At 44.3% G+C, this 268,008-nt stretch overlaps 3 protein-coding genes across 13 annotated transcripts; 2 read left to right on the forward strand and 1 right to left on the reverse strand.

Annotated features, from left to right (window-relative positions):
• Positions 1–13,843: 13,843 nt before the first annotated feature.
• On the reverse strand, positions 13,844–92,408 carry ARHGEF37 (Rho guanine nucleotide exchange factor 37). 3 transcript variants are annotated; one of them, XM_084838661.1, is made up of 15 exons: positions 92,327–92,408; positions 90,914–90,980; positions 88,630–88,802; positions 44,728–44,939; positions 43,141–43,264; positions 40,811–40,958; positions 37,479–37,678; positions 35,875–36,005; positions 33,643–33,747; positions 27,881–27,991; positions 27,011–27,340; positions 24,468–24,596; positions 23,127–23,322; positions 17,680–17,852; positions 13,844–16,178 (listed from the first exon to the last, which is right to left on the reverse strand). In XM_084838661.1, the coding sequence occupies exons 4-15, from the start codon at positions 44,929–44,931 to the stop codon at positions 15,945–15,947; spliced, it is 2,085 nt and encodes a 694-aa protein (XP_084694787.1). In that variant the 5' UTR covers positions 44,932–44,939; positions 88,630–88,802; positions 90,914–90,980; positions 92,327–92,408; the 3' UTR covers positions 13,844–15,944. The 3 variants fall into 3 exon arrangements, with proteins under 3 accessions (XP_084694787.1, XP_084694788.1, XP_084694786.1); XM_084838662.1 differs by lacking the exons at positions 88,630–88,802; positions 90,914–90,980; positions 92,327–92,408 and adding exons at positions 64,639–64,704; positions 70,766–70,817; XM_084838660.1 differs by lacking the exons at positions 88,630–88,802; positions 90,914–90,980; positions 92,327–92,408 and adding an exon at positions 70,766–71,062.
• A 6,207-nt stretch (positions 92,409–98,615) lies between these two features.
• LOC146354340 (uncharacterized) lies at positions 98,616–104,127 on the forward strand. Its single transcript, XM_084838659.1, has one exon. The coding sequence runs from the start codon at positions 98,640–98,642 to the stop codon at positions 101,505–101,507; it is 2,868 nt and encodes a 955-aa protein (XP_084694785.1). The 5' UTR covers positions 98,616–98,639; the 3' UTR covers positions 101,508–104,127.
• A 13,091-nt stretch (positions 104,128–117,218) lies between these two features.
• Positions 117,219–162,803, forward strand: CSNK1A1 (casein kinase 1 alpha 1). Of its 9 annotated transcripts, none has more exons than XM_084838665.1 (11): positions 117,219–117,767; positions 118,709–118,815; positions 136,462–136,588; positions 137,966–138,064; positions 140,282–140,365; positions 144,253–144,392; positions 145,358–145,436; positions 147,039–147,113; positions 147,460–147,566; positions 148,719–148,867; positions 161,162–162,803. In XM_084838665.1, the coding sequence occupies exons 1-11, from the start codon at positions 117,645–117,647 to the stop codon at positions 161,167–161,169; spliced, it is 1,098 nt and encodes a 365-aa protein (XP_084694791.1). In that variant the 5' UTR covers positions 117,219–117,644; the 3' UTR covers positions 161,170–162,803. The 9 variants fall into 9 exon arrangements, 8 of the variants coding, with proteins under 8 accessions (XP_084694791.1, XP_084694793.1, XP_084694789.1 ...); XM_084838667.1 differs by having other exon boundaries at positions 148,719–148,831; XM_084838663.1 differs by lacking the exon at positions 161,162–162,803 and adding an exon at positions 152,165–154,007.
• The last annotated feature ends 105,205 nt before the right edge of the window (positions 162,804–268,008 follow it).

A 268,008-nucleotide genomic window follows, 5' to 3' on the forward strand; every position in this document is an offset into this window, starting at 1 on the left:
CATTCACAGAATTTTACTGGGGGTCCAGATGCCATTTTCCTCTTGCAGTCCTCCCGTATTTTCCAGCCACTTCTTCCAAATTGTTCCTCACCGCCAAAACTCCATTGAGGAAGAAAAGATGGAACAGCTGCACAAGGCGTTCTGATGGGTGGTGATAGGAGCTGTCCATCTGGAAGCACCCTGGGTCTTTCCCCATCTAAGCCCCACACCCTACACACTGCACCGGCTCTATTCCTCGCTGTTCTGAACCTCAAGAGGAATTAGATGAGCGGGGACATGTTTCTAACCATAGATAATGGGTGTGTGTGGGGGCTTCTGGTTTACAAATCAGCTGGAAATGCTGAGTTAATGTGTTGTCTGGCCCGGGGCCAGCACATCTGCATTTGAAGTCTGTGCGTGGGGCGCAGTGCTCCCCTTTCGTCTCCACTGTGGCTGTGCTGCTGGCCCACAGCCACGCTTGCTTTGCTGCCCAGCTGAGCTGGCCATGCTGGGGGTGGGCGGCGGGGCAGCAGCACCAGGAAACAGGATGGCCAGATCCTCCGGTGGAGGCCGCAGTCTGTGCACCCTTCTGTGGCAGCCTCCTGCCCTGTCTCTTCACGGACCCTGCCTGTTGTGGGGCAAACTTAGAGACTTGCTAGCCCCAGTGCTTGGGGTGGGGGAGAGAAGGGGGTGAAGGGATTGCTGGGAAAACTCGGAGGGAAGGGAAAGAGGAAGCATGAGATGAGAGAGGCATGGCATTGAACTAACTGGCCCCAGACAATCCTGTCTTTATTGAGGATCTAGGTACCTGACCATGACAATTTGGCATAAGTGCTAGTTTGAAACGTAATGGGTATGTTTGTCTTAACTGTCCATTACATGTACTGATTGTTAGTCATCCCCCCTCCCAACTTCTTGTCTCTCTCTTTGTACTGCGTCCTCTGTTTTTTTTTAAGCCCCCCCCCCCCAGGGTTGGATCCAGATTTGTTGCTCCCACAGCAGAAGGATACTGCTTGTGGAACTCCCCCTCCCCTACTCCCCCTAAAGCACTTTCCCTCCAAATCTGCTCCCAAGGGTGCCCCAAATCTGCAAGTCCCCTCCAGAGCAGATTTGGAGAGCATGGGGGGGGGGCTGGAAGGGGGAGGAGAGGACGCAGAAGTACCATTCCACATTCCACACGTGGTATCCTTCCACTGGCAGAATGGTGGATCCATCCCCCAGTGTTTTATTCCCAGTTAGAAGAACGCTTTTCTGTTTAAAGTGGGTTGGGTCCAGTTCCTTGGTTCCACCAGCAGAAAGACACCCCTTGTGGAACAGGGCTTCCACATCCTCTCCTCCCCCCTGCATCCCCCTGCACCCCCCATTTCTGCTCCAGAGGTTGTGGGACCCTCCAGAGCAGAGTTGAAAGACACGTGGGGGGCCGTAAGGGAGGATAAAGAACGCAGGAGTCCCGTTCCTCAGATTAAGTCCTTTTGCTGGCAGAACCCTGGACCCAGCCCAATGACTGTGATTCTTTGAAGTCTCTTCTGCAGAGGGAGGCAGTAATGTCCAGGTTTGTCTTTCTGCTCCACCCAGAGGCTTCAAACGCAACTCCTGCTGTTCAAACCCCGATCCCGTTCCATTCACACATGCAAGCTCACTGCCCATTTCCTCTCTCCATGTGATTCCTTCCTGCCATCCTGGCAAGGGACAGCATGGAGGAAAATCGGCACCCACCAGGCTGTCTGTGGAGAAAGACAGCTGTGGCGGCGACCTGCGGTAAGTCCCTTGATCTTGGCCACAGCAGTCGTGGGAATTGCTGCTGGCCTCCGCAGGCTGAATCTGTGCGCTCATTTCCAGTGGAGGCTGGTGGCTCTGATGCCAGAGGGGCGGAGGCTTCACTCCGGGTTTCAGCCAGAACCAGTCAGATCTCTAAAGGAGCCATCCAAAGTGCCGAACCCACTGCCCCACTGATGTAGGAGCTGCCAGCCTCCACTGCATATTTCTCCACACAATCCCATACCCAGAATAGCCCTCAGAGATCAAATGCAACCAAGGGTTGAACTTAGGGATGGACGGACCCATCTCCATCTGGGGCAAGGGGGAGCTCGATGAGCTCCCCCCGCGCATGGCCTGGACCCGCTCAGTGAACCTCCCTGTCCGTCCTGCCCACCCTCCAAGCCTCGCAAGCTACCTCTCCTCTCCACGCCAAGGATGCCGGCAGTCAGACCCTCGTGCTTCAGGTTTGCAAGGGCTTGAGTCCAGTCCTGGAGTCCTTGGCATGGCGCACCTCCCAGTGCTCTCACCCTGTCCTCCTCCCGAGGAGGCCAAGGCAAGAGGGCTGGGGTGCTGCTGAGGCCCTGCCTGCCCATGTTGACTGTCGAGGGATTCCTTGAGAGCCGACGGAGGCAGGACGGGTACCAACATGGCCGCCCATGGGAGGAGGCCAGGGTGAGAGTGTTCGGGTGCCGCTGAGGCCCTTCCTGCCTGCACCAGTTGTCAAGGGCTTCCTTGACAGCTGGCGGAGGCAGGGCAAGTCCTTGGCAGCACTCCCAGCTGCTCGTCGAGCTCTGGGGCAGTCGGCAGCCGGGTCCGTCAGCACCCACGGCTTGGCGAGTAGGGTCCAGGAGGCAAGGTCTATTGGACTCCACCGCCTCTTCAGACTCCTGCACCATCCTTAGTTACATTTGATTTATTGGGTAGGCCCTCTCCCTGGGAATGGCACATAATGGTGGAAGATTTCTTGGGGTGCAGCTGTGGGAAACATAGTCTTTGTGACTGGCCATGCCTATTATGTCAGCCATTGTAAGAAGAGACAAGCCCCTTCCATTGGCAGCCATTGAGAGCACCCACTCTCAAAATTTCAGATGCGTCCACCAACCCAAAGAGATTGGGGACCCCTAGTATAGCTGGATCCCATTTTGCAGTTTGCAGTGTAGGAACAGCGATACTTTGCCAAATGAAATTGACATGTAAAAGCTTATTTAAAAACATTTGTTAGCAGGGATGTACCTACTAGATGCTTACTTTAACAAATAATTAACAAATAATTTTAAATAATTTTAAAATCATTCACCACGTTGGGCTCTACTGCTGTATCATTTTTTTAAAAATGATAATTAAAATACAATCAAATAAAGTTTAAATGGACAGAAAAGCTGCATTTGGCAAAAACTGCAAAGTCCCGAAGAAAATATATGCATAAACAAGTGTAATTTCTGAAGTCTTCAAAGCTACCTGTAATAAATATTGCAAAAACAACAACAGCCCCGAACCGCTGAACAAAGCAAGGCGCCAAATCCCCTGTCTCCACGGATGTCCAAGATCTGTTCGCAGCAGAGCAGGCTCCAGAGCATTTTTAGAGTAGGGTGGGGTGGAAGTGGAAAAAAATTGGGATGGTGGAGCAGAAAAAATGGAAAATTGTGGGGTGCGGGTTGAAGCATTCTGAAGCAGTGAGAAGGAACTGCACAAGAAAAGAAAAGGAAGAAAGCACAGAAGGGGATGAAGGAGAAAATTGGCCCTCCCTTATACCGATACTCCTTGTAGCTTTTCAATTCCCAATGAGAGGGGACAGTGCTGACAAAAAGGGGGTGGGTACCCTCAGCCTCAGGACTGAAATTAATCCTTGAATGCAACGCTTTCATCTCGCCTCACTTCAACTGAAACGTGGGTCACCCCTGTTCAGGAAGGGGAATCCAGATGCGGAAGCAGGCTTCCCACGATGTTTATGCACATATGCATTAGACCCAAGGAGAAATTGAATTACACCATGACATTTTGATAACACCTAATTTTCATTATGTTTCGGAACATTCAATAGATGTCACAATGCAGTGACATGTGAACTTTCAGCATTTGCATTGGGAAATTGGTTCAGCGCTCTGATTCCTTTTGTTCTTTTGGTTTAGGTCTTCCTTGCTGACTTTGCTAAGTTTTTTCAGAAGACCACCCACAAAAACCCTACTCTATACAAGCTCCCCAAAATAAATTTTAGCAAAAACTAATGCAAACGCAGGGCCAGAGCCATGGGGATGCTGCTGGAAATGGCTTCCCTGTGGCTACTAATTCCCCTCCATTCTTTGAGCCTTTCTACATGAGGCATCTGTTGTGTGCTTGTGATTCCTCGCTCATGGTAGTTTGCAGGTGCTTTATATGTTGTCGTCATCCTCCAGGGCCAATCCTATGCTTTTCAACCATTATAGCGGCAGGGTTTTGTGAATGGCAGCATGAAACCCTGGTGTATTTGTGCAATTCTGCTCTACTACAGCACCACCTAGTGGTTGTGTAATGGAACATATAGAAAGGCAGAGAAAGAACCCTCCTAGAAAAAAAAAAACACATGTAAAGGAGCTGATCTTAATCCCACAAAGAATCCAGAAGCAGAAATCTCAGCAAAGGAGTGGACTAAAACTCTCACATAGAAAAACCCTTCAACTAAGCCTGGACTGAACTGACAAGGACCATTTCTCAGTAGTGGCTGCCATTTTGTTTTCCCCAGAAAGCCCTGTTCTAAGGCACTTTTTGAATGTTTGGTTCAAAATGGCTGCCACCATAAAAAAATTAGCAAGCCTTCCACAAAACCGTTTCTCCTCAAATTACTGGGTCATTTTCACATATTTTTGGTCAAATCCCCAGCCCTGTCTATAACATTAGACAGTATACACTTTTATAGTTGTATGCAATCACTGTATTCCCTCTCTCTCTTGCCTGTCTGGCACCATTTTTTCTCCCTCAGTGCTTTATTTATTATTTCATTTCATTTCTATACTGCCCAATAGCCGAAGCTCTCTGGGCGGTTCACAAAAATTAAAACCAAACAACACACAATAAAACAATTTAAAATATATAGAACATTAAAACCACGATATAACAATACAACCACAATAAAACCTAGCAGCAGTGCAGGAGTTTAAAATACAGATTTAAAACAGCAAAGATAAAAATTTAGAAAGCTAAAATGCTAAAATGCCTGGGAAAATAAAAAGGTCTTTACCTGGCGCCAAAAGAAATACAATGTAGGGATTGTATAGCTCACTAGGGAGCTCATTCCAGAGCCGGGGTGCCACAGCAGAAAAAGCCCTCCTCCTAGTAGCCACCCGCCTCACTTCCTTTGGCAGGGGCTCACGGAGAAGGGCTGCTGACGATGATCTTAAGGTCCGGGCAGGCACATATGGGAGCAGGCGATCCTTCAGGTAACCTGGCCCCAAGCTGTTAAGGGCTTTGAATGTTAACACCAGCACTTTGAATCGGGCCCGGAAATGGACTGGCAGCCAGTGCCGCTGGAAAAGTACTGGCGTAATATGAGCTCGCAGGCCAGTCCCTGTTAACAATCTTGCTGCCCTATTTTGGACCAGCTGAAGTTTCCGGACCGTTTTCAAAGGCAGCCCCATGTATAACGCATTGCATGATCCCAGCCAATCAGGGAGCATCAGTAACGTGGGCAAATGCCTGTGTTTTCCTGTGCTGCACAGTAGCAGGCTCATTGTCCACTCTTGCAGTGTAACACAGCAAGACAGGGATCACATTGCTGAAGTGCCACGGCAACTACGCAGTGCTTCTTGTCTTGTCACACTGTGCTACAAGCACAGGCAAAATAACCACCACAGTGCACCATGGGAAGATGGGGAGTCCCATCTGGTTGCCTTGACAACATGGGGATGTGTTCCTCTCTTCTCCCCCCAGGACTTACCCCAACAAAATGGGTGAACAAATTTACCTCTATTTTCATGCCCCTGCAAAATAACCAAAATGGGGGGGGGGGTGACTTACAGGGGGGGAGCTGTAAAAGCTCCCACAGGAAGCACCCTGCTTTGGTTCCACTCCTTTTTCTGTCTTTGCCTGGTCAACAGAGCAGTGTCATCTGCTTGCTGCAAAGCAAGTTCTGGCTTCCAGCTCAGGCCTCCGACCTTAGTAACGCTCTCCCAACCTAGATTTGGGTATGGCTGCCTAGGAGCACTGCAAAGTCCGAGGTCCTTCAAGCCAGCAGGTAGAAACCTCTGGGCACAATCCTTCTTGACATGGGTCCAAGTGCTCATGAGAAACCAGTCACTTCCTGCTTCCTTGTATATGACAAAGCCCAGGGCCTACTGTTGTGTGCACTCTGAGCAATAGGCCGCCTCGGGTCAGGAAGCCCTTATCTTCTCCTCACTGCCTGTCAGATTTTGCCTGGCTATCTGTGCTCACTTGGGTCCCCTTTGTTGCTATTCCTGGCACTGACTTGCGGAGATCACCCATGGCCCTCAGAGTAATATATCTAGGAAGTAGTCAGGAGATAATAAGTGGACTCTTGACACCATGAATACATTCAGGTATTTGTGCCACGACTATTGATGCAATAAATGTATACTGGGAAAGAAAATGCACAGGTTCAGGTATTATACCAGTGAAAACATGAGAACTAGTCACAGGGGGCTGGATCCAGGATTTGCCTCTTGCAGGAGGAAGGGACCTTCTCAAACCACCGCCCATAGTTTACTGCTACAATAAACTAATTAGTCTCTGAGGTGCCAAAGTACTTTTTGCCCTGTGCATGCTACAGACCCAGCACCAACTCTTTATGAGGAATCCTTTGTTTTTCCTTGACTTCACTCCCTCTTGTGCCTATTCACTGAACTACAGATTTGGGTCCCTGCGGAAGGAAGCGCGAGGATCAGTAGGGACGTTGAATCCCTATGGATCACAACATCCCCTCCCTAGGGCTTTGACCAGGGCCCACTGCTGCACTCCAGGGAATGTCAGCATTCAGGTGTCAGTGGCACTTCCGCACTGACCGGGCCCCGGGGCGGAGCGGGGCGGGGAGCCTCAGTCTGGAACCGAGCACAACGACCCAGCGAACGGAGCTGCAGCCTGGCTTGTGTAGCCAACTGAGCAGAGCTGACACCCAAACCCAAAGAGGTCGGGCAAGGCCTTTGTGAGGGAGCTGGCCCTTTCTTCCAGTTAAGGAAGGGACCCAGATAGGTTCCATCAGGTGAAGAGTTATTACACGGAGGCAGAAAAAGAGTGAGGTGAGGGTGACGAGAAAGCCGACACGCCAGGCATTTCCCACTCCGTTTTTTAAAGTGTATGTCTGCTACGTTTTGACTAGCAACAACCCGGGCATAGCTAGAGGTCCAGGGCAGCTGAGTAAGCGAACAGCAGTTGCTGCCTCTCCTGCACCAGTGTAGCCAGTTAGCAAGTGAGCAGTGAGGAGGAGGAACAACAGGAGGCTCTGGTAGGTGGTGGACGCCCGGTGGCGCAGTGCAGCTGGGGCTCACAGGGATGCAGCGCCGGCACTTCTTGAGTAGCAGCAACACTGGCGTCATCCGCCCCCCTCCCCGGCCCCCTAGAATTCCCTGTTCCCACTGAGCGCAGCTGCAATCCTCGCAGTAGCTGGGGTGGCGGAATGGCTTTTCTCAGGAATGCTATATAGCTGTGAGCCATCCCTCTTGTAACGCAAAGTATTTAGGGGTAGCCTGGTCTTGAATGGGCAGTTGAGACCCAATCGCTTTATGAAAGACCTGCTCCTGGTGGAGACGAAAACTGCTAGAACTGATTTGCCGATATGGATCAACATGGCCGCCTGCATTTTTGGTCTCTCCTTGGGGGTGAGGCTGTGGGGCCCGTCATGATGAGCACCTGAACCACAGCATTTACTACTACACCACTCTGGACTCCTGGCCAGAACGTGGACCACAGCAGTACTGTGGATGCTAGCTCTGAATGTTAGGTATACCCTACGCACCCGTCAGTGGGCACACACATACGGAACACCACACAGTTTTGTACTGTGAACCATAGCGTGTGAACAAAAGTAACCATCCACTGTGAAAGTGGTACGTATTCCTTTGAGCCATTTACATGGTAGAATTCATATAGCTGAGGGGAACCTCAAGGTCCATCAAATTCAGCCCTTTGGAAATTTACTAGGCTTATGCAGGTTTTTACAATTGTTTGTTTGTTTGATAGATTGATTTATACCCTTTCTACCAAGGAAATAGCGCTCAAGGCAACTATCAATCATAAAAACATTTAAAAACAACAACACCATTGTTAAAAACAATAATAAAACAAATACATTAAAAACACATACAAAAACGCACCAAAAAAATTGCAGAAGAGCACTCAATCCAGTAGATTATTTGACAAGTCACAGACCTGCTTGAACAAAAACGTCTTTGCCTGCCAGCAGAAGGACAGCAAAGAGGGAGCCTCTCTTGGCAGAAGTTCCATAGACTGGGAGCAGCCACCAGGAAGGCCCTGAGAAGGTTTTTATTTTGCTGTTTTAAACTTTTTTAGGTCCTTACGTTATGTTTTATTATGTTTTTATGCTTTATGGTTTCAAGTATTATTTTGCGGCTCACCCAGAGAGCTTTGACTAGTGGGCGGTATAGCAATGAAACAAACAAAAAACCCAAAGAAAATTGCAAGTTCATTAGCTAGCACTGGCACTCCATCCTTACTGTTCCGATTCCATAGTTCTTCTCCTTTGACCAATGGCAGCCTGCACAACCAGAGGCTACGCCACCTTCTCTTGTGGATCAGTCTATTTTTCAATGGACGGATCAGTTTGTTTCTGGTCCGTGTCAGTTTTGCATCTGTTCAGTCATATGTCCATTCCATCGCATTTTCTACATTTTTGAAACAAATATTCACATTTAAATTGTATGCACTTTCCGTGTAAATTACACATTTTTGTACACAATTTCCCTACAATACACATTTTGTATGCAATTTCCCATAAAATATGAATTTGTGTATGCATTTCCCCCAAAGGTGCACATTTTTAGACGCCGCTTTGAGCCGAGAACTGCACTGCAACATTCAGAAAACTGTGAAATCCAAAGTCGAACAGTGTTCCAATCAGCCTATTAGCCCAGGGAGTGAGAATTAGGTCAATTCGCTTACAAATGCAGATGGGATGAAATTCTCCTCAATCCCTGGTACTACCTTCATATCAGCACCCTTGTACCCCATTCGCCCTGAAGACCGCCCGGGCTTGTCCTTGGGTTGGTCTTGCAAGCCATCCCTCTACTAGCATATAGTTTGGACGAATGCTTTGATTGTGCCCTTGAAGGAAGCTGAGATCCAAGGCTGCCCAATAGACCAGAGGGCTTCTTGTGGCTTAGTAGTATCTTTGGCTGATAAACCTCTACAATGCTGGAGGCAGACTGATCCACCCTTGCTCTGACCTTGCACATGAGCAGGAAGGGGGGGGGCAGCTTCCCAGTAAGGAAAGCCGCAACAGATGCAGCTAAGTGTGAAGTAAGCGATTCTTAACCTTGTCCTGATCGCCATGAGTTGAACTACCCAGCCGGGTCAGGCTCTGTCCCGGCCAACCACTGCCATTTGCACCATCCACTACCCTCCAAAATACAAACACAGCACGTTCCAGCAAGTCCGCCAAAGCATTCCGAATGGAAGGGAATGTCCTTGCCAGGCTATATTTAAAGGCATGTATGCTGCCCTTTATTCTTCCACATGTTTGGGCTGGAATCGGCCAAGGCCCTGTAGCCAGCACAGAGAAGGCAGGCAGAAGAGCAGGCCACTCAGAGAGGGACCTGGAAAGGCTCCTTTCTTTTTCAACCTGCTGCTTTTCTACCATTCTGTTGCTACTGCAGGAACTGCAGAGAAATGCCTGTCCTGTGTGACCATCATGTTCAGTGCATAGATGCGGACACAGAGATGTCTGCTCTACCTCACCTAGTGGGGCTAGTCCAGGGGTGCAGAACATCAGGACCAGAGGCCAAATCTGGCCTGCCCAGGATCCAAATCCAGCCCGCCGGGGTTCCTGAGATGTCCATGCCACTTTCCCCTAGCCAGGCCACCTTTCTCCCAACCACCAACGGTTTCCCAGCTTTTTTCCTGATTCTAAAGGGTTGAAATGCTTCTCCTAAGACTTAGTTACTAGTAGTAAGAGATTTAGGCTAAAATATGCTGGTATTTTAGCTCCACCCCATCTGCCTTTGACCCCCACACCTTTTGCATTCAGCCCTATGCACCACTGGAATGTGGCCCCCCCAAGATCTTCTGCAAAATGGAATTCAGCCCTCAGGGTGAAAGAGGAAACATCCCTGAGCTAGACTCCTGACAAACTACTTACAACCCTCTGCACCCCACTGATGGTTTCCCAAATTATGGTCAACAGCGTGCAACATTCCCTGCTCCCGTGATGATTTTTCCAGGGTTGTCAAGTTGCACTCCAGACATTTGTTCTGAAGCAGTTGAAAGTTTCCCCAGCTGCTTCTTCCCTTGTCACTTCACCTGCCTCCCTCCAGTGGTCAAATCAACTGCTGAGAGCCAGAGAAGGGAAAGCCAAACCTGGGCAGTTCCTCCGTGCAACAGAAATAGAGGTTGTTGCTTTGGGCCCATTTGGGAAGCAGGAACTCTGAGCTACAAATACTCTACATCGGGGGTGAGGAACCTACAGCCTGCAGGCTGGATCCGTCCCTTTGTTTAATTTCATCCAGCCTGTCAAAGCTGGCAGCCTCTCACCTGAGGAGGGAGACCTCTGAAAGTGTAGATCAACAGCCCCCTGCAGGAGGATAGCTTTGGAAGGTGTGGAATGGACCAGTAGAGGCTGGTGGCTCCAATGTCAGTGGGGTTTCAGTCAGAATCAGTCGGAGCTTTGCACTTTGGACAGCTCCTTTAGAGTTCTGACTGGTTCTGACTGTAACCTGGAGCAGATTCAACACCCCACCGACATTGGAGCCACCAGCCGTCACTGGACTGGACTGGTTGACAGCTGTCCTGTTCCAAACTTTCACCTTTAAAAGCTCTTAATCAGGCCAGCTGACAGCCAGCACGATCTGTGCTTTAAAAGGCATCCTTCTTTTTACTTGCATGCAGACCCTGGTTTGTTTTTTTCAGTGGGTCATTGGCCCATGGTAGGAAAAGGTTTCATCACCCCCTATTCTACATTCAGGCTTGGTTAACACTGAGGAAGTAAACTTGTATCCAGGCTGTACCACTTCAGACTGTATTCCTATGATTGTTGTTCCTCCATAAAAAAATAAATACATTAATAAATCATCCTACATATAGAAAGCTACTTGCTAATCTTCTGTGTGAAGGGATTTCTTTAGTTCCTTCCTCTGCTCATGGATGGAATCAGGTTGTTTTTTTTTCACCAACACATCTTTCTACTTGCGCTAATTCGTGCTAATTTGCACTAGTGCAGGTGCACATTAGCGTTAATGTGAATTAGCACAAATCCCCCCCCCCCAAAAGTGAAAAACCGGTTTGCAAATCTACAGAATCTGTGAGACTTGGAAAAAGGCAGTCCACTGCGAAATTCGCAGGTTGGATTCATAGAAATCCAAACTCATTTGAATCCGTTGCAGATTTCTCTGACATCCCTACTCTCACCTGAGCTCCCCACACCCCACAGTCTTCAGTTGTACAGCCAGGACACAGGTTTACTGCCTCACTGAAAACTTTACATCTCCAGGTAACTATGCACTTATTTTAAAAAATGTTTATTTATATAGCATTTCTGACATTCCAGTCTTTGGCTGTAACCCTGCTCCGTTACTATCAAAGGGAGACTTACCACTGCTTTCAGTAGGAAAAGAACTGCGCCCTTTATTTCTTATGTCCTCATAACCCCCCTATCAGGTAGGGTGTTATTTAGCGTAAGGTACAGGGTGAGCTAATTTCATTTGAAACTCTCCAAGTATGAGACATGAGTGTACGTGAGAGAGTGGAAAAAACAGCTGTGTGTGTATATCTGTGGGGCATGATCGCAGATGCTCCACGGTGACAAATGGACACAATGGCTTAAGACCTACACTTGCTGTGGAGCCCCTGTCCTGACACGAACATGAGGTGCTGGTGTCACTTACACTTTGGCAGCCCTTGTCTTGCTTCTCGCAGGCCTCAAAGCTGCACATGCTCGTGTCGGGGTCCAAGTATCTGTTTGACACTGGGAACGGTAGATTCAACCTTGAAACTGGCACATAATGTCAGACATGCCATGAATGGCTGCTCACCCTAAAGCCAAACTGTGTGGCAGTAATAACCCAGCAGAAATGGAAAAGCAGCCCATCCTGCATCCCAGAAGGGAGCTGTGACCCTTACTTATTGTGCAGCATTCCAAACACCAGATTTCCTCTCCTTTTCCAAAGACTCCTCTGTGGCCCACTGGTCTTTCTTTCTTGTATGTCCAGCAAGGCCTAGGGTTACTTTGGGGATGACTCTGTACCACACCCTATCCTGCTATAGCAATGCAAGGGCACAAGGAAGAGGAAAGGGGTACAATAAAAACTCGCTGCTCATGCCACATCTCTTATAGCATGGGTGGACAATTTTGGGAGGTCTGGGGGCTGTTTTGCCCTCCCCCACAGGGTACCAGGTCAGAAATGGGGGGGGGGAATCAGTGGTCTGCCACCAAAACTCAGCACAAACCACTTCTGCACCACTAACAGGATAACATTTGGCTTGTCCTTAACCTACATAGTGCTATGGAGCACTAAAAGTGCCGATTTGGGGGGTAGAATTTTCCCCCCCGACACCGAATTCAGTGGTGCAATGGAGGCTGCATGCAGCCTGCAGACCATGTTGCCCACTTCTTTCTTATAGGAAACATCTACTCTGCAGCTGCACATAAAGAGCATTCTACCTCTTTGTTTCTGCCCACCCCCGCATATCTACTGGCTACTGTATCTCCCTTCAATGATATCCTCAGCTCTCCCTTACAAGTTATCAAATGAGGTACACTTACACCCTTCATTGAGTAACAGGCCTTGTCAGAGGCATTAGTGTTGTCAGCTGAAGTTATACTGTGATTCACCAGAAGTAAGTGAGAATCTGCCAAGAAGTAACAAAAACCTGCCTTTGGCAAACATGAGAACAAATTGCAAATGTTGCCCTTATTAACTTCTCAAAGAATCATAGAACAGTAGGGTTGGAAGGGGCCTACAAGGCCATCGAGTCCAACCGCCTGCTCAATGCAGGAATCCAAGTCAGAGCATCCCCGACAGATGGCTGTCCAGCCTCGTCTTGAACGCCTCCAGTGTGGGAGAGCCCACCGCCTCCCTAGGTCATTGTTTCCATTGTCGTATTGCTCTAACAGTCAGGAAGTTTTTCCTGATGTTCCGCCAGAATCTGGCTTCTCAAAGTCCTGGTTTTATAACATATAAAGCCCTATATGGCTCAGGACCCCAATACCTCAAGAACCGCCTCTCCCCAAAGAAACCTACCTGGTCCCTGAGGTCAGCTTCAGAGGCCCTTCTCTGTGTGACCTTTCCAAGAGAAGCTTGGGAGTGTCATGGGAAAGGGTCTTTTCTGTGATAGCCATGTGTTTATGGAACGCTCTCCTCAATGAAACTTGTCTGGCACTGAGACTGTCATCTTTTTAGCACCAGGCAAAGACGCACTTATTTTCCCAGGCATTCAGACATTAGTTATGGCCCAGTTATCGTGGGCTTCTTTTGTGCTGTTCATTCTAGGTTGTGTGAGGAAGATTTTGTGTATTTGCGGATATGCACTTTTCATAATGTGTTGTTTTAGATTATGTTTTTATGGCATTTATTTTAATTTGTATTATTGTACTGATTATGGTTTATATTGCTTCCCCCACCCTCATCCCATGTTATATTAGTCATGGATTTCTGTATTGTGTGTGTAAGTTGCTTCGAGACTGCTTTTTGCAGTGGGAAGTGATGCATACATTTTAATAATGATGGTGGTGGTGGTGATGATGTACATCTGCGCCCAAAGCATAAGGTGACCACCCAGTTCTAATACTGCCTGGCACTCACAAGAGACAAATGAGGTAGTTGAGCCATCTGGTGGCCAAACTGCAAATATGCAGATACATAAGGCATGAAGACAGGGGCAAGGCATTATTACCAGCAATTGCTTTTGAGGCATACAACACAAGGAACATACATGAGTTCACACTAACAATGTCAAAGCCATATTTTCAGTCTTTGTTTATTAGACTTGTGGGCCACCTTTTAGAGAGAACTGACCCCAAAGGGGTTTCTTCCTTACAATTAATGCATTGCCAAACAAAAATTATAAATATAAAGAGCCTGAAACAAGTGTAAGGTGGAAATACCATAGTCGGGGAATGGTCACGCAGGAATCACAGCGGGGTGGTCAGTCGTCCCTGGGATCAAATGAATGTAGCAATTTCATTGATGCAGCCACAGACTACAGTACGCTGGCAGTGCCCTTTCTCAGATATATGTAAGAGTCAAGCATTTCATCCTCAATTCACACCAGTGGGATAACCCACGCCGTTCGCTTTAGTTATGACTCCGTCACAATGACCTTACTCCTGGCAAGGTTCACACAAACGCAGCAGAGCAGCTGTTTTGGAGTTGAAATTCCATCTTAAAAAACAAAACCCAAGAGGAGCTTTGGGGAGCACGATGTGCTCTTGGCTCCCATCCTACCAACCTCTCAGAATGCACAGAAGTTACTGTCTGTGCCTTGGGATTTGCCATAATAACGCAGCTGGGAAACCCAGGCTCTTTTAAGGGTCAGTCGCAACATAATTTTATCCACTCCTTCCGTCTTCCAGCTCACATAAAATGATATACATCAAAGCGCAAACCCATGCATTTTTCAAGAGCTACACCTGAAGAGCCCCTGCTAAATTTTTAAACGCCATAAGCCACATTATCCGCTACACACAGCAGCACTAGTACATCTAAATGTCTTGTATAGCCTTGATCCTTCAGATCAGTGGAGACACCAGTTTTCTACGCTGGTGCCAAAACCATTCTGAGATGATCGTGGGTATAGCACTGAGAAAGTACATCTATATTTAGGCATACCTGCGGAGTGTGGTGATCTCACAGCTACGGTTTCCCTCGTTCTAAATTCTCCTGTTTGTCCTGGGCACTGATGTATGGATGCTCCTGTTCTTCCTATTCATTTTAATCTGTTGTTTTCTGTGTTAGTTCTTAGTGGCAAAATAGATATTCACAGTAGTTTGTGTAGTATTATATTGTTCACAAGGCTTGGGAAGGACCCCAGTCTGTGTCTTTGTTCTACTCTCACTTTTTCTTTTTCCCTTTTTGTAGGAAAGCATAGTTAAAAACACACACACAAAAAACAAGCCAGGCTCATATTCCTGTTGTCATGTTTCATGCGAACCAAACTTTAGGATGTGGCATTTTGCTTCCTCCACAACCCCAGTAATTCTTTGTGGTCCTGCATTCTCACCCAGAGGTAGGCAACTACTGCACACCCAAAGATACAGCTGTCAAGGAAATGCACATTCCCCCCCACCTCTCCCTGACTTTGTTATCTGGGTATGCTTCAGGTATTTCACCCTGCCTATCAGAGCAGGGCGACATATTAAATGCATTCTAATTCTACCTACAGCTAACAAATACTGAGGCACCTTTGTCTAGTTTATTAAAATCGGTTTATCACCAGAGAAAGGGACTGGATTTCACAACCTGGGAGGTAGAACACAAAGATCAGTGGCAAACTGAGCCTGTTCCTGTGGCTGTGTCTCCGCCAACAGAGAGCCGAAAGGAAAACATCACTTCAATGAAATAAGAGCAAGATTTCCACTGGCCTGGGAGTCAGGAGCTCTTTGTGGAGCTGGCCTGCTGATGCCAATAGAGATGGCTACTCTGAAATGAGCCTGCTATCCCTCCACTGCACTTGACCCATTTCACAGGGACCTTTGGTTTGTGAACATCCATTTGTCAAATGAGGTCAGTGGTGCAGAGATCTCAAGTCTAGTCCTTGTGAGCTCCTTCCCCCTCATAACTTGTGAAAGGATCTTATCAGCGGTATTAGGTTAAGAAAACACAATGAAAAACATCAGGCCACCATGAGCAGCCACGTACCCATTATTCCTTCACATCTTTTCAGTAAGTACACGATATGAATCCAGCCTTGGCACTTACGCCAATCCACTGGCCTCCTGCCCCACCACCTGCCTCTTTGTTCACTGCATGACATGACAAAGCCCCATTGAAGAAATGGAAAGGGCAGGAAAGTGTAAGCACAGCTGACTTCCGAAACCGAGCATCTCTGTACAGCTACGTTTGCTGAGCTGGAAATGGCCAAACAGGTGAACTCCATCCAGGTGGTTCTGGGACAGGCACCATTGCCAGGTAGCTGGATGGCACATAGCCCCTCTGTCCATTCACCTCCACCAGGCTCCACTCTTTGCTTCCCTTCTTATCGTGAGGCTCTAGCACAGTCACTGGCTGGCCTGCCTGCAAGCTGACCTCATGGCTGCTCCTGGCTGTGAATGCATAAGCAGCTATTACCTAAGGAAAGCAGAGAGAGATCCAGTTATAACACTGTGGATAGCGCACAAAGGGAGGGGAATAAACAGGGCAACCCTACCACAGAGGAAAACTAGGCAGCCGCTTGGGGCGCCTGTCTCAGCTATGTAAGCATCTTGGAGAGGTAGGGAGGTAGATTGTAGGCTGTACTGTGCCAGAGCCCAACCCTGGAGGGAGAGCTGCTGGCTGTGCCTTTGGCAGAGCTGTGCAAGACAGACTTGCACCCCCTGCATTCCAGGGAATATGAACAAGAGCCTTTTTATCCCACCAACCAGCCTGAGTGCAGACATGCATGCAAAGAGGAGGAACGAAAGAAACAACAGACATTAAGAAGGCAAATAAGAAAATAGTATTCCAGTCAGCTCTTGATCATGTGCTATTGTTGTGTTAACAACAAAAACTGTTCTGTTAACAAGGTGCTATTGCTATACTGCTCAGCATTTTATAAGAAACTAATGCCTAAGGCAGCAATAATACCTACACCAGCCCTGGGAACAAGATGCAGATTCAACAGGTAATCCTGCTTTGGCTATAATTAGGCATGTGTCCCTGTTTCATGTTTGCACCATGCAACCCTGAAATTTGGTATCAGGCACCAAACTGATTATCCTGAGAATTTCCATTTTGACCTTGTTTTTTTAAAGCAAGTTGCCAGTCCTTAAGGCTGGCAGAGAAAAGCTTGAAAGCATCTAGACCATGCCTGATGGTATCTTAGAAACCAAACTGGGGGTCCAGTGAGGAGGAAGCTGAGCAGATTTCCTGTGTTTAGGGAGGGACTCCAGTGCAGAAGCAGATTAGCAGAAGCGAAATCGTTGGTTCAAAATGCGTATAAAATATATGTCAATGCACAACAATTTTCATGGGGCACAGCATTTTCATGTTTCTTTGAAGCAAAGAGGGAAGGAAGCCATGGCTTCAACCCTATGAAGCATTTCAGATGGAGGCACTATTTGTGTGGGTGGTGGGAATGTGTGAGTGTGCACAGAAGGCTTTAACCTCATGAATGAGTCCTTTGCATTTGAGAGAAACTTGGGTGCTTCTATCCTGCTGGTCACCTTGCTTCATTCTATAGTTGCTTTGGCTCTTGTTGCTAATGGCACATTTCCCTTTGCTTACCTAAAACTTGCCTGCTTCACAAATCTGACCCACAGTTTCTTGCTCCACAATATAGGATGCCCCAAGATGGTGGCAATGTAGCTGGGCTTTTCTGAGGCTATGTTACCTCAGTGTTTGTATTCCACTGGACAAGATCATCCTTTTGAACAAAATACCTAAAAAGTCACTTGGGAGGAATGCACATGTTTGCATACTGCAATGGTCCTGTTGAAACACAGATCTACACAATAGCTCAGGAAATGAAACTGCCTTTTACTCTCCAACCATAAATTCATTACAGGCACACATCCCACAGTATGCCAGAGGGAAATGAGAAAAAGAAAAATGAAAAGGTCATTTGTTACTGAAGGGTTTCCCCTCTACTCACCTGTAAAGCTGGTATGCTGAAATGTACTGGGAGACTGGGAGTTTGGGGCAAATTGTTGGAATGATGTATCTTCTCAGTGCCATCACTTTGGGCCAACATTTGCATTCTGGGCTTTGGGCTTTGGGCAAGATGATATCGTTGGAGTTTCCCAGGTGGCACATAGCCTCTTGGGCCTGCATGATAAATAAGACAAGTCATGGTTGTCCAAATTCACCAAATTCCTGTCATCAAGGATAGCTCTCTCCTTTTGTTAATCAGCTAGTATAGATGGATTACAGTGGAAGGAATGAAAGGGCTTTGGCGTTGTTGGAAAGGTTTGTATTGAAATAAAGTTTCTTATTGAAAGAGATGAACAGAAAGGCAGAACATAGTGGAGGAGGGCAGAATGTGTGGGATGTACTAATGGATGGAATGAAGAACAGAGTGGGAGAGATGGAAGAACAAGCACAGGAAGTGGTATATAAACAAAGAATAGAGGGAGAAATGGAGACAGAGAAAGCTGGGACTTGGAACAATATCTGGGAGGGAAGGATTTTGGAAGCAACAGAAAAAATACAGTGGAGGGAGGAGTTTAACTTGCAAAAGACAAAGAAAGAAGAATGGAGTGGCATCTCCTACCAAGAACAAGTGCATGAACAGAGAGGAAGGCAGGAAGAAAGACAGCAGCTAGAAAAGGACAGAAAGGAAGGGAAGAAAGAAAACATGAAGTATACTATTCTCAGATCCTGCTCTGAACAAGGGGGAGGAAGCTTGCAGGCCGACCGGCCATCCTCTCAGTCCCCGAGGCTGGTGGGCTCGCCTTTCCGGTCAAGAGCCACACCACTGGCAGTCTGGACAAGTCTGGTCATCCTGTTTCCCAGTCACTATGGTCCTAGCAACTACAACATGCCTGCCCGCTGAGACAGGCAACGCCCCTCTGCTTGCTTCTTCCTTCTGCCTGTCTTTTGCGAAAACGTGTGCATTATGCAACACCCACAAAGTTGGCTGAGGATGTCCAGGATAACAGGAATGCTTCAGTCCAGCTACCCCACACCCACTCTCATTTTTTCCCTGAGATTTGAGATTGCCATTTTAGGGAGTAATCTAATCAAGTCTGTCTCACTGAACTCCCTCAAAGCACAGCACTGAAGGCCGCAACCATGTAGCGGGGTGGACAAGACTGTGTTCCTCAGTGACTGGTATTCAGAGGCACACTGCCTCTGATATTGGAGATAACACATTGCCATTGTGACTGGTGAGCAACGATAGGCTTATCCCCCATGAACACGCAAGGCTGTGTGAAGTTCACGCTCCAGCTGCAACTGGGAAGCAATCTACATGAGCAATTTGGTGCGAAGGGAGAGCAGTTTGAGTTCCTTTGCAACACATGACGCCGCAGCCCATCCACAGCCAACCAGCTGCATCCCTCTTGAAAAGCCACATTTTCTGAAAGTCCTTTTACTCCGTATGTTTTACCTGAAGTGCTCCCAGGCAGGTCCCCTGCAGTATGCCCTGTCCTTCTGCATCACTTCCTGGGTGTGCCTCTGTGACCTGGTTCTGACCTGGCTATGAGGTGGTCAAGTGGTGGGGCCACTCCCTCCCCCCATTCCCTCTTTTTCCCCATTGGCACTACTGTCCCCAGTCAGAGTATCTACCCTGCCTTTCCAGTTCATAAAAGCTTCTGGGCTCACTAGGAGTCCTGGTTAGGAAAAGAGGAAGGGGGAGAGAGAGAGAGAGACAGAGAGAGAGAGATGCCGGGGGGGAGAGATCGGTGCTTCCTTTAATAGACATAGGAAGCAGGATTTGTTTTTCAAAACTGGCGCTCAAGCGTTAAGTAACTTCCTGCCTATATCCACCTCCTTGGAATGAACTTTGGATAAGCCCTCGGGGTGCCTGAGAACCACCTACTCCAGACTCTTCTCCCCTCAGCTGCTGCTGCCCTGCTTCTTCCATTCTTCCTGCTCCCATCACACCAGTGTCTACAGCTCTTCTTCCCTCCATCCCCTCAAAGCAACAACAAACACACCAAAATGCACACTCCCTCCATCTCCCCACCCCCTTTTTTAAAGGCACCTTGCCCTTGAGAATCTGTAGCGTCTTTTTCCCACTGAGAAAATCAGAGGCGCACTATTTTCTCCCTTCTTAAAGGCACAGTTTTGCTATTCTGATCTGTCAGGATAGTGGCTTGACTAATTCATAGAATGCAGGCTGATTTCTCCATTCATAAAAATGCAGTTTTAATCTTTAATCTTTCACATATCCCAACGCTGGATGAGAGCGCTCCTTCACACGGAGCTTTTATCCTGAGATTGACATTGCTCCTTCATGGCACACTTGGAAGAAGCCGATTATCTATATCCATTGCAATCAGGCTTCAGGCCTGGGTATGAGACAGAAATGGCCTTGGTCTCTTTGGTGGATGATATGAGGAGGGCTTTGGATAGGAGCAAATGCTCCTTCCTTGTTCTCCTCAACCTCTCAGCGGCTTTTGATACCGTTGACCACGGTATCCTCCTGGACCACCTGGAGAGGATGGGCATTGGAGACATCATATTACGGTGGTTCCGGTCCTTCCTCTCCGGCAGGTACCAGAGTGTAGCACTAGGAGAAGAGGTGTTGGACCCGTGGCCACTCACGTGTGGGGTGCCACAGGGTTCCATCCTCTCCCCGATGCTATTTAACATCTATGTGAAGCTGCTGGGGGCTATCATGAGGAGGTTTGGGTGCGGTGTCATCAATATGCAGATGACACGCAGCTCTATGTCTTGTTCAAATGTTCACCAGGGTTGGCTGTGGAATCCCTGTCTAAATGTTTGGAGATGGTGAGTGGCTGGATGGGGAGGAATAAGCTGAAGCTGAACCCTGACAAGACCGAGGTACTTTTGGTGGGAGACAAGAGGAGGCTGGGGGATGTTGACCTGGTGCTAAATGGGGTACGGCTACCCTTGAAAGACCAGGTCCGCAGCCTGGGGGTCATTTTAGACTCCCACCTGTCCATGGAGGCTCAGGTGTCAGCCATGAGCTGGACAGCGTTGTACCAACTCCATCTGATACAGCGGCTGCGCCCCTACCTTCCCAATCACCTGCTCCCATCGGTAGTACATGCCCTGGTCTCCTCTCGTCTAGATGACTGTAATGTGCTCTACGTGGGGTTACCCTTGAAGATGGTTCAGAAGCTGCAGCTGGTGCAGAACGCAGCAGCTCGCCTGATTAAAGGCAGCCGCCAGCGTGATCACATCACTCCAGTGCTGAAGGAGTTGCACTGGTTACCTGTTGTTTTCTGGGCCAAATTCAAGGTGTTGGTTTTGACCTTTAAAACCCTATACGGTTCCAGCCCAGCCTATCTCAAGGAGCACCTCCAGCAACACCAGATAGGCGGCTCAACAAGATCAGCCTCGGATGGCCTTCTCTCTGTCCCATCAGCCAGGGCAGCTAGGCTGGTGAGGACAAGGGAGAGGCCACCTTCTTTGTGGTGGCCCCCACTCTGTGGAACTCCCTCCCTAGGGAACTCCACCATGCCCCGTTTTTAATGAGTTTCCGCCACACACTGAAAACTTGGTTATTCGGGCAGGCATTTGGGGTGGGTTAAGGTATTTTTAATTAATGTTTTAATGTATAATTTTACTGTTTTAAATTGTACCATTGTACATCGCCCAGAGTGGCCGGGTGACCAGCCAGATGGGCGATTAAGAAATTTAATAAATAAATAAATAAATAAATAAATTAGTTTGTGGGATCTTTAGATGACGCCATGATCATTCAAGGCATCTCCTGCACTAAATGCCCTTTGTTCCGTTTTAAATAGATCGCAGATAGCTGTCGGGAGGTTGCCACTGCTGCCTTCTGAAATCCTCAGGTAGCCAGAATCAACATGCAGACAATAAGGCTCTTTTCTAAGGCTTTATTTCTATTCAACCTAATGACGCTTACAGATGCTAACTGCTTGATCTTACGAGTGAGACTTAACAGAGCTGCCTACTCGGGGGTTCTAACCTTAGGAATCAGTTGATCTCCGTCTGGAGAGAAAGGCAGGAAACCTCTGAACTTATGGGCTAGGAGGAGAAAGTCCACCCCTTTCCCGTGGGGTATTGGGGTGCTGCTGTTGCTGTCGCACCAAGCGGGCTGAGCACCTCCTCTCAGCGCCCACCATCTCCCGCTTGATGCTGCGCCGGCGCCTAGCATCCAGAAACTCCCTCTCCCTGCCAGGGTCACTAACACTCTCAGGAATGTGTACCAGGAGGGGCTCTCCCCCTGGCTGCGCCTCTGAACAGCACGCGGGTTCCTCTCCCATGGTTTCTATCTCTTCCTCGGAAACAGAACTGCTTTGGGGCTCTCTGGGCTCCGATCCAACCCTGACAATAATGAGCTATCAAATTACCCCGTTGTGTTCTGCTTGAGTTCCCTCTGTGAAAAGAGTAAAAGCGGCAAGAAGAGGAGCGAAATCAATGAAAGATAATGGAAGATTAAGATATGGGGAGGAGGAGGGGGAAGGGGGTGGGGGGAAAGGAAGCACGTGAAAAAGGGAGTCATTGTGATCCTGCATTTAAAACGGAAGCAGAAATCTCCGTTTTAAATGCAGGATTTTAGGCTGGTGTAGAGATGCCCAGTGTCTCTGTGAAGCCACACCCACCCCCGTATGCATGTTTACTCAGAAGTAAGTTTCACTCCCCAGTAAGAAGAAAATCTCGCTCCCCTACAGTCTCAAGCAGGGGAGTAAGCTCAAGTAAGCCTTCATGGGGATCATGGTGCAAGGTTTGCTTTTTCTCCAGATACAGGATGGGGATTCACCCCAATGCTGGATGAGAGAGGAGAGGTATAGGGCAAACTAAAGGAGCTTACTTCAGGGCTTCCAATAACCTTCCCTGAGCAGGGGAGCATCGACAGGGGCAGGGAACAACTCTCTCATTCACTGAGCAGCACCTACGGGGTTGGTGACGTTTTTCACAAAATCAGCTTTGGCTGGCCAGGGATACAAGAAGCAAGAAAAGTGGGGGTTTAGGTAGTACATACTCAGCTTTTCTTGTTTCATGAGCTGCTGACAGACCAAAGATGAGTTCATGAAAATCTGGGTAATGCCCTGACGTGCTTCTCATTCTGTTGTCATGAAGACCCCCTGGTTGTTATTTTCAATGCTTATTGTTAAGCTAGAAGCATGAACAAACACCGTGACTTACCATGTCCACAGCCATGCTGTATGTGTGTGTTTTTAATATGTGCAGTGCCGGCACTATGCATACAAAGATACATATCAAAAAATAGAACACCACGGAAGGACAAACCAAGGTTCCTCTTTTAGTGGCACGTTATATAACCAGACGTCTCTGAATGAACACATCTGGGACGTGCCTTAATGCCCATGGCGACGACGACACTATGGAAACTCCCATGGCTCTGGTCATGAGTACTTATCTGATGTCACCCTTGGTATCAAAGAAAAGGTTTGTTGGAAGTGATAACCGTGACAGTACCTCCAGCATCCACTAGCCATCGATTAGTGTTGCCCTTGGTGTCCTGGCCATGCAACAGAGCCACAATCTGCCCCTTCTGCAGGGTCAGATCCATATCTTTGCTGCCGCTGATGTTGCTGGTCACCTGGTACAGCTTTTCTGGGCTATGTCTGCTCACAAGCAAAAGGACCTTCCTCTCCTCTGCAGGGCTAAGAGGCTGTTGAAAAGGAACAAAGAGAAGTGGGTCAGGAACATCACCCTGCAGTAGACTACACTACCATGTTGGTGTGCTGGGGAATAAGCCATTATAAGCAGGGTATTGCCACATCTGAACTAAAAAGTCCTAGAATAAGGCAAGATAAATCCTGAAAGTCAAACAGATTCTGCATATTACACTGCAGGAATCACAGAGGACATAGACATCTTTGTGGGTAAAAGAGGAAGCATTCTGTTGCAGAACTGGGCCAGGGAGATAATATGCACTGGATTAAGAGGGAAGGAAATTATTTACATCTTGCCACTGTCAGCCCCACTCCTTCCACAGAGACAAAATCAATGGAGAATTTTGGGCTGGGAGTGACTGCTGAATCCTCATGCTATGTCTTTTTCAAACAACATTACTGATCTGATGTAAGCCACTCTGAAAGCCTCGGCAGCTGAAGCATGGGGTAAAAATGCTTTAAATAAATAAATACGTTTTTTAAAGCACAATGAATGTACTGTTGTTACTCAGACATGGCTGGAGATATAAACACCTTTTGTCAGACACAGCCCACCAGATATTTTGGTATGTCAAGGGGGTAAATCTAAAAGTTAAAACTAAATAATTAACTGTTTGCTACCCTGTAAAGTTATCCCAAAATCTATTGCTGAAGGATGTTTGCCCCATCCTGCCCAATGTTAGGGCAGGCCCTGATTTTTGCTTTGGGACATTGCACTTCTCAGCACTCAAACTCCAATAGTCTATCAACAGGAGACTCCAACTGTTGCTCCCAAGCTAGCACACCTATTGTGAGTGCTGTGAGGAATGTGATCATGCAAGTGTCATGAAGATCTATTGGATAATATCCATAACGTCACTGGGGATGAGTGACTTCCCGCTTCCATGCCCATGTCAAATATTCATGTCTCAACCAGGGATCATGCAGCTGAGGAGACCGAGTTGGGGTGGTGGGAGGTTTGCAGGAGCAACACACCATCTAGCTCCGCCTTCCCCAACCTGGCACCTTCTAGATGTGTTGGACTGCAATCCCCATCACCCCAGCATGCAATGGGCCTGCTGCCTGGGGATGATGGGAGCTGTAATCGAGCTGATCTGGAGTTTGGGGAAGGCTGCTCTAGCTTTTTCCAGGAGCATCATACCTGCACAACAGAGCTTGGCAAAGCAGTCTCAAATTTCTTGCGGAAGGAGCAAAGCTGATCTTCAGCCCTGCTTAAAGTATCCTTCACCATCTTCCAAAAATCAGTGGCAGGGAGGTTCCTGTGTGGCAGCTGTAAAGAGGAACCCTAGAATTAAATGGAGCTTTTTGGAAAGCAGTGAGAAATTATCTTTTTAAAAGAACATAATAGAAGATCTTTATCTAATCTTTGACATCTGCAGCAAACAGATTTTATGTGCAAATTTTATGTGCGAACACAAATTTTGCTAGAGCTTTTCAAAAGCAAAGGAGGAGCTTGCTGCAGTTTTCCAATCTAGATCGCACTCACTGTGTGCTGGATAAGTCTGCCCTGGTGCTTAGCTTGCATTTTTCCTGCTTTTGCTTTGGTTGAGTTGCTGGAATAGGGACAGAGCTTAATTATATTCCTTTGTGAAAAAGGAAGTGCGGGAAGAGAATAATCTCCTGTTGCCCTTGCATCTGCCAGGAAAGCCCTACTCTCTGTGTTATCCAAAGAAAATTTATAAAATGATGTATGGTGTGGAGGTGGATAGAAAGCGGGTTTTTTTCTCCCTGTACCAGAAGAACCCAGGAATGCAGCATCACCTCATCAAGTAAGTACATCTTCACACAACGCACCTTTAATTTATGAAATGTGCTGCCACAAGATGTGCCAAAGGACAGGGACTTAAATTGCATTCAAAGGGGGCAAGTCAGATTTCTGGTGATTGGTTCTATCAACAGCTATTAGCTGTGATGGTTATATTGAACCTCCATGTGCAGAGGCAGTTGTATGCCCCCGAATACCAGTTATTTTGATACAAAGGCGGGGTGGGGGCTGGTTGTGCCTTCATGACCTGCTTCTGGGTGTCCTAGAAACATCTGGTTTGCCACTGTGACAAATAGGATGCTGAACTAGATCGGTTCCCAAACCCTTTGGAGGATCTGGCACACCCAGATCCCACTGGGAGGAGAGGCTGCACACCATATCTATTAAAGTGGTAAGATCTTCTAGTGCACAGAACAGGGCTTTCTTGGTGGTGGGACCCTTGCTATGGAACCACCTTCTGACTGGGGGATGCTGGGAATTACGGTCCCACACATCTGGAGGGCATTCAGTTGGTGAAGGCTGCTATGGAATCACTCTCCTGAGAGATCTGCTAGGCGCCTTCTTTGTATATTTTAAGCAGCTTTTACCACCTGTAGTTTTAAAGATCATACACTGTATTTTGCTTGTTGATTTTAGTGGTTTTGTAAGTTCAGATTCTGGAGGAGGGGCACGGGTTAAAGCCGGTTTTATTGCTTATTTATATTAGTGCATCGCCTTAAGTAAACAATGGGATTGCAAGTAAGACATTTCAGAAACCAATCAATAAAGTATGTACAACTGTGGCTTGTTAGAAAGCCTACCCTATTATATCTCGGTAAAAGGCAGCAAGCACATAGTAAGTGAAGGACATTGATAAGACCGGTGTTGGGAAGAAAGGATCATATGAGGATCTGATACTCTAAAGGGGAACTGGAGAAATGCAACATTTGGGGAGCTCTTGGGGAATTCGGAGCAATCTTTTTTACGATTTTGTAACTCACTGCTCTGGCAGAATTTTGAAAGCACTGAAACTCATGTTTCTGGTCAGGCACGAGGAACAGAACCTGCTCTCCAAAAAAAGAGGCCAATGGGGCTTCGCAGACAGAAGTGGAAGAATAGTTTCATCTCTTTATTAGGTAATAGCGATATCCCCATCATTGTAAGAGGCAAAGGAGAGAGGATAAGAGGGACAGGGGTGTGTTTCTTTGCACTCTTTGCCCCAGACTGTATTGGGCCTCCATATGGTCCCTGGGCCACCCAGCATAAGGGAGAGTGGGCAGGTTTTAACTGTGGTTAAATCTGTTCCCTCTTCCCAGTGACCCGTTTCTTTGAGGGGTGGGGGAAGATGAAGCAGATTTTGCTCTTTTCTCAGCAGTCTGGCTGATAACATAGCTAGCGCTATAGCCCAAACCTTGGTCCATTTCTCAGTCATGCTAGAGTGTGACCAGGGGCAGAACCCAGGAATTGTTTTGAATAGCCACGATAGCTACACAGAGCACTCTGTTTCTTCCAGTGGTGGTGTGATCCTAAGCCTGAATGGTGATGTAGCTACTAATAGTTGGCTCTGGCACAATGCGCATAAACCCACATACTCATAATCATCAGAAGTAGCTCCAGGTTTTTGAGGGTTCCTGGGCCCCCTTCCTCAGTAAGTCTACCTTCTCACTGCCATTGTCAGTAGCCACTATTGCTCCTCATCCTCTTTCTCATAATGGCTACCACTTGCTTGCTTGACAGGCAGAGAGCCAGGGAGCAACCAGGCAGTGGGATCTGCTGTTCCTCCTTCTCACCACCACCACCATTGTCTGGGCCAGACAGATGAACAAGCAGGTTGCAATGGTGAAGAGGAGTTCTTGCCAGTGGGCCCCTGCTGGGGTTTGAGCCGTCAGCAGGTGCCCAACCATGCCTACTCCTGATCCTTGTCCATTCCAGTCCTTTACCTGGACAATCTTGCCTTCTGCCTCCTGGAGAACGTGCTTGGCCAGATCCCGCTGAAGAGCCACAAAAGACTGCAGAATATGCCCTAGCCACTGCAGGGCCGCATGGCTGAACATAGGGAGCTCAGACACAAGCAAGGAGTTAATGGCAAGATAGGTATTCATGGCAGCCTCCTCTTCATAGGACACACTGCCTGTCTCATTCCTCTTCTCCTCAAATTCCTCATAGTCCAGCTGCTTGTCCAAGCGCTTCTTGATCAGTTTTTGAGGCCCTTTCAGAGTCTCTGCCAAGTTGCACAGTGGAAGGTAGACCAGGTGTTCCAGCCGTTTCTTCTGAAAAGAGGCAAAATCAAAGACATTTCTGAAATCTTGGTCTCCTCTGCCCTACCAGTTCTACAGCAGATCAAAAGTCTTTGGGGCCGCTGCTCACTGGCTTCTGCTCCATGCTTGTGCCTCAGAATTGGGGAAATACTCATTTCCAGGAACGTGCGTTGGGTCTCTGCAGTACCGTATCAGCCACTAGGCTCCCCTTCTCAGAAACCCACTTGTTAGGCAACATGAACAGGCCACCCGATGGAAGTCCATTCTTAACCATAATTTACAGCATAACAGCAATGTTTTACAGCAATGTGCATAGTGAGTCAGAACACAGTCAACGCGAAACTTCAGCGCTGTAGGATCAAGAAGATGTTGGTGAAGAGGTATACGAACGGTATACGTGTATCAGAAGACTAGGAGATAGGCAAGCACCAAATGTGCTACTTAGAGATGGAAAAGGTCTGAGGCAGGGTCGCAAGGTAAATCAGTGACATCTTCCCCTCTGATTTGGTCTTTTCTTAGCCAGGATGTAACTAGAAACAAAATACTACTTACAAACTCAGGAAAGACGGTGCTATGGAGTTTTCCTGCAAGGTGGCAATATTGTTCGGTTGTCCCTGCTCGTATGTCCAGCTCATTCTCATGAGGTTTAGAACTGAGGAACACCTAAGAAGTAAAGGAATAGACATGAAAACATTTTAAAAGTGACTTTGTTGGGAACATACTTGGTGACCAGAGCTGGATTAGACTCTCTTGGGTACTCAGAAAAGGCAAGCAGAAACAGTGTCACTTGTGAATGAAGCACCAGGCTCATAAATGCCCCATCGCTGTTCACTTTTTATACAAGCAGTGTTTCTCAAGAACTGTTCAAACAGGTCCCTGGTGAAAGCAGGCCATTTAAATCAGGCAAAGGAAAAAAGCAGTGGGATGGAAAAAGGGAAGAGAGTGGGGAATTAAATTTTAATTAATTGGCCAGTTTGCATCTTGCCTCACCAAAACTCAGGGCAACTCACCAAATAAATGGACTAATATTGTAATAGTGAGAGAGGAGCAGGGAGTTAAAGCAATGCTTTCCATAGAGGGAGACCCATGATAGAATTTTCATCAGAATATACCTGGGTGGTCTCATCCTAAGGGCCAGGAGTTATTCTCCTTTCTCACCTTCTGCTAAATTGTCCTTATCACTTATTACTGTCAGCCTGATTGCCTAGCAATAAAAACCTTCTGCAACCTATTGCGGGGTCCAAATCCACAGAATTTGGGAAGCAGTGATTTGTGATCATAGATCAATACACTGCCTACTGCCCATCTAGCTGTAGAGTCAAAAGAACCTCTCGTTTCAGATTTCAGCCTGGCTTTACTTCAAAAACCTATTCTGCATAGCGAATCAGTGAAACAGCATATTACATGGGGCCCTTAGCATGAGACCAGTGGCAATTGTATTTTTAATTACTGCTATGAAGTCTCATTCCAAGAGAGTCCTGAGATGTGTGAAGTCAGAGGGTGTATATTAGGGCTAGAGAGGAACAGTTATTCTATCAATCAATCAATCAATCAATCATGCAACTGACCCAGTAATTTCAGGGGAAAATGTATGGTGAAATTGTCCCCCCACCTATTCAACTTTATTTTGCTGAATCTTTTCACCAGTTCATCAGTATATTTACTCGGGAGCAAATTCCACTGAACTCAGTGGAGCTTACTGCTGGCTAAATATGCACAGAATTGCACTGTTAGTCTCCAATTCTCCCCTCTTCCCTGCCCCCGAAGACATGGGACCCCTTTTAAACCTTTGGGTCTACTTTCAAATGCAGCATCTTTGGGTTTTTGAATACAGCTCAAAGGGGTTAATATAAAAATTTTAAAAAAATGAATCCAAATGTAAAAATAGCTTTTCCTAATATTTCAAGTTTCAAAATACGATTGCAAGTCATGGCACACTCTGACTTTATTTTTTATTTTTAACCAACCTGCTTCAATCACTGTCCTTTCTTTGGTGGGGTATTTAACACTGCACCTCTCGAATAAAATAAAATATGCCGCTGGAGGTAAGCTCCACTGACTATGTTTTTCAGCATGTATTCAACTGCTGTCCACTATAATAGCAACCCCCAGTGAGTGGCCAAGGACGCAGCCATTTTTTATGGTGGCAGCAACTTTTAATTTTCCAACATTCAAAAAACAACTCAGAACAGGGCTTTCTGGGGAAAACAAAATGGTGATTGCTCCAATTCTTTCCCACAAAATAATTCTGTCTTGCCTCTGAAATATAGCCGAAACAATACAGGTGATTTCAAGGTGAGTGAAACAGCTAAGATAAAGGTGGGCAGCTTGTGACCCTCCAGATGTTTGGCCTACATTTTGCTATCCTGGCTGGGGCTGATAGGAGTTGTAGGCCACAACCTCTGGAGGGCCACAAGTTGCCCACCCCAGGGCTAAGAAAAAGTTCTTCAATTCAATACAGTCCTAGTGTCTATCCTAGGCTGACAAGGAAAAGAGTCTTGTGAAAGATCAGAACCAATGAAAAGAAGGAAAGTGGAAGGATTTGTTTCATCACTCTGAACTCCCTTAGGAGCAGCAGTCCTGCTGCCCCTCTCACTTGTGGGTAGAATTTTGGCTTTTTGTTTGTGGCAAAGGACTGACATGTGCAGATATATGAGGAGGAGCAAAGCAGATAGGTTAAAAAACTGGCCAACAGACCAAACAATGCATTCAGAGGTCAGTTCATTTCTGCCCTTGGTTCATATCATCCCAAGAGTTTATTCATACCTCAACAGGATTTCCTTAGGCTACGGAGCTGCTGGAGCAAGTTCAGCATGCTAAATCTCAAGGGTGGGGGATTTCCATGCATCCTGAGCACTATTAACAGCTTTGAGGACAATCCTGCCAGGCAGACACCAGAGCAGACTGTTCTTCTGGTTGCCTCTTGGCTGGTTTTCCAGGGCTTTGGGCATAAAGACACAATACTAAAGTGACTGGAAAGGATCAACAGTACAGAGCCTAATACTTGGGAGCACCAGAAGGTATGCTAATATGGTGTACTTTCATAGGTATAACAAATTCAAATCCACTGTTAGTTTCTATGTATGATGTAGAACACCATATATAAAGCAGCAAGCCAAAGTGGACCATTTCCAGTAGCAGGCAGAGATATCAAAAGAGATACCTCTGGGTGTGTAATTGCAAATGTCTGCTTTGAACATGAACAGTCTTGTCCAAAGCTGTATGTGCAGTGATGAGCATCACTTGCACAAAAATGTGGACATGAGCACATTTGACACACAAATGCATCCTTACAGAGTGTATATTATTGTGGGTGCTTCCAGGCAGAGGGCTCCTAGCGCTACTAATTAGAAGGCCCTGTGCTGCCGATCTGTCTTTTTCTCTGTCATGGTTTTTCTGTATTAAGGAAAAAGACAGAAGAAGCAGTAAGAAAACATGGGAGTCACAAGTAGAAGACAGTGTTGACTGGACCCCCATAAAGGTCTATGAACAAGGCAGGGCAACAGCACCATAAAAGCCTCATCTGGAAGCACCCTGTGTGTTTAGAAAGTACAAGAGTGCATAGGACCACAAGTGGGTATGTTTCAATCTATTATTGCAGAAGTCAAACTAAAGTTGGATACTCTGATGCAGCCAGGGAGAGAAATGTGACAAGTCACTTCAGTGCATGTGTTGTATCCTGGGTCCTGAACTGCATGTGCAGACAGGATGCGAGTGCACATTCAGATGCAAGTCATCCAATGTGGTTCCTATTCATACTAGATGATGTGGACAGGGGGGCCCCCTTCTCAGTGTAATACAGGTGGAAATTGCATCCTCGACCACTGTGTGAGGTTGTGTGAACATTGTTGTGCATGAGAATATCTACATTGGGGCCTGAATTGACAGGCTGCCTGTAAACTGCAAAAAGATTGCATAGATATTATGTTTTGCAGGTGTATCTCTCTCAATCACCATGAAATATCAGAAAGTTTCTTGCTCATGATGACTTCTTGTGTTAAGAGCCAAACTAGACTTTGCCTGAAATGTCTGGTCATCCCTGAACCATCTCTCATCTTCCCAGTATTGCCTGGCAGCTGAAGCAGACACACGATGTCATCACATTCAGTATTTCCCCACTCCCTGTGCCACTTCATTGACTGCTGCAGGCAGGGTGGTGGGATGGGAAATGTGGAATACAGCTGCGATGCGTCTGCTTCAGTCCAGGAGATGCAGGGGAAAGATGTGGTTTGGCAGTAGCCATATGTTTCAGGTAACATATAGTTTGACACTTACTGCATGTACCATGTGACTCTTCCTGCATTAAATAAACCCGCTCATGCTTTGGGGTGCAAATCCTTCTCATGGTAATTCAGGACGAATCCTCATAATCTTTTAGGGAAGTATTTTAGAGGATTCGTTTTCTTTTTTTCCTTTTTGAGTAAAATCTCACCAGCCCTCTGGTTATTTTGTTTCCTTTTCTCTAAACTCACTACAATTTGTCAAAATCACCCCAGCTGAATGTTGAGAAACTCAGAGTAAACTGATGCACAACACTGCAAAATAGGATTGCCATAAATTTATCTTAGAGTAATTCCCATGGAATAGGCCAGCAAATGGCTCAAATAAGGTCTGTACGGAAGAAAAGCAAAAGAAGATTCAATCTATTGCCCATTTCTGAAATACGTATTTTTTTGCCTTTCAAGTTAAAGATTTAAATAAAGATTTTTATAATTATTTCCTGTAACTGAAATAGTCATAAGTTCTTCCTATGAGGTTAACATTTGACGAGCAATGGGGCTTGCTAAAGGTTTAAGCATTACTGACACTCTGATAGCTAGGGGCCGTACATATACCTTCCCCATATCTATGGGAGTGCAGATACATGGTGGCAGCAGAGCAAGAGCTCTGGCTTCTGCGGCTTTAATTAGGGATGGGCAAACAAGTGACACAGGAGATTGCCAGGCTTCTCTGAACATTGCCTCGTACCTGATCCCCGTTCGCATTTGTGATCGCTGCGCGCTCTGCGCCAACGGGAAATTTGTGCAAATCGAGCAGCGAGCGAATGGGAGATTTGCGAAAATCTCCCCAAATTTGCACAAATTTCCTTCACAGGCTAAAGCGGGGGGATATATTTTTCTGAGGAAATTTGCACAAATTAGGAAATTTGCGCAAAGTAAACTGGGAATTGGGAGCGAGATGAACGCAAGCACGTGTTCAGAAATTTGCAAGTACTTTCAGCAGATGCGTGCTCGTGCTCACATTCAGAGCTTCAAACGGGGCATGCTCACATGTTTTGTAAGCAAAAATGAAATTCTCTTAGGTTCCTATCTTTAATTTAAAGTGTTGAAGAGAAATGTGTGTGTGTGTGTGGGGGGTCAATAAAGCCTTACTCTTATAACACTAGCATTCACAGTCACCCAATGAAATCAAATGCCAGGAGGTTCAGGACAGATAAATGAAAGTACTTCATCACGCAATGCATAATTAATTTATGGAATTAGCTGCCACCAGCTAAAGTGGCTTTAAAAAGGGATTACAAGGAAAGGTCTATCAATGGTTATTAGAAACCTCTGGACTAGATGGACTTTTGGCCTGATCCAGCAAGGCTCTTCTTCCATTCATACCATAGAAATGGGGGTGCAGGAAAAGTGGGTCCCCCAACAATTTATGCTCTTGCTCCATAGATGGCAGCATTTTAGTTCAGGGCCATGTATTACTCTCATCCAAGGCTGTTCAACCCCATTCAGTTCAAGGGTCACCTTCCACAGGTAGGTGAGGCCAAAATACCAAAAATACCAGCATTTTTTAGCTTAAAGTTCTTACTGCAAGCCAGTCATTAAGCCTTAGGAAAGGCATTTAAACCTTTTACAGTGGGGGGAAACCCACACAAACATCAGGAAACCACCAAACGGTAAGTGGTTGGAGGAAAGGGTGTGCAGCCTTCTGGGGAATCCCAGAGGATCAGATTGGGACCCCAAGCAGGTTAGATTTGGCAGGTTGGTTCTGCACTCCTGCTTTTACAAAAAGTAACCACATTGCATAGTGTTACATACTGACTGTGCCACACATACCTGTTTCCCTGATCAGACTAATTTGGATTGGCATAGTTGCTACGTGGCTTGCAAAATCAGAATTAATGAGCCAGGGCAGATGCATACTAACTAAAAGTGTAAAACCCTGATACGATGGACATATCTTCAGTCATGATCCTCCAAGTTCTTTCTGATCAGTTCCTGAAACTTTTCCAGATACATTGATGGGTTGTCAAAATACACTGCTCAGGCTTCCTCTCTCATTCCGTGAGCTAGCTTCAGCATGAGATAAAGGATTACCTCTGAATTGCTCAGGAAAGACGCCACATTCTCTTTCAGGTCAGTTACAGCTGATGCCAACCACTGGAATTTTTCTTCTAGCTCATCAAACTCCTTGTCCTCTGTCTAAAAGAGAGAGAGAGAGAGAGAGAGAGAGAGGCAGAGAGAAAGTTAATTATAGCATTGACAGGGACAGTTCAGCTATTGGCCCATGGGCAGTAAAGGCTTAGCCTTGAGCTATAGGATGATAGGAAAGAAGATAAGACACTGAATGTGCCTGCATGGAGAGTGATGTCTGTGCATATCAGTCATTGCTTTAAATATATATGACAAACAATCGATGATGATGATACACAAATATTACACAAATATTATGTGTTACACACGTATGTTACACCTACCACTTTTGGAGGCTTCCAGGAAATTAAATACAATTCCTGACATATGCACACCCTAGATCAGCCTTCCCAGTGTGCTGTCCTCCTGATGTTTTGGACTGCATTTCCCACCAGCAAGCATGGCCAAAGGTCAGGGATGATGAGGGTTGTATTTCAAAATAACTGGGGGGCACCATGTTGGGGAAGGCTGCCCTAGATTAACAGCAAACTAAATACTGTGTAAACAGGGCTTGCTATGTACACTCTTCTTCTGTATCTCTGAAGTGCCATTATGCCTAACTGGTATAATTTCTTTCACTTTCAGAAATGATACCCCATTTTCCCTGCTCTAAAAATTCCCAGGGAAGTGCTCTTAAAAAGCAGAAGTGAAACTGGAGGATCATGACATTGTCTAAAGAACCCATAAACAACCGTGACTAAGCAATCACACGTGCACAATAAATGCCTTATGCAGAGTAGGATATTGAATGGAAATCACTAAGTTCAGTAGGAAGGGCTATCCCACTGGCTTTCAGTTCCTGCATTTTTTCAGAGTTTTCAGTTTATTTCCACACTTTCACATAGACCGGGGTTCATTGCCCTTACACTGCTGGCTTGGAGAAAGGATCTTTATGTTAAGTCAGTTCACCAGGCCAGCTTCCCACAATTGCGGTTAAATACTCAAAGGCTGGTCTTAAGCAGGATCATAATGCTTCAGTGTCTGGAAAACAAGAACTGTGTTGAGCTTGATACCTCACCAGGGGTGTGATGAGGACAGAAAAATGCTCTGCATGCTTACAGCGCTGCATAAATTACTAGCGTTGACATTACATATGAAAAAAAACATCCCTGACCAGGTCACAAGTTGGTGTTGTTATGTGATCTCCTCAGTGTGGATGTCATGATCCCAAAACTGACCGCATGAGCTCAGAGAGACTAAAATGTGATAGCTTATTGCCATCTATGAAGCAGCCTGCAGTCACCACTGAGCTCAGCCTGGTGGAATGGAAACTATGGGTGGTATGTGGATACCTGGAGAACTCCTCACAAGAGCAGACAGCCTCTCTGTTAGCATAGCGGAGCAGACAGCCTCCCCTCACCCTCCCTTACCACTCCAAGGCACTCCCAGGTATTCCACATAGATAATGATAGTAGAGGAGGAGAAAAGAAGTAGTACGAACATTAGAAGAGCCATCAGACCAAAGGTCCATCTAGTCTAGCATTCCGTTCACACAGTGGCCAACAAGCTGCATGTAGGAAGCCCACAAGCAGGACACGAGTGCAACAGCACCCTCCTACCCATGTTCCTCAGCAACTGGTGTACATAGGCGTACCACCTCTGATACTGGAGGTACCATACAGTCCTCAGGACTAGTAGCCATAGATAGCCTTATCCTCCATGAATTTAACTCCAGAGAACTTCAGCTATTGAGCAGTATAAAAAAGAAAGAAAGAAATAAAAAATTGTCTAATCCCCTTTTAAAGCCATCCAAGCTAGCAGCCATCATCACTACATCTTGTGGAAGTGAATTCCATACTCTAACTATGTGCAGAAGTACTTCCCTTTAATCTGTCCTGAATCTCTCACCATTCAACTTCATGGGATGGCCCCAGGTTCTAGTATTATGGGAAAGGGAGAAAAACCTCTCCCTATCCACTTTCTCCACACCATGCATAGTTTTGTATCATGAATCCCCGCACTCACCTATTTTCTAAGCTAAATAATCCAAGATGCTGTAACCTTTCCCCATAGTGGAGTTGCTCCAGCCTCTTGATCATTTTGGTTGCCCTTTTGTGCACCTTTTCCAGCACTACAATATCCTTTTTGAGGGGCAGCGACCACAAACGTACACAGCATTCCAAGTGCAGTACTTACCTTAGACACAATTCCAGCCTCATGCATGAAGAGGCGGCTCAGTCGTGTGGTCTTCTTGGCAATGGAGTGTGTGTTGAGGCGGGCCAGGCGTTCCCGCAGAGTCAGATACCCAGCCTTGTTGTATTTATCTGCTGTTCTCAGACATGTGGATTAGAAGGAGAGAAAGGAGAGAAGGAACACATTATATAAGGCAAGAAAGATAGTTGTGGACATTTGGCAATACAAAGCATTGTCCCAATAAGAAAAGAAAAAGAAGTTACTTGTGAGGTATGACTGTGATGGAGAAACTGCTTATTGTCATCACTTCTAATACACCAGCTCTCTATAATATAAAACTGGGCCCAATAATGTCTTGAGAGAATGCTAGTTTGGTCACCTTCTTAGAAGCAACAAATATACCCTCGGGAGGCTGTCTCACACCTATTGTCTCTTCAAACACTGTATTATATATAAATATATCCACCGAGTTGGATGTGGATACTCAGGGCTCCTTCACATGGAGCTTTTATGCTGCTATTGATATTGCTTACTCACGGAAGTTTGCAGGCCCTTTAAATGACGTTGTGAACCTCCAGGGCGTCTCCTGCACTAAATGACCTGTATTCCTTTTTTAAATAGATTGCAGATAATGAGCGATCAAACTACCCCTGTCGTGTTCCACTTGTGTTCCCTCCGTAAAAAGAGGGAAAGTGGCAAGAAGAGGAGTGAGATCAATGAAACATATGAAAGACTCAGGTAAGGAGGAGGAGGTGGGGGGAAAGGGAGGGGGGAGCTTGTGTAAAGGGAGTCTATTGTGATCCTGCATTTAAAACGGAAGCAGAAAGCCCCATTTTAAATGCAGGATTTTAGGCTGGTGTAGAGATGCTCTTAGAGTACAGCCACTGAAATAAGTGGGACTTAAGTTAGTCATGACACACTTAAATCCCATTTATTTCTAAGTATGAATAAATCTGGACCCATCCCACCATGTCCACCTGACGAGGCCACAGACTGATAAGGGGCAATCTCTATCATGACGGATAATCTTTTCCTGCCCCTTTTGCTTTCAATAAGGGGGCAGCTTCAAAGATAACTTCAGTACTGGCTGGTCCTAATCCAGCAAGTGACACTAAATCCCATCCCTCAGACCTGACTGGCCAACACCCCAAAAGCAAAGTCATGCCTTCGCAAGCATCCTCTCTTTTCAAGAGGGGCTTTCACTATACGTTTGCATGCGTGCATATGTGTCAGACATCACCTGTCTGTGGATAATGCTGACCATCATGGTTCAGATCCAGAATCATTTGTGAGTCTTAGGTTATTAATTTTCTAAGGCTTATGTGCTGTCTCAGCAAACTACTCTCAGTGCAGAACTGATGTTAGAAGTGGTTTTTTTGTAATCTTTTGCTTTCTTGTCTACATTGTTTTTTTGTTGATGTTATTATGACTGAGCTTGAGGTTAACCCACACAATTTAGGTCATCACATCCTGTAAAGAGACAGCAAGCAGACCACGCAGTGGCTTCAGCAGGAAAAATAGCTCCATGTAGCTGAAACCAACCGCTCAGTACAGGGCTACTGGAGTTCTACACCAGAAGGAGCCCAGAGAGCATCTGTTTCCCTCACCTACTTCCTTGCGCCTTTTGTACTCGTTGATATTGGCGTTGACATCTATCATAGCATTGCCTGCAGCTTGAAGGGCTTCATAGGCCCTGTCACTGTCAGGGGTGTTTTCCAAAATCTTCTGCAGCAGCAGTGGGTATTTTGTGACCCGTTGCACGGGCATCACCAGAAAGAAGCTCAGGTCTGAAGCACCAGTGTGAGGCCTGTCCAAGAGATACAGAATGATATCAACATTTAAGAGAACTTCAGAACTGGGCTTTCCCCCACTGGAGGAGCACCTTCCAAGGTTTCTCTAATAGACAGGCAGGAGCTGTACCCTGAGTTTGCTTGTGTTTGTTTGTTTGAAGCCTGCCAAAACACCGGCACCAGACATAAATGGATCACAAGCAAAGTAGTCTCACTTCAGAAGGCACCCCAAGGAGTATGAAGCTATTGGAGATGGCAGAAAACTTTGCTGAACCCAAATTTTAAATGCAGAATTGGAAATTTTGCCATCTGTGAATCCACTTCGGACTGGGCCTCAGACCATTTGGGTTTGATCTGAAATGAATCTGGATCATGACTTTTGAGGCCTCTGGGTCCTGGTGCTCTGTGATGGTATCATTGCCTGGTGCATGATGTTACATCATCGTCATGTCAACTGGTATAGCCACATAGTTGGTTGTAGAAACATCTGTTGCTACTGCAGCCTTGACACTGTGGATGAGGCCATCCATGCCACTGCACCCCAGGTACTTACTGGTGTGGGGGTAAGGAGAACATAAAAAGAGCTCTGCTAGATCAAAGCAGGGGTTCACCTAGTCCACCACCCTGTTCTAACAGTGGCCAACCAGATGCCTCTAGGAATCCCATGAGCAGGCACAAAGACAACAGCCTTCTCCTGTTCTTGCTCCCCAGCAACTGGTATTCAGCAACACATAGCCCCTGAACATGGAAGTTCCATGACTGATAGCCTTATCCACCATTACTTTGTCTAATCCCCTTTTAAAGCCATCTAAGCCAATGGCCATCACATTTTATGGCAGTGAATTCTGTGTGAAGAAGTACAGGAGGATGGCTCAGGTCTTGACAAGGAAGGCCACAGCAGGGGCTGAAGCCTTGAATGCTGCCACACCTGCATGGTGCATCATGGATGCTGGGAACTACGAGAAATCAAGGGAACCACACTAAAAAGATTTGATTTATTTATTTTTGTGAATTTATGAGTCACCTTTCGCCCCAAAGCAACTTACAGTTAAAACTTGCAACAATTTTACAGTTAAAAACAATTAAAACGTTTAAAATAATTTAAAAGCCAATACCAACAGCAGAAATCGAGTGCAGGAGAGAATCTTAAAAAAAGACTGCAGAGCTAAGAGATTTAAAATGCTAAAAAGTCATATGGAACAAAAAGGTTTTAACAGCCTGCCTAAATTAAACACAGAAGGGGCCAACTTAACTTCCTTTGGGAGAGAGTTTCACAGCCAGGGTGCTGCCACACAGAAGGCCCTATCCCGTGTTTCCACCAATTAACCTTTCTTGGTGGTGGGACACACAGAAAGGAATCCAAAGAAGAACTTAAACTATGGGCAGGTTCATGTGGGAGAAGGCAATCTTTCACTTATACCATCTGAAGCTTAGCCCATCTTGGCACATCCAAGTCACACTCTGCAATTTTCTATGATACTTCTTTTGTTTTTGGCAAACCTCCTCCAAATTCAGAGCTAGACAATAGCTGCTGTTAGCTGGTATACACTATGTTCCACTGAAGTGTGCAGACACTGGCAGATTTATGCTCTCTGGTTTGGCCAATGTGTCTTTGCTCCTTTGGAAAAGAGAACTGTCACCTCTCACAGCTGTGCTCAGTCACTCAGATAACTGTCTCAGCCAGCTGAAGTGATGGAGTGACCCAAAGGACACAGCCGCTGCCAGCCGCTGACTGATGTCGTTGCCTCATTACACACAGTGTCATGTTTGTTTAGCTAACAAACTCACTTTGGGATTGATTCTTCTCTCACAGATGGAGAGAGGGAGTAACAGGGCAGGGAGTAGGGGCCTGCAACAGAGTCAGTGAGCAGATACCACAGCATGGTTGACAATCTTTTTTTAGCCACATCCAGAAATACACTGAAGAGCAGGCTGAAAAGCAGACATTCCTACATCCAGGTGGGCTCAATTCTTCTTGCTGCAGTGACCCAGCTAAAAGCTTCAGCAACAACAGAAGCGAAAGCATGAGAAGTATACATTGCTAAGGGCAAATAGACAGTCATTCACCAACCTATGTCTATTCCTGCATTGCAGCAATCTATGCCTGTAAGCAATTTAAACTGTCCCACAATCAGAGCACTCAGGATAGATAACAATACTTCAAAGACAACAGCCATAAAACCAATAGAATAAATAACCACTAAATAGTAAATGCTGCATCAGTTATTCATGCCTCCATAAATCCAAACATCAAGCACAAAGTATCTAAAATACTATGCACATGTATCTGGGAGTAAATCCCATTAAATGCAATGGGACCTACTTCCAAGTAGACAAGCATGAAATCAAGCTGTACACATCTAAAGTGTACAGGGTCCCAGCCATTTAAAATGTTATAGCCAGCAATTCACTGAACAAAAGTAATTATAGATCTTAAATCTATAGTGCAAAAAATGTTCTTCTACAATACAGTGATTTGCATGTTCCAATATTCAATGAAATATTTCCATTACCTGAAAAATGGTTTACCCTGGGCTGGATCCAGATTTAGGCAGGTAGAACTGGACTGGTGGAAGCAGACTCTCCACCCCCCAGCAGCCTCACCAGCCCCTTGAAAATGCTGCACAGGGGGTGTAAGGGGGATGGGAAGATCCCCAAAAGTCAGGGAGAGGAACCTTCTGTGAGTGGAAGGTCCTGGATCCAACTCTCTGTATTCTACTTCTCTTAAACCAACACAATTGGTTTAATTTCAGCCTCTGATTTGATTTGCAAATAGAATTGAATTCAGTCAGGATGCTTTCAGACAAGTCTTCTATTGCGCCATCACCCTGCCTCATTCATGGAATTATACTAGGGGTCAGGGGGCTCCAGATAGTATCATCTTCTACTAGTGACCTTCCCGTGTTTTCTTACAGCTTCTTCCATCTTTTTTTTCTTACTGCAGAAAATCCATTAAGGAAAACAAGACAGAATTGCTCTACAATGCCTTCTGATCGGTAGTGCTAGGACCCCACTGTCTGGAAACATCCTCTCATGCCAGTGTTAAAATAGCTTTTAAAACATCTTCTAGCACCAGTTTTCTTTTTCAAGAGGTTTAACAGGTTAAATATCTGGCTGACATGGTTGCTACTGTCAAGGGAACTACTTACACGGTGGTAGTCAGGGTATCCACAATCTCTCTTTGCAGTCTTGGGTCCTTCCTGTAAATCTCCAGCAGCAGAAGAGCTTGGTCATAGTCGGCACAATAAATCTTATAGACATTCTCCATCTCCTCTTTGAGCTCTTGGAATAAAGTGCCTACCGTAGCAAAGTTACAAGACAGTCATTCTGGAGTCTGTCAGATTTCCTGGGCAAGTGCCTAAGAAAACCCTCAGAGCCATCAAAAGATCATTACAAAAATGTCCTCAAATCTCAACAATGAATCCCACTTAATTATACACACACACACACACACACACACACACATATATATATATGGAAGCCATGCCAAATGTTATGGAAAAGACTAGTTACCTGCAGCCAGAATTATCTAGTTAGTTCAAATCAATGGGCCAGTTCATACGACATGCCACGTGGAAAACAAGGCATTGTGGGTTGGTTAATCGCTCGCAAAGCCATGCTGCTGCCGCCGTCAGACAATCAGGCGCTCAATGGCTTGCCATGGTTTCCCCCCCTTCATCCTCTCACCCACTACCAACATGGATCCCAGGGGACTTTGCAGCACAGCTCGTCTATACTCCTGTTGTGATGAGATTCTTCCCCTGACACAGTTTCTTGCCTTGCGGAGCACCTGCATTGACGTGTGTATGTGTGTGTGTGTGTGTGTGTGTGTGTGTGTATATATAAATATATATATGCATGCCATATCTTCAGAGTGGAAGGAGGGACTTACTTTACTTTTTAGGATGAGGTGGCTGATGGTTTTATTTATTTTCTTTCTTTAACATTTAAAAAAAAGCCTCCTTGGCTGCTCCTCGCAGCTGGGGATGAGCGACGTTCCAGTTCCTAGCATAGCTATGCGTGTGTGTATGATTGACTTATCTGGGTAAGTGCGCGTGGCCCCAATTTGGGAACATGGCAATTCAGGAAAGATTGCCATGGGGGGTGGGGGGAATTTGGCATTAAAACAGGAGGGCAGAAAGCTTAAATTCCCTGCTCCCGAATTGCCATGGTCCTGAATTGGGGCTCCGTGTGCTTACCCAGAGGTAAGTCAGTCACGCATACATGCATAGTTGTGCTAAACGTGGCTCACATGGGGATAAAGCTGGTCGCTGTCAAATGCAGCACAGAGCTGGAGGAGGAGGGGCAGAGGGCTTAGCAAGAAGCGGTTGGGGTTTTTGCCACTCTTGCCAGGCATCTTTGTAGCCCTTTTAAACATGCCATGCAGAACCCACGCTGCCAGGTTCGCACATCACGGCAAGCCACCCTGAACAACCAAGCAACAAGCCATGGGTTCTCAGGCTAGGTTGTACATAGGTAACAACCCACGCTTAAGCCATCATGAAGAGTCTTTCCCTTACCTCACGGAAGCCGTTCTGCAAACTCTATAGCTGATTTTCTTGTTGGGTATCCCAAATGCCCCTTAGCATCACTTTCTAATTCAAGAGTAAGTTTGGGGCATCAAAAAACATCTGCTACAGAGTTTGCAGAACGACTTCTGTGACATAAGGGAAAGTGGTCAGTCTGGCTGGGATTAAAACCTCCCACAGGGGGGCTGTCTTCATGGACGATTTGGCGTGAAGTTAGAGCAGGCTGCAACAGATGATGTCACCAATTTGCTGCCAACCAGCTACTTCTCTCTTGAAAAGCCACATTTTGTGAAACTCCTTTTACTCTGACTTCTTTACTGAAAGCAGCTCCCTGGTGGTCAACAGGGACAAGTTGACTTGCTGCTACATAGGAAAAGCTCGAAACCAATCAATGGATCAGACAGCAGCTCTCTGCTCCCTTAGCCCCTCGCATTCTCATCTAGCTGTGCAAGTTGCCCTTCCTTCACTTGGCTCATGCACTGGAATTACAGTTCCTCTTCTTGTTCCCTAATGCAACAGCATCACAGGTGAAATCCTGCCACAACCTTCCCCTTGTCTATAATTTGGGGTATGATTTTAATCTTGGCACAAATTACCAGAGGTTATTGTCCTCTTGGCCATATAAACACCTTCATAGTAATTATCTTCTTCTTCTATGGATGGCAGCAACAATTATGGAGTCACAGAAATTGTGCATTAATACCAAAGGTAATTAACATCTAAGTCTTCTGGCTTTGTAAATGCTTACCTCTAGAGTGATTTCCCTTTTGAAAACAGGGTTGGGGGGCATAGCTGTGTGATCAGAAGAAAATTGCTCTCCTCTGTATCACAGCAATTAGTCACACTGCTAGCAATAAACAGGACTTAATGTAACACAAGGTATACAGCTGATTTAAAAACACCTGTCCCCAAAAGCCACGTATAGGACTGATTGTCATATTCCTACTCACTGATGTGAAAGAGCTGCTCATGCTCTTGATTCACTGTAGCTTCAAGTCCTTTCAGGACACGTTTGGAAACATGCAAGACATCATCTATATTAGAGAACAATCCTTCCAGGTCGATTTCAGGCAGCTGAAAGACACAATAATAGTACAACCATGCTCCAATTCCTTCTCTGTGAGGAGCACATGCTCATGTTTTCCAAGAGCGAGAAAGTGACTACCCTTTGAGCACTTGTATCTCTCTCCCAACTTTGCCTCCATAGCTACATCTACAATCAAACACTGACGGATTAATAAAGAAATGTAGAGCATACTCTTGCAGAATGAATGTACATAAAATAAGACCTAGTGGCGATCATTAGTCACTGCCTAGCAGGAGAAACTTGCTGGCAATAGGACCCAGTTGCGACCTCCAAGAAGACCTCTGAACATCCAACATTCTCAATTTTTGCTGAAGGAACTGGGGGAATTGTGTAGCAACAGCCACGTTGAGTGCTTTTTTTTTTGCAGAAATGTGGGATATACATTTAATTAATAAATAGAGCCAGTGTGGTGTAGTGGTTAGAGTGTTGTAATGGGACTCAGAACACCTAAGTTCTAGTCCCCACTTGGCCATGAAGCCCACTTGGTGACTTTGGACCAGTCACTGACTCTCGCCGTTCCCACCTCACAGGGTTGTTGTGATGATAAAATGGAGAGGAGGATCATGTACACTACCTTGGGCTCCTCAGAGGAAAAGCGAGATATAAATATAACACAAAAATAAATAAATAAATAAATCAGCTTATGAATTATGCCCAGTCCTACCCTACAATGTACAATACCTCCACAAATGGATACTATGTGAAGCATTTCCAATGCAGCAGTCTTCCCTTGACACCAGAGATGGGGGACCTCTGGCCCACAAACCAGATATGTCCCCCAGGTTTCCCCATCCAACCAGCAAGTTTGTTTCGCTCTTATCTCCAGTTAGTGAGGGTACTTAAAGGCTTCTTTTTGCTGTTATCTCTAATCAGAGATAAGAAGGTATTTAAAGGCAATTAACTTATAAATACCCTTCATATAACTGAGCTGTCGCTTTTGCAGGCACAAGAGCTGTTGCATTGGGGCTTGTTTAGAATTATTATTTATTTATGTATTTCAGTTCTATACCACCCCATAGCCAAAGCTCTCTGAGCAGTTTACAACAGTTAATAAAATGACAACATGATAATTGAGTATTTGTGTGCTTGGTGGGGAAATCAGCATTTTTGCTCATGTGGGGAGCCTTCACACATACAGGAGGCTCTCCTCTTCAGACAGTCACCCTCTACAAGTAGAGGGTGCCAAAAGCAATGAAGGAGTGCGCCTTCTCCTCATATGCTTGCCTTATTCAGGTGCAGAATGCCTGAAAAGGGCTTTAGTCCGCCCCAAGTTCTGAATTTCACTACAAGCAGTTAATACTTAGCCTTCTTACTTTCCCAGATGCATTGCTGTTTATACAGTGTGGGATTCCCTGTGGTGGATTTTAAACATTTTGGTACACAATTCACTTCCAAGTAAATATTTTGAGGTTAGGGTCTCCCCATCCCTGCTGACCTTTCCCCTTCTCACCTGCTTTTTCTGGAGGTGGTTACGGATATCTGAAATGCACAGTTGAAGGTTGTGTACATAGCCAGTCTCTGTGTTGATGAGCTCCTCCAGAGCCAGCCGTTGTTTCTGCTCTGCTTTGTTGAGCCATTTCACTGTGTCATATACATGTTCTTCAGCCTCTAGTGTCTCCTTGGCTGACAGATCTTCTGTGCTGTCATTTGCCATGTCAGGAGCTGTAAAGGGAAGGAGAGAGGAAAAGCTGGGCTAGTGCACATGAGCCACTCCATAACTTTCAGGCCAGGCCAGAATAGCATCACAATTCTATGAGAATCTCCTGTTAAGTTTTGTTATTACATTTTGCAAATACAAGAGCATTGTTTTAGTGCATACTTATCTAGCTCTCAATGAGGGTAGTTGCTTAAGGCATTGGTAGCTTCTGTAATGTAGAGACTACAAGTGCTTCTTGTATCTCTTGTCATGTAGAGATCACAGAATCATAGAATAGTAGGGTTGGAAGGGGCTTACAAGACCATCAAGTCCAACCCCCTGCTCAGTGCAGGAATCCAAGTCAGAGCATCCCTGACAGATGGCTGTCCAGCCTCATCTTGAATGCCTCCAGTGTGGGAAAGCCCACTACTGCCCTAGGTCATTGGTTCCATTGTCCTATTGCTCTAATGGTCAGAAAGTTTCTCCTGATGTTCAGCCGGAATCTAGCTTTCTGTCACTTGAGCCCATGATTCCATGTCCTGCACTCTGGGATGATCGAGAAGAGATCCTGGCCTTCCTCTCTGTGACAAACTTTCAAGTATTTCAAGAGCGCTATCTTATCTCCCCTCAGCCTTCTCTTCTCAAGGCTAAACATGCCCAGTTCTTTCAGTCTCTCTTCACTGGGCTTTGTTTCCAGGCCCCTGATCATCTTTTTTGCCCTCCTCTGAACCCTCTCCAGCTTGTCTGCATCCTTCTTAAAGTGTGGTACCCAGAACTGGACACAGTACTGCAGATGAGGCCTAACCAGTGCTGAGTAGAGGGGAACGAGTACTTCCCAGGATTTGGAAGCTATGCTTCTATTAATACAGCCCCAAACAGCATTTGCCTTTTTTGCAGCCACATCACATTGTTGGCTCATATTCAGCTTGTGATTAACAACAATTCCAAGATCCTTCTCGCTTGTAGTGTTGTTGAGCCACCAAGCCACCTGTCCCACATCTTGTAACTATGCTTTTGGTTTCTTTTTCCTAGGTGCAGAACTTGGCATTTATCCCTATTAAATTTCATTCTGTTATTTTCTGCCCAGCGCGCCAGTCTATCAAGATCACTTTGAATTTTGTTTCTGTCTTCCCAGGTATTAGCTATCCCACCCAATGTTGTGTCATCTGCAAATTTGATCAGCATTCCCTGCACCTCCTCCTCCAAGTCACTAATAAAAATGTTGAAGAGCACTGGACCCAGGACTGAGCCCTGCAGTGCCCTGCTCATTACCTCTCCCCAGTTTGAGAAGATCCCATTGATAAGCACTCTTTGAGTCCGATTCTGTAGCCACCTGTGGATCCACCTGAGAGTTGTTTCATCTAGCCCACTTTGAGCTAGTTTGCTCATCAGGATATCATGGGGCACTTTGTCGAAAGCTTTGCTGAAGTCAAGGTATATTATGTCCAGTAAGGACCCATGAGGAACTTGTGAGGTGGGGGGGGAGAGATTTTCTCTGCAAGTTACCTGCCCTCAGCCCAGCACATTTCTCTTGATAGTGCCAAGGCTGTAGTTGCTGCATATTCAGAGTTCCTTCATGTAGCCCTCATAACTGGTTGATGGCCAAAGGAGTGGGCGTGAGCCTGCTCCACATCCCCCTCAACCCCAGGCCAACATGGAGACTTGTCTTGGACTGGGGGGATAAATGTTTCAAGCTATGTTCATCCCAAGTTTGAATTGCTCTTGTCCAGGGCCCCATCACATGGCACCGCTTTGGCCCCCCACCCCGTCACAACTGCGCAGCAATGCAGCTTCGAGTCACCATGCCCTGCGATACACTCATGATGTACTGCGTGCTTCCCCAAGAGACTCGCTGTGCCTCCCTTTTTTGCCATTATACTAAAATGCGCAGCTGTGCAGTCCCATGAGTGTGGAGGTGAGAAACTTCAGTGGCTGTTTTATATTTGAGGGGCTCTGCTATGTCTTTCTGACCCTGTTTTAGGTAAAAATTGGGTATTTTGTGCTCCTTCATTTCCACAGCATCAGTTTGTCAGCTCCCCAGCCTGAAACTCTCACGATGGTTCGCATTCACAAGTGTGAGCACTACATGCCTAGCCATCGCTCTGAAATGGTGGCCAGAGCAATGTTGTTCCTCCCCCATGCCCCCCCCCCAGCCCTTGGGTACTGAGTCCAAAAGCAACCATTGTGAAGATACGACGCTGTAAAAATGTGCGAAAGTGTGATTAAATAAATGATAACGTCCCTCTGTGCCTCTGTAACTGCGCAACTGCACAGAGTGTCACAGGCACTACACACGCCTACAACACACCCACTGTAAGATGCGAAGTCAGTTTGGGGAAGGAACAGACAGCCCGCAACCACAGGGGAACCTGCAGCAAACCTCCAGAATCGCAGTAAAACGACTCCTTGGAACTCCGCTTTTTCTGGGTGAAAACCACGGATGGCTGCGAAGTCACGACTACGTCATCTACCACGAGGGACTTTCACTCACACCCGCCCTGGAGTAAAAGCCCGGTGTAGATGGGGCCCAGGACTAAAACAGGGAGGGCAGGGTGGCCATGTTATTGTCCAAGTGTTCCTTCTGTGAAGATAGCCACTTCATGAATAAAGGTTATATTTACAGATCAAACACCACAACAATTATATACTGAATGTGCTTTATATGTCTCCATGGTTACTGTCAAACCCAAACTGCCAACTGACTAATTTAGTCCTATTTGGAACTCTCAGTGAGCTTCAACATAGATAGGCATAGGTATGTCACAGCAGCAAGCAAACCTTTCAGGGATTTTTGTTGGGCTAAAGGGAAGAAAGCAGCAGGTTTTGAGACCCTATCAGTGGATTTTCCCTGGCAGCATGGTGACATTTTCAACGCTTGGCCTGCAGCAGTTACGGGGGGCAGCAGGACATCCTTCTGCCCACCAGCACATTTTGGGGGCAAAGGCCCCCTCCATTAGTGAAGACCCTCTCCTAGCCTGCCTGACTACCCCCATTTCCCAGAAAGCTAAAAGGGGAAGGACCCCTCAGAGAACACAAAACAAAAACACAACCACCCCCCAATATATATATTCATCTTACAAGTCTTATGTGTTTGTTCCTTTTATGTATTGATTTGGGTGCTGTATACAGTGTGTGACTGTTGCATTATTTCAATTTTATCCACATATTTTGAGTTGCCTCATATATCAGTAGTAATAATAATAATGATGAGAATAATAATATAGAGACTGTGTTCTTATTGTCACACATTTCGTATTATCATTTTGCACACTCCCATTTCCTGCTGTTCATGTCCACTCTCTAAGAGAGTTACAATAAGATGACAATATTCAGCTACCTAATAGAGTTGTTGGAAGGACTGATGAGGGTCAAACAATGCATTACAGTTAATAAGTTTCCATCAAGGGTTTTGCTTTTTTTTAACAGAAGCAGCCACAAAAGGGTGGGATCTTGAGCCAGCATGATGATGGTGGTGGTGCTACTTAAACCTTGAGTTGTTTTCCTGCTCAAAATCACCCCATCCTTTTCTCCCTGCAGTGATCTTAAAGGTGGAGAGAAGCAGGTGGGGCAACATGGAGCAGAAAAATAGCTTGAAGTGAAAAGGTTAAGCATCCCCTTCCACTGCTCTGCCTGTGATTCCAGCCTCCCACAGCTGCTTTTCATTCCCACAAAATCCCCCTTCACATGGTACTCATGCAAAAGGGGCTCTATGTGTTGAAGGGGCTGTGGGGCCATGTTGCTGGCCCCATCCCTGACATCATATGGTTTCTCCAATGCTGTGCTTGATGTCCACACATAGAGCATGGACCTCTGCAAAGAAGACGCCTACACATGCAGTCAGGCTGGGGTTCCCAACCCAATGGAGCAGGGGTAGGCAACTTGTGGTCCTCCAGGTGTTTTGGACTACAGCTTCCATCATCCTTCATCATTGGCTATGCTGGCTGATGAGAGTTGTAGACCAAAACATCTGAAAGACCACAAGTTGCCCACCCCTGCCATAAAGGTCTGCATGCATCCCACAGGCTTCACTTTTGCAGAGGTTCACACTCAACATGTGGATGTTGGGAGCAGGGACGCTGCACAATATCAGGGACAGCAGTGCAGCCCCGCAACCAATGCATGATTAACATGTGAAGAGATCTATTGAGTCAATGGAAAGTTATAGAGAGCAACATATATCACGTGGTAACTGGACCTAAGGATGTTGGAGAAATCCACAATGGAACCAAATGAATTTGGATTTTCATGAATCTGATCCATGGATTCCGCAGCCGACCGGCTTTTCCCCTGTCAGGTGTATTCTGGGGACTTGCGGACTTTTTTTTTTTTGTACCTTTCCCGAATTTTGTGTGAATTTCATCATAGAAAAAGACACAAGATTAAAAAAAAACCAGCCAAAAATCCATAGGCTAAAGCGTGAAAATGCACATTCTGGGGAATTTGCGCATTTTCATATTGTGCAATTGCGTATTTGCGCAAACGCGACTTTGGGTAAATTCAGAAGCAAAAAATCCTGATTCTGTTGATGGGCGGATGATGGAATGAAAGGTGCCTGACAATCCACGAAACACAGATAGAACGGATTTTACACAATCCGTACATCTCTAGCTAGACCTCTCCGTGAGGTGAAGTATTATGATTAGTCAGTTGATGCAACATAAAGGTTTGCCTAGAATACGTATTATAAGCTGATTAGGATAGGCATATTCATATATGAGGGTTGTTGTTGTTGTTCAGTCGTTCAGTCGTGTCCGACTCTTCGTGACCCCATGGACCATAGCACGCCAGGCCTTCCTGTCCTGCGCTCTCTCCCGGAGAGTGCTCAAGTTCATATTCATTTCATCTGTGATGCTATCTAGCCATCTCATCCTCTGCCGTCCCCTTCTCCTTTTGCCTTCAGTCTTTCCCAGCATCAGGGTCTTTTCCAGGGAGTTTTCTCTTCGCATTAGGTGGCCAAAATATTGGAGCTTCAGCTTCAGTATCTGTCCTTCCAATGAGCACTCAGGGTTGATTTCCTTTAGGATGGACTGATTTGACCTCCTTGCAGTCCAGGGCACTCATAAGAGTCTTCTCCAGCACCACAGTTCGAAAGCATCAATTCTTCGGCGCTCAGCCTTCCTTATAGTCCAGCTCTCACAGCCATACATTACTACTGGGAAAACCATAGCTTTGATTAGACGGACCTTTGTCGGCAAGGTGATGTCTCTGCTTCTTACTATGCTGTCTAGGTTGGCCATAGCTTTCCTCCCAAGGAGCAAGCGTCTTTTAATTTCATGGCTACAGTCACCGTCTGCGGTGATCTTGGAGCCCAAGAAAGTAAAATCTGTCACTGCTTCCATTTCTTCCCCTTCTATATGCCAGGAAGTGATGGGGCCAGATGACATGATCTTAGTTTTTTTAATGTTGAGTTTCAAACCAGCTTTTGCACTCTCCTCTTTCACCCTCAACAAGAGGCTCTTGAGATCCTCTTCGCTTTCTGCCATTAGGGTGGTATCGTCTGCATATCGGAGGTTGTTGATAATTCTCCCGGCAATCTTAATTCCGACCTCTGATTCATCCAACCCGGCATTTCTCATGATGTACTCTGCATATAAGTTAAATAAGCAGGGTGACAATATGCAGCCTTGTCGTACTCCTTTCCCAATTTTGAACCAATCGGTTGTTCCATGTCTGGTTCTTACTGTTGCTTCTTGACCCTCGTACAGGTTTCTCAGGAGACAGGTAAGGTGGTCTGGTACTCCCATCACTTTCAGAATTTGCCACAGTTTGTTGTGATCCACACAATCAAAGGCTTTAGCGTAGTCAATGAAGCAGAAATAGACGTTTTTCTGGAATTCTCTTGCTTTCTCCATGATGCAGCGAATGTTGGCGATTTGATCTCTAGTTCCTCTGCCTCTTCGAAACCCGGCTTGTACTTCCGGTAGTTCTCGGTTCACATACTGCTGAAGCCTAGCTTGTAGGATTTTGAGCATCACCTTGCTGGCATGTGAAATGAGTGCAATTGTGCGGTAGTTTGAACACTCTTTGGCGTTGCCCTTCTTTGGAATTGGAATGTAAACTGACCTTTTCCAGTCTTGTGGCCACTGTTGAGTGTTCCAGATTTGTTGGCATATTGAATGCAGCACTTTAACAGCATCATCTTTTAGGATTTTAAATAGCTCGGCTGGAATACTGTCATCTCCGCTAGCTTTGTTGTTACTAATGCTTCCTAAGGCCCACTTGACTTCAGTCTCTAGGATGTCCGGCTCAAGTTCAGTGACCGCACTATCATGGCTATCAGGGACATTCAGATCTTTCCTGTATAGTTCTTCTGTGTATTCTTTCCACCTCTTCTTAATCTCATCTGCTTCTGTTAGGTCCCTGCCTTCTTTGTCCTTGATCATGCCCGTCTTTGCACAAAACGTTCCTTTGAGATCTCCAATTTTCTTGAAGAGATCTCTAGTCTTTCCCATTCTGTTGTTTTCCTCGATTTCTTTGCATTGTTCATTTAAGAAGGCCTTCTTGTCTCTCCTTGCTATTCTCTGGAACTCTGCATTCAGTTGGGTATATCTTCCCCTTTCTCCCTTGCTTTTCGCTTCCCTTCTTTCGTGAGCTACTTGTAAAGCCTCATCAGACAGCCACTTGGCTTTCTTGCATTTCTTTTTCTTTGGGATGGATTTCGTTGCTGCCTCCTGAACAATGTTACGGACCTCCGTCCATAGTTCCTCAGGCACTCTGTCTATCAGGTCTAATCCCTGAAATCTATTCCTCACCTCCACTGTATATTCATCAGGGATATGATTTAGGTCATACCTGAACAGTTTAGTGGTTTTCCCGATGTTCTTCAATTTAAGCCGAAATTTTGCAAGAAGCAGCTCATGATCTGAGCCACAGTCAGCTCCAGGTCTTGTTTTTACTGACTGTATGGAGCTTCTCCATCTTTGGCTGCAAAGGACATAATCAATCTGATTTCGATATTGACCATCTGGTGATGTCCATGTGTAGAGTCGCCTCTTGTGCTGTTGGAAAAGAGTGTTTGCTATGATCAGCATGTTCTCTTGGCAAAACTCTATTAGCTTTTGTCCTGCTTCATTTTGTACACCAAGGCCATGCCTGCCTGTTATCCTGGTGATTTCTTGACTTCCTACTTTAGCATTCCAATCCCCTATGATGAAGAGGACATCTTTTTTTGGTGTTAGTTCTAGAAGGTGTTGTAGGTCTTCATAGAACCGATCAACCTCAGCTTCTTCGGCATCAGTGGTTGGGGCATAGACTTGAATTACTGTGATGTTGAATGGTTTGCCTTGGATTCGTACTGAGATCATTCTATCATTTTTAAGATTGTACCCCAGTACTGCTTTTCCCACCCTTTTGTTGACTATGAGTGCTACTCCATTTCTTCTAAGGGATTCTTGCCCACAATAGTAGATATGATAGTCACCTGAATTAAATTCGCCCATGCCTGTCCATTTTAGTTCGCTGATTCCCAAGATGTCGATGTTCAATCTTGCCATCTCATGTTTGACCATCTCCAGCTTACCTTGATTCATTGATCTGACATTCCAGGTTCCTCAACAATATTGTTCTTTACAGCATCGGATTTTCTTTTCACCACCAGACACATCCACAGCTGAGTGTCCTTTCGGCTTTGGCCCAGCCGCTTCACTCTTTCTGGCGCTACTTGGAAATACCCTCTGCTCTTCCCCAGTAGCATATTGGACACCTTCCGACCTGAGGGGCTCATCTTCTGGCGTCATCTCTTTTAGCCTTGTGATACATTCCATGGGGTTTTCTTGGCAAGAATACTGGAGTGGGTTGCCATTTCCTTCTCCAGGGTACTCACATAAAACTGTCATGAAAATGTGAGATCCTAGGCCTTGGTTGATGATGGACACATACCACTTCCCTAAGATGTTCTTGAAGCAGCTTGAGCTGTATTGGTCAAAATGACAACCCTACATCCTTGGCTGTATATATATATATTATTGGAGGTACAGTCGTGCCTCCAATAGATAACGAGATCAGTCAAAAAAGGGTTCCGCCAGTGTGGTGTAGTGGCAAGAGTGTTGGACTGGGAGCTGGGAGATCTGGGTTCTAGTCCCCACTCAGCTGTGGAAGCTCACTGGGTGACTTTGGGCCAGTCACACACTCTCAGCCCAACCTACCTCACAGGGTTGTTGTTGTGAGGATAAAATGGAGGAGGATAATGTAAGCCGCCTTGAGTTCCTTGCAAGAGGAAAAAAGGCGGGATATAAATGCAATAATAAATAAATAAATAAAAATAAATTAAATGAAAATCAGGGGGGTGGGTTATTCTAACCTTAATACAATCAAAAGGGTTTCACCAATCTTCCTGAAAATCATACGTGCCAGACAGAAATGTCTATTTTACATAAGTTGAAATTTTCAGGAAGATTGGTTAAAGACTGAGGGAGAAAGGGAAGTTAACAGAAAAAATAAAATAAATACTCAGTCACACAGTTTTGGCACTAAAAACATGTGTTGGCAACTGTTTGTGTCCATCATTTGCCAAAAAGCTGGAGCCTATATATGAAAAGCATAAATGTTTTCCTATTCCCTTTCTATTGTAGTTGGTGGAATGGAATTTCTTTTTTTTAAATTCAGTTTACTTATTTTTAAAATAATTTCTGTTGGTATAATGAATTCCTATGAGATTTCATAAACTGGCACTCAGAATGTCGAGTGGAGGGGGGAGAGAGGAATATCTGCCATGTAGAGAAAAAGCAGCAGCAGCTAACTGAGTTTCTGGGTCTCCTGTGTGTGTATACACAGTCAAGCAATCCCCTCAGTGTGACCGGACCCCACTGCTTCTGTTTACTGGTCTGCACTTCCAGCCATCCCCCTTCTTCCTCTGCTCCCCCCTTTCCCCTTAATAATTTGTGTTACTAAGGTCCCTTTCTGGATTCAAGTGCTGGGAAGAGAGGCCTGAGAAGGAAGCTGTGGCACGGAATGGGAATGAAACTTTGCTTCATAGGCAGACCTGTCTTTCCTTGAGGGCAGAAAGTTTTGCTGCCTGGAATTTGAGGAACAGGCAATCATGCTGACACAGCTGTGGCCAAGCCATGGAAGAATGGAGCAGTATGAGAAAAGGTTACGTTTGTTACTCCCTGCAGCTAGCAGCTCCACCAGTTGGGAGCGTTCTCATGTACCCTGCCTGATAAAGACTAGAGTAATATCAGCTGCCTAAAACAATGAGAAGCTGTCCCTAGGGATGGCGGAGAATTTCTCCCCGAAACTTCGGGGGGCTGAGCGCCAACGTGTTCGGCCCCCCGAACACGTTTCGGGGAGAAATCCTCCGAACCCCCCCGCCCCCCCCCCCGGGACGGGACTTACCTTCGCCGAATGTCCCTCCCGGCGGCGGGTCCGGCCGGCGGTTCGGTGGGTGTTCGAGCGGGGCGGGAGCGGCAGCCGGTCTTTCGACCGGCTGCCGCCACCGCCATTGCAATCAAAGAAAAAAAAAAAACGCCCCCTGATAGGCTACGTGACGATTCACGTAGCCTATCACGGCTAGATTTGCAAAGTCAGCCGTGATAGGCTACATCAATTGTCACGTAGCCTATCACGGGTGACTTAAAAAAAAAGTGTGTACGGATAATGGCAGCCGCCATTCCCATTCCTTATTTGGTCGTTGTAGTCTACGTAAAGATTTACGTAGACTACGGCGAAAATAAGGGCAACGCTATTTGCGTTGCCCTTATTTTCGCCGTAGTCTACGTAAACGTTTACGTAGACTACAGCGACTAAATAAGGAATGCGAATGGCGGCTCCCTATGGGGGCCGCCATTAGCATACGCGCTTTTTTTTAATTTTTTTTTTAAAGTCACCCGTGATAGGCTATGTGACGATTGACGTAGCCTATCACAGCTGACTTTGCAGATCTAGCTGTGATAGGCTACGTGAATCGTCACGTAGCCTATCAGGGGGCGTTTTTGTTTTTTTTTTAAACTTTCGCGTTCGCGGCCGGGCGAGGCGGGAAGCCTCCCCCCCGGCCTGAATTTCGGCCGGGCCGAGGCGGGAAGCCTCCCCCCCCCGGCCTGAACTTCGCGGGGGGACCAGCGAAGCGCCTCCCCCCCACCGCGAACGTCCTTCGAGGACAGGTAAGTGACTTTCGTCCACCCCTAGCTGTCCCTGCACGTCCCCCCCCCATTCAGAACCAAATCAGAACCAAATTTTCCTGTTAGCAACTACAGAAAAGAGCCAACCAAAAAGCAGAAAATTGAAGGCTGTCAGGGTATTAAAGCAACAGCTCCCTGTGAAAAAGACAAGAACTATGTTTGTTCGAACCTGGCTTGCTTGATTTTCACCTTTTGCTTAACTCTGAACTTTATTAGCAGATTTTGATTTGTTTTGAGAGCTTTTTTGGTTCTTGCCTCCCATTTGGGAGAAGCAGCATCCTCTTTTCTCTTTTTCAACATGTTTTATCTTGGCTTTGAGACTATTAGGGGCTATCATTCCCCAAGTCAGTTTCTCTGAGCCAGGCACCCGGCACCTGAGCAGCTCGGTGTAGTTTTTGCCCGCTATTTTATTTCGCTCACTGGTGAAGCATGGGCTTCACAACACTTTTCAGTTTAGAATATTGTCTTCACTCTCTACCTGGATTAATTTCCTCTACCTGGCCTTTGCTGAGTTTTACACTCTGGATTCTAGGAGAGGTCTCTTTCAACCTTCCTCTGGGTCCACGAAAGCCTGCTCTTCAGATCTCTGCTTGGGATCTGCAGAGGTAGCTATACATTTCTTTTAACCCCCCCCCCCCGTTCCTTTTCTCTAAAAGTTTGGACCATACCACTATCTAGCTAACTGGTTTGGACTGGTGGAAGTTTTAAGCACAGCTAAGTACAACTGAAACTTCTGCTGGGCTTACTTGGGCCTACTAACAGTATTTTGGATCTAATAACATTGGGCCTGCTAACTTTGTTTTTTTTTTAATAGGCCTTAGCAAGCGTTAAAGTGTAGTATATTTTGCAAAGTGTATTTTCTTTGTAATCACTGCATGTTTCACATTTTACTTCTGTATATGATGTTCTTCTGCATTTAATTTTTTTTTATAAACCATTCATATTTTAAGACTTCTCGTGCGGCATGATTTCATTTAGCAACTTAAAAGGGTATTCACTTTTTTCCTGCTTAAGTTTTAAAATATATTTTCAAACATATTGAACTTTTAGATAGCTTTTTAGATAGCAGCAGGGATCCATATTGGGACCAATGCTTTTCAACTTGTTCATAAAGACAGTGTGGTATAATAGTGAGTTGGACTGGGACTGGGAGACCCACGTTCAAGTCCCCACTCAGCCATGAAGCTCACTGGGTGGCTTTGGGCCACCCTGAGCCTAACCTACCTCTTACAGTGGTTGTGAGGATGAAATAGGGGAGAAGCTGCCTTGCGTTACTTGCAAGAGGAAAAAGGCAGGATACAAATGTAGTAGTAACAAATGTAGTAGTAGTAGTAATAAAAAGATCTGGAACTAGGACTAAGCAGCAAGGTGGCCAAGTTTGCTGATTATACCCAATTGTTTAGGTCAATTAAAGAGGGATTGCAAAGAGCTCCAAAAGGATCAAGCCATAGTGGAAAAATGGACATCCAAATGGTAAATGCAGTTCTATGTAAGCAAGTGTAAAGTTATGCACATTGGGGGGGGATACCAGCTTCACTTGTATGCTCATGACTGACCAAGACAGAGATCTTGGGCTTATGGTGGACAGTTTGATGACAATGTCAACCCAGTATGCAGCTGCTGTGAAAAAAGGAACATTCCATGTATTCCAAGGCATAATTAGAAAAGGAATTGGCTTGGCTGAGGGGATGGGAAAATGCTGCAAAGCACTGACTGATGTTTCAACACACTCTTAAAGTCCCCCCCCCCCCCGCTCCATGACTCTCTGGTTCAAGTCAGGCAGATATTGCATAAGGACAGTAATTTCACATCTTTTCAGGGCAATTTCTGCGGATTCAAACCAAAAGAAAACTGCAAACTTCCAAGTTACACAGGATACTTTGTACAACAGAATCAGAACTATGCCGTAACATGCACTCAGAAACTTTCATTAATTTTGGTCACAGAAGCTTCCACACTTTGAAAACCACTTTTGAGTGAGAGAGATAGATTGAAATTGTATGCAAGCCTATTTATTTATTTATTGAATTTTATTCTTCATTTTAGCTCAAAAGTCTCCCAAGGAGACTTACAAAGTTAGGAAATAAGACAGCCCCTGTCCACAGGCTTATATTCTAAAAGACATAACACAAAAGGAAAGGGGATTGGGAGGGAGGAGGAAACACAGAGCCAAGAGGGAGAAGCCATGTGGCGTAGCTGTTTCTCATTACACATTGCACAGTTCATACAAGAACACAATGCAAAAGGAGAATCATCAAATCAAACATGCTATAAAGACTTCGGACAAGTCAAGTTTACAACCCAACAAATCACATGCAGGTTGAACTCAAATAAACAGTAAGTGAAGACAATTCCTGCCTGCAGGCTTACAATCTAAAAAGACATGACACACAAGTAAAAAAGAATAGGGGGGGGGGGAATAGGATGCAATCCTAGGTACGTTTAGGTAGAAATAAGTTCTACAATTCCCAGCATTCCCCAGCCAGCCTTTCAGGAGGAAAGGTGCTGCTTCTCAGTCTCATCTCCCTCAGCACAGCCTGCTGGAATGAAATTTTTAGGCTGCCTTTAAAGGTAGAACTTATAAGGGTAGAACTTACAGAATAAAAAAATACAAAACTATACAAATGGACAATTTAAAAAAATAAAAATTTCATTTTTGAAATAGATTACCTTTTTCTACAAGAAAATGGCGTTGATTCTTAAGTAAATGTGTTCAGCATCAGGACAGGAGAAGCAAGCTCTGTTTTATTTCTTCAGTCATAGTTGTGATATAATTTAAGTGAGTTTAAAGTATGAAACTACACATGCTCAGAGTACTATTATTTTTTAATCAGGGTTGGCAAACAATTGTACACCATGGATTGGTGAGGCGGGGGTGTGAACTTGTTCCTGTATTCCAAAGGCTGTTTTTCTGTGTGATTCTGAGAATATCACATGTTATTTCAGTTATGATCTTTATCATTGGTGTTATGATTTGGGGTGTTTTTGTGTATGTGTGAAAGGGGTTGGGGGCTGCAAAGTGTTCCTGCTGGCTTCCAAGGGATATAATCATCATTATCGTAATTACATACAAAAGGATGCTATACTTTCTCCTGAGCAATACAGTACTTACTTCTTACAAGTAAGATATGCATAATCTGGAGAGCTTTGGCTACTGGGCGGTACATAAATAAATAAATTTGTACTGTGCTGCTTCTGAGTAGGCCTGCTCTGGTGGATGCTTTGTGATGGATTTTTGGATGCTTTCAGCACAAAAGCATGGATGTTGGGAGGCTTTCAGAACTTGTTCCTTTGTTCCAAAGGCTGCTTTTCTATGTGGCTCTGAGAGTATCGCATCTTATTTTAAGTATTATCATTGTTATTATGGCTGTGTGGACTCTCTGCTTCCATTCATCATCTTAAAGTCACCTGACTGTGAAATGGGAGTTATTGCTAGAACAGCGGAATGTGGATGCAAAGGAGTAGTTTTGTGTGGTTATGCAATCCCCCCCCTTCACATGTTTTGTGCCTCAGTTTTTTTCTGTGGTATGGGTCAGGGATTCAAAGGCTGCTCCTCATCCACTGATCCTGTCTGGCTCCTCCTCTCATGACCCCTTGGCTATGCCTCTGCTGACTTGCCCTCCATCCCACCATTCAGACTGGTCACCGGCCTCCACTGTATGATAGCGGTATTTAAAATTATGCATGGTTAGAGAAAGTAGATAGGGAGGAAAATGTCTCCCTTTCTCACAATACTAGAACCCAGGGTCATCCCATGAAGCTGATTGGTGGGGGACTCAGGACAGGTAAAAGGAAGTACTTCTTCACATAGCGCTTAGTTAAACTATGGAATTCGCTGCCACTAGATGTAGTGATGGCCACTAATTTGGATGGCTTTAAAGGGGGCACTGGCCAAATTCCTGGAGGATAAGGGTATCAAGGGCTACTAGTCATGATGACTACAGCTATTTCCAGTATCAGAGTCAGTATGCCTATTTACACCACTTGTTGGAGAACATGGGCAGGAGGTTGCTGTTGCACTCATGTCCTGCTTGTGAGTTCCTTGTGGGCAGCTGGTTGGTCACCGTGTGAACAGAATGCTAGACCCTCGGTCTTACCCAGCATGGCTCTTCTTATATTCATATTAGAAGATAGGACCTCAGTGTTCAGAAGCACTGTACCTCTGATTGCAAAGACAGAGAGACAGACAGACAGACAGAGTGGTGTGTGTGTGTGTGTGTCTATATACACGCGTGCGCGCACATTGGGGAGACATTTGGTTTTCAAACACCAAGGAAATTCAATCATCAAAAAACCTGCCAGTTTAAAAGACCAGTCGATAAGGCTATTGGTCCAAACTCTACAAATCCAGGAAATTGGAAGCTAAGGCTGATGCCTTATCTGACGTGCCCCGTGATCAGTCATGATGTTGTGCAATGTCACAAATTGTGCTTGCTTACAACTTACCCTCCACGCACCCACACTTTTCCTGGGTCTTTCAGTCCCAAATCTGGATTGGGAGGATGGAATGCCTGGGACCAGCAAAGATGCTCCACATAGTTCTGGTCCTGTATTGCCTTGTGAAGCATCTGAGCCTTACTGTATTGCTAGAAGAATCCTACTGTGAGGTGACTCACACTTATATTCTGTGAGTCAACCAATGTCTTTCTTTACTGGGTGAGTTTATAGTGAGAGATGGGTGTCTCCTTTAATGTAGATGGGTGAGGGCAGTACTACTGCTAATAATGGTGTGTGGTACATGTAGCTGTAATTCCTAGCAACAGTATGACTGATGATGTCACCGGTAATGGTGAGAAATGTCAAACCAAATTGGGGTGGGGGGTAGGAGAAATTGTTTCAAAGAGTATTAGGAGGTGCCAAGAAAAAGTGGAATTTCGTAGTGTGGGGGTGAGGAACATGATGATTTTGAGCAGAAATCAGTTGCTACATTTATTAAATTGAAGTATGTTTGTAGAGCAGTGCCTTCTCCCTACTAAAAGGCACTCACAGAGACTTACATAGAATATGAAGTTAGATAATTGAACACACAAACCGTAACCCATATACAGTATCTTTTCTGGGGTGAAGTGATATTGGGAAGATGCTGTCTGAAACAAATAAGAAGTGTGCTGGAAGTGGGTGTTTAAGCTTTCCACTAATCACTTGTTTTAATCTACAACACCCACCATTGTTTTATCTTCACCAAGCATCTCAAGATCCAAAGCAACCATGGGTAGGTCCTGCAGTATGTGTGCTAGTGGAAATCTCAATATGGTGGGGAATGAATATTTTCCTTTCAGACTCCAAACCTATTCTGACGCAACCAAACATCTCGTATTAGAAAGCAACCCCAAAAATCATGCAGCATGCCTTCTGCTGGAAATCCTGGTGTGGTGGTGAATGATTTTTTTTTTGTCTCATTCCTATTGGTGCAATTAAAAAACCAGAATAAAAAACCTGAATCACAATGTAACACAGGCTTACCTTGTAGTGACACACAAAAATAATATAAGGATGGTGAGAGGTGCAAGAAGAGAGCTCCCTCACTGTTCAACCCATCCTGCAAGCTATTGGTGTAAGCAACAAACATGCATGGGTCACCTCACAGTAGGATTCCTCTAGCAATACAGTAAGGCTCAGATGCTTCATAAGGCAATACAGGACCAGAACAATGTGGAGCATCTTTGTTGGTCCCAGGCACTCCATCCTCCCAATCTGGATTTGGGAGTGAAAGACCCCGAAAAAATGTGGGTGCATGAAGGGTAAGTTGTAAGCAAGCACAATTTGTGACATTGCACAACATCATGACTGATCACGGGGCATGTCAGATAAAGCATCAGCCTTAGCTTCCAATTTCCTGGCTTTGTGGATTTTGGACCAACGTGAGATAGCCTTATCGTCTGGTCTTTTAAACCGGATGGGTTTTTTAATGATTGATACACACATACACACACACACACACACACACACACACCAATGTATAGAAGATTTTGTTGCTTGCCTGGAATAGTGAGATAACCTTTCAAAACATTTTGACTGACAGATTTTTTTTCTTCCTCACATCAGCCACTCAGCATTCAGTCTGCATTGCATGATATTTCACTTTTCGGATACAATTCCCAGCATACGTATAAAAGTCTCCTTTTACCAGATAAGGTTTCCAACCAGCCAAGACTACTGCTAACCACAAACATTCAAACTAACAAACTCCTTACAGCTTGCTAAACTGTATTTGTTACGTTCTTTTTCTATCTTTTTCGTGGAGTAGATGTACACCCTGATTCCTCCAAGAAAGCTGAGTTCATAATTGAATTACTCACCTTCCCCCATGACTAACCTTGCATCTTGGCTTGAAGCACAGGGAGGTGGCAACTCTCAACATTACCAAGCTAACATTGCCTATCATGCATTGCAATATGATCATATTTTATTGTTATAGTTGTTAATTTTGTTAGGGACATCTAAATCTAAAAGGTTTGTGTAAACTTTCCCCACTTTGTACATCAATTGGTCACTTAAAAGTTGTCACTTGCTTGGTGTAGCTCTTTGTTCTTAGAAATTATGGTATTTTAAAATGTAACAATTTCAGGTCCTGTCTATTTTCATTATAGATGACTGTTAATGATATGATTTCCTTGTATTTTGGAGATTTGGGGGAGGGTCCCTATATATTTTCTTACATTACTTATTACATTCATTTGATCTTGCTTTTCCTCCAACAAGCTCAGAGGACCTTACATGGTTCTCCCCCAACCCACTTTATCCTCACAACAACCCTGTGAAGCATGTTAGGCTGAGAGAGAGCAACTGACCCAGATTAATCTAGTGAACTTTGTACCCTATTTTGACCTGGCTCTCCCTGGTCCTAGTCCAACACTGTAACCATTACACAGTGCTGACTTTCATTATGGGCTTTTTCTACACAAGATATTTATCTTGCACTGATCATTCCCTACTCATGGTTGTTTACAGGTTCTTTAGACAACATTGTGACTCTCCAGTTTCACATCTGTGTCTAAAGAGCACTTTTTGTGAGGTTTTTTAGAACAGGGAAAATGTGGTATTTAATTGTGAAAGCGAAAGAAACTGCTTTTTTCACTTGTGTATTTGTGCTATTACGTTACACCACAGTGCCACCTAGAGATTATGGAGCAGAAAAGGAAACGCTCTTCATGTAGTGCTTGGATCTCAATTCTGCAATGAAACTGAAAGTAGATACATCCGATTAACAGCCTTGGGTAGAAAAGCTCAATCTGTAAATTATATAAGTCTGTGTACATGACTACTTATATAATTTTACTCTGAAAGCATATATCCTATGGACACAATGTTTAATCAGTCAATTAGATTAATTGATTAAAACCTTTCAATTTACTAAATACAGCAGGCAGCAAATTTTTTGAAATGTATTATTATTCATAAAAGTTCTCATAAAAATGGAAGATGGCAAGTGCCATTTTAGAAGAGGCATTCCCCATTCTCTTATATATACAGGAAGGAATGCCTCTTCTATTGTGTTGTCTGGTACAATGCATACATTAATCAGGTTAGATCTAGATCCACTTGTGCCGTATCATTTCAATCCCACCATGGTAATGTTATATCTCTTTTGCACATTTATACCTTCTAGGGCATACAATGGCATTTGTTGCGGTATTTTGGATAATGTGGAATAAAAAGCAGGAAATAACGCTACGTTAGTGTTATATAGCATGTGCAATGTGCCTAAACATTTATCACTGCACTTCAATACCACTATAAAGCAGTAGTGTCAATCTAGCCTAGGTAACCCTGAGGGAAAAGACCTGTAGAATTTGTTACAGAAGGGCAAATATCTTATTTCAATAGTTTTGATGTGAAACACACCTAAATACAAAGAGGTTTACCACTATCACATTTTAGCCTGTGTGCAAGTATGCCACACACACAAAACAAAAAAAGAAAGAATCTTGTGGCACCTTTAAGACTAAGGAATGTATTATGGCATAAGCTTTCACGGACTAGGGTCCACTTTATCAGAAGTGTTATCTTCAGATGGCAGGTGGAGAGAGAGAGAGAAAAGAAACATCTATGTAGAGAACAAAAAGTAAACAGTGAAGTCAGATGTAAAGGAATTGCCAAAAAAGGAAAGAACGTAATTCTTTGGCAATTCATCAGCAGCAGAACTATATCCTTTCCTCATATAATGGATTCTTGTAATTGGGGGGTTGGAGTTGGGCAAGAGAGGGTTAATGGAGCCAAGGGTACTGCTAGAGAGTCTCTTAATGGTGTCTGGGTATCACACAGCAAATGCGTAATATGTGATGAATTTGTGTACAGCATCCCCTCCCCACAAAATCTAGAGAACTGAATGAAAACAAGGTACAGAACTAAAGAGATGTCAGACAAGACTTCTGTCTTTAACCATACACCACATGAACATGTTGACACTGCAGCATTATATTCTCAAACTCTGTGCCAGTCTGTGCTGCACATCCGTGGAGTTATTTTTATCCGATTGCTGCTGTTGATCAATTGTACTAACTGCAGGCTAGCTATTGCAAAAGACATTTTTAAATCCATTGACTCTAAAGTGGGAAATCTAAGATGGCTCTCATACAGAAGCTTCCTTTCACTGTAATAACTGAAAACTATTTATTCATGCAACAGAGAGGCAGAAAATATAAAGCTGGAAACTTTGTTGTGGTAGTTTCACCCAGGATTCTGACACCAAGGGACCAGCTTCATCTGAGAATGGCAGTCGTGATCAGGCGTAGAATCTTTTGCTCCATTTGCACCCCGTTTGCTTATGGCCAGTTCAAAGACATTACAATAGAATTTTAAAAAAACAATCGCAAAAATGGGAAAGATGCTTACACTGAGATTTTCCATTTCTAAAATATCACTTAAATCTATTTGGTAAATTCAGAACCCTCAAAATACTTCAGCTGTGTGTCCACACCCTATTATCCTTAAGAAGGCTGCTTTTTTTACCCCCTCCTACTCAACTCACAACACTCCTTTCTAGCACCACACACTGTTCCCAGGCTAAACCAATCTATGTCTTCTAGGCTTCAGGCCAGAAGGAAGGCCTGGGGAGTTTGAAATATGTTCAGTTCAGTTACGAACACTTGCTATGACAATGTCTGAGAATCCCCATTGTGATGTATTGTAAGTCTAAAGAATTGTAGGAAATGCTCATCTAGCAAATGTGAAAGTACAACTAGCCAAGGCTTCTACAGTGCTTAGTCGTTCTGGCCTGAGAGTGTTTGTTGAATTCTTTCATGTATTAGTCATCTTAATAAATGTCTATCCTTTGTTGTATACGTGGAGGGAATGATTGTAAGAATCAGCAGCCCTCAAACACAACTGTTCTTTATTTATCACACACAGAAGTGAAGAACTTAGCAGAAGCTCCACCCACTGTTGCTACTCCCAACTGGACAGGAGCTGCCAAGGTTCAAAACAATAACTAAGCCACAGTACCCTCCCCCTCCCACCAGGATACATAACATCCTTATAGAATCAACCAGTGTGGTGTAGTGGTTAGAGTGTTGGAATGGGACTCAGGAGATATGAGTTCTAGTCCCCACTGCGCCATGAAACTCACTGGGTAACTTTGGACTGGTCACTGACTCTCGGCCTAACCTACCTCACAGGGTTGTTGTAAAGATAACGTGGCGAGGAGGAGGAGGACCATGTACACCGCCTTGGGTTCCTTGCAAGACAAAAAAAGCTGGGATATAAATATAATAAATAGAAGACTTGAATGTCCTGAGGGTTACCTAAAGGCATGCATAAGCAACAGACATTACACCCATTCTATACAGTGACCAAAAGGTTAAGAGGAAGATAAAAGTTCCACAGGAAATCTGTCCCTTTTAAAATATGGACATCTTGTTTATTTGGTATAAACTAGCCTTGCTACATTGACAGAGTTCTTGCACCTTGAAGATCAGTGCAACAGGGAAAGGTTCAGGATGTAAAGATTTTCCCGGCAGGGGAATGCTGTGTAGGCAAAGGAGCAGTGCCAGAAAGAAAATGGTTGCACCCCACAGCTTACTCTCTTCATTGCAATAACATAAGACCCAATGGCTGGGTTCCGATGAACAGCAGGGAAAAGAAGCCATGGTGGCTTGTGTGTGCACCATTCCTTTAATTACCATCGCTGCGGTGCAGGTTGACACATCGTCCGAACCCGGTGAGGTGCACAGCAGGGGTGGCTTCCAAATCACCCCACAACCCATGGCTTGTTGTAGGGGTTATGGGGCAGTTTGGAAGCCACCTCTACCATGCACCTCACCAGGTTCAGACGATATGGCAACCCATGCTGCAGCAAGGGTAATTAGGGAAATGGCAGGCGGCACATGCAGGTCAGGGAAAAGAAACCACAGCGGCTTCTTTTCCTCCACTGATCGTCTGAACCTGGTCCATATGTGACCATTACTATTTTATCTTTCTTTTCCAAGAGCAAAAATAAAGCCCTATTTTTAATGAAGACAGATGGCAAAGCATAGTCCAGTGGCAAAAAATAAAGAATAATTTTAAAAAATAATCCCATGATCATGGCAAAGCATAGCATTCCCATGACCATCCTATGCTTACACCTTGTTGATGTTGTTGTAGTTCAAGTCACTTGAGTATTTCCATGCTGATGATCCTAGCCACTTTGCCTTCCAATTGATACAAAAGGTTAGTTATAGCTGGACAGATTAATAGGGTTGCATTTCTGGAGAACACTGTGTGAATTATTGCTCCAGTGCTCAGCCTAGTAGGAGTCAGCAGGTTTATAGACCTGAAACTAGTAGGAGTCAGCAGGTTTATAGACCTGAAACTAGTTTGGTAACCTGAGAATATCTAATTATGATACTTATGCTGCTTGATTTGACTGTGCCTTTTGTCATCATGGTTATCGAGCAAATAAGCTACATAGTTGTGTGTATGGGCGGGGACTAATTAGAAATTACTGTGTCCAAAATATCAGAAAATAATCTATCTGCCACTTAAGAAACTGGTCAGTTTGCCAGAAGACAGACTTCTTGCGTTATAATAAGGACATACAGATTTTGCAAAGGATTGCTACTTTCCTTGTGGCATTAGTTAAGCTCCATGGCAGATTTAATAAGGCAGATGTCAAAGGTTGCACTGGATAAGTTTGTTTGTTACAATTTTTGATATTAGCCTTGTATGTTTTATTCTTAGTTTGGTTACAATTTACAAAAATTGGAAATCAGTATTATGGAATTTTATCCCTAGCTTAAGTCTGTTAATTCTGAACTATTAGTCATTTTCTTTGATCGATGTCTATTTGCCCATTGTTATTTTCGTAATATATTTTATATTTTTTCTCTGTTATATTGTGACGACCGAGGGTTATAACACTGACCTGAATGGAACTATTTGTAGGACTTTTTTCTGTTTAAATATGCATAGGATTGGGACCTTAAGGACTTTAACCCCCATGTTCAAAAGGAGCCCCTCCGTGATCTCTGGACAGTTTGCAAAAGACCTTTTGAAAGACCAAAGCTGATTTTAAAACATGTGTTGTTTTGTTACAGAAAAAAGTGGGAAACGTTCATTGCAAGAAACATACCTCCTCTCATTGTCCTATTTCCTCCCTGCTGGCAGAAAATTGAAAGAACTGAAGTCAGGTACTTCTTTCTTGAATTCTATTTAATGCTCGTTTCAAAATGAAAGAGGGAGAGGCACTCACAATATGTTCCAACCAGAGTCACATTATCAGGGTGAACCCTTGAAAGAAGATCATCAAGAGAAACAAATCTGTTGCCTCCCATCCACAGTATGTAACAGTTTGTTTTTCCTGGAACACCTAATGATTTTGAAGCAATCGCCAAGTACTGGGCCTAGAGGCCAAATAATGCATTCTAAGAAAAGAAGGGGCGGGGGCACTCAAGCAGACCAGAGTATTCTAGGCTGGATAGGAAATGCACAGTGGAAATTTTGGACATGTTGTGGGAATTTAAAGAATATAATTGTGGAACTGGGACAAAACTTAGTGACTGAACTTGAGGTTTTTAACATGTTGTATTTATCTCAGAGATCATTTTGATGATCTCCAAAGAGACCTTTGGATTCTGTGAACTCTTCGTATTTGTACAAATCTGGGGATGATGTTTGCAGTTTGAGGGTATATTGAAAGACTGTTTTTCTTTAAATGTGAACAGTATGGATTCAGACAGTGCTATTGGGATAAAAGGCAAGCCAGTACAATCCTGTTGAGCGGTTTCACCACCGAAAGCTCAAGAATATATATGGCATGTGTATTTGGTCTGCAGTGCCATCAGTCTAAGGATGACACCCAGCTATCTCTCTTTTTCACCAAACACAGGTGAGGCTGTGACTGTCCTGAATAGGGTGGGGCATGTGTCCTCTTTTACAGAGGACAGTTCTCTATTTCAAGATGTCCTCTATTTTAAGGGGTATCCAGTCAAATTACGGTTTAAAGATAAAGAATAAAAACTGTTGCCCTTCAACGGTTAGCATCTGAATAGGCAAGCACATCAGTCACCTGGGGCAGTATCCAATGGTAGTCCTACCCAGACTAGGCCCATTCACTTTAGCGGGTCTACTCTGCGTAGGAGTACCATTCTACACTATGATGAGATATACTGGATTTCTATTTAAATAATTAAAGTAATTTCTAAATTTGCATCTATACATATGAAGTAGGATGTGCAAATTTTATGCAAACCACTGTCCTCTTTTTTGATGATGCATTTCCTCTTTTTTGTCAATTTATAACTGGCCACCCTAGTCCTGAACCAGTTCTTGGATGTGGTAATAAACTGCATGAGGGCAAACAAATTGAGGACTCCTTCACACTGAGCTTTTATCCTGCAATTGAGATTGCTCCTTCATGGAAATTTTCACAAGCTGAATATGAGCCAATAATGTGATGTGGCTACAAAAAGGGCAAATACTATTTGGGGCTGCATTAATAGAAGTATAGCTTCCAAATCCTGGGAAGTACTTGTTCCCCTCTACTCAACACTGGTTAGGCCTCATCTGGAGTACTGTGTCCAGTTCTAGGCACCGCACTTTTACTAGGATGCAGACAAGCTGGAGAGGGTTTAGAGGAGGGCAACAGGGATGATCAGGGGACTGGAAACAAAGCCCTATGAAGAGAGACTGAAAGAACTGGGCATGTTTAGCCCTGAGAAGAGAAGGCTGAGGGGAGATATGATAGTGCTCTTCAAGTACTTGAAAGGTTGTCACAGAGAGGAAGGCCAGGATCTCTTCTCGATCACCCCAGAATGCAGGACATGGAATAATGGGCTCAAGTTACAGGAAGCCAGATTCTGGCCGAACATCAGGAGAAACTTCCTGACTGTTAGAGCAATACAACAATGGAACCAGTTACCTGGGGAGGTGGTGGGCTCTCCCACACTGGAGACGTTCAAGACGAGGCTGGACAGCCATCTGTCAGGGATGCTCTGACTTGGATTCCTGCATTGAGCAGGGGGTTGGACTCGATGGTCTTGTAGGCCCCTTCCAACCCTATTCTATGATTCTATAGCTGCGCTGTTTTAACTATTTGGTGGGGGCTTAATTCAGCACTTCCATTAAACTTCCCTGAGCAGGGGAGCATGGACATGGGCCAGGGAACAAACCTCTTTCATTGGCTGAGCAGCATCTACACAGTTGATGACATTCAGTTCTAATCGCTGGACTCTGCCCACCCAATGGGCAGAGAGTAGGCAGTCTCAAGTGCCGTATGACCCACGAAAGCAGGTTTTTAGGTAGTGTATACTCCGCTATTCTTGCTTCATGTGCTGCTGATGGACCAAAGCAATTTCATGAAAATCTGGATATAGCCACAAAATGCTTCAGAAACCATCACCATGTAGATTCCTCCCAGGTTGCTTGAAAGACCGCCTTCTCCCATATGTTCCTAGCCGAACCTTATGTTCTTCTTCAGAGGCCCTGCTCCATGGGTCCCAACCAAAAGAAGTGAGGCCGGTGACCACTAGGAAGAGGGCCTTTTTGGCAGTGGCACCCCAATTATGGAACAGCCTTTCCAGAGAGACCTGACACCATCCTTGTGGCCTTTTTGGTGCCCGGTGAAGATCTTATTCACCCAGACTATTTTAAATAACTTATGTAGCCTGGGCCTCTGGGTTTTGAAATCTGTATTTGAACTCTGGGGTTGCTGTTAGGGTATCTCCCCCCACCCCATTGTATTTGTGCTGTTTTTCTTTTATGGGTTTATGTCTCATTTTAGTATTTGCATTGCTCTTTATTATTTATTGTAAGCTGCTCAGATAACTTTAGGTTACAGGGCAGCATAGAAATGTCATAAACAAATTATTCTATAATGAGCAAACTGTGCATTGTGGAACATGAAGAAAGGGGCAGCTAAGGAGAACATAGGGCTGCATCAGAATTTCATTCACTATAGAAGGAGGAGGTACAGAAAGGAAATAGAAAGGCAAGGATGGTGTTGGTGGACTGTGGGCCAGCGTAACAAGAGGAGATATGGATGTTACATCTAGAATCAAGTCTTACAGAGCAGCTGCAACTTTGATGCCTGGAATGAGAATTCAGCTGGTTGTGGCGTCTGCTGCAGCATCGTGAGCAGGCAACCCTATGGGGGGAGGGGGGCAGCAAGCGCCAAGCCCAGCTGATTTTTTGGCCAAAGGCTTAACTGTGCGTAACTCTGGCAGAATTGCACCCTTACAGTTTTGACAGCGAAGTGGGTGGAATGTTGGTCAATCGGGATACGTAAGAGCTAGTACCACCTCTCCCACTGAACTGTTATTTGAGGCACGTCATGGGCCCTGTGTATAACTGAGAACCAGCTTGCAATATTTGGATCCCAGCATTTTCAATCACTGTGTGGCAAAAAGCAGGGAGAGAAGGTCCAATACACTTTTTGTCACCGACTAATGAGAGTAAGCCGAGTATTCTGCCTCGAGCCCTATAAGAGACCCTGTTTGTATGCTCTGAAAATGCATGGAGTGCAACTCTTCTAAGACTCTACCATTTCAGACAGCCCATAGAGGATTTTATCCCTGAGCGTTCACACCATATCAAAAATCCCATCTGCAAAGACCTAGTGCGTCAGGAAGGATAACTACTTTCTTGCATTGTGGTTTTCCATATGGGTATAGTTCTCAGTGTGGGGGAGCATCCCGACATGCCATCCCTCACCTACACTCTGAAGTGGATGCACTACCTGAACATATAGAACACCACACAGACAACAGGTATGAAGGCACTTGCATCATTCAGTTACTACCTATACTTTCTTTTGGAGGCCTGCCACATAATTTGGGCTGCTCTCCCTTTCTTTTTCATTCTGGCAGGACCTCTGTGCTGTTAACAGTTGCTCCATGGCAAAAATAAACAAACAAAAGTGATGTGTCACTTTTTGCATTACTGCACCTGTTGAATGTCTGCATGTCTGGCAGTTGTTAAATGCACAGGAGTCTTGCCAGAAAAGAAATGGTGGCAAATTGCTGGCTCGATGAAAAACATGGAAATAGCAGTGTTCCCCTTTACCTCCTCCTATGACAGGCACCTGACTCCCCACCCCCACCCCCGAAAGACAATGGAAAGTGCAGGATCTGGAATGTGGTTATGTAACCTTTCCACTTGTCCATGCAGGAAGAGTCTGCAGTCCCTGATTAATGGCTGCTCCGTAGATTTTTTGCTAACCACACACATTTCCAAGGGCTTGCCCCAGCTCTGTTAGAGAATAACTCCATTGTCAGCAAAGCAAATGCTGTTGAGTTTGTCTCTTGTCTATTAATTCTTACCTGCTAATTAGCCAGGGATGTCCAGCTTGTTCAGGCTGCCTTTCCTGCTGCTGCTGCTGCTGCTGCTGCCTTTATGGGAGTTAATGATAAACCCACTCTTGTTCCAGTTGCAGTGACGCAGCCCGGGTGGGTTGGAAAGGACTGGCCCACTCAGCTGTGCATGTGTCTGTGCGAGTGCCGTTCCTGCGCTGCCATTCCCTCCCTAAGCTGTTTACTGCAGGAGGAGGCAGCTGAATGCAAGTCCAAGACAGCCAGCTGAGTGTGCCAGCTCATTACTCCCTTGTGCAGCAAAACGCAGCCAAGGCAACAAGCGTCATGGCAGCAGGCCAGCTGTGGAGATTGCTGGATGAAAGTGGAAGGTGTCCTGCATGGGGAACCAATAACCAGGCCTGACAGGAAGACAAAATTGGGGAGGGGGGGAAGCACCTTCACAAAGCAAGAAAAATACTAAGGGGAACAGATAGTGGGGGCCACAATCCACAGCTCAGCTGACTGAGCTTTGGCCGTCTGCCAGATCTTAGTCCAGTGCATTTTTCCCCTGCTTGTTTACTAACTGGCAACCCCTCAGCATGGTCCAGCAACAACATCCTTGGGAAACTTAATTTGCTTTTATTAACAAGCGTGGTCTGGTGCTTATGGCAGCCATGAGCAAAAGGTTTTGCTCATTAGAGAACTCTAAAAGTGCAAATGGCCTGTACTCCTACTGCCACGCCTGGCAGGTGGGGACATAAGCTCTCCCTCGAGATTGATTTTTGAGCATTTGGTAATTACACGTTTTTGCACCATAATAGTCTCAAATCAAAACAGATTTGATTGGGAAGGAGCACAAATTGTACCAGTAGATGAAGTAGGTTTAATGTTTAATTCATGTTTATAAAATTTTCACATCTTTATCATCATGTTCGCGCGCGGGGGGGAGGGATGATTCCAAAATGCAGCAGCCAGCCAAGCTTCTCAGACTTGACAGCACAGCTTTATCATGGCCTAGCTGTCTCAGTGGCTTCCTTTATGCTAGCCAAATGTGCCTGGCTATTCCTCTAGATATCCTCAAGGTGACCCAGGAAAATTGAGAAGGGCTGGCCCAGTTGCACCTTCCAGTTCTGCCAAAAATGCTCCGTTGTCTACTACAGTGTCTTGGCTATACTTTAATTCACATTGGTTTCAACACATTTGCCTTGTATCATTTTCCCTATTCTGTGTTCCACATCTAATGAACCAAGGTTTTTTCCTTCTCCGCCATCACTTAGCAAGGCTTACATCTTTCTAAGCGAGATTTGGTAGCCTAAAACCATCCTCTGATTTGAGCTGCTTCTCTCCAATGTTGCTGTTTTAAAGTTTTATGTTCTAGGTCACAGCTTTCCAAACTGTGTGCCACGACACATTAGTGTGTTGGCGGCAGTGTGTAGGTGTGTCGCGCAAAATGCAGAAAATTGTGCGGAAGGGCACCGCGGAGCTCCCTTACTTGCATTTGCTTCCCTTGGCCCCTCCCCCAGAACTTCCTAAAGCAGCTAATGTTAAAGCAGCTAAGGCTTAGCTGCTTTAACATTAGCTGTTTTAGGATCATGTGGCGTCTTGACGTAGGACGCACATGATTGGCGGTGTTGGAGCAGTACAGCGAGGTAGAGGCGCGGGGCGGAGAGAGGGGAGAGGAGGCGCCGCCCTGGGAGCAGAGCTTGGCCAACGCCAGTGCGAAGTGGCAGTGGCCCCTGGCCCTGCGAGATTTCGAGCGTGCCCTTCGTGGACTTCTGCACCGCGCTCCTGCACGGCCAGGCTAGAGTAGCGCGCAGGTGGAAACGCCGCCTGGGACTGGGACTGCACCAAGCGGGCCGTCCACCATCTTGGCCAGTTGGAACGGAGCTTGGTGGAGGCCAGAAGCCTCAGAATCAGAGTGCTCCCAATCCCCCGGGCGAGCGCAGCTGCAGGCTGTCACCCAGTCAATCCACCTGCTGCTGGCCGAAGGGAGGCCACCCTCCCAAACCCAATGTGGCAAACAGCAAGCCACCCACCACGTGGCACTTCTAATTTGATTTCTGCCATTTATTTTTATTTTACTCTGCTGTAATTGTGGATTAACCACCCACCAGCAGTGTACCACCGGAGAGTGCTGGAACTGGATTCTGGACATAGGCACTGCAAATATTTACAGCAATATAGCCTTGTAGTGAGACATATATATTTACACCATTTTTGTTGGACTTTTGCTTCTCTACATCATGTGTTTTTGCAGCTGAGCTCCTACCTGGGCCTATGTGTCTTAATATGTACTGTAAATACTTTAGTTAATTTTGTTTATTTTTTACATTTTCTTGCACTTACGCTGGGTTGGATGAATCACAGGTCGGAATTAAGATTGCCGGGAGAATTATCAACAACCTCAGATACGCAGATGATACCACCCTAATGGCAGAAAGCGAAGAGGATCTAAAGAGCCTCTTGTTGAGGGTGAAAGAGGAGAGTGCAAAAGCTGGTTTGAAACTCAACATTAAAAAAACGAAGATCATGGCATCTGGCCCCATCACTTCCTGGCATATAGAAGGGGAAGAAATGGAAGCAGTGACAGATTTTACTTTCTTGGGCTCCAAGATCACCGCAGACGGTGACTGTAGCCATGAAATTAAAAGACGCTTGCTCCTTGGGAGGAAAGCTATGGCCAACCTAGACAGCATAGTAAGAAGCAGAGACATCACCTTGCCGACAAAGGTCCATCTAATCAATGCTATGGTTTTCCCAGTAGTAACGTATGGCTGTGAGAGCTGGACCATAAGGAAGGCTAAGCGCCGAAGAATTGATGCTTTCGAACTGTGGTGCTGGAGAAGACTCTTATGAGTCCCCTGGACTGCAAGGAGGCACCAGTCCATCCTAAAGGAAATCAACCCTGACTGCTCATTGGAAGGACAGATACTGAAGCTGAAGCCCAAATATTTTGGCCATCTAATGCGAAGAGAAAACCCTCTGGAAAAGACCCTGATGCTGGGAAAGACTGAAGGCAAAAGGAGAAGGGGACGGCAGAGGATGAGATGGCTAGATAGCATCCCTGATGCAATGAATATGGACTTGAGCACGCTCCGGGAGAGAGCGCAGGACAGGAAGGCCTGGCGTGCTATGGTCCATGGGGTCACGAAGAGTCGGACACGACTGAACGACTGAACAACAACAACTCATAAATGACAACAATATATGTTATTTTCTTACAAATCATATATTTTTAAAAATATAAATGAAAGGTTTTCATGAGGTATGTTCTATCCCCATACATTTCATTATTACAATTTATGTATGTGTCTGTATCTCTTAGTTTAGTTAGTTAGTTAGTTTAACCTCCAGTTTGCTAGTAAAACTGAATTACCGTGTCACGAAATGATGCATGTCTAAAAAGTGTGTCACCAACATGAAAAGTTTGGAAAGCTCTGTTCTAGGCGGTTGGTTTTTAGCCATGTTGTTGCTTCTGCTTATTTTGTATTTTTGTGGATTGCTTTAAGTTTAGCTTTCTATAGAAAGGCAACTAGTAAGTTTCATTTGTTGAATTTGATTTTTTTTTTTTTACAAGTTCTCACAATAGATCCAGTTTTATTCACTGAAACAGTCCAACAGGAGTACTCAGATTAGGGCAGGTTTATCTGCAGTGCTGTGCAAAGCAAACCCAAAACAGGCCCACACGGAAACACTGTGTGGAGCACCATCAACAGGACACAAACATCAGACCAGAGCTGAGGAAGGAATTGGGCAATGGGGGATGGCATAAGGACTTCACTTCCAGGGGATAAACTGCAGTATCTGCTTTGTGGGATCTGTCAATGTTCACATTTAGGGCGAGTCATACATGGCATTTTGCTCTGGGTACACTTCTGCTCCTGTTGCATATCTCTATAATATCAGGGCCAAACTAGACACTTAGCTTGTCCTTGGGAATCATGCCAGATTTTTTAAAAAATTAATAGGTGCAAGGGCAGGTGTTCCACTGGGACCGCTGTGTGTGTGTGTGCATCCCCAAAATCACCCTCACACATACATCTGCTATTAACCCCAGAAGTAAAGTTTTCATTGGTATCAATGGGAGCTTTCCTTCAAGGGATAATAACCGGAGCAAGGGGGGGAGGTATTTTCACTAGGATTATGACAGGAGAGGAAGGGATTGAATCTCTCCTCCTTGCACACTGTAGTCATAACAAAAATTGGGGGCTCCCATACCTGCTATTAATTTGATTAAAAACACTGAACTCTGGAAGAGGAATCTTGTCAGCAATTCTCCCCTCCAATTGCTGCCCTGTAAGACTCAACCCACAATGTTCAGTAGCCTCCCACCCACCCTCTGGAGATGCTTTTGGAGGGTTACAGAGGGCTGCAGTTGCGGAGGGAGGGGAGATCCATCACACTAGCTTCAGAGGGGAATATATATTTCAGGGGTGGGGAACAACGTTGATGGACTACAGTTACCATCCTCTGAGCTTTGGCCATGCTGGGTGGAGCTGATGGGAGCTGGAGTCCCAACAACATCTGGAGAGCCACACGTTTCCCACCCCTGATGTAGACCGTCATGCACACCCTATTCAGCAGCTATTCAGAGTGCATAGTTAGAGACCATCAGCAAATGCATAGTTTAAAACATAGCACTTAAAAGTTACAGCCATGAAGCTCAGTGATTCCATCTGTTTGTCACTGCGACATTACTAATACTAAATCATGCTGGATTTAACAGTGTGGTGCACAAGATCTAAATATTCTGAAGTGTTAAAATATTCAACTATCTGAATGAACATCAAGATCTTGAGATGTTTGATTTGGCTTGAGTTGCCAGATGATTACTCTGAAAACTGCCTTTAAAAATTATGTCCCTGGCATAGAAACGAGTACAGGAGATGTAAGAGTTCTAACTAATCAGGGCACCAAGGTCAGTAGGACACCATGTCCAGACAGGGAAAGTGCAGCTTTAATATCTCTTTGATGATGTTCCATCTGGTCATCATCCTAAATGACCAGTACTCATAACTTTCTTCCAAAGCAGAATACCTTTCCACTGCAGGGGGATTTGCTTGCTTGCTGCAATTAATTTCCTAAGCCCTCAAAAGTTATGAGATTGGAAATTCAACCTTTTATCAAGTCCATGTCCTGATTCAGGATAGAAGCGCAGGTTGACTGAATATAAATATATAATGATGGCCCAGTTTTCTGTCCCAGTTGTGGGCAGTATTAAATGTGACAAAGTAAGTTAAACAAAATTATTAAAATGTCTTTTCCCTTTCCCTCCTTCACTTCCAGCTTTTAACACCTTCTGGTAAAAAGTAACCCTAAGCATGTGGATGCATAACTTGCATGTGTGTGCAGATATTAATGCACCATAAGAACTACTATAAGACCTTGTTTATATTCTTAGGTAGCCCGGGTAACAACCTCACAATTAACTTTAACCTCTGGTTTGTTTATACATTCAAATGAGTAGAAACAAGAGATTCAATTCGTATGGTATTTTTGTCACAATCTCATGCAAGTTCATTGCGACGATGTTATATAGCTTAATGACTAGACTATTTGTGCCTGCAAAGTGCGCTGGCTCTTGATTGTGAAAAGTCACTCCAAGTCCAGAACCACTGGAGAATCAAGAGCTATTGATTTAACTGTCTTTCAGTGTGGAATAAGTGATTAGCAGTAGCAGGACTGACATTTCTGATGGGTGAAGTTTACAGAAACACATCGGCTTATGGATGACCCGAGAGAGTTAGCATGGGCATGTAGCTGAAACACCCTAGAATTCCATATTCATCTAGATCAGCCTTCTCCAACCTGAGAAGCCCTGTATGTGGTTTGGACTACCAGTATCCCATCATAGCTATGCTGCCTGGGGATGGTGGGAGATGTCGTCCAACACATCTTGAGGGCACCAGGTTGGGGAAGGCTGATTCAGATGGTGGTTATCAACCACTGAATAGGGCTGTCCACCAACTTAAGAATTTGCATTTGATTATGCATATCCCTTGACATGAATTAAACAACTGAAAAAATGTAAATAATTGCCAAAATGTAAATATAAGTGCCTTTTTGATATGCCGAGGAAAATGAGATATTAATTTGCAATTTAATAAGCAAAACCTACCATTATTGTAAGGAGAAAAAGCATCTGTTTGAAAAACAAAAAGTATGCCTTTAACTTTCAGCTCCACCAATTAAGATTGCTCTCCAACTATTAATCTGCTATCCTATGCATACTTTCTTGTGAGTAACCACCTCAGAACTTAGGAAGACTTACATCAGAGTAAACCTGCATAAGGGCCAGGCAGTAAGTTGATTAATGTATTAATTAAGCCAGTTAAAGCTTGCATCCCTGCTTTTGAATCTTGATTGTGTACAGAAGCCTTAAAAAAGAAGAAACACAACTACATAATTCTACTGGAGATTGATTAATGCACAATAGCTATCCATTTAAGTTTCTTTAGTGTACTCGCAGGTGCTGACACACCTTATAATTCTCACAAAACTGCACTAAAAGAATATCTTGTATTACTGCCACCACTCTAACCACCCTGATTGTTGTGTGCCATTTCAAGAGCATTATCAGCAAGAGAGAAATGGCAAAAGTCAATTAATATTAGTGATGGGGGTCTGAGGTAAGTAGAACATAGTAAATGTCAGCATTTTAGTTCCAAGAAGTATATTTATGGGCTGGGAGCCTGTAATATGGTTGGTTTTTCTGAGGTCCACAGAATAAAGGTCTCTCCAGTGATCAGACCTGCTCTCAGCAGAATGTTATCTTCCAGGATGTTAAGCAGCATTCCCTCTAATTTCACCACCACCTGCACAATTTGACCTAGTCTAAATGTGTCCTATGTCCGACACACTTTCTCCTCCCATTTGAACTTTATAAAAGAATGGAAAACCTCAATTGAAAACCTAATAACTCTCCCCCAGGGCAGAAATGGCTGCTGTTAACCTTCCTCCAAGGGTCTCAATCAGGCTGTTTAAATGCAGCTAATCAGGATGATAGGGAACCATATCTTCACATTGTCAGTAATTGTAATGGGTTGTTTCCAGCACAGAACAACTTCTTGTTTTCCATTAGCTTCTTTTGCCAGTGTCTGATTTGTTTTATTCTGTCACTGTCCTCATGCTGCAATTTCCCCAAGGTCATCCTAGCAAGTGTCACTTCTAGAAGGATGGTGGAGGGAGGAAGACTTGCAGGCCAATCCTATGGTCCCATTATGTTGGCACTGCTGCTAGAATACTAGCATTATGCAGACATAACATAGTTTTGATGCTATGCACTCCCAGCAGCAAAGTGGAAACTAAAACATCAATAAAAAAGGTGGCTCCCAACTTACTGGAGAGTCAGAGGTTGTGGGGATGCCAGATGCGAGGGAAGAAGGATCCTGGTCAGGTAGCACCATTGTGCTCCTGGTAGGGACAAGCATCGGTGGGAAAAGGCTGAGCCAACTGGGGGCTGATTGGATGGTTGTAGGGTGGGGCCTCAGGAACAGACCAGAGGAAACACATTCTCCCTGCAGTCCACTCCAGGCCTTAAAATGCTGGCCGGAGTCATAAGGGGACAGCATTGCAGCACTGGAACCCCTTACAACCCACACAAGTAAGGCACCAGCCAATGTGCAAGGATGCTATCATGACATTATGGAAACCATTCCACACCTCCCCTTGCACTCAATGCATGGGCATGCTCTGAGGATGAGCTCACAGCACCTTGCCTACCAGAGCCTCCCATGACTCAGTGGTTAGGAGGACGGCAACTGACACTTGCAGCCATGAGTGCTAGGGCTCTCCTTAGAAAGGGAGAAACGATGCATTGATTACTAGGAGTTAGCATGGGTTTATGAAGAATAAGTCATGCCAGACCAGCCTTCGCTCCTTTAAAAAAAGAGATACACATTTGATAGATTATGGGAATGCCATGAACATAGTATATCTTGATTTCAGCAAAGCATTTGACAAGGTTTCCCATGCTATCCTTGTTAACAAGATGGTAAAATGTGGGCTGGACAATACTATTGTTAATTGGATCTACAACTGGTTGAACAACGGTAACAAATGAGTGCTCATTGATAACTCGGCATCAATCTGGAGGGAGGCCTTGACTTGAGTGCCACTGGGTCCTACACCTTGTTGTATAGAAGATGGAGCAGACTTGTTCTCCAGAGGGCAGAACTAGAACTAATGAGTGTCATTGCAAAGAAGTAAGATTTTGGCTAAACACTAGGAGAAACTTCCTAAAAGAGGTGTTTAATAGTAGAACAGCATGCCTCAGGAGGAGGTGGGCTCTTCTTTACCAAAGAAGGCATTTAAGCAGAGGCTGGACAGCCATCTACCAGAGATGCTCTAGTGGCATCCTGCATTGAGCATGCATCAAGCAGAGGACTGGACTAGGTGACTTCCAAGGTCCCTTCCAACTCTAAAATTCTATGCTTCTAAGAGGATTGAATCCCCTGGTGGCCCAAATGCAGCCTGCAAACAAGCTATTTGACAGGAACAGAACCAGTGAAGGAAGACAGTGGTATTCAAATGATAACAAGGCTAGTATGTAGAATATTTACCACAGCTAGCCCCCACCCCATAGAAAGACCTGAGTCCCGCTGCAATCCCAACATCTGACAACATTCAGAACAATGCAAATACCAAGTTCGTATTCTATCGTCCAAAGGAGAGGGAAGGCAACCACTTAGGAAAGTATCTATGGGCCCTACCCCTTATACCTCACTGGCTCTCAGGCCTCTTCTTCCCAAATCTCTGAAACCCTACTTACTCATCTTCCCTAGTTTCTGAGCTCTGTTAGTGGTAAGCCTTTCTTACCTGCTAGACTGCAGCTCTCCAAGGCACTATGCAGCAGGTTAAGATCTTCTTCCAGAGACATTCCCCCCTCCTATTAAATGGTGGAATATAGGGGCCTTCAGGACAGCAGAACCCCCAGACTACATTCTTGGGGCTATACTGGCACAGTTAATGAAGATGTGGAGCACAGCCTCCAAAGAAAGAGGCACACGAGAAACACGAATGAAAGAAAGAGTAACCAAAAGGCCCAGGTATGAATGAAATGACGGGGCATTGCTGAGAGAATGCGGTAGCCTTACTGGTGTAGCACATGTACTTCTAATTACAGGGATTCATGAGCACCCCTCACTATTGTGCGATCTAGTGGAGGTAGTGATCAGCTTCTAAATATTTATTATTATTAGAGGTACAAAATGGCACAGGCATAGGAGAGTTGTGCTGCTTGGCATCAGTGATATCATAGAGATATCACTGATAGCATCCAACAGCAGTCTGTGACATCAATTTGACACAGTACTTGCCATCACAATAGATGGGCTAGCTGGGATGAAAACTGCAATTCCTATACAAAGCAATTTTAGCACTGCGAAAATGTATTTTCCCCACAACCCAGGTGCTCACTGGAGGACAGATGTTTGGAGATGCCGTAACAAGTGTACATTTATTGCACAATAAAATGATCCCAAAATCCGTATTTGGGCAATACCATTATTAAGTCAGCTAAAGGTTACAACATGGAGAACTCTCCATCAGGCAAGTTGGTAAACAAAGGGAAAAAGAAAAGGGGCGAAAGAAAAGGGAGGGGGAGGGAGAAAATGGAAGATGTTCAAGCCACAAAGCTTGCGACTAGTTACAACTGTAAGACAGAATGTGGGAGGAGGCTTCAGACATTCAAATTAAGCCCTACCAGGTACAGAGATGGCTTTAGGTTGCACTTGGGATTCTTCCAAGGGCTGCTGGGATGGAGAAATGAATAAAGAATGGTTGATCCCCCCATTTCTGAAAATACAAATTACAGTTGTTATTCAGCACAGTCTCCATCCATGGGCCAAATGCACAGGTTCCTTGGTAGGTGGGAAACAAAAGCAGAGAGGACCCAGACAGTTTTTATATTTACAAAGCTGGAGTTAATCATCTTGGAAAGGTTATTAGAGTCTTCTACTTGTTTGGCAGTAAGGGAGCATGTCCAGTTAAATTAGAGCCAACCTGAGTTTAATGAGGAACAAAACACAGAGATTATAAGTAGAGCTTAATGATTCATGCCTAGCCAGCATAAAATGTTTTCCCACTTCCTCCCCTTTGATTTGAAAGCTTGGCTTCCCTCTCACTATGCATTTAAAACAAGAATTCTAATCTTTAGGAACTTCTGCTGAAAGTTTAGCATCCGCTTAATCATGTTTTTAAGAGATCCTAAACAATGAAAGTATTATGTTATACATTTGTCTTCCTCTTGGTGCAAAGGATGCAGGTGTCTGCTTTTGTTAAATGGGTTCCTTCTGATTGGTGCTTTCAGATCTCAACATCAGCGTAAACTACAGACAAGGCAAAAAAGATGCCTAGACCATGGTAAGAAGATGTAGAGGCTTTCAACTTCACAACACAATTGTTTAAATCCAAACCTAGCTGGATAGAGGATGTCACTTTTGAAGTGTAGTCCATACTATATGAAATGGTGAGATGGATACACAATGGATATCACAGTTATGCTTGCTTTCTAAACTTTATGTACTTTGTGAAAAAGTTAGTTAGTTGTAAGCATCTTTAAGCACATCTTATCTTTCTTAAACAGAAACAATAAGGTATGTCTGTAGTTGTTCAATATAACAGGTAACCATTCAGAAAATTTGAAGATTAAGAAAATCTCCAGCTATTTTCTGGTAAGGTATGGTCCCATAAGGTATGGGACCATCCAGAAAGGATGCCACCCATCAAGGAGGACAAAGGAAAGATTTACTGTTGGTTAAAATGGGGCAAAATGGGATGAAACATACTCGCAATGTTCAGAATAAATCTGAAAAGAGGGAGGGAATTTGGACCATATGTTATTATTGCATGGAGGGAAAAACTAGAGAATTTACAGGAAGGGCACTGCCCTACCCTGCCCATATGCTACAAACTTTTCAGTTTTATGTGACTCCTACCAGTCAACTGATGTATTGGAGATCCAGGACCAATCAGAAAAAAGGATGAGAGAAGTTGTGGAAGTATGGCACAAACACCAAGGGTCATTTATTGCTGTAGTATGTAGGAATAAAAGGAACACTCTCCACCATGAGATGGGAAAACAGAGAAAAAGGTGTATGTCATGGTGTGAGCAAATCAACTGAGTGAGCTCCTTTCATATGATCTGATCATAGCATTGTGATCCATCAAAACATTTATGAAATATTAGCTTCAAAATATACATCATTCTCTCTTCCAGCTCTTCAACTGACAGATGATCAGGTGCACCACACACAGCGTGTAGGTTAATTCCCTCTGCTTGCCCCTCAGTCCTCCAGGCAGCGCCACATGGCATCCTAGGGGACTTGGCAGCAGAACCCACCTTGTCTGCCACTAAGCCCCTGCCCGTTTTCTTTCAGTGCCCCTTTCCCCTTGCCTTGCCAGCCCCTCCAAAGCTCCCAAACACTTCAGTGGAGTTGCCGCTGGACCCACCCCAGCTTCCACCAAGCCCCTACCCCTGTCCTCAGTCCTACCACGAGCCCCTTTTTTAAAAAAATATTTTTTTGTGTGCAAATAAAAAAGTTTTATATAAAACTTTTAAAAGTTAAAATATAACACTTTTATATAAAATAAAATATTTTATAAAAATAAAATATTTTATAAAATATAAAATGGGGCTGGAAAAGTTTTTTTGCATTTTCCCAGCCCCATTTTATGTGCACAAATGGCCCCTTTATTTAACATCAAGGGGGGGCGGGGATCCAAAAGCGCCTCTGAATATGGACTGTAACAATAATTTATGCAGGTCTCAAATACTCGTGGACTATAAAAACATTTACTATGCAGATCTCTAAAATGCTCAATGTGTTTCGAGACTATCAGCTTCGCTTTGTTTGCAACTTTGTTGCAGTGTTTCCCCAACCGCATCCTCTCCTTTTCCTGTTTCCACAGTCCTTAAAGACCTGGCTTTTCATCTCTGTAGCCTACAGCTCTGTGCTGTTTCCACAGAGCTCTAATCAAATTATTTTCTTGATGGCTGGGTGGAGTCTGAGTTAGGTCTGATTACCTAATCAGTGTTCCCTCCTCCTTTGCCTCCTTCTCCTCTGCTCCAGTTTCCCGCTCCGGCCAGTCTCCTCCATGCCTTCCAAGCCCTTTTGTTTTTTCCTTTAAGCAAAGTTGTGTGTGCAGCATCCCCATCCCTAGCGCACCCCCACCCCAAGGCGACCACTTCACAGAGACACCTTCATCGGACACCAGCGTTGTTGTTGCTCTTCTCCCTTATTCTGGCTTCCCAACGGCCCTGTAAGGAGAAGAGATAGTGGCTGGCTGGCTTCCCAATCTAAGGCACTTTTAATACCCATTGAAATCCTAATTGTCAAGCCTTTCTCCTGCGTGGCTGAGAAGGCAGACTTCCCCATCACCTAGGAGGAAAAAAGCCATCAAACTGGTGAGAAAAAGGGAGAAGCAGCAGTCAGTGAAGACAATGGGAGACAGAAGTTCCAAGTAAATGCATTGAAGGGGATGGAAGACCATAAGACTGCTACTCTAAGTAGGCTTACAATGCACTCTTATGCATGCCTACCCAGAAGCAAGCCACACAGATTTCAATGGTGCTTACTCCCAGGAAAGGAAAGCCTTACAGCCAGTGAGTTTACTCAGAAGTAACACCCCTAGCACATGTCCACACAAAGCAGAACAAAGCACTAAAGGGGAAATAAATACACAGGGAGGAAATGGAGAAGAGAGCCAGTGGATGATATATTAGTTGTGCAACTCTTCATCTCTGCCTCCCTCACTCCCTTCTGCTCCGCTCCAGCCCTTTTGTTTTTTCCTTCAGAGTTATAAAGCACACTTTTGCTTTAACGAAGGAGTGAAAAAAATGTGTGTAGCATCCCCTTTTAAACCCTTCCCACACCCTAAAACGGGGACTTAAAGCACACTTTCGCCTTAACAAATGGAGCCGAAGTAAGCAGGAAAAATCTGACTATAACCAGTCTCAGAATAAGCGTTTTTTTCTGCGATAAAATGTGGGGCTGGTGCTGAATGGCTATGATGTCATGGAAACACAGAGACCTTACAGTCCTTACTCAGAGGCACTTTGGGATTTTTTTCCCCTTTTGATGTTTTGTGTGTACGGCGCCCTCCCTTTGGGTTTTCTACCGTTTATTTAATTTAATCTTTAGTTATTTGTCGTTGCGGAAGTGCTCAACTGCGAGTATCCAAAAATATAGGGGCTTGCCTTGTCTACTCCCTTGTATGTCAAGTATACAAGAGAACACTCAAAGCAACACTTTGATAGCCTTGCACAGTTGACTGGTGGGGAAACTGGGTATAAAGACCAGGTCCGCAGCCTGGGGGTCATTTTGGACTCCCAGCTGTCCATGGAGGCTCAGGTGTCAGCTGTGAGCCGGACAGCGCTGTATCAACTCCATCTGATACCCGACCATCTGCTCCCATCGGTAGTACATGCCCTGGTCTCCTCTCGTTTCGACTACTGTAATGCGCTCTACGTGGGGTTACCCTTGAAGACGGTTCGGAAACTGCAGCTGGTACAGAACGCGGCGGCTCGCCTGATTAAAGGCAGCCGCCGGCGAGATCACATCACTCCAGTGTTGAAGGAGTTGCACTGGTTACCAGTTGTTTTCCGGGCCAAATTCAAGGTGTTGGTTTTGACCTTTAAAACCCTATATGGTTCCGGCCCAGCCTATCTTAAGGAGCGCCTCCAGCAACACCAGACAGGCCCCTTAACAAGATCAGCCTCGGATGGCCTTCTCTCTGTCCCATCAGCCAGGACAGCTAGACTGGTGGGGACGAGGGAGAGGGCCTTCTCTGTGGTGGCCCCCACTCTGTGGAACTCCCTCCCTAGGGAACTCCGTCATGCCCCCTCTTTAATGAGCTGCCGTCGTGCATTAAAAACGTGGTTGTTCAGGCAGGCATTTGGGGTGGGTTAGGGTATTTTTTTTAAAAAAAAATTATGGTAAAATTTTATTGTTTTAAATTGTTTATGGTGGGTTGTACATCGCCCAGAGTGGCTGGGTGACCAGTCAGATGGGCGATTAATAAATTTAATAAATAAATAAATAAATAAATAAATCACCCTCCTAGCAAGGGTGTCCCTAGAATTCAATGCCTTGCCCTGAACCTTGAGGTGCCCTGCTAGGAATCCCCACTTGCCTGAGTTCCCTGCACCTGTTTTTAAGGGTGCCCAAGCCCCCTCCCTTCTCTCCCTAGAATGCCGTAACCGTTTCTATTTCGACAGCTGTCAAAATAGAAGCAGTTACTCCCTTTGGGGTAGGGAAATGCTAAATGTACACTGTTGCTCTAGGTTGTTTATTTGTGATTTTATATTTTATACTGGCATTTTATAATTCTTATTGCATGTCAATCTGCAGGGAAGCCTAAAGATCTTTAAATAAAATAAATAATGATGTAGTCTAGGGAAGGAATTCTACAAAGAAAAGCACTAGGTGTGCATTCTTCTGCTTCAGTCACTCTGTTCCCTGAATTCAGTTCAGCAAATACTACTGTTCCTATCATCAACTTACGGAAGAATTGTAGTAGTAAGAAATGAAAACATTGAGGATCGGGGGCAGGGTTTGCAGTATTTTCAAAGATTTTGTGTCCTTCTAGAGAGCTCATATTTTGGCAGAACTTAAATTCTAATGAGAAGGAGCCACTCTTTCTTCCACCTTCACAAAGGTTTGTGAAGAACAGGAATTTCCTCCTGAAGGAATGCCTCTGAAAAAACTTGAGAGTTTGCATTCTTTGACACCATAGAAATGGGCCCAACAACAGGTATCATATACACATCCAAAATACCAATGGTGACCTTGAATTCCACTGGTGCTGTTTGGTCAAGTAAACACTATAGCCCAGGGATCCCCAACCCCCGGGCTGTGGACCAGGACCAGTCCGTGGCCTGTTAGGAACCGGACCACAGTAGGGGTGTGGGAACCCCCTTTACCTTGGGTCCGTGGGGGGTGGGAGGCGATCCGTCCCTCCCTCCCTCCTGGAATCCTCGCCAGCCCCGGCTGGCTCCACTCCGCGGTGAGTCCGGGGAGCTGCCGGCCATCTCTGGCCGCTGGCGGACTTCCAGCCGCTGGGACACAAATGGCGCCCGCATAGCGAACGCCATTTGCGTCCCTGTTCTTCAAGTAATAGGCTATGTAAATCTTTACGTAGCCTATTACTGCAAAGAACAGGGACGCAAATGGTGTCCGCTATGGGGACGCCATTTGTGTCCCAGCGGCTGGAAGTCCACTAGCAAAACCATCCCCCCGGTCCGTGGAAAAATTGTCTTCCATGAGACCGGTCCCTGGTGCCAAAAAGGTTGGGGACCGCTGCTCTAGCCCACAAAGTAACTAGAGCTGGGCATGTGGAACATGCTGACTCAAATTTTCCACCTAACAATATTAGGTATTGCATCATACTGTGACTGCTAAACAAAAGTATATGATCATGCAAGCACAACACATTACAATACTGTGGTATTCAGCCAGTGTTACATTTCATTGTTACATATGATAATCTTGTTGTATTTAAAAACCAGGACAATAACGCTATGTATAAATATGAATTTTGCTCAGTCAACACTCAGCTACAAAATGTGCGTCCATTCCTGTCTACACAATAAGGTCTCTTCCTATGGATTCCTGGGTTTCACACAACCCCCACCATGCCTTCCCACTTCTTGTGCTTTCCTACTACTACTGTGTTGATTTATACACCAAAAACATTTTCTTCTTAACACTTTGCACAGGTTTCTATCAAGAAAGCACAAAGGAGAACATTACTGAAAAGACCCTGAGGCACTGATGAATTCAAGTAAACAAGGGCAAGCTGGGGTATCTATGCCACCCACTGACAAGCCAACAACAACACCTATGCACCACATACCTGTTGCTGCTTCTGGAAAGAATGACAATGGAACAGGGTACAATATCATCAGCATTACTCATCGTATATCACATTAGTGAGACAGGGAACACTAGTGCTAGCCAAGAAAGATCATAGGCTCTAAAATGCTCAGGTTCTCCAGAGGGTCATTGGTAGAGTAGAATCAAGACTCTTTGTGGTGTGAACCATTTCAAGTCATTTATGCAGCTCCTCAAATGTGTGACAGAAACAATTCAATATTTACACTCACAAGTACTTTAGATGTGTTGGGCAAAACAAAATCTACTGTAAATAAAGGAGCAAATCCCACCTGCTTTGCTTATTTACAGTACACTGGTTTGCAAGTAACTAAGGAGAGCTAACATTTTGCATAAGTCATTCTGACATTAGAAGAGAGAGCAACATGTGGGCAGAACTGTCTGGGGGCAGGACATGAACACTCAGGTACAGCAGCACATACACTGATATCTGCCTGATGTTACTGCCTTCTACAAATTGAATTGCATTCACATTTGTATCTTAATCTCTACCATACTGCACCTACAGATTGTTTTTTAGATCACTGATCTTTGAAAGTACGTCTGCATCAGTTCACTGCATGATGATACATACCTGAAACTTGGTAACTAGCTTGTGCAGCACATGCCTTATCAAAAGTCCTGTCCCTAAATAGTGTTCCACCCCATGTTCCTTTGTGCAAAAGTTACTACTTCATTAAAGTAGTATAAACTTTTTAACAGTGTCCATCCTGATAGCCAGGACAAACATAAAGGAATATCCCTCATAAGAACATAAGAAGAGCCCTGCGGGATCAGACCAAGGGTCCATCTGGTCCAGCATTCTGTTCACACAGTGGCCAACCAGCTGTTGACCAGGAACCCACAAGCAGGACACGAGTGCAACAGCACCCTCCCACCCATGTTTGCCAGCAGCTGGTGTACATACATAGGCATATTGCCTCTGATACTGGAGGTAGCACAGAAACATCATCTTTTCCATTACATTTTTTCTCCACTATAAGGGCTTTATTACTTTCATTTATCAAACTTGAACTCTGATCTTACTCCAAAGAGCTCACAGTAGCAAACATATGGTTCTTAGGTAGTCTCCTATCCAGGGTAATTAAAGTTCCAGAACTGCTTAGCTTCAGCAGTTGAATTACATCATGTGCCACCAAACCATTCTCTGGGACAGCACTGATTTAATGCTGATCTTCCACATGAAAACAATCTATTTCATTGATTCTGAATTTGCACAATCCAACTACTTGTGTCATTTGCATGTGTCCTCCCCCGTCCTTCGCCCCACCACAATTACACATCCTAATTGTGTAAAATGCACAATTACTTTTGAATAAATTTAGCGGTCTGTGTTTTAAAAATGAAACCAACATAAAATACTCTTCCCAAAGAAACAAAATCATAAAAACAATATTCCCAAAAGGGCAGTGCACAGATGCAAGAGGAAAAGGTAGCCTTCTGGCATTCACAATGAAGGGCGCAAAAGGCTTGTATATACAGGGAACGGATTAAGACTATTCACTCAAACATCAAGGGAAAGCCCAGAACAAGGCAGCAGACTAACTTTAGACATATTCTTAGGCTTTTCCTAGACCAGTTGGGGAAGACTGCTCTACACTCTCCATCCCAGCACTGATACACATTTCCCCACCTTTAAAAAAACCACAGTATGCATCAACCCCCACAGCCAGGCTACCTCCCTCCAACCATTATGTCTGGATGGTATACCACTGTTATAGAATCAGACCTTGCAGGCTATTCCACAGAGGCTAAAATGTGGTCGGGACAAGTTTCAACTATGATATAGATACGTTTTAAGAAAGATAACGAACAAATACAGCACACCATTTTCTAAAACTCAGATCCTGGCATTAGCTGTTCCACCTATCCACCCATCCTGCCCAATTTATGCAAGTGCCAATGTTTCAAAATACCCTTCGTTACCAGTATGTGTCACAAACCTGAAGCTTTTTATTTATGGCTGAAACTTTGAAACCAAAAGTACAGAGAGATGCTTACCCTAGTTGTGCTCCTCCTTTCTGATATCTTCTGGGGAATCCTGCTAATCCTGATGGCACTTAACCACTCATGTTTCATACAAATTTTGCTACAGAGGCCGATTGGGCCAGCCTTCTGGAGTGGCTTTCAGTTCGCAGTATCTGATCTCTGTTTTCCCTGATTGGTTGAAACACCTGGAATGGAAGGCTTGCAAAGGAAGCATTATGAAGCAGGGCAAAAAGTTGCTGAGCCTGTTAGAGGACTAGCTTTACGGGCAACATTCCCTGTGCTGATGCAATTTAAAACATGTTTACCTGGTGTAGATACAAATTATTGGTTCATGCCAAGAAGTGGAAAAAGGTGTTTCTTGTACAAAATGGGCCACTCTGGCTGCAATTCTATACATACCTACCAGGCAGTAAGTCCCACTGAACTCAATAGTAGATATGCGTAGGACTTCATCACACATTTATGACAGCAACCAAAAACTATATATTCTAAAGATCATGGAGATTCTATCAATAAACTAACAGTTTCTCTTAATGAGCTGGCCAATGTGTTCCTTCAAGAGCCCTAAAATTTACCACACACAAAAAAGCTGAATATACCTTACAAACATATTCTCATGTAAACACTTAATTCCCATCTTAACCTGCATTCACGGCTGCTGCCAAAGTGTGGGCCAATTTGGGCTTTGTGTCTGATCTCCCCGTGGCTGGAGGAGCCAACTAGATGTGGCAAGAAGTGTTAATTTTGGAAAGCCTTTAAGTCTTTTTGGAAAGTCTTATAATTCTCTATTTCAACATTTATAATTCACCTTCCAATACATCTCACAAACATTAACGCACCCCCCCCGCTCAAACATCAAAATATAAGAAGCACTAAAACATCAAAAATACTGCACTAGCAGCAGTTTAGAACAGTACAAACATTTCATGCAGCTAAACTAATCTAATTCTCATTCTAGATTAAATGCTCCTCTCCTTTTCCCTTTCTGGCATGCATCTCTCAAATGAAAGGTACACGTTGCTAGGTCGAGGGTACAGTAATTAAACAGGGAGAAATAGAGAAAGCAGGGCCCACTCATTGACATTTACCTGGGAACCCTAAAAGATACTTGGAGCCAGCCCTGTCTCCTCTAACTTTTTACTATAGCAGAAGTCTTACAAAAGACATAGGGAGCCATGTTGGTCCATTAATTTAAAAAAAAAAAAAAAAGGAGGGGGAGCCAAAAATCACCGTATGGCAGCCTTCCCCAACCTGGTGCCCTCCAGATGTTTGAGACTACAACACCCATATTCCTGACCATTGGCCATGTTGGCTGGAGCTGATGGGAATTGGAGTCCAAAACATCTGGAAAGCAACAGGTTGGGGAAGGCTGCTGTAGGGTGATACCTTTATTAGGACCAACTCAGATGTCTGTACCTTGGGACTCCACATATTGAATGCTTTACCACCCATGAAAGCTCAGCTGGACAGCATTATGACAGTAACAGTATAGTAATTTATCTTCACCACCTTCCACACAGTAGCCTCCAAATGTGCAACCCAGCTGACTGCAACAGGGCCACCCAGAGGAATCTGGGGGCCCAGGGCAATGGAATTTTCAGGCAGGCCCTGTCACACACATATATTACAATAATTTGAAATTATATATAATTGAAAGGCCATAAATCCCATTAAAAAGTCCCAGCTTCTCAAATAACTATAGCATACATATAAATGACTGAAGGCAAAAGGAGGAGGGGGCGGCAGAGGATGAGATGGCTAGATAGCATCACTGATGCAATGAATATGGACTTGAGCACGCTCCGGGAGAGAGCGCAGGACAGGAAGGCCTGGCGTGCTATGGTCCACGGGGTCACGAAGAGTCAGACATGACTGAACGACAATACATATAAAAACCTATATAATTAAAAAGTTAGTATTCATTTAAATAGCTACATAATTAAAAAGTAACTATCAATATTTGTACCTAATAACTAATTATTAGTACTTTTAATCTTTCTTCAATAGGTAATTAAAAATATTTCAGACCTAATGTTAAAGGGGGGTTGGAAAGCAGCATCGCCTCTGTTACCTGGCTATTTTCATATTTAAATATATGTTTATCTCTTACAAATTGACAATTTTTAAAAGGCAATTTTAGTGAAAATTTGTTAAAAATGTGTTTATTCTATTTTTCATTTAGTTAAAATTGTTGGGAGAAAACGTGTACGGCCTCCTCCTCCCCTTACAACCACCCCAATCTCTATTCACTACTCCTAGAAGAACTATGCACACAGAGCTTTCAGAGGCATAGTACCCATTGCGAGGAAGTCTTCCATAACCAAGTTCTGAGCTGCTTTCCTCTACTTGTTTTCTTCAGAAGCCTGGAACAGAATACAATATTAATACAAAACAACATGAGTTGACAGTTTTGTTCAAAACAAGAAAAAATACTATGCCCTGTACCCCTGTAATGCTACGCAGTCAAGAGAGCAAGAGCCATTACACTAATTATGACTTCAGAGTGAAAAAATGCATACAATAGAGAGAAGGACTAGGAGGTATACCACATAACCAGCCAATGTGGAGTAAAGATTATGACCAGAAGTTATGTTATAATGGGTGACCTTTATAGGAAATGATTAAAAAGCTGCCCTTGAATATTTGGTATACATAATAATAGGCTTTCTATGAAAGTGTGGCCCAGCAAGCAGAAAAGGGAGGAATTTAGTCAGGAATATGTATTCTAAGGCAACTTATCAATGATTGGAAGAAAGGGGGGAGGGAGGAGAACCCATTTCACACACAGGAAAAGTGAGGCAGCAGGCAATTGAAGTCAATGCTGAGTATGGGTTACATAATCACAGGGTTTAAAACAATAATTTTGACCAGCAAATAGAAAACAGGAAGAATTTAGCCAGAAATGTGTGTTCTAAGGTGTTACTTCCCACCACCAAACAAAGGAAAGGGTAAAAAAAAAAAAAACCAGACTGAGAAGCATTGTATAGCACCACAAAATGGAGGCCAGGCATGGGCCTCAATTCATTATTTGAGGCAAGCATAAAGGAGGACAAAAACACCTCCAATTTAAAAGCAGTTCAGACCCCCCACCCCAATTTATTCAGAATAGCAGCAGAAGAGAAAGCAATTTCTGTCAGAGGCCACTTATCAATGATTGGAAGCGGGGGGGGGGGGAGAAGGGGAACCCATTTCACACACAGGAAAATGAAGGCAGCAGGCAACTGAAGTCAATGCTGAGTTTGAGTTACATAATCACAGCATTTAAAATAAGTTTTAAAAACAGCAAATACAAAACAGGAGGAATTTAGCCAGAAATATATATTCTAAGGCATTACTTTGCACCACCAAAAGAAGGAAAAGGGTAAAAACAGACTGAGAAAGCCTTGTATAGCACCACAAAATGGAGGCCAATTAATTATTTAAGGCAAGTATAGTAGAAGACAAAAAAGGCCCTAATTTAAAACCTGTTCATACCACCCCAGCCCAGCCTAGGCCCACCTCAATTTATCCAGAACACCAACACAGAGAAAGCAATTTCTAGCAGAGGGCTCATAATGATTTTTTTTTCCCAGTCAGGGGTGAGTGGGGGAGATGGTGTAAACAAGAAGGGAACAAAGATTTTTGTTGCATTTTACAACCCAGCACCACCTATGTATTTCTCCAGACACCCAAAACAAAGGCTGGATAGATTTTTAGTTGAAGAACATACCAGTATAAATATGAAAAGATAAACAGTGATGGGCAGGTCTCTTGCCCTGCACCCTGCGCAGAGTGGAAATAAAGCAGATACTGAGTCTCAGTCACTCCACCCAGTCCATTCAACTGGGCTTGGCCTGCCCAACACGCCCACAAGTGGCTCTGATTGGCCACTGACTGGCCAGCTAGCCACCTACTCCATTTACTGGCCAGGCAATTAGCCATCCTTCTTCCTTCGTGCAACCCCCCCCCCCCCGGCCCAAAAGTACCCCTCCCTTGAGGAGGGAAGGGATCATCTCTGAATGGCCAGCTCAGGCTAACATCCTGAGCTGACCCTACTTTTTGTGGCACTTCCCCTCTTAATTAAGGGGCTAGCACTGCCTGCCGCTGGGCACCAGGCAGAATCTAAAGCTTTTCTGGGCCAGGGAAAGGCTCTAGAGTAGCAGGAACATTCTGAGCACGTTTTTTGAAATTAAAAAAGAAGCTCTCCTTGCCTTAGCTCATGTGAATGGCTCACATTGTATTAAAATAAATAATGCTTGCCCAAGGCGCCCCCCCCCCCCTTGTGTAGGGCCCAGGGTAAAGGACTGCAGCAGCCTCTGAGGATATGACCTAATCCTGGAAGTGGCTGCTGGCCTTGGCCAGATATTATTATCAGAGCTGGAGCCATGATTTCTAGCCCAGGTCTGGGAATGCTCTCCTGCAACTTGTGGGGCTGCTCTAAATGATAGTGAGGACAGCAGTACAAGTAAGCACTTCCTCTCGTTGTTTAGTCGTTAAGTCGTGCCCGACTCTTCGTGACCCCATGGACCATAGCACGCCAGGCCTTCCTGTCCTCCGCTTTCTCCCAGAGCGTGCTCAAGTTCATATTCATTGCATCGGTGATGCTATCTAGCCACCTCATCCTCTGCCGTCCCCTTCTCCTTTTGCCTTCAATCTTTCCCAGCATCAGGGTCTTTTCCAGTGACTTTTCTCTTCGCATTAGGTGGCCAAAATATTTGAGCTTCAGTATCTGTCCTTCCAATGAGCACTCAGGATTGATTTCCATTAGGATTGACTGATTTGACCTCCTTGCAGTCCAGGGGACTCATAAGAGTCTTCTCCAGCATCACAGTTTGAAAGCATCAATTCTTCAGCGCTCAGCCTTCCTTATAGTCCAGCTTTCACGGACAAGTAGGCTCTAGGTGCAGATAATTCATAGCCCCTCCCGCAGTTCTCTGATGTCCCTGCCGCTGCACTCTGCTGCTCCTTCTTCTTGGCCAGAGCAGCCTCCCTGCAAGGGCAGATGATGCACAGCTGCCTCCTCATCAACAGCAGCAGCAAGGCGGATAGGTGGACATTGTTCTCTCTGCAATCTTGCTGTTGTATCAGCTGCCACCTACTCACTTCTGCTGGTAACAACTGGGGTGGTGACCATGGAGGGAATACCATTGTTTCAGGAAATGGCCACTGGCCAGATATTGTTATCACAGATCAGCCTTTCCCATCCTAGCACCCTCCAAATGTGTTGGACTACAATTGCCCTAATCCCCAACCAGCATAACCTAGGCCTAGGTTAAGTAGGGATAATTGGGGTTGTAGCGCCCGCCTGTAAAAGCAGTTAGGCTGGCCGGGATGATTAATTGGGCCTGCTCAGTAGTGACCTTCCACATGTGGAACTCCACTTGATGCCTGCCAGACTCCATCATTACAGGCCTTCAAGCAGGCCCTAACCTTTAGGGCCTAAACACTCACGTATTTACTTTGGCCTATAACTAAATTATGATTCTACTGGGGATGTTGTGTACATGATATAGTCTGGTTTAATTGTTAATTCTGATGGTATCATTGTTTTATTGCTCTTGTTGTCTTACTATGTTTTGTCCTTTTACATTTTGTTGGATGGCACCTTGAGGGAGTCCACCCAAAAAGGCAGCTTCTAAATCTTTTAATAAATACATACATGCTGGGGGTAAGGTTCCTCACCTGAGTGTAGGAGAGATTTCCTTAGGTTAATTGGTGGCTTTCAGTCCATCTTATTTGCAGGAGGACAGGGGCGGGAGATGAATTTCCACTGGGACTGCAGAATGCCTGGGAGGTGAGGTTCAACCCTTCTCTCCCCAGCTGGGATCCTAACAAAAAAATCATAATTTGCAATTGAAAAAGCTCTGCCACCCCCGCCCCCTTGCACTTACTAATAAATTTAAAAATACCCTGACAATGTCATGTGTACTTAGGACCTTGGAGATGTGCTCTGGCTACCACCAAGTCCAGACAAAGTTTATGAAAAACTGTAAACTTTTAGTTTTAGGATAGCCTGAGCCTCTAACTAGAGTCAGCCACTTTAACAACAAGAACAAGGGTTCTTACACTGCCACTGGAAGACAGATGCCCCCTCCTCCAAATATTAACTCCACTCACCAACAATATTGTTTGTATGTACTTTACCACACACCTGAGCTGCCTGAAGCAGCTAACATGGCTCCCACCTGAAAACCACTGCTGGAAGTGGTTTCTGGCCAGTGAGGGCACCCTTCAGCAGCCAACCACAGGCAGCTGCCTGCAGAAGAAAGGTCCCTTACATAGACTCCGGCAGGGAGGTGGGTGGAAAGGGTAAGGCAGTTACAGGTGGAAACAAATGCACACTCCTCTCTGCGGTGCAGAAGCATGTCTACTTTTTTTATCTAGACATAATGTTTATTTTGGGCCAGAGACAGAGTCTTGCTTCTACTGAAAGCAACAATAAAATTTCTGTTTTAGCTGTGGGAAGGTTTTGGCCGTCTGTGGCTGTAAATATAGCTCATGTTGCTTGGTTGTGCCATTTATCTGATTATTACCGAGTAACCGCATTTTGTCTCGTCCTGATGACAAATTTTATTTCTGTCTTGTTTCCTCTTGTCCTGCAAAGCAGAGACATGCTAACCTTAAATTCAAAACTATCACAGGCTACTTAGCTTTCTAATGGTTGTCTTCCAGGAACAAAAAGTGAAAGACTATTAACTGTGAATTAAAAAAAAAAAAACACTAGACACTACTGATAATAACTGATACGGCACTTTTAATATACAAAGTGCTTTACAACCCTTTTCTCACTGAGCCTCACAACAAAGCGGGGAGGTAGGACCTTCATATACAATTTTACAGATGTAGAGCTGAAGCAGACATACTGAAACACTAATTCACCACAGTCTAAATCACTGACCCGCTATCCATTGCACCTGTGGCTATATGTGTGGAAACCGGAGGCTAAAATCAGTCATTGCTGCTCAGTGGTGACTGAGGCATGAGGAGAAGGTAGACCCTGTGATTATCAGAGGACATGGTTTGGAGGCAGCAGAAATGTGCAGTGAGCTAGGCCTGCATTGTGCTCATGCCATGCCTGGAGTGTGGTTAGTAGTGCCCATGTGGGCTGGATCTGTGCCCTGACTGGCACTGTTAGGTATTCTGCAGGCAGGGCTCCTGCACTGTGAGGCCTGGTGCAGTCTTGGCCTACTCTTGGCCACCACCTCCACCAAACTATACTCTCTGGTAAAAAGAGAGCCTCTTCCCTCCGTTATTTATTTATATAGTACCATCAATGTGTATGGTGCTTTACAGCAGGGGTGCGCAAAAAGTAAATCTCTAGATATTTTGGACTTCAGCTCCTAGAAGGCCCTTGCCAGCATGGCCAATGGTCAGCAAAGCTGGGAGTTCAAAACACCTGGGCCCAATCTACACAGGCAATTTACCGCAGTGCTATGGTGACTCACACAGACATGACACATGATGTTACCCCCAATCTGTATCAATCCCGGGTTTTCTTGCTGTAAAAACCACCTTTTTTAGACGTCCTTTTGTGACAGATTTTCCCATTACCAGGACTTCCCTGTGTTTGGGGACTCTACTTCTGGGGGGAGGAGGAATGGCTTCAGCACTGCAAGGAGGAATGGAAAGTTGCATCAGTGAAGGGTAGACCCAACAGGAATGGGAGGAGTTAACCCTTTCTGTTGGCTGACCAAGATCCGAGGTTGATTTTTTTTAATAGCATTTGCTAATGCATACCTGCAGAGATGTGACTCTGTGAATAACACACACACATTTCTGCTGGCTTCTCTCCTGCTCTCTCTCTCTCTCCCTTGCCTAGTGAACTGAAGAGCTAATGCAGTGAGGCTTACTCCTGAGAAAGTCAGCACATTGCTTTTGGGATCACTTTTTTTTTTTTTAAGTCTCCACTCCTTTGCATCACTGCACCTGTGAATAAGCTTAATGAATGTAAAAATGGGGGGCGGGAAGGAAACTTGTTGATGTCCTGAGAGTACATAGTCAAATTAATGCGTTTTAAGATCACATTTGTTTCACAAAAGTGAGATTTATATCAAGTCCCCTCCAGATTAACTGGCTACGTGTGCCGTGGGAGGAGTAGATACGAATCCAAGAAAATGCATTTTTAAACTGCATTAGCGTTGGAAAACACCTCTGTTTAGATTGGGCCCTGGAGATCTACTCTCTGCCTACCCCTGCTTTACAGAGTACAAAAAGACAGCTCCTGCCCTAAGGAACTTGCAATCTAAAAGTCAGCACTGGGGAAGCAACAGAGGAAGGTGAGGGAAGTGGAGGCAGGGGTGAACGGTGAAGCAATGTGCAGCTGTTTCAAGAGCGGCTGCTTCGGCTTGGTTGCAGGCTGAGGCAAATAGGGGCTGTGTCAAAGGCTTCAGAGAAAAGGCTGAGGTTTGAATGAAGTAGAGGCAAGTGACAAATGCTCTCAAGACTTTCTCTTGCACACATCACAACTATTGCGCCTAAAATGCCTAATCAGTAGGTTGTCGCTTTGGCATCTACCTTTCACACCTGTGGATCTCAGGCTGCGTCTTATTCAGCAAAAACATTTGCTTAGTGTCTATTGGACACTTCAACGTCTCTTTAATACGGGATTGTCTAATTCAGCTAAATGCTGGCACTGCAATACAGTTAATGCTTCTTTTAAACATGTGTTTTGACAATGTCCAGTAGTTGCTTCTTTTTGCAGGGAGGTTATTACACAGAAAATTTTTGTACTGGAACAGTCTTTAATATTCACTGATGTACACGCTCTTTTAAATTATTTACCTGCTTCATGGAAATTAACAAATGGCCAGAATAAATGGATTCTCTGCAGCCTTTTGACAGCTAAAAGACTGACATTACAACAATGGAAGGATAAACACTCACCTCCTTTAATGCAATGGACTGAGGACCTTCCAACACTTTCAATATTTGAAAGGGTAGCATATAGACATCACCTTCAAATTGATACTTATTTGGATATTTGGTCCACTTTTGTTGCAGCCCATGTATAATTGCTGGAAAGTATACATTTCATAAAGATCCATGTATGTATATTTTAAAATATGGGGAAAACTTTAAAAAATTGAAATATATATTTCAGGTGCCCATGGGCACCATGTTGGGGACCCCTGGCCTAGCAAGTTCAAAACTGAGGTCACATTTGAATTGGGGACTTCCCAGTTCACAGCTCACACTCCTTAACACTAAATGACAAATGTTCACAATATGGGGTGGAGCCTGGAGGTGGGACCATGGCAGGGCCAGCCACTGCCAGCCCCAGAGATAGGCCCCACATCAGGCCCTAGCAATGCTAAACTGTTCATCTATTGTATATTTTTACTAGTCCCCTCCCTTCAAACAATTCCATCCTCACATTATATCAGGCCTCTGCAGATCATAACGCAATCCAGATTACAACTGTGCCACAATCAGAAGGCAGAAATAACCCACATGCAAAGCAAGTAACTCAAAAAAGTGAGCCAAGCCACTGACTATGGGCCAAAAATACATATCCATTATATATTCATAGAATTAAGGCTGCAGAATTCATTCTAGAAAACATTTACCCATTTTACAGATGGGTAACACTGAGGCTGAGACTGCCTGGCCTGCCACCTGGCTCTCCCAGACAGAGAGGGAGGGGGCTACAAGCACACTGGTCAACTGCATCTGATACACTTCTGTAGGCGTGAGCAGGTTGTTGCTGGGATCAAAACACACACGTTGAAGTATGCAAGGGTCCACTAAAAATATTAAAATAAACACTTTCTTAAATGGCACATTAAAATACACCAGCTTTGTCTCCTTTTTCTTCTGGCAAACAGACAGGAGGAAAAAAACAAAATGACAAAGCGAAACATGCAATGTTTTAATGACCTGTTTGCAGCCCTAGCCACATTTGCAGAACTAGCCCTTTTATGTTCCTCATTTGGAACACTTTCTACGATTGTGCAAGTAGTTCAATTTCACACCCAAGTTTCACAGTAGCAGTTAACCCTGTTTGGTCTCAAACTCTCAGAAGGCAGTTAAGCACCGACAAGAGGATGTTTTCTCCAAGGCTTGTATCAGTATTGCTTCTTTTGTTCAGCCAAGACCAAAAGGTATCCCCTTACTCATTTGAGAACTGTGAGGTCCATGAAATCTTGGGGAACAGAACAAACGTTCTGTGCTATAATAGGAAATTGACTGAAGTCCCAACCCATCTGCCAAGCAAACTTTTTTTCTTGGATTTGTCTGAGAATAATATTACAAGTCTGGGGAAGAGTGACTTCAGGAACTTGAATAGCTTGAAAGTTCTGAATGTTTCACAGAACAAAATAGAACACATTGAAGAAGGCGCTTTCATGCACACTGGCCAACTGGAGGTCTTGAACCTCACTGCAAACCAGCTGTGTCTTCTTTCCAGCTCCATGTTTGATGGACTCATGAATCTCACCTTCTTGCTGCTTGGCAACAATCAAATATTCAAGATTGAAGCATCTGCCTTTGCCCACTTGAAGAAATTAAAGGTAATTGATTTATCTTCAAACAGACTGTATGCCATAAATGCTATTCACGCTGTGTTTAATGTGGAATCTTTGGAGAAGCTGCACATCAAAGACAATGGCTTCCAGAATTTCTCAACCACAGAGATCATTAGTGTACCTGCGCTGCTTCATAAACTGGATGCATCCCATAACCCAATTTCACTCATTAATGTTACAACTCCAGTTTTGGAAAGCCTCCTTTCGCTTGATTTATCCTTCTCTATTCCCAGGGTCTCCACTGTATGGCTAATACAAGATTCATGCTTCTTAAAAGGGTTGAAGACGTTATATTTAGGAGGAATGGCTATGAAACCATCAGATATTAAAAATGTGACCAAAATGTTGACTTGCTCTCTATTAGAAGTTATCCATCTAAACCAGTTAAACTTGAATGAGTCAGATGGCATTATAGAGGAGGTGTGCCATTCACATCCAAATGTCAAGACTCTTAACTTACAATACAATAGGTTCGGAAGTGTTCACGCAGGAGCCTTTGAAAAGTGCACACATCTGAGGTATCTCGATATGTCCTATAACAAGTTGCGAGTGCTGCCAATGACATTGTTTCAGTCACTGCATTCTTTGCAACGTCTTTCTTTGGCAAACAACAAATTCATGAAGGTACCAAATGCTACTTCTAATGTGACATCATTAGAAAGGCTAGATCTTAGTTTTAACAAGATCTATACAATTCTCCAAGATGACCTTATCCGTCTAAATAATATTACCAGTCTCTACATAACTGGAAACCATATTTCTTGTGTCCATTCAGATCTCTTTGGCGACCTGAACAGTTTGCAAGAACTGGATCTGGGGGAAAACCTTTTAGGGGAAATCACAGAACCTTTCCCAGCAAGCTTAGCGAAGCTGGAAACTCTCATACTAAGGCAAAATAATTTGAAATCCATCAGGCAAGGCATTTTTAAGAATCTCACGTCTCTGCGGTTTCTTAATCTAGCAGACAACCAGATTGCAACAATAGAACCAGGAGCCTTGACAGGCCTGGGTAAGCTGCACACCCTTGTTCTGGGAAGCAACAGGATCACCAAAGACACTTTCCAGAGAGGGGTCTTTCAAGGGGCAAGCTCTTTAGCAGATCTCAGCCTTTTTAACAATTACATCAACTATGAGTCCCCCCAAATGCTTGCCAGTCCACCCTTTCAGCTTCTGAACTCTTTAAAGAAACTACAGATAAACAGCCAACGTCATAATGGACTTAAAAATTTTCCAGTTAACTTCTTGCAAGGATTGAACTCCATTGTGCAGATCCATGCAGGCAACTTAGCAATCTCTTTCTTGGATCCAAGGACTTTTAGTTACACCCCTACTCTTCAAGAACTTGATTTAAGTGAAAACAATCTTCTCTCTATTAGCAATACCCTATTCTGGCCTGTACGAAACCTGACAGAACTCCACCTCAATAAAAATGGACTAAATTCTCTCAGCTTTGTTTCCCATTCCAATCTTTCTAGGCTGTCTCTCTTCAGAGTGGCTGGAAACCAAATAGACATTATTACGAAAGAGCAAATAAGAGCCTTGCCTTTCCTGCTTTTTCTAGATTCCAGGCAAAATCCCTTCACCTGTTCCTGTGAAAACCAAATGTTCCTCCATTGGTCACTACAGAATCCTAAAACACAGGTGCTCCATTTCTATCAGTACACCTGTGCTTCCCCTCTAGCATATAAGGGGAAGAAACTGTGGACCTTTAAGACATGCTCTTGCATAACTGACTATGTGTTTATCCTGTACATCACAAACACAACAGCAGTCCTTTTACTGATGCTTGTCTGCTTCTTTTATCAATGGAGGTTGCACATGATCTATACTTACCACCTATTACTTGCGTACTTTATTGACAAGAGGCAAAAAAGGAAGGGCCAAGGCATGGAATATGATTATGACGCTTTCCTTTCCTACAACACACACGATGAAAACTGGGTGATAAATGACCTCCTGCCAGTGCTGGAAAACCAATATTGTTGGAAACTCTGTCTGCATCACCGAGACTTTCAGCCGGGGCGGTCCATCCTGGAAAACATTGTAGACAACATCTATGCTAGCAGGAAGACCATTTGTATAATAAGTCGCCACTACCTGGAAAGCGAGTGGTGTTCCAAGGAGATCCAGGTGGCAAGTTTTCGCATCTTTGATGACTGCAAGGATGTCCTGGTGCTCATTTTCCTGGAAGACATTCCCAGTGAGTATTTGTCACCCTACCACAGAATGAGAAAACTAGTAAAGAAGAAAACATACCTCAAATGGCCCCAGGATGAGCAAGAGATTCCATTGTTTTGGCATAAACTCAATATGGCTATGAAGACTAGTGAAGGAAAAGGGGATGATAACCCTATTCTGGCTGGATTCGTTCCTGACAAAGTTCCATAAAGAGTGTACCCTGTGGCAAGTCTATCTATAGTCTGTCTGATCAACACAACTCTACATACATTAGCATTACGAACTGATCACTACAATAATCGCTGTCACTTTGGTACTCGTAGACATTGTCTGTTCCCACCAGATATTTTTCATCAGGCCAATTCTGATGGAACTTTTGTTTTCATAGAGGAACACATGTGGAGAAATACACTTGGAAAAATGATCTTTAAATGCAAACCCCACCCTGATTTTCAAAAAAGAATTGGTTTGCCCAGGATACTAGATTCGTACAAATCCTATGTGGGATTTGCATTTTGATGTCTTGCTTTACCATGCACATCTGTAAAATGAAAAATGTTACATCAGAAAGAGACTCTAGAAGCAAAATTGCAAACTGTTCCTAGACATGTTTTCTCAGAAGAAAGTCCCATCATGTTCAGTGGGTCTAACTCCTCTGCAAGTTTCCATAGGATTGCAAATCTGTGTATTTGCATGCTTACCACTGAACCTAATAGGTATAACTTCTGAGAAAGCAGGCACAGGATTGTACTCCATGTGTCAAGGCAGGAGGGCAAGAAAAGGATGTGTGTCACACTAGTCTGGTGATTTTATGTGGTAGGTAGATAAATCAAAACACTGATTTCCCTAGACTGTATGTAACTAAATAATATTTTGTTCTAAAATGAGAGACAGTGCAAGGCTATACATGTCAGCTATACATGTCTACTCAGAAGTAAGTCCCATTGGGTTCAGTGAGGCTTAGTCCTACATATGAATGTGGAGTATAGGATTGCAGCCAGAGAGACACAAAATCATGAACACAGCAGCCAAAATGGGAAGTCTGGGTTACAAAATAACTACATTGCCAACCAGCTTGGCAATACTAAAATAAAGTAAGCAAAATTCTTCCTTCATCTGTGTGGCACTGTTACACATGGTAATGGGCATACACTTATGCTCTTACAAATAATTTACTAATGCTATAGCTTCCAGAAATGTTTAGCTGCATACTTTTGTTTAGCAAACTCTGCTGCTTGAATTCCTTTAAAGTTTATGTTTGGAAATAAGTCAACAGAAAAATAATACTTTTGTCCTGAAGGAGAATTGCTTAGGAATTTTGGATATAACTTTGGTTATTGTTCAGGCCTAACTCTAATCTGAATTACTAAATTAATAGTTTGAGATTTGATTTCCAAGACAATGGATCAACATCTGTCATGGCATGACACCTCTCTTTGGAGGACAAGGTTGTCTGGAACGGTAATATTTAAAGCTGTCAAATTTTGGCAGAGGGACTTAAAAGCTACTTATTTGGAACTAAAAATAACTTCTAACCAGCAGGTATTAGACAGTGTTTTGGGAGGTAAATATCTCATGCCATTTCCTGTTTCTTGAATGTGGATATCTTGCATTCTTCTAAATCCCTGTAGCATAAGCTGTTCCTGAAGACAAGAAAATTGACCTACTTGAACCATATGCGGCACAAAATGCTTATTCCAGTGTGCTTTCAAACTGATTGATATTTTATGATTTTGCTGCTGTTTACTTTTATTTTTTTTACCATTTTTGTTACTATAATGTCTTGTGTTTCTATTCTACTGTGTTTTTAAAGCCTCTCTGGGATTTGTTTTTGGTTTTGGGGGGGGGGGGTTTGCAGTAGAAAAGCAGGGTACCCACACACACAAACACACACGACTGAAGCTGCCTTTATGCTAAAGACACCCCACCCACCCGCACAGTCCCCCTGTTCTGGAGCTTTTCTGCATTTATTGTGGGCTCCCAGACAGCGAACACCTGACTGCTGAGAGGGGAAGCTTTTAATTTTCAAGGTTCCATAGAACACAATGAAACAGCGCCATCTAGTGGCTGTTTTGATAGCATGGCAATCTGACTTTTAAAAATGGTTCATTAGTTCCAGATCTTTTTGGAGTGAAATAACCAGGAAAAAGCTTTGGATGTGCCCTGGAGGTTAATACCATCATGAAGAGGACCTTCCGTGAGTGAGCAGTCTCAACAGCAGGATAAAAGCTCCGTGTGAAGGAGCCCTGAATCAGTTTGCCTGTTCTGTCTCCTTAAAGCAGTGATTCTCAAATGGTGTGCTGGGGCGACACACAAGTATGCCATGAAAGGAGCTGAAGTGTGCCATGATGACAAATGTTCAGCCATTCATTGTGTTAGATGTATCCGCTGCTTTTTGCTCCTCAGCGGGAGGAGGCCTAATACTCTTTCTCCCTGCCTATATATTTAGCAGCATCATTCTGAAGGGGTGGGGAAGAACCTAATGGGATCCTCTGATGCAATGTGCACCAGAGCTGACAAGCGTGGGGGAATCCTAGAAAGCACTAGGAAAAGGGAAGGAGAAGGTAGGACACTGGGACACAATATAAACTGGACCATCTTGGCGTTGGAAAGAGGAGGCCTGCCCATTCTGGAACTGACTGAGCAAATACACATAACTTTGTGATTTTCAAGCAAAGTGTGCCTCCAGTTATAACCTAGAATAAAGAACCAATGCCCCAGGTATAAAAGTCTGGGAACACTTAATTTGGGAGTGTGGTCTACTATATGTTTAATTGTAAAAGAAAAAAAATCTATCACACTTGCAAAATAAAACAATGCTGCTTTTACTCCAAGTGAACAGTGTGTGAAGGATTCTATATGCTTTTCTTCAAGACACATCATTATACTGTATGATGGAACTGAAGGCCTCAGGTGCAGCCTTCCTTCATCCTTTACAATTCAAGTACCTCCAGTTAGGTCTCTGTGTGTCAGTATGTACTGATTTGACTGCTAACAGCCCCAAAGTGTCTCTTAATCTGCAGCCTCAAAGGCAAGGGGCAGCTCTAAAAGTAATCTAATAAACAACTGGCTGTGTCCTATAGTAATGCAGAAGCCAAGGTCATGAGGAAGCCAAAGATCTGTTTCAGAATGGAGACTATTAGCAGGGGCTGCATTCTTGCAGGAAAGGCACAGTGCTGACATAATGGCATGGGGACAGGAAGAATAGGGAGGCTGTTTGTAAACTGCAGCGCAGAATGGGTGTCCTGAAAGCAATATCCTGCCACGTCTGTGAAACCAGCCACCCAGAGATAATTTTATACACAGCTACACCACTGCAAACAACGTGGGCAGCACAATATCCCCATGCAAAAGCACGTGGGTGTTAGTGAAATTGCTGCAGTGGCATGGAGAATTTTCTCTCACCCTGTCATGCCAGCCCCCAAATGTAACCGTTCATTTACAGATTTGGGTGGGGATGCAGTATAATTTGTTGGCTGTAACAAAGCAGTAGCGGGGTGCTAGCAGAAGGGATGTATAGGCTACTGCAGTATCACTGGACATCCTAAGAGGATACAGGAGTGTTGCTTCCCTGCTCTTGCCGCAAGAGGAATGCCTGCTGTCACCTTTGAACAAAAGCTGACAGGATATCTGTGCTCCAGTTCAGGAGGTGGGGATGGGAAGCACAAATCCTTCAAAACGGGGCAGGGGGGATCCAAACACATATCAAAAATGAAAGGTTCTAAAATGGCAGGGCATTTGTGCAGGTGATGGAGTTGCTTGGGTTCACTGCAGTTTAAAAAAATGTATTGTTTTAAAGGGCTACATGAACACTGGCCCAGTAGAGTGGAGAGGCGCTCACCCTTATATATAAAAAAAAAGCTTTAAAAAAGGAGCAAAATCAACTTTTTTAAAATGCCAAACTTACGCAAGTGCAATGAAATCACCCCCTCAAGCCTTTCCCTGCATTACGTTTGAGCTGTGTTTATGGGAAGGCAGAATGGCAAATACCCACATGCACTCACTTGATCTTAGCCAAAGGGCTGAGAGCTATTGACTGACAAATGCAATTTTGCTCATGTGGATTTTGTCCCATTCCATAAGGGCTCAGCAGGGATTTGGATCCGTGACTGCGAGGAGTGTTCAAGAAAAGACACACACCACTGTGATCTTAAGCAGGAATTAGAGAGTGAACACCATCCTAGAAGCCCCTCCTTTTATCAGGACTGCTTGGGGTAGGGAGCAAGTACAGCAATTCACCCTGACTACCTGCAGAGCAAGGCCACCCTTGCATCGGTCCCTGTGTGTGCCATCGCCCCCCGCCCTGTCATATTGCTCACCAGATCCTCACACACTCATGTGCCCTTGTACGGGGAAGCAGCAGCAGAGCTCCTAATATCACATCTCCTTAGGCCCCATAAACCTTCTGCCCTGCATTTTATTAGGTCCTGTGCAGATAGAGCTATTGCGGGTTTCCCTCTCTGACTTGGGGCATCTCTACACCAGCCTAAAATCCTGCATTTAAAACAGGGCTGTCTGCTTCCATTTTAAATGCAGGATCACGACGACTCCCTTTTTCACCCGCTTCCTTTCCCCCCTCCCCGCCCCCCCTTCCTCCCCATATCTGAATCTTCCATTATCTTTCATTGATCTCGTTCCTCTTCTTGCCGCTTTTCCTCTTTTAACAGAGGGAACTCAAGTAGAACACAACGGGGTAATTTGATAGCTCATTATCGGCGATCTATTTAAAAACGGAACAAAGAGCATTTAGTGCAAGAGACACCTTGGAGGTTCACAGCGTCATGTAAAGAGCCTGCAAACTTCCATGAAGGAGCAATCTCAATCACAGGATCAAAACCCAGTGTGAAGAAAGCCTTGAACTTCTGCCAGAGTAGTATCACAAAGACTTCTCTGGGAGGCTCCTTGGTGGTTCAGTGAAGAGAAACATACAGTCCTGGAGTCACCCAATCATCTGGAGTTTTATCTGTGTATCCTGGCCCCTCCCTTCAAAGCTAGAAGCCAATCATGACTTCAGGATGGGGCCATTAGGCACATGTGTGGGACCATACACACATATACTGCTCCCTTTAGATACCACACACTTGGGGCATTTCTCTCCCCAGGAACAAAGGGGGGGGGGCGTAGTCTTCAGCCATCAGAGGTACACTGACAGCATCATTTAGCCTTTTGATTTGGAATATAAGAGGCAGCAAATGAGAGAAGCCTGGAATTACCCCATTCTCCCACCTCCCAACCACCACTTTAAGCTGAAAGCTCTGTACTCTTTTCTTTCTGAAAGAGGGGAAACCCAAAGTGATGTGAAACCAGAATTTTTCAACAAAACTACATACAATTATTTTTCCCCTTGAAGCCCTCTATCATAGGCCAACAATAGGACATATTCCCTAAAACGGAATCTGCATCTCTGGGGTCAGAAAATGGGCCTTGTAGCACACCATGGAGCTTGGTATAATGTCTCTGAATTGACAAAGCCATGGTTGGTTGTTTGATTGATTTACAACATTTGTATACTGCTACATATGCAAAACAAATTCCAGGGTGGTGAGCATAATAGGTAAAATAATAAAAAAGATTAAAAGAATTAAAACATATTATAATTCTTTTTAAAAACAGAATGCCTGGCATAAAACTGTGCCTGGTCAGTTAAGGAATGCTTCCTGGAAAAGAGCTGTTTGCAGCCAGCAGGCAAAGCAGAATCAGAAACCATGGTTTGAAATGGGTTCAGACACCATGGTTTGTGCATGTCGTAATTAGTAAGATACCTGAATTGGCAAAATGTATGTAATGAGACTGGTCTAAATAGGCTTTTAGGGATCCCTTAGAGCCTGGTGGCTCTGATTGTAAAAGATTCAGGAGTAGGGGGAGGCCAAAACTGATTGGACAGCTTGGAAGATGCCCAGTTGTGTTAGGCCAATAGCTCTTAATGGATCTTAATGACCAGCAAATATTGGAAAGGGTGTCTCTCCCCACTTCCCCAAGGAATGTGCTAATTTGGCCTTTGATGAGGCATGGACAAAGGGAGACCCCAAGGGAAGGAACTCCAGCTCATATCTCCAATTTGTGTTTCTTGTGTGGCTCCCCACACAGCCATCCCTTTTGCTTATTTCAAAACTTGGACTTAATGGTCTTCTTAGATGGCCTTTAATGGCCCTTTAGATGGCCACACCTGTTATTTCAGTTGTGAAGCACACAGCTAACATTTCTCTCCCCACTTCCAATCACCATTGCATGCTTTACAGCTGCTTCTACATTCCTGGACAACAATAAGCAGCAGCAGTAACAAAAACTGTTTACCAACCCTGATTTTAAAAAATACTTTAAGCATGTGCAGTTTTACATTTTAAACTCACTTAAATTATAACACCATCATGTCTATGGGAATAAAATAGAGTTCGTTTCTGCTGTCCTGATGCCCTCATCACCTGTCACTCTCTGGGTGGTCATTTGCAGGGGGGCTGGGCTGTAGGTTCCTGAACTTTGGCTCCAAGGTTCAGCTTTAACTGTGCCACTGGGTAGGACCCCAGAGAGTCGCATTCCCAAAAATAAGAGCCTTTCTACATGAGGCTTTTATAGTGCACTCATGATTCCTCACTCACAGTAGGTAGTCTGCGGGTGCTTTACATAGGGATGGCAGAGAATTCCGCCACGGACCTTGGTGAGGCCAAATGCCAGTGCATTCGGCCCCCCAAAATCTGTGGCGGAACAGCCTGCCCCCCCCTGCCCCCCCGCGGATCCCCCCCAGGACGAGACTTACCTGGGTGTATTTGTGCAATTCTGCTATACCATAGTGCTACCTAGTGGTTGTGTAATGGAACATATAGAAAGGAAGAGGGGGGAAAGCTCTGGGGAAATCCCACATGTGAAAGAGCTGATCTTAATCCCACAAAGAATCCGGAAGCAGAAGCCTCAGAAATGGTCTGGGTAAAAAGCCTCATGTAGAAAAGCCCAAAGAGACATGAAACGGGGGGAGGGGGGGAATCACCCGTGAGCCATGTGTTGCCCACCAGTGCAATAGGAATGTTAATTGTGATTTCTCTGGAACTCACACTACAGAACAAGCTCACCCTGCACCATTCACAGGGAAACAGCCAGGGAGCAATCCTTGCCTCTGCCTTCATGGCTGCCTTCCACTGACGTTGCCATCTCCTTCAGTCTCTGTTGTTTCCTCTCCAGCGCCATTATTAGCCGCTGTTCTGCCCCGTGTTCTGTGGAGGACAAAATAAGCAAATAGAAAGAGCCACAAGCCAGCAGCCATAGTTAAAATGGTGTCCATGACAGAGTATTATATAATACAGTAGGATATACAGCTAGACCATCTTCCCTTGCTGGAGCAAAATTAGGAGAATCTCACCACAGGTAAAAGGGCAGACATCTTTGCTCAAGCAGGAGGAATGGTGCCCCAAACCCAGCTTTTCATGCACAACATGGCAAGGGAGTCATGCCCATCTAGAATCAGTACCACAGCACTGGCATCAAGTACTCTAAAGAGCAGAATTACAGAATATTAGAATTCATGCAGCATGGGAGAGGGGAACCCGCCACACTCCCATTCAAACCAACATACTTGGATGGGAGACTGCCTGGGAATCAGGCTTCCTGCACTGAGCAGGGGGTTGGACTCGATGGTCTTGTAGGCCTCTTCGAACCCTATGATTCTATGTCTATAAAGGAGATGGACCCTAGAGTGGTACTGTTAAGTATTGGCATGTTACTTTGAATTAATTAACAGTTTCACTTGGATGCCACATTGGCTAAAAAAAAAAATCAAACCCATGTGATGTCTTTACAGGCCTCGATAATGTTTTATGTGCCTTCGTGGAAAGGAGGGAGACATAGAGTTTATTAATTATAGCAATTATATCCCTCTGTGCATCCACAGAAATAATTTACGCAATATTGCAAGTATCCATTAGGTGGCAGAATTGCACAACATTGTAAGTCTAGAGCAGGAATGTGGGCCACACTTGCTCTTACAAGCACCCATAAATGGTCTACTTACAGGCCCATAGATGGAGACCTGTTTTCCCTGATCCTCCAAGTAGGCATGACTCAAGCTATAACAGCTTCCAAACAGCCCAAATCTCATAAAGAGCACCCATAAAAGAAAGGTAGAAGTGTTTTATGTGCTTGCAGTCATAAACAGTTTGTACGTTGTGATCCAAAGAAGAACAAGAGCAAATTAGGACACACACACAGGTCCTCATTTAGCAACGAAACTAAAGATTATCCGAGACATCCTAACCATCCCTTCAAAATCATTTTTGGTTGCCACTGAAAATTGTATTTATTTAGTTTGATTCTTATGCCAACATTATTTTGAGAGTTCGGGGAGGGTCAACACACATGTAGAACGGAAAAGACAAAAGGAAAGAAAGAAATCTAAAGGATCAAGCCCAGGGCAACGAGCATGGCTCCTCTTCCAAAAGAACAGTGCAGGATAGAGATGGCTGGAGGATGAGGGCAAAGTGGAGGAATTTAAAAAATAAATGAATAAGGCAGGAGATGGCTGGAGGATGAGGGCAAAGTGGAGGAATTTAAAAAATAAATGAATAAGGCAGGAGATGGCTGGAGGATGAGGGCAAAGTGGAGGAATTTAAAAAATAAATGAATAAGGCAGGAGATGGCTGGAGGATGAGGGCAAAGTGGAGGAATTTAAAAAATAAATGAATAAGGCACGGGGTGGAGGGGATTTAGCGATGAATCAGACTCCTGAGGCATTGCTAAATTAGAGCAGCTGCTTCCAGAACGCCCAGCAGGAATGCACCAGAAGCATCTGCAGAAGTTGATGCTGCATACATACATATCGCAAATGCAATCTAGAGAGGCCAGTAGCTGATGAAGGACACAAGGGAGAAATCAGATTACACTGGTCTGGACCTGCCAAAGAAATGCTGCTGTGATGCGTTCTAACAAAACTGAGGAAGAAAACACCACTCCCCAGCTCTTAATTCAGCCCGTTATGTCTCTAAGGGAGGACTTCAGCTGTCTCGAAATAGCAGGCAATCTGAAGTGCCAAATATAAATCAGAATGAAGTTTTTAAAGCTAATATCAGGCACTGGCTCAGGCTGCAATCTTGTGCACACTTACCTAGGAGTGAGTCCTATAAGGTTCGTAAATATCTAACAGAGCAATTTCATGTATGCCTACTCAGATGTAAGCCCCATAAATTCTATGGGACTTCCTCCCAGGTAAGTGTGCAAAGGATTGCAGCCTGAGCCTTCTTGATTAAGCAGAGACTTGACAAGGCACGACTAGGAAGAAAGCAGAATAACATAACTGGGAAGCACATAAGAGGCTTAAAATATAGAGACGCACAAACAGATATTCTGTACGTTAATGCTACTGCTTATCTCTTCGCAAACATAAAGGATTCTTTATTCTTATGTGAAAATGAAAATTTCATTAAAATAAGTAACTGCAACATACGAGCTCTAGAAACCATGATGAGAAGAGACAGGAATGGACATGTGTTGTATGGAGTACCGACAAAACAGAGTTCTGGAAGAGAACAAAATTAATGAGCTCAGATTACTGGCAAAATGTTATGGTAAATGTAAAAATATGAGGTTCACCCTTAAAGGCAGCCTAGAACTAATTCTAGATAGAGATAATCTATTTTTATCACTAGAAACTTTCCAAAGATGATAAAAAAGTTAACCTACCACATCTGTGTATTTAAAAAAAACATTTACAATTATAACAAAGCAAAGTAAAGGGAATGGGACAACAAACACCAGCACCAACAGAAGGAATGTAACAAGATAAAGCATATCGTTCACAATAACTATTCACAACACCAGTAATTAAAGGGGTGGTGGTGGAATTCAACACTTCTGTTTCAAATATATACATTAATAAAAGCAGTCCGTACATCTAAATAAGCATCCAGATGAAGTTGACGACTGTAGGATATACTTTCAAATCCAGCAAAAGCAGTAAAATCTTCAGTCCGCTGAAGACAATTAACTTCTCCCTCTCTTATACTTCTAAGACATTTCATCACAAGGCTAGCCATCTAAGCACAGTATCATACCACATCTGTGTAGAACTAAAACAATGCCAGTGAAACTGGCTTCTCAGTTACAGGTTTGCTGAAAAATATTTTCATAATCCAGGAGTTGCTACCTTACAGAGGCAGACAACAGCAACCAGATATTTAAGAATAGCCATGGACTTTGTGCAGGTGTTAAAATCTAGTTACCAGATCTGAAGGGGGCACCTCATCCATCTGCATGGGAGACAGAGGCTTGGGCCTAAGGAAGTGGTTGTACTCTACACAGCTGGAAGGAGTCTTCTCTGCTACTTTGCTCTTGCTTCTTCAGAGCTTCTTCTTTGCTCTTGCTTCTTCAGAGACAAGTTTCCTCACTCTCCTATTTTGGTGCTAAAGCACCAGATGAGAAAAATGAGGAACTTCCATGCAAGCATGACCTAATCCCCACTGTGTGATCCATTGCTCCTGGATTTGCTGCAGTGTCTTAATGGACCATGTGGGAGCTCCCAATGCTGGGGAATTTTAGAAATTGTGGATATGGACCTAATTAGTCCCAGGTTTGGGGACAACTGGGAGTCCCATGTAAGCTGCTTTGAACTTTCCTAGGAAGAGCAGGATGGATTTAAGTATATAGGCGGCAATCCAAAGAGATCTGTATGATATCTGAGATCAGTGTGTGTCATATCATGGATCTGCATGGGAGCTTTTCAGCCACAGCTTTCTACTGCAGCCCCTGAGCTCCCCACCCCAGATGCCTCCAAATGTTGGGAAATTCTCTTAGACTGACATTCCGTTTCATGTGAGGGGCTGCCACCAGAAGAGAAAATTGGTAGTCCCACCGTACTCCACCCCACCAACATGGAAGCATTGTGTACGCCCACAGGTCTCTCTGGATGATGGTGGCAGTAGCATGGGACAGAAATTATACACTGGAGGAAGATGATCTAATACTACCTGAAGCTGGAACTGTATTCTTGGAGGGCACATTCCCTCCAACCACTAAATAAAGCTACCCTGTTTGGCTTCCACTGCCTTTAAAAAAAACTCCACCTAGTATACCATCTAAAATTATCTCCAGCTTTGTCAGTATAAAAATTGTCTAGTTCCTCTCTACCGGTTTCCATCTACCAAGGTATGTATATGTGTGATTTGTCTAAGTAATGTGTGGTTTTGAGTACACAGCTAGATTTTATATTTTCAAAAACGGGGGATTTGCCATTGTTTCATTCTCCATCCCGGCAGCCCTTGAGAGAATCCTAGGTGCAACCCGCAACCATCTCTGTACATGGTAGGCCTAATTTGAATGTCTGCAGTCTCCTCCCACTTTCCTTCTTAAGCTGTAACCAAATTTAGACTCCATGGGTTCAATGTCAGCCACTCCCCCACCTTTTTGTGTTTTGCTTACCATCTTTCCTGATGAAGAGTTCTGAAGGACTCAAAAGCTTGCACAGTACTTTGTGACACTTACTTAGGGGAAGGTACCACTGAACTCATTAGGACTTACTTTTCAAGTAAATATCTGTGGGATGCTAATGTAATTTTCTGGAATATTCCAAAAATTTGGAGTGTCTAAAAATGAATAACGTAACAAGTTTCATTAAAGATGCAAGTGTAAATTTGGAGATATTATGTGTTTTATCATCCATTATATGTATCGAACAATTATATGCATTCCAATGCTTACATGCTGTTCATTTTAATGTTCAAAGAAACATTCTATTCCACATTGGGTTTAGAAGGATTTTTTTAACGTCTTGCCTGATAGCTTTGAGGTAGTAATGGAAATGGTTGTGGGTAAGTAAGGCGCTTTCTCATGCAAATAAAATACTTGTCTGTTGCTGCCAGCACTTGGCAGTTTTCATATGCCTAGCCTACTAGACGGTGGGAAACATTTTTCTGTTTCTGCTTCATAAAACAACATGAGAACGTTATGTTTGAATGTGGAACCCTACATTTAAATAACCAGTTATAGAGTTTGGGTGGCCTCAGGCAAATTGCTATATAGGTGTTCAGAGAACCCTATCCACGAGTATAACCAATTCACAAAGTGGGACCGCATCCTCTGACCCTGCCTCCCAGTATGTGGTGTGTACCTCCTAGCCCCCTTCCCAGGGCATCTCTACACCAGCCTAAAATCCTGCATTTAAAATAGGGCTTTCTGCTTCTGTTTTAAATGCAGGAACACAACTCCTTTTTTCACATGCTTCCTTTTCCCCCGCCCCCTTCTCCCCATATCTGAGTCTTCCAATATCTTTCATTGAACTCACTCCTCTTCCTGCTGCTTTTACTCTTTTCACAGAGGAAACAGAAGTGGAACGCAATGGGGTAATTTGATAGCTCATTATCTGCGATCTATTTAAAAACGGAACAAAGGGCATATAGTGCACGAGACACCTTGGATGATCACGGTGTCATGTAAAGAGGCCGTTTTTGCCTCAGAAGACCTTGGTGGAAGCTGCCAGCAAGGGAAGATTGCTTGCAGGGATGGGCAACTTGTAGGACAAAACATCTAGAGAGCTACAATTCCCATCAGCCCTAGCCAGCACAGACAATGGCAAGGGATCATGGGAGTTGTAGGCCAAAACATCTGGAGGGCCACAAGTTGCCCTCCCCTACTCTATGGGGCTTTGGCCTATAACTCCCATCAGCCCTAGCCAGCAAGGGATCATGGGAGTTGCAGGCCAAAACATCTGAAGGGCCACAAGTTGCCCACCACTGAATTTACAGGCTGAGCGAAATCCATCTGCTCAGTCCCAGCAAGGGAGGTCTGCTTTCATCATGGACGGAGCAAGAAACACTCCACTGCCTCAGAGGATTTTCATGGGAGCTGCTGCCTGGTGTGACAGCAGGAAAGAACAAACACAAGGGCAGGAAATGCTTCCTGAACAAACCCGGTTCCATATGGGCATCATGTCATTTCTGTTCCTATACTAGAATTGTGTGGTTTTAGTTTGAGAATCTTTTGTAAACTGTTTTGAGAGCTTCTTTTTGAGAGCTATAAACTGGGATATAAATATTCCAAGCAAATAATTAAGCGAGCAAGTATTGGAGTAGCATCTGCTTCTCTGTCCGATGGATGGGGCCAAATTGGTCTTTACTTTGCCTGGGAGGCAGGGGGTGCAGTCTCCCTGTAGCTTTTTGATCTCCTGGTCGGTGGCCCATGATGAAACCAATTTTGCTTACGTGCACTTAGACAAACTACTGGCTCCACTCCAAGGAAAGCTAAGTTGTGTCTAATGTCTGTTTATCAGTAGAAAACCATGCATGGACATCAGCTGGACTTATCTGAGACTATGGCCTAGGTCTAACTGAGGTAGTACACCAGTGTTTAGGCTATCTTACTTGAGACTGTGGGGGAAGGGTGACATAATGGAATGCTCCCTCATGGACCCATATCCCTAGACATAGAAAACTAACATGCCAGGGAGGCTAGGTTGGAACTCTTCTCCCTGACATACGGTCTCCTGTATAGAGGAAATATTTTGCAGGGAAGAACATTTTATCACATTAAGTTCCCAACTGCATTTTGAAGTGGTACACAATCCAGACATAGGCATGGAATCACAGTGTAGCCTAATATAGATGTTACACAGGGATGTGTAACCATCCCTGGCACTTTTTAAAAAAGAATGAAAAAGAGTCTGGCAATCAGGACTGGAGAAATATTAAAGGAGCTGCTTAACCCTTTCTGCCTCTGGCTTGTTTTTCTGCTCAAAATCTTTCCCAAGATGCTTTTCTTCCTACAGGTGAAAAGATACTGGTACCTGTATCTTTTTACCCACAGCTAGTAGAACATCAGAGGGTGATTTCAACAAAAAACACCAGCAGGATGAGGAAAAGTTAAGCAGACCCTCCCCTTTGCTATTCCTCTCATCAAATCTCTTATAGCTGCTTTTCATTTTTAAAGAACCTCCGGAGACTCATAACCACATATCCAATGTCAGACCAATTTTTAGGATCAAACTAGACATCTTGTTTGGCCTGAAGTACTAGGCCTAGCTTTTAAGACTTTGCTATTCATTCAAAATATTGTTTGCACTTATTTGCTCACTGTGTATTATACGATCATGTATGGCTTCATTAGGCAGATGCTTCCTGTGTTCTTATGCTTGTGTTATGAGACAGAGAAAAGCGGAAGTGCAAGCAGACAGAACTTTGAACGCCAGGTGTGTTCACTTCTTCAAGAGCCATATTAAATGAGAGAAAAAGCAGGGATTACAACAAGCTGAATATATAAAAACCTTAAATGCTTAGGATAAGAAGGAAGTTATGAGATTATGCATAATCAATGAGGTGATAAAGTAAATACATATTTTCTGTTCAAGAATTCCTACTAAATGTCAGATGCCTTACTGTAAAATTTGTGAACTAACAGGAAGTTTCTATCAGTTCAATCCATACACTGGTTTTTAGTCCATTGATTTCAGTGTTATTCACAAGTGAGTTTGGATAGGTCGAATCACTTTAAATCCAGACAGTTCAACTTAACTGGGTTAACTGTTTAATATTGCTAGCATGGGATAAATTGTAGAAGAGAACTCAAATGTACATTGATGCCATCTGCTCCATGAGACCTATAAGGAATGGCCTGTTCAGGAAGAAAGCAGAAACAACAACAAAAGCTTTAGAGTTACAATTTTTGAATTGTTACTCAATTTTATTATGTAAACTTCTGAGAACCTTTTGTTGAAAGATGGTATATAAATAATTCAAAATAAATAGTAATGTATTCTATCCAACATAGATTTCAAGTTGACATTCCATATTGCTATAAGTAATAACCAATTTAAGCTTCACATATGAAAACCCCATAAGCACTTAATTTTAAGTGAACCAAAGGCCAAGCTACAGGAGACATTCAACACCTATTTGCAAAAAAGAGTGCTTAATACTGCCACTTTTATTCTGATGGAAAAGCTGAGGGGCATAAGATGCCTCTGACCTCTCTCTCTATGGATGAGGGCCTCCCTGGGGCAGTAACAGAAATGCCCAGTATGGTGCGAGGTCAAAACAGGGTATGTTGGGGGAGGCTGTGGATCCAGACCCTAAAGCCCCTCATTCCTCTGCCACCTCCCCCCAAACCACACCAGACGCAGGGTTGATATAAATTCCCTCCCACTGGTTTCAATGGGAGGGGAAAGAAAAACAAAAAACGCCTCCAGCGAAGAAACTGCCAGCCACCCCCTACCCTGGCCATCTTTCCCGTGTTTAGGATTGCTCTGCCCAAACTGGCAACTGCCACATTACGGGTACAACCCAATAGGAGGAAAACATCAAAAAGTACCACGGGATTCGTTTTTAGTTTACCTAACACGCTTGACCCGCTGCTCTTTATCAAAGGCACCGCTCTACTACTTTCAGAAGAAAAAGGGCACGGAACGAATAAGAAAACGCGCCCGATAAAGACCAGCGGCTCCAAACGCGTCGGGCACGTCTCACAGAGCCTTTGGGCGGGTCTCCTCCTGCTTTTCCTGAGGATCAGAACAGCTCTTTCGTTTCTGGATTACAATCCCACGTGCCCGCTTGAATGAATGGATTTGCGCAGCATGGAGGTGTCACATACTTGACGCGCCTCAGACGAGCGCAGGCCCTCCGCCGGCCTCGCTGGCCATTCGGCGGAGCCCGCGGCCTTTCAAAGCTTTTTATAGCCCCTTCCCCGCAGCCGCCCTCTCTCCCCATTGGACGACGCGCGTCCGCGCAATGATGGAAACTGCGTAACTCCAGTCGTCTCTAGCGAAGGGCGGGGCTAGCCTACTTTAAAAAAAAAAACAACGACCCGCCGCCTTTTGCGCACGCGCAATCTTTGAACCGGCCTCGCCCTGCCGAGGCGTTAAGATCACGCACATTTCCTGCTTGTCCTCTTTTCCTCCCTCTGGGAAACGCATGCGCGGGAAGGCGCTCCCCTCCCCTGTTTCCCAGGGTGCTCTGCGCGGTGAAGAAGCGTCGGTCGCGGGCTGAAGGCATTTTGTGTCCTGGATATCGGCAGCGAAAGAGAGCGAGCGAGGAGAGAGCGAGCGAGCGAGCGAAGGCAGACAAGATGGCGGCGGCCGAGTGAAGCGCCAGTTGGCGGCGGCGGCCGGACCCGCTCGGACTTTTCCCCGCCCTTCCCAGACCTGAGGGCTACCTTTCCTAAGAGGGCAGGAACCGCCGGGGACAGGCGGGGACGCGTGTGGGACGTCCGCCTTCTCAAGAGGCCTGGTGCGAGCGGAGCCGCAGGGACCGGCGCCTTCCCCCTTCCCCCCTCTTCCCCCCTCGTCCAATTCCTGGCAGCGGCGGAGCAGGAGCTCCTTGAGGGAGAAGTCGGCGGGCCCTCAACGTGTGACTAGCCCCCCTCCCCCCCACCCCCTCGGTCACCATGGCGAGCAGCAGCGGCTCCAAGGCCGAGTTCATCGTCGGGGGCAAATACAAGCTGGTTCGGAAGATCGGCTCGGGCTCCTTCGGGGACATATACTTGGCCATCAATATCACCAATGGGGAGGTAAGGGCCGGCGGGCGCCCGGGCCTTTCCTTGCCCCTCTCCTTTCGCACTCGCCGCCGCGTCAGTAGATAAGAGGTCGCTTTCACTCCCCCACCCCCGTCCGGCCAAGCATTACCCCCGGAAAACGCCGGAGAGGTTACTCGTCTCTAAAGTGGAGGTTTTTCCCGTCGTTGTCGCAGGCTTGCCCCAATTCGCCATTATTTTGAGGGCCATTTCTGTGCCTCCTTTCATAACCTCTCTCTGTCTGTCCAGCTTAGGCATGTATAGATACTAGCATCGGACGTCATTCCCGCGATTAAATGTTGGATCTTAGTTCTTTAGTTTAAAAAAATCATGAAGATTGTGGCGAATCATAGGAGCTTTGGTGATCCAGGTTATGCCTTTTTCTTTTTCGGTAAAAGCTAAGGGAGTGTTTTCTGTCGTGACTGTAGTGATGAGACTGCAGTGCTTGATTGAAAGCTTTGAACATCCTCCCTTTTAAACAAAATCTTTATTCTTTGCGTGGGCTAGTAGTGTTTCAAGTCACTAACAGACTGGCTGCTTGGTGATAGGTGGGGAAAGAGGGTATTATTTGCAGGGAACCCTAAGTGACTTCCTGTAGAAAGACCTAAGTGACCTGCTGTAGAAAGACTCTACCTACCTAAGCTCTCTCCATGTAAGCACATTGATCTTGTCCAAGAGGCAAAGAAGGGATCTTCATTAAAGCTTCTAAACGTTCTTTCTGGGAATTATGGATTAGCATTAGTAGCCTGGCAGCTTCCTTCCTTTGGATGGATATTTACACATACATTTTCACTGTATGGACCATGTTTGCAGACCCTGTCACTTCTGCGGGGACATTCTCATATAGTGAAAGGCATTCCCTGCCCTCACATTTTCTGTAGCAGAAAGGTCCTCTTGATTCAATAGGATCTTTGACCCATGTCCCTTCTCCACTGCAGGAAGTGGCTGTGAAGTTAGAGTCGCAGAAGGCCAGGCATCCCCAGCTGTTATATGAAAGCAAACTATACAAGATTCTGCAAGGGGGAGTTGGAATACCTCACATACGGTAAGAATCATAGCTCTTGAGAGATGCAGTGCTTATTATCTCTGTTTCCCAAAGGATCAATGTATTTTGTTTTCCTCTGTCATACAGGAAGTGTTACGTGTTACCAGAAATAAGCCTTATTGAGTTGTAATAAGCTACATCTAGGAAAAAAAGATCTTGAAGGATCCTTCCCTGCTAGCTTCTTGTTCCCCTTCCTCACCACAGTTTCAGTGGAATTTTCTGATTCATCTTGAGGGGATTGCACTCTCTGAAGCAGTAGGGATATCTGGCTACTCTAAGGATTGGGATGTAACAGGGGAAATGGCTGCTCTCTTTTGTGTTTTTGTTCCAACATGTCTTCCTGTTCTGCTCAGAAAATGGCGGATGTCAGTACTTAAATATTCCTGAGAAGTGGGGCATGTTTCTTTCATATCCCCCATTCCCTTCTAACATCTATATTATATTCAGAAAGATTGGGGCTTTTGAGAACTGGGGAGAGAAGGGAGTGGAGATACGTGGAAGCCCCTTTCTGTTGCTGACAACACATGCGTCACTGAGATCTCTAATTACACACTCCTGTTTAAAGCATGTTCTTTTCTTTTTTCTCCTTGAAAAATGACATTTTTTGGAGTTTTGTTGTGTGGTATGTTTGGGAGGTGCCTGCTGTGGTGTTGGATTAGTGGCATCGTTGTTTCTTAGCAGAGAAATAATAAAAGGAAATTTTAAAAACTTTGTACAAAGTCCAAATCTAGAGGATCTCTTTCTATAAAACACACTTCACTTGTACTGGCATGTTTGCAGCCATTGCTCTTAAATACTGTGAACATCTGGGGAAAAAATCTGTTCTCGTTTTACTGTTGAATGTAAACAGACATGCAGGTCACAAGAATACTGCAAATAGACTTTGCTCAGCTTGAGGATACGATTTTGTTTGACTTACTGTTCTTGTGAGATGTTCTGAACTCTTCTATTGCACTTGTGTATGTAGTGCTGTGGTGTGCGCCATTTACACCCCAAGATAACCGTGACCCATGCGTAAGCAGAGAATAAACCTAGTTAAGATACTACTTATGGTACCCCATTTCAGTTCTCTAGTAGATAAGTTTTGTCATTCTAAACTAGTAGGAAATGTTGATGTCTTAGCTATGAAAGGCATCTGCTGCTGGAGGGTTGTGAACTACATAGACTGCAAGGCAGTGTTGTAACAGGCAGGTCCTTTACAGAATGGATATGGAATTATTTAATGACACACTTGTATGAAGCAACTGCCCCCCAGCTTTAATTACACTGTGCAACTGTGGGGGTAAAACTGCGTTTATTATGCAACAGACCTGGCAGTTTTGTATTCTTTATTTGGGTTTTTAACGTTTGAGAAAAGATTCTGTTCAGGCCTGTCCATAAACATAGAGAGTATAGTATGAACATCTAGTGTTGGATGATCTTGCTTTAAAAGCCAGTGTTGTCATGGTGTAGATGTTGAAATGAAACACTGTAGATATGTTAAATACATTTTAAACACAATACAGTATTTAAAATGTTGGATTGAAGTTAGCTATCTTGGTGTGCTATTCTTCAGCCTAGTAGTCTTGTTTGAATTTTATGTGTGTTGTACTTCTCAGTTGTTGAAAATTGGCAGCTATGTTTTGAAAGAACAAAATATTAATAGAAGGAGCTAAAAGGAAGAACATTCTCAGGAAACAGAATATACTTTAGCTATGCAATTACATCAGCTTATGTAATAGAAACAATTCATGTCACCCTTCATAATTGAGTGAAATTGATTTAGTGGGGTGAAGTGACACTTCTCAATAACTGGGTACCAGAATATGGTATATTTGTGGAGGCAGCTATGTTGCTCAGCCCTGGAAGTCATTCATTGAAGTTTTGTTTCACTAAAGTGTAAAAAGACTTTGTGCTATGAATGAAGATGAATATGGCAGAACAATACTATTTTGTTCTTAAAGTACTTACTTGAAATCTTGGCTTAACTAACATTATTTAGCTTTAATGTTCTAAATAACTTTAAATGCTTTTTAAGGGATGTCACTAACTACACTTACTCTGTAGCTAGTGGCGAAACTCTGACATCATGCCAAACCAAGGTTTCAATCAGTTGACAAACTAGAACCCAAAATCATGGTTTGAAGTAGGTTTGCAAATGGCTCGTGCTAACTTTGATTTGATGTGACATCTGAATTGACAAGCAGTAGCTGCTATCGCCCCACCTCCAGAGGCTGTTGTACCCTAGAGATGGGGTAAAGTTATATTTATGAAACAGAAGAGGATGGAAAACAAACACAAGCTGTGGTTTATTTGTATGTTTGGATGCTCAGATTATGGTTTGGTTTGTAAATCTACAGTTAGCACAAACCATGATTTGGCTTGGTCGCTGGCATCATTCTCTTATATGCCCAGTGCAACATTTCCTTGAGATACTGAGGGTATTGCTATAGAAAGCTTTAAAAGACATCATCATTCACCCAGTTCGAAATACAAAGAAGACTCTGAAGTAGATATCTTGGTTGAATGTTCGTAAATCAGTGTTGTACTGATGTTACTTGGGTTTATAATTTCTCTGTTTTCTCTTCTTGGTTTTGTTTTGATTATATATTGCTTTTCATTCATGTTGTGAGCTGCCTTGAGGCTCCCTTATGTGACTGAGAAGTGGGATATTAATAAATGTTTCCCTGTGGTTGGAAAGAAGTGTGCTGATTTTATTGGAGGGGGCACTTTCGATGTTGGTATAGCAGGAATTTGCTGCTTCATTGATGCTAACAATTATGCATTATCAGTTTATTTGTACATAGAGAAATAAAACAGCAAACGTGTTGGGTGTTGGAGCACTAGATAGCTTTTCCAGGATGGTACTGATCACATTAGTTTGCAAAAGATCTGGTTTTATGAACAATATAATCCCGAGACCATTGTCTAAAGTTATAGACTTGGATCCAGAATTGGTTCTGTTAGCAGAAGGATATCATTGGTGGAATGGAGCTTCTATGTCCTCTCCTTTGCCCTGCAGTCTCCTGTGAACCCCCAAATCTCTGGAGGGTTTGCCAACCCTCTGGAGGAGATTTGGAGGGCATGTGGGAGGCTGCAGGATGGAGGAGAGCACTCAGAGGTCCCGTTTTTCCAGCGGTATCCTCCTGCTGGTAGAACAGTGATGTTGGGCCCTCCAGAAGCAATTTGGAGGGCATGCAGGAGGCTTTCGGATGGAGGAGAGTATTTGGAACTCCTGTTCCACCAATGGTGTCCTTCCACCGGTGGAACAACTATGCTGGATCCAACCCCAGGTCTGGTAAAAAAAATATTTAAAAGACAATTTCCATATAGAAGACCTAAACTGTACCAACATTGGTTCTTTCTATGCATGTGTGTTATGAACAAAAACAGCACATATGACTCTGCAACTATTAGTTCAACTTTCGAAATCATTGTGTATCAGTGTCAGAATGAAAACTGTATTATACAGTAACTGGATTCTAGGTACCAAACTCTGCTATCAGAAATACGTGTCACTTTATTAGGGCGATCCCAAGGTTTGCAAAAGTACAGATCTTTGAAGGAAGACAAAGGAGCAGCCTGAAACAGCCAGCGAGATCTGAGCATGCTCATTGGCCACAGAGTATGTGCAGAAACGAGAAGGAGTGGGTGGGAGGATGAACTCCATGCAAGAGGCCATGACTGGCTGGAAACCCTGAACAGGAGCATTGCACACTGCAACATTTATTGCAGGTCCCACTTGTTCTATCCCTTTTTAGCATGGAACTGACCTTGTTGCTTCCAATGTGATTTTTATAGGCCAGGATCCAAAAGGCTATATACTGAGCTCTGTGCATGAGGGTTTTTTTAGAAACTTCCCTTTCTGAAAGCTGCGCTGTTTGATAAGGCGCTTCTGATGTTCTGAGAACTGTCTCCAGCATAGGGTGAGGAGCTGCAGTTTGGAGGGCGGGGGCAGTAGTTCTGTGTGGGCTTAACTGGGGGGCTTTTGTATCTTGGCCCTGTTCTAAGGTTATCCTATTTGCTATTACTTGTTCATAAGAAACAGAACTACATAACTATTGATACTTGCCCTATCTGGTCAGACAGAGCGTCTGTTATAATTAAATCCACAAAAAGTTGTTTTACTTTTTTTTTTACATTTATATCCCACCTTTCCCTCCAAGGATCCCAAGGTGGCATACACCGTCCTCCTCTCCAGTTTTATGCACACAACAACCCTGTGAGTTAGGTTAGGCTGAGAGTCTGTGACTGGTCCAAAGTCATCCAGTGAGTTTCATGATTGATTGGGGATTTGAACCTGGGTCTTCCCAGTCCTAGTCTAACACTAATCACTACATCACACTGGCTCACATAGAAGTACTGTTTATTTAAATGTTGTATCTTACTTAGTAACCTCACTATTCAGTGAAACATTTTGTGAAATATCAGATATACAGATAATTGTGATGCATAGTTCTTGATTAAAATATAATCGTTTTGGTGAATAGGAAGAGCCTGAAATTCAACTAACCCTAAAATTAAAATCTCACATTTCTTGATAAGCTGGCCATTCCAGAAATGGACTTGTTTCCATGACAACAAAACATGGTAGTTAACGCGTGGGGGAAAAGTTGTGGTAGAAGGATCCATCCATGTGCGTAGTCACTAAAGGTTTTGTAGTAGTGTGGCTTGCTTTTACATTATCCCTTCCAATGCAAATCAGGATGGATAGAAATCCATATATACTGAACACAATGTGGTAGGTCTTGCATGGAGTGTTCATGTAAGGTTTTAACTCCAGAATGTCAAATTTATATACCCTCATTAGCAAAATTTCAGTGGGAGGGTATTAAATGCACTGTTCAGAAGAGGTGGAGTTGTGGCATCTAACTTTTTATTTGGGGTAGGCTGCATTTTCAGTAATAAAAGCTCACTTTGTGTACCTTTGACTACTGCCTGTGCTTTTATTAACCCATGGTAGGTGAATGAAGGCTGTTAGCTATTTGTCAGACGGTTCTTGGTCCTATTAAATATTAAGGCTGTAAAGGAACAGATTTGAACTAGAAAATATGAAATGGTGTCTTATGCTGCAATCCTGTGCAAACTTACCAGTAAGTAAATTTACTTGAACACAGTGGGATGTTTGAGTAAACATGCATAGAATTGCAGTGTAAGTCAATCCCTTTTGAGTGACATGGATATACAAGGAGTAAACACATAAGGAATCTCCAAGCAAATTAACTTGATAACAGTTTGCACTTTGATTGGCATCAAGTAACAATTTGTATTTGGGACCCTCTATATGTCAAAGCTGTGCCACTAAAATCAATGTGGAATTGATTGTAAAGCCCTAAGATGATCAATTGATGTTTGAAAAATTGTGGTAAGGAGAATGTGAACAAAATCTAAATTTGTAGATCATTGTCAGGGTATTAAAGTCGGTCATTAAGTGTTTGTGTCAAATGGTCAGGTGGCTACATGACCAGGTGCCAGGGACTTTTCTGTTCCTGGTCATACACAGGCCTGGCATTGGCAGGGATGCTGTGTTGGGGGTGGGGGCTCAGAGGCATTTGGGAAAATGGGAGGCAGCCACAACAGTGCTTCTCTACTTGGTGCTTGACCTAGCTTTAAAATGCGGGGGGGGGGGGGCATGGTGTGGGCAGCGCTATTAACTTTTGCACCTGAGCCTGCTTTATTTTTCCAAGTCAAGATTAGACCCAATGCTAAGTGAAGAAGTGCTGTGTCATGCATCTGCTGCAGCAACCCTCTACTCCATGTGGGGGTCGCACCCCCACATAGCATCACAGATACACTACATTGGGGGTGAATGTTCTGGCTTGACTGCAGTAGACTGTGAGTGCAGGGCTAACAAAGACGCAAGCCAGTGAAGCCAGCACGCAGGTTCCAGTGCAATGCGATTCAGGCTAGGCAGGAGTAGTGAAGATAGCAGGTGAAGGTCAAAGCACAGGCAAGCAGTCAGATAAGTGGGGTCAGGCTAAGGCAAGAGTGGTCGAGATAGCATTTAGAGGTCAATGCATAGTTAGGCAGTCAGATCTGATACACAGTCCAGAAGCAGAGTCAAGAAAGGAATCCAAGGGTCAGTAGCATGGCGCATCAGTCACAGGGCAAAGTTCAGGAGGCAAGGTAGAAGCCACAGGAGCTGAAAGAATGGTGTTTCCCAACACAGCCTAGCCAAGATGGCACTGAAGGCTTTTAACACCAAAGCCTGCTACCCCACCCAGGGCTCAACTGCAGTAAATTAGAAGTCTTCTATAGAGATGTAAAATTTTCAGAAATTTTGAGACCATGGGAAAAAAAAATTTCTGGGGGTTTCAGGGAAAATTGAAATTTTGGAAAAATTGAAAAATAAGCAATACTTCTTTTTTTAGCAATCTTTACAGATCTAAAGTCACCTTGTTGCTTTAAGACAGCCTTCCACAACCTGATGCCTTCCAGATATTTTGGACTTCAGCTCCCATCAGCCTCAGGCAGAACGGCCAGTGGTCAGGAATACAGGGCACCGTAGCCCAAAACATCTGGAGGGCACCATGTTGGGGAGGGCTGCTTTAGAAACATAAAGCAGACTTTCTGCTCCTAAAGTTATTTTATATATGACTTAGTTTGCTCAAAATTATCATTTAGAAACTTTTAAAAGTAAACTCAGTAAGTTTGTAATTATTGTCTGAATAGATAATGAATGAACTGCACTAAATGACTGCTCCAGCATCAGAAACACAGGATTCTATAGAAGCTGTCAAGAATTCACAATTCACTCTACTCACATGTTGGGAAACTGAGCATAAATGTCTATCAGTAAAATATACTTTATATCAATAATTTTAATAAGGAATGAAAGAACTAGCTATGCCGGGAATCATACAGAGAGGATTAAAAAAAATTCTTTCCCCGTGGCTTCATTATTTCCAGATATTGTACATCTCTAATCTTTCTGTAAAACTGTTCTTATTACATAGGTTTTAAAAATCATTTTGGGGAGGAGTAAAGGCTGGGTAACAATACATAAGTACTTTGTCTTAAATTCTAAAAGAAAATATTTCATAATTCAAAGCTGTTTGATTTTTCAGGGGAAAAACTGTCCTCAGAAAAAAGTGGGGGGGGCTATTTCCCCCCCAGATTTTTGGGGTCTTTTTCTGGGTTTTCACATCTCTAGCTCTCTGGTCAGAGCCCTACTCATGAGGAGTCACTTTCTCCTGAGGAGTGCTTCCTTGTAAGCGAGCATTCCTTCTCACGGCAGCCCTACTGGCCTGTCGCTTGAGGTAATGATGCTCCTGGCGGCCAGAGGCAGAGTCCATTCCCCCTAACAAGGACGGACCTGCAGCTATCTTGCCGAAGGGCCCAGGCTTCTCCTGGTCTGGTGACAGGGACTGCTCTGGGATGCCCTTGGTTTATAGGACCTCTAGCTCTTCCTGTGAGGAGGATTCCTCCAGTGGGGGCATGACAGTGAAGGCCCAGAGGGAAAGGAGAGGGTGGTTGCAGCAGCCACCTGGCCTTACACTTCACTTGCTTCTGGGCCAAATCTTTTTAAAAGGGGGGGAAGTGAGCCAGATTCATCAGCACTGCCACCCCTGCTATCCGGTAACCTTGTTGAGGACACCTGGTGCTGGGCCTGTTCATACATGTGTAACGTACATAAGAGTGTACTGCTTGAAGGGTCAAAAATGTATCATCCCATAACCCACAAGCTCACTCCAGGAATGGGATAGATTCATTGTCCTTCTCACCTGGGCTGTTTGGACAGTACATCTTTGATGTTACACATAGTCACCTTAACAAAGAGAAGGACATTTTCAAATGAATTTTCTTCAGTCCCATACCCTTTGAGTTACCATTTTTGGAAAGTGGGGTTATTACATTAATATTCTGCCTTTTATTCGTCATGGCACTTCGGGCTGCATTTGTTGGGTTCCCCAGCACTGATGAGACCCAGATCTTCTTGGGTTCTGAAGGCTTCAGCAAGCCTTCAGATCATTCTGTTCCTTATTGTTTGGCTTCTTGGTGTGTTGGAGGGACAAGGCGTTGGAAATGTATTGTCTCCTCTTCCTTTCTTTAAAGCTTGAGGAGCTCTCTGAGCAACATGGTCTGCTTTTGGTTTATGATACTACCAGAGCTTCACAGCTCTGGAACAGGATATTTTATCTCACATGATACAATTATATTTGGGGTTAGGGAGAGCAAGAAAAAACAATTATGCCAGTTATATTTGAGATAAGAATGTTACTAACTTCTAATTAGTCACCTACCATTTGTTCTAGTAGTTACATGCGTGGAAGTCAATACAAAGTGCACATACAGATACATGTAAAGTAAGCAGGCTAGAGTCAAACTTCTTAGGGCACTTTTTCTTGTGAATATGTTCTACAGGTCATGATTCCAAGAACCCTATCAACCATGTGAAAGCAGTTGTGTACACATTGGATTCTCTCCTCTCTCCCCCCCTTTCTTGTAAGAGCCTTACAATGCTTCCTAACTTCTCTCAAAGCTTCCTCCCAAAAGAGGACAGAAGTCCTCCTTGATATAATAATTCCCCTTGATCTAATAGCTGTTGCCTCAGCTTTTATGCCAAACCTTAGTCTTTTCCATTGATGTATAAAGTTTACAAATTTTTTTTGGCATTGTGCCAGATCTTTCAAGTCAATTATGGGAAAGGTTTGGGAGAAAGTGCTTTTACAGGACTGTCTATTAGCAAAACATCTAAAATTTAATATAGCTATTTCCAGATCATGAGTTGGAGACCTCTCCTATTTGGAATATGTACTTCCAAATTTAAAATGTATTACGCACTTAACCATTTTTGTAAGCCTCCTTCGAAGGCCTTTGCCTTGAAAGGCAGCACATATATTTCTTAAAGATACAGGTATATAAATATTATTTAGAGATGATGTGGGAGGTAATTATGAATGATCTGAAGGAACTGATTTCGAGGAGCAAGATCTGAGTGGGAAATTAATTAGGAATAAATTAATGGAAGGAATAAATTAGGAATAAATTAATGGAGTGCAAATTGAATACATTTTCTTAATGTATTGGGTGACTTGAATGTGAAATTACTTGGCTTGCCTTCTGTAAAATAATGATTCTAGTAATTTCTGAATTTGCTTCTATACATATACATTAGTATATTCAAATTTGATGCACATTTTTCTCTCTTTTCGTGAAGAACATCTTTTTTTGGTGATGCATAAGTGGCCACCCTAGCTGTGGCTTTTAATTTTCAGAACTTATCTACTCTTATTTTCTGCCTGTTTAAAAACTTAATTCCCAGTTCAGTATCAAGTGTATTTATTAGTGAAGCTTGCAATTAGTTTGCCAGGGTGCAATCCCTATGCATGGTTTACTCTCCGCATGCTCTAGCCAGCCATACTGGATGGGGAATGCTGAGAGTTGTAATACTTTTTTCTGTCTAAACATGCATAGGATTGCACCCTAAGTGAAATCTAGTTGGCTTGTAATTTACAAATGTTTAATGAGCCCTGACTTTAATCCAACAAATTTTAATAATTTCGTAATTCAAAGAGATTGATCTCGATTTCATTATGTTTTCCATCCCTGTGCATCATGTTGTCATAAGTCACGACACATTGTTATCTGATCTGCTATTATGACATATGCTTAATTATAATAGTAGATTAACCTGGAACCATGGATGTACAAAAATCTGTTAAGCTGTTTCTTCAAATATGATTGGTGGTTGTATGGTTGCAGATCCACACTTTTAAACTGATTAATTCCTTTGGCAAAAAAATAACTCAAGAGTTCAAGTAAAATCATTCCATATGCATGTGTATTACAAATGGGAAGTAAAGGGTTACACCAATCAACATATGAGCATGCACAAAAATTGTGTAATTTGTCTGATGCAGAAAACACCATTACTTATGCCACATTCCCAAGATGCATTTCTGTGGTATGTATGTGCAAAACTTAGAAGGTACTACGAAATCTCGTAATAACAGAACTTTTTTCCAAGTTTATAACATTGGATTCATAACCCACTGAGGAAGTCAGAAATTATGATGGGGGTCAGTTTGCCCCACACTAATTCTTATCACCTTAGCTTTTAAAAGTCAAGGTTACAAATTTAAGGAATTAAAATAGATTCTTCACAAGTGGAACCTGCAAGAAAAATGCTGCAGTGTGGAGTGTTCCTTTTCAGCATACTACATTCTATCCCCCCCCCCCAGTGTTCCACCCCGCCCCTCACAGTCAGGATTAAGTGGGTCTTTTGTACATCTGTACACTTTGGGGTGCCCTGAAGCCTGCTAGTACCTCCCTCTTATGTGTGGATGGTGCCATTTTGGCTACATAAAAATGTTTGTGTAATTTTTGCAATTGTACACTTTCTGAGATTTATAATTATCACTCATGTACTTTCAGGTCAACCTTCTCAACTTGCTGCCCTCCAGATGTGTTGGACTACAACTCCCATCATCTCAAGCATATTTGGAGGGTACCAGGTTGGAGAATACCTGTGTCAAATGAAAATTGGGTGTGTGCATAATTACATGAGTTCTGTGAACTGACAAGATACGCGTTCTTAATCTTACAGGCTTCAGAAATTAAATTCCTTGAGTGGTAGAATTGCATGACGATTCTACTGTGTGGTAACAGATCACACTGAAGGCAATATCTCTCTGTGCTATATATGGCATACCAATGTGACTGAAATGGCCTGGCAAAAAGGAAGCAAATTTTTAAGAGAATTTCACTTAATATGTATCCAGCTTGTGATATGTTTCCTGCATACAAATTTAATTAAAGTAAATACTTGTACCAGTATTGCTATGCATTTATAATCTTTAAAACTCTGTATGGTTGCCAGACAAAGCATGTATTACTCTTGAGCCTTGTTCATAAGGTAACTTGTTCAGGAATATTCTCCTTAGTGAAACAAACTCAAACTACTTATGTATACCAAATTGTGTTTTCTTCCAACTAGAGATGTAACATTTCAAAAACAGAGTTTTTGAATCTGTTGGTGGGGGAACTTTCTGTTTTGGGTGGGAGCAAATTCGGAAAAGTTCAAGTATTTGCAATACTTCTCTTTTATCACATCTACACTTTACCACTTTCACTCTGGCAACCGTTATTCTTGCCTTGGTTACATCATGGTTAGATTATTTCGATGCACTCCCTGTGGGGCTGCCCTTGATGAGTGCTGGAAAGCTTTAGTTGGTCCAAAATGTGGCAGCTAGGCTGCTAACTGGTACACACTATCAGAATCACATCACACTGCACTGGTTGCCAATTGTTTTTCAGTCTTAATTCAAAGTGTTGGTTATAAACCTTTAAAGCCCTAAATGGCTTAGGGCCTGACTATCTGAGGGGCCATCTATCTTGGTGTGCACCTGCTTCGTCACTAAGATCAGCATGAGAGGCCCTCTTGAAGACCCACTTGCTTACAGAAGCCCACTTGTCCAGCATGCAGGAAAGGGCTTTCTCCTGTGTTGCTCCCAAACTCATGAACACACTCTCTCTAGTTATAATTGGCCCCCTGCATTCTCTCTGCATTCAGGAAGGGGGCCAAGGTGCATCTTTTTAACGTGGCCTCTTAAATTGTTATGGTTTTAAGGGGTTTCTTAATGTTCTGCTATATTTGTATTTGTTTATCGTTCTTTTCTGAATTTTTGTAAACCACCTTAGTTGGTTCCAGAAAGGCAGTATAGAGATGCTGTATAGAGATTTATAGAGTAAATAATAACTGTCCCTTGACAAGTGGGGTCAAAAGCACCCAAATAGTACTGAAGAATATATATAAAACTTTTTTGTCGGTCTTCACAATTCTAGATTCTCAGTAGTTCTCAATCATTATGAGATATAAATTGGCATTTGGTATTCTAGGCGCCCCCCTTAATTTAATGAAAAAATGATGTTTTTACTTTTACAGCATTTGGATTCAATATCACCCCTACTGGAATGACTGGGACAACTGAAAAACCATATACATAAAGTGCCCAGGAGTCAAAGTGACCCCACTAAATGCTGTTTAAAGTTATTAGTTACTTATCATGGTTACATACGCTTAGCTTAGAACTTGTTCTGTCCATTTTGTGTAAGAAAGAAGTGTAGAAGCTGAAGAAACAGTATGTTGTCTATTTTTATAAGTGGCAAATTACTCACTTCCCTTACCATTTGTGGTGATGTTATCTGGAATCAGTAGTACCTTATAGGTTTACAAAATCCCTTTGCGAGCCTGTATTTTTAAAGCATTTTTTCTAGTTAGAATCTTCCTTGAGACTTAGCAAAATGTTGGGTTTTTTTCATCGTAGCTATCATTTGGCATGAATCTGGCATTTCAGATCATTTTGGCCCTTCTGCAAGACTCCCACAGTGCTTCATACTATATAAATGTTGCAATTAACAAACAATTTGTGCCAAAGAAGGCAATCTGTGCCATCCAAACATGCAAAGTATAGCATATAATTCGGGCAGGGTTGTGATTCCAAAACATATGTTCATGATACTGACATATATGAGCACTCCAGCAGCTGAAAATCTAAGCCAGACAGTGATTGATAAACTAACACATTTACTGGGTTCCAGATGAACTTTTAAGAACTGATAGGTTTTCACTAGTATGCACAATAAGATTAAAGGTGGTATAGACAACTGACCAGATGGTCTCCACATACATTTCCAAACTTCATTTATTTATATTTGTATGCCTGTCCCATAATGGAAAATTCTCTGAGCAGTTTTAACAAAAAAGGCACACAGAGTGCCAAAACGGCCACATTTAGCTTGCAAACAAGCTCATTTTGATCCTTTTGGCATTACAGACGCCATTAAAAGAATTTAGATTAAAAACAAATTCAGTGTCCCACAGCATGCCCCCCATGGGGGGGGGTCCGGGAGGTGAAAATGGCCCCTGCAGTTGCCCACCTCTGGCCTATATTGTTTGAAAGATTCAGTGAGCCACAATGGTGTAAATATCTACAAAGATGTATCTTCTAGTAGACATGAGTCTAGAGTTGATCAAACCTGGGTTGAGTCTCGGATGGTAGCCAGGCTTGTCCAGGATATCAAGAGAGACAGCCTCAGAACTAGTAAGTCCTGCCACTGCTGACACCAAGAGAAGGGGCAGGTGTCATCTCTGTGGTCAATGCAATGACAGAACATCGCGTCAAAAATGTGCTTTGTGTAACCATTTTGTCTTGTCTTAACTCATGCTGCGTAAAGTGGCTGCGCATAGGCTACTCAGGTAGTGTGTGTGGTTGTAAAATCTGAGGTTATTACCTGTAATTCGCATCTCATTATTGCACTGTGCAACTGTTTATAATTGTATTATATGTATGGTTTAAAAAATTGCGGGCTCAGTTAGACCACATACACCATTTGTATAGGTTCTTGTACTTCACAGTCTAGTGAATTATTGGTCCTGATGACTTATTTGCAACTATATTTTACTAGAAAAAGAAAGGCCTAAATAAAAGCAAGATTTTTTAAACTTGCAAATGGTGTCTTTGTTAATAACACCGATACTGCATTGCTACTGGCAATTTTTTTATTGAAAGCACATTAATGATATAAAATGTATTATTCATAACTGAATTAGCACATAAAATTGTAGCTTGGAATATTTATAGAATTTAAAAGTATAACTTGTATAACTGTCTTAGTTCTATTCAAACAATAATGACAAATATACTCAGTGTTGGTAGATGGAGCAGCAAGTTGTTGTGCTCTGAAGTTACCCAAGCGTATCCTAGTTTTTGCTAGGTGAGAAAACAGGGAAGGGAAAAAGAGCTGAAAATAGAAACTGTCAATGTTGTAAAAGATAGAAGAAAGGAATTAGGAATGGTCTCCTCTCCTTAGGACATGGGTGGCAACTCAGTGATAAAGCATATGCTTTGCATGCAGAAAGTTTCTGATTCAATCCCAAGCATCTCTCGTTAAAAGCATCAGGGAGCAAGTGAAGTGAAAGGCCCCTACCTGAGATCCTGGGGAGCTGCTGCCAGTAGATAATACTTGGCTAATTGGGCAAATATTCTGACCTAGTAAGTCAGCTCTCCATTTCATTTCATCAGCATTATCCAGAAAGAGGAGAAACAATATGAAAACCTACAACACCTGCTTACTGAAGGTGATAGTGTGTGGGGGGGTTGCTATAAACAGTGTTCCCTCCTTCAAACCACTTCAAATTCTCTAGGAGGTGGAGGAAAGCTAGTGTTAACTTTTAGTCTAACAGATCACAGTATAAAAGGACTTTCAGTAAACCAGAGTTAAAGTTTTCGACAACATTGAATCCTTCAGTAATGCATCATCACCACATACAGTATGCCTGATAGTTAAATGTGGACAAAATTGTACCATCTCAAGCTTTTCTTTAATCAGAATCTGTTTATAGCTTCTGATTCTAAACTTCCATTTTTATCTCCATGGGCTTCAGAGACCTGAAAGTTTATGTAGATTGAAACACACTTAGCTACTCTTTTACATATTGGCTTATTTCTTGATTTGGTATGCATTTCCAAACATAGATCAGTTTTTTTCACATGTTGCAGGAAACAGAGGGACTTTGAATCAGGTGAGAGGATTTAAGTCATGCATGACTACAGTATACAGGGATTGTAATTGCCTAATACTGTAGATTCTTACATGGCTATTAGAAAGCATCTTGAGGGAGCAAAGAGTGACTAAAATGGCATTTTACAACCTTGTCTTAAAGCATTTCATGCATTCTGAATGAGAAAATATTTCATAAGAGCTTTTTAATGTTTTCCAAATTTTCTAATTTTTTCCCCTGGGAAGAATTGAATGGGGGGAGGTCCAGGGAGCAGTTTTCCTCCATTGTTTTTAGTACTTTACATCTCTGCTTTCATCAAGTTATAGTCAGGGGGGTAGTGGCAAGTCCATTCTTCCTTCAAGGATGCTGGTAAGTGCATGGGAATGTGTGAATCACACAAAAACTGTTCCCTCTGCTCAGAAAGCCTTGCTCACACTTACTGCACAGTGCTACATAGGTAGAGCTTGTTGGTGAAAGTTGGCTGGGCTTGCCACATAATGACTTACCAGGAGATGTTTTTAACTATGAAAGCCTGGGTTGTAAAGGCAGTATCCAGCAGGGTGCAACAGCTAATGTAAATCACATTGCACTAACAAACTATCTCTAGCATAACTTCAGTAGAAACTCAGCATAGCAGGTAATACCATTGGCATTGCACTAGAGGTAGTTTACACTAGTGCAACATAATTTACGTTAGCAGTTGCATCCTGTTAGATACTGCCCTAAATTTCCCAGGTACCTGGTTGCCTAGGCTCAAAAAAATAGTTGTTGGTATCTGGTAACATGGAATATATTTTATAATGTGTGCTAAGTAGGTTCTAAGAATTGTTTTGAAGTTTTTCACTTCTGGTAAACATAAATTGTTGAAATTCAACAACACTTCCTGTGTTTTGAATCTCCTTCATTTTGTCCGTGTACCTAGTTGGCTGGGTCTAGACTAGCCTTCCTCAACCAGGTGCCCTCCAGATGTTTTGGACTTCAATTTCCATCAGCTCCAAACAGCATTTCCAATGGTTAGGAATGCTGGAAGTTGTAGTCCAAAACATCTAGAGGGCACCAGGTTGGGGAAGACTAATCTAGATGGCCTGTATTTCCCTGATAGCACTTAATAGGCCACCGAATCTCCTGGTTACTTACATAATTAAATTCAGGCATTGCACATTACCAAGCTTCTGATTGCACTTTTAGTTATTTTGCCAAAGTAATGGCTCATGCATTTGGGCCATAACTCCACATCCTTTCAAAATGTGTCCTAATTTTTCATGAATTTTTGATCATTCTAGCTCCCTGTGCTGTGATACTAGTCCTTCTGTATTGAAGGAAGCTGTAAAATTAATAGTAGAGCCTTGGAGAATCTTGCCTACAGACCAAGGAGTTCACACTCCATTGTGTGTGATTGACAGGGCCTGTTTGGAAGTAATGGTGGCAAATCATGGGTTAATTAACTCATGCTTTCGCTGCAGCGTATGCCACTTCCATTTTGAATATGCAATTTCCAATTGGCAGTTCCTCCATGACGTCCTAACCCGGACCCTATGGATTAATTGTGGGTTGTTTAACTTATGATTAACTCATAGTGTGTGGGTTTCAATGTCACAGAGCAGCCTCTGATTGGGCCGTCAGAGGTTGCATATTTAAAAAGACAGCAGCATGTGCTGCGGCAAATCATGTATTTAACCAACAGTTTGTCGCCATTACATGAAAACTGGGTCAGTGTATCATGCTCATTTGTATACTTACATCAGTATTTCTTACGATATAATTTCATGATGCAGGTTGAAGGGGGTCTTTGATGATGACCAAGGGAATGTTTTCTTTGGTTTTTGACTGTCAGAGATGAACTTGTACTAGGATTAGGCTAGGTGTGAGGGACTTGTGCTTGGACAACCTGGGTTCTAATCCCCAAATGTACTCTGGTGCATATCTGTGTGCCCAGACACCATCTGCTGTTTTGCGGAACTCATATTTCCATTTTAAATTGGAAGAGTAATGGGGTCTTTGCTCTGGCGGGTTTCTCAGTATGGAATTTTGTTCACATTATTTTAGATGATGAATTATTGATCCCCCTTCTTTGTAAATAGCCCTCCAATGTGACTTTGTTTGCATCAAATTTTGCTACCATCACAAGTCTGGGCTAGTTTTTTGAACTCTTGAGAGTGCTGGAGGAAAATGGAAATGCCTTAAAACTGTTTAGTGTAATTGTAAAGACACTTCTAGAAAGTTATTTCGTTGCACATATGTTGCTTTTCAGGGCAATTAAACTCAGTCTCATTTTTGACATTGCATTTAAATAGGGATTTGGTTTAAGCTGAGACTACCAGCTACAATCTAACTGCATTGCAGTGATGATTCCAGATTTTCTGGGCCTTTTGGAAAGATGTTGCCTCTTTGCTGACCGCTCTCCCTCTGGGGTCAGCCAGCACCACCTCCCAGAGAGAGAGAGCGGACGAAGTACGTGGAAGTCGCTGCTCCTCCTTGTTTGCCCTGTATTTACAATAAAATTAGTGTGTGCAATATAGCCTAGCTACTGCTGTGCCATAAATGTCAGTATACCTGCCTACCTTCTCCTTGCTCTTCTCACATGTTGCTTGCTTAAGGAGGGCAAGTGAACAGGTAGCAACAGAAAGGAGGAGGAAAAGGACCATGAAGCTCCATGGACTGGCAGTGGACCTTGGCAGGTTCCTGATGTCAACACTTGACACTGGCTGTTCTATATTATATGTTATTGTGTCGCTGGGTTAAATCCAACGCCATGGTAGCAGATGTCTGCTAGTGTGACAGGATTTTCTCTCTCCTCCCTACTGCAGCCCACTGCACCATCAAAAAATCTGCTCTAAGGGTTTCCCAGCCCTCCAGAGCAGATTCTGAGAGCACATGGAGCTGTGGGGTGGGGGGATTGTCCCCCTTCCGGTTCAGCTGATGGACCTGCTTCTGTCTGCAGAATGACACCTTTGGATATGTTTCTTAAACCATGACCAATTATCAGGTTTGAAAAGTTGTATTAAAAATAAAACTGCAAAAGTGGGATTCATCAAAAATATTAAGAAAATTGTCTCTACTGAGTATTTTTTTATTCGTTTAAATTAACCTTTAACAGATTATGAATTATTTTCATTTGTACTTAGATTGAAACAGTGCTAACAGTTTCTGCTTCTTTGCAGGTGGTATGGTCAAGAGAAAGATTACAATGTTCTAGTCATGGATCTTCTTGGACCCAGCCTTGAAGATCTCTTCAACTTCTGTTCACGCAGATTCACAATGAAAACAGTACTTATGTTAGCAGACCAGGTGTGTAAATCCGCAGTTGTTACACTCGGGAATATTATAATGCCTTAAACTGCTGTTTGCTTCAATCTTCCAAATAGGTCAGACTGTACAACTTGGTATCACATGCACTCTAGTGAATATTTGACCCATATAGAAACAAAACAGATCAGCGATCATGGCAAATTATTTGGTGTATAGCACAAGACTAGTGTTATAGAAAATGGTTGACAGAGCCATGCGAGCAACTGTATTATATGTTTTTACCTCCTGCTAACTCTTATTTGTAGTCTTAATCTTAAACATTAACTGGGGAAGAAGGAAGATGTGTGTGCATTTTGGCTAGGAAGGGCAGCCACAACAGTACTGCAGTGTATACTTCCCAGGCCAGGGTGCTCTTGTAGCCGTATATCCCAAATAATGGGTGGTAAACTGAAGCCAACTGAAATTAAGAATACTAAAGGCAACATTCGCAAAATCCTTCAGTAGGGCCACATTTGCAAAAAGATTCAAATCTGCAGTATGGTCATATAATGTAGAGATTTGCAAAGGCATAGAATTGATATTGGATAACAGTTTATTTCTGGAATAGTTTGCACTGTATAATCTGGAGTGCCAGTCAACAGTAGACAGTTACTGTGAGAACTACCACTGGAAACAGCTGCTCCAGAGTTGGCATTTTAGCAGTGACATTTGATCTTAAGTAACTGTTTGGAAGATCACTACTAGTTCCAAGCAATTTGTGGGAAATTACCTTAAAGGGACAATATTGGTGGACTTCAGATTATTTGCTTCTAGACAAACAGTTGGTTCAAGTGCCTTGATCGTTGGCATGGTGGCACAGTAATTCGGGATAATATTTAATTTCTGATTAAGTAGCAATGTGGGCAGAACAGAAGTGAAAGTACTCTACTGCTCAAGTCAGTCTAGGTATGGATTGGTACTATTTGAAAAGGTAGCTCTGAATATACTGGGTTTAGTATGCAGGTGTTCAGTCTTGTGGAGAGTTGTAGCACAAGTATCAACTCCTTGATTATGTCAAAATTTCCCTTGTTTTTCTATCAAATCAATAATATGAGTGGCATTTGTACATGATGAAGCCTTTTAAGTATTTTCAGCTTTAATGGAGAAACTCAATACTATTGATCTCTGGAAAGTAGGTTGGACAGCCTTTTTTTTTTTAACACTGGCTAGTATTCAAAAGCATTAGACTAATCATTAGTAGTCTTATTGACTGGCTTGGATTACTTGTAAACAACTAATTGCAGTAGCTGCTGTTAGTATTTTATTATATTGTAGGTATTTGTAATATTGTATATTGCTAAAACATGTTGCAAAAATGTATTCCTAGAATATTGTTTAAACACTTTGAAGTCTTGACTATTTTTCTTCTGTTTACAGATGATCAGTAGAATTGAATATGTGCATACAAAGAATTTTATACACAGAGACATTAAACCAGATAACTTCCTAATGGGTATCGGGCGTCACTGTAATAAGGTTAGTTTAATACTTTTTTGCATGAAAGAATAAAAGGTAATGCCTCTGAAAATAGCAGTTCATGGAAATGCTGTGCAGTTTTGAGTTGTGTTTGTCATTGCTAAACATGTCAATTATTTGGCAATAGTTGGGAATTGCAGTCTTACTGCTACGTGCAGAAATCAGCTGTGACCTCAACCTTTGGCTAGATCTTAATTATACAAATCAATCTGTTGTATAACTGACTCTTAATTGAGTACCCAAGTTCAGTCTGTTCACTGATATAATTGACTATTCAGAATCAATGAATTGCAGTAGCACCACTTACCATAAACTGCGATTTCCTATTATCCACTGAATTTATGCCAGCATGGTGGAGCCTCGACTACCAGTTATTTAGGTTGTAAAATTGGCTGTAACCAATCTATATATAGAACTATTGGCTTCTAATAACATAAGCCTGTTGACTTAACTTCTTCCTGTCCTTTCACAAGCCTGTGGAAGCTCAGAGTGCAGTTAATGGTAGATGTAGATTAACAGTTAAAGACTTTAACTACTGTTAACATTTTTTACTGGATTTTAAGTGTGGGCAGAAGGGGCTGATGCATTAATTTAGCTGGAGATGCATGTTTCCTTTTGAAACTTTTTTGTTAAAAATATTTTTCTTCACTAGCTTGTGGGAGTCAAATTTATTTTACCCTACACTGAGCTCGGGCAGACAGGCAGCATTGGCAATGCATTGAGCATGTTGTTAAATAGAAATTCTTAAGTGCAGGACAAATGTATGTGATTGATTTTTTTCTTATTGGGAGCAAGATTCCCACTTGGGTTCTTCCTAGACCATCAGTGTTTTACTCTTTAGATACAACTAGCTATAAAATGTTACCTTTGTTTGCCTGTATGAATGCCAACTTGGGGCCATTACTTTAGAACAAAAACGAGCCAACCAACAACCAACTGTTGAATTCTGTTTTAAAGGAGTTCAGTGCACCAGTTTAAAAAAACAACTTTGGGGAGATGGGGTGGGAAGAAATTGCAACAATCAAATTTAATAGGTAAAATACCTTCCTGTAATACTATTTCTATTAAACTTCGTTGATCTCTAAATTTCATACTCTAGCATTCTGTTTCCTTAAACATTCCAGTTCTTTAACTTTTTGGCAAGAAATGGAACTAGAAAAAATTAGACCAGTTTTAGTCTGAATTTTCTTCTCTTTTGGGGCCCTTTCTCCACTGTTTTGACAGTCATAGTCAGCTGGCATTGTAGCACCTTGTTTTTCTTTGAAGTAGAACTATGGCCTGGAAAATGCTGTTATGCTTTATTAGGTGACCTTGTTAGGATTTCACTGGAAGATGTAAATTGTGGAACACATTTATAATTCCCAGAGAACCATTTAGGTTCACTGTCAAATACTTAAATAGTAGGCATCTGCTTTCAGTTTACCATTAATGCTGGACATAGGACTGTAAAATCCCTCGGTTTAATCTAAGCAGAATTTAAATCAAATTTTGCTTCAGGCCTATTTAAACAGCAGCTCCTTTTAAGGAAAATTGGCTTTTTGATATCGTATGCAATTTTCTTCCTGTAGCAAAAATGCAGGTAAATTTTGTGTCTTCTATGCATTGTTTTAAGACATAAGCAGTCACTGTAGGTTAGGGTGTTAACGGTAATCTTGTTCCAGAAACCTTTTTATTATAAACTAACGTATAATGTAGTGATTCAAATTGGAATGCTGAATTTCTCAAATTTGTTGTTAATTTCATGTTTAGGAGTGATTTCACTCCTAGCATAAGAACTTCTTTCGGATCTACTAGAATAAGCCCTGCATGCTTATGAAAGTGAACTTAAGGTGACTAAATGCCTTCTACCTCTTCCTTACTGAAGATTTACTTCCTATATGTCATTTGGGGGAAGAGCAGTTTGTGGAGCCAAAGGATACTTTTATAGATAAAATCCAAATTTCCTTTTTATTAAAGCCAAATGTTGTCATTGCTATCCCTATTCAAGGCAGTGTCATTTTGAAGTGGTTCACGCTCAAAATTTATCTTGCCACATCTTCTAAATTTTTTCCTTATAATGTTACCTCCTCTGGAAAACTGTAGTGCTTGGTGGAAGAAGGATGGCATTTGGCTACCCTATTCTTTCTCTAACGCCTCGGTGTTGCCTGTCTGCGCCAGCCATTGTTGCAATGTAAGCAATACTGTTTGATGCACTGCCACCCTCTATTGTTTGTTCAGTGTTTAGAATCTCCAGTGGGGAAGAGGAAAAGAAGCATGACTGTTAGTACTTCTCAGGACCCATCTTTCTCAGGATTAAACCAGGTCTGAAACTGTCTCCTATTCCAACCTCAATCCCAAACTCATATGCTTTTTTGTTTTGTTTCGGAAAACATGTAGACTTGCAAAAAGCACCTTATGTTGGCATTATTCAGGCATACTTGGCAAACATGTAACATTACTAAGACGTTTTCCTTGCGGCGCTTGTTTAAACTATAAATTTCTTCTTCTGTCAATTTAAATGTGAATAATGTTGGGAATCATTTAACAGCCCAAATGTTTTGTGTTAGTACTTGAGGAATGCCCCAGTGTTTTAAAATACTGTAAAAAGGGAGGATGCAGGGTATGCTGTGAAGGATCGCATATTCCTGCTAAATGTGCATGGTCTGTATCTGGATGTAGGAGGTCTTGGTGAGATTTGCCATCCTGTTCATTGACAGTATGGTGTTTGTTTGGAAAAATGCATTTCAGGTAGGGATAATCGAGACCTACTATACCTTTTCCTTGTGTATTAGTAGCTTTGATGCTTTGCCCAAATGTACAGTAAGAGACAAGGATTATCTTTTGTTCCCAATGGTGCATTTAAACAGAAACTATTGAGTACTTATCAAGAAACTAAGCTATTCAAGGTAGTTTTGTATTCTTGAAGTATTACTATATCCCAGTTAACAGACACAAGATGTCTTAGGCAGCTTTTTCATTTGTTTATTAAGCTGAATTTTATTCTTCTCTAGAGACCCCCAGCTTTAGAAATGCAGTAAGCAAAATGGATAGTATTTCATTATGTAAAGCCTTTTCTTGGGCTGGCATTAGCATCTGGTTCAAATGGTGCTATGTATCCAGTTTGTGAAGCTACTCTAAGCTACTTAGCACATAATGTTAAACCATGATTTAGCATGTTATGTGCACAAGCTGAAATGAGCCCAAGTTAAGCCTTGGGCTTGCACGCCCCCCTTTTCTGCATGGGTTGTTTAGCTGGCTTGTTTAACTAACCAGAGTTTGTTTTAAATAACGATCTCTGATTTGTATGAATAACAAGCTAGCTTTCATAGACAATGAAACTTAACTCTGCTGAAGTCCTCCTCATGGCTGGGCGGGGGGAGGGGATTGCACAAGCCCAGTGCTTTGCTCAGGTTCGTTCAGGCTTGTGCATACAGTGCCAAATCATGACTTAGCATTATGTGTTAATTGGCCCATTGTGAAGACTGGGTGCTGTGACATTTAAAAGGAAGTTATAACTTGTTCTAGAATTAGGTTAGCTGTTAAAAATGGAAGGGGGAGTGAACCTCAAAAGTACACTTTTGTGCCACAACCTCTGGTGCTGGAGAGACGAATGTTTAGTGCTAATGGCAGCTTTTCTCCCACTGCAAATAACAAGCATGAGGGTGGATATGCTGAACTGTATTGGGGCTGCAGCAAAGGGCAAAGACTTAAAGCCCCCTTATACTCCCTGCCAGGGTCCAGATTCTGATTTGAACCCCTGTACCTGCTATTTAAAACAAAACCAACACCATTCATGCAATTGCTCACTGTGTGAATGGTGTTGCATCCAGTTTAGCCCATAGTTACTGTGTTCACCTTGCAGCTGGAGCTATTTGGTTAAGAGGGAGCCTTATACTTTTGCCTGGTACCTTCCCTTCCCAAGACCCTCCTCAGCCGAGCAGCATACACTGCAAGGCTGAGATTGGGGAGATGTATTACCATGGAAGAGAGTATGTAGTAAACCCCTTCTACTTGCATTCATCTCCACCCCGCCTCCCCCAGCCACTAGGTCATACACTTTCACAAATGTTTGGGAGTGGATGTTTTCATCTCCAGAACTTGATGCCACACAGCTCCCAAATTGCTATTTTATGTTGCTTTAAAATATCCTATTAGTGAAAATTATCTTGGGTGACAGCATTTTTGTGTATTACAGATTATCCAATATGCAGTATCTAATATTTCAGTCTACCAGATATTACTGCACTAGCCTCATTAAGGAATGAGATTCACATGGGAGGGACTGGATTGTCTCCCCCACCAAAATAAAAAAATAATAATGCAGAAACAGGATTTCTCTTTTGTATGTAGAAGGAGTTTTATAGTAGGATGTATATTAAAACATCCCATAACTGCCTCTGTGAAATGGCATCTTGATTCAGATCAAGAGTACTTGAATACAATAGGAAGTATCAGTAATACAGTAGTCCAGTAGAAGTTATTGGTAATAGGCTTTTAACTTTAGAAATTATAGATGCATCTCTGAAGACTTTATTTTACTACCTTTACATTGCAACATTTGAAGCTTTAATGAGGAAATCTGTTGTGTCATATTTCAATGTATGCTAGTAGGGAGAGGGAACATTCAGAGCATTATATGAGGCTTATTGAGATTACAAGTTTAAACTTTTCCTCATTTGGATCAGCTATTAATAATATGCTTTTGTAGCTGCTTCCAGTCCATTTGTGATGGGTGATCAGGTATTTTCCACCTGCATGTACCTTTAACATGCACGTTTTTTTTAGTTATCTTTAAATGCTGCCCTTTTTATTCTTGGTTCTGTATTCCTCACCTTCACTTTGGTAATTGTAGAATCCCAGCAAACTTAATAGTTTCCAATGTTCTACTTAGAGTAGACCCATTGAAATGAATGGGACTTAAGTTAGACTAACATTGGATGCAACCTACAGGGTATGCTTAAAGTCATCAGTAATCTGAAAATGGCATCTAGTTTGAATCTGTTAAAAATATATTGTGTACTAGAACTTAGTTACACATCAGGCGTTCTCTACTAGTTTTTTAGGAGATCTGTTTTTCCTTTGCTCTATGACTTATTTGCTGCTATTTAGTTTAGAAGTCTGTCATAAGAATGTACAGTTAGGATACTTGGGCACATTTCCCAAGTTAGGCATGGCTAAAACTTTTTTTAAAGCTAATCTAACTGTGGAGGTCTATTCTAACTTGTTTTCTGTATAACAAAGAACTTCACTAGATATTAGATGTCTGTGACTGATCAATTGAATTGATTGTAAGAAATTTTGTAGATGCCCTTCAATAACAAAGAGCACTAATGCAGCATATTGAAAAAGATGAAAAGATAGAATTGCTGCTAGCTAATAACTAAATGGTAAAAAAGCAAAATTGCTTTGAGAAACTAAAGACAGAGCATATTTGCATGAAATTTGCATTTTTTTTGCTACATTGTATAATAGGAAGCTATAAAATTTTACGTTGGCATAATAACTAGATTTTAGACTAAATCTCACTCTGAATAGCATTACCCAAGCTTTTCCTTAATCATACAGGAAAGATTTAGGAACATTTGCGTATTCTCTGTTTGATCTGGTTAACAAGAGTTACAACAGTGCCTCCCTTGGATTTAATTATAGTCAGATTAGGGCTCAGTCCTATGGAGATAATTGTCAGCTTCTGAACTCAGAGGCTGACGACTGTCCAGTTCAGGGCAGCCAGAGCACAGAGATGATGCTCGCCTCCATGCTCTGACTGCCCTACATTCTTTGCTAGACAGGCGAATATTCCTGTTTAGCCCGGGAGCTTCAGAGCTTGGGGGGGCACACGGCACTTAGGAAGCTGCATAGCATGGCTTCTGCTGTCTCCTCCCCTCCCTGCCCCCGGGACTGCCCCCTTTTCCCCATATCTATGCTCCCTTTCTGAGCGCGGAGCAGCGGAGACATAGCTGGTGCGGAGAGAACTGCGCCAGCTACGAGGGGGTGGGGAGCACAATTTCTGGAAACCAAGCTTGGAGCCCTAGCTCTGACCTCAGTTCCCAGAAACTGAAAAATCCTGTGACCCTCTAGACTGTTTCTAGTAGCCATAGGATTACTCCCTAATTTGGTTAGATCTGAAGTCTCTAATGAATGTGTACTTTAAAGACATGGGTGTAGTTTCCAAACTGCCCAGAAACATTAATCTATTTCATTTTTTAAAGTTATTCCTTATTGACTTTGGGTTGGCCAAAAAGTACCGGGACAACAGGACAAGGCAACACATACCATATAGAGAAGACAAAAATCTCACTGGTACAGCCAGATATGCCAGCATTAATGCACATCTTGGCATTGAACAGAGGTAAGTGACAAAGCAATTGCTGTAATGATACTAGATGCTGTAAATATTAGAGATCTTCCTTTAATGAACACCACCCTAATAAATGTTAATTTCTACAGTTATGAAATGAAAGTAGATTAAATGTTTCCAGCAAGAGTATCTTCTGATGAAAGCGATTTTTTCTGTAATAATTTCGGTGAACTAGGGGTTGTCAAAGTATGTCTTACAAATAAAATATTGCATTTCCTTTAATCATTTCGTACTCTCAAATTCCCAAAACCCAGATTCTGTTTAGTCATAAAAGCAGTATTGAGCTGCTTGTATTTGGGATTTGTATGTGTCTTTTACTAAACTTGTGTCAAAAGATGTTTTGAATGGGGAGAGCTTGCTCTTATTTTGTGTTAAACTACTTTGATTCTTTAAGTCCCATAATTAGTTGCAGCATTCTTGCTTCTGGAAAGATAGTTGAGTAATGCCCTCTAAGGCTAAACAGATTCCCATGAATCATCAAAAATGCTGAACCCTGCTCATAGCACAATTTTTCCTTGTATTGCTATGTTGCTGATTCTAGAATGGAGAGAAGTTGCTCATTGCTGGAATCAAATGAAGAGTCTCAAAAGAGCCTAAACAGCTAAATTTGTATCCCAGACCCTTAAGTATTGTAGTCAATGAGAATAAATTGTCATGCTATTGTTACTTCATTGTGCTCACCAGTATACATAATTGTAAGCCCTGAACACTAAAATTCCAGGTCTGTAGGTGCATCTGTTCTGGTCTGAAAAAATTTAGAAATGGTACTGGCAGCATAATTTCTAAATTCTTCTGCAAAAATGTTGATCAGACCTCATTTTTCATTCTTGTTGTGCATTGATGTGTTAGAAATTTTACTGACAGTTTTTGACTTCAAACCTTGTTGAGACCTCAAACTGTAAATGCTGCTATGCATTTTAAGCATAAACTCATAAAACTGCCTCTTCCCCCTGCAGTCGTCGTGATGATATGGAGTCACTAGGATATGTATTGATGTACTTTAACAGAACCAGCCTGCCATGGCAAGGATTAAAGGTATGTCATGAAATCTTACTGGAAGTTCCTTACCATTTTCAGGAGCTGCAGAGGAATCTACTTAACAGAAGACCGAGCACAATACTGTATACTTGTAATTCTAATTTTGTTCACTTATTAAGAGAGCAATCCTGTGCTCCCTATACAGCGTCTGGGGGACATAGGATATTTTGGTTTCCTAGCTCCGAGATTGGAGCTAGGAAACCATGCTCCCCTCCCCTGCCCCCTCTCAGCCAGCGCAGAGAGAACCATGCTGGTTGCTGCTACGAGCTTGCAAATGCAAGCTTGTAGGGGGTGAAAGGGGGAGTTACCGGGGGCCGGGAGGGAGGAGACTGGGGACGTAGGACTGTGAGCAATCCCCAGCCTCCTTCCTGTCCCTTCCTTTCCCTCCCCTTCCCTAAACCCTCTGCTAGACAGGCGAAATCACCCATCTAGCTAAAATGCAGAGCAGGATGCACAGTGTGCCAACTGCTCTGCATTGGATAGTCATAAGCCTCTAAGTTCAGAGGCTTACAAGTACCCAGGGCTCGTCCCATAGGATTGCACCCTGAGAGTCCCAGTAGCTGCATGGTGTGAAAGGCTCCTGGAGAAAGTATACAATATATAATGTATGTGATTTTTAGATCAAAATTGCGGGTGGATAAGAATCACTGTTTTTTTTTTAATTTTCACAATAGGATTTTTAAACTTAAATTGTATTCTTATTTAAATCAGATTTTCTTTTTTTAAAAAGTCTTCCATAAAACTCTACATTTCTCCCTTATTTTAAAAAAAACAGTTGAAATTAAATTTAATCACAAACATGCTAAACCTTGATTTCAGGTTTTCCTCTCATAATAACTCTGTCCAGCCTAACTACCAGCTCTTGCTTTTTGAAAGTTCAGGGCTTTGCCATAGCCTAGTCGTAGAGCACATACTTGGCATGCAAAAGATTCCAGGTTCAACCCACGGCATCTCCAGGTAGGGCTAGGAAAGAATCCTGCCTTGAAACCCTGGACAGCCAGTGCCGGTCAGAGCCAAAACAGATATTACTTTAAAGACAAAACTTGCAGCTACATCTTTTCTATTTTTCATTTTCAGTCTGGAATAGCTGTGGGAGGGACAATCTAGATTGGGACTCTAGCGTGGGGTGGTATTACCCCCCACACACGGGCCCTATCTGGATTGGGGTCCCCACACCTACAATTTCTATTGCAAAATAAGTAACCTATAAAGCAAATGGAATTACATAATTCCGATAATATAGCTACAGTTATCTGAGTCTGTGCAATGGCAGTTTGCGTTGAAAACACTAGGATATTAGACAATCAAATATAATCATCTTTAGGGAGAATATATTATAGGATTGTTATATTAGTTATCTGGCTTAATGGGCAAAAGTAACAAATACAGCCACCTAAGATAACCATGTGATGAAGGCCTTAAACTGTGGTAAAATGCATTCAGCTCTATTCAAAACTCAATACCAGATTGACCTTCATTCCCTTTGAAATGGATTGTGGAACTTGGAGATTTCATATAAAGCCTTTTGTCTTCAGGGTTCTGCCCATCAGATATTGCAACTGTCCTTGTGTCATTTACATTGATCCACATGTTCCACAGGCTGCAACAAAGAAGCAGAAGTATGAAAAGATTAGTGAAAAGAAGATGTCTACTCCTGTTGAAGTTTTGTGTAAGGTAAGCTTATAAAAATGTTTTTAAAAACAGCCTGTTGTGGCAAGAACAGTCTTTTCTTTAGTAAAGCAGCCACTACCTCCTAGATACAATGTAAATTCATTAATACTAATGAATTTATTATCCAACCTAGGTATCGGATTAAATGTATTAATGGAGTTTGTTTGTTTGTTTTTTTAATTTCTATACCGTCCAATAGCCAAAGCGGTACTTAGGCTGCCTTGAGTTAGTTTTCCTTGTGCTCTCTCCCTTTAAAAAAATATTGTAATACTGTAGAACTGACTTCCTGAATTTAAGACCTACAAGGGACCCTATCTGTAGGTCATAGTCTCATTACTTCTGTTAACAGGGATTTCCTGCAGAATTTGCAATGTATCTGAACTACTGCCGTGGCCTGCGCTTTGAAGAGGCTCCTGATTATATGTATCTGAGACAGTTATTCCGTATCCTTTTCAGGTCAGTTTTCTTGGGAAAATTTGCAAAAAAATTGAACATAATTGGTCAGATTTTAATAACCAGTAAATGTTTAGAACTGGAAAAAATGGCTAAGAAAGGTTTTGTTAGCTTAAGTAGAATCTTGTTTATCATGACAACTTCTCTTGTGAGTTCCCTCAATAGCCTTAACAAGTACAGTTTTAATCTATTCAACTGGCTAAGGGTTATATTCACGCTATCCAGAAGTAGTGCTGAAGCAAATATTTTAGAAATCATGATTTCTGGACAGGAACACAGTTCATTTTTTAATGGGTACTTAACATACATGGCTGTTTAAGAAAAGAACAAATCTATTCTTTGAGCAAATAGGAAGACATGTTTATCTCAAGAACCACTTCATAAGTTTGATTTCCACGAGAAAGAAAGCAAGTTACATTTGGCTGTAATAAAAAACAGTTTGTCAGGCCAAACCTTGTGATCATTTTGGGTGCGTAAATAACATCGCCCTAATTTGAAAGAAGGCTGGATAAAGTAGGACAGGTTACAGGAATTAAGTATGGACACAATAGGAGTGAACCTTCATCGGGTGGGAGTTGGAGGGGTCCATCCTGATTGAAAATCAGGTTCAACCTAGTTTGTGTTTGTAAGTTGTGTATGAAATTATTATAATGCACAATTAGCTACTGATCAACCTTAGTTATTGCAGACATTATGATCACAGCATCAGTGCAAACGAAGGTAATAAACAATGGTCAAGATCACAAGGGCCACATACAGCGGCCTATGCACACCCACAAGAGCTTTTCCAACATCCCCAAAAGCTGCTCCTGATTGCCTTAGTGCATGGGGATGCAATCAGCTAAAGAAGGGGGAATGGTGTGTGAGGGAACAGGGTGTCGTTGTCGTCGTCCCCGCAAGTGGAAGTGCTCTACACTTCATGGAAGGAGCTCTCTGGTTTCTGGCCAATGTTTCTGCAATGGTAAATAACTGCCAAGTGGCTTTTAAGCTTGCGCCAAGCAGATTTTAATTATTAATCCACAACATTACTCAGTCTTCAAAGTGTTTTACAAAGCATCATTAATGTTTAGTTTCAGTAAAACTTGCTTGGTATACAACAGTCATGCAGATACGTGTTGCAGTGAATATTTTGCTTTTTCCTTTCCTCCACCCCAGGACCTTGAATCACCAATATGACTACACATTTGACTGGACAATGTTAAAGCAGAAAGCAGCACAGCAGGCAGCCTCTTCCAGTGGGCAGGGGCAGCAAGCCCAAACCCCCACAGGCAAGCAAACTGACAAATCCAAGAGTAACATGAAAGGTTAGTAGCCAAGAACCAAGTGACGTTACAGTCCAAAAATAATAAACACTAATTTGGATAATGTCAGTGAAGTTAAGTGTTAGATCAAGGAGGTCGTTAAAAACATACATTTGGCTATTTAGTATTAAAGAAAACGGACGTCCTTGGAAAATTTGACTACTAACTTTAAACCAAGTGTCCTTGTTTTTCATATCATTTCTTTGGGGGTGTTGGGTCATTTTAACCACTGCATCTTCTCCCGCATTAACCCCTCTTCAAGATAAACTGGCTTGGTGTTGGGAACTTGATAAATAGTATGATCCAAAATCCTAGACCTAACACTTTAAGGGGAAAGTCTTCTGTTGACTTCATATTGGGCCAGTCTATGGATGCTTTGGTATGGGTATCTTTGCTCTTACTATCCAAAATGAAGATGGAAATCTAGGCATGACCTCGTTTGCAGTTCTGCCTAAAGCACTAGTGTGATGGATTTTTATTCCTTGGCATAGACGGTGTCAATTTTCCATCTTCAATTACAAATCCAGGGATGAATTCTCTCCAGGGTGAATAAATAATAGGATTTTAAAATTTTAAATGTGTTTTTAATTTTGCTTATAGTAAGCTTTTTATTTTTTAGGGGATGTGGTTTCAGATGAAATAGGGTTTTAATACAGCTTGTTAACAGACATGTACCTCTTAAACCTGAATCCATAACTAAGTGCTTAAGTTAAGTTGCTTTTTTGTGCAAAGAGTAAACCATGGGAAAATCCAGCCTTTTGATGCCAAGCTTTATAGATATAGCCCTGTATTATATATTACAGGCTTTGAGGCTAGAGCTGGCCTTTCCTCCATCTGCTTGGTTTGTTCTCAGGGAGCCTACTATGCTCCTTCCCAGAATGGTGCTCCCAAGATCAGAAGCTTTCAGGGAGACACACAGGCAAGGGAAGAGCTGAGTCAGCTTCAGGCAGTAAGAATACTTCTAGAAAATCACGGGGATGGGTCAGTTGGATGCCACATCTGCAGTGATTAGGGTTTAAATGGAGCCTGTTCTACAACAAAGCAGAGATGGGAGGAAGCAAAATGGGCTTACGCTGAGAAGGCTTTCAGTCTACAGTGGGAGTAGGATGGGGAGTGCCTGTCCTAAAGAGCTGGCAGAGATGACCTGGAATGGAAGTCTGCAAAGCAATCACTGAGCAAAGAGGAAATCCTTTTGAGCCAAACAATTCTTCCTTGGCTTGAGGGCTAGGGAGAATAGGGATGAAAATGGGTTGCATCAATTCCAAACCAGAAGAAAAGAGGCGAACCTGACAGATGCTGATGGAAATAGCATAAAAGCTCTTGAATTTTCTGTTATGCCTAATGCGTTCAAGTATAACTTTATCAGAGATGCTGCCTGTCACTACTTTTCTCCTGAATAAGCAGGGGCAGGTGGAGGTTTTGCTCTTTATGAGAGCACCATTGGGGACAGGAACACAATGAGGGTCTTAGCTAGGAGCTAGTCCAGGTTTCCCTCTTTTCCTTGAGAAGCAGAGGAGGAAAAATAGATGGAGCATAAAGTGCCAGAAACTCAGACATGTGTGAAGAGAAGAGACTCTCCAGTGAAGCATTTAGGGGCAAAGCCCCTACGATTGTATCTACCTATCCTCAACATGATGGAATAAAAGTGAACTTGTGTTGTGTTGTGTTGTGTTGTGATGTGATGTCCAGAGGGGCAGAGTTGATCAAATGGGAACAAGCAGAGCAGGCTAGTCCTATCAGAATTATAGGCTTATACTAGGGGAAGGGAGTGGCAAGTTGGCATCCAGTTGTTGGCTTCAGTAGACAACACAATGTGGTTTACCAGGTTCATCCACTGCCTTTAGTTGACTTACCATGTTCTCTGTTTTGTGCTTCCTGGCTAGTTGGGCACTACAAATTGGTCAATTCTCAGATTATAAATATTTATTACTCTCGCCAGCCAAGTAGCATAGATGGTATTCTTCATGAGATGGAAAAGTAATCTGTTCAGTAATAAGCCTTTGCTTCTGAAAACTTATGGGTCCTTAGTCTTCAAGTAGATGGTCTTGGTCAATGTCAATGAGGAGGATAATGTAAGCTGCCTTGAGTTCTTTGCGAGAGGGAGAAAGGCGGGGTATAAATGCAATAAATAAAAATAAATAAATAAAATGTCCTTGCATGAGAGGGAGAAACAGAAAACACTAATTCTACAATTCCATGCAAGTGTGCACATGTGGAATTCTGTAGTACCAGAGGCATGTGAGCTGCAGACGAACTTTAGATTGTTGGCTACTTCTTCTTCTGAGGTGGGGCTGAGGAGTTAATAGTGCAACACAAAGGAGGAACTCAGTGCAGATGGGGAGAGTTCACTGTCCAGCATCCATCGTTGGACACAATTGGGTATTGCAGAGAAGACCTGTCACGGTTGGTGGTATGCAGAAGACTATTTGGGAAATAAATACATTCCTTTGAGTTGAGAGAGAGAAGGAAAGGAAAATGTGTTAAATGGAAACAATGCAACAAACATGCAAGGCTTGGTTGTCAGAATGAAGTGCTATGAAAGATGCTCCTCAAAAGAAAATGACTTCAAAATGATGTGGACATATCTGGACAATCCGGATCAACCGGTTAGTAAACTTCTTTGCACTATTCTTATTGGCGCTCACAAATATAAATTACCATTATAACATATTGGGGTGGGTTACTTTTGAGTTGAAAATGCAAACTGAATTTATGGGAATATGTTAATTATACTTCTATAAGACGTCTGATATTTTTAATCAGTATAAATAGTTAACTAAAAGATTGGGTTGGAACTGGCAGCTCCGCTCATGGAAGGTGCCTCCGCCCAATTTTTGGAAGCCCCCTCCCCCACAGCCTCCCCCATTCAACAGATTCCCTAGAGCCTTGCTGTAGCAATTTCAGGGGACTGGAGGGGCTACTGTGGGGAAGAAAGAGTGGGCAAGTCTGCTGTCAGCCCCGTTGCATGATCCTTAATGTGGATCCAACCCAATGTGTAGAAGTTACATCATTTGCAGCAGACAGAACCAATGAATAAGAAGTTAGGGATGTCAAGTATTCTTGCCCTAAGGGACAGTCACATCCTTTATTTATAGCCAGCATCTCTTGTTTAGGAGCACAACAGCTCTATAGACTGTAGTAGTTATCCCATAAACCAGTTACTACCTACTTTAGTATATCCCAGCTTTCTCGAACAGTCATCATTGTTTTATTTATTTTTAAATGGATGTGGGAAAATGTACAGTTTAGATAAATGTACTGAATAACGAAGTGACTGACTTCTCATTGTTTTTGTTTCAGGGTCCAGTTGAGGCATAAGAGACTATAACTATAACTATCCATTTGCAACATCTACAACTTCATAATCTGTTGGCACCGCCAAAACCAGCAGCACTGCAACTTAAACAGTAAACTGCATGGATCAAACAAGATACCTTCATCTAGTAAAACAATGGATGGTATCATGGTTGTAATTGAGGAAAGAATAGAAATGAAATGAAATGAAATGAAATGAATGAATGAATAAATAAATAAATAAATGAATAAATGAATAAATAAATAAATTGAGGAAAGGAGTGCTCTATTAGTGAAACTAGCTCTTTTGTCGGGCCCTTTTGTGACCAGAATAAAGCCTTTATTAGCACACTTCAGTTATTATTGAGAGCCAGTGTGGTGTAGTGGCTAGAGTGTTGGACTGGGAGCCGGGAGATCTGGGTTCTAGTCCCCACTCAGCCGTGGAAGCTCACTGAGTGACTTTGGGCCAGTCATAGACTCTCAGCCCAACCTACCTCACAGGGTTGCTGTTGTGAGGATAAAATAGAGAGGAGGAAGATAATGTAAGCTGCCTTGGGTTCCTTGCAAGAGGGAAAAAAGGCAGGATATAAATGAAATAAATAAATTATGACAAGCCTTAACTCTATCAGGCAGAATAGACATTGGTGAAAACTTACTGGGTACAGTGTATATGAGAGAGTGTGAGTAGTGTGTAAAATACCCAGTGGTAAACTTGGCTAGTTTGTCTTACTAGGTAGAGCAAAATCCAAGGTGATACTGTGCTATGTTCTTCATCTAAAAGCAGAAGATGGGGTTGCTTTCAGAATATCTGATGATAGGAATTTCTAACATAGCAGAAGTAAGAGTAAAAGCAGTGGGACCTGTAACGTAGGTAATGCTGCAAATGTAGCAAAACTGAAATGACTGAAACATAAATGGTTGCAGGTCTCATTTATTACATCTTTTAGGCTGCACCCTTACCTGGGAATAAATCCCACTGACTACAGTGGGACTTCTGAGTAAACATAGGATCAGGCTGTTAATCAAAGAGAAGTGTTCTTCTGAGGATAGAGGAAAATACTGAAACAGCAAAATACTTCCACAACTATTTGCTTCAACTTTATTGAAGAGAGGTGGATCCAGATGAATTCTCCCCCAAGATATGACTGAATTCAGTGGTTAACTGTACAGACCAGTTCAGTGAATTCAGTGGTTAACTGTACAGACCAGTTCAGTGGTTTATTATGAACTGCCTAGTGCAGTGAACAATCTGAAGAAAAGCATGCCTGCACAGAAGGGGCTAGCAAATGTTAATCTTTGCCTGAAGAGAAAGGTATAGCTTTGACATGCTACAGAAAGATCGCTGCTGATGCTTTCAAAATTTGGAAAGAACTTCAAGAGATGTTGGAAGAAGACTGTACCAATAAAGTTGAATTTCAAGCCATAAATTAAGCACTAACTTCATCTTCTGGCTCAGATTTTTCAACCTATAGTACAGGTTAGATGCTTAATGGATGAACAAGATGTTGTGACATAAGCATTCATCGGTCAACACAGCCATAACTCTTTATGGGTAGGGGTCAGCTATTCAGTGGTCTGCTCCATATCTTTTAAAGAAGGCCACTCCATTGAACCAGAGAAAGTCTTCTGTTATACATCAGGAGCCACAGTTCTTTCAAGTCCTAAACCAGCTTTTCACAGCAAAGTTTATTCAGTGGATAGAGAACTGTTGGCTTCATATAAAATTGTTAATTCAAAGTTGAGAACTAGGAGATGAAAAGGTTGGAACCTTGCTTTGTTCCAGTCTGTGAATGAGAGCTGCTAATTTTAAACATTTGAAAGACACTGTAAATAAAAATATGTACCATTTAAGATTGTCTTGATTTTCTGTTGTGTATAAAGCTGCATCAAGATGGTAAACAAAATTGTTAGCAAAACGTTATATATTAAATAATTTATGTATGTATCTTGGGCCACTTAAAATAGTATAAAATGAAGAGTACAGTCTCCTAATCACTTATAGTTCAAAAGGTTGTCTAGTTGAATCAGTTTTACTGAATTAATCACAGCCGTAGAAGTCAGGCTTGTGGCTCAGACATTTGTTCTTTGATGATAGTAGAAATACAGTTGGAATGGGTACAGTTGTCAGTGTACTTTGATTTGGGTATGTGGAAAAGCATTGTCAAACATAGTTATATGCTTATGTGTGACCTTTCCAGCTTGTGCATTGTATGTTCATAAATCTGAAATTTATGTCCAACCCAACTCTAAACACCTGGGCACGTCAGTGAACTGAAGAATTAAGCACAGTTTTTGTCCAACTTTATTGAACTAGTTCTAACTGAGAAACTCTCTATAATAGTACAGACAGGGGCTGAACCCAGTTGATATAACAATGTGTGTACCTTTGGAGGAGGATGTAATTTTATTTTTCTAGTATTTAGTTTGCCTCACTACATGAATAGTCTGAAGGTAGTTAGACAAGATGGTCATGGAAACATATGCTTGCCTGGTTTCCCAAACAAAAGGTCTTTTTGTCTACAGGGACATCAGTATCCTAGATACAGGATCCTAGATACAATGTTTGTGTTTAACCCTTTCCAGGTCCTGCGTGATAACCAATTTGATCTGATTTGAAAGTGGCTAATTAATCTCTGAGAAAGTGACAGGGTTGAATAGATGGTATATCCTGTATCTGGAATGTGTTTGACAAGACCAGTCTAAACTGAAAAGAGACAGTATAACTGTGTTAATATGCAGCACCCAATATATCTGAGCAATCCTTACTGCTTAGTATACAAAGACAATGCCTAAGGGTGCAGTCCTATGCATGTTTATAGAAAAAAAGGCCTATAAATCCCAGCAAGTTTTAGTCAGCAATGCTTCCTGGGGCATGCTGGGAATTGTAGGCCTTTTTTTTCTGTCTAAAGATGCATAGGATTGTGCCTTAAAAGTTTTAGCTTGCTTAAGTCAACTTGAGGACCCCAGCTGAAATGCAGGGATACTTTAGTCGTATATAGGCATTCAGCCTGCTCCCATGAATGCTAAAAGTGGATAAGGGAACATGGATGGGCATGCAAGCCCCATGCCATCATCAGTTTCTGCCCGCTCAGTCCTTAACCATACCACGTTGAGAGGGAAAGTCTGAAGGGCACTTCTACTCAGATTCGTTTGAACCTGAGTAGAAGCCTTCACATGACAGGGAATCCTGCTTTATTAGGGTTCAAGTCATTCTCCACATGGGAAGGGTGGGGATTGAGCAGGCAGAATTGGGGGCAGGGCTTGCATGTGTACCCATGTCCCCTCCCCACTTTTTAGTCCTCACATGAGTAGGTTGAATGCCTGCATAGGGCTTTTTCAATTCTAGATAGAATTCAGGAGACATATTTGAAAATACTGCTCAGTTGAAAAGAGAAACTGGGGTGTGTATTACTCCATTAGCAATATCAAGTGCAGCAGGAGCAAAGGCAAGGCTTTGCCTGGAGTAAACTAAGAAAGCAATTAGAATTGTACTGTCAAAACTACAACAGTCTTCCCTCAGTACGGTTGTATTAGTTTTCTTTTTATTGGTGACAAAAGGTGATTCTTAAATGAAGAATGTTGTGTGTGTGCGGGAGGTGATAATGAAAAGTGAGATCACTTATGTTCATAACCTTAAGTGCATGGCCTAGTGATGACTTGCACATGTGTAGTAATTATCGCAGAGTTTTCGTGTTTTCTCATTTCACCCCCACCCATTCAGCGGAGAGGCAGTTAACACATTCAGCTTTGAATCAGTGACATACATGACAGTGAGAATCAGCCCTAACTTGGGTGTAAATATGTTGCTACCTGCTGCTTTGATCATTACTCAATAGGGTTCCCCTTTGCTTTCCATATTGGAAATGCATTGGGGCGGGCAGGCAGGTAGAGCAATAGTAGGTATGTTGTGATATTATCCATATTGTTGTAAATGAAGCTTCTGTACAAAAACACTTTCTCAAAAAGGGTAACTTCTTCAAAATGAAGGATTCTGCCAAACTGTTTGGTACTGAAGAGATCTGTTCTAGAGACAATGGCATTTTCTACCATATTTAACATTTTAAAAGTCAGTATTTGCAATATATGTATCTGATTCTACATATACTGCTAATTCCATAGTATACAAGGCCAAGCTCAGGGAGTGTTAACTATTTGTCAAAGCAGGAAATGATATGGTTGTTGTTTCCTTCAGTTTAATGTTTTGGGCCTTTAAAAAAATAATTCAATAAACTTAATTATAGGATAGTCAAGGGGCTGACTACATAATTTCAAATATAAACTCAGTGGCCCAATTAATAAGTTATTATCAGCATTATACTATTAATTTAAACTTATAATTTAAAACCGAAAGGCTAAGCCTTTTTTTTGATGCTTCAACACCACTGCGCTTGTGTCTGCAGTTTTTCTACTCTCAGTGAAGATGACAAATTGCAGTGCATATATTAAATGCCAGTGTGTCTGGAGCGAGTAGTATTAAGTCTCTAACTGCAGAATGTCATGTCACCATGGGTTTTGGTAGAACTGAGTTGTACAAGTGAAATTGGCTCTCATCCTGTGCCCCTAATATTCATGAAAGTTCTGATAACTGACTTCAAAAAACATAAAATGATTCTTTCAAGGCTTTTACTGTGGAGTAAATGCTTTTCTCCAAATGTTAGTACGTATAGTTGTTTTTGTTTAGAATAGCTTTTGCCTTAATTATTATTTTTGGTTTTCAGATTAGCACAGAGTTCAAGTTTTGTCTTATGTATAATCAACACATTTAAGGTAATTTCGTTAATAACACAATTTTGAAATGTGTTTGTGCACTTATAAGTAGATTTTTGTTTTTCATACAGTTTTGAGAAGTCATGAGTTGCATTAGTTTTCTAATACATTTCTGAACAATAGAAAGTGCATTAAAAATAAAACATCATAGCTGTATAAATGCATTGATAGTGTTTCATCCAGCAGGTTCTGTCAAAACTAATTCTAAAGCATAGGATATACCCAGAAGATTAAATTGTAAATTGAAAGAATCTAACCTATTTATAATGGAAGTGTAATGGCAGTGCTCCTAAGAATAGCTAGATACCACCTTTTCCTTGTACCTCAAATGCTGAGGTACATTGAGGTTAACCTCAAATGCTGAGGCCTATGAACTAGATGCATATTAGGCCATATTTTTTACGCATCACAAAACAAGACAAAGAACTTTAAAAAAAACCCATTCCATTGCCAGCTCTACTGTCTTAAAGTGATAATTAGTACAGATACGGAGTTTTCTGTCTCAGCTTTCCATCAGTAGTATAACAATGTTCCTACTATTACTACATACCTGTTGCAAGGTAGGGATATGTGTATTTTGAGGCATTTGAAGTTTAGTAGTTTAATATCAAGGAGGGTGAGAACTGGGTGACTACCACTAAGATAATTCACTGGTGAAATTCAGAGAAATTTAGTAGTAATTTTAGTTGGGTAGTATGCAAGCATTTAGAAGAATGCAGAAGGTAAGTAGTAGAATACTTGAAAATTTCAAATCTGTTTAATTTCCTGACTCATAAGAATTCTGTTGGTAGTAGACAAGAAACAGTTGACCCCCCTCTTATAACTTAGATGGCAAGACCTGTACTACTTGAAGGGATGGAAGAAATTCCAGTTTGTTGACATGATATGCTTCCAACATGTTTGTGCATAATCCCAGCACTACCCAAGGGAACATATTACAGTTACAATGGGTTGGATCCATTAACAGGAGGCACTTCCACCTTTACATGGGACATTACTGATTTTTACCCTGGGTTGCAGCTTCCCAAAGAGGGTGTAAGGACCGCTGAGCATTGTGCACTGCAACCTGGGAGAAAAACTAATCTGTGTACGGGTTTGAAGTGCCTTTTGTTCACACATGGAAATACTTGGGTCCAAACCACAATAAAAAGGCAGCCATAAGAGACAGTAGATCACCCTTGAACATGCAGTAGAATAATTAAAATGGCTTTGTATCAAATAGAAACATTTCTTAAAAGCTAGGAGGAAGAGCCCAAATCATTCTTACGATGAAAGGCGATTTTCATGTAAGCTTCTAATTTTTTTTTTAAAGCTATACTAAAGTCAGTAACATTGAAGAAATATTGGGTGTGGGAAAGTGAACAGTGGCTTGTGTTTAAGCATCTAATTTATATCTGATATTAGTAAGATTTTATTGTAAATCTTAGTAAAATATGACTGCTTATAAATTAATAGAATACAACCTGAATAAAGGTTACAGTTGTGGACTTCAAAATTAATATGTTGAACCCTTAACCATCCTGGAAATGCTTAGCTAAAAATTATTTAGAATCTTTTTTCTCACTCTAACTGCACATTACATTAAGGATATGTGTTTCAGGAGATTAAACTTACTACTAGGGGCAGAAATTGGCATAGTAAACTTAATTTCTGAAAATCCCTACCGAATCCACCTTTGTAAGTGATAGATTTAAAATCTACCTCTAACTGGTTCAAAGTCCGCATACTTTTCTGGATGGTTCTGCACTTGTCCAGATCATGTCCTTGCCTGGTTATACAGACTGGAAGTTTCTTCAATAACTGCTTCTCTGCCTACAAAACAAAATGGTATACAGATGGCGAGTCACAAAAGCATATGTGTATGATTCTGATTTGCTGATATTGGAGACTTATAGTAAAGAGGAAGCAATGGTGCAATCAAAATAAATTCTTGGTCCAAAAGCACCCTGGAAGACTGAACTCTGGGGTTTTAGCACTGAGGAATGGAGGAGAGAGAATGCAGAGGTTACTGAAAGTAAAAACAAAAGACCAATTTGGGAATCGTTTAAAGTAGTAAAATCTGAGTAAAAAACAAATAAAACCCATCTTGTTCTAAATAGGAATGATTGACCAAAAAAACTTCCAAGGCCTATTTGTATGTTACTGGTGCTTGCCATGCCTGGGCCTTGTGTGAGCTTTCCCCCTCAAACCTCCTGTCCTGCTTCCTTCAGGAATCTGGCCCCTTATTCCTTTAGGAGCCTGCTGATGATTGGACTCATTCATCTTGCTTTTTTGCCCCCCTCTCTCTTCCCCTTTTTCCTGAGCACCCTTCCCACCTGTCAGTGCACTTGGCTCTCCCAGCGACAGAGCCACTCCTGTTCAGAGGCTCTGGACAAAGTTTTCTCAAGCAAACTTTCACTTTCTTCTCAGAAGCTGCACCACCATTGTTTTATGAGCTTTCTCCCTCTACAGCTAGAATATAGGTGAACGCTGTATGACATCACAACAGTAAAAGTAGCAATCACTATGGGTAGATTGTGGATGAAGGACAACTGTTTGTAATCTGTGTATATAGAATATAGTTGCTTCCTAGATATCAGTTATGTTTGAAGTTAGTTTTTGTCTACTTACTACTCTTGAAGGACTGCCACAATATATTGGATTTGATAGATTCCTTATGGAAGCCGCAAAAGAATTTTAAATACGTTTAGACCATCTCAGTTTTGAATGTGACTTACAATGCAATCCTATGCACATCTACTCCATAGTAAGCCCCACTGAGTTCGGTGGAACTTACTCCCAGGTAAGTAATATAGGACTGCAACCTTAGTGGATTTATATCCTTAATTAAGTGGGCTAACATCCTAGTTTGAACAGCTGCAACAGAACAAAACTTAGTATTTTTTAGTGAATAGCATTCAACAAAATTGAATGGATAACGCTGCTTAATGTTCATCAGCTGACTACACCTTCAATTTCTGTTGGTAATCCAACTAGTGATACAACTTGAGATATAACTATGCCACCACATCATATATTGCATGAAACATCACTTTCAAATAAAACATTAAATATGGGCTATTATATGACCAGTCTAAAATTTCTTTAGATTAAAAGTTTGTCAGGTTTATTGGTGTAAGATACCTTCCCTTTTATTTAGAAACATCTCCCTGACACAGTTCATTTGCTATGACCAAACTTTACATTCCTTCTGGCAGAATAGAAATTGCTGGATAACAGTGTATAGAAACAGACAGAAAAGCAAAGCTTTGTTGCACTTTTGTTTTGCTCTGGGAACATCATGGTTTAGTTTACTGAAAGTTGTATTTGTTATATTTTACTGTAGATATTGGTGGTTAAGCAAATTTCTCACGCCTTCATTGGGGTTGACATCTTGGGCCTCTTCCTTAGACCCATATTCTGGATCATGTTATCTGCAGTGGTGCCTAACATTGACAGCTTCAAGCACATAGAAAATATAACCGTTTTCTTCCTAGACAGCAGACACTTTAAAGCTCAAATCTTATGCACAATTACTTGGGAGTAAATATCATTGACCTCAGTGAGACTTGCTTCTGAGTAGATATGTATAGCATTGCGCTCTTAGTCATGTGACCGATTGCAACTATCTTTATTCTGCTGTATTACCTTGCATATGTATGTTAGGGTTGCAAGCTTCAGTTGCTTTGGTGGGGGCCAACTTTAATCTGAAGGACCGATTTAGGATTTGCTTGTTTGGGGGTTACTTTTTGGTGTTAGCATAGTAGAAAATATGAGAAGGTCACTTTGAGTATTTTATATTGATGGTTGGTCTAAGTTTTCATATGTAGATATTTGAAATTGGCAGTATGAAAATCTGTTCAAATGTAATTGGCTAAAAGACAACTAAAATTATTTAATGGTTGGTAACCCTAGCACGAATGGTAATTCTTAGATACATACTTCACTAATAGCATTTGATCTGCTTGCTGGATTACAAGCATTGATCCATTGCTAAGGCTGGTGGGCAATAGTGGTTTTGCCTTAAAGGGGGGGTGTTCTTGCTTGCCTTTCTTGCTGCACAAATAGGTCACTCTTACCTTGGGGAGAGCTACTGTCAAATGATAAACTCAGTCAGTCACCACCAAGCTTGGAAATAAGTCTTAACTTTGAATGGGGTAGCATTTTTCCTAAAGTTGGCCATAGCTGCTTGTTTAAAGCCTCCTACTCAAGTGGCTGTTTATTTCCAAATATCAAAGTGTTTTGTTTGCTTTCCAGGTTTTTGAGCATGAAGAAGAGAACAGATGAAGCAGAGCAGAATGGAGCAGGATGTATCACTCCCCAAATCCTAGGAATTTTAGTTCATAAACACACTTGCCAGTGGTTGTGGGCAACCATCTACTTGATGTAAAGAACTTAATTTCAGTATAAACTGGCTCTGGGCAGCGCCATTGATGCTGCACTTTTGAGTTGTAGCAACTGTAATTGTGAATATTACTGAGATAGTTGAACATGGTGTCCAGTTTTCTATTGCATTTTTTCAAGTGGAAAAGTTAACTGAATGGTTGACACACAAGTGGTGGAGAGAATTGTGCATATGCCAATTTTTGTAACCTTTTTACTTTGAACTACACTCCTTATGAGATCTCATTGTTTTGGAAGAATGGCATGAACAAGTCTTCAGGAACAGTTGTGATAATTGTAAATGCTCACAATTGTGCACTCTTTCTGGGTATTCCTCCCTGGTTTTGAAAGTTGTACACTTAAAACATTCTTAAAATTGCTGGTGTCTGAGTGACGTAACAAGCCAGCTGACATGGTAGTAACCAAAGATTCCAGTTTTTAAGCATATGAAAGACTCTGCCTGCTTACCTGTGCTAGAAGTAACAGCATCTAAAGTGAAGACTTAAGAGAAACTTAGCGACTACTAGATTATCTTTAGGACTCTGCATTAACTCTATAATGTTCTTGGTATAAAAGGAGAAACAGCATATTTGTCACAAATTTAGTTAACATCTTACAACTCAAACTGTATGTAAGTTGCTTAGATAAATGTAATCACTGTAAACATCTATATGATCTGGGATTTTGTTTTTATTTTGAAACGGGAGCTTTTTTTGTTTACAAGTTCATTAAAACTAAACTGTTTCTGTAAGAAAATGAGATTTTTTTAATTTGCCTTGATAATTTGCAATCTAAATTAGACACCACCCTTTTTAAAATAGGCAACTACAAGGCCATTTGTTAGAGCAAAAGTCCTATTTCTTAATCATTTTAGATCTAGTGTTGTAACTCTTCCTCACTTTTGTTTTTAAATAAATTTTGTATTTTTTTTCTTGATGGGGAGGGGCACTCTTGCATTTTTATAATCTGTTGCATTGATACCCAGCCCGCTGTAACAAGAGATTGAATAAAAATAAAGGCATCTTTTCAGACCCATCACAGCAGCTCAAAAGTCTTGCTGTCGTCTTGCATTGGCTAGACTGGTTTGCAAAATTAGCCTTGCAGATTTAAAATGGAAGTACGTGGAGGGTTTTAAAAGGAGGAATTTTCTTTCAAGTTCTTGTGGAGTGGATATGACCAGATTTACTCTTGTTCTCAGGCAGCCTCTCGGTGTGCAGTGTTCACATTGGTTACTGGTTACTGCCTTAGGCTATCCTTCTCACTCTAATCCAGCGGAAAGATCTTACTGCTGGTGATTCGTCTAACAGTGTAACTTATTCCTTTATAGCATGTCAGAATAAATTTAAAAAGTTGTCTGAAAATGCTGCCAGATGCCTATTGTGTAAATGATTTTATGACTTTTGGACATCGGGTAGTGGGTTCGGGTTGCAATGCATATTTTGCTATGGGACATTGAAACTCTCTTCAACAACTGTTTTTCCACAACCATTAAATATATTTTGGCCGTGCAAACATAGATGACATGGAGAACATTTTCAAGATGTGGAGTCTACCAACAAAAATCATTTGGGCAGTGTTACACATGCAAATTAGCTCAGGTATGTTTCATTCTTGAAAATGAACAAGATCTCTTATACTACCCAACGCTTACTCAGGTTTTGTATCTCTTATGAATGTAATCTTCACTTGCTTTGATAACTCAAATTGAACAAAAGCTCCATGATTGTTGAAGAATGGATATTTCAGAGACCACGATTTTGTTGTTGTTGTTCAGTCGTGTCCGACTCTTCGTGACCCCAATAGCTTATTGTATATTGGACTGTTGTAATGAAGTTCAGTCATGCTAGTGAACAGTAGAATAGGGCATGGGTGGGGTAGTAGGAAAACATGCTATCCTTAACCCTCACAGATATTTCCAGCTATGTAGAGACAGAACTTTTGCATTTTTACAGTAGCAAGGTTCCTGCTTCAGTTGAATCTGCTTGCTCCATGAGATGTTGTGTAGGAAACTTTGTGTGATATGAGGTGTCAGGTGTAGGTGTCAGTCACACTAGTCTAGATAGTTAACTAGATAGGTAATACTGGCAAAACAGTTTTTGCTTGTGCATCTCTCATTAGTGCATCTTTGATTTTGCAAAACAGTTTGGAAATTATAATTTTACATTGAAGTTGAACTTTTAACTAAGACTATCACCTGATTAAAGGAATCTTAGGCCACAATCCTATGCAGGTTTAGACAGAGAAAAGACCTACAACTCCCAGCATTCCCCAGCCAGCCATGCTGGCTAGAGAATGCTTGGAGTTGTAGGCCTTTTCTCTGTCTAAACTTGCATAGGATTGTGCCCTTAGTCTACTAGTATAACTTCCATTGACTTAAATTTACACAATATTTGTATCAATAAACAATAGTTTGAAGAAAAAATACATTTGAGATGCCCCTTTAAAATTACGCAGTCAACTGACCCAATTGGCTAAAAGTTGCAGCGTTGTTATTAACTATGTTTCTTCCACCAAGTATGCTGAATAAGGAAGTGTGTCAATGACAGTTGATTCAAAGAGCTACTGCTGTCATTTAATTGCTATCAAGTAGATATTTGTCTGAAACAAAAACTAGCAAGTACTGAATGTTGAATTAAACTTTCAAAATCAACTATGAATTTTTATTATAGCTCTGTTGCCATACTGAACTATGAATCCATTGGTAATTGTTGTAAAAGTGAAGAAGTTACTTTACCACACACCATAGTCTCAGACTACCTTTTAAAAATAGATGTGCATTAAGGTTAGAGTTTCCTTAAGCACATATCTTCCAATAAAATAATGACAAATATACCAGTAGTAGCTCTTGGCCCTAAGAAAATGACAGTAGGCACAAAATCATTCCCTAACCATTCACATCAAGACCATGTAGTTATCAAAAACTCATTCCTTAGTTTCCAGAAGGCTAGTAGTCTTAGTCTGTTGCAACAAAGGTTCTTATGGCACCTTAAAAGACTAAAAAGTTTTATTATGACAAAAGCTTTTTGGTGAAGTCATGTGAGTCTTTGCCAATGGAAAGGACTCAGTGGAATGGGGAGGGTGTATCCCCAAAATCTGCTCTGGAGAGTTGGCAGAGCAACTGGAGCAGATCTGGGGGCCTGAGTATGGGGCTGCAGGCAAGGGGCAGGGTAGGGGGGAGGGAAAGTTCCATTGTGCAAGCAGGTCTGCTTGTGCAAAGTTGAATGTAAACTCTTTGTGGACTATTTTATTTATTATTTATTTATTCATTCATTTCATTTCTATACCGCCCAATAGCTGAAGCTCTCTGGGCAGTTCACAAAAATTAAAACCAAACAACACACAATAAAACAATTTAAAATATATAGAACATTAAAACCACAATATAACAATAAAACCTAGCAACAGTGCAAGAGTTTAAAATACAGATTTAAAACAGCAAATCTAAAAATTTAGAAAGCTAAAATGCCTGGGAAAATAAAAAGGTATTCACCTGGCTAGAGCCCACTTCATCTCATGCATGGAGAGAAGTGGGCTCTAGTCCACAAAGGTTTAAGGTGCTTCAAGATTTTTCATGTTTTCTTTACAGACAGCCTGTGTGCATGTGTGTGCAGTGGTCAGAATTGCGATGTTTTCATCACGTTGGAATCAGGCCTGTTTTAGCACGGATAATGGGATGCTAGGGTCTTCAGGACTTCTAAGTTCAAAGTTTGTATTGAATACTTCTGGGTCACTAATTGAATGGAGCTTGCACAATAGCCAATATGTTGAAAACCAATTTATTGCGAACTGCAGTGTCCTTAAGATTAATTTGTTCTGGAGTTAGTTCCACTGGATTTTCCTAAACTTACTTTGTACAGAAACAGTATTGTTTGATGTAAGTATACTCTGCTGCTCTTACCTTGCTTTTAGAATCTTATGCTCTACAATAACCTGTTTTAAAGTAAACACTATTTAAACTTTGTTTTTACTATATATGTTCTGAAGTGGCACTGAGGAGATTTTGCCGCAAGAAATCTTCATACCTGAGGGAAAACAATCCTGAAAGCAAGATTAATTGTTCTTCAAGTGCATCATAAGCATACAAGATGGTGTCTGCTTCCACTTTTTCTTTTGTGCATCCATTTTCTTAATTTCCCATTTAATTTTCTCCACCTTTACTTTGAATTCCCACATAAAATTTTATTTCTTTGATTCTACTCGTGCATCCTGGGTTGGTTTATGAGCACATTAGATTGCAATCCTATCCTGATCATAGAATCATAGAATAGTAGGGTTGGAAGGGGTCTACAAGGCCATCAGTGCTCATAAGCTTCTGAACTTGGAGGCTTACGGGCATCCAGTGGAGGAGTGGCTGAGGCCATCTTGGCCTCCCCACACCTCCTGCCCTACATTTTCACTAGACAGGCTTTTTCACCCATCTAGTTCAGCTGCTTCGGAGAGGGGTGGGAGAAGGAGGCTGGACAGGTCTGGGGATACTTTGTAAGCTGGCCTCTCCATTCCCCTTCCTGCCCACAGAAACACCCCCTTTATCTCCTCTCTGAGGTTACTTTTGGAACCTCAGAGAGGTGGCCAGCACAGTTCTCTCTACACCAGCTGCGAGGGGGCAAGGAGCACAGATTCCTGGATCCATGATTGAGACGCTGTCTCTGACCTCGGATCCAGGAATCCGAAATATCTGATGCTATCTAGGATCCATAGGATTGCTCCCTCCATTAATCAGTCCCTTCATTTAGAACAAGGATGGGGAACGTTCCTCCAGATGTTGGACTGCAACTCGCATCAGCCCTAGCCAGCATAGCCAATGGTGAGAGATGATGGAAGTTGCAGTCCAGCAACATCTGGAGGACTACAAGTTCCCTATCCCTGCTTGAGAGAGAGACAGTTCATAGGTATCTCAACTGTTTATGTGGTAGAGCAATTTTTGGTAATAGAAAATCAATTTATATTCTTAATTGGTCTGAGATGCACTCATCTGCCAGTAAATTGGCATGATGAGCGGTGCTGTTAGAATTGGTTCATCAGGCATTTTGGAAATGTAGAAATAGTTACTCTTTTGCATTAAAGAACATATTCTGCCTGTTTTAAACTTTCTAAAACTCCACTTGCTGAGGTTTTGAATTAAAATTTCCCTTTTAAAAAGCTGCTCTAAAAAACAATCCTCGGCATCCCAGGAAATCTGCTTCAGTTGCATGGCTAGTGAAGGATGGTGGTGATAGTGTTAAATGGAGAGCCTTTTAACTCCTAGCAGATTGTGCTGAAGCTACATTCCAGTAATGTTCAGATATGTTGGATCTTAACTGCTTTGGCACTTGCTTCGGGAGACTGAAATTAGTTCTGCTGGGGAGGTAAATGCCAATAAGGTAAGTACCAAAACTACATTGATATCTTATTTACAAAACATGTCTGTGGAAAACAGTGCAAGCTTTCTGAAGACTGGCATGAAGTGCTACAACAGCCTTATTTTATTTTCTTTGTTTGTTTGCAACATTTATATGCTGCTCCACATCTAAACAGATTCCAGAGTGGTGAACAATAAAAGATAAAAGGAATAAAACAACATTAAAATATATATTTTTAAAAAAACATGGCCGATCAATTGGGGGAAGGCTTGTTGAACTAAAAATGTCTTTGTTTTTATTTCAACAAGGGAGAAATTCAGAGCTCTGTCAGTTGTTAGCCATGTGTGAATTGTTTGCAAGTTTCCCTGTCATGAGGATAAACGCTTTTATTGTCATAGGTGTATTTAGAATGTGGTTTTCTGCTATTTTAAGGGTTAGCGGAAGAAAGCTGTAGGACCTCGGACTACATTAGTAAAAGAGTTCGTGCCATGGTTCTTGATTACCACTTACCATAAAGAAAATTAAATGATTTAAATTACTCTTCTGAGAGGTGGCTAGCTCCAACTAACTACCCACCTGCTTTAGGAAATTGCCAGGATACTTCTTTTGTCACTAAAATGAAGGATGTTTAGTTATGAAATACAACTGAATTAAAGCAGGACTTAACAATATGATGCAATCTGTAGATGTCCTCTTAAAAACTTCTGCTTAATCAAATACTTTTATGTCCAATCCTGACACCTAGTACTGATATCTATGGAGATAAAATGGGCTTATTCTTTTTGCCTATCTGTTGTTTTCACATTGTGGAAGCAGCATCTTAGAACAGGAAGGTGAGGGAGATAAACTCTTGAAAAGATGCAAAACAATCTGTATGGAAGAGTTTATTCTGTGCTGAAATTGGACAGTCCTCCTTATTCATAGCTGTTTCAAGGACCTGCCTTCAAAATCATTGTCTTGTTATCTTAATTCTTTGTTGCTTAAATGCCAGCATCATTGGCATTTTGCGATTTCAGGGCCCAGTGCCTTCTGTTGGGGGCTTTTAAAAAGCTTCAGGAAGCTGATAACATTAAAAATGCATTGAGTATGCTGGAAAAGCGCTTCCCATGCACTTTGCATTAAGTGGTTTCTGGTTTGCAGTTGAGGACTGGTGACTTAAATTATTGACCCATTGATCTGGATCTGAAACACCAATATCTATAATGTATAGAGAAAGCTTGTTTAGACTTTTTTCAGTTGTATCCAGCTGTATCTGTCCACCAGTGGAACAGATTCCCTCTTTCCCCTACAATCCCCCTTGTGCCCATCAAAACTGCTCTAGAGAGGGGGGATATAGGTGGGAGGAGAGGAAAGGGAAGGCCTGTTCCATGAGCAGAAGTTAGTTACACAACGTTGGATGTCACCCTATAAGTGCACTCCCTCTGCTTACATGGTATACTTGGTGGCTATTGGACAAGACAGTAGCACTAAGAACATAAGAACCATGCTATATCAGACCAAGGGTCCATGTAGTCCAGCATTCTTTTCACATATGGCCAACTAGCTGTCTGTGAGAAAATCAAAAGTAGGACACAAGTGCAACAACACCCTCCCACTCATGTTCCCCAGCAACTGGTGTACACAGACATATTGCCTCTGATACTGGAGGTAGCATATAGCCATCAGGACTAGTAGGCATTGATAGCCTTCTCCATGAAGTTGTGTTAAGTAAGGTCTTAAATGTGTGGCTATAATTCGTAAATGGTAGGATATGTGGGATAGTGTTATACGGGTAGTTTTTGAGCTATTCTGAGTTCTAGGAAGAGTGAAATTAGAAACCATACCTAGTACCAAAATTGCCAATTTGCATGTTCAGAAACAATCACCATGGACTGTGCCACTTCAGAATGCAGGGTGGAGGTAGCTTGCATAATTGAATGTTATGCATTCCCACATCAAAAAATTCCTTTCTTATGAGAAGAAGATGCCTTATGCAAAGTCAGATCATTGTTCCGTCTAGCTCAGAATTGTCTGTGCTTAATAACAGTGGGTCATGAGAGATTCAGACAGGAGTCTTTGCCAGCCCTACCTGGAGATGCCAGATATTGAACCCGGGGCCATTTACATGCAAAGCATGTGCTCTCCCACTAAGCAGCCCTTCCCCAAAAACTAGCTTGTTGGAACAAGAGCAAAGCCAAAGCCATCTGTTGGCATGCTAGCTTTTCACAGGGTTGCTCTTAGTATGGAACATTCACTAATGTGATCATCTCTCTTCTGAAACAACAGCCCTAGCAGGACTCTTATATGTTTTTTAAACATTGACTCTAAGATTTGCTAAAGGCTTGTCTGTTGGTCAGAGTGATCAAACCAATATTTCAAGGAATTTTTATCCTGCTTTTCCGTCAGTGATAAATTGGGTTATAACATTAAAACAGTATAAAACATCCATAAAACAGCATATTCTGACAGCCAAGTAAAAGACCTGCATCAATACTATCAAATCATAACATACCCAACAGCAATATCCTTGTTGAAACAGGTGACTGCCATATGAAAAGCAGCCAACAATTGGGGGAGGGGGACTGGCACACAGGTGTCCTCCAAGAGGCATTCCATGGTCTGGCCACCATGACAGAAAAGATGCTGTCTCTTGTACTTGCCCACTAAACATCTGTCAATAGAATAGGGAGCAGGGCCAAAGGTATTGATCTCAAAGCTTGGGGTGGTTCACGTAAGGAGACAGTTCTTAAGGTATTCTAGTCCCAGGCTATTTAGGGCTTTACCAGTCAGACCAGCACTTGGAATCTGAAAGCAAAGTGGAAATATATGCCACTAGTTTCCAAAACAAATCCATTAGCCAATACAAATCTGTAAGCAAATGTCACCAACTCTTTTATTTTGATAAATCGCATCAGTGAGTGACTTTTCCCTGCTCTAATGCGATCTTTGATCAGCCCTATACTACTGAAATGGCGTTTTTAATTATTATTTTCTTCCTTTGTACATGTGGAGGAAGGGGGTTATTGAAATCCAGGAGATTTGCTCCATTCCAGTCCAGCATATGCAGCCATTATGTTAAACTGTAAAATTCTTTTACAGTAGTCCTGTGTTAGTTTGTGGAGACTCATTTTTCTATTATATTCTAGTATAATTTCTGTAGCATAGTGGTTAAGAAAGTGAGCTGTGAACCAAGCAAATTCCTATTTTGAAATGTCACCTCAGCCATGAACTCACTGAGTGGCCTTAAGCAAGCCCCACTCTCGGCCTCACCATCCCCTTCCCCATAGGCAGGTGAATGCCTTGTCTTACAAGGTGAAAGACTGAGTGTGTGCATGAGATATCTTGAGAACTTAGGAAAATGCTATATAAATTCTTAAGCTAGTTATCAAAAATAGCAGTTATCAGACCCATGTTAATTGCAAAAGTATTCCAGAACTGTTAACCTGTGTTCTGTATTTTTAAAATACTGATCTGAAAATTATGAAATTATGTCAATGTGACATTGCCATTTTGTGCTGAATTTGATTTATTTTTTTACTAACTCAAAGCAGCAAGACCACACTGGATTGGGGGTGGGGTGGGGGTGTTTGCCAAGGTCACATAAGCAGCTACCTTGCTCATATTTCAAAGTAGGGCTCTGACTTCCAGTAGCAACAAAGGTGTCTACTCTTGCTGGCATTCTTCCATTTGTGTGTGTGTGTGTGTGTGTGTGTGTGCGCGCGCGCGGAATGGGAGGAAGGTTCAATTACAAGATTTAAATGACAGGATACCTGCATTAGCTGGCTGCTTGGATATACTTGCCATTGTATCCTTAAAGGGGAAAAGGGGTTCAGCAACCAGCCAGCATGTAAAAATGGAGCACAGTTTCCTCCTCCTCCTCCTCCTTGTGGTTGCTGGGAAACTGGTCAACATAGCAAGGAATAACTTATGGGGTGGGGAGATTGCATTGCACATTCCCTGCAGTTGGTGCCCAGCTGTTTCACCTTCATGCATTTTACTCTAATTGCTTGAAAAGCTGGGGGGGGGGGAGGAATGAGGTCACTAGACCCAAGTCTTCCCCTCCCAAATTTAAAATGGATAAACTCTGTTTGCGAGAGTTGACCCAGCTATAATTCCTGCCAGCATTCAGAAAAGGCTCAGGCAGTGGTGCAATTAGGTAACTTTACACTGTGGACTTAATAGCCTTACAGGGGGTGGGGGGCAGTGTGTATTGCACTCATTTCAAAATGTGGTAAGTCAGCCCTGCTGCATTTTGCGGCCCTCCTGCTCATTCTACTGAGTGGGGCCCTGGATTCCTGTCACTGACGGCATCTATGGGCACAAGGAGATCATTCCTGATTACTTCCTCTGTCACGGAACATGGAAGCAGAGAGGAATGTGGAGTTTTTGTTGCCGACTAATTTTTGCTAGCATTTTCTTTATATGCATAACTCTGCTGACCTACACTCGAGGCCTTTCCCTGAAATGTGGCTTCGCCCCCAGATGTATGCCTCCTCTGCTTCTGAAATGCTACTTGGGCTAGCTGTAGCCTTTAGCTTCAGTCATTTTGGACAGCGAGGAGAGGTGCACTTCAACTGCAGTAGTGTTCCCAAATTTGTTGAGGGAGGAATGCTGGAGGAGGCCAAGGAAGGAACAAGAACAGGATTACAGCTTTTTAATTTTGCCTCCCCCAGCCCCTTTGGCCCCTTTCCTCCTGTGTTGGTCTGGAGTCTTACTATGTTGCAGTGGAGACTTTCTTTTGGTAAAAAGCTGGCACCCTCCATCTTGGCATCAGCTAATGGAAATTGACTAAGGAAATGAACACTTCCCTGTTTTAGGAGTGAATTTGTGCAGCTCCATTTTATTTTTACAACGACACCTGCCAGTGTGTTTAAGTGGTCAGAACTCCTTCTTGACAAAGAATGAAAAGCACTTGGGAACCATCTTGGAAAGGGCAAAGGAGGATTATTGGGAAGAAACACGTAGACCAGCACGAGCTCCTTCCAAGAAAGAACTGTGGATGTACTATATCAATCTGTTCCTAGAAGAAGATTAATGACACCAACTGTTGCCAGTTAGAAATGGCAGCAATCTCTATTCTCATAGCAGAACTGGAACAGAAGTTTTGACTGCTGTAGCCTTTATTACTGGAGGTCCTGGTACTGAGGAAGAGTTTTGTTTCAGAGGGGAAAGCTTAATCAAATCATTGCATTTTTATAGAAGAGGAATGTGTATCAATACCTCTATAGTGCTGCATTGATTCAGTGATGGAGATTGTTGCTGCTCAGTGGAAGAGATCCTATTGAATGTGTGTTTTGACATTTGGCTAAAGTTGCTTGTTTCCATTATTCAAAGTTGCCTGGAGCCTTTTAAAGGGAAAGTAAATGCTGGGGGAAAACGAGTTTCCCTACTTTGAATTTCTCATTGGTATTAGCTCTGAAAGAAACTATAGTTGGAGGTATATGTGTGAATCGCTTGTTTTCTGAAGATATGTCTTCACCCTCTGTTGCTGCATTTCTTTTTTGCTTCAGCTTTTCTCATTGTTCCTGTACTAATCTTTTCCTTTTCCTTACCTAAGCAGTTCTCTCAGTGTGTGGGCTCAGGTTTCCTTTATTAGAAGGCTGAATACCTGCTGCCACCCATACACACTCCAGATAATTGTGATGTGATATGCAAAAAAAAGTAGGCCACGCCTAGAGATGTCTCCATGGAATTGTGAAGGTGGAGTTGTGCAAGTTGAGAAATACCCACCTCCCTGCCACCCTGAAAAAAACAGTTGTTGTTGTTGTTGTTCAGTCGTTCAGTCGTGTCCGACTCTTCGTGACCCCATGGACCATAGCACGCCAGGCCTTCCTGAATGAGTGGACATGCATACATTCAGCTATAAAACAATGTCTTGTTTCAAAGGCAAGACTACTGGATAAGGTATAAGCCCTATAAGATGTGGGACCAGGTTGTTTGACAGATCACATCCTCCCATATGAGCCTGCCTGGGTTTTAAGATCTTCCTGGGGAGACCCTTCTTTCGGTCCTACCGCCATTGGAGGCAGGTTTGGTGGGCTTTGAAACTCCATGCTGAGAGATGCTAGGTTGGTCCCCTCTGTTGTCCTTCTGCCTGCAGGCAAAGACATTTTTATTCAGGCAGGCCTTTGTCATATAAGCTGGTCTGCTGCTGAAGGGGTTTTGAACTGCTTGGATGCTGTTTATTTCTTTTATTGTGTCTTTGTGTTTTTAATTGATTTGTTTTTATGTTTTTAGTTTTGGTTTTTTAATCTGTATTTTATCATTAGCCACCTTGAGCTCCATTTTTGGTAGAAAGGAAAGATGTAAATTAATTAATAAATAAGGTACTAGGATAATAGCTAGGATGAAGAGTATAGTATGGCTTCGCCGAGTAAAAGCTAGAGATGTTATGAAATGGCTGGTATCTCACCACATATGAAAGAGCCAGGAAGTAGCATACTAATCAGAGACAGGAAACAGGGCAGATTGCATCAACTCTTTGAGCTAACTTGCCATGATGCATCACACCCAAACTATCTAGGGCAGATAGTAGCTAACCAAGGCTTCAGCCAGACAAAGTACAGCTTCTTGTCTTCTGTACTTCTCAGTCTCACCTGCAATAGAATTTCCACAATTCTCCCACAGAAAGTTTCACAAGCTCCTGATGTGGGAACAACTTGAGCATCTTCCTCTGGATGACATGTTTAAATGTACACTTTGGATATGATTAAGAACTGCATCCCATTACCTCTATGGCTTCATCATGCCTGAAACCACGCTAATGCACATGGAATTGCAGAACTCATGGATGATGTGATCCGATTAATAGATTATGGTATGTTATTTCATAACTCCTGGACACAAAGTGACGTTTTCACTTTCCCAAAGTCTCCAGTAGAGGATCCAAAAAACAAATGTGTAAATGGTTTGTTTACACCATACAACTGAGCCTAAAGGCCTCTTCAGTTCTACAGGGAAAAAAACTTTCAGTTGCTTCACTAGCTATCTTGCTTTTCAAAATGGGCCTTTCAGTAAATGAAAAGATGGTTAACTACTGGAACTGCACAATAAGAGGGTTTTGTGCATGCATTCCATCTCTGTATATGTTCTACCCAAGTTTGGAAAATATTGAAACTATTAATTAGTGTGCAACGTTCTGGCCAGCACTCCAGATTTGATAGTATGTTTCCTCCTACATTTAGGGTGTAATCATACTGGCTGGGGAATGCTGGGAGTTGGAGGACTTTTTTCTGTCTAAATAAGCAAAAGATTGCACCCTTAGAGAGCAATCCTATGGCCACTAGGCAGCAGCTAGATGGCCATAGGATATCTGGTTTTCCAGGAATCAACTTTGGGAGCCCACGCTCCGAGGTCGGTTCCCTGAGAACTGACCTTCCCCCACTTCCATGCTGCCTCGGAAGCAGAGGAGTGCGGAGCGGCCCAAAAGGGGTGTGTCTCAGGGCGTTCCGGGACGGGGAGGGCAGAAATGCCTGTACAACACATCCAATGTGCCGTACAGCAGCCTCCTCCCCTGCTCTGTCCTCCCACGGCTAGACAGCCACAATCGGCTGTCTAGCCAAAAATGCAGGGCAGGAGAAGCACGGCGGGAACAATCCCCTCCATGCTTCTCCTGCCCTGCACTGGATAGGCGGTTGCCTCTGAGTTTGGAGGCGGCCGACTATCTGAATAGGATTGCACCCTTAGTTAACATTTTATGTGAACAGATCAGAGAGTTAAGATGCTTTTTAAAGTTGCTATTTTATTTGTACGAGAAATCTGACACTACTGCACTGATGGTCAGACACTGCACTAACTGCACTACCATTCCAACTGGATATTCAGAACTTCCATAATTATCAGAAGAAACTTGGAGCACTAGATTAATGTCCTGTCTTGTCTCAAGAGCAGGCACAGTAGTGGTTAATACACTGTGATCTAGGAGATTGCCAGTTAAAATGTCATCTCTGCCCCAAATGCACTAGGTGGCCATAGGCACTCTCTCCCATTTGAAATATGGAGATAATACTGGCCTAGCTTACAGAGCTGTCAGAATTAACTTGATTTGTGTGGAATAGTCTGAACACTGAACTGCTATATAATAGCTAATTATTTCTGTTCATTTGTGGGTCTCTTGTACTGCCCACCTAGATTTGTCATCTGTTAATGGAAAAGGGAGGCTATGCATCGCATCTCCTGCGACAACCACCTTGACTTTAGGTCAACAATAAAGTCTGTGTTTCTGATTGTTGCTTCCTATCCAGCAGTAGGCTTTTGAGCCATCTTCAGGAAGGGTAAGAGGAAAGAGGATTAGCTGTACGCAGCTGATCAGACCTGCTTGTTTGGGTAAATGCCATTTGTTAATAGTCTCTAATGCTTGAGATGAGCAAATGAACTCAAATCAGAACCTATTAACTTTACAAAAGTCAGGAGACAAATATCTAGAGTCTGCTGTCTTTCCCATGGCAATGCCAAAAACTTCTATCTCTTCCCTTTATTCCAGGCTGCTGCTCAAACCACAATGTCCTTCCTGCTAATACTATAGCCTGAAGGTTTTCTTCAGAGAAATGGAAGTCTTACTCAAACAAGGAGAGCAAAAAGGAAAATGGACATGCACAAAAGAAATACAAGCAAACAATAAGGGATGTAAAATAGGATTTTGAGAAGCATATTGCTAATAACATTACAACCAACAATAAAACATATGTAAATAAATTGGAAGCAGGAAACTGGCTAGGGAAGTGGTTGGACCACTGGATGATAAGGAAATTAAAGGAGTACTAAAGGAGGAAAAGGAGATTGCAGAGAAGTTGGATGAATTCTTTGCATCCATCTTTGCTGCAGAAGGTGTAGGACACATCCCCATGCCTGAACTGATATTTTCAAGAAGGGAGTCTGGGGAACTGAAGCAAATGGTGATGACAACACATGATGTTCTAGACCAGAGGTGGGCAACTTCTGGCCCTCCAGATGTTAGGCCTACAATTCCCATCAGCCCTCACCATTGGCTATGACAGCTAGGACTAATGGGAGCTGTAAGCCAAAGCATATGGAGGGCCACAAGTTGTCCACCCGTGTCTTAAACCTTATTGACAAACAGAAAACAAGCAAGTCATCGGATTGAGAAGATATCTATCAGAGTTCTTTAGAAAAACTCAAATTTAAAATCTTCTAACAAAAATATGTAACATGTCCCTAAGATCAGCCTCCATCCCAGAAGACTTGAAATTAGCCAATTGTAACACCAGTTTTTAAAAAAGGGATCCAGGGGAGATCTCAGAAATTACAGGCTGATTAGCTTAATGTCTGTTCTGGGTAAATTGGTGCTATTAAAGATAAAATTATCAAGCATATAACACTTTCTCAAGGAGGTGCTCTCCAGATGTTTTAGACTCCCAGCGTTCCTGGCTGTAAGCCATGGTGGCTGGAGCTGGTGGGAGTTCAACTCCAAAACATCCAGAAGGCACCAAGTTGGGGATCGCTGACATAGAGGGACAAGTCTCGCTGATGAAGAGTCAACGTGGCTGCTGTAAAGATCTGTCTGGTCTCACTAATCCTTTAGAATTTACTGAGAGTGTCAACAAGCACGTGGATAGGGGTGATCTGGTAGACATTGTTTCAAAAGGCTTTTGGCAAGATCTTTCACCAAAATAACTTCCTAAGCAAACTTAGTGGTCATGGGATAAGGGAAGAGGGCTTCTTATGGATAAGTAACTGGCTAATGAACAGAAAGCAGAGAGTAGGAATAAATGGACAGTTCTTGCAATGAAGGGATATAAACAGTGGGGTCTTCCAAGGATCTGCATTGGGACTGGTACTTTTCACCTTGTTCATAAATGATCTGGAGTTAGAGCTGAGCAGTGAGGCAGCCATGTTTGCTGACAACACCAAATTATTTATAGTGGTTAAAACAAAAAAGGGACTGCAAAGAGCTTCATAAGTCAAAACAGTGGTCCATATATTATTTATATGACAATGGCTCATAAGGTTTCAGATGCAGATCTTTCCCAGTCCTATGTGGAGGTGCCAGGTATTGAACCTGGGACCATCTATATGCAAATCATGTGCTCTACCACTGAGCTACAGCATTTCCCCAATTGTGCCTCCACACAAGCATGGCCCAGGTCATACACTACGCCCCCGCCCCAACATGCACTTGAGGTACTTGCATGGTAGCTGCCATGATGAGTGATCAGCCCCAAATATGTGTATTTTATGTGAAGTCTTTTATGTGAGCCAGCTGCCTTAAGTTTCCATGACAATGAGTGTGAAGAATTAGGCCATTCTCGTGGACATAACTTTGTGGAAGTAGCACCCTGTCTTGGTTTGGGTCTTACACTGTTGCATTCCATAGTTGATATTCCAAGGTTCTATTTGCTAGCTTTTAGCTGTAGTGCATTTAGGGTATGGTGTGAGAATGAATGCAAGACACCTGGGTGTGGCTTGGACAGACAGCACATTCTTGGTCTGTGCATATTATGATGGTCTCTTGTTTGGAACCCTCCTGCATCTCTCAACACACTTGCCTCTGAGTCTAGGTCAAGCAGCATCTTGGCCTATCATATACTGTAAGCAGCCAATGGTGATTTGTCAAGCACCTTCATAAGAATACAACTTCTGCAGATCCAGGACCACCTGAGGTTGTACAGATTGGAAGCATGGCAAAGAATTCCTCTAGACCTACTTGAAGCAGTACTACCCTAATGACACTAGAGCAGGGGAGTGGCTTCCTAACAAGCTGACCACCCTACGATATCACAAGAGGGAACAATCAAAGGAATGGTAGGAGGTAGTGTGAAAAACATGCCCTGAAAAGAAGAGTGTGTGCTTTGTATACCTATGAAGTAGCTGGGAGAGTATCTCAGTCTTGTCTAGCAAAGAGGAAGTCTCCGGATTGCAGTCACTTGTCCACAATGGCAATATATAGCTCTTTCCATTTGTATACATGACTGAGAACCTATATTCTTAGTGATACTTAATCATGGCTATAGTCCCCCACGATGGCAGTAGTCCCCCACGATTCAGCATCAGCAATGGTAAATCAGACCAAAGGCATATTTAGTCAAGTACTCTGTTCACATAGGTAGCCAACCAGCTGCCTGTGGGAAGCCCACAAGTAGGACATGAGTGCAATAGCTCCCTCTCACTCATGCTCCCCAACAACGGGTACACAGAGTCATACTGCCTTTGGTACTGGAGATAATAAATAGCCATCATGGCTAGTAACCATTGATAGCCTTATCCTCCATGATTTTGTCTCATACCCTTTTAAAGCCATCCAAGTTGGTGGCCATTTCTGCATCTTGTGGTTACAAATTCCATAGTTTAACTGTGCACTGCTTCCTTTTATGTCCTAAATCTCCCACCATTCAGCTTCATGGGTTAACCCATGGGAGTCTAAGGAACTGAGGCAAATAGTGGTGACTTGAGATGAAGTTCTGGATAAACTGAAAGCTAACAAATCAACTGATCCAGATGGTACCCATTCTAGAGTTCTTAAATAACTCAAAGGTGAAATTGCTGATTTAACAAAAATATGCGGGCAGCAATTATCTGAAAACCGGCTGCCACTAATGCCAAGCAACTATATTCTCTCTTCCCCCCTCCCCCTCCTCAAACAGGAGCCACAATCATATTCCATTGTGCATAATTAAGGCCTTTGACTCTGAGCTGTCTTGCAAATAGTGGAGGGGAAACCCAAAAATGCGCGTGTAATTTTCTTCATAGTTACCCACCCTTTTGCACAGAGCTCATCTAACTCGTTAAATTCACTCCTTGGTGTTTTATGAATCCTAGCTAACCTTGCCTACCCTTAGGAAAGCCACTGAAGTTCATGCTCCTTTTGTTTAATTGTTGTTTCTTTGAAGAATAACAAGATTCTTGCTCAGGCAGGTTTCTAGAGTAAGTGACAAAGATATATATTGTGCTTTATTTATAAAATGACTGGAAGGTTCAGAGAACCTTTTAGTCCTGGCTTAACCACATCAGTGGGAACAAATACTTCTATTTAATGTCAGGTGCAACAAGTATCTGAGCGGAATTTTTCATAAGTTGTTATTGGCCTGCCTTGGGGATTTTAATCTCCATATTGTAAATGAATCATTAATATCTTCAGTAGATCAGTTGTGGCTTTGTACTGCTCAACCGGTTGAGCCACTTATTTCTGGACTATCACCTTTCTACAGTTGGCTGCAAATGTTTTTCATTACTATGGCTACGATTTAAAAAAAAATGGTGATGTGCACAGTTTGTGCACAAGCGGTCATCGCATGTGTGCATCTCGGCAACCCAGGACCCCTTTCTGGTATTTCATATTTACATTATTTACAATAAGGCTTGCCCAGAACAGAACAGGTGTGCTAATATTGAATCTTGCTTGTCCCTTTGTGCCATTGGAGACTGCTTTACACATGACTTTTCAGAACATGGATTTAGGAATGTGCCCATGTGCATCTGTGTTGAGCGCTATGTCCCCTGGTGCATTAGCCACTCTGGGGGAGAGACTGTTGCCCAATGTCTTACTAGAGGCATGTCCTATCCAGTAATGTTGACTATGGCCTGGATGGGACACCCAGCCCTAGCTATGATTATTGCTTCTGCTGAAGCATCCAAGGAAGCCATGTGAACAAGTCCAATTTTGGAGAGTATGAAGGATCAGCTGGCAGTTTATAATGAGCAAGTGTAAACCTAGACCAGCAGGTGAGATGACCCTACATTACAGCAAATGGTAGTAGTAAGTTCTTTCAGTGTGGGTGGGGTATGAGACGAATACAGGAGAAAGGGGGAGGCCCCTCACATAGTTGCCACTGGGTTTCAGAGAGTCAGTGCCTAGGGAGGTGTACAATGCTGTGTACAACTGAAAGCCCAAGTTTGCTGGAATTGCCACAATTTTTGGAGGTTGTCCTGTGGGCAGTACAGTTGTACCTGGTTACCCCTATTTTTATTTTGAGCACCACTCCCACTGGCTATGCCTGTCACCCTCTTACAAGGTTGCATTTTATCAGGTCAGGCTCTTGCATCATGACCCATCCTGCTAGATGCCTCACTTCCTGCAGGGATCCCAAAGGTCCATAAGGATCCCATCAGAGGCTGCTTGAATGCCTTGTTATGCTATCCCCTAGCACTGGGAGGACTGATGCCACCAACCAGTAAAAAGGTGGAGATTTTGTTGATGGAAGGCAGGCCTTATGCTCTCTACTTTTGTGAGCCTACCTTACATCCCAGTAACTGACAACTCTTGGCTTCTCAGAACAGGTGAGGTGTCCAAGGGAAGCTGAGGGAAAGGTTTTCCCAATCCCACCTTGGGGTCTGTGCTCATGGGCTTTAGAAAACCCAGCTCACTCCCGAAAGTCAATATGGATTACCTCAACCAGAGCTATGCTCCTCTGACTGTGGTGGTTGTCAGCCTTCACTGGTTCTAAGCCTGCAGGAAGTGATTTTTAATGTCAGAGGGCCTAATTAAATGGTGGGAGGGAACTGTGTGGCCGCCATGACCCACATGGTTCTCTCCCCGCAACACACACACACACACACACCCCTTCCCCAGTAACATCTGGTCAAAGAAATGCAATATCATCCTTTTCAACATATCCCCAGCACAGCAAGCAGCAGCCAGTGAACCAAAGTAGGCCAGAGAAACTCTGAATATAGTGATTTCATGTCATATATTTTCATCTGCAAGATGTCACCAGGGAGACTTGGGGTTAGAGCAGCCTTGTGTCCCCTGTAAGGGGTGGACTTGAGTGTGCAAGATGAAAATTTTAGTTTCTCAGAAATCCTTTTGGGTTTATAATATCTTATCTAAATATTACTTGAGGAACAAGGGGTGCTTCCCGGTGGAGGGCTTCTAGTCCTACCAATCAAAAGATGCTGATAACAGCTATTCTGTGTCTCCCTCACCAGATTTTCTATGGTAAGAAAACAGACAAAGCGGTGGGAAAACATGGGAGGGTTACAAGCAGAAGATCTCTGGGAACGTGGCAGGGCAATTGCACAATTAAAGCATCGTCTGGAAGCACCAGAGGATATTTTCATGAGTAAATCCTGCCTGTTTCATGCTCACAGTTCCTCTCAGTTCATACAGGGCTTTGTTCTTCGTTCGTCTACTTCTCCCCCCATCCAGTCTGTGCCATGTGGTCCCCGCTGTATTTTCTATGCAGCTGGCTACATAAATAGAACTACCGGTTTCAGGATTAAGCTCCATTGTCCATGGCTCTGCCATGAACCTAGAAAACCATCTGCTAACAATGGGCTAGAGATGAGGAAGTCCGGAGCGATTCTGTAGCCAGGGATTTTTATATCTGATACCCACCTCTGCCTGTCCTTCTGTCATTACTGAGGAAACAATGTGTTTGAATGAAGATGTAGAAAGGCCCACATTGTACCTCTGTGCTTACGGAAGGGAGAGCAGCATATGCTCCTCTGGCTCCCATTTATAGTGGCCTCCACAATACATAGATGCCATGCACCAGTGCTAACTCAATGACAGACGGTTGCCTGGCTGTGTTCGCTTTCGCCCTTGCCACACACAACCCTGACATATAACACAAATAATTAACTGAAAACTATAAAACAGGCAAAACATCAGCACACGTGCCCCCTCCCGTTTCTGTAATTATGGTAACTAAGCAAGAGCCTTCAGGACAACATGCTTTTAAGAAGGTGCCTGTGGGGGAACTCTAGGTAAGCAAACCTATGGGAAGATCGGAGGGTAGACTCTCTGTCCCCCGAATAATAACTTGCACCAAGTGTTGTGCAGCATGCCAATTTCTCTCATGCGCAGAGTAGGCAAGGTGAGCTGGCGCTGGTCCCAATCCCAGCTTACATATTAACAGTGGGCTAGCAATTGGCTGTACTGGCTCTGACCCTGTAGGGAGGCCTTCCTTGTGCTATAAAACCCCACCATGATACACCTTTCTAGCTGATCAAGGGCACAATTCAATGGGGATAGTCAGCTGCCTCCAACTCGGAGGTGACTGACTATCCAATGCAGGGCAGGTAGAGCATGGAGTGGATCTTCTCTGTGCTCTGGCTGCCTTGCATTTGCGTCTAGACAGCCAATTTTGGCTGCCTAGCCAGAACGGGCAGGGGGGAGGCTAGATGGCACATTGGAAGCACTGTAACGATGCTTCTGCTGTCCCCTCCCTGCCTCAGAATGCCTCCTTTCCCCCGCTCTGTGCTGCTGCGAGCGCCGAGCTGGGGAAGAAACAGAACCTCTTGCCATGGGGTGGGGGCGGGGAGGCTGTTTTCTGGGAACCAACCACTGGCTCCGAGGTCAGTTCCCCAAATCTGACTAATCCTATGGCTATCTAGCCACTGTCTAGCAGCCATAGGATTGTGCCCTAACGGTGCAATCCTATGCCTGTTTAGACAGACTAAAGTCCTACAACTCCCAGCATTCCCCAGCCAGCATTTCTTTCTGCCTCAACATCCATAGGATTGTGCCCTAAACGAAGGTGGGACAACCATGGATTCCACAACTACGTGTTGGTCACCATGATACAGAGGGGCCGGTGGCAGATCTATATATGGAAAGGCACCAGGAAAGTGGAAATGTGCACCAGAACAAGCAAGCCCTGTTTTTCTTTGGCGTGCTTCTAAGGACCAGGCCAGAGAGCGGGCATTGCCTTATCTCCCAGCAAAGAGGGACTGTGTATGCTCTGCAAACGGAACAAACTAACCCAACATCATGACGAGGGTCTAAAAATCAGATGCTGACTGTAATGGATGATGTTGGATATATACTGGCCCAAAGATCACCCCACCCACCCACACACCTGGTTTTTGTGAGTGTGCTAGCCAGAAAGAATGCTGAAGGCGAAGGCAGCGCCTTCTTGCTCTCCCTTCCTTGGGCATGTCTTGACTTGCATGCATCTGGAGTTAACTGTTGCACAGCCACTTTATTAGCAGAGCTGTGGTTTGGATCGTGGTCCCTGGGGGGCCTGGTACGGTGTGAGTATGGCGCTTCTTAGCAGCTGGATGCTTCTAAGGTAGACTATAAAAAAATGTTCCTAGGCTGCAATCCTTTGCATGGCCACTTACTTGTGGGGTGCCACAGGGTTCCATCCTCTCCCCGATGCTATTTAACATCTATTTGAAGCCGCTGGGGGCTATCATCAGGAGGTTTGGGATGCAGTGTCATCAATATGCGGATGACACGCAGCTCTACCTCTCGTTTAAATCTTCACCAAGGTTGGCTGTAGAATCCCTGTCCAAATGTCTGGAGACGGTGAGTGGCTGGATGGGGAGGAATAGGCTGAAGCTGAACCCTGACAAGACCGAGGTACTTTTGGTGGGAGACAAGAGGAGGCTGGGGGATGTTGACCTGGTGTTGAATGGGGTACGGCTACCCTTGAAAGACCAGGTCCGCAGCCTGGGGGTCATTTTGGACTCCCAGCTGTCCATGGAGGCTCAGGTGTCAGCTGTGAGCCGGACAGCGCTGTATCAACTCCATCTGATATGGCGGCTGCGCCCCTTCCTTCCTGACCATCTGCTCCCATCGGTAGTACATGCCCTGGTCTCCTCTCGTTTAGACTACCGTAATGTGCTCTATGTGGGGTTACCCTTGAAGACGGTTCGGAAACTGCAGCTGGTACAGAACGCGGCGGCTCGCCTGATTAAAGGCAGCCGCCAGCGAGATCACATCACTCCAGTGCTGAAGGAGTTGCACTGGTTACCAGTTGTTTTCCGGGCCAAATTCAAGGTGTTGGTTTTGACCTTTAAAACCCTATATGGTTCCGGCCCAGCCTATCTTAAGGAGCGCCTCCAGCAACACCAGACAGGCCGCTTAACAAGATCAGCCTCAGATGGCCTTCTCTCTGTCCCATCAGCCAGGACACCTAGACTGGTGGGGACGAGGGAGAGGGCCTTTTCTGTGGTGGCCCCCACTCTGTGGAACTCCCTCCCTAGGGAACTCCGTCATGCCCCCTCTTTAATGAGCTTCCGTCGTGCATTAAAAACGTTGTTGTTCAGGCAGGCATTTGGGGTGGGTTAGAGTATTTTAGAAAATGTTTTTATTGTAGAATTTTATTGTTTTAAACTGTTTTTATTGTATGTTGTACATCGCCCAGAGTGGCTGGGTGACCAGCCAGATGGGCGATTAATAAATTTAATAATAAATAAATAAGATAAAATGTTTAAGATGAAAAAACTCTACAACTCCCAACATGCCCCAGCCAGCTGTGCTACCTGGGGAATGCTGGGAGTTGTAGGACTTTTTTTGTTTTTGCCTAAACATGCAGAGGATTGCAGCCAAAGCAAACAGAGAACGCGTAGCAGCTGCCCTTACCTGTGGATCCACCTCTAGCCTCCCTGCTGCCGACTCTTGTGTTTGAGGGCAGGCCTCCGGCTCCGCCTCAGTGCCAGGATCTTTGAAATCAAAAGCTGGCAAGCCACCCCGGAGGCCACAGAGGTGCGTAGGCCACAGCTTGGAAGCAAGATGCTCCCGAGGAGGGGAATATTTCGGCTTTGTTTTGCAAAGGCTGTATGAACGGCCGCAATTGGAGGCCTGCTGGCTTCAGAGCGTGCCTGCGCGCAAAGGGAGCAGAGCGCCACAGAGGCCGAGGACGATGTACATTTGGCTAAAAGGTTGCAGCAATGGCCCTGGAAACTGTTTTCAATACGCTCTGAACAGACGGATCAGAGAAAGGGCAATTAGACTATAATTCTCTGCTTAATTGTATGTCTCTATGGGGGGAGGGAAGGCGAGAGCAGCTGAGGGAGCCGAGCTAAGGCCGATCTTTTAGAAAGGCCTTTGCATTCGCCCACACACACAATAATCCTTCTAGCCCCGCACCCGCCACCTTTCAAGGAAACGAAATTCAGCGCTGCTCGCCAAATTATTTACGTCTGGGGTTTGTTTCCGCAAACGCTTCAGCTCTCCCTGTACGCCCTGCTCTACCGACATTTTCAGGCTCCATAGAAAGAGCTAGGGCAGGAGCAAAGTTCAGCATTTGCTGCAATCATGGAAACTCTTGGAAGGAGAGAAGGAGGCTCTTCCATCGCCTCGTTCTCCCCCCCCCCCCATGTGGGATCAATGGCAGGGCAAGTGCCAAAAGTCCAGAGATGTGTAGCTTCCCAAAAGTGATTTATGGTGTGAAGGGTGGGGAGAGCTTTTGGACTCTGCTGCTTGTATGGAAATGGCTGAGCCTTATCTGTGTCCAACCCATGAGAGTAACCTGATGCAATGGAGAGCAGGGCACCTTTCATAGTTGCTGGAATTCCGATCACAGCTTGTCTTGCAGGAGTAGGCATCTCTACACCAGCCTAAAATCCTGCATTTAAAACGGGGCTTTCTGCTTCCATTTTAAATGCAGGTTCACAACGACTCCCTTTTTCACGTGCTCCGCGTCCCCCCTCCCCGTATCTGAGTCTTCCATTATCTTTCATTGATCTTGTTCCTCTTCTTGCCACTTTTACTCTTTTCATGGAGGAAACGGAAGCAGCACACAACGGGGTAATTTGGTAGCTCATTATCTGCGATCTATTTAAAAACGGAACGAAGGGCATTTAGTGCAGCAGACACCTTAAATGATCACGGCGTCTTGTAAATAGCCCGCAAACTTCCGTGAAGGAGCAATCTCAATCACAGGATAAAAACTCAGTGTGAAGGAGGGCTCCACCGGCTGAAATCTATTAAAGGTACAGGAGCATCCCCATCCCCCTTTGCTCCAGTCTACCTTACAACTCTGAATGTAGAATTTAGCTGTATGATTGCTTGACTTGTGCATATAATTTGGATGTGGGGTCGTCTGACCTCAGCGTTGTCACTGCAGCTTTTGGGGACAAAACCTCATAACTGCTGCAGAAACCAACCGCTTTTCTGTTGGAGGGTTGTCTACCTATTATACCTGTCTTGCTCCTTCTGCATTGGTTGCCCTTTTGCTTCTGGGCCAATTTGAGGCGATGCTGATGGTGCATGGAGCCCTAGGACAGCTTCCCCCAACCTGGTGCCCTCTGGATGTTGGACTACAACTCCCATCAGCCTCAGCCAGCATGGCCAATGGTCAGGAATCTTGGGAGTTGTAGTTCAAAACATCTGGAGGGCTCCAGATTGGGGAAAGCTGCCCTAGGCAGAATTGGGTGCTGCGTACCTCCCTTCATGAACCTTTCCAAGTGCATAGTCCTTTGGCAGCAGGTCTCTCCCAGATCCTGTCTCTGTGGGAGATGAGATGGAGGAGTGCCTAGAGCAAGGCGTTTCCTGTAATGGCGCCATGATTGTAGAATTGCCTACCCAGGGATTGCTGTGCACCCCATGGCTTTTTAAACTTCTAGCCATCAGATGAAAAGATGCTTTCCCCCCACCAGGTATTTTAGATCTGCGGCCTTTAAAGGGAGTAATTCTTGTTCTTCTCACTGCTGTATTGATGGCATGCTTTTTCTAATTTGGGTATGGATCTAAATTTTAAAACATCAACTGTTCATATGATTCTCTCGAATGGTTTAAAGAAATCAGTAGTACAAGATGAGGGAAGGGAAGGGGCACTGCAGGGAGGTCATTGTGGTAAAGCTGCTTTCCACAGGCCTGGCTGAAGGTAACCTCTGTGAATTAACTCTTGCCTTGCTCCTCCCAGCTGACTGTGGCTCTTATGCCCTCATGTCTGACATTGCGCAGCCACCAGATATCTTCTGCAGTATTCCTGCAGCATCTGCCAAATTCTGTGGGAACTGCTGTGAATGCAGAATTGTAGAATCCACAGACTCCTGCCTAAAGCAACCTCACAAAGGGGTGGGGGGCAGGGGAGAGAGCACATCATGCTCCATCTCAGTAGCCCATTTGGGGGAAATGTTTTTCTTGATGTCTGGAAGGGAGCATGGCTGGTAGGAAAAGGATCTCTCACTCACACACACACACACACACACACACACACACTGAGGGATTAGACCCCACCTGTCTGTCTCTCAGCTCAGCTCCTAGGCTGGGGGAAGGTGGTGTTAACAAATTGCAAAATGTCACATATTGGAATGACCCACCCTTGGGTGCCTTATTCTATCTGCCTTATTGCTTATGCCAAACACTATAAGGAAGGTGGAGGATGCCCTGCAGCTGAACAGATTTTCAAGTTGCTTTTGCTTTGATTCCCCATTTGTACTTTCCAAGTTGATTGGCAGTGTAGCCTATCAGGCGGTCTGTGCCGGGCATGCTTGGGCAGTGGTTGGCTTCCTGAGGTGCAGCTTTTTAGCCTGTCTGGCTCCTTTCTTCCTTTGCCATCCTGGCTGGCACAGGCAGGCCCTGCTAATAGAAAGGCCTGCCAGGCAGAAGAGTAATCAAGGACACACCCTGCTTTTCTGCCTTCTGCTGTAAAGGAGGAAAGAGTCCAGAAAGCTGTGTGGGGCTGTAGCTAGAGCCGACATGCAAAAGGTGGTGCCCTCCACTGCCAGCGCTTACACTTTAATCTTGATGTTCACCATTTTGTGGACCTGTGGAAACCTGAAATTGCACATCATGTGATACTGAAGTTGAGAGCCTCAGACTCCATTTAAAAAAATGTTTGTAGTTCTCATATATGCAGAGAAAAAGACTAAAAGTGGGATTAAAAGCAAGTGACCTAAATACCCAGCACTCAAAAAGCGAATGTTAAAAAAACATGCACCCATTTTATTCTTAAAGATCATCTTGTGATTATTTTTTAAAAGCCATTCAATTTACACGGGGTGTGTGTGTAGGAAATATGATTCCCGATCATTATGTTCTGTTAAGCAGATGAAGTGGCTTACAGTGGGATTAGTAGGCATGGGCTTTGTTAACAGAAACATATTTTGCTTTTCAGTGTGCAGGTTTTGGAGTTTTTCAGATGCTTTGGGAGCCATTCTCTAATATCGGCCTCGTTAGCTGGAGAGAAATTGGAATGCATCTTTATGGGGTCCCCCCCCACCTTCTGTATCCTCTGCATGCTAATGTGCTCCTCTGTATTTTGCTTCTCGCTCCCACTCTCCATCTGGCATCATTTATTCATTCACATGAACAGGGTAGGCCTGAAAAGTATGCTTGTGGCAATTCAGCATTTACATGACTTCCCTGAAATGCTGACTCAGCCTGTGTGGAGAGGGAGGAAAGGTGGGGACAAACATGCCATTCTGCCAGATGGATAGTAATTCCTCCACTTTGAGTTTGTGCTGTGATGGGTGAAGGGCAGGCAGCTGAACCCCTTCTGGGCAAATGCTCCTCTCTCATGGGGAGGGTCGGCATCCTACACACATAACAGTTCTACAGCCATGTCCTTTCTAATCAATAACAGCTTGTTGCATTGTCAGTCCCTGATCAGCCTTAACAGATACCTCTTATAGATGTGCTGCCATTTACTGCAATCAACTTTAATTAGGCCAGTTTTAAAATTACACCGATTCTCTCCAGATGGTGAGTTTATAGTGCCATACATGCACAGTTCTTGCTTTTGTTTCAAGGCATCCAGCCTTTTCTCACAAGATTGCATTTCTGTTGCTGAATATCACATTTTCTCAACTGTCCAAGCCACATTTTGTTATTGGGCAAATAGATGACTGCCCATCCACCCAGCCCCAACCTAGCATGTCAGTTGCAATTAGGAGTGCTGTATGGAATGTAATTGAGCTTGTATTACAGGCACCTATTGGATTGTGTCTGTGACATCACTAGTGCCATTTCTGAACACATGTTTATTGTTTTTAAAGAACTGTTTAGAAGCTGCATGCTCTCCCACTTCATCATTCATGCACTGGAGTGCTCATGTAGTTCTTTTTAAAAAGTGTACATGTGGCTACTGCTAGCCTCACAGAAATGCCCCACATTTTTGCAAAGGTGCAGGAGAGCTGCCTCTGTCCTATCCCATCCGTTTTAAGGAGATGAGATATTGTATCCATTTTAAGGAGATGGGATAATGGCAGCAGATCAGGGTTAAAGCCCGGGCAGCACTAAAAGTGCCCAGCCTGATTCAGATCAAGGAAAAACCTGGCCCTTCACAAGTTCGTTCAGAAATAAGTCCCCCATTGTTCAAGAAAGGCTCTTACTCCCAAGAAAATGTGCAAAGGAGTGCCACTTTATTTGTGCTTATGTCCCCTTGAATTCAACTAGCTTGCCCTATTGACTTCAGTGGCACTTTAGGGTAAAATTCTAAGTTCTGAATTGAGCCCCAAATCTAATATTGTTTTTAATTATCCAGAAGAACTTACAGTTGGCCCCAAATCTGTCTTGCAGGGAAGGATATTATCTGCCCAGGCCCATTTCACAAGCTGCTAGCTGGGTTTCTGCAAGGCCTAGGTCAAAGTTTTTCTGCACAGTTGTGGTTTGGTTGGGATATATGTGTCTGTAGTGGCAGGTTCTGTATAAAACATGCAGCATCAAAGCATTCCTGGCCTGGGTGCTCTTTTCTGGGTTTGGGATCTGCAGAAGCACTCCTGTACTTGCTGCAGGGAATGGGAATTACACAGGGAGCTCAGTTAAGCCTCATTACCACCATGTACCCTTCATCCGTTAGCGATTGTATTAGTAGCTCTAGCCCAGTTGTACCACTTAACTTCCCATTGGACACTGGTCTTGTGTACAAATGGCTAATATGTGTCGGACCAGACTTTTCTACACCTGATAATCCCTGATTGTGGCCTGGTTCACACATAATGACAACCCAGAGTGTGGGCTGAGTATGACCCTGTTCGGACGTAATGTTGGCTTTCAGCAGCAATTCATGGGGTAATTGACCCACAAATTTTGGGATGTCCCCTGTGCCTGAGCTGCACGCTAGCTGCTTCCTGTGTCTAGTAACAATCCTCAAATGCTGCATTTGAGGGTTGTTAGCTTGGCGTCTGAACCTATGAACTTTGGGTTGTTTGTGGGTTATACAGCCCCAAGTTTAACCATAGCTTATTCTTGAGTTATGCGACATTCAAAAGTTGTTACTGGAAATAGGAAGTGAGTCACATGCAGTGCACATCCCCGCACATTGTTAATTAACCTATGAATTGCCACTGGAAGCCATGTTACGTCCAACAGCCCCCACAAGTTGTTGAATCGTGGGTTGTTATATGCAAACCCTGCACTATGGTTTAACTATGAGTTGTTGAACAACCCAGGAAGAGAACCCATAGTTTGTTATAGGGTTGTGAACTCTGGGTTGTTTGTGGTTAACAACCCATAGTTAAACCATAGTGCAGGGTTTGCACATAATGACAACCCATACTCAACACATACTCAGCCCATACTCTAGGTTGTCGTTATGTGCAAACCAGGTAAGGTAGGCCTCTTGCATCTTTTCAAGTAGTTGGCCATACATTTATAAGGATTGATGTACACCTCTAGTTAGAACAGCCCAGAAGAATCTCCCCACTAATGTCTGCAATGGATGGGGGAGGTCCTGTCCTCATACACAAGGAGTTGGGTAAGAGTTTCCTAAGAAAACAGGTTACCTGTTTTCTTTGTTCATTTGCCACATATCTCTACTGAGTTTTACATGGATTAAAACGATTTAGGGTGCAATCCTGTGCATGTTTATTGCTGGCTGGGGAATGCTGGGAGTTGTAGGACTTCCTTATGTCTATGCATAGAATTGCACCCTTAAAGTATTAATACATTTATAGTTAATTACTTTTTTAATAAAACAAGCAACAAAGTAACAAGAAAAATTGAATTCTGGTTTATCAGTTCTTTCAGCCTGTGCCTTGAAGGATGTCATTATTTTCCTACTCCCCCTTTAAGTTCCTACACTGTATGTTAACAGGCACTCACACGGTTGTCACTGTCCTGCATCTCCCCGACCGGTGTGTGGTTGCAAAATCACAAGACAATCCCTCCCAGCTCCCTTCCACCTCCCATGCAACAGCCAATAAAGGAGAGTCCAAGGAGGGGAGTTGCTGACATGAGGATTTCATGCTATGCACTTTTCCAGCCACATGTTACGAAGGAGATTGGCAGGCATGGAGGTGGGGAGAAAGATCTGGCTCAGGAGCACACATGCACCACTCTGGAATGTGCCATTGGGATCTAATTCTCTGATTCAGACCAGTGGTTTTGCAGCGCTGTGGTTGAAATTGCCCAAATGCAGAGGGTAATGGTTAGCTTCAAAGTTCAAGCAAACTAGATGTTGGTTCCATTTTAAGTGGCCACCCATGTGGATGGCTGCATGCGTGAATCAGGCATGAGTGCGTCGCACAGAGAAGACAGCATGAAATTCGTTCTGCGTGAGGGCTTGTGTCTTGGCTAGTAGACATCAGAGCCAAGGCTCAAGGCAATCTGTTGCAATACTATTTGTCAAGCTGATAGAATCTGGAATGCTATGACTTCCCCTGCTTATTCCCAAATTGTGACATTCATGTAAGATTGTGATTAAAAACTAGAGGCTCTCAGACTTTGTTGTCGTGATCTTCTTCAAGTCAAGAAAAACCTGTGAGTCTTCTCTTCACAAGTTCTAGCTAAGGCACACCCCCCCCCCCCAAGTGCTGTGGCCAGCAGTGTTCATTCTCATCCTGAGGGCAAGATGCAAATCAGTAGAAAATTGTAGAATTAGGGCCATGTTCACAATTGATGCAACTTATGAACTCCAAAAGAGGATCCAAAGGTTGCAGCTGGCTTGCAAAAGATAGGAAGCTGCCACATGGTCTCCCAGCAGCAATCACAGCACAGTATCTGCATTATTCACTTGAAGGGTCAGTGCAGTTGCACTTGTCCTAGCAACTCCTTCTCCTTTAACAGAAATGCTTCATTACTCTACAATTTGGTTCACCAGCAAGGTTCTGCCTTGCCCTAAAGATTTTCTTTCCTTCCCCTGCCTCCTGCATATCAACATCAACCTGTCATGGTACTTAAGCATGCTGTGGTTTTTTACATAGGGTTGCCACCTTTTTTCACCTGTGCCATTAACAGCATGTAGTGGGAATGATTAGGAAAGCTTCACCTGCTGATTTTCTGCCTGTTATTGGTGTAGAAGCTGTGCTGGTGGAGCAGCGGGGGGAGAGTAGCATCCCTGTCTTATTAAATTAGCAGCACTCAGAAATGCATAGTCATTAACTAAGATGTTAATCTTAGTGCATGAAGAACCTTTTGGGACAGCAGCACAGAAGCCTATCGGCTGGGGTCACTAAAAGCTATCGTGACTCTTGCCCGCAGGAGCACGGGCTGCTGTTGTTGGAAGCTATGACTGCAGCAATACATGGCGGCCTCCCCATCATGTTGCTGAAAAGGACCTGCACCAGCTCAGTGCTACTACCATCAGCATTAAACAGGAAAATAAAATAGTTTTCAGGTGTAGTAAGCAAGCCTTGCTTCAACAAGACCCATAATTGTCTCTGGGAGGAACTCTGGGAGGCTGCTTAGAGCTAAGGGCTGTGCTCGCTTTTGTGCCTCTTTACTCTAATGACGACACATGAGGCCCCATCTGTGATGCGTGGGTGACTCTTCCTAGCCCTGGGACTTGCGGCATTGCCAGAAACAGGCACAGAAGCCTGTGCTCATGGCGTCAGTGCATAGCCTTCCAAGTGGGGTAGAGCAGCCTTCCCTGACTCGGCGCCCTCCAGGTGGGTTGGACTACAACTCCCACCACCCCCAGCCCACATGCCCAATGGCCATGTGGGCTGAGGATAATGGGAGTCGTCGTACAAAACATGGGGGGGTGCCAGGTTGGGGGACGTCTGTACTAGGTTGCGGCTGGGAGGTGATTTGGGAGGCAAGAGTTGGGGCAGAATCAAAGATTGCACTCTCCCATCAAGTAGGACCAAAACTCCACCTGAAAATACCCCCCTGGGCTGAGGTACAGCTAAGCTAAAGATAGCTCCTTCCCCACCACGTCTCACATTAGTGGCCTTTGATTAAATGCAGATGTTTTCATTGTGCATTAACCCATCCATAAATAGGGAACCTTAAATCAGGATGAAGTGGCATTTGAAGCAGTGTTGTAGCAGCATTTAGCATATATCCCGCACTTTGCTTTTGCTGGCCTGTTGCTCAGGGCTGCTAAGGAAACTAAGGGCAGCACTATATTCTGGTAAACAATAGCCAAAGCGAGGAGAGACGACGTCTGTCTGCAACAGACGCAGAGAGACAGAGACGGCTGGTGCGCTCTCAACTGGAAGTTCACACACTCGTAATATGGCCCAGGCCAGAGTGCTCAGCGACGTGCACTTCCTGGCACTGACTCATCTGCTGGGCGCCATCTCCACTCCCCTCTGGCTGCTGATGAAGGCTTGACTCACCAGCACGACTCAGTTTCCTAGGCTAGCTAGGGCTTGCTCTTCCTTTCCCTTTTGCCTTTCTCCCCAGAGGAGTCCGCCCTCGATCTGTGTTGCATTGCCTCATTCCCAGCCGCACTTTGTTGCTCCACTGAACAGCCTCTCTCAGGCCCAAGAGACCAAAGGGGGACAAGTGGAGATTAATTTTAAGCTGGTTTCTGCAGCCGGCTGGGGAAATGCTGAGGAGATTCTTTTACATCATCACTCCCAGCTGCTGGCAAGTCACATGACACCGGGCCTAGCAGAGGACCAAGGTGGGATTAGAGCGACAGTGTCAGATCAGAGATGTGGCGATTGATGTGAACCAGAGCTGCTTCCCTCAGGGCTCTTCTGCCTGTGCTTTCCTGTCGATGACCCCGGAAGGTGAAGCCTTGAAACATAGTTGGAAGGGCTGTTTCTGCTGGCAGCCTCTTAAAAAAGAGATGTTCTAAATCAGGGCTGGGGGACATCTGGCCCTCCAGATGTTGGACTGCAACTCCCATCATCCCTGGCTGTAGGCTGTGTTGGTCAGGACTGATGGGAGTTGTGGTCCAAGGCCTGGAAGGCCACATGTTCCCCATCCGTGCCCTAAGTCCCTATGACAGGTTATGCTGGCAACCTTTTTCCTCCAACATATTTCCCTATCGTTGGGTATACAGAATGGAGTAGTTGGGAAGCTATTTCCCCCTCAGTTTTCTTTCTCATAATCCTCACCTCCTTTTGTGTAGGTTTTCTTTTATTTTCTTTTTAAATAAGGAGGATTCATTATTAGAATTTTCACTTCTATGGTGGTCCATTACGTGTAGTGGCAAAAACAAAACACCTGACAATGTGGGGAAAGATGGTTTGTAACTGCACACTCAATGAGATAAAGTTTCACTGCAAGCTGGCTAAGGCGGTATTGAAGACCTGCTCTTGGGGACATTAGCGAGGACTTGAAGATTTTGTTTTGTTTGCTTCTCTGCAAAAGTGCTATTAGAACTGAGGAAAAAGCAGCTGCTGTGTTACATTTTCAATCACCTACTACAAGAAGAGCTGTCTTCTAATAATCAGGCCCTACTGTTGTTCAGTATCACTGATCACCTTGTTAGTCATTGCTTCAATTGACTCTCCATTGCTGGCCTGTCCTGTCTTACCATCAACTTCCTTTCCTTTCAGCCCCAGAAAACCTCTTCCCCCCACCCCAGTTCACTTGCAGGCCCCTAGCCTTGCCTGTAAAAAGGATCACAAAGGCTTTCTTTTAGCAAGCTCTGCCGGAATCAGTGGCTTTTTCCCAGAGGAATGAAGTCTTTTTCAATCCTCCTCCCCTGGCAGACCTGGGCTTTCTTCACATGGAGCTTTTATCCTGCAATTGAGATTGCTCCTTCACAGAAGTTTGTGGGCTCTTTACAGGATGCCGTGAACCTCCAAGGCGTCTCCTGCACTAAATGCCCTTTGTTCCGTTTTTAAATAGATCACAGATAATGAACTATCAAATTACCCCCATTGTGTTCTGCTTCAGTTTCCTCCTTGAAAAGAGGAAAAGCAGCAAGAAGGGGAGCGAGATCAATGAAAGACAATGGAAGACTCGGATACGGGGAGGAGCGGGAAGGGTGTTGGAGGAAAGAAAGCACGTCAAAAGGTGTGATCCTGCATTTAAAACGGAAGCAGAAAGCCCCGTTTTAAATGCAGGATTTTAGGCTGGTGTAGAGATGCCCCTGTTTCCTTCCTCCACTGTGATTCCGCCTTCCCTAAAGAACCGGTTCAGCGCTGGCAGGCATGGCCTCAGCCTGAAATCTTGGGCACTACTCATCCTACAGAACTGACAAATAGTGACTTGAATGCCCCTTGCCAGGGATGTGAGTGGCATGTTTGAAAAATGGACATCCATATTCCCCGCAGTGTCAGCCACAGTGTAACAGGGCGAACACACTGATGGGCACACCAGGAATATTTGCTGTCTCATACAGGTCTCTGTTCCTTTCTGTGTGCTTGGTGCTTTTCTGCAGCCTCAGCATGTTGGCGTACATCAGGAGCTTGTGTAGAGAAACAAAGAGCAGAGAAAGAACATGAAAGAGCAGGGCAGTCCCAGCAGGGCGAGACGAATTCACAGCGCCAGAGGCATTGTAGAGACTCTCTTGGAGATAAGCAATGGCTGAAAACCCTGGAATTGGTTCTCTCTGGGCCAAAAAGGGCACCACAATGAAAGCATATTGATTAATGCTAATGATGATAGGAAAGAGTGAGGAAGCAGATCCTAAACTGACAGGCTATTAAAGGAAACAGAAAAATAGCAAATCCAAAACTCTTAGAAAGGAACACTTCTCCCATGTAGCATGAACACGTAAGATAGCCTGGGGGTGTAGCTAGGATCACAATCCTTGACAAAGTGTGAATATGTTGAGTTAATCTCAACAAGCTATTTTGGGTGGGCAAGGAGTGCATGCGAATGAATCTAAACCAATAGCAATCTATAATACAATAGATACAGCACTTAAAGTTTCCCGCTGTTGCCTACCAAATTTGTACCTATTGTTGGAGCATTTCTTCCCTGTGTAGCTGAAACATGTTGAATTTTGAACATGACAGCATTTGAAGGGCAAAGCATGCATGATAAACTTGAAAACTGCACTAAATCCCAGGATGTAGAAACATAAAAATGTATGTTTTCTAAAAGATAAGGAAATGTACCACAACCGTTTCCAAAATTTCTGAGTGGGGTGTTCCAGTGAGCATACCCCCATGGAAAGAAGTTGTTTGTGTGCTTGTATGCCTCCCTCACAGAGCGATTCACCCACACCTTAAAAAGCAAGGGTATTTGACAGCATGATCGTAACAAATCTGGGAGGGTACACAACCCCCTTTTCCTGGGCTAAAGCCAGTTTCTAGCTGTTGGGGATTAGGAAGGGCCCTATGTGGGTGGCAGATTAAAATATGGCATTTCCCGGCCGCCTCCGTACCAGCTGAAGCAAAACACTGTCAGATGCATCAAGGGGAGAGACTGTTTAGTGCCTGATTAATCCTTTGTGGGTCACTATGAAGAATATCTTCCCCAATGGATTTGGAGTACTCTTTGGAATTCAGGTTACTTCTGCTTGTTACAGGAAATGTATATTTTTGACTTCCTTCCAAAACTCTGCTCACCTTGCCAAAGCTGGATGCTGAGGGCCCCAAGAGCACAACTATGCCAAGGCAGATATGGTTTTTTTTATATATCAGCATATCTGTGGGGCAAACATCCTGAACTGCCACTTTGCGATTAGAGCAGCTTCCCCCAATGAATAGCATCATTCACACTCTGATATAAACCTGGTGTTCCCCAGGTGTGTTGAACTACAGTTCTCATCATCCCCAGCTATGGGGTATGATAGGATCTATAGTCCAACACACCTGGAGGACACCCGTTGGGGAAGGTTGTATCGGAGTGTGAATGATGGTGTTTGTTGTGAACAAGCGTGAGCCCTAAAGCAAGTATGGGAAAATTGCATTAAGCAGGGGGTTGGACTCCATGGTCTTATAGGCCCCTTCCAACCCTACTGTCCTATGATTCAGGCTCATGGGATCTAATTTTAATTTAAAACTTTTGATTAAAATCCATAATTATAAACACTTAATAATTTATATACAACTCTTCAACGTCAGTTTCCAGGGTGGTTTACAAATACATTACTGTTTTACTTGAAACCCTGAAGTGGACCAGCCCGAGCAAGGTGCAAAATAGTGGCTTTGGGGAGTGGAGCCAGATGCAAAATGGTGGCTTCAGGCAAATTGTTCCATTAGAACAATACGACAATGGAACCAATTACCTAGGGAGGTGGTGGGCTCTCCCACACTGGAGGCATTCAAGACGAGGCTGGACAGCCATCTGTCAGGGATGCTCTGACTTGGATTCCTGCACTGAGCAGGGGGTTGGACTCGATGGCTTTGTAGGCCCCTTCCAACCCTACTGTTATATGATTCTATGAAAGCCAATGATCTCCTGTACCAGATGAGCCATATACTGCCTTAATCTGCATATACAAGTACAAATCTATATCTGAGTTACTACAGATCAGGGATTCTAATCAGCTAATTTTTAAAGAAAGTTAAGTCTTTTTGTTGATGCTGCTGTTAAGCAATTGGGACTCAGAAAGCCTTGCTGATCTATTGCAAATCATCCTGTGATCTGCCAGTAAATCCTGATGTACCTTCTGCCCTTCTGCAATATAACGGAGAGTGCCAGGAGAAATTTCCCCTATAGTACTGGGCTAGGCTTGTGGTTGTTAAAATTATCCAGTGCCATGAGACTGTGTAGAAACAGGAGGAGCTCTGTGCATTCTGCCCTTCCTGACATTGAATTGCACAGCCTGAGAAACTAAAGAGATGACCTCGAAGGGATGAAACACCTGGCGTTGTACATGGGGCTCGCTTGGAGGAGTTTGAATGTGAGCGGGGAAGGGGAGCATTGCTGTCCCTCCCTCTAGTTTAAATAGGCCATCTGCTGACAAAAGGGCATTATTAATCCTTCCTGCACAATCCTTCCCCACTTGCTTTAGAAGGAGGTGATTAACCCCTGTTTACTTATTAGCCAGTGATTAACTGTGACTTGGCTGCAACACAGCAATAATATCCCTGGAAGGATTCCAGAGTTGCAAACAGTTTCCTTATTTCTTTGGTGTCTCAGCATTGGCAAGAGTGGAGCAAGATCCTTCAGCAGAGGAGGTAGAAAGAGGTGGGAAATGAGCTAGAGGCAAGGAAGAAAGCCTAGAATCACAAAGTCACATTTCAGTTGTGCTTGCCGGCACTTGGAGGATGGCAGAAAAGCAGAGCCGGCCCTACTGTTAGGCAACTGGTGCTGAAGGGTTGGGAGCAGTGGTGAGATCTTGATGGACAGACCTGTATGTGCAGTGTAACCTGCCCTGTGCCTCCTAAACTAGCCTGCCCTCAGGTGGGATGGAGGATGCTGTACTGTTGCAAGTGTTGAAGTTAGATTCAGCTGCCTGTCCAGTTGGTTTCTGTATGCAGAATGGGGTGTGTGTGTGTGTCATCTTGTCCTTCGCCTCAGGCAGCTAAGGCCAGCCGAAGATATTTTGCTGCCTGCAGCAATGGACAAAAGACACACACTCCCTTCTGTGCACAGAAGCAAACTGGACAGGCAGCTGAATCTAATGCCACTTTCAGTGGGACACCATTCTCCATCCCACCTGAGGGCAGTAGACTAGCTTAGGGGGTATGGGATAGACTGTGCCATGCCCCCTAAGCTACCACAAGATGTAGTGATGGCAACCAATTTGGATGTCTTTAAAAGTTGTTGTTTATTCGTTCAGTCACTTCCGACTCTTCGTGACCTCATGGACCAGCCCACGCCAGAGCTTCCTTCAGCCATTGCCACCCCCAACTCCCCCAAGGTTGAGTCCGTCACCTCCAGAATATCATCCATCCATCTTGCCCTTGGTCGGCCCCTCTTCCTTTTGCCTTCCACTTTTCCTAGCATCAGCATCTTCTCCAGGGTATCCTGTCTTCTCATTACGTGGCCAAAGTACTTCAGTTTTGCCCTTAATATCATTCCCTCAAGTGAGCAGTCTGGCTTTATTTCCTGGAGTATGGACTGGTTTGACCTTCTTGCAATCCAAGGCACTCTCAGAATTTTCCTCCAACACCACAATTCAAGCGCATCTATCTTCCTTCGCTCAGCCTTTCTTATGGTCCAGCTCTTAGACAAATTCCTGGAAGAGAAGGCTATCAATGGCTACTAGTCCTGATCGCTATATGCTACCTCCAGTATTAGAGGCAGTGAGCCTATGTACGCCAGTTGCTGGGGAATATGGGCAGGAGGATGCTTTTGCACTCATGCCCTGCTTGTGGGTTCCTGGTCGACAGCTGGCTGGCCACTGTGTGAACAGAATGCTGGACTAGATGGACCCTTGGTCTGATCCAGCAGGGCTCTCCTTATGTTCTTATGTGTGGAACACTGATGGTGGTGGGGGAGCTCAGACGGAACGGCTGGGGCTACCGTGCTGTCCCCGAGCATCTGCTGCCTCAGGTGGTTGCATCATCCTTCCTAATGGTAGGGTCAGCCCTGCCTGCCTGCTTGCCTGCAGTAAAGGTCCTGGGAGGTCACCACGTTGGCAGGGTCGCCAGCCATGCCTGTCCCTTTCTTTAAAAGGTCCAAAGGAGTGAGAAGATGCAGCTGCTGCACCCCCACTTTTTCCCCACTGGCCACTTTTCTCATCCACTTTTCCCATCCACTTTTCCCACTTGAGGCCAGCAGGACTCGAGGGGCTTCCTCACACAGAGCTTTTATCCTGCTGTTGAGATTCCTCACCCACAAGTTTGTGGGCCCTTTAGATAATGTCATGAACCTCCAGGGCATCTCCTGCACCAAATGACCTTTATTCCGTTTTTAAATAGATCGGAGATAATGAGCTATCAAATTACCCCGCTTGTGTTCCGCTTGAGCTCCCTCAGTGAAAAAGGAAAAGCCACAATAAGAAGAGCTAGACCAATGAAACATATGGAAGACTCAGATAAGGGGGGGAGGGGAAGGAAGCACGTGTAAAGGGAGTCCGTTGTGATCCTGCATTTGAAATGGAAGCAGAAAGCCCTGTTTTAAATGTGGGATTTTAGGCTGGTGTAGATGCTCGAGGTTTACCCCACAACAGGGAAGTGGATGGGCAAAATTCCTGGCAGACCAGTGTGTTTTCTGCTGCGTCAGAGCTTGTAAAAGGACAGGCCTGATGTCTGTGTTGACAACTGGCAACCGCACACATTCATCCCTTTCCAATGAGATGTAGACCTTGTGATTCTGTTTCCTAAATGGGATCATCAAAGTTCCACATGGGTCTCTGTTTATACTTGCCCTGTTTAACCAACTGTAGCACCAGCAGAAGAAAAATAGGGTGGGCCCCAGAAAAAGTAAAGTGCTTTTCCAGGGGTGGGCAGAGCAAGCGCTGACTCATTTGTTAGTTTTCTGAAAGAAAAATCATGGTACATTAACATTCCAAGTCCAAACATACTTTCTCTGAAGGTAAGCCCTATTGATTTTGATGGAGTTAATTTTCTATCAAGCATACTTAGGATTACAGCCTGCCTTTAATTTAATTTCCAGCTTCTGATGCAGTTATAAGTGCATGAAAAGTGCATCTCCTTCATGTAACTATAAAGCAATGGGGGAGGGGGAACTACTTAGTTGGAGATCGTGTTTCTTTCCACACCCACCCATCTCCTTCTGCCACTGCCTGTCTTAATCAAAAGGTTCACAGTCTTTCCCAGGATGGGCTGAAGCGATGTTAGATAGGGGCTTAAAGTTATTAGCTTTATAACAGATGAAGGAAAACTGGAGTTTATTACTACAGCAAGTGGGTGAAGGGGTGGACAAAGAGGTGATTAAAATGTGCAGAAAAATGGGTGGGGGCTTTGCATATTAGAATGCTCCCCTGTCTAAAAAAAATCTCCTTGTCCATAGGAAACTGACATTTCATGAAGAACTGGGGAGGTGGAGGCAGCAGTTCATGACTCCTCGGTTTATGATGCCAGCTCCTTCATCAGCACTTACATCATGAAACCAAATTTAAATCAAATTGTGGTAAATGTGGACCCAATGCCATCAATATTGAGGAGTAGAGATTGGAGAGAGGGGTACATTAAAGAACACTTTGGCTGGACATCTTGAATCCAGCACTGGTAAATATGTCTGTGGCCAGAAACCCCAAATTAGCATGATTTGCATACTTGATGTGTACTGACAAATACATTTTACATTTCTCTTGGCAGAAATTGGGGGAATTTTGTTTAACGGAGTAGAGGGAAAAGAGTTAGAAGGATAACCCATCAGAAGGAGATGGGAACTCAAGACCATGTGAAGGGACTGGGACCAATGGGACTATTGCTTAGTGAAGATTGTTTGGAAGTCTCATCCCTTTAATGAGTATATCAGCCTTCCCCAACCTGCTACCCTCCAGATGTTTTGGACAACACCTCCCAACATTCCTGACCATTAGCCACACTGGTTGGGGCTGATGGTAATTGAAGTCTAAAACATCTGGAGGGCACCAGGGAACACTGGTCTAAGGGTTATCTGGAAATTATATGTTTATAGGCTTTTCACGAGGACTAGAAACTTCACACCACTTCAAAATGAGAGTTCTCAGTCTCAGGGGCCCATTGCTTCTGTTTGACCTTGCTTAAAGTTCTTATTAGGTCTATGAAGATGTCTAGACCTGCCCACCTACCCTTCTTTTGGGGTGAAATAGGAGAAATGCCACAATCTATGGACGAGGGAGAAGAGAAAACAGTGTGGGGTGGGGCCCGATGAGGCTGGCTTGTATTAGGGAGGTCCCACCCTCATGACTATACATGAGCCTGGAAATTCCTGTTGGCCTTGTTCACCCTTTCCACAGGTGCCTCTCCCTTTCCCCAGCCTCCCACACACTGCCATGGTTTCTCCATGGGGAAGCTCCCACCCCTTCCTCAGGGACTGCCCATGAAGTACATCACACACTGAGGTGGGCTGGGAGTAGGGAAGCCATGACAAAAGAGAATTGGACTTTGGTTAAAAAGAGGCAGAAGTGTGACCAAGGCTGGTGGCCGGATAAGGGGTGACATGCTTTATGGACAGTCACAGAGCAACAACTAAAAGCCAGATACAGGGAGTGGAAAGCTGTTTCCCGCAGCCAGCAGAGAAAGCTCGAGCCGGCTGGTTGCTGTAATACGAATGGGGGTGCCCACATCCCAACTCCTCTAAGAGGAGAACTGCTGTGAAACTAAGTGTGACAGCATGCACAGTATTCGAGTGGTACCAACCAGGTGGCCACTTCTGGCTCATGTCTCATAGAGGCCTTAGGGCTCCCGCAAATGACCGGACACAGCGGTGCCTGTTCCCAGAGGGGATTCCTAGCATGCCCCCCCTTTAAAAAATGTCTCATGGACACTTGTGTGGAACTCTCCACAAAGATGCAGATGGATGCTGTATGGCGATACATACAGAACAGGGTGTTTCTCAAACACCTTGTCATGATAAGGACTGAGAACAATTCTCAGCAAAGACTTTGGAAGATAACAGAATATTTCTCCACCCCCACACGCACACATGGATGTTGTCTTCCAAAACATCTGGAGGCCACCAGGTTGGGGAAAGCTGCTCTAGAGCATGGATGGGGAACCAGTGACCCACGGGCCAGGTTCAGTCCTTAGACCCCCTCCTTGTCCCCACAGCAGTTAGGAGTTTTTAAAATGCTTCCATTCACTCCAATGGGAAGCTTTTTTTCAAGTTTAATTGCTGTACAAAGGGGGAGGGGGAGAATCTGTGAGTGTGTATGCGTGAGAATGGATGTGTATGCGTGAGAATGGGCATGCATGTGTGTGAGAGAGAGAGAGAGAATATGTGTGTGTATATATAAACATGTATGTGTTACATTTGAGACTAAGTGTGTGTTGTACTTCCCCAACCAGGTGCCCTCCAGATGTGTTGAACTACAACTTCCATCATCCATAGCTACTGTGGGTGTGATGGGGTTTGTAGTCTAACACATCTGGGGATCACCTGATTGAGGAAATCTGCTCTAGAGCAAGGATTGCTCTACAGTTTGCTGTTTATGCGTTCAGTCGCATCCGACTCTTTGTGACTTCATGGACCAGCCCACGCCAGAGCTTCCTGTCGGCCGTCGCCACCCCCAGCTCCCCCAAGGTCGAGTCTGTCACCTCCAGAATATCATTCATCCATCTTGCCCTTGGTCAGCCCCTCTTCCTTTTGCCTTGCACTTTCCCTAGCATCAGCATCTTCTCCAGGGTATCCTGTCTTCTCATTACGTGGCCAAAGTACTTCAGTTTTGCCTTTAATATCATTCCCTCAAGTGAGCATTCTGGCTTTATTTCCTGGAGTATGGACTGGTTTGACCTTCTTGCAGTCCAAGACACTCTCAGAATTTTCCTCCAGCATCACAGTTCAAAAGCATCTATCTTCCTTCGCTCAGCCTTCCTTATGGTCCAGCTCTAGTCCCCAGAAATAAAGTTGGTCCCTTTTCCTGCTTCGCTGATTCCTCCTCATAGAAAGAGGGATGTTTGGTCAGCAAAAGAAATCATGGCCATCATGAAAATCTAGAGGAAGAAAATGCCCCAAAGCTCTTGAAATCACACATAGGAATGTGGTTCTATTTCCAGGGATTGTTAAAGAAAGGCTGTGACTGTGATGTGAAGCAAAATCACAACCAGGCCCAAAGATTGGTGCAGGAAGTATAACGAGAGAAAATATAGCCACAGCCTCTCTGTATGTTGCTGAACTTTGGCTTTTTGGACCAGTTCCTCTTTGTAATGTGAAGTTCTTAGAAAAATCTCATGAGGTATTGCAAAGGGGCAAAGGACTCCCAGTACAGTGATGGCCACAACAACAGCATACATGTCACTGGTGATTGAGAGGGATTTACTGTGCTGATTATAGGGCCTAAAGTTTGCTTTTGCTAGGGTGTGTGTGTGTGTGTGTGTGTGTGCATAGGAGCCAGTGCATAATCACTGGTCCCTCCCAACAATAGTCCAACCCAGATGTCAACGTTCTGGACATATGATATGGTGCCCCAGAATGAGATGAGAACAGCGCCCCCTGCTGGAAAGGATGCTTTTGCCAGGAGCAGCAGTTCCCTTCCCACTGGTGCCAGCAACCTCAGTAGGAGTCTGGTCTGTGCCCCTGTGTTTGTGCATCATTGTGTGTTCATTACTGCATGCCCCCTGCCATGCGGTCTGGTCTTGTTTATTCTGTGAGTTTTCTTAGCTATCATCCTCAGCAGAGCTGGAGACAAGCAGAGCTGTGTGTGCTGGGATGGGGCAGCTTCATCTCCATGCTGCTGCTGGAACTGTGCTGGAAAACTAAACAACAAACGGATGGAGTCAGTTGCAAATGCAGCCTGTCACCATACCCCCAATAGCACTAAGTAAGAGGAAGATTTACTTGGAAGTATGTTCTATTTAAACCAATGTTACCTCTAACCTGTGAATCCCTTCCCACCCCCCTCCCTTCCCCCCTCTGTGATTCTGGTGAAACACCAAAATGGCGATAGAGGCTCAAAAGCAGGGGTGGGCAGGAGATAGATCTCCAGATGTTGTGGACTTCAACTCCCAGAGGGACCCTGCCAGCATGGCCAGTGGTCAGGAATGCTGGGAGCTGGAAGTCCAAGACATCTGGAGCAGCCTTCCCCAACCTGGTGCTGCCCATGTGTGTTGGACTGTAATTCCCAGAAGTCCTGTGTCTTTGGCTATGCTGGCTGGGAATTCTGGGAGCTGCAGTCCAAGTCCAACGCATCTGGAGGACACCAGGCTGGGGAAGGCAGATCTGGAGATCTACAGTCCACCCCCCCCCCTCCCTGGTTCTAAAGCGTACTCCTCCCTTGCCCTGTTTATGAACACTCCTATACTATACATTCAAAGCTTCTCTTAATCTAAATCCTCATGAAGCTTGGCAGCAATTAGTGGGGAAGAGGAATATATAATTCCATGAAAACTGTCCGTATTAAATCCCAGCTCTATTAATCTCTGGCACTAGAGATGCTTGGGTTATGTGCCAGGTGGGTGCTTTGGGCGACAGGGTTCATCTCTTATAGCCTTGCCCAGTTCAGCTTTAGGATCTAGCACTGGGATTCAAGTTCAAGGAAAATGCTTGGAGCAGGGTGGCTCCTAAAGGAGGAGAAACAATTGCCTGCTCTTCTCTGCGCCATGGAGGATTTGCAGTTCCATGAACTGTGCTTAGACAGCATATAACAAGGCATCAATCTGGGGCAGGAACTAGGGAAATGCTGGAAACTAACTGGAGGCTTGGGAGGGAGGGGGAGCTGCCCAGGATCCTCTCTCAGGCTTGCCTAGGTTTGTTCTTTTTGCTTGAGGTGTGTTGTGTTCATCAGCCCTGCAGACACCTCACTGGGGTGTGTCCCGCACTGCACAAAGTTGAGTCAGCTGCTGATGCTCCAGCAGAAGACTGATCTCCATTAACCCCCTAGATGTGGGATTTTTTCACTGCTCTAGTTGCGTGTAGTACCCAGTGGAATTAATATCTTGGGGGAGGGGACAGAATGGCAGTGCAATGGGAGGAGGAAAGCTCACCAGGCCATTGACAGGAGGAGTTACTAAGGCCCGGCTAGCATGTGAGAGTGGCAGACCTGGTCCTTCTCCAATCACAACTAAACCAGGTGCGAAGGAAGCTGCCTTATCCTGAGTCAGACTATTGGTCCATCTATCTCAGTGTTGTCTACACCAGAGGTCAGCAACATGGTGTCCGTGAACACCAGTGCATGTCTGGACACCTGTCTTGGTGCTGGCCAAGGTGCCCTACACCTCCCACTTAAAACACAAACACATTTCATTACCAACTGCCGGAATTGCTATGAAATGTTTCTATTGGTGCTGGAGACTGTGGGCTCCAAGGAGTCCAGTTCCATTTAAAGCAGAGTGGAGGGCTGGGTGCAATGTAAATGGCGGGAGGGGAAGGGCTGTGGAGGGACAGATGGTGTGGGGAGGGCAGGTTGAGCATCTTTTATCTGTGTGTCCCTTTGGTGGCTTACATCACACCCCTGTAAGTCAGTCCAGCCGTGTTCATTGTTACTTATTCCCAGGTAGGTACTCATCGGATTTCAGCCTAATACTTCAGTCCTATACATGGCTATTCAGAAGCCCCAGTAAGTGAACTGCTAAAAAAGAGGGCAAAGGAAGATACCAATTTCCCTATGCAAATTTGTATGTATAGATATAAGTTTAGCAATAATTATTATAATTTAAATAGAAATACATTCCATCTCATCATAGTGTGGAAGACTAGGTGACCTGTGTGCCTTGCTCACTCTGCTGTCTAGGTGTTGTTGATGGCCAGTTTCAAGACCCGGCTCTTCCTTCTGATGGTTCTTTATCTTTAAACCAGACCTGGACTGGACAGCCCTTCAAACAGAGGATGCCTTCAAACTAGGGGACAGCCTTCTGGCAGCCCTTCTAATAGAGAATTGTCCTCTGTAAAGGAGGACTCACAGCCATCCTACCATTAAGCTTCACTGCATCTAATGGCACTCATTCCCAGGAAAGTGAGTATACGATTGCAGCCGAAATGGTGCATCTCTAAGAATGAGTGAGAATATGTGGTAGTGTGTATATAACACAGGATTTTAGATCCATTGCAGCTGGTGGTAGGGTATGGAAATACCATTAGAACAAGGGTGGGCAACTTGTGGCCCTGCAGATGTTTTGGGCTACCACTTCCATCAGCCCTAGCCAGTATAGCCAACAGTGAGAGATGATACAAGTTGTGGGCCAAAGCATCTGGAGGGTACTAGGTTGCCCGTCCCTACCTTAGAAGGATGTATGTTGTGGGAAATGGGGCCTATTGTTTTCTTGAAGTGGGAAGTGAGTCTCGCCGGCTCAAGAATCAGGGTGGCATCTCTGGCCAGGGATTGTGAGATGTACATCAAGGGTGAGCACTACAGAAGGTAGGTCTGAATCTTGCCAGTATGTCCCCGAACAATTTACAGTAGATCAGCAAGGTTTTGACTCCCAATTGTTTACCAGAAACAAAATGACCCTCCACTTACCCTAAATTATATTGCTGAAATGAAAAAAGCTTGGGGTAACCAGGAATGGATTTTTGTGTGGAAGGACTGTGAAAGCCATTCAGTTCTGGTACTCAAAGCAAATTCCTGGGCTCAGAATTCTTTAATTCTAAGTGTATGTTTTTTGCGCTAGGCTCCAGTTGGTGAATCTCTGGATTCTTGTAAAAATCTAAATGGATCCCCCAAGCCTGAGGTTTGCCCATCCCTGGTGTCTGTTCCCTTGTCTTTCTGATATGGTAATCAGCACACACACACACACACCCTTTGGAACCCAGTTGGAAACACCCCCTTTGGGTTTTTGAATGGCAGAGAGATAGCTATATAGTATACATATACCATGCCAAAGGGCTGTGCATCGTAAGACTTGCTTGCCCTTTTGTAAGGAACAACCTTAGAGGGTGTGTTTCTTTCTGCTCAGGTGACCTTGGGAACCAGCCGGACTGGTATGAAGCACGTCAGTGGCTCAAGTGTTTCCTGTAGATGAGTCACAAAGAGCCAATCCTTGAAGTCCCACCCCTGATTTCCCAAGTCCAAACAGCCTGGCTGAGGATGATGAGAACTGTAGTCCAACATATACGGAAGGCAGGGCACCTCTAAACAGGATCAAACTAGAAAGTCACAAAGGAGTGAGTGAGCTTTGAGCTTCGCAAAATGTTTGTGCTGTTTACAAGATGTAATTCTACAATAAACAGCCTGTTGTCACAGAGGCAGTAAAGCCCTGCCTGCGCTGTGCCACTTCAGACTGTAGGTGGGGGATCGCATGGCAGAAGGTTCGTCCATCTCCTTGCACAGAGCAAACTGCCATGTGGGCAGAAAGCCAGACTAGGACCCTTCCCCCTGCCACGCTGCAAGAGAATATCTCTGCAAGCGGTGTGCATGAGTGCTAGGGCACATAAGCACATGACCTGTCTATCACTATGGATGTATTGGGGCGCCTGGAAGAGGGAGGGGAGGGCACAAAGCGGTCTACAATCAACTGAAGAATCAGCGTCTACAAAATGTCACAGTATGTTTGAGCAATTTGTGGAGGAGTAAAGGGGCGGAGTGGAGCTGTGTCACTCTCTGTCAGTAATTCCTTCACAGTTTATATATAATGGGTGCCTCTGACTCTTCCTTCTACAAGTGCAATCCATTCCACGCTTGCAAAACTGATGACAGCAGCATCTGAAGGATGTGTCATACAATTCATCAGAAAATGCAACCTCCCTCTTATTAAAGCACAACTTCGGCAAAATGCATGTGGTTTGCACACGGGAAACAAAACACGTTAAGTTATTTTTAAAAGGAAAGTATGTGGCAAGACCTCCAGAGATTTCCTGCCCTTGTTCTGCAAGCCTTGATTGCTACCTTAGTTGCTCTTGTTCCAACTAGTAGAAACTGCCTGAATTCGTTCAGGGCAAGTCAGCAACGCCACCTGCTGTTCATATGATGCCTTGGCAGAGCAACTAAATGAATACCAAGATAATACGGTTCTGGGTTCACACATAACCCGTGGTTTAAGCAAGCCAGAGTTTCCAACCCATCAACCAGCCATGGGTTCTCTTTCTGGATTGTTCAGAGTTAACAAACCATGGTTAGTGGAGCCATATTCACACATCATGACAACCCAGAATTCAACAACCCTAACCTTCTGTTAGCATTAGGTATGAACCAGGCCACTGTGTGTATTCTGCCCAATATAAATACCTTTCTGTTCTATTCACCTACGCATTTCTACTCTTTGAACCGGTATCTTTAATACATTCTGAATACCTAGCCCATTCTCCCTTGCAGTGATTCTCTTCTTTCTCCCTCTCCCTCACCCATTCTTCTTATTTTTATTCCTTGACCATTTCCTTCACATTTGTTGCTTTTCAGTTTTTCTTTTTGATCCTCATTTCTGTGGGCAGATTTCTTGTATTTTCTTCCTGATATGCCTTTTCTCTTCTCTGGGTTCTTTTTAACCTTGAGACTAGAAACGTCTTGGCTTGCCTCGTAAGTCAGTGAATGTATCAATAGATTCTCATCTATAGACTATATCGATCTCCAGTAGCATGTAGATGTGGCAGCACTATGCGGGTTCTTTGGTAACATGTTGGTTCCAAAGCCATGTGTCGAAGGCGTGGGTGTTTAGTTCCTCATGAAAGGCCCCTGTGGTTGTGGCATTCACACATGTACTACAGACATATGTGATCGCACCATGAGAAAATGCTTCTAATGTGGTTGTGTGAATGCAGGCATATATGTGTAAGAACATAAGGGGGTGAAGGGGCCCCTTTCCCTCACCTCCGCTATGACCTTTCCCACTCCTCCTCTTTACCTGAAAATGGCACTTTAGCATTAATGTAATAGCTTTAACTACCCATTATGCTGAAATGGTTTGAGTATTGGGCTTGCATGTAGGAAGTCCAGGGTCCAACACCCTACTTAACTTATAAAGCTCATCTGAGAGGCCAGGGGCAAGGAAGTCACTGTTTCTCAGCCTAGCACTAACCTACGTGTCAGGGGTTTCATGGGACTAAAATACTGCTCTGGGCCTCTTGAAGGAAAGTTGAGAAACAACCAATACATACCCAGTCAACAGAGCAGGGATGGGGAATGTGGCACTCCAGATGTTGTTAGACTACAACTCCCATGAGCCATAGCCAGCTTAGCCAATGGTGAGAGGTGATGGGAGTTGCCGAACAACATCAGGAGGGCCACGTGTTCCCCATCTCTGCAATATAGTGTTCGCATGGGATGACATCTTGCCGGTCCCGACTGCTCCTCCTTCATTTCCCCTAACCAGCCTTCATTCTCCCAGTGTACCTTTCTAGTTCTACAAAGACTCTGTGCTCCCCTTCTCTAGTGCTAGAGTGCATCTTGCTTTTCCAGCCAACTCTGCAAGCCTAGGTGATCAGCAAGCCCTGCCCCCTTCTGTTATGTGGGGATAGCATGCAGCACCGCTAGTGCAGGCCTTTAAGGGCATCGTTTTATAACAACAGATGATATCTGGATTTGAGAGCTTGATGCAATCCCCTTTATAGCCACTAAGTGCCACTGGTTTTCCATTTAAAAAAGCCTGAAACTCTTCTGTGGGAATATTATTAATCCTAAAATATGCTGAATCCTTGAGGGAAAGGTTGGGTGTGCTTTGATCATTAAAATAGTGTTGTGCTGCTCTGTAAGCTGATAATCCCCACCCCTGCCATTTTTATTCAAATCTACTCAGCTTTTTCACTCTTCAGGTTGGGTAGGCGCACACTATGTTGGCCATGTGAACTGCATGTGCTTGCTAGAGATGTATCTGTTCAGAAAACATGGCAGGTGCAGGGAACACAGGCCTTACATGTGCTCAGTCAGTCTTGTGAACAGACCCTCTGTGCATAGTGCACATTGATTTAGGCAGAGTGAGGCAGCAGATCCTGGAGGCAGCAGTGGCAGCCCCCACACTGTTCCTCTTGAGCCCCCTGGCTGTTCTCTGTTAGTGGGCAGAGTAGTGTCTGGCCTGTGGAGGATGTTATCCCATCACCAGCCCTGTCCACTTCTGCACATGGAATGGGTAGGGGCTGCCATCTTGTCCTTCAACCAGCAAAATGTCTCCAGCCAACCTTGCACAAAGCGTATGTATGTCGGTTTGTCCGTGGGCTCAGGAACCCTACACACAGCTCGCATCCCTCCTCCTCCTCCATAAAGGCACTGGGCTTTTTTTTAGCACACTGCTTTCTGAAATGCTGTGCATTTATTTAGCAATTAAGAGTCCGATCCTGTACGGTTAAGTGTGTGCGTAAACCACCCATTGACCTCAGTCAGCTTAGACTGGCTTACTTCTCCATAGGCTATAAAAGCCTTTGCATGTTGGTGCTGCTCCCTCCAGTGTAAAGCAAATGAGGATTAACCCTGCCCAACCGATTGCACAACGGGCCAGAATAGGAAGAGAAGTCCATCCCGTTTCGGGAAGGAGGGATGTGCACCCTGCCTCCAAACTTTGTGCAGACCCATATATGGCCAAGGATGACAAGCCTGCTGTGGGAGGCCTGATCAGCAGAGAGAGGTGGCTGTTGTCTGCCTGTCTGTTTTCCAGGGGCCCCTTGGAGGGTTGTGGGCATTGCACAAACACACCCAGTTGAACCACTTTGCCCAAACCCCCTTTTTCATGAAATCGGCGAAATCTGCTGCATCATGTGAAGGTTGCTATATTGGTCTCTGCTTTCACTTAGCTCAGATTGCTATTTGGAGGCTATTGGTTCTGCTGCTGTTGTGAAGCAAGTTTGCCGGACGCCACATAAAACAAAGCAGACACTCATAGAAGCAACAGAAAGGACCAAAGCTTTATTGACACCACAGTGCCCAGGTAGCACAGGAGGTGTGCCACTCTGCGATTAAGCCATGCCCATCCGCAAACGTTAAGTGATGGCAGCTCTAGGGTGGGAGCAGGAATGAAGCAACTCAGCTCAGGGCACAGTCCCACCCTCCCAAACGAATCCTGAAGCAATTTTTAATCCACAAAGTTCTTTGCAGGCTTGTTTGCTTAGCTGGGTTTGGAAGGCATCATTGGCGTGTATGGAAGTCCAAGGCGGGCCATCCCCGACCTCCAGCGTCTTCCTACTTGACACCCCTTCCGGTGCACGCTTGACTGAGCTGGAGGACCAGATGCCCTTTCGTAGATAATATGATTTAGCAGCCTTCCCCAACCTCACACCCTCCAGATGTTGTGGACTTCAACTCCCAGCATTCCTGACCATTGCCTGTGCTGGCTGGGGCTGATGGGACTTGAGGTCCAAAACATCTGGAGGGCACCAGGTTGGGGGAAACTGCAATATAGGCAGCTATAGAGATCAATGGGGCAAGAATACATCATGTTTCCAAAGCCTATTTATTATTGCTAGTCTGCTAAATAATGGTCACAATTCCCCTTTTCGGGTGGGGGGGGGTGTGAACCACCCGGGGAGCTTTTTTCCCACCTATTTATCCATTTAGTCCTAAATTAAGCAAACCAACAAGTGAACAGCGCCTGGTGAACCAACTCGTGCTCACTCTGCTCCCATGAAAGAGGTTAGTTTTCTAGACTTAGGGGAGGCCAATGTGATTTAGGAAACCCCCACACACAGGCAGGCCACTCTCCCTTTGGGGAGCTGAATAACACCTGAAGCACATTCCTCGAGGCATTTCCAGATGTTGCTCTCCAGGCTGGTGTGCCCCCTTAACTGCTTCTATGGCCCTCTCTGGGGTGATAAGAGGGAACAAGCCATCTCCAGTTGCTGAGCCATGACCCCAAGAACAGTATTTCCAGGAATCCCCCTCTTATCATCTAAGGGATTCCTGGGAAAACTGGACCCCGAGGACACAGTGAGGGCTGGGCCCAGAGCAAGGATCCTGTCTCATTGGCTCCTTCACGTCCTGTTGTAGATGGAGCTTTTCTTGTGTGACACTGCTAAAAGAGGCCTCAGTTGGAAGAGCTTCTGCCTGTGCGGGCAGTGTTCAGTATTGCCACTTGGTGGCGCTGGTGAGGAAGAGATGTGGTAGCTATGTGGGAGCCCTATATCCCTTAAGCATTCGGCTGGAGTTGTGTTCTTTTCTGAAGCGTGAATGATCTGAGCAAGCCACTCGCCTTCTGATATAACGGAGGGGGCATTTTGTATAATCTGCATATTCTCTGTATGTACAGGCACACACGTGCTCCCCTAAAGGGCTATTTCTCTGATCCTGCCCTGTAAGCACCATATAACTTTGTATGTTCAACCCCTGCAACGTAGGCTTTGCAAGACTATGGATGCACAAAACAGCATGGAGATACCTCCGTATTGCCTCTTTTTCAGGCAGTAACACATTTGCCATTAGGGGTCATTACTTGGCCGGTGACATGGCCCCCCCCTTTAATGCAGCCCTTCCCAACCTGGTGCCTCCAGATGTGGACCACAACTGCAGGCACCCCCCCAGCCAGTGGAGGGCACCAGGTTGGGCAGGGCTGGCCTAAGAAATTCATTCTCTGCGCAGGCACTGATCAAGAGCCTTTCTACATGGATTTTTTTATTGTGCACTCATGAGTCCTCACTCCTGGTAGTTTGCGGGTCCTTTACATGACCCCATCATCCTCCAGGGCTGTGCTTTGCAACCACTACCACAGGGCTGCCTAGTGGTTGTGTAATGGAACACAGAGAAAGAAACACTCCAGGGAAAAACATGTAAAGGAGCCTATCTTAATACCGCAAAGAATCCAGAAGCAGAAGCCTCAGTAAAGGTGCAGGTTAAAAGCCTCATGTAGAAAAGCCCCAAAAGGCCTCTCCCTGCTTATAACCTTTCCCGTAAGCAGTTGTTTTCTCCACGTTGCTCCCTCACGCTTGGTCTTCCTGGTGTTCTTTCATGTCCTACTGGCAGGATCCAGATGGATTTACGTTGCCCCCTGAATCTGTTATGTAGACTTACCTGCCCGGGGCTCTCCCACTCCATATAGCCCAGTGAAGGAGAGGTGAAGCTGGCGCCTTCCGTTGCATTGTTCCTCCTTTCCCGAGCTACAGTGCTTCATCTCAGACTCACAACTGACCAGAGATGCAGCACTGCACCTTGGGCTGGGAGACATCGAAGGAGTTCTTGTTGTGTGTGTCCATCCAGATGACAGCTTCCTCCTCTCGCAATAGCTGTAGTAAGGAGGGACAGAATTTGCAGAGAAGAAGGAAAAAACACAGGATTTGGGTAGACCGGTGGTTTTCAAAGCTTCTACCACCAAGGAACCCTTTCCAGATCACGTACCCTGCTAGGGAACCCTGAGCATCTGCCATAGAACGCTTGAGCTTTGTAGACGATTCTGGGTATGTTCTAGGCTGCACACTCTATAGGGCACTGTAGAGTTCTTACAGGCAGTGATGCAGGTAGGGCTGGTCCTTGGGGCCAAAGTCCAGGGCCCTGCAGCCCAGGAGGGCCCCAAATGGTGACGCAGAGAGTGGCAGGTGAGGAGGGCATCAGAAACAAACTCCATTTTATACCTGTAGTCATGATGTGCTACTGTGGTGTTGTTTTGTTTTTTAAAATCAGGGTCGACATACAGCTTTTATTTTAACATATCAGGAATGTAGAAGCAGTTGTAAAGCATGGCGTGGTGTTGCGGGGGGGGGAGACATTTTGGTTGTGTGCATCACAATGGAAGTAATACACATGGCCATCTAAAGGGGGACCCCATAAGATCATTAAGTCCAGAGACTAAAATGTCCTAGCTGCAGCACTGCGTACAGGGCACTGGCCCAAACCTGGCTACAGTTCTTCTTGGTGCAGGGGGATTTTATGGGCCTTCTGCTATACTAAACAAGACCACAGAGGGATGACTGCAGCCTGGATATCCTGCAGGATTTCTTGGAGGCATGGAGATGACACAAGCAGAGCTGCATGGAGCATCCTATTCAGGAGCTCAGACATATTGCAGGTGTGTTTACAAAGAGGTGACATCCCGAAGTAAACTTTTGTTGGAGAGCTAGTGTGATGTAGTGATTAGCATGTTTAATTTAGATCAGGGAGACCCATATTCAAATCCTCACTCAGCCAAAAAATCTTACTGGGTGATCTTTGGGACAGCTCTCTCAGCCTAATCTACCTCTGAGGGTTGTTGCAAGGATAAAGCGAGTGGCCATAATTGCCCCCTTGAGCTCCTTGAAGAAAAGACAGGATAAAAACCTAATAAACACAATATTTATATGATGTTCAGCCTCCCGGTGGGTGGGGGGTGAACTGGGATGCCAGTGCAGTATTACTGTCCCATCTTGGAACTGTCATCCAGGACAATAACAGAACATCTAGCCAGGAGCTGTTGCTGCTCAGAAATAAAAACAGATTTATACTGGCCTTGTAAATGTTTCAGACATTCAAAGTGAGCTCAGTGGAGATTCTGCCAAGGCAATAACAGTGACTTGGGGCCTTTCTCTACAGTCAGCTGTTCATCTGTGCATGGATTTGTTGTCCTTTTGTTGTTGCAAAAATATAGTTTTTGGAGGGTTGTCAAAACGGTATGTGTATGTATATTTACACGCATATGCGCGTGCACACACACACACACTTACTGAGGCTAATGCAATATGTTTTCTAGATAGCACCTTCATAGCCTTGGTAATGGTAGTATAGATTGCAGTTGCATTGGTTAGGTAAAGTTAGAGACTGATGTTAGTTATTTTGTTAGTGGTATTGCCCTAGGCAGAGATTACAGCCGCTTTGGAATCTTTAGAATAGCTGTGTTTGGCTTTGTCCAGTACTGGAATACTAGCAAGCCAGGTGTTATATTACCAGCTGGATGGTAGTGTGCTTAGAGCTGAACTCTGTGTCCATAAGAACAAAGGTGTGGTTTAGGTATTAACCTAGAAGTCTAAATGCTGGTCAAATCCAAGAGACAGCTAGGAATTGATGTCACCAAGCGAATGCAAAGACCTTTTCACCTTTCTGGTAAGTAATTGGAGGATCCTGGAGACCGCTGTGAGGTGGATCCAAGAACTGGAACTTGGCTTATTTGGGGCTTATTTGTAGGATTATTGTTATAAATGGGATGGTTTTCCCAGCAACAATATATAGCTGAGCTATCTCTTTTATAATGCACCCCTGTTTTGGGGTGGCCTGGTCAAGAATGGGCAATTAAGATACAATAGTTTTACAAAAGACCTGCTCCTGGTAGAAATGGAAACTGCTAAGATTGGTCTGTTGATATGGATCGACACAGCTACCTGCATTTTTGGCCTCTCCTTGGGGATGTGGCCACGGGCACTGTCATGATGAATGCCCGCACTTCAAGATTTGCCACTGTCCCACTCAGGGCTGGCCCTAACATCAGGCAGAGTGAGGGGATTGCCTCAGGCAGCAGATGGGGGGGCAACAGCAGCCTTTTGGCTGTTCCTCCTGAACTCCCTGGCTTTCCCCATCTGCTGGAGGGCAGAGCTGTGTATGCCACACTACCTGTCTGGGCCCCTTGAACTAGCCTGCCACCTCAGGTGTGGTGGTGGATGCTATCCCATTGCCCATGCTGAAGTAAGATTCAGTTGCTAGTCCAGCTGTTTCTTGCACGTGGAATGGGGAGGGCAGGGGGTGGGTGCCATTTTGCCCTTGGCCTCTGGCAGCAAAATGTCTCGGGCCAGCCTCAGCACCACTGGTGAGGTCTCCATACTTCCCAGGGAAGATGACCATTTGGACGATGTGTGCTGAGGGAAGAGGTGAGCAAGAGATCAAGCCGTGACTTTTCCCAACAAAAGCGAACATCCTGTGTGATCCTGACTAGGAGGCATGAGGCATGGTAAACAGAGCATCTGTCATAACCGCATCCTTATGCTGCAGTCCAGCAACCTCCGTCATCAGACAGCCAGGAACAAGCACTTCACAACAACCTGACAAGAAGCAGATGGCAGCTCCAGGGGCTGGAACGTCATCCGGCTCTTTGGCAGTCTCTTCTTCCCCTCTGCTCCCTGCACAGTCCTCAGAATCTACAGTACAGCAACTCCCTGTCCAGTGTCCTCCACCAGGCAGACACAGTGCAGAGAGGTGTGAGGGAGAGGGATCTTGTGCAGATAATTTCAGCAGGGAGAGGGAAAGAGCAGGGCCATAAGGACCCTTCAAGAGGAGCAAGATTCTCATTTCCTCATGTTTCCAATCATCACATTTGTTAAAATAGGCAAGAAACCATCCAGGTTTATCCTCGGGGTTAAATGGGAGGGAGGAAATGACAGAACTGGTTTTTGCAGCACTCTCCAGTCGTTGCAAAGCCGTGTTGCATAACATACTGTCAGAATGCTTTGCATCAGAGGTCCTACTGAGACCAACAGGCTTTCCAGATGCCTTAATTTCACACCAGAATATACACTCCTGTACATGTTGATGCAGCTCCTTTCTCTGACATTACCAGCAACCAAATTTTCAGTTGCTCTACATTCTGTATAAGCCAAATCCGCATTTTTGGAAGCTTTCTGGTCAAGACCTGAGTCTTCCTGAAGTTCCAAAGCCATGGCCAGGAGAAAGGTAGGAGATTCTGATTTACCAAGACTTGAGATCATTTGAAAAGCTCACCAAACCCCCAAATCAGTAAGATCTGTGTTTCAGAAACCACGCCAAATGCAACATTATCTCCAGACTGAGAATAGATTCAGGTTGGGAAGTGAAAAACTATAGCCAAGTTTGGGAATGAGCTGCAGTGAGTCAAAGGGACAGGCAGAACTAAAGGACAAGACGTCATTGCCTAAATAGTTTCCAAAGGAGATAAATCTCTGCACACGTAAAAAGAAAAGAAAAGAAAAGAAAAGCAGTCTTCCAGAGCCATTTGTGGATGATGGCATCTAAAGGTTCTTTTTCCACTGCAGTCTTCTTCCTAACTCTAGAGAAGGGACCCTAAGCCACACTGGTCAAAAACCAATACTAGGAACATAGGGGTTGGTTAAAGACACAGGAATATGGTAAGCTGCCTTATACTGACTCAGACCATTGGTCCGTTATCTCAGTACTGTCGGCACTGATTGGCAGAGGCTCTCCAGGGTTTCAGGCAGGATTCTTCCCCAGACCTGCAGGAGATGCTGGGGATTGAATTTAGAACCTTCTGCATGCAATGCCTGTGTTCTACCACTGAGCTACGGCCCCTCCAATACTAGGTTAAGCACACTTAAGACCATGGATTAGAATGAGCTTATGTATGCTTAGCTCTGTGTTGGAGAGCGGCCACGGTGTATTGGAATCCATGGATTTTTCTTTTTTAACCCTTCGGGCGGGGTGTGTGGAATTTCAGCACAAAAATGGGAGGAGGAAAGCTTAAATCCCCCCTCCCGAATCGTCGTAGTTCCAATCTTAATTGGGGCCACATGTGCTTACACAGAGGTAAGTAAGCCAATCATGCGTAACTCTGCTATGCGTGATTAGCAGAACGTTTAGTTTGGCCTGTAAACTGGCTCAATAGCCATTCTCTCTCCCCAGGGAGCTCTAGGAACTGTAGGCGTGTGTGTGTGTGAGTAAATGAATACACACACACACACACACACACACACACGAGAGCCGAGTGGTAAGGATTTCTGAATTGTTCAGGCCATCAGCAAACTACAATTTCCAGGATTGTTTAGGGGAAATTATTACAATGAAACTAGTATAAGACTTCTTTTCAGTCTTACTGGAGAACAAATCACACATGCACCTTCTGCTCAGCTCCATGCTCTTGTTTTCCATATCAGCCATGCCCACACCTAAACAAATGTGTCCTGTGACTCCAACCTCTCAGGTCTCCCTGACTGTGAGGACCTGAACTGCTTTCTTTGTATAGATGGGATGCAGATATGTGGCCAGCAGATCTTCAGGGGTATCATCTGACTCAGCTGACCTAATAGGAGCGTCATTTGACTGAGGGTGCTTCCGCACGAGGCTTTTATCGTGCCATTGTCCTGCCTCATTTACTGGGTGGGTGGGTGGCGTGGTCCAGGTGACAACATCTTCTGCATCTCACCCACCCATATTTCCCCTCTGCTTCTTCCATCTTTTTTCTTGTGGCAGAAAATCTATTAAGCAGAAAAAGATGGAATAGCTGCACAATGCCATCTGATTGGTAGTGCTAGGAGCCCTCTGTCTGGAAGTACCTGTAGGTCTAAACAGACATTATTTTTTACATCTGTATCGAGCCAATATGTCTTTCCCCTCCATTTTTTACTTTAGAGTAGGTGCAGGCCCCCCAATTTGGATTGGGACCCTAGTGGGGTAAGGGAGCTTTTAAGATCCAAATCTGCTCTTACTCTGGAGTAAAAACTTGAAATGATGTAGCTGCTAGATGATATGGATTTAAAGTAATGCTTGTTTTGGCCCTTAGTCAGCTGCCCCAGAGAAGGATCACAGCAGTAGAATTTGTGTGTGGGGCGGGGAGCAGGACTAGATAATTTTTGTGAACCGCCCAGAGAGCTTCAGCTATTGGGTAGTATAGAAATTAAATAATAAATAAATAGGATATAAAAGAAGGGAATTCCTGTGTGGAAACTACCTTGGGCCAGAGAAAAGCATTCCAACCCTTGCTGATGGGCCTCAGCTTTCCGTCAGATGCAATGACAAAGGGTCCTGCTCAGAGGTCTTTTGCTACGTAGGTGCCTAAGAACTGCATTTGGGCTTGTGAACTAGGAGATATCCAGGGCAAGCATCACAATCCGGTTCAACTTTTCTTTCAGGCCCAGAGTGAACATTTACCAACCCACAACACAGTACCACTTTTAAAAAAGAACAACAGGCCATATACTACATATTCATGCAACGAGTGAATGAAAGGTAAGGAACGGTAAAATTTGTGCGCTCTGTGTGTGTAAAAATCAAGCATGTGTTGACGTTTGTTTGAGGAGCACATCTCCAAAGACAGCATAGGTAAAGATAATATTTGGGCCAATGCCATAATTGCCTATTGCATCTCATTTTCACGTTCAAAAATTATATCCTGACCATACATTCATATTAAAAGATATGCTGTTAAAATGACTGAAAGTAGGCTTTGATGGACAGACACCAGCCACGGTCTCACTATGGACTAGCAAACTGAGCTAGCCTGTTGTCTGCATCTCTGTTCCTGTTCCGCTCAGGGCTGATTGCCCACTGCCCTTCACAAGGCCTCTGGCTCTCATCCATGTGACTGCTTCCCCCAGTAGACAGGCCTATAAAAAACACAGAAAATATCTGATATCAGCAGGCAATCAGAAAAAAAAGCTTTTCACCCATATGTATCAAAAGGCATATCTGTTCTGGACATTGCCAGCTGGTTATTTCTGATACTGATAATAATTTCGCCCTATGAAGCCATGGGAGAAAAGATGCTTTTCAGGTATGAGGGGGATAATGGGATGACCTCAGCAATGCCACATAGGAAATTACAATCTCACTAGCATGATAAGTGACCATTTTGTTTTATGACACCTCTTTCACCTCTGTTATTGTAAGACCCTGCTATCTTCATCATATAACTTTCCAAAAACATGGAGCATGAACAGTGCAAAACAAATCCTGTCTCTTAGATGTATTCGTGTTGTTGTGGCTGAAAGACTAGCTCAACAATCCAAGCTTGCCTGGGAAGCAGGAGATCAGGGTTCTGAATCACGATCGGTGCAGGCCAAGACGTTCCCTGTTCATCACCTGCAGTGGGCTAGAATGTGCTAAACTAGCTTTGCCCCCTCCTAGACCTCTGTAGAAAATGAACAAGCGCTGCTCCCTAGACTGGATCAGACCAAGCATCCATCTAGTCCAGCACACTTCCCCCAACAAGGATGAACCAGATGTCACTGGAAAATGTGCTCCTAAGCTGGGCAAGGCATAGACATCCCCTGTTGCTTGCTCAGTCAGTGATGGCTCTGGGATTTTGGGGCCCTCAAACACGGCACTCTTGGAGGGACCCCTTAACATGGAAAGGGTGGGACATGCAAACTGAGAATTCCCTTCAGGCTGCATTTGATCTTGGATTCTTCGCGCAAAGTAGGAATAGTAGTGCTTTTAGAGTGAAGGGCCCCTCTGCTCATTGTGGGTTCCTGGCAAATGCCCAACCTTGGCCTCAGTATCTGATATACAGACATATATTGCCTCTGACTATGGAGGCTATTTTAGCTGCCATGGCTAATAGTTACTGATATACTTGTGTCCTTCAGTGGTGCAGTTACGAAAACCTCTACTATATTGCAATCAATAGTCACAGAACCAGCAACCTCCGATTTAAAACACCATGAAGTCAAGTCTGCAAGTATTTTGATGAGCATGTAGCTGTGCATGCAAACCTTTCATGTATATGAGGCTGCAGTCCTATACCCACTTACCTGTAATGACACCCCATTGAACTCAGTGGGACTTCTGAGAAGTCATGTGTATCTGATTGTGCTGTGAATCACAGATCTGGGTGAATAGTTAGTCTTCCCTCGCATCGTCCCCCACCTGCAGCTGCATCCTGGTAACTGGTAACAGATTGGTTAATCTGTTCAGTGTAAAGTAGACATAATGTGTAGATGGAACAGAGATAATTTCCGCCCATTGTACACACTTAGGGTAATTCAAGGTCCAGTAAAGCTGATGAAAGGGAGTGTGTGTGTGTGTGTGTGTCGGGGGGGGGGGGGTCCAGCGGGCTGTGCTAAGAGGTATAACAGTGCCCACACCGAAATGCAAGGTTTGTCGATATTGTAGACCCAAGGGCATTGTGAGTTACAATACCTTCTGGCAATGTCGGGATGTTTTACCAGAATGGCTTCTCCTAATGCACAGGGCAAAGGACTCAGACAAAGAACTGGCTTTCAAAGAAAATGCTTTAATAGCAAAGAGGAATTGATCTATGCAATAATGGTACTCTTCTGATGCTCTTGCTAAATGATGGCAGCACAACAGTAGCACAATTGCCGGGCACAGACCCATTGCTTCAAGTTCAACTCCACATGAACAAACCTCTGCCTTTTAGATATCTGTTTTCTCTGTCTTTCTTGGTTTGTACAACACCCTTCTCCAACCTGGTGCCCTCCAGATTTTATTGATTGATTGATTGATTGATTACATTTCTAATTTGCCCAATAACGAATGTTCTCTAGGTGGGTTACAAACAGTTAAAAAACTAAAATGGCATACTAGTTAAAAATATAAAATGAAATACAGATACTTAAAAAAATACAATACAAAACACTGCAAAACAGGAAACAGCAGAGGAATCAATAAAACAGCCATAATAACACAGAGCTAGGTTTCTAAAAAAAAAAAATTGGACTACAACTCCGAGAATCCTTGACCATGCTGGGTGAGGCTGATGGAAGTTGTCGTCCAAAATATCTGGAGGGCACCACCATGTTGGGGAAGGCTGTTCTACAGAGACAAAATGTCTTAACTTCTGAGTAAATATGCACAGGATTGGGAGAGTTCACCAAAGCAATACCACTCCACATTCTTGATTCAGCTTTTTTTATGCAGGAGTGGGGGCATGTAAAGGGTTCTGGGGAACCCTCTGTGGGAAGCTCCAGAAGCCCGCCATGTGGAGTCCACAGCTTTTGCTGGCGCCTATCAACCATGGGAAACATTCCACAAGTCTGGATTTCATCTGGCAATAGACAACATTGTTCCCAATCCTCAATTTTAGAGCTGTCTAGATGAGTCCTAATGCAGAACAGACTCCAAATATAGGGCATGTCTACACTACACACTTATATTGATTTTATACCAGTTTAATTGTCATGGCATTCCCTTCAAATAGTTCTGGGAATTGTAGAATGGTGAGGGTGTTGAGGTTTCTCTTTTAAGAGAACTTTAGCCCCTAGGATTCCCTGGGGAGAAGGAATTACTATTAACCAGTTTAAATCTGAGGTGTACTAGCTTCCCCATGAGACGAAGAACAAACACCTAGCCACTGATACAGAGAAGACTGACGGCTTAGAGGGAATGTGAAGGAAAGCAGTGTTTGGAGAATAACCTGCTTTGGGGCTTGGAGCAACAATGAGTGGGATGGATCAGATTTTTAGAAAAGTCTAAGAAACATATGCTCTTGCAGGCAGCTGGGGCTATATTCTCCTTCTCCAGATTGGACCAGAAATTGGATGATGTTGGCCAGTTTGCTACTCTTAGGGTGCAATCCTATGCATGTTTAGGCTGAAAAAGGTCCTATAGCTCCCAGCATGCCACAGCCAGCATAGCCAGCTGGGGAATGGTGGGAGTTGTAGGGCTTTTTTCTGTCTAAACGTGCATGGATTGCACCCCTAGAGACCAAATTTACCACAGCTGAAGTACAGCCTCCACTATATAGGATTTCTTCTTCCTATCCATCCCAGACCGAAGTATTGTGGAGAGCAGTGCAGAGGAGTTGGGTGTGTGCACTTTCTCCCAGTCCTGGAGGTTCAGGGCAGGCTAGTCTGGATTGCAAGTCCATTATTGTGTGGAAAAATGGGTACATAGAGTAATTAAGGATAGTAAGGTAAATGTAGTTCCCTGTATCTACATGAGGGGTTTAGATCTTGTAAGATTTATTTATTTATTAATTAAATTTATTTATTTATTTATTTATTAAATTTATTAATCGCCCATCTGACTGGTCACCCAGCCACTCTGGGCGATGTACAACCCACCATAAAACAATTTAAAACAATAAAATTTTACCATAATTTTTTTTTTTAAATACCCTAACCCACCCCAAATGCCTGCTTGAACAACCACGTTTTTAATGCACGACGGAAGCTCATTAAAGAGGGGGCATGATGGAGTTCCCTAGGGAGGGAGTTCCACAGAGTGGGGGCCACCACAGAGAAGGCCCTCTCCCTCGTCCCAACCAGTCTAGCTGTCCTGGCTGATGGGACAGAGAGAAGGCCATCTGAGGCTGATCTTGTTAAGCGGCCTGTCTGGTGTTGCTGGAAGCGCTCCTTAAGATAGGCTGGGCCGGAACCATATAGGGTTTTAAAGGTCAAAACCAACACCTTGAATTTGGCCCGGAAAACAACTGGTAACCAGTGCAATTCCTTCAGCACTGGAGTGATGTGATCTCGTCGGCGGCTGCCTTTAATCAGGCGAGCCGCCGCGTTCTGTACCAGCTGCAGCTTCCGAACCGTCTTCAAGGGTAACCCCACGTAGAGCGCATTACAGTAGTCTAAACGAGAGGAGACCAGGGCATGTACTACCGATGGGAGCAGATGGTCGGGAAGGAAGGGGCGCAGCCGCCGTATCAGATGGAGTTGATACAGCGCTGTCCGGCTCACAGCTGACACCTGAGCCTCCATGGACAGCTGGGAGTCCAAAATGACCCCCAGGCTGCGGACCTGGTCTTTCAAGGGTAGCCGTACCCCATTCAACACCAGGTCAACATCCCCCAGCCTCCTCTTGTCTCCCACCAAAAGTACCTCGGTCTTGTCAGGGTTCAGCTTCATCTTATTCCTCCCCATCCAGCCACTCACCGTCTCCAGACATTTGGACAGGGATTCTACAGCCAACCTTGGTGAAGATTTGAATGAGAGGTAGAGCTGCGTGTCATCCGCATATTGATGACACTGCACCCCAAACCTCCTGATGATAGCCCCCAGCAGCTTCACATAGATGTTAAATAGCATCGGGGAGAGGATGGAACCCTGTGGCACCCCACAAGTAAGTGGCCACGGGTCCGAAACCTCCTCTCCCAGTGCTACCCTCTGGTACCTGCCGGAGAGGAAGGACCGGAACCACCGCAATACAGTGTCTCCAATGCCCAACCCCTCCAGGCGGTCCAGGAGGATACCGTGGTCAACGGTATCAAAAGCCGCTGAGAGGTCGAGGAGAACAAGGAAGGAGCATTCACCCCTATCCAGAGCCCTCCTCATATCATCCACCAAGGCGACCAAGGCCGTTTCTGTCCCATGCCCAGGCCTGAAGCCCGACTGAAATGGGTCTAGATAATCAGTTTCTTCCAAGTGTGCCTTCAACTGCACCGCCACCACCCGCTCAATCACCTTGCCCAAAAATGGCAGATTTGAGACTGGGCGAAAGTTGTTCAGAACTTGAGGATCCAAGGAGGGCTGCTTTAAGAGCGGTCTTATCACTGCCTCCTTGAGGGCTGATGGCATCACTCCCTCCTCAAGGGAGGCGTTCACCAACGCCTTGATCCCCTCACCCAGTCTCTCTCTGCAGCTCATAATGAGCCAAGATGGGCAAGGATCAAGTAAGCAGGTGGTCGGCCTTACAGATGAAAGCACCTTGTCCACTTCATCAGGAGGAAGAAGCTGGAACCGATCCCACAAAACCGGTTTGCCACAGGCCGCTTCTTGCTCACTAACTGTATCCACAGTGTGCAGAGTAACACACCTAATCTGATCAATTTTATCTGCAAAGTGCCTTGCCAAAGCCTCACAGGAGGCCTTAGAATGCTCCAGTGGTTCCGGAGCCACAGGACCGACCAGGCTCCGGACCACTTGGAACAGCCTCCTGGGGCAGCACTCTGCAGATGCGATGGAGGCAGCATAATATTCCTTTTTTGCTGCCTTCACCGCCACGTGATAGGCTGAAGATACAGCTCTAGCCCGTGTCTGATCGTCTTTGGAGCGAGACTTCCGCCATTGGCGCTCTAGCCGTCTCACCTCCTGTTTCAGAGCTCGTAACCGCGGATTGAACCATGGTGCAGTCCGAGCCCTGTTCAGGGGGAGAGGGCGTTTCAGAGCCACCCGATCTAATGCCCCAGTGATTGCGGCATTCCACCCACCCACCAGGGTCTCGACCGAGTGGCTGTTGGCGTGCCCCAGAGAATCCCCAAGCGCGTTCAGGAATCCATTTGGATCCATAAGACGCCTGGGGCGGACCATTTTCATGGGTCCTCCACCCCTGCGGAGGGGTTGTGGAACCGAGAAGTCCAACGTCACCAGATAGTGATCTGACCATGACAAGGGGGTGGTGGATATACCCCCGACTTCCAGATCACTCCCCGCTTCTCCAGAAACAAACACAAGGTCTAGTGCATGACCGGCTACATGGGTGGGCCCAGTTAGAATATGGTGCAGCTCCCAGGAGGCCACGGTCTCCATGAAGTCCCGAGGTGCTCCTGTGAGGATGGCCTCCGAATGTACGTTGAAGTCCACCAACATCTTGGGAGGTTTCACTGGAGTCCATCAGAAGCAGCGTTAGTAGAAGCAATACTGGAAGAAGTTATGCCCTCTGTTAGAACAGAGAAGGAAAAGGGGAAAGAGAAGCTCTAGGCCTTGCTCCTGACAGAGAGAGGGCTCTGAGTCCCCTGCCTATCCAGTGCCCTGCCAGCAAGAGCCAGGCAGCGTGAGGGGAAAACAGAGGCAATTTCACCTCTGTTCCTCCGTTTAAAGGGCAAAAAGCCTCAAAATGGGCCTCTCAGTCCATCTAGCTGGCTTACCTTTCAGTGGGTGGGCAGGGGGCTGAAGAGACCATAGGGTGTTGCGTATTGTGGCCTCTCCCCTCCCCACCCACTGGCATGCTCCCTTTTCTCCCTCCTCGACTTCTCTTATGAGGTCACAGTTGCAACCTCGTAAGAGATGGTTTCTCCGGCAGCTGGGAGGGGATGGGGTAGGGAAGATCCATAAGTGGATCTCCTCCTCTGTGCTCATAGCTCTGTCTGGGGCGTGAGGGAGGTGATCTGCAGTTTCTTGTGGCACTCCAGGTGCTGACTAGAGGCCTAGGATTGCTCTCCCGCTGTGTTGCATGTTTTCTCATTAACTACGAGTCCCGGTTCCTGCTGGCATTTCCTACACCGAGGCAGGAGGATCCCATAGGTTGTGGCAGGACAGGAGACTGGCAGTGGTAGCAAAGGAAAAGCACCGTAACGATGGCATTTTGATTCTAGGGAGTGTGGGAGCCACAGCCAGTGCTGCTGAGACGGTTTACAGGTCCCAGACCATTTTCCAGGGGAGTGGGAAGGACACAGTAGTCCGGGACGCTGTGTGAACTAGTGTTGCTGCTCAGATTTACAGGCCGCGGAACACCTGTGAGGAAAGGAACTAGGAGCCTGGCCTCCAGAGTTCAAGGAAGAACTGGTGCTGGATCCCAGCGAGAAGGAGCAATGCCTAAATGGCATTTCTCACTTATGTATAATTAAAATGCATTCGTTGACCTGCTGCCATGTTGGGCTAGAATTACCGTGCCTCAGTGGTCTAGCGCAGGCTTTGCATGCAGGGATCAGGTTTGATCCCTGGCATATCCAGGTAGGGCTAGAAAAATCCCCACCTGAATCCCTGGAGAGCTGCGGCCAGTCAGCAGGGCCGGCCCTCTAAGGAGGCATCCTGATGCAGGCACATCAGGCGGTGTGGAATGGGGAGAGTGGCAAAAGCACAGCTCCCCCCTGCAAAGGGCCTGCCACTGCCTGGCTGGCTTAGCTGCCGCCACTTCCCTCCCTCCCTGCTCCACTGGCCGGCTGACTGGCCAGTCGTTGGCGCCTCCCTGTTGGCCTGCCCGGCCGGACCGCTGGTAGCAGCTCTTCCTCCCTCCCTCCCTCCTCACGGGCTGGCCGCTCCAAACCTCTGCTCCAGCTGCAGGGCTCCTGGGAGAGTCAGGTGAAATATTGCAAGAGGCCCTAAACTCTCGTGGGAGCAGCTGGGGCCCCTTCTGGTATTTCGGCCGACTCCCAGGAGCCTCGCGGCCAGGCAGGGAGAGAGGGAGCCGCCACCACCACCCAGATGAAGTAGGGCAGGGCTGCAGTGGCGGCGGTGCCACCAGTGCCAGGGGCAGCAGTGCCGCCTTGCTTGAGGTAGCAACACGGCTTGGGCCAGGGCTGCCAGTCAGTGTCGACAATATTAGGCCAGTTGGACCGAGGGTTTGGCTCAGCTTGAGGCAGCTTCCCGTGTTCCTATGTACAAATCAGGCAGGCAGAAATGTAAGGAGCAAAAGGACCTAAAGAAGTTAAAGACACCAATCAATCCATCAATTTTCCAAAAGAGACAAGGCCCCGCCCCCCCGTGGGGGGGGGTGAGGCAGTCCCAGTCCTTACTGGGCAGGGGGAGGAAACGACACATGGCACACTGTGGTAAAACCTCCAGGGAGCCACTTCCGGCAAAATAAAATAAAAAGGAGTTTCAGAAAATGCGGCTTTTCAAGAGGGAAGTGGCTGGTCGGCAGCAAATTGGTGACAACGTCGTCTGTCGCAAAGGGACTGCTCTAACTTTGCACCAAATCGCTCGTGAAGACAGCCCGCTGGGCACTGATACTATCCTGTCCCATCCTACCCCGAAGCCCTGCCATGAATGTGACCCAAAAGCCTGTATGGAAAAACAAACACTCAAAAGTTTTCTTAATCCCTCCCAGGCCCAAACCAAGTGCTCAGCTTGGTGCCCCTTGGGAGGCTGAAGCTGTGGTTGGATAGTCCTGAAACTCTCTTGGAATGGAGCACAGCTGAGCATCCAATGTCCCTTGGAAGGGAAGCATCCTCTGGGAAATAGCTCCAACCCCTCATGCAGGATGGGAAAATTATTTGAGAACCCTCTAGGCAGGCAGTGTGTTTATAACCTTGCAGCGAACCCAGGGTGCTGCAGGAAGGAGGAGGAGAGTACACAGGCTAGAACAGACTCTACCTCGTTTTTCTTTGGTGGTACCTGCATAAAAGAGCTTTGCTCTGGGTAAAAGGATATCTAGCTACCTAATCTTGTAAACGTGCTAGGATGCTGCTGCAGCAACCTGACAAGTGGAGAGAGGGCAAGTTGTCAGTTGGTTTTTGTCAAACCCTCCCTGCTTACAGTGTTGAGTGTGTGTTGGATCCAGATTTCAACTGGACCAACGGTGCTGGCGGAAGTGGACTTCTCCACCCCTCCTTCCCAGGGCAGCCCCTCCAGCCCCCTGAAAATGCTACACAGTGTCAGGAGACTCTGTGGAATGGGATGAGATGTGGGGTGGGGGGGAGAAGGGGGGATCCCCCAAAATCGGTCGGATGGACCTTCCGCATGCAGAGCCCTTGCTCTCGCGGTACATAGATCCTGGAGCCAGCCCTGTGTTAGCACCTGGTGAACTGGGAGCAGTTTGCTAAATGCATTAACTGAAATACCCTAGACCAGAGCTAGGCTGGGAGCAGATGGAAGTGAAGTCTCCCTGCTCAGTCACAACATCCAGTTGGCCACTCCTTGCTCATAGCCAGAGGGACACCTTGAGTGCTGGCACACTGCCTCTTCCTTTCTGCGGTGGCAAATAAGAACATCTCTACACCAGCCTAAAATCCTGCATTTAAAACGGGCTTTCTGCTTCCATTTTAAATGCAGGATCATAATGGCTCCCTTTTTCACCTGCTTCCTTTCCCCCTCCTTCTCCCCATATCTGAATCTTCCATTATCTTTCATTGATCTCGCTCCCCTTCTTCCTGCTTTTCCTCTTTTCACGGAGGAAACTGAAGCGGAACACAATGGGGTAATTTGATAGCTCATTATCGGCGATCTATTTAAAAACGGAACAAAGGGCATATAGTGCAGGAGATGCCTTGGATGATCATGTACAGAGCCCGCAAACTTCTGTGAAGGAGCAATCTCAATCTCAGGATAAAAGCTCCGTGGGAAGCCCTAAGGCAGGCAACCTTTCTGTCATGAGCAGCAGTGACCTGCTGCCAAAGGTTGGGGGAAAAAGCTGCTGGTGTTGGATGGTTGTGGACGTTGGCCTTCAAGAGGGAACACACGCTGCCTGACTTTCAGGGAATGCCAAAGGAAGGAGTAGAGAATCTCCTCACAAATGGGCTCCGAGAGGTTGGCACAGAGATGGTGGGAGTCTGAGGAAAGTGACGACACCTGAGGTCTCCAATGTAGTGCCAGAGGACACCACTCTTTGTGCCCACCAGGCTCCCTGCCTCTCCTGAGTTTTAGTTATTTCTTACGAGTATCTGAATTATTACTACTTTAAAACTGAGAGGCTGGCATGCTGCAGACCAAGAGCTGCTCTCCACCACCATCTTTATCTTGGTTCAAAAGAGTGGTTTTGTGTTTTGGAGCTCGGACCCCACCTCTGACTTGTATTTAGGTTCTTGGGCAAGTTATTTTTCTTTTAGCCTCACCAGTTTGCCTTCTGAGAAATGAATGTTTTGTGACTGGCCATGCCCACCATGGCAGCCATTTTATGAATGGGCAAGCCCCCTCTATGGCAGCCATTTTGTGAGAGCACCTACCACACTCACAGAATTCCAAATGTGCCCACCGGCCCAAAAAGGTTGGGTCTATACACATGGCTAGATGTCCATTAAGTGCTAGCTCTCTCCCTCCCAATAAATACACTGTGAGGCACAGGAAGAAAGCAGCAACTAACAATTGTTTGCTGTTTACTCCCTCAGCCCAGTCATGTGTGGGTTCAAACCCCTACATTAGAGTCTACAGGAAGCACCAAAGGGGGTTTCCACAGCAGGATTATCTCAAGTTATAGAAGCTGCTGCTCTCATTTCCAAGCACTGTTGGGCAGCTGCTGAACTTGCAGACAGTATACTCCCGTCTTCTTTTCCCGAGTGACTTGGGGCTCCTTCACACGGAGCTTTTATCCTGCGATTGAGATTGCTCCTTCACGAAAGTTTGCGGGCTCTTTACATGACGCCGTGATCATCCAAGGTGTCTCCTGCACTAAATGCCCTTTGTTCCGTTTTTTAAATAGATCGCTGATAATGAGCTATCAAATTACCCCTTTGTGTTCCGCTTGAATTCCTCTGTGAAAAGAGTAAAAGCGGCAAAAAGAGGAGCGAGATCAATGAAAGACCATGGAAGACTCAGATATGGGGAGAAGGAGGGGGAAGGGGATGCGGGGAAAGGAAGCACGTGAAAACAGAGTCGTTGTGATCCTGCATTTAAAACGGAAGCAGAAAGCCCCGTTTTAAATGCAGGATTTTAGGCTGGTGTAGAGATGCCCTTGGTGAGCCTTCAGTTAAAGGCAGCTTCTTGCATTATTCTGTCTGGGGATTGTATATTGCTTCATGTTCAACAGAGTTCAATGGCCAACTCCAGACAGTAGGGTCTGAGGGTGCAGTACTTGGGTGCAGAAAGATGACCACAAAATAAAATGTGTATCCCATCAAACATGACAGACATGTACATGCACAATTTAAAATGCCCAGAAACCACCACCACCAAATATTTTAAAAGGCCACATGTGCTGAATTTTGCACTTATGCACCTTACACATTTTTTGACAAGGGTCCACATGTATTTTGTACTTACGTGCTGATAGCCAAGTATAAAATGTACGTTATGAAGCCATCCTAGGAAAGCAAGGGGTTGCGGGTGGAGGGAAACAGAGGGTTAGAGAGCACTGTTTATCGGTCTTTTCCTTTACTCCAAGGGTTTGGTTTTCAAATCAAATGCTTATGAGAAAACAAAGCGAGATCCCAATCTGGTCCCACAGTCACAGGCTGATTAACCCTGAGTTCAAGCCCAGGCCCTCCAACTGACTATAAATAGCTCTGCCTTTTCCTTTCCCATCCTCCCAGCAGGAGCTGAGAAATGCCTGCCCTTTTATGGTCAAAATGGCAGATTCCTAGAGCTGAACAGTCCAGATCTCCCATGTTGGGGCTCAGCCAAGGGGCCCAGGGGGACGCAGCACTAGGCCTTTCAAGCTGCTGATGAAGCTGCTGCTTCTCAGTCCACTTGGCTGGGATAAATCATAATACCGAAAACAAAGAACAGGTCTTCAGGGCCTTGAAGTAGAGGACGATGCAGTGAAGGTGTTTTGGAAATGGTGGTTGGGAAACATTTGGGGCTGTGTTCCTCCTCTCTCACAGGCTCCTTCTCCTGCTGCTGCTGGTTTGTGCACAATTTCAGGGACCAGGCATTCTGTTCCGGCTCCATGACTGAAAACTGAATTCCCTGCTTAAGGATCAAAGGCACCTGGCCTCTGTGTTTTTTTAAATATATGGCCAAACCAAGGACAAATTATTTGCCTGTTCACATGGCATTCATGGGATATGTGTACATGTGTAAATAAATGAGGGTGTAATGTGATGCATGATGAATGTTTGCAAATGAGGTTGCTATGTACAGCTATCGTCATTGTTCTTTAAAATGCACAGCGTCCTTGGATGTGATTTTTAAAATACTCTTTTTAAAGATTTTTTCATTTGTATAACAATGATGCAGAACAATACGTCATCCCACAGTGGACAAAACTTACACGTGATTTTTAAAGAGAGCACGCACGGATTTATTAATATTTGCACACATGCAATTTAACAAAACAGGAAAAATCCACATCCGAATTGGCAGGTTTTCAGTTTGCCTGCATAAAGTTAAATTACAAAACATAAATTCTAATCGTAAAACTTCTATGTTAATATTTTCAGTTTGAGGGGTAGAGTTCTGTGTTTAGCATGTGTATGAAGGGGTAGAGTTCTGCGTTTAGCATGTGGGGTAGAGTTGAGGGGTAGAGTTCTGCGTTTAGAGTTGAGGGGCAACTCTAAACTCTCTGCGTTTAGAGTTGAGAGTTCTGCGTTTAGCATGTGTATGAAGCGTTGGGGGCAGGGGAGGGAGATGAAATGTTGGTGGCAAGATCGTAGCTTTACTCTCCTCCCTGCAATGGAGTGCTGTAACTGAAATATTGGGTTTCTAATTCTGAAATGTCAAAAGCACAACTATTTTGAACGTATGTAGAAATCCTATCCTATACTGGTAGCAATTTCCAGGATGGCTGCATTTATGAATTGAGTTAGTAGTGTATGCATGTGGCATAAACAGAATGAGAGTATCTGTGTGGCTTTTCCAGCTGTGTATACAATTTTCTTGTGAATTGTGTGAGTACAAGAGGGTCAGTATGTGCAAGGATGACTACTTAACATTCAGATGGCATTAATTGTAGGCAAGGCCCTGCCCTGCGCAGAACACAGAAGAAACGCAGTCCCTACCCAGAGGGACAACCATCTACATCAACGGTGGGAAACTTGTGGGCCTCCAGATGTTGTTGGACAGCAACTCCCATCATCCATTGGCTATGCTGACTAGAGCTGATGGGAGTTGTAGGACAAAACATCTGGAGGGTGTTGCCCACCCTTGCCAATCCAAGTTGCTCACCCTTGATCTACATTCATTAGTTTTAGGATGACAATCATGTTCCTTCTCCCTCCCCATAAATCTGCCCAAATGATGGAATCATAGGGCTGGAAGGGCCTGAAGGTTATCTAATCCACCCCTTGCTCTAGGGTAGGATCCCCATTTGTGAACACTTCTGGTGTGTCCTAGGAAATAAGCATTTGTTACCAAGGTACGCTGTAACAGATGCACCGGCAGGCCCAGAAGAGTGTGGTGAAATAAGTGATGGCGTGGGTGTGTTGAAAAAAGGGGGTGCCGAGTGCTCCTTCCTTTGCCCCTTAATATCATCTCCCAGACTTAGGGCCACTTTAGAAGGGTTTTCAGCAGGTCCACTTCAAAGGGGAGTCCCATGTCCACAAAAGTGCAGTGGTGCCTGGGAGCTGCAGCCACTTATGCCTCTATGGTATATGGCTCAGTATGCTTACAGGGTGAAACAAAACTGGAGAACATCCTAAAAGGATCCAGTGGAATTAAGAGACAAAGGGCTTCTCCACACCACACTTTTTATCCTGCAACTTTACCAGGGCTTCAAACTTCTGTGAGCAACCCATCTCAATCGCAGAATAAAAGCCCCATGTGGAGAAGCCCAGAGTCTCAGGATGTTGAAAAAATATATGTGGCTTTAGTTTATTCCAAGATGTAGCCCTAGGTATTTCGGCCCTGAATATGGGCCTTCCTCAGGCAGAAGATTAGAGAAAGAAGAAGGGGACAAAAGCACATGAATATACATTCTTTTAAAATGAATTAATCCTGTAATTTTAAAAGGATATATGTTCATGTGCTTTTGTCCTTTCTTTCTCTAGTCTAGCCACTAAGGAAGGCCCATATTCAGGGCTGAAATGTGTAGCTACTTCTTGGAATAAAACCACATACATTTTTTCAACATCTTGAGACTGTCTCTTTATCCCTCTGCCCCTGTGTTTCTCCGAACTGCCCTTGTACTTAATCCCAGGTTCAACATCATTCTCCATAACTAGCACTGTGGAATGAAGATGGGAGAAGCAGGGCAGGAGGGGGTTAGCTCCTGGTTCTGGGCAGAGCAAGGCAAAAGGCACTCGCCCTTCCTGTGGGCTATAAAATGGAAGTTTGTTCCTGAGAGCAATATAGATTCCCAGAAATTTGGGACAAAATGTGCTCTCGGCTTCTTCCTGCATTATCTTCCCAAACCTCTTTCTCAATTTTCTCTTTTTGCCAGAATCTCCCAACTCCACAGAAAGATTCTTGCTTCCCCTTGACTCTCTCAATCAGCTCTGCCACATCCTCCAGCTTCCCTGTTTGCTGCTGACCCATTCCTTGCAAATGTCCCATAACAGGCTGTCCATCGTCTTTCCTCAACAGTCTCAATCCTCTTCTCAGCAGAAGATATTGCTGACAGAAAGGTGGTTTTATAGAAATGGCTGCTTTAAAACTAAGAAAACAGAGCCTGTTCTGAGTCTGAAACAACAACAACTCTGCCACACAATTGCTTCCCTGCAACTGCCCATGCACCAGTCTGATCTAGGGTGGCAGGCTATGGGGCTAATGACATTAGGCAGACATGCCCATGGCGCAATACATCTTAGAATGGTGGCATGAACGTACAGGGCCTTTTCGAAGGCCATCATTAAGCCACAGTGGCAGCAACTCCGACACAGTCACCACACATCCCAGGTGGCATTGTATGCCCTTGCAAGTACTTTATCGAATACATGCACTCAATGGGGGTGTGGTTACAGCAGCACCATGAAGGCATCTTTTCCCCACAAGTACCAATCTGCATGGAATGGAGGATGAGTAGGTTGATGTGTGCTTCACAGGGATGAGCGCTTCAAGATGTCACTAATGTCGGACCATTCTCCAAATTTGCCATCCTGTACATTGTGCCCAGTCTTTGATATGAGGTAATTTCCTTGCAACTCAATTAAAAAAGAAAACAGAAAACAAAACCCCAAACCCAAAAGGGTTTCATTTCTGGGTCATGTGAACTGGAGGGTCTGGGAGTGAAACCTCTTGCTCTGTTTACACATCACATTCCTAGGACAGAGGAAATGGTTTGTAGGGTCCATTCCCAAGAGAAGCACAGTCACATCAGCAGGCCCATTGGAGGAGACTGTTCTCTTTTTACTGGCGACATAATCTGTTGTGAAGGGTTGAGGAAAGGGGGGGGGATGCAAAAGAGAAGTCCCCGAATCGACATTTGAAAGGTCAGAGCAACCTTGATAAAATCCATGACTGTTTCCTGTGTGCGTAAAGATGATGGCTTCCACGGCTTGATATAAAAGAAGACCAACAGAGCTTTCCACTAAGTGGGAGAGGAATTATTTATTACATTCTTTGGCTTCTTTGAACCACAGTGTAGGATGAACGCATGGAATGGGGAGGACGGCACCCACTGGGCTTGATCCAGATTTAAGCTGGATCAACTGCGCTGGCAGAAGTGGACTTCCCCATGCCCTCCTTTCCATGGCATCTGCTTCAGCCCTCTAAGAATACTATACACAGAGTCAGGAGACCCTGCTGAATGGGGTGAGCTGTGGTGTGTGGGGGGCAATCCCCCTAAAATTGGGCAGCGGGACCTTCCTCTTGTGGAGATCCCTTCCTCTTGTGGGAGGCAGATCCTGGATCCAACCCCTAGTCTCTGCTCTGAACTTCCACATGTTCCACATGCTTATGAACGTCCACAGCACCCACGTACACACAAATTGCACATGTCTAGCCTCTCTCTATATGCAACTGGGAAACCTGCAATAAAGAGAGACCCCGGTGGTGTACAGAGAGCCTTGACACATGCAACGCATGCACACGGAGCCTCTATGCACAGAGCCTACAAGCATCCCTTATTTTAAGCCAATGTTTGATTGAATATAACCATAATGAATGACTCAATTCAGAATGGCCGCAGAATAGATAAATTCTCCAGGTTCTCCTCAGAGTTTCTTGTTTTGAAGATATAGGCTGCAGTCTTCCTATACTCACTTAACTGAACTCAATGGGACTTGGTCTGATTAGATATGTATAGGATTGCAGCATTACTATACAATCCTTTGCATGTTTATTCAAAAATATGTATCGCTGTGTTCGGTGGGCTTTACTCCCTTGCGATCTGAATCTGGCAGCCCCTATGCATATCACACACACACGGAGGATAAGTATCACTGGTGTCATACTGGTTTGCTCATAAGTTGCTGATGACAAGCAGATGCAAGAATACAAGCTGCTCTGACATACAGCTGCTCAAACTGAGAAAGATGGTGAGGTCATCGTTGAACCTTGCTGATGTCATAACTCACCAAATGCCACAGCTGGTTCACGACTTCACTGAACTGGGTGAAATGGCTCAGTACACAGAACAGCTTGGCATCTTATATGAAGAGGCTCACAACTTCCAACATTATAAAAATGAAAACAGGGACAGAATTATGTATCTATATTGCTCCTATTCTCACACTGCCTGAGCTGCCCCCACCCCATTACACATCGCTTTCCTCCGCCTGCTGTATATTAAATGGACTGTAATAGTTTCCTTAAAAAAATTTTTTTGAACCCTTAAGACTATTTACTAGAATGTTCATATCAGAATAGATCTGGGTGCACTTATTGTGGAACAGCTGCAGCTTGAGTACATTCGGCTGCATTTACTATCTGGATAGGGAGCGACGGCAAGGGAATGGAAGGGAAGTAGAGCATTGGCACTAAAGTCAAGAGGCATCCCTTACTCTGCTCAGAGGCTGAGCATCTAAAGGACCCAAGGGAAGTGTTGGAACCTGCGGAACTGTAACACACAAGAGCACACCCTAACAAAAATAAAAGATATATCATCAAAAAACAAAAATAGGGACACCTTCTGGACAGTATTTCATTAGGGACAGGGATCAGAAACAGGGATTGTCCCTGATAAATAGGGACAGTTGGAGGATATGACATCTATTATTAGTCTTAGTATTAAAATCCCTCTTTAGCTTATACTCCTCAGTAGGAGCTTTAGGCTGCAATCCTATACCCACTTAGTTGGGAGTCAGCCCCGTTGACTGTGGATTTCAACTTGTGTGGAGGAAAAAGTCTTAAGTCCAGGTTCGAAGTTGGTTAGAACGGAATCTATTCCTTTTCAGATGGGAAAGTGCCCAATGCTATCATGGTCGTCCCCCCCGCCCCCGAATGCGCTTTCTTTTCACCATCCTAGCTTTATGCTCAGAAGAACAGGGAGGAGGAGGAGGAAGAGGAGAGGGGGATGTCTGTGATTCTTATTAGCAAAACACTTCCTTTAATGGGTACTAAGTAAACTGGGCTTTGCGGGGCTGTCTTTCTCATGACTGCCTCCCACTGCCTCCAAATGACCATAAATAGTCGATGGAATGGAAACAGGCATCTCACAGTGGGGTTAGTGGAGCAAAATGTCAATGATGGTATATACGATTAGGATATAGGATCTGCTCTGTGCAGTTCTGTGGAGGTGGTTCTTCTATAAAGGACACTGTCTTTTTATGGGGCTTCCAATTGGTGAATTACTTAAAACTATAGGATATTTCCCCACTGCCTGTGAGCAGCCTTGAACTGCCCAGGGCTGACTTCTGCTAATATCCCCAGAGTGCCAAACAAACTGGAGAAAGGGCAATAAATTATCCAGGCCTCCGCCTGCTCCTTCAGCAAAAGTTCATGCCAGTGGTGTCACAGCTGAGTTGCTCTCAAACCTGCGTGAACATGATTTAGCCCAAACCCAAAGGGTTTGAAATAACACCTATAGCATGATTTCATGTGAGTGAAGATCGCAAACTTTCTAGTGAAGGTGTCTGGCTGCCTCTCAACCCAGCCCAGTTTCCTACATCTCACTGTCAAGAGTTCTGTTTGTTTGTTAATATATTTAAATACTTATAAGATGCCTTTCTGGAGCAAGTCCACCCAAGAACATGAACAAATTACAAAAACAAAATCTAGAATACACTTTTATAATATTATAATAAACTCGAAAATACAAAAAAATGAACAAGACATTAAAATATAATTCAGCCAGTACATTCCCCAGAGCCACAGTAGTAAAAACCACAGTCATTTGCTGCTACAGCCATTGGCTTCCCTCTCTCATCCTTAACACTACTAAGCACGAGTGACCTTCCTCTGGTACACTCTTAATAATACTGTTTCTGCATCCCATGAGAATAACAGTAGGATTCCAAGGAAGACCCCTCTTATCCCTCCCACAAATATGGAAGACTTACAAAGGCTTTCTTCCCACTGAGCTTTTATCCTGCGATTGAGATTGCTCCCTCACGGATGTTTGCAGGCTCTTTATGTGACACCGTGATCCTCCAGGGTGTCTCCTGCACTATATGCCCTTTGTTCCATTTTTAAATAGATCGCCAATAATGAGCTATCAAATTACCCCATTGTGTTCCGCTTGAGTTCCCTCCGTGAAAAGAGGAAAAGCGGAATAGCAGCAAGAAGAGGAGCGAGATCAATGAAAGATAATGGAAGACTCAGATATGGGGAGAAGGAGGGGAAAAGGAGGGGGGAAGGCAGCACATGAGAAAGGGAGTCGTCGTGATCCTGCATTTAAAATGGAAGCAGAAGGCCCCGTTTTAAATCCAGGATTGTAGGCTGGTGTAGAGATGCCCATAGTCTTGAGGGTTTTTCTTAGGAATCACCCCTTTCTCCTGCCTTACTCCAGGCTGCAAATTCAATTTGCCAGGATGACTGTGGGCATTTTGAGGCTTGCTGCTCCTTGTATGCACCCAAATCCCCCCCGCCCCTGCAATTTCCCTCTCATTCCTTCCACCACTGGCGCCACCAACACTGGGTTTGTGTATTTAACCTCTAGACCATCAGAACTCACAAAAGTTTTATCTGGCAGACTAATTTTGGTGTAAAAGAAACAGCCTGTGCTTCCTCTCAGGGTTGATGGTAAGTTACTCAATCGTCATACCTTATCAGCTCATTAATAAAAGTTATGTGATGATAGATAGCAGTGGCTCTTAATAAGTCATTCTAGCCATGTTCTAAAATAGCTAGCTCTAGTGCGTGTGTGTGCGTGCGTGCATGCGTGCATTATGCTGAATCTATGGTTACCATGCAGCCTATTTTGCAGTCCTCTGTTTGAAGGGATGTCCAGTCCAAGTCTGGTTTAAAGATGAAGAACCATCAGAAGGGAGAGCAACAGAGGCCTTGAAGTTGCCCATCAACACTTAGCACTTGGGTAAGAGACTGAGCAGTCACACAGGTCACCTGGTCACAGGCCTCCCCATTATGGTGAGCTGGATTGTATTTCTATTTAAACTAGAACAAATATTTCTAAATTTACACCTCTACATATCAATTTGCATACACCAAATTGTGTCTTCTTTTGTGATGATGCATTTCCTGGATGAATAAGGGGTACCCTAACTGAACCTCAACAATATATTTGCTCAGGAGTATGTGTTTAAGCTGAACCGGTTTCACATATGTTTTCCTTGGGAGCTGTACTTCTCTGAGGAAGCCTAGGGATCACCAGCAGAATTTGCCACCCTCTCACCTCAGTGTGATAAGAGCACATGCTTTGCATGCAGAATGTCCCAGGTTCGATCCCTGGCTTCTCCAGGTAGGGCAAGGAAAGAATCCTGCCTGAAACCCTCAAGAGCTGCTGCCAGTCAGTGTCGACAATACTGGGCCAGATAAACCAATGGTCTTACTCAGGACCAGGCAGCTTCCTATGTTCCTATGTACAGTTCCCAAGGTTCTCTGGAGCACCCTTCCCCAAACTGGCTCCCTCCAGATGTGTTGGACTACAATTCCCATCAGTCCAGCATGCCCACTGTAAGAAGTTATAACAGTTCAACTGATAGAAAAGTGACATAGGACAAACATATAATCTCTGTACAGTTGTCCTTAAAAAAATAACAGTCACCAGGTTTGACACAGACCCTGGGTGGTGAAAAGCTTTTGCTGGTGTTATTCAGTACTTCCCAGATGCGGGCTTTTACAGGAACAGCCTAACGGTAGTGGTGCAAGAGTTACTTTCCTGGCCTGAGTTTGCCAACAGAACCAGGCCATGACTCCCCTTCAAGCACAGCACTTTTCCCACCAAAAATGGTGAACTTCCAGGGATTTAACTGGGTTAGCCCAATGGCGCGTTTTTTCTTACAGGACGTTTAAGTCACTGTGATTTATATGAATTTGAGATCCTTGTTAATGCAGAATAAAAAGCGGAAGAGAGGCACTTGTAATTCAGATGAGTATTCTCACATAGTTTTTATATTCACGTTACAAAGGAATTTAGGCAAGAAGGAAACAAAAAATACTTCATGCCTAATGTGTGAAGATAGATAGATCCATAGATGACTGTAGAAAATAATCTGACAGTGCAACCTTTCTGAGCCCACGGTGATGGGGTTGTATCCAATGTTAGTCCTACTTAGAGTAGGTGCATTGAAATGAATGGGAGTTTAGTTCGACTAACGTTGGATACAACCCATGTTCACCACTTATTTTGGAGTAGTGCCACTGGCCTGGATCTGAAAGACTGCACAAACACTTCCGCTTGGCCATGGAGGGCTTTGGGTTTGTTTCTTAAACAGCAGCCTGTGATGCCAGATGGCAAGCTACTTTTAAACCCTGTGGAGCAGGGGAGACAGCATCTAAATCCAGGTTGTGACATGGCATGGAAGTCTGCTGCTCACAGGGGAAAAGTGAAACTTTCCATTGCGCATGCCCACGCCTCTGGGCATACTTAAAGTAGCTCTTGGAATCCCAGACACTTTAATGAGACTACTCTGGAGTAGCAATAGGAGGAGCATTGCTGGTGTACTGCTTGAGTGGAACTTCTACCCCAGAATGCCGTAGGGCTGTTAAGCAATATAGATGCCAGCATCTGTATTGTGTGTCTTTTGTCTGAGGGCAAAGTGCTTACTTGGCTCTTCCAGCACCTAAGGAACTGAAGTTTCTATGCTCCTCCCTTGCACTTAGGGCACTTCCAGATCTAGCAGTGATGGTTACATGAAACCAGAAGTGGGTCGGGGGGTCTATATGAAGGAAAGAGGTACAACCTAATGTGGGGATTGCAATGCTTGCCACTGTTTTGTAGCACCTTTTCCTGAGTTACCTGTGCTGATCCTGTGAGGGACTACCACCAGTCAGAACATGGATTGACACAGTCCCTACATGGATTATGGATGTCCAGTGCACTGATTGAGCATTGCCTGGAATCCCCATTCAGCAAGGACATTTAGGCCGCAATCCTGTGGATACTTATCTGTTGTGTGAGCCCCACTTAATACATTGGGGCTTGCGTCTGAGTAGACATGCATAGGATTACACTGTCAGTTTCCTTTCTCTCACTTGAACAGGCTCAAGTCACAGGGATCGGTTCCTGTGGGTTAAAACTAAGGAGCAGCACACTTTTCCACCAACAGACATGTGTTTTCATGTAGCAAAACAAAGCTACACTGCCTGACAGAAATGCACGTGCACAGGCACAACCTGTGTCACATGCCATATACCATAGTTAGATTCCTGAACACTTCCAGGCACATTCTAATGAACACACATTGAGGCATGCTGAACACGCCGAACAATATACATATGGGGAGCGGGGTTGTGCCTGCTGTCCTTGCTCCTGCCCCCTCTGTGCACTGAGCATAACTTGCGAAAGAGCCTACACCTGAACAAACTGTAGGGGCCTAGGCGCCGTATGTGTGACTGGGAACCCGGCCTGTTCCAGGGTTCCTGATGCCATGGGCAGAGTCTAGATGAGTGCAGGCTCTTTCATGAGTTATGTTGACCGCATAAAGGCAGTGGAAGCGAGGACACCAGCTGCCCTCCTACCTCCTCTTCTAAGTGTGTTGATGAGAGGGCAATTCTGTAACAAGCTGATGGCCACTTCCAGGGTTGAATTATCTGCTCACACTTTGAAAACAAAGAGGAAGTGTCCAGAAAAGTGGCAATGAGCCTAGCACCTGAGAGCATGTTCACACAAGCGGGTAAGGGCAGCTGATTTTTGTAAGGTGACTATATAACCTACGTTAGCTAGATTGGTATTACCTTCCTCATTCTCTCCTGCATTGACAGCCATCCCACAGGACACACCTACTGCAAGAGGCCAACAGTGATTCTGAATCCACTCTTGAAGAAGTCCAGACTTCACCAGGGTACACGTCTCTCAGACTCCCAATTGACCTGTCTAGCATCACAGAGATGCACATTTTCAACCTGTTTCTGGCTGCTTCTCCACACGACAAGTACAGAAAACCAATAACCAAATGGGACCGAACACATTACTCCAGTCAGTCTCAGGGAACACATGTACACTCCTTCTATGCCAATTTAAACTTGGTGCTTGTGAAGAGGAATAAAAGAAAGTGCTGATGTAGAAATGCTGAAGAAAAGCGGGGGGCGGGGAGGAAGAGGATTATTATTTGGCAATAATAAATTCTCCTAGCTTTTCAGTCTTGAAGCTGCAAAAGTATTTTGCAAGCTGTTGTTTAAAAAGGAAACGCACTTAAATCATCTCCAGACAACATTTTCACAAGTGGAGAAGGAAGCACTACTCTGTCCAGGAGCAATTCACCGATGCAGCCTGTCTAGACACAGCCTTCCCCTAATTTCCTTCCAATAATTGCTTTGGGAAATCCGGACGTGGGGGTGTGTGTGTACGTGTGCATCGGAAAGGAATTTCCTACCTATCTATCAGCTTTCTCTGTGCCTAGAGTGCTTCAGGGCTGGGTTCCAGAACTCTGATCAGATGCCACCAAACCGCTGACGTGCTCCGAGTGGCGGGAGAGTCAGAACTGTGCTGCCCATCCCACTAGCCATTCCCGAAATGATTTTAGCACAGGAGATGATAAGAGAATGGCCAGCTGTCAAGCTGGCCTGTTGCGAGACTTGGCTTGTGCATTTGGGAGCCTCTCTGGGGTGCTGGATTTGGGGACAGGCCATAGCTCAGTGGCAAGAACACCTGCTTTGCATGCAGAAGCCCCCAGGCTCGATCTCCAGGACCTCCAGGTAAAGCTGGAAAAACTCCTGCCTGAAATTCTGGAGAGCCGTTGCTGCCAGTCAGTATCGATACTAGGCTAGAGGAAGCAATAGTCTGACCCGGCATAAGGCAGCTCCCTATAGTCCTGTCTTTAACCCCCGATACCTCCCCCCACATTTCTTTCCTCCACAATTCCCAAAGTATGCCATAACATGCAAAAAGGGAATCCCTTGCCACCGCTAGGATGCCCGAGGCATGTTTGGCTGGGAATGTGGTTGCCAGGAAATGGACCATATGGCCGCTACCCTTCTCACCAGAGTTGCAATTCAGGTCTGGCATTGCAGCACCATACCAACAGTGCCCTGAGAAACAGGCCGGCTCCTTTCCCACTCCCCAGGTCACTTAATGCCCGTTTCAAGCATGGTGCTGTTGTAACTTCAGCAGAACAATTTACCCCAGTTCACTCCACATTGGTGAGGGAGTCCTGGAAAGACAGAATGATCTATTGCCATTTTCCACTGGAGGATGGGAGGTGGGGAGGGCACTCTTGACTGGAAATTCTTCTGGTTTTTTATTTTTCCAACTTGGAACATACTCTGCGGAACAAACAAACGCCAGCAGCTGTATGAGACGTTTGCCTCTTACAGCCAACCGGACAGCCTTTGTAGTCTCTGGGAGAAGCAATGCTTTACCTTGCTCTGAAGAGCTCGGGGCAGAATACTGGTTTGTCTTCCTTGGAGCCTAGCACTGAGGGGCTGATGGGGGTGGGGGGTGGGGTTCAACCCTCCAGAGAAACTGAGTTGGCAATGGCCTTAACTTTCCTAAAGAGGTTCTAATTATGTTTCCCACTAAATGCTGTTCTAACGAAGACAGCTGCTTCCTTTGCCTTGAGTGATCAATTCTCAAAATTCATCACCCTGCAGTGCTTAGAATAAGAGTTGCTGATCTAGAAAAGACAATACACTGGGATGCAAAGATAAAGAAGGGGACTGCAAGGTAAAGGATCGCCTAATATGTCATGGTCCTGCTGAAAAAGAGGCCATTAAAAACATCTGGAAGCTGTGCTAGATTCTCTGCTTCTGATTTCCATCCAGTGTCAAAAGTCTCAAACTTTTGAGGTGTGTGGGATGAAACACTCTCAGAGCAAATTAAAATGCTTCCTAGAAGTAGAACCCCACCATCACCATTTTGGGGTGTGTGTCTCTATTTCCCCCCTTTTCTGCTGCTATTTCTCTCTCTCTCTCTCCCCCCCCCCTTCCTTCCTTCCCTTCTAGGATGAGAATCAATCTGATACCCCAAAGTATTATCCTGCAGTCTGGAAATAGAGGCAAATGCAGTTTACATGAAGTATTCCTATTAACATTTAATCTACAAATCAGGGGAGCATTATAGACACACACCATCTACCTACATTTCTTCATGTGGATATCTAAGATAGACAATACACACACACACACACACACACACACACACACACTAATATAGCTATAGAGCAAATTTAACATAAATGTGCAAACTGAATATATCTGTACAGTCACACACGCACCCAGAGTAGTTAGGAACATACCTGCTTTCAACAGGGGCCAGAAATCTTTGCCCACATGTGCCATGTGCTAGGCCCACGGTGTGCATGGAGAAGGTGGGTATCTTCTCCTCTCTTCAAAATACAGAGGGCCACTGGAACACCAGTGTTGCCACTCCTTTTTGAAGCTGCTGGCACAAGCGGTCCTGGGTGAAAACTCTTTCCTCACTGCTCAGAATCTGGAAAACCTTTTACTTTTACCTTATATGAGCTGAAAGACGATGCTGGATGGCTGACAGCCACATCTGTCAGTGGTTCTGAAGGAGGCCATTGGCTGAGGCTGGGTCACATGGGCCTGTTGCCTTGACCTGCGACAGTTCAAGTGAATGTTGGTTTTACCCCCTAAGGAAGGCGTGCTTGACAATTTTCATATTTCTTCTAAATTTGGAGATTTCAGACAATGCTCAGAATGCCAGAGGCCCATGTGGAAGTCATTAAGACTGGAGAGACAGAGAGAGAGAGAGAGAGAGAGAGAGAGAGAGAGACAGACAGACAGAGAGAGAGAAGTGTGGGGGGAGAGAAGGAGGGGTGGCAGGGAGAGCTTTGGGGGTGGGGCAAGGGAGAGAGGCCTGAGGCCGTTGCCAGCTACATGCCTGGGAACATAAATGAACTCACTCAGAGAAAGTTGTTTGTAATAATTTACTTCCTCTCCAGCCCTCCTGCCCCATTTGGGAAAGCAGAAAAGCCCTGAGAACCACATGCTTGGAAGGAATAAATCCTACTCCACCAGTAACTAATGTGGAATGCCCGCCTCTGCCTCTTGCAATAGGGGCAAACTGCCGAGGGGGATGGGGGGGGGGACAAGAGGGGAAGGCAAGATCAGTTAATGGACATTACTTGCCTCTTATCCCATTGTAACCATCTTTTCACAAAAACAAAACAGGACCATTTCCCCCCTGCTCCTTCTTTGAATATTTGTTTTGTGCTGCTGATTATGTTCATGTGGCCAGGTAGTACTAGTATTCTGGATCAACAAATCTAGAACTTGTAGTAAGTATAGAATATAGTGCATATAATAGAATATTGTTCATAGCTGACTGCAGGCCAGGCTGTACTAAAGATGCCAATGGGGGTTGGGGGAGGCCAGGGATGAGATTAAGGTCATCTCTACACCAGCCTAAAATCCTGCATTTAAAATGGGGCTTTCTGCTTCTGTTTTAAATGCAGGATCATGATGACTCCCTTTTTCACGTGCTGCCTTTCCCCCCGCCCTGTTTCCCCTCCTCCTCCCCATATCTGAGTCTTCCATTATCTTTCATTGATCTCGCTCCTCTTCTTGCCGCTTTTCCTCTTTTCAGGGAGGGAACTCAGGTGGAACACAACAGGGTAATTCGATAGCTCATGATCGGCGATCTATTTAAAAATGGAACAAAGGGCATTTAGGGCAGGAGACGCCCTGGAGGATCACGGTGTCTTGTAAAGAGCCCGCAAACTTCTGTGAGGGAGCAATCTCAATCGCAGGATAAAAGCTCCGTATGAAGAATGCCCTAGAGACATTCCCTGGCCTGCCTTGGTTTACCTTATGATTTTCATGACATTGAAAAGCTTCATCTGACCAGGCTGTAAAGGGCATCTAAGCATATGAAAAGCAGCACATGAAATTTACTACCTCTCTCTCTCCCTCCCCTTTTGTGTGTATCACACACACACACACACACACACACACGGTATTGTGGATTTGCTGCTTTTCAAACAGTGCAGAGAAAAAGTTTGTGAACCCCTTAGGATTGTCACATATTTCCAACCTAAAATGTTGTTAGATCTTAATCTAATCCCATAAACCTAGATAAAGAACAACAGATAACCTGATTAAACAAATGACACACAAACATGATGCTTTTTCAATGTTTATTTACCCACAACTGATTCAGTGTTCAATATCCATGTATGAAACGGTATGTGAACCTTTAGATTCAGTACCTGGTGGCACCCCCTTGTGCAGCAACGACTTCAAGTAAGCGTTTCCTGTAAGTCTTCGTCAGTCTCACCATTTGGCCCATTCTTCCTTACAAAACTGCTTCAGCTTAGTGACATTTCAGGGCTTTCTTGCATGAAGAGCTTGTTTCAAGTCCCGCCACAATATTTCGATGGGGTTTAGGTATGGGCTTTGACTAGGCCATTCTAAAACATGGAATTTCTTCCACAGCCATTCTTTTCTAGATCTGCCTGTATGTTTAGGATCATTGTCTTGTTGCATGGCCCACTTTCAGTTTAGCTTCACCTTATGGACAGATGGCCTGACATTTTCCTCTAGAATGTTCTGATACACTGCAGAATTCATGGTTGTGTCAAGGATGGCAAGCCGTCCAGGTCCTGAGGCAGCAAAGCAGGCCCAATCTATCACATTCCCACTACCATGCTTGACAGTGGGGATGAAGTTCTTCTGTTCGAACTCAGGCCTTCTTCACCTGGAGCTTTTATTCTACTATTGAGATTGCTCACTCACATAAGTTTGGGGGTCCTTTAGATGACGTCATTAACCTCCAGGGCATCTCCTGCACTAAATGACCTTTATTCCATTGTTTTAACAATCAGAAGTAATGAGCTATTAAATTACCCCACTTGAGTTCCCTCTGTGAAAAAGGAAAAGCCACAATAAGAGGAGCTAGATCAAGGAAACGTATGGAAGACTCAGATAAGGGGGGAAAGGCGGGGAAGGAAGCACATGTAAAGGGAGTCTGTTGTGATCCTGCATTTATAACGGAAGCAGAAATACCATTTTAAATGTGGAATTTTAGTGTAGAGATGCTGTAAGTATTTGTTTTTCACCAGACATAACGTTTCTCATTGAGACCAAAAAGTTCTACCTTTGACTTGTCTACCAGAGAAGACTGTTCCAGAAATCTTGGGGATCATCTATGCGATCTTTAGCAAACTTCAGATGGGCAGCAATGTTCTTTTTAGACGGCAGTGCTGTCCTCCTGGCTATCCTCCCATGAACACCATTCTTGTTCAGTCTTTTTCTGATTGTTGAGTCATGAACACTTATATTACCCAAGGTGACAGTGGCCTGCAGATCCGTGGATGTTATTCTGGGGTTCTTTATTACTTCCTGAAATATGTGCTGGTTTGTTCTTGGAGAGATTTTGGTTGGACAACCTGGGTAGCGTGATTGGGGTCTTGAACCTTCTCCATTTGTAGACTATCTGTCTGACAGTGGGTTGGTGGAACCCCAAATCCTTAATAATGGTTTTGTAACCCTTTCTAAATGGATGAGCAGCAATAACAGCTTTTCTGAGGTCCTCAGAGATGCCTTTTGATCATGATGTCTTTTGATCATGTAGAGAACAGGATTCTCTACGTGAGGCTTTTATCGTGCACTCATGACTGGTCACTCACGAAAGTTTGCGGGTCCTTACACAACGTCATCAATTTCCAGGGCCTCTCCTGTCCTTTGTGACCAATATCACAGCTTTTCCCTTAACAGGGAAAATGTGTGATTAAATCTGGGAAGTGCAATATTGCTGCATGTAAGTGTGCAATTGCACTACACCACAGTGCCATCTAGTGGCTGTTTAATGAAACATATAGAACTTGCAGACAAAGGAAATTCCCGAAAAAAGCAAGGGGAAGCACATGTAAAGAAGCTGATCTTGATCCCACAAAGTATCCAGAAGCAGAAGCCCCGGTAAAGCTGCGGGATAAAAGCATGGTGTAGAGAAGCTCAGTAGGAGATGGTTGGGAATCTTGAGTATCTATCCAAGACCAAGGTCTTTTCCTTCTCTAAAATAGCAGTCCCCATAAACACTGTTCTTGTCCATGCACTCTCCATCTATCTCCTACTAAGTCTAGGGGTCACTTGTACAATGTAGTACATAGAGGTAATTTTTATGGCTGACTTTGAAAACAAACACTTGGGGAGCAGGCACCTTCTTTTCAAGCAAAATTGTGTGCCTGGGAAGCTTGTTCAAGAAAAAATCCTGCCACCACATTTCAGTGGCAAATTCAGCAGCAGGGTAGCAGGGGTGAGTGGGAGGCTGCAAAAAAGGTTGGGGGGGGGCACATGTAGCCTGTGGGTCACATTTTGCCCACCCCTGACTAAGAGGTTGGTTTTCCTCCCCTACAAACCATGATTATGTTTTATGTACTGACAATCTTGTCACATCCACTTCCATGATCTGACTCCATGTTGTAGAGGCCAAAGGTGGGCTTTTGTTAGAGCTAGAAACCATGCCCTTTTATCAACAGAGATCCATCCTCTCTTCCCAAAATGTTTCATGACATGCATCATCTCTCTCTTTTCTATACCCTGTGTAGCACGTCATTTGATGCCCTGCACCTTGATGCCGCAGGACTCTAAGACAAAACCCTGATTTCATGCAGTATTGTTGCGTACTCACTCCTCCCAACATAGGCAAGTACACTCTCTTACACTCTTATCATCATAACTACAACACAATCATAAAGTTGGAAGGGACCTCATAGGTCATCTAGTCCAACCTTTGCCAATGCAGGAAATCAACAACAACAACAACAACAACAAGAAGGCAATGTGCAGCTGTTCCATCACTTTCTCCTTAACAGATTTTTGGTGGTAAGAACAAAGGTGGAAGAAGCAGTAGGAAAACACATGAGGGTCACAAGTAGAAGACGATATTATCTGGACTTTCTGTAACCTTCCATAAACAGCTTACTGAGCATTAGGAGAACTCCCAGTGACAAAGTGTCAAAGTAAAAAGTTATGTACAACATACAAGTTAAGCACCCATGCGAGTTTAGCAATGGGGCAAGGAGGCCATGGTGATCAACACCTTCCCTACTTTCTGCTAGCAAATAACTCTGTTTTCCAGGTAAACAAACCCAATAATAACAACACAAGAAACAACTATGCAGGTAGAAATCCAGCAAGGTGTAGGAGTTATCCAGTTTATTCCATTGAGCATCACACGCATGACTATTTGTCTGCTGGACAGAAGTCATGGATATATGGCCAGTATAATTTGCTCCTGGTCCTCAGTGAACCAGTTTGTTCCCTGGAAGCCATGGTTACTGGCTATAGTTATCCATGCACTGGTAACCTCCCACCTGGATTACTGCAATATGTCATACATGGGGCTACCTCTGACGATGGGCCAGAACCTTCAGTTAAGGCAGAACAAACTGGGATTGGCCATTTTGAACATATTACTCCAGTGCTGTGTGAACTGTACTGGTTGTCAGTCAGTCTGCAGGCCCAATTCAGACTTTTGGTGCTGACCTTTAAAGTCCCAAATGGCTTAGAACCAGTCTACCTGAAGGAGTGCTTTCTCCCATATGTTCCTGCCCATCTGTTAAGATCATTTCAAAGGCTCTTTTCTGGGTGCCACCACCACTCACAAAAGTGCGATGGGCAGCTCCCAGGGAAAGAACCTTCTCTGTAGTGGCCCCCATCTATGGAATACCTGGCATCTTTATTGTATCTATTTAGATGCCACATTAAGACCTTTCTCTTTAAGCAGGCATTTCATCTTTAATCCTTTGCTTGATTATTATTTTATTTCTCAATATTGTTAGTATTTTTAAATGTTTCATATTGTATTATTTGATACTTTTATTGTTGTATTTTTGTTGCTGCTACTTTGTTACTTTGTTGTTGTTTGGTTTACTTATTGTAAACTGAGCGTATTTGCCAGCTGGGCAGTATACTTACACTTACTTACTTACTTACTAAATAAATAAATAAATAAATGATTGCTGTACAAAATGTGCACAAAGCACATGGTCAAAGCCATTCTGGAAACACTTCCCCGGCACTATTTTCAAAGGAGGTGAAGGTCAATCTGGCATAATGGAGTAGGAGTTGGCAACTTAGCTTTTTCTCCTCAGGAGGTGAATAGGCTATGGTCAACCCTGACAGCTTCTGCAAACATAGAAGCTTTAGCTAGTACAACAGATACAGTTTATCAGGGCAGGCTCTACCGTTGGGAAGAGTGAGGCAACTGCCTCAGGCAGCAGATGCTGAAGGACAGGAAGCAGTGGCCAGGTGTCAGAGGACAGAGCTCTGTGTGGTAATGCGGTCTGCCCTGCACTCCCTAAGCTAGCCTGCTGCCCTCGGGTGCAGTGGAAATTGTTGTTCTTTCACCAGTGTTGACGTAAGATTCAGCTGTCAGTCCAGTCAGTTTGTGTGCGTGTGAGTGCATGCGGGTGCCATCCTGTCCTTTGCCTCAGCCAGCAAAACGACATGGGCCAGCCCTGCAGTTTCTGGTAATCTCCCATCTTGTCTTTGAGGAGAGAAACGCAAAATATGATTAGGTACAGCATGGAAACATGAGCCCACGTATGGTAGGGACTGTACTCAGAATTATTGAATTCCCAGCCAGTAGAAAACCCATGAAAGGCATAAAGGTGGTAAGAACTCTACATCAGCAGCTCCTTGTGTTTTCTTTCACCTTGTTCTTCTGCTAACAAGGATGTCTGCATAAACCCCACACCAACGTCCCTGACAGGAATCTCTGCTACCCTTGATGCTTATATCCCCACTTCTTCAAAGTAATATTACTGCACTCATAATTCCTCAGCAGCAGGCACAGAAAAGCATGACTCCTATGTGAGGAATGAGGCAATGAGCAGAAGAAAGTATTCCGGGGGTGCTTCCAGACGAAGGGCTCCTAGTGCTACGAATTAGAAGGCATTGTCCCACCCTTCCATCTTTTTTTTCCTGAACAGATTTTCCATGGCAAGGAAGACGATGGAAGTGGTAGGAAAACAAAGGAGAGTTACAAATTGAAGAGGACAATATTTGGAGCCCTAGTAAAATTCTGTGAATCAGGCAGGGGCGATGGCACAATAAAAGCCTTATTTGAAGAACCCCTGAAGTAGTGTGGAACACAGATTTACCAACTCCATTTTCTAACTTATGGCTTTATTTGGGTTACCTTTGCACTGCAGTGCTGGGCTGATTTTGGTCTTCTTGCTGAGCTCCCTACCCAGCATTGGCATATGTGTGAAGGATCTAGTTATCTACTTCTAGTAATTCATCTCCAGGTAGCTGCTGCTGATGTTGCTGGTGTAATACCTAGAGATGTGATACTAAAAATAGGTCTAGATTCTTACTGGCTGCCTTGTGTGGCATTGGTCTGCCAAGTAGGGAGCATCAAGAAGACAAATATAAGTCCAAAAATAGCCAAACTTACTGCCCAGAACAAAATTTCTGATCTCTTGATCTGACTTTGTTTCTTTTTTCTTTTTTTAACAGCCGCACCAAATGCATGTTTTCACATTTGAGGGAGCCTTTGCAATTGTGTAGCTAGAGATGTGGGATTTTTCTCTTGAACCACAACATATAAGTAGCCAGAAAAAATATAGTGCCACAATTCAAAACCAAATCCCAATATTATGAGCACACATGGTGTGCAATAGCCCGGCATGCTGCGTGCGAAGCAATTAATCCACTGAGATCCGTGAGGATCTCTGTTCCAGCAAATAATTACTTCCCAAAAGTTCCTAGTTTTGAAACTAGAACAGACTACAGCTCCTTTGAAGACATGGGGCCATTTCACACAATGGAATCTCAGGAATTAGGGATGGATTATTATGGCCAGTGCTGCATTTTCCTTGGAAACATGGGCCTTTTAAAATAGCAGATACCCTTTAGAGAAATCCCACTAGTTCAAGGAAGATGTCGAGTGTTCCTAGGGTAGCTACATGTCCTATTTTACAGAGGATGGTCCTCTATTTCAAGGTGTCCCCTATCTGAAGGACTGTCCAGTCCAAGTTTGGGTGAAAGCTAAAAAGAAAAAGACTTAAGAAGGGAGAGCAAGGGCCTGCACCTAGCCGACCAACAGCTAGCGCTTGCTCAGCAGCCTGAGCAGGCACACACTTCCAAAGCTGCATCTATACATATAAACTACCATAAGCAAATATTATGCACATCTGTGTCCTGTTTTCGGTGATGCGTTTTCTCTTTTTTGGTGATGCATAAGTGACCACCCTAATTGTTCCCAAAGAACTGGCTTGTTACAGTCTGTCCAGTACCCAAAGAATCCTTAAGGAGCCTTCAGCTTTATGGAGACCAGCAATAAGGCTGGATTCTAAGCATGACTTGCACGGCTGCCAACTGTCCTAAAACATCAGAGGGCTTAAGTGCTACTCTGCCATTCCACTGTTCCTAAATCAAGCTAACTCTTGAAAATGACTATAAACTCATCTCCATTGCCCAAAATGGACAAGGAATGAGGAACCTCGCCTCCCTGTTCCAAAGTCTACATCCACATCAATTACTGCAAAATGCTCTTTTGGTTGAAAGTACCCTTGTTGGACCCAGCCTGATGCTTCATGAGGCGTGCAACACTGTTTCCACCAGTTTGCCTTTGTCCTGGAAAGAGGGCAAAATGTGTATCAACCAGTGCCACGGAAAGAGCTAGCAGAGCCTTTTGTCGTAGCTCCCATGTATGAGCTTACATGCATACGCAGACCCAAAGTGTGGTCAGGTAAGGTTTGGCTGGCATCTGCTGCTGTTGGGCTTGATTCAAGTGCCTGACCCAATACAAGATTTTATTAGCACTGCTACATAGATGAGAGGCATACATAAAGACGGTAGAGCAAAAGGGAACAAAGGGAAATGAGACAAGAGAGGTGGACAGCACTGAATAGCACCAGGATCGAAACAACAAAGGTTTTGCAAACAGATGCAACTAATCTAGATCACAAACCCAAGTGACATCAGAACACTCCTCTCACTTCAGCTTAAGCTGTTTCCCTCATACTCCTCATTTCAACATTTATATTATCATGCTGCTTATAGAATAGGAGTCTTCATTCTAAAGGAGGCAAGGCCTTCAAGAGTATCCTCATGTAAGCTGGCAAATTTCAGCCAGAGTCAGGGGCGTTGCTAGGCCTGGTCCCATGGGTCCCCAGCCCTGGATCTGTTCCTCAGAGCCCCGAGTGTCCATTGATGCCAATGGAAGATGTTCTTTTAAGCTTAATTGCATGGTGTGGGGGCTATTTTCCTATAGGAAGAAAAGAGGGAAGCGGGGGGGGGGAAAGAAGTGGGGATGGGACACACTAGAGATTGCAAATTAATTCTAATTGAAGAGAAACTATAGCTTTGGGATGAACTTGGGCAGGGGGCAAGTTAAATAATTTATTTTATTTGAGATTATTTAGATGAGAAACTAATTGGCTGGGTTTGCCTTCTGTGAAATATAAATAAATCCTTGTAGTTAAGTTATTTCTAATTTTGCATATAGACATAAAATAACGTATGTAAATTTTATGCAGATGTGTGTCCTATGGGCCAGGGCCCTGAATCTTTTAAGTGCCTAGCAATGCCCCTGCTGTTTTAGCCCAGCACAGCTCTCCTCTGTTCTTTACAACATGCTCCCTTCCCAGGAGGCTACTGTGTGCAACTCACTGTCCTGCCCGCCCTTTTCCACCCGTTCAAGTCACCCAGCCAGGCCGCCTCTTACACTGATGGGCTAACACTAGCAGAAACACAAATAAACGGTACCATTAAATACCCTCTATAATTAGTAACTCCATTTCTAAAATGAAGTGAAAAATGCAATGCTCCCACTGTTTGCTCACTTGAGGCTAAAATCTTGTTCCATGACCCGATAGGGCCATGCCCTCTTCTTTCTAAGAAGGCTTAATAAGGTAATGTTTAGGAGGTTACTATCTTTACAGCTCTTGTCTTATTGCAACTGTGTAAAATGAAATAAAACAATCGAGGTGAAGAAGAACTCCCACAAAGAGTTCATTTCAAAAATATATTGTTTCACTCCAGGAGGTGGTAGAGCAAGACACCATTGCCACCTGTCTGGTTTTGTTGACTCCGCCAGCCACGATTGCCTCTCCTTCTCACTTCCATGGCCATAGGCCTGATTGGGGTTGCCTATGCTCTTGGCTTGCAGTTCAGGCCTGCACTTTTATCGCTCCCAATTCCTGCAGCCCAGCACTGTGCCTGATGGTCCCACCCTTCCTAAGCTTGCCATTGAGGGGGAGTTCTCGGGGAAACATCTGCATGTCCTGGTTCTGCATTCCAGTGCTCTACGAAGAGCATGGGAAGCTGCCATAGGGAAAAGACCAAGGTGCACCAGGTTGGCTCTTGGTTGCCCTGGTTTAAGTCAATCACCTTCTGTCCTCCCCCCCAGTCCTGTCGATAGGAGCAAGACTCTTAAGGATAAGCTGCTAGAATGGTTGTGTCTCTTGAGGGGTACTGCTGCTGGGATGTCAAGCTCTCACTGCTCAGGCAGACTACTCTTGCAATGGAAACGGCTGACAGAACGGTTTTGCCCTTCCCCCTGCAGCCCCCTACCCCCAAATCTGATCGAGAGGGTTGGGGACCCCCTGGAACAGATTGGGAGGGCACATGGGAGGCTGCCAAGAGGAGGCAGGCAAGAGGGAATCCTCTTGCACGAGCATGCTGGCTGAGATGATGGGAGCTGTAGTCCAACACATCTAGAGGGTGCCAAGTGAGGGAAGGCTGTTCAAGGCAAAATGGAGAACTAGCACTCAGACAAGGTTCTAATGGGGAAAGCGCTGCCATTTGCTTACGTTTCCACACAAAGCTTACCTAAGAAATTTAGCCAATGGCCGTCTATGAAGACTGAAGACTCTTTTCCCTTACAGTGGGCAGGGAACCCACCTTGATATTCAGAGTGCAGAGTAGCCTGTTTGCAGAGCCTCTGGTCCATAGCTTTTCATCAGCATGCTGTATTCAAGTGTAGTTACAAAAAGTGACATGTTAGTATCCCCTCCAACACCTGAGCCCAGATAGGCAGCGCAGTACGCTTGTTCTCTGTGTACTGCAGTGAGCTTCTTCTGAGGGGAGAACCAAGCAAAAGATATGTGGTGTCCGTGCCTGCACACGCACATGGGTTCTGTGGACTCAGACAAAAACACAGGCCCTGATAACAAAAGCCTGGCTCATGTAGTTCCAAGTCGTTGGGCAAACACATTACCCTCACAGCGCCTTAACCAACCATGTAACACCAGCTGAGGGTGGACTGTGTAGGGATAAGCTGGAGTTTCTTGACCCATATATCAACCAAGGCAGCTGAAATACGATTTTGGCTTCTTTTTTTAAATAATTGCCTGCACCATCAAGATAAAATATGTGAAGACTGGCGTGATTAATGCACATCAAGGTCAGGGCACCCTTGCAGGGTCATGTTTAACCCACTTTGCACATACTGAGCAGTTCCACCTAATGAAATGCCATCTTTGCATGCTTCCAGGGGGAAAAGCAATTCTGTGTGAGAGTGTGTGTGTGTGTGTGTGTGTGTGTATAGGAAGCGCACAGTGCAACTGACATTCTTCTTAACTACAAGGTGCTTCTGGAGAGACAGCTTCAAGGGCTACCAATCAAAAAAACATTGTGCAGCTATTCCATCTTGTCCTCCAGATTTTCTGTGGTAAGAAAAAAGACGGAAGAAGCAGCGGGAAAACACGGGAGGATGACAAATGGAAGACAACACTGTCTGAATCCTCCGTAAAATTCCATGAATGAGGCAGGGCAAATGCAACAAAAAAGTCATGTCTGGAAGCACCCTTCATTTCTAGTCCATTGTTGGCCTCACTGCAGGAGAGTCACTCTAGGAATGGGACTAATGTGTTCCTTATTCTCTTGCAGGCATCGCTGGTTTTGAGCTGTTATGTCTTAATAGTGAACGCATTTTCACATCCTGATCCTACAGCTACGCACAAGTCACAGCAGTAGACAGAATGGCTTGCACAGATGTTGAAGTCACTGAAGTCAATAGGAGAAAACAGAAAAACATTCTGGAGAAAACATTCTGGAGAAAACAGCTTGAAGATTTGCCTAATAGGGCAGTTGTCAAACATTGCTCATGAGCAATTTGAAAGGGCTAGGCAATCTGGGCACAGAGTACACCTAGGTCCATTAGATGCAACCCATTCACCAAGAGACTGTGTGATTTGTTTGGCAGAAGATGACTAAGAGGGGAGTTTAACCATCCATCTCAGAAATCCCTGTGTGACAACTTAATGGTTCGAAGTGAGTGCCAGGTACAGGCATAGAAGTAAATGTTAGGATTTTGTAAGCCGTAAAATCTTTCTGCAGTCAGAGTCTTGGCTGGCCTTGCTCAGGGTGTGGCCAAGTTCCACTGGGCAGACACAGGACCAATTAGGGAAAGGTCTGAAAGCTTGATTTAGGCTGCTTTCAATGCCAGCTCGATGGCAGGAGTGCTAGAAATGGCCATATGGCCTATAACAAACTTGCGTAACTTGTGACTTGACCCACCAAGCCAATGCAACCTACTAGCCATGTATGGTGGCCAACCAGTGGCTTGATAAATGTCCTGTTTTACTTTGGAACTAGAAGGCCAGAATACATGGCTGGTGGAGGGCATTGGGTATAGTGGGCGTAAATAGTGAAGGTTTGACCTGGAAGGTGGCCTGGAGGGTTATTTCGCTTTCCACCATGCCAATTTTCTGGTTTAAATACGCCCCCCCCCCCGCTGACATTTTTATTTCTCCTTCCACAGCACCTGGACCCAATCTGTAGGAAGCTCTTATGGTGCTGCTTAAATTGGTTAAATCATGGGAGCTTCTGGTCACTGATTTTCCATGTTGCATCGAATTTGGCTCTTAAACATTGTGTAGGTTCTATAGCAACTCAGGCCCTGTTAAGGTGTTTGATATCCAGAGATACTAAACATGCAAGGAGGGAGAGCACACTAGCCCCAATCCCTCCTTTGTCGCGTTGGTTACCCTTGACTCATGGAGGGCGACTTTGTGCAGAGGAGAGCCTCTTGAATGCATGGAGGCTCTCAATGCAATCGAGAACACCAGCCTCCACTGATACAAGCTCTCCTCTTCACAAAGTTAGCCTCCATGAGTAAAGGGTGACAAATGTGACGGAGGAGGTGGGGCTAGCGCTTTCTCCCTCCTTGTGTGTTTGGTTTTTCTGGATACAGAATGCCTGAATAGGGTGGAAGACTCTATAGAAATCTGAGACTGTTTCAGAAAGTAATGCCAATTTAAACATACAGTACAAGCAGTAATTCTGCTTACTACATCCATGTGCCAAATGTCCTCATATAACAATTTTGTGCCATTAAGGTTCACTTCACATATAACTTTTTTCTGATACACAGATGACTTTCTGTGTTGCAAAAAAGCATGCATTTCATAATGGTGGTGCAAATGTCCTTTTCTTTTTTTTTGCTGCATGCATGTAGTGGGGAATCTTCACAACAACAGAATGAGAATGGGTTGGAGTATTATCCCAGATTTTCATGGAATCGGCTTTGGTCCATAAGGGACACACAAAGCAAGAAAAGCTGAGTGTACTGTACCTTAAAAGGCTGCTTTTCATGTGTCACATAGCACTTGAAAGGAACAAGGTTGAGTGAGGGAAGCAGAACTGAACATCATCCACCTGGCAAGGGCTGCTCAATCAATGAGAGAGGCTTGTTTCCCACCCCTGTCCAGGCTTCTCCCTGCTACTATGTTGTTATGAATGTAGAGTGAGTAATTCACAATTCTGAAGGCTAGAAACAGCGCTACAAAGGCAGCCTAGATACTTGTTCCCCACAAGAGCACCCCACCAGCACAAATAAGCCCTGTTCCAGCAAACAGGGAATTCTAGCTCCAACCCCCCGTTCTCCTTCTCTGGCCACTTCTCCCTGTTCGCAGTGACAGGCTTCTCTGCTCTCGTGATCCCAAGACCGTGGTAGATCACTACTGTGATAAAGCCCTTATGTGCATTTGTCTACTGCTTCACAACCCATTTTTACTGCAAGCCTCACAGAGAAGCAAAGTACTGTGACATCAAAGAAGCGACTTAGCACAACATCAGAAAAGCTAAGTAATGCAAACATCGGAGAAGTGCATAATTACGGAGGCTAGTTACTCCCACTGACAAGAAGGAAGTGCAATGCTATTCTGAAAGCTTGAAAGACTGCCTTGATGTATTGGAAAGGCAGGCTAGTTACTCTAGTTACCTAGGGTACCAAGGGCATGGCCAGGTGAAAGGAACACCCCTAGGAATGCCCTGATCATACTGAATTTAGAGTGGAGGGATGGGCACACAGCAGCTGAACTGCAGGGGAGCCCAATTAAAGAAAAACAACAGAGTAAAAGTACTCTGCAAAAATGTGGCTTCCTCACAGGTAAACTCCAGGGTGACTGCAGACTGGCTCCAGGGTGACTGCAGACTGGCCACGATGTCATGTGCTACAAAGGACCTCCAAACAGTCCAAATCCACAGCAAACCCCATGAAGACAGGCCGTAGGTTAGGGTACAATTATTTTATTTATTTAATTTCATTTCTATTACATATGCCTTAAGTAGATGGGCAAGGCAAACGTATCCAACGCACAGGTACAATTTTCCAGTATGGAGGTTGGCATGCATGTGTGTTAGAATGTGTACATTTTTGAGGAGTCAGTGTAGTTTTTCCTACCCTAGTCCAACCTCAGCTTCACAGCCTGTGTGGCACGAATACCTGCTCCCCATTGTGAAGTTGCCTCCCATCCGCATTCTCCATTAATCATAGAATCATAGAATAGTAGGGTTGGAAGGGGCCTACAAGGCCATCGAGTCCAACCCCCTGCTCAATGCAGGAATCCAAGTCAGAGCATCCCTGACAAATGGCTGTCCAGCCTCGTCTTGAAGGTCTCCAGTGTGGGAGAGCCCACCACCTCCCCAGGTAATTGGTTCCATTCTCATATTGCTCTTAAAGTCAGGAAGTTTTTCCTGATGTTCAGCCGGAATCTGGCTTCCTGTAACTTGAGCCCATTATTCCGTGTCCTGCACTCTGGGATGATCAAGAAGAGATCCTGGCCTTCCTCTCTGTGACAACCTTTCAAGTACTTGAAGAGTGCTATCATATCTCCCCTCAGTCTTCTCTTCTCAAGGCTAAACATGCCCGGTTCTTTCAGTCTCTCTTCATAGGGCTTTGTTTCCAGTCCCCTGATCATCTTTGTTGCCCTCCTCTGAACCCTCTCCAGCTTGTCTGCATCCTTCTTAAAGTGTGGTGCCCAGAACTAGACACAGTACTCCAGATGAGGCCCAACCAGTGCTGAGTAGAGGGGAACTAGTACCTCCTGGGATTTGGAAGCTATGCTTCTATTAATTTTGCCAGCAGGCACAATGCTGCAGCATCATGCTTATCTCATTCCATTGATTTGCCTTTTTCATGCTCAAAGGCTTATTTTATTAGGACTCAAAGTACACATTATGGTAAATGGACAGTTTGACGATGTGTGCTTCCCCCTCTGTGTCTCCCTCTGCACCCCACCAACCTCCCCCCCCCACCCACCCTGCTGCACCTCCAATCTCCCACCTACTTCCCCATTGCCATTACTGCTGTTGATACTGCTGCTCCTGCTGCTCTCCGAAGAGCTGTGTTGGCCATAAAAAGCTGCCAGTGCGGCTCTGCAGAGAGATGGCCAGGCCCAAATGCCTGGCTCTGGGGGGTCCTTCCTCAGCGCCAGCCATTGTGGGAGTGAGTGTCCACAGAGACCACCTGTGGTACAGGCAATCTCCAGGGACACCCTGCCCCCACAATGCCTGACTCTAAAGAAGGATCCCTCAGAGCCAGGCATTTGGGCCTGGCAGTGGTGTAGTGGAGGAGGGGCTCGCAGGGACGCAGCCCCAGCACTTTTTCATTAGCAGGGCCTCTGATGTCATCTGCCACCCCCCTCAGAATTCCCTGTTCCCTCTGAGCTTAGCTGCGATCCCCACCGTAGCTGTGGCGGAATGAATTTTCCAAGCAATAATATATTGTTCCTTGTTGGAATGCAAAGTATTTGGGAAGACTTGGTCTGGAACGGGCAAGTAAGACCTATTCACTTTACCAAAGATGTGCTCCTGGTGGAGATGAAAACTCCTAGAACTGGTTTGTTGATGTGGATCGACACAGCTGCCTGAAATGTTTGGACTGCTCTTGAAGACTGTCACAATGAGCTCCCGCACTTCCAAATTTACCACTACCCCACTGTGTGTGTGTGTGTGTGTTTCAGTCCAGCTGGGTGTGGGGATGCTTCTGTTGGAGGGGAGGGGGGAGATATAATGAAGGAGCTCAGGGAAGGCTAATGGGTAATGTTGGGACGCTAAGGGAGTATGCAAGGGGGCTGTTTAAATGACAATGGATCTGTCCATGAGGGCTGAGCTGAGAGGGTGAAGCTTCCATGGAGTATCATATTTTGAAAACCTAAAATGTTTGCATTTGAGTGAGTGAGTGGAAAAGATTTTAACACCCCTGCATTTTTTCTCAGACGCCCAGTTGAAATACCCCTGCCTTGCTCTCAGCTGCACTGTTTCTGGATCCCAGCTGAAGGCTGTATTTCTCACAAGGTTGTACACTCTTAGAAAGGGGCGTGGCTGTGACTGTCACGGAGGGACCCCGCACTTCTGGATTTGCCACTACACTACTGGGGCCTGGCCAAGTCGGCTGCTTTTTACCCCCGATGTGGCTCTTCAGAGAGACTGCCTGCCCTGTGGATTGTCTTGAGAGGATCCTCAGGATGAGCCAGAAGCTGGGTAGCTGTTCCATGGAGCCCCGCCGGGTGCTCTCCCCCTGCGGCATTTGCTACAGCAGGGAGGGGGCCACGGGGGCTCTCTGGAGCACTTGCTGCTGCCGCTGGGTGCTGAGGCGGGTGCTGTGCCAAATGCCACAGTTGGAGAGCAGCCGGTGGGGCTCTCTGAAGCACCCGCTCACCCGGCAGCACCGGCCCAGCAGCACCAGCTGTGGGGCCTCCTGGCAGTGGTAGTGCAGGGTGCATGGAATTTCCTGCTCTGCCACCTGATGCGGGCACTGCAGCACTTCCTGGTGGGGCCAGCCCCGTTGTTTCCTAATCTTCAATTAGTTCAGCGCTAGATGTGATTATTGTCATCCTATGACAATTTTGCTGCAGGGCTCTTCTGCTATTGTACCCCAAACTATATTACTTGTTTTAATGAATAACTAGGCAAACAGGGCTGTACCGTTTGCTTTCGGCCAAATCAGAAGAAATGGATGGGGTGACAAATGGATCACGTTTAAATGGGAATGATGATATGCATGACAAGGCCACACCAACACTCCTCCCGAGTGCTCCAGACTGTGTTGGCCCTGTGCATAGCCCTGGCAAGTACCAGGCACGGTAGAGATAGGGCCCATGTGTCAGAAGCACATCACAGCACTTCTGAAAGAACAAACTGCCTTCCTTGTGGAGATCTGCAAAGTGCAGAATTGGTCTCACTGTCAGTTCTTCTCAATATATCGATAACTCGTCTATACATCTGATGCCGTTTTCCCTCCTCTGCCGTCCCCTCAAAAATGTACGTTAGCTTGTCCTCCCAGACTTTACTGTCACAAAGAGGTGGTAATGTCTGGACTACACTTGCACTGCACATTTGACCAACTCAGACAGGAGTACAGTTCCAAAGAGGAGGCCCCATTGTGCATATGCGGGCGTCTGCTTGTGTCCTCATCCATCTGATCTTTGATAAAGATCATCAAAGGACAGCCAGCCTCTGTCCTGTATTTCTGCAGCTGCAGCGATAATTCACTGGCGTGCAAGTCATAACTTCCGAAGAAATCAAACTGGTGTGTCAAAAGCAGAATGGAGACATTGTCTAGAGCAGTGAGCCCTTCTCATTGGCCATGCTGGCTGGGGATAATGGGTCTTGTAGTCCAACTAGGGATGTCCGAGAAATCTGCAACGGAACCAAATGACTGCAGACTTCTATGAATCCAACCCGCGGATTCTGCAGTGCACCAACTTTCCCCCTGTCAGGTGGTATCCACGTGCCTGTGGACTGTTTTTCTAACCTTCGGGAATTTGGGGCAAACTTAGCAGTAGCAAAATAATAATAATTAAAAAAACCTGTCTGAAAATGCACATTTCCCCCATAGGCTAAAGTGTGAAAATGCACATTTTGGGGGGGGGATTTGCACATCTTTGCAATTGCAAACTTGTACAGATTTGGGAAACTGAAAGAAATCCAGTTCCACCAATGAGCAGACAACGAAACGAAAGGCACCTGACAATCCACAAAATGCAAACAGAACTGATTTTACATAATCCATACATCCCTAAGTCAAACACACCTGGAGGGCATGAAGTTGGGGAAGGCTGGTCTGGACCATTTCCCTATCTGCACATACAGCAAATACCCATGAACCAGATATTCCAATATATGTAGGTCAATTTTGTTCTGCCTGATTTGTCTAGAGAACATATTAGAGGTGGCTAAAGAAAAGTGGGTTCTTCTAGTAGTCTGATAATCTGGGTCTAGTCCAGCTCAATTCCAACTGATGTTGCAGCTCAGCCTTCAGCGAGTCACTTCCCCCTCCCCCCTTTTTGGGGTCTTTTTCTCCATCAGACTGATGTAGTAGTAGGTGATGCCTCTCTTACTTTGGAAACAAATGTTAAATCTGTTGGTGAACAGTGCTATGTAAAGGATGATCTTGTAAGGCAAGTTGGCTGGGAAGCCTGAATCCAGCCCATAGTGTCCATGCGTACGTCTGAAAAAGCCATCCCTCTTTCCCTTTCCTCAAATCCTTTTGGACTTTCAGGTAGAGAACAGCTCTCTAGAGCAGCCTTCCCCAATGGCCATGGTGGTTCAGTATGATAGGAGTTGTAATCCAACACCTCGGGAGGGTACCAGGTAGGGGAAGGCTGCTCCAGAGGTACGGAGGGATCGAAACTCAGTGGTGGAGCACCTGCTTTGCATGCAGAAAGTCCCAGGTTCAACCCCCTGCACCTCCAGTTAAAAGGATCAGATAGCAGGGGATGTGAAGGGTCCCTGCCTAAGACCCTGGGATACAGCAGCTTCCTATGAGTCTAGACATGGGCAGTGGAGGCTGGTGGCTCTAATTTCGGTGGGGGTGTGAACCCATTCCGGGTTTCAGTCAGAACCAGCCAGAACTCTAAAGGAGCCATCCAAGGTGCTGAACCAAAATTGGAGCCACCTGCCTCCACTGGACATGGGTTGTGGACCATGTGTCCCCATCCTAGGTGCTTATATGTATGTCCTATGCTCCCTCCAAGCAAATAGCACATTCATTCCGGTTTTCCTTGGCAATGGCTAGTAGCCTGGGGTGTGGTTGGGACAGGAGGCTGGGCAGTGCAGGAAGAAGGAAGGAAGCTGCCAGAGTGTTTCTATCTACAATCATTTGTGCTGGCTCGTTTTCCATCAGGTGCTTGGGATCAAGGAATTAGAAACAAAGACCCGCAGAAGGAAGAACAACGTGGCTCTTGGCGAGAAACCTGTGCATCTGGAACTTATGAGGGGATGTACTGTAAACTCTGCAGCCATGATAAATGCATTCAGGCCCCAGAGGCAGGATGTGTAGGATGCCTGGACGCGCCATCAGACCCCTCAGTTCTCACACACTGTTTATTGACAACGAAGGCCATTTTTCTTCCAAAGCCTTTATTAACAGACCTGTGTATTCATACACTGCCAGGTGTGAGCAGGAATCAGGACATGTCAAGCTGGGGGACAGCTGGGAAGAGAGCTTGAGGCCCCCTCACCAGGACCCCAAAACCTCTTAGCACTCTCCACTGGATTTTGGCCTGGTGGTTATGTGTTAGACATAGACTGAGAGGAGATCTAGGTTCAAGTCCCCAGTCAGACATGAAGGGAGGGACCATAGCTCAGTGGGAGAGCGTGCTTTGCACACAGAGCGTCCCAGCCTCACTCCATTCCAAGGACCAGAAAAGACCTCCTGCCTGAGCTGCCTCTCAGAGTCGGCAGTTCTGAGCTAGATGGACAAATAGCGCGACCTGGTATCATACTATCTATTTATGAATAATATTTCTACACCTCTTGATATGGCAAGATTGCTAAGGGTGCAATCTTATGCATGTTTACACTGATTTGGGGTTGTTTTAGAGTGGGGAAAATTGGGTATTATTCCTGAAAGTGGAAGAAAAGGCAGTTTCCTGGAAGACAGGTGGGATAAAGATGCAATCCATAGACAGTTCACTTATACCCTGCTCTTCTTCCAAGGAACATAAGGTGTCCAAACTGGCCTCCCATCCAAGCAAGCAGCAGTGGGACTGCATCATGTGCCTTTATTAGACCATTTCCTGAGAGCAGAATATACTGAAGCTACCTGTGAGAGCAGAAGTGGCAGCGCTTTTGATAGGCTTTCCCACGTCTCTGTGGCTGCTTGGAGGCATGAGAATGGAAACCCTGGTATCTAACTGTGCATTTGTGCTTGCCATCAATTGCCCATTTAGGCAAAATACGGTGTACCCCTCTGGAAGTTTTCCAGGTGCATGTAATAAAGCAAAGCTGTGGGCAGTTTATGGCAATCCAGTATACTAGGCATCACATGTGCACTGTGTTTGACATTGTGGTATTAATAATAAACTCTATCTAGTTTCACACAGCAAGAGATTAGGAACATAGGAAGCTGCCTTATACCGAGTCAGAGCCTTGGTCCATCTAGCCCAGTATTGTCGGCACTGACTGGCAGTGGCTGTCCAGGGTTTCAGGCAGGGAAATTTTCTGCTCTACCTGGCTATGCCGGGAATTGAACCTGGGAGTTCCTGCATGCAAAGCATGTGCTCTACCTCTGAGCTACGGCCTGCTCCTTGTTAAAAGGGAGGATGGAACTCAGAAGTCTGGATCATTCTGCACTAGCTATTGGGTTACTTGCACAAGAAAAGGATAAAAATGACGAAGAGTCTTTTGCTGCAACAGACTTGCACAATTACCCCTCTGGAAAAAGGGAAGAACACCTTTTGTTCAGTGGCACAACTGAAGCATGCTCAAAATTCTACTATTCATTATTGTATGCACTAAAGAGACATAGAAAGTCTACATTCCAGTGGAAATCACATAGCAGAAGTCTGCCAGGGAATGGGAGCTGGACTCACTTCCTCTCCTACTGACACTCCTGATGAATGTCCAGGAGAGGGCATTGACCTCTTCTGGGTGCCAGTGAGAAATTCCTCGCTGCCATCTTGCCAGATGGGACTCATCTCTGTGTTTATGCAACCCAAGGAGTCAGTAGAATGAGGCGCTTTTCATTTTGCCCTTTTTTGAGAACTGGGAGTTTAATTCCCACCAAACAATGTTCTTTTCCAACAAGCTTAAAATAAGCCCTTTAGGCTGTGGCATCCTGTGAGCTACTAGCATTGTGCAAATATGGACTTGTGCAGAGAGAGTTATGACACAACGGGAAGGCTATTTACTGTTTATGGGGAGAGGGGGGAGGAGATGGCCAGGAAATGATGGGAGGGGCAGCGGGAAAGCCTCAGATCTTCATGCCCCCATATGGCCATTCTTCAAACGGCAAGAGCTTTGTTCCAGTGGACACTGCTGTGTGAGGAAATGTACTTGGATTTAGCGTATGGGAACGTGTACATTGAACACAGAGCAAAGGGCCCTCTGAGCCAGCTGTGCAGTTTCATATAACTGCGCCCAAAGTATTCCTGTGGTGACAGGGAAGGGCACATGCTGCATATGCTCTACCTCCACAGTCAGGGAAACGAGGTGCATTTTCACATGCGCATGCGCCCACATGCACACAGAAACGTCTAGTTCAGACGACAACATCCTGTGATAACAAATTACTTCACCTGACAGTAATTTTTAATGGATGGACATCCAGGGGTTCCTGGTTACACAGGTCAGAGCTGAAAGGGGAGGGGGCAAGAACCCCTGAAAAAGAGTTCACATGGTGTGGGGAGGTAGGGAAGCGCCTAATAAAACCCACAACCTGCACAACTAGGACTGGCATCAAGGGTCAGCTTGGAAGAGCGCCCACCGGGGGCCTACGCCCCAGCAGAGGGCCCACTGGTGACAGCCCACAGTTCCGCTCCTCCTCTTCACCGGCAACCTGCTTCTTCACTCGCCCCTCGCTCTGATCCAGACAAGAGTGGGGGTGTGACGAAGGAGCGGGAGATACCACTGCCTGAATGCTCATTGGCTCTCTGCCTGGCAAGCAAGCAGCCGGTCCCAATGATAAGGGAGGAGGAGGAGCCAACAGCCGGGCAACAATGCTGATGAGAAGCTAAACTCACTGAGGGAGAAGGGCCCATTGAGGATGTCTTGCTCAGGGTCCTCCAAAACTTGCCCACCTTTCTCAACCACCCACCCCCCATTTTAGCCAAGCCATACCACCCACAACCTTCTGAGAGCAGTACCTAAGGAGCATGGCCTAAAGGTGAAGAGCCAAGTCCACTCTAGCCCTCCTGCAGTTTGTGCCCTGGTCGGCAGTGCTAGTTTTCTTCTTCTCTGTTCACACCAGCGTAATGTCTACAGGGATAAGAGGGACACGTGACACTGGCAACGAATTGCTTTGGGTGACCACAGCATGCAGTACCTTTTTTTATATTCCATTTTATGTTCCATTTATATTTATTAATTACTGTTGCTATAATTATTAATTTATATCTATTAATTACTGTGCTATTTTAATTACTGCAAATACGTATTTATTTAGGACATGTAACAAACCACCCTTCATAATATATAACCCAGCGTGCTTTTGTAATCCACCATGAATGCTCCTGAGGACCACCTTTCCAGTTACTTTTAGAAGACACAAGTGTACACATCTGTATGTTGATGTATTAAGGCAGTATCTGTGGAAGGATTTATGCAGGACAAGTATAGAGAAACATGTCTGCAAGTCACATGTTCTCTCAGAAATAAGCATATGTTACCCTTCCCATTTAATATTCTCATTCCCCTGGAGACAAAGGGCCATGACATAGATATCCTAAAAGTGTGATATGGCCAGTAAGTTCCAAGGCTTGTAAATTCACTTATGTGACAACCTGCTTCAGAATGCCTATTCTCACACTCTCATTCAGGTGTATATTACATTCTGGTTTTGTTGGTTGCTTTCTAGTTCATTTTGGTTTAGCGATTTAAGGGCTCACCACAATACATTTTTCACACACACCCCCGCCATGAGAAAACTCTTGAAGGGTGAGGGTGGGAGCTTTTCCTTTACAGCACAATCCTAGGAATGTTTAGACAGAAAAAGTCCTACAACTCCCAGCATTCTCCAGCCAGCCATGGGGAATGCTGGGAGTTGTAGGGCTTTTTTCTGTATAAGCATGCATAGGAGCGTGGCCTTATTTGGGAACACACTGATGAGGACAAGTTGTTTGTCCTTCTTGCCCTGGTCTCCTTCAAAAGTCACCACAGCCCATAGTAGCTGTTCCCTCCTCACATGACTATGGAGGAATGTTCAGAATATGAGTAGACGGAGTGCCTGCCCCATTGAACAGAATGACTGTAGCCCTCGCACTGTGGCAGACATCAAACCTTGCTGTGCGAGTGGAAGGAATGTTTCTGGAAGGGAAGAAATGCAATGAGGGGTGTGCGTGGAGTGGCTCCACAAATGGTTCAACAGCCACCCATCATGTCCTTGGCTGTGGCCTTCTCCCTAATTGATTCTCCCTAATCAGTTTGCTGCCGAGCCTTTCACAGTATTCCGTTGATTTAGCTGGCTATTGGCATACTGATTATCAAGCCCCTGATCATCTTCATTTAATTACATGGATTTACAAATGTTTCAGGAACACAGGAAGCTGCCTTATATTGGGTCAGGCCAATGGTCCATCTAGCCCAGTGTTATTGAACACTGAACGGCAGTGGCTCTCCAGGGTTTCAGGAAGGTTTTTTCCTAGCCCTACATGCAGATGCTGGTGAGTGAATCTGGGACCTTCTGCATGCAAAGCAGGGGCTCTGACACTGAGCTACAATCCCTCCCCATCTCTTGGGAAGTGTTTGAGACTGCTACATGTTCACATGACCAAAACTGGGGAAAGGTGTGAATGTGCGCATGGGGGGGGGGGAGGCACTCAGGGAAATAAGCATTTTCTTTTTCACTCTGGGGCAACTGTTTTAAAATTACAACCACCACTTTATGCTACAGGCCCCATGCAGCACCTTTAACATGGACCTTCCCAGTTTCATACACATTCATGGATTTGCCACTACTGAGCGATTCAACACACTTAGTTGTTGTAGTGAAATTCTGCCCTATGTGGTTAGACTTTGCTTAAACTTTGTACCCATAGATGGAATTGCCAAGACAGCTGGAGCATGTTTAAAGCAAAAGTTGGCTGGTGGGCTAACTGATAGAGGAGAGTGGGTGGGCTCTCTCCCCTCTAAGAAAGTTACTGCAATAATACTGGAGGAGTTAACTATAAGCTCATTGGCAAAGACACTGCTGGAATGGAGACTGGCGGCGTTCTTGTAATATTTGTTTTATTTACAAATATACAAGCAGAGCACAGGTGGAAGGGGGGAAAGGCCCTGCTCCAAGGCAATATATCTGCTACCCCACATCAGCTCTTCAGAAAGAGGCTGTGCACCCCAAAATGCCTTTTGCCAACTCAGAGCTCCCTCTTCCTCTCCTTCCCACCCCCTCACTCACATACACACCGGCCCCCTTCCATTAGCTTGTTGGGTACCACCTTTCTCAAGTCCTGATGGCTATTTCCTTCAAGACACTCGAGGGGGATCTACAAGTATCAGAAGACAATCTCCTAACAATCAGCTTTTATCAGCCAATCATTCTGGGCTATTAGCAAGCAATCTCTCTTTTTAAAAGGTTGGTTCACCATTAGCTGTAACAATATATTTTTAATAAACCTTTATTTGACCCATATCAATCCATTTTCTGGCCTGGTTTGGAGACTGGTATTACTTTGATGGCCCTGGTGTACAATCTACATCAGCCTCCCTAAACTGGCTGCCCTCCAGATGTTTTGGATCACAACCCCCAGAATTCATGACCATTGGCAGTGCTGGCAAAGTCCAAAAGTTGGAGGGCCCCAGGTTGTGGAAGACTGATCTAACCCTAGAGCTTTTCTACATGAGGCATTTATTGTGTGCTTGTGATTGCTTACTCACAGTTGTTTACAGGTTCCTTAGATGACTTTGTGATCCTCCAGTTTCACTTCTGTTTTTTTCAGAGCAGTTTCCTGGGTTTG

The sequence above is a fragment of the Heloderma suspectum genome, chromosome 2 (assembly GCF_057233095.1).
Source record: "Heloderma suspectum isolate Gila_16-S chromosome 2, 16-S_ref, whole genome shotgun sequence".
Taxonomy (NCBI): Eukaryota; Metazoa; Chordata; class Lepidosauria; order Squamata; family Helodermatidae; genus Heloderma; species Heloderma suspectum.

Bases quoted from the DNA above. Each gene is read 5' to 3' on its own strand.
- CSNK1A1 (XM_084838663.1), top strand. From the start codon at position 117,645: ATGGCGAGCAGCAGCGGCTCCAAGGCCGAGTTCATCGTCGGGGGCAAA. The intron at 144,393-145,357 runs GTAAGTGACAAA...TTCCCCCTGCAG, and splicing joins CATCTTGGCATTGAACAGAG to TCGTCGTGATGATATGGAGT. The intron at 147,114-147,459 runs GTAAGCTTATAA...TTCTGTTAACAG, and splicing joins CTGTTGAAGTTTTGTGTAAG to GGATTTCCTGCAGAATTTGC.
- ARHGEF37 (XM_084838661.1), bottom strand. From the start codon at position 44,931: ATGGCAAATGACAGCACAGAAGATCTGTCAGCCAAGGAGACACTAGAG. The intron at 36,006-37,478 runs GTGAGGGAAACA...GTCTGAGAACAG, and splicing joins CAAAAGGCGCAAGGAAGTAG to CAGATAAATACAACAAGGCT. The intron at 23,323-24,467 runs GTATGATGCTCC...CCTTTTCAACAG, and splicing joins TGCCAAGCTCTGTTGTGCAG to CCTCTTAGCCCTGCAGAGGA.
- LOC146354340 (XM_084838659.1), top strand. From the start codon at position 98,640: ATGTTTTCTCCAAGGCTTGTATCAGTATTGCTTCTTTTGTTCAGCCAA.